The sequence below is a fragment of the Pogoniulus pusillus genome, chromosome 21 (genome assembly GCF_015220805.1).
Source record: "Pogoniulus pusillus isolate bPogPus1 chromosome 21, bPogPus1.pri, whole genome shotgun sequence".
Taxonomy (NCBI): domain Eukaryota; kingdom Metazoa; phylum Chordata; class Aves; order Piciformes; family Lybiidae; genus Pogoniulus; species Pogoniulus pusillus.
Genome location: NC_087284.1, coordinates 21356417 through 21644774, shown reverse-complemented (window position 1 = coordinate 21644774; position 288358 = coordinate 21356417). Strand labels below are relative to the sequence as shown.

Sequence of the window (288358 nt, the reverse complement as noted above, 5' to 3'; positions counted from 1 at the left end):
TTAAAAGCTTTACTAAAGTCCATCTAAAGAACATCCACAGCCTTTCCCTCAATCACTAAGCAGGTCACCTTTTTACAGAGGGAGATCAGGTTCTGTCCTTCATGAACCCATGCTGCCTAGGCCTGATCACCTGGCTGTCCTGCATACACTGCACAGTGGCACTCAAGATGATCTGCTCCATGATCTTTCCCAGGACCAAGGTCAGACTGATAGGTCTGTAATTCCCTAGGTCCTCCTTCCAGCCCTTCCTGTAGAAGAGTGTCACGTTTGCCAATCTCCAGTCCCCTGGCACCTCCCCAGTTAGTCAGGTGTGCTGGTAACTGATGCCTAACTAAACACACTGCTTTCCTTCTTCATAAAGGATAGCAATAAAACATTTGTAAAGCTGAGTAAATTAATTAATTCCTTGAAATGTTATTCCTCACTTAGAAGACACATTTTGCTGCTAGATGCAAAGAACTGATGCAGGGTGTGAGGGGAGAGGTGTACATGCACTGACTACGGCATCACCTCCAAGTATACAGCAGCGCGAGATAAAGCCCAGCAAGATCTCTGCAGATTTACTTTACAAAGCATTTCCCTTTATGACTAAGGCACAGCAGGTGGTTACCACAAATGGTCAGAGCAAGAGAAGAGGCAGCTGGTGGGGATGAGGAGAAATATAAGAAACCAGCTATCTTCACAAAACTGAGCATCTCAGACCTGCACAACCATCTTGGTGAAGGCCTTGCTTATTTTTCTCCTTATCTAGCTAAGGAACAGCTACACTGGCAAAGCACCTACAGACAAACAGAGCAGCATTTTGGCACAGCCATCTCCTGTGCTGATTCTTTACTTGCATTCAGATTCCACTGTCCTTCATTACTCTTTTGTTCTTCTCCACTGTGTGTAGTGAAATCAAACACCAAACCTCAAAATTCTCTACACGGTGCCTGCCATTGAATCATAGAATCAACCAGGTTGAGACCTCCAAACTGATCCAGTCCAACCTAGCACCCAGCCCTGTCCAATCAACCAGACCATGGCACTAAGTGCCTCATAGAATCATAGAATCAAGCAGGTTGGAAGAGACCTCTGAGACCATCCAGTCCAACCTAGCACCCAGCCCTAGCCAATCAACCAGACCATGGCACTAAGTGCCCCATCCAGGCTTGGCTTTAACACCTCCAGGGATGGCAACTCCACCACCTCCCTGGGCAGCCCATTCCAATGCCAATCACTCTCTCTGGGAAGAACTTCCTCCTAACATCCAACCTAGACCCCCCCTGGCACAGCTTGAAACTGTGTCCCCTTGTTCTATTGCTGGTTGCTTGGGAGAAGAGACTGATCCCACCTGGCTACAGCCTCCCTTCAGGTAGCTGTAGACAGCAGTGAGATCACCCCTGAGCCTCCTTTTCTCCAGGCTAAACACCTTTCTTACATGTCTGGTAAGTCAAAACAGAAACTGGTCAACAATTCTGATTTGGTCTTGTGTTAGCCACAGAATAGAAAGTGTTTTTAAACACATAACTTAATCCACTCTCTGTGTCAGTGGATACCGTCCTGCTTTCAACAAAAACACCATCAAGATCTCTTTGGGTCCCTTCCAATGCCCAACATCCTGTGATCTAGAAGGTGCTTAAGAATTTCACATTTCTTACTTGGAAAACAAAAGTTGGCCAAAAAGATTGAATTCCTGAGGCAAGAGAAATGATACTTGTGATTTTATTCAGCATGTGTCCAATACGATTTTCCATTCAGAATCCACATCTTCTTATACCACTCTAAACATTACCTCCAGCATTTATGGAGTCCCTTTAAAAAGTTTTGTTTGTTTGTTTGTTTTCTTCAATTTGATTACCAGAAAACTTAAATCTTAATGATTAAATAATAGGACATTTATATACATCAGTGGGTTTTTCTCAGATACTGGGCTCTAAGTACATACAATGCCTACTGAGTGAAAATAAAAATGGAAATTCCAGTCATGCAAATCCTCTTACAAACCAAGTTCCATTCGCCTTGAAAAGAAAAAACCAAACCACCTTACTTTTGTTACTGGCATATCATTTGAAAATTAAGCAGATAATGTTTGAATATTGCTTTGTCCACTTCCACTGTGTTTGTTTTGCCATTTTGGAGAACTGACAGGCCACAGGTTACTGCAGAAAGTACTGGCAGGGTTGTGGTTCTGCTCCCATCAAACACTCCGAGCCCTGGTGTGGATGCTTTCAAAAAGAACACCTAACCTTCAGCTAACTGCACTGGTTTATTTCTGAACAGCACATCACAATATCAGCATAGATAGCACATTGCAACTGATTGGGTAATTCCACTGAAGTTTTCAACACTAGGACCTTTTTCAGCATTTTAATTCTGGTTTCACTTATGAATTAAGGTCATATATAGAGCACAAATGAGGTCTAAATTTAGTCACAGCAGACCACAGTTCCACATAAAGACAAATCTTCGAGTTATGTTGACCTGCTAGGAGACAAAGATAAAACAGCACAGCAAACATGTACCTGCAATGCACTGCTTCCCTATTAAATATTAACTGTTTCATTTACATTTAAATGAACTGAGCAGGAACGGATAGACTTTCCAGCACTGCTGTGTGGTGCTGCTGTCATGGAAAGAAGCTGAAGACAATGTGGGCTGTATGGGGGGCAAATGACGTAATCTCAGCATCCACTCAAGTGACTTCAATGATGACCATTCTCCAGTATTGAAATGGAATCCTACACAGCTTGGGTTGTTTTTTTTTCCTTTCTTTTCTTTTTTAATCTCCCTCTGTAAACACATCTGTTCATAAATAACTTAGATGTCTTCTTGACATTCATGGTATGCAACTGAAGCTGAAGTAGAAAAGGATGGGCGGTGTACAGCACTGAGGAGATGTCACAGTACTTCTGTTCAGCATTTCTGTCAAGTGCAGGTTGCTAACATCAATCAGCCATCAGAGACGGGCGGGGTGACCCACCCATACTTTTCATGGGTCTTCACCAAACTCTTAAATGTTGCTTCTGCTTCCTTTCGACTGAATGACTTTTTTGACTTGCCAGCTTTTCTGCAGATACGGCCCTGCACCAAACAAACAGAAAGAAAACCTTCGTTAAGCATGGGAGCACACAGCTGCAAACCACAGCACAACTCTCCAACGCACCGCGCCACCAGACACTCACTCACAGGTACCAGAAAGCAGAGTTCCCAAACCAGGGTAGGCAAACACGTAACTGGAGAGGATTAAAACTGATGTGCAGTCCAGGAAAAAGAAAAAACAAAACCAAACCCAAGAATCTGCCAAGCCCTTTTTTTCCCATAGAGCCTCTGCACTGGCACACTGCCTGTGTGCAGCACCCGGGGCTGCTGCTGAGGCCGTGCCACAGGGCTTGCTCCTGCTCTGCTGCATGGGGACCCCTGTGAACAAGAGAAGGGATCTCTACCACCAAGCATTTGGGGTGCAGACCCTCATACCCATCCTGTGTGATCAGAGATGCAACCCTAACCAGACAGGCACTACGGGGAGCCACAGAAGCAGTGTCTTGGCTTCCCACCAGCTCCTGGGGATAGGTGGGTTTTGTAAGCGTCCCCCAGATCTCTTTTCAGTTGCAGAAGAAGAGGCTCCCTATCCCCTTCCCTGGTCCCGTAGGGCCAGTGGCTGTGGGTGGAGAAGGTGGCAGGCTGCTACAAGCAGTGCTGAGGTATCAGCCCAGGGCCAGAGACAGAAACAGGTTTTGAATCAATTTTGATGCTGCACCTGCAATACAGTTTGAGGTGTATCAGGGAGCCGACGACCTTGGAGAACCACAATAAAAGTAGGGTGCTTCACATCCTACCTTAAGTAAAGATTAGGAACAGCCTCTAATTCCCACCTTGATTTATTCACAGACAATTTATACTCATTTGATTTTCACAAAAGCAGGTCTTGATGCTTTTCCTTGCCTTTCTCCCTAGCCATCATTTACAGACTAACAATGTATTTCCCCTTGGCAGACTAAGCAGCAAGACACCTTTCCCATCCTCATACTAATTTGGCAATTAACATTTCCCAAAGAAAGTTTATCTGAATAGTTCTGGATTTAACCCAGCTAAGAAACTGTCTTAGAAAAGGGTCCTTTTCAGCTATGACAAAAGGAGTAATTAATTAAGTCTGGGTAACACAGCTTTAAAATCACATCAACTAATTATCTTACATACCCTGCAGGAGTATTTCTGCTGTTACAAAACACGTTTTGCATTTTCTTCCTAATCTGGTTTTGTTAGAAGGAACACTTAGAGAAATACAGAAAGAAGATAAAGCCAAGTGCAACAGAAGATTAAATCAGCACAGGAAATGTTTTCCTCAAAACCTCCCCAAACAACTAGTGTTGAAAATAAACTTACTCTACTATTTGATTTCTGGATTGGTTTCATTTGTTATCGCTTGTCTTACACACATTATTTTATCATTTAAGGCTTTGATACTGGTCTGAATTGCGTGCATAGCATCTAACACAGTATGATCCATTTCTTCCCCAGCTTCATCTAAGTATTCAAGCTAATCTGTACCTAGAAATAGGATCTTTTTGTTGAGAACAGCTATCACCTCATGCTCAGTGTCAGCTACATACTGCTCTCACACAGGGAAAGTAAGAATCTTTTGATGTTGCAAACTGCAGTGAGTATCATCACCTCATCTACAATGTTACTGGGAGACACAGCACACAAAATGAGCATGGTTCCACACACTTATTCTCCTATTTCTCTGTTATTAACGTATCAGATTGCTAAATCCAATTCTAAAATGCAATCTGGAACCATATCATAGAATCAACCAGGACAGAAGAGACCTCCAAGATCATCCAGTCCAATCTAGCACCCAGCCCTGTCCAATCCCCACAGTCTCTCCTAGCAACTAGATGGTTTATTATTTCCCCCCCATGTACTGATAAGGCATGTTTAATCAGGTCTCAGAAAATTTATATTGCACTGTGTCTCTAATTATTACCTATAGCTAAAGCAAAGCAGTATAGAAAATCATGCAGACACCTGCTGGTAATGTGCAGTGTGATTTAAAAGTGGGATCTTTTCCTGCAAGTGTGTAATTTCCCTTCTGAAGCCACGTTTCCACTCCTTTACTGGTCTTCCTCTTTAAGAATAATCCTTTTGAAGAAGAGAAAACTCATCAGGTTCTGGTTTTACAGTATCCTACAGATTTCTCCTTCTGGGAGTGTGATTGTTCTTTGCCCAGGAAACACAGATTTGAGTTACAGCTAAGCAATAATTAATGCTCATTCGTCTGTGTGCTAGAAGCTCCAGCCTCTGTTTAAGCAACAAAGCGTTGTGCTGTCCGTCCCTGTTGTTTTGCACAGTCAGTGGTCAGATGCCTGATTCCAGTAATGATGAGGGTTAACAAACTCCCTTCCTGCACTTCACAGGTGGGGCAAACTCTGTGTTGGCAAAAGAACAAGAAAATGTGGGGAGCTGACTACATTCTTGGAAGGCACCGCTAAGCGTCCACAGGGCTCAAGGTGCTGCCTTACAACAGCTTCTGTCGGTTTCGGCTTCTGTCAAAAGATGAGTTCCTCTACCCACCATCAAACGGGCAGGTGCTAGTCTAGGTAACAAAGAAACATTTTCTCCCAGTTTTCTGAGGAGCATCCTGGACTGCATTTCTGTGGAAAGAGGTGCAAGCAGAGTTAGAGAGGGCAAGGCCAGACAGGAGCGTGAAAGCTCTCCTTGCATCCTCCCACAGGTCCTCCACATCAAGAACCTGAGGTTTAACACAGCCACAGGTGTAAACCCAATCAAAGCAATGCAAATCATCCTTTATGACAGGTTATAAAGACGAGGCAGCTACAGTCAGGACAACAGGTCTATTTCCACATTTCCCCAAGTTTCACCATGCTAAAAAAACCCAGATATAAAAAAGCAGATTAACTTTAGGAACATTGAGTCAAAATCAAATTGAGTAAGATCAAGAGTTACAGGCTGATGAGTCTTTCCCCCCTGCTATTTATGCAGTTTCTTGACTTTGATATGTTTTCATGCTGATGAGCATGGACATCAACTCAGAGCTCCCACTTCTGAGTGCTTTAAGTATGGATCCCCAAAACACCTTTGGAAAGAGGATTATCTGCACTTCTTGGGTGGTAAAGTGGAATAGAGTGAAGATATATCATTACCCATGACTGCACCTGAAGTCAGTGGGCTAACCCTGCAAGCTAAACTCAGATCACCTCTGCTCAACCTAAGTGCTCCAGCTGTGAAATATCCTCCTCCCGCCAGTAATTTCAGAACACTTCAGTACCAGGTACATTTTAATGGAAATAATCCTGTCAAATTCACCAAAAAAAATTGACACAGACACTGACAGAAATTTTGACAAATTACTAATATTGTTTGGTTTTGTTTTTTTTTTTAATAGGCATATATGATGGAAATAAGCCCTACACTTAGAACCAACCAGGTTGGAAGAGACCTCAAGCTCATCCAGTCCAACCTAGCACCCAGCCCTAGCCAGTCAACTAGACCATGGCACTAAGTGCCCCAGCCAGGCTTGGCTTCAACACCTCCAAGGACAAAGATTCTACCACCTCCCTGGGCAGCCCATTCCAATGCCAATCACTCTCTGCCAACAACTTCCTCCTAACATCCAGCCTAGACCTCCCCTGGCACAACTTGAGACTGTGTCCCCTTGTTCTGTTGCTGCTTGCCTGGCAGAAGAGCCCAACCCCACCTGGCTACAGCCTCCCTTCAGGTAGTTTAGCTGTAGACAGCAATGAGGTCAGCCCTGAACCTCCTCTTCTCCAGGCTAAACAACCCCAGAAACACATCCAGACAGGCCTGGAAATTCCCCATAGAGGGAGACTCCACAATCTCTGGGGAGCCTGCTCCAGGATCACTGATTTTAACAACACACTGAAAATCATGAAGCCGATAAGAAGACATTTTCCAAGGACAGACTCTGCACATGCTCAAAACAGGCAAGTAACAACCACATGTGGCTGAGAACGGGCACACACGCTGCACCCTGGGCACACACGCTGCACCTCGGGCACACACGCTGCACCTCAGTTTAACTTGAAGCTGGAATGGGGTAAATCAGACCCACACCTTGGTTGTAATTCAGCACAAATAGCCCATGTCTTAAATGTGCTGCCTTCTTATGTGTTTCATGCAGACCAAGAGGAATCATGTGAGTGTCTTAAGAGTGGTGCTTCCTTACACGTTTTGTGCAAACTGCTTTTCATCAAAGCACACCTGTTTCTCCACAGGTATGCTCTTCCACAGTGCTGCTTTCACTAATGGCCAGGGTAGGTGACAGTACTATATCCTTCCTGTGCAGTTCACCCTGCAGCTTCAAGGACTGACTCAATTACCACTGTTTCCAGACAGAGTTAAAGACCATCGTTTTGGAGTGCTCGGTACCCAGTAGAAATGACCCTGTGGTGTGTGACTCAGGCCAGCTGAAAGCCTCATGCTTTTCAAAGAGATGATGACATTTAACAGAAACGTGGTACTCCATTTACAAGTGAGACATTTAACTTAAGACATATTTTGAAGCATTCAGACAGCATAATCACTGCAACTCCTGAAGATGTCTCTGTTTAACTACGGAGTAATTGTGCCTGGCAATCCTTCCATTCTTCCATCCTCCCATCTCACTTCATGCCTAGTGTCAGTGTTACCTTTTCTGGTAGATACAGAGGAGATAATCTGTAAACTGGCAACTGCAAGTGAAGGTATGAACTTGTCAAGGAAAAGAAGAGATCTTCACTGACTCATCAGCACAAAGAAGCCCAGATAGCAAACCCAAACGCAGCCAGTATTGCATTACTTAGCCAACAACCTGCTTTGCAAGAACAGATGCCCACCTGGGTGACACACCTCACATCAAGCCTGGCAATAAGAGTCCTGTGATAGGAAGACCAGAATTACTGTGGAGCTACAAATCTTCCATCTCAAAGTCTCCAGTCATGCATGGAAATCCCTGGGCACATGTAGGTGCTAGGAAAACCACATATTTTCAACACTAAGCTGTACAAGGAAAAGCAAATCTTCCTCACAGCAGGAAGTGAGTCATTCAGGTTACTTCTCCAGGGGGACACAACATCACCCATCAGGACTAGGATTTCTACACCTCTTCACCACACTAACTGACAAAATAACCTACATGTAACACAGTTCTTTGAATCACTTCCCCAAAGAAAATGACTTCTTTTACAATTCAGGGAAGCAGAATCTTGCCCTTTTGAGCAAAATCAATTTTCCTATGATTCAAAGTGGCAATTATTTTAAACTCTTACTTAGGAGATTGGTTGAGCATTGCCAGGAAGAATTAGTTCTACTTGCCATAAAAGCATGTTTAAAAATAAGCAGTTTGTTTCAATTTAGGGATTTAGCTTTTTTTAATGACTATTTTAACACTAAGGATAATAGCTGAAAGCAGGTTAAAATTGTCCATTTTTATGCTGTGAGGAAGGGAGATTATATTTCCCCTGGTTTTTAAAAGAATTAAACCAGCCTCCTACTAAGGTGAGTTGGAATCTCTATGTCTTCATTCCTCTCAGTAGAATACATTTACATAATGAAAGTGGATAGCCAGAACAGCAATATATCAGAGCACAAATAAACAATATTTTTCCACCCCACTCATCAATTCCAGCATCTCAACATAGCAAATACACAGGCTCCCACTTCAGCTTGAAAATCCTGTCTTTCTCAGCTGCAAAAGGAGACTTAGAAGGTCAATACATCTCATTATCCTCTGTAGCTGAACAATATTCTGTTACCTCTTTGGCCCAGTATTCATACCTGCTCATCAGGGAAGAGCCCCATAATACATTCTTTGTCTCCTGGGGCATCTTTGTAAATGAGTTCCTGTGTTTTTCAACCATGGACCTCATCTTGAATACTGCATTCAGTTTTGGGCTCCCCAGTTTAAAAGGGACAGGGATCTGCTGGAGAAAGTCTAGCAGAGGGCTATGAGGATGATGAGGGGACTGGAGCACTGCCTGATGAGGAGAGGCTGAGGGACTTGGGGCTGCTTAGTCTGGAGAAGGGAAGACTGAGAGGGGATTTAATAAACGTTTAGAAACATCTGAGGGCTGGGGGGCAGGAGGGAGAGGACAGGCTCTGCTCACTGCTCTCTGGGATAGGACAAGGAGCAATGGGTGGAAGTTGCAGCACAGGAGGTTCCAGCTCAACACAGGGGGAACTTCTTTACTGTAAGGGTCCCAGAGCACTGGCACAGGCTCCCCAGAGAGGCTGTGGAATCTCCTTCTCCAGAGAGTTTCAAGGCCTGTCTGGATGCATTCCTGTGTAATCTGTGGTCCTGCTCTGGCAGGGGGGCTGGCCTCGATGATCTTGGGTCTGTTCCAATCCCTAACATCTTGTGAGCCTGTGATCCTGTGGACCTAAAGCAACATTTCTTCGCCTGGTGATAACTGGCATCATTTGCTCAGGCAACTAAGAGAAAGCAAAAAAGCAAGCCAGCTTTATAAGCATCTAATACAATGCAATGGCATAAAATAATTCCAAGACATAACTGCATTCTCTCTATACATTTCTGCAGCCTTTAAGATTAGCCAATTTTCATGGCTACAGTCCCCAAACCCAGCATCTGGAGTATAAAATCCCATGGGTTTGCAATTAACTCCTGCTACACATTATTTAAAAGACCTGGATTCCACAGAGCCTCTGGACACCAAGCAAGTCCCATCTGCTATAGAATCATAGAATCACTCAGGTTGGAAGAGACCTCCAAGCTCATCCAGTACAACCTAGCACCCAGCCCTATCCAATCAACCAGACCATGGCACTATCTGCTCACTCATACTTTTGTTTAAAAGGACACAAGAGGAAGCAACTTAATACTATCATTAACAGCTACCTTCTGTGTAAGTTTTTTTTCTTAATTAATAAACCCATTTTTCCTTTTTTCAACCTGGCAGAAGTCAGATGAGACACTTGTATTTTATAAATGGAAAATATAAATCAACCCCAGAGGCATATCACAGACACACCTCGAGGCAAACTAATAGGATTCAACTGAGGTATTTCTAAAGTTGCAGTTATGAGGGATCAAAGTACCCTATTTGAACTCAGGGAATTTTCCAATAGGAAATGAAGCCTTAACTACAAACTATATTTTAATTTTTATTAAAAACATTATTCAGAAGCCCACCATAGCAAGAGTAGCTGTAGCTAGGGGTTCCCTGTTCCTATTTCAGTATGTCCTGACAACATTTTAATGCTCCTTCTAGTCACTGACAGAATAAAGGAGCATCTTCCTCAAGAATAGTTGTAACCAGGGGTTCCCCATTCCTATTTTAGTATGTCCTGACAACTTTTTTATGCTCCTTCTAGTCACTGATAGAATAAAGGAGTACCTTCCTCAAAAATGCTTGTAACTACAGGTTCCCTGTTCCTATGTAATATGACCTGGAAAAAAATTTATGCTCCTTCTAGTCACTGATAGAATAAAGGAGCACCTTCCTCAAAATAAAGATCTTTTTGCATGGCAATCTGCAGAGTCATGCAGTTACCTGACAGCTGCCTTTGGCTGGCAGCCCTGTCCCCAGACTCAACGGAGAGAACAAGGGACCAGGAAAAAGGAGGACAAGGCAGCTCCTGGTTAGCACTACTGCAAGCTTAAGCTCCAAGTCTTCAAGACATCAGGTGCAGTTGTGTTAGTTGCTAGTTCTGATGCACACTAGCATACATGGCTCTGTTCTCTTCTAGAATTCTCTCAAGCAGTGTCCCCAGCGAAACAACATGCCTAGCAGAAAATCACCTTCACCCTTTTGAACAAAGCCTGCTCCTTTTCATGTGGCACTGCAGCATCCACCACGTTTTTAAACAAGAGAGATGACTCCTCCCCGAGACAGATGCTGGCCTCAGCCTTGTGCATTACTCAGGGAAAGCCATGACGAACCTCTCACTGTTTTAGCACTCTGCTACTACTGGCATTGTTCCCCCTTCCTTTCTTCGGTTATTAATCCTATCATGACAATGACACTGTTATCAGGAAGCAGAGACTAATGGATTCATTTTAAATTCTCTCCCTGAAATTATCAACAAAGCCTTTAGAGGAGTGCTGCTAAGGAGTAACACTCAGCAAGCCAGTTCCACAGCCTGGAGAGACAGAAACGAGAGGTTCTGCCTGGACAGGGATGTCAAACACTTGCCACCAGGTCACATTTGAATGATTTTGTTAGCATCACCCCACCTTTTTGGCTGGCACTCCAGCCCCACAGTGGCTCACAGCTACCATTTCACTGGTTTGGCAGAGCCAAGCTTTCACCTATGATGCCAAGGGCCAGCAGGAAGCAAGCAGAGTCATCTCCTTAACACAAAGGCTACAGTTGAGTTCAGGACAGCAACAAGCATTTTAAAATAACATTCTGGACCCCAGATGGAGAAACAGCCTTAGGCCTTTGATGTACTGAGAATTCCTCTCAAGATACTGACTAGAACTGTGTAATTGATTTTCTCAGCCGAATAGCTGAAGCAAGCAATGAATCAACCCCCAACTTGTTAATTAACTTTTTCCCCCCCTTCAATTGTTTCATTCAAACAGAAATTGTTTCTCTTCCATTTTTATCCAGACAAAAAGTATCTGAAGTTGCAGTTCCAGATTGGCAGTAAGAAGGAAGGGCACGTATCCCTTTCAAGCACGGTCGCCTGAGGTGTATGGCTCCTGCTAGGTGAAACCTGGGGAAACAGCCATCCTGAGGGACTATTCCAGCCCTTGGGAACAGGTGTGGGAATCCAGAGGCAGGTTTCCCTGCTTACAATGGCAGTGCTGAAAGTAACGGAAATGTACTACTTCTTCACTTCTGTACTGCACACTTAGGTCTCCTCACAGGCAAAACACACGAGTGAAATGCTTCACCTGTGACATGTCACAACAACTCTAAACTCTTCTTTTGGCCTGTGGAAAAAATAACAAATATCTGAATTTGTCAAGAATCCTGACTGCTCCCCCCCAGCCTATTTCCAGTGGTAGCTTAACTTGCTTTTTGACCACCTAAAAACCCTGAAAAGATGGTATTGACTCATAGACTGCTATTAGTTCTGACTGAAAAAACAGGCCAAGAAGCACTGCATTTCTCTCCAGAGACCCAGCAGAAAACAGCAGGATGACATTTAGCTCAGCAAAACGGAACTGATGAGAAACGCTGAATGAAATCAGCCACCTCAGTTTTATCACACGGGGTGCCAAAAGGAGGACTGCACGCTGGCGGGGAGCTCGCTCCTGCCTACGCCAGCGCCCACGCCAGCAAGGCGTGCTTTCGGCTGCGCCACCAGCCCGAGTGCTCACAAGGATTTCATGCTACGTGACGGTGCTGCTAACTGATGACACTGCTCTGGAAGGTCCCATCCACCTGCAGCGCCTCATCTCCCACTCTGCCTCACGGCTGCCGCCATTTGCTCACGCAGAGTTGCTCTGACGCAGCGTAGCATGGACCTCGCCGCTCCAGCCTCTCTGATTAACAGCAAGCGTGGTGAAGAGTTCATTGTGTTGCAGGGTGCAAGCTGCTTGCAGAAATGACACAATTAACCTGGTGTAAGCCATGGCTGTTTTCTCAATAGGGCTCCTTGCAGGCATGGAGACTACCCATAGTAGGGCAAGAGTTACCCAAAACCAGCCCTGCAGCTCTGGGAAATGCAGGGCCTCAGCTCTCAATGTTTCCATGGCTCCATTTTAATTAAGACAAAAAAGCCCACCCAAAACCCAACTATCTAAGGTAGATTACCTGTAAACTGAAAGACTAAATGAGGATAGGGGAGAGCCCATCATATTTTGAGCCCTATTATGCAATGGAGTAGAAATTACATAACAAGGGGAGTGTGATTACAGAAACGTGGCTCCCACGACACAGAGCCCAGCTCCGATGACAGGCTGGCAACTCACCACAGGCTACACACCTCTGTAACCTAGAAATTACATTTATTGTCAGCATTACCTATTAATCTCTCCACTTGGAATGAACCATCCGAGATGCTGAAATATGCATGTTACACCTACTTAACTACTACATGACTGGCAGCAATTTATTTCTGCCTTCTCTTCCCTACTCCATGCTTGTTCTCATTTTTTGTGCTTAACTTTGTAACCCTCTGAAAGAATGTTACTGGGACCCTTGCACAGAATGTTACTGGGACCCCTGCACAGAATGCTACTGGGACCCCTGCACAGAATGCTACTGGGACCCCTGCACAGAATGCTACTGGGACCCCTGCACAGAATGCTACTGGGACCCCTGCACAGAATGCTACTGGGACCCCTGCACAGAATGTTACTGGGACCCCTGCACAGAATGCTACTGGGACCCTTGCACAGAATGCTACTGGGACCCCTGCACAGAATGCTACTGGGACCCCTGCACAGAATGCTACTGGGACCCCTGCACAGAATGCTACTGGGACCCCTGCACAGAATGCTACTGGGACCCCTGCACAGAATGCTACTGGGACCCCTGCACAGAATGCTACTGGGACCCCTGCACAGAATGCTACTGGGACCCTTGCACAGAATGCTACTGGGACCCCTGCACAGAATGCTACTGGGACCCTTGCACAGAATGCTACTGGGACCCTTGCACAGAATGCTACTGAACGCCTGTGTTTTAAATGTGTTTACTAAGTATGTAGATATAAACACAAATTACTACTGCTTGCTGGAAATCTAAGTGGCCTAGAGAACTGTCAGATTATACAGCTGAGTACCTATTATTCACAAAACAACGTAGTGCTTTTCTTCACTGAGTCGTTTTACAATCCCAGTGAATAATAATTTCAAACACTTTTACATTCAATGTTGAAAAGTTGCTGAATTGTAAAAAAAGACAGAATTTACCATTGCCCTTTTAAATCTTGCTTAAAATAATGAGAATTATGATCTCCATCAAAAGAGAGAGGTTAATAAAAGTGAGGCATGGTAAGAGTAACTACAGAACTTTAACATATGCCAAGCTCAGTGTAAATTAAAGCTCTTTTTTTTTCCCTTCTGGTTTTTTATATCTCAAGGTGACCTAGGAAACTTGAACTCTTCAAACAACAGCAGAGGAAAACGCTGTCTGACTAAAAAAAAGAAGCAGTAGACTCCAAACAAGCAGTAAAAGGAGGGAAAGTCACTCACAAAAGAGTCTATTAAATAATCAAAATTAATTTTCAGTCTTAAGAGAAATCAAGCTTTTACTTCTGCTCATGCAAGAAGTTCCACACAGGCAAACAGGAGTAATCTCTTTCTTAAGCAAATGAACAACAAAAAACCCCACGCTATTTAATCCTTCTCCCCCTTTTTGTCAAGATACGAATTTAACAAGTCATTTGGCATCATTTACTGACAGTGTGCAGCCACACATGTCCCCTAGGTTCAAGGGCATTCATGAAGTGAACAAGAAAATCACCCACTGACAGTCATGTGTGTATTATCCACTACAATAACCACGACGGAGGACTGGCTACGAGTTTCACCATCGATATTCACCCATTTAACTGACACCAGGTTATTAAATACTTCTAAGAATATTCTGCAGGGGAAAAAAAAGAAGGCATAAAGTGCACTGATTCCCCTCAGACGAGATCCTCTGCCGGGGGAACCAGGCACCTCCCCAGGAGAGCTGGCAGCAAACACTTAAGGGCTCCAAGAGCAGCACGCATCCGAAATTACTGATTCCGTTCAAAGCGGTGAGAATTTAAACTGGCACAACTTCGCCGGCAGCTCAGGCAGCGACTCCAGGCGTGACCTCGTGCCACAACTGTGCCCTGTGTGCCAAGCCCCTGACCTCGGATAAACATCTTGTCCCCCGAGGGATGCTATGCAGGACAGCAGCAGACAAAGACCTGGGGGCAGCAGCTAGTGTTGCGCCCTACGCCAGCGGCAGCACTTCACGCAGGAGACCAGCAAGCATGGCCGATGAAAGGCAGGAGGCAGTGGACTCGAATCCCAAACCCCACTGAGGCATGAAAGAGTCCCTTCTGCTTTGGAGTGATGGAGGTGCCCCTCAGGGGCAAACGGGCACATCTTGGTTGCCACACGAAGTCTGCCAAGTATAAGGACAAAAGGCATGCAGGACAGGATGGCTGTGCTCCTTGCCTCTCCAAGCTGCCCCCCCATACCTCTGCTGCATCTGAGAAGGGACCTCAGAACAAAACACGTGTGTCTCTGCCTCCTTCCCACCTACGACGCCAGGTCCCTGGGGGAGCCCTGTCACCCAGGCCTGGCCAAGGTCAGTGACAGCCGGGGCTTGACTCACTGTCCTCTGGGGTCCTCATCCAAACATGCGCACAGATACCCCCCCCCGCCCCACCGCCCGCACACAGAGCCGGAGTCCACGGAACCCCTACCTGCCCCTTGACCAAGCTGGCTGCAAACTGCCTCATGACTGCCTCTACGGTGTAGGCGCTGGACCAGCCGCGAGGGGTAAGCAGCTCCATGCAGATGGCTCCACCGTCGAGAACGTAGCCGTTCTCCAGGCGGGGGCTGAGCACCCTCATGAAGGGCGGCGAGAAGGGGAAGTTGTCGGGGAAGGTGAGGTTGAGCAGGATGTACTCCGTGTTGGTCTCCTTCATGTCCTGCCACAGCACCGAGTCCTTGTCCACCTGGTGCAGCTTCACGTTCCAGTCGAACAGGCTCTCGTCCACCAGCTCCACCGAGATGAAGCGGTCGCTGAGCCGCGCGATGTCCTGCAGCTCCTTCATCAGCCGCCGGGTCCGCACCTGCGTGCAGTGCTGCTGCCGGCCCGCGGGCGCCAGCGGCCCAGACCCCGACGGCAGCGGCACCAGCGGAGCCGGCCCTGATCCGCACCCGGGCCGCTGCGCCGCCTCCTTACCGGCGCCGGGTTCCCTGGGCGCCTCCCGCGGCTTCTCCCTGCCGCTGCTTGAGCGCGGCTGTGAGGGCTGCTTGGCGAGCTCCGGCGCCTTCTTGTTCTTGTGGCCCCCGGGACTGCTCTCACTGCTGCTGCTGCAGCCGCCGCCGCCGCCTCCGGGAGGGCCTTGCGGCTGCGGCTTGTTGCTGCTGTTCTTCTGGTTGCCCCTGCCTCTGAACGAGGAGCCCTGTTGGCTGCTGCTGCTGCGGTGGTGGTGGTGCTTGGGGTCCTCGGTGTCCCGGTTGTGCAGGCGAATCAGCCCGATTTTCCGCAGCAGAGTAGCCATGTTGTGCGCGGCTCTGCTCTCCCTCTCCCCTTTATGGGTCGGTGGGGTTTCGGTATTGTTACTAATTTACAGCCTTGATGGGCGGAATTGCTGGTGGCGGGCAGGGGGGGGCAGCGCTGGGCGGGCGGCGAGGCCCTTCACCCGCCGGTCTGGGCGCACGGGGTGCAGACGGCACGGAGAGAAAGGCGGCGGCGCTGCCGCGACGAGGATGTGCGGCCGCCGCTCAAACGCCTCCCCTCTCTAGGGCTGCTGCGGGCAGCATTGCAGCACTGGTGCCGTTCCCGGAGACATCACGGCCCCGCTGCCGTGACCATGATCCCATGAAAAGCGAAAAGAAAGAAAAACAATAAAAAGAGACTGAATAAAACTCGAAACGACCCGCAAGGGCAAGAGCCCCCCCTTCGCCACGGCGCACAGCAGGGGAAATCGCCTGCGCCGCAGATGGCTTCCCCCAGCACCTTCGGCTCGCACCCGGCCGAGCCAATCCCCTGCGGCTTCTCCGCGGGCCGGTCCCCGCGCAGCGCCGGGCGCCTCCCCCTAGGGAGGTGGAGAGAGGGCCGGCGCCGGTAGCCGCTGCCTCCGCAGTCTTCCCGCAGCGGCGGAGCGCGCTCCGGCCCTTTGTTCGGCGCCGCCCGCAGAAGGGGCAGCGCAGCTTCGGCAGGAGAAGCCCTGCCGCAGCCCCCCCCCCCGCCCGCCCCGCCGCGTCGCGCACCCCGCGCTGCCTACGCGCCTGGCGGCGCCGCTGCTGCGGGCCTCGGCGGGGCGGGCCGGTGGGCAGCAGGCTGCGGGGGCCAGTCCCACAGCGCCGCCGCCCGACCGCTCCACCTGGCGCTGCGGCAGCACAGGCGAGCTTGGCCCTGCCACAGAAAGCGGGCCGGGGGCGGCGACAGCGCGGGGGCGGCGGCCGCTGGTGGAGGGCTGGGGCGCTGGCAGCCAGCACCCCGTGGAAGAGGCACTGGCGTGTGGGCAGGTATCGCATCGGTGCGTGTGTGCATGCGTGTGTCATTGCTGGCATGGCTACAGAATTCCGTTGGCGTATTTGGAGTGTAGTGCACGTGGGTATTACAGCGTTATCAAATGCAGATGTGTAAAAGTGTATGATCGCGCCAGGACGTCATTGCATTTAAATTTATCTGTGTCTGTTTCTGTATTTAAAGACATCTAGTGACATGAGCAGTAGGACTGAACGCACCCGCAGCCAGTTTGCCAACAACACCAAGCAAATGTCATGCAGTTGACATGCTGGACAAAAGAGCTGCCATTCAGAGGGGCTTCGGCAGGCTGGAGAGGTGGGCCCATGCCAAACCCATGAAGTTCAACAAGGCCAAGTGCAAAGTTCTGCACCTGGGTCAGGGAAATACCAACCACAAATACAGGCTGAGTGATGGTGACTTGGGGGAGATGTTGATGAGAAGCTCCACATGACTTAACAACGTGCACTTGCAACCCAGAGACCCCACCTGGAGTACCCAGCATAAGAAAGACACGCTCTTCTGAAGCAGGTCCAGAGGAGTGTCATGAAGATGATACCCATCTGGAGCACCTCTTCTAGGAAGACAGGCTTTAGAGAGTAGAGGTTGTTCATCCCAGAGAAGAGAATGCTCTAGGGAGACCTTAGAGCAACCTTCCAGTACTTAAAAGAGGAAAGATGAGGAGTCCAGAGAACTAGTCTTAGAAGGAGCAGCTGAGGAAACTGGGGGGAGAGAGACCTTATTTCTCTCTACAGCTACCTGAAAGGAGGTTGTAGTGAGGTATGGGCTGGTCACTCTGCGATGAGATAATAAGATGAGAGGAAATGGCCTGAAATTGTGCCAGGGGAGATTGAGATTACATAGTAGGAAAAAAACTTTTTTACTGAAAGAGTTGGCCAGGCACTGGAACAGAGTGCCCAGGGAAGTGGCAGAGTCATCGTCCCTGAAGGTGTTCAAGAAACAGGGACATGGCACTTCAGGATATGGTACAGCCGTGGTGGTGATAGGTTGGTTGTTGGACTCAGTGATCTTGGAGGTCTTTTCCAACCAAAAAATTATATGGTTCTATGGTTCTTTCTTTGGGACTGTACTGTTAAAACTGAGGGGTAGTGGTTTCAGACTGAAAGAGATTTACATTAGATATTAGAAACAAATTCTTTGCTGTAAGTATCATGAGGCACTGGAACAAGTTGCCTAGAGAAGTGGTGGATTCCCCCTTCCTGGAAGTGTTTAGGGTAGGGTTGAATAGTACTTTAAGCCACCTGATGTATTGGAAGGTGTCTCTGTCCATGATGAGGAGATTGGAACAGTTTGATCTTTAAGGTCCCTCCTAATCCAAACCGAATGATTCCCTTATACTTACTTACTGTACATACTTCTGCCCACCTGGACACCTGAATTGCAGGTATAAAGCATATAAATGCAAAATCTGATATGTAAACATGCTTGAAACATTAGATATAAATACACATGTATGTATATAAATACATATGTATGCATATATCTGTGTTAGTATTTCTGCATTTTTTGTGTTGGGAACGATAGGACAATCCCAAGGTTGCTTCCCCAGCACAGAATGAGGGGGGGTAGGCAAACATGTCTGGGCATGGACAAGCCCATGTTTGCCCCATCAGGCCTACCACCACAAGTGGGGAGAACCATCCAAAGGCAGAGACAGTGCAAAACCAAGAGCTGTGCAAAAAGGTAGAAGCCGTCCAAAAGCGGGGTTAGGGTTCCTCTTCTACTGTCCTTCCCTCTATAGCCCTCCTTGCCTGAGCAAACGAGGAACTTTGAGTTTATAGGATAAGGGAAAGTATGGCCATGCCTTTCAATAGAAGCCTTCTGGAGTGCCAGACGCAGTACCTGAGCTGTTGATGGCCCATCCACAGAGCCTGGAAATTACAGGAGTGCAGACAAACTGCATGCAAACATTTCATGGTGCATGATGCTTCCAGGAAACAAGTAATCTGTACTTTGATGTAATAAGTCAGGCAGGACTCACAGAAAAACAAACTAAGGCACAAAAGGAAATTTGTGTTTCACTTGTTGGCAGATAGAGCAAGGCACAGAGAAACGTGATGGGACAAATCTGGAGGCTGCTCCTGCACTGAAGTAAAAGCTTGAAGTCACAAAAACTTCACCTGCAGCCTCACCTGGCACAAAAGCTTCATCTGGCAGATGGCCATGCAGAGCAAGGTATTCAGTGGTTGTCCCTGGTTGAATGTCTTCACAAGATGGTGGGGCACATATGCTGAACAGAACCAGAATGCCAATTAGCAACTTGAGCCATTGCGTTGGCTACATTAATGTTTTAAACTGAAATGGTGTTCCTATGACACCTGGCAGAAGGAGCCATAAAATTTAACATGAGGAACGTGTCTGATACAACTGCTGAAGTATCTGTCCAGTGGTGAAGCCACAAAAAAGAGCAAGGTTTGGGGTTTGTTTGGGGTTTGGTTTTTTTTTGGTCTTTTTTGCTTGTCTGTTTTGAATTTCAAGCCTTAAGTGCCAGGTAAACATTCCAGTCTGCCTTCACAGGAAATAAGTCCAAGTTCAGTCGTTATCTTGTTTTACAAAGGTGTGTGTGTGTCTGTTTAAGTGTGCATATGCTTATCTGTCTGTCAGAATTCAAACAAAATCCTGGGCAATAATGCCTTGGTGATTAAAATAATAATAATAATGGCCATGAAGTGAAGTACTGTCAAAAAATCCTATTTAAAAAGTAATGTTCTCTAGCAATCTTAGTGCCTCACATGCTCTGCTGACAAATTAGATTGAGAAATTAGCACATTACTGTATGTCTCAAACATTGCACTGGACTGAGAGATTTATAGGCATGTTTCTTCCTGTCCAGTTATTTGAAAAGAGCAAGGTCTCTGCAAAAGGAGGCCAGAACCAAGCAGCCTCTCTGTGGCCTTGTGCTATTGTTTTGTGAAATGGTACAAGATTAATGTTGGAGGTGACGAAAGAGCTGTTTCAGCAATCTGGAAGGTGAAATAGGTGTATCCAGCTAAATGGTATTCTGCTGTGACAGAGGAGTGCTCTGATCATGGCAGAAGCAGTGAAACCTAGTATTGTCTGCAGAATAAAAAGCCAAAGTGATGCCATGAACTCTTCTTTCCCCATCCCCAGGCTTCCTCACCAAGGGATGTTAGTCTAGGATTGACTCTGGATGGTTGCAAGTCTAGGGCCACACATTCACTGACCGACAAAAAGCTCTGAACAAATTTGGTCTCTAATCTCTCTCTCTCTGATTCCTCATCAATTCTTCTTCCATACTAGAAACGTATCTATTAACTCTGATCACTGTTGTACATTCTTACCAGTTTGCCAAGTGTGGAAGTCAAACTGAACTAGCCTACAATCTCTTGCCCTTGCACTGGAGCAGGACTCGTTGATCCACTTATGGTGGATGAGGACATCCTAGAGTGATGCAGACTTCAGGATCAGGGAGGTAAAAATGCATCTGGATATGAAAAGCAGGCTGAGCTCTGGCAGATATTTCTCTTACCTATTTGTCTGCTTTCAGGCTCAGCCATGGTACACTGAGTGAAACAAGACAATGTTCAGAGCTCAAGTCTCACAGCAGCCCTCCATGTGGAGCAGAATGCAGCTGTTGAAGGGCATCTTAGACTCTTTATGCAGTAGAAAGGCATCTGTGGCTAGCTGGAGATTCAAAGCTGTGAACTCCCATTGCAATGCCAGTTTGGTAGGTTTGGGGACTAGCAGGAACCTGGGGTGGGTGGTGGTTTTGTTTGTTCTCCTATCAGGATAATGTTGGCCAGCAATTTTCCTGAGTTTGCAAAAAAAGAATTACCTGGGGCTGAGCAGAAATAAATCTCAGATACATATTGTTTATTTCCACCTAAACGCAGCAGAATTTTAAGGCTTGAGTGTTAGAAAATGTTATGTAAATTGATGTAAGAGGGAATGTGCTAGTTTGAAGCTAGCTAGAACATTTTAGTGAGAAGAATTGGATGATAGGCTGTGAAAAGGAAACAATGGTGATGTCTACTTCACTCATAGGCTTGCTGAGATGTATAAAACCAAGAACACAAATATAGATAATACAGTTGCTCTCTCTGGCTCTGGCTGCCTCCCTTCTCTCCCTAACCTGCTGTCTGTGTAACCAACTAATCTGTATGCTTCCTAACTCCCCCTGGCTGATACTCCAAACTAACCTTGAAGGTAAGGCAAAGTCTGGGATAAGGTAAAGGGTTGGAAAGGAGGTGGAAGGGTGGTTGGGAGCCTCTCCTGGGGACTCTGCTTTCTGGGAGGGCTGTTGTGTTTCTGTATTATTCTGTAACTTGTATATTTTTGTATATAGCTGCATATATTGCAAATATCTGCTTGTATATTGTGCTACACTGTAAATATAAAGCTTCATTCTAATTTTCAGCTCATCTGAGTCTAATCTGGGTGATTGCATAAGAGTGGGGGGGCAGGTAACACCCAAACCATCACAGGGAAGAGTTGATGTGTGTCTGGTCAGAAGTTACAACAGGCCATAATCACTAGGTTACTAGAGATAAGAAATAAGGCTTGTAAGTACATGCATGAGCAGTAGGGAAAGATGGCAAGTAACAGATTCCAAAATAAGGGAGGAGCTCTGTTGTCCTTGGTTCAGCCTTCTGGGGGTGTCCTGGCCATATGTCACAGAATTCTGAACCCATCTATACCAAGAGGCTAGGGAGCTGGGTTGGAGCAGCACCAGTCTGACCACCATGGCAGTGCGGTTCCCAGTGGGGACGCCCACCTTAAGAAGATAAATGCCTGCCACCCTTGCCATCAACACATCTCAGGGGTTTTGCTGGTCACTTGGATAGGGTGAGTATAACCTGCTCTTTGATCAACAGAGGTACTCAGCATTCCTTGTCATGCACCTATGATTTTAATATTTGAGCTATTGTAGTTTCCAGTATAACTTTCTCTTTATGGTTTTAGTGTTTGAGCTATAATAAAGTGTTGAAACTGTACCCATGTGTTAGGGTGTTCCCTGGCCCCAAAGAACTCACTGGCACAAGTGCAAAGAAGCATCTCTTGGATGATTAGGGGAAGCAAATGCACATATTCTTAGGAGAGTTAGATACCTTGTCTTGTTTAGTATAGCCCAGCAAAAACTGAATGGGGACGTAGTAACACTTTATAAATGCATTTGGGAAGTAAATGTCAGAAAGAGATATTGACTTCATCACATCATCAAATGCTTGTGCAGTGACTAGTCATGAGTGCATTTGGACTAGCAACCTAAAGCCTTCCAGACATCTGAGGAGTGGAGGGCTCTTCCACTGGAAGAGAGCTGGAGAGAGCCCAAGCAAGGGCAGTAACTTTCAGTCCTGTAGGATGGTGCCTGAGAAGCTTATGGACATAATAATTGCACAACACAACAGAACAGGAAAATGTCTGAAGATAGGAAATTAAGATTACAACTCTCTGGGCGTTTTAAGAAAATGGGATCACTGTCAATCTCTGTTATACTTAAAATAATTCAATGCCTCCGGGCTTCCCCTTTTGCCTTCTCTGCAGGTCTGCAGATGAAGTTGTTAGAGGTGGTAACCTCAGGGTTATCTAAGGGTTTGTGTCCTGCTCACACACTCAGGATTAGACCAGCCTCTAGACCTGGGACTCTAAAAGAATGATCTGCCTAGGTCAGCTTGATAGGCACCACTGATCTCTTCAATCGCATGAGATGCAGTCTCGTTCCTAGATCCAATGAAGTTTCACTTGGCAAATTCTTTGTAAACCCACAAGCACTTTTCCAATCCTCCTCTGCCTGCGTTGTCCCAGTGCTCACTGCGCAGAATGGATCTTGAGGAAGCTGCTGCTGCCACCAGCCGGCGGTTCACGGTTGCTGGGGTGGAGAGATGGATGTCTAGATTACTCAAAGAAGTCCCGGGAAAACAGGCAGAAAGCTACAGAACTGTAGCTTCAGACCAAAGTGTGTTAACAGGACCAGCCAATGTAGCACTCGCAGTCAGCAGTTAGCCTGTCATTAGGATGACAGGCGCAGAGGCCGCCGCACCCCGCGTTCCCCGTCCCGCCTGGCCCCGGTGAGGGGCAGGACGCCAGAGGGTGGGGCGGGCTCGGTGTGGCTTTAGGTTACGGGGCGTGGCGGGCTCGGTGTGGCTTTAGGTTACGGGGCGTGGCCTGCAGCCGGAGTGGGTGTGGTTTCCGGAGGGGGCGTGGCCTGAAGCAGGGGTGGGTGTGGTTTCCGAAGGGGGCGTGGCCTGAAGCAGGGGTGGGTGTGGTTTCCAGGGGGGCGTGGCGCGGGGCCTGCCCCGCCGCTTCCCGCCGCCGCTTCCGCGAGTGCGCGAGCGGGCGGAAGTGCGGGCGGCGCCGGCAGCGGCCATGGCGGAGAAGTTCGACTCGCTGGAGGAGCACCTGGAGAAGTTCGTGGAGAACATCCGCCAGCTCGGCATCATCGTCAGCGACTTCCAGCCCAGCAGCCAGACTGGCCTCAACCAGAAATTGTGAGGGGCCCGTCCTTCCGCCGGCCCTCTTCCGTGGGCCGGGCCAGGCCGCGGGGCTCCTGGCGCCATCCCCCGCTCCGTAGCTTGGTGCCTCAGGAGACCGGAGGCTTTGGCCGGCGGAGCTGTCAGCCTTCTGCCCTGGCGTAACGTGGGAGGGAATTTCGCCCGGGTTCCCCCCCGGGCTGGGTTTCACGTCTCTGGCCCTGCAGCCAGGTTTCGGCTTGGCCCGGTGTGCCTTTTGCCTGAACGTCTCCTTTTTGCAGGAATTTCATGGTCACAGGCCTGCAGGATATCGACAAATGCCGGCAGCAGCTGCACGATATCAGCGTGCCTTTGGAAGTGTTTGAGTAAGTAACTTCGTACGTGGAAGGGAAGGTGCTGTAGTTGGTGTGATTTGGGGTACTGCCTTTGCGGCGTGGGTCGTTTTGGCTGTGGACTGCTTGTTTCGTAAACTCCAGCTTTTCAGTGCCTCACAAGAGTGCGAGCAGGCAGGCTGTGGTGAGAAGTGCCTTCAGCCTGCGAGAATGAAAGCAGAAGAGTAAGACACGATTATTCTATGTCTGTTTCCAGATCAATTTTGTTCGTTTTATAAAAAAAAGCTACTATTGTTTGTATTGACTTTATGTATGTAGGTGTTTATACATTTTTTTTTTCCCAAACTAATGTTTTAGTGAGTAAGCTTTCATTTGGGAACTGTGCTTTTACACTGGGTTACTTACTACTGCTAATTAAACTGCTTTATTGTTAGTACTCTTTCAGTTGCCTGGAATAGGATTATATTGCTTTATTCATGTGTACTTATTTCTTGAGAGGAGCTGGTTATATTTTTTGTTTGCTTGATATTAATATATTTTGCAAAGCTTTAGGCTCCCTGGAAACTGATTTTAAACAGATTCCAGGACAGTTGTTTGCTGGCCGCAGCCCAGTCCTCCTTGAGCTGTCTTTTGAAATCATAGAATCAGTCAGGGTTGGAAGGGATCACAAGGATCACCTAGTTCCAACCTCCCTGCCATGCCCAGGGACACCCTACTCTAGGTCAGGCTGGCCAGAGCCTCATCCAGCCTGGCCTTAAACACCTCCAGGGATGGGGCCTCAACTACCATTTCAGGTTCTCACCACTCTCATGCCGAAAATCTTCCTCCTCATGTCCACTCTGAGTCTCCTCACCTCCAGCTTTGCTCTGTTCCCCCTAGTCTTGTCACTGCCTGATAGCCTAAAACGTCCCACTCCAGCTTTTTTGTAGGCCCCCTTCAGATACTGGAAGGCCACAGTAAGGTCACTTGGGAGCCTCCTCTTCTGCAGACTGAGATGGCTTGAGCTGTCTTTTGAAATTGTGGTTTCAAAACGCATGTTTCAGATAATACTAAAGACAAAGAGACCGCCAGGTGAATAACTGTACCTTGGAGAACATTGTAGCAGGAATATATATTAAGTTATGCCAGTTGTTCTGTAATTCCCTCTTGGGCTTGCCAGTGATGGGAACATCTCCTGTTACCTGAGATGGGCTGCAGAACTACAAAGAACATTAGCCTGCTGTTAGTGAAATCCCAGGCTGGATGAGGCTCTGAACAGCCTGCTCTAGTGTTCCTGCCCATGGCAGGGGCGTTGGAACTAGATGATCCTTGTGCTCTCCTCCAATCCTGACTGATTCTATGGTTCTGTAGTAATTTAGGTAGTATCTCTTTTGTTTTCAGATACATAGATCAAGGCCGCAATCCCCAGCTTTACACTAAGGAGTGTCTGGAGCGAGCTTTGGCTAAAAATGAGCAAGTAAAAGGGAAAATTGACACAATGAAGGTAAACCAGAAGTAATGAAAGTACTAGTGTATTTGATTTTTGCATTTTGGGGGATGCATGTAGGAGATTTTTATTTATGCAGTTGCTCAATTGCCATGTTAGGCTATTTGGAATTGCTCTGCATTCCTGTCCTGTAATTGATGCCAATATAGCCTGTTCTGGCAAGGAAGCTTGCAACCCCTCCCACAGTTACTGCTATGAGTTTACATTGGTTAGTGTTGCAGTTTTGGAGTTTCATTCTTGTTGCTATTTTGAACACTAGTGAGTACCTCACAGTTACAGATCTGTAACTGATGTGTGTACACTTAGAAATAGGCAAAACAGAAGGTATTTGTTTTTTCCAGTCTTGAATGGATCGTAGACCATTAAGATGTCAAGGATTCTACATAGCATTTTAAGCTTAAAGTTAATCATTATAAAGTTACTTAATGCATAACAGTGTTTGGGGTTTTCTGAACTTATGCTTTCAACTAATATGAAACTAAGCATTCTGCTGTACTGTAACTGCTGGATTTACTGCTGAAAAATACAGTCAGAGTAGGAAGTTGAGTGAGATTTGTGAAAGAGCTGTTTGTTTTTCAGAACATGATTTGGCTGAACTTAAAATCTCTCTGGAGAATGTCAGTTTGCTGCAGAATGTGGAGTTATCTCTAGATGTTCTGAGTTGCTCTTTATTTTCACGTGCTCAGTGCTTCTAAAACTTGCAGGAAGAATTATGTATTTCAAAGCTAGATGTGAGTTCCTTTTTGGAGACGGAGGGGACTCCTTCATGGCAACAGGCTGGAAGCCTGTGTCTCATCCTGCCACTTGTCACAGAGCCCCTCCCCCTTCAAGTCTAGTTTAAAGCCCTTTCAGTGAGCCCTGTGAACTCAAGAAAAGTCAGATAGTGATGCACCAGAACTTATCAGAGGGGTCCAACCACTTTCTATTTCTTAGGAGAAAATGCTAGTTAATTTCTGGGAAAAGTATTTTAGTTTGTGGAGATTATATATATATGTGTGTGTGTGTTTTTCTCTTTCCAGAAATTCAAAAGTCTGTTAATTCAAGAACTGACAAAGGTCTTCCCAGAAGATATGGCAAAGTACAAAGCTATTCGAGGAGAAGATCCTCCTCCTTAATCTGGCCTTAGCTCTAAAAGTATCAGTACTATGAACTGACACCACTCTGAAAACATTGATTGAAGAGAGGAGGAGTTCAAGCTGTGATCTTGTCACAACAACTGTACTAAAATGACAGTAATGGACCGTAGGAATGAGCTCTTCAGCAGCTGCAATACCCTGACTCTCTTCAATAGCCTTCAGGTCTGTCACTCCTGGTATGGACCGTCATGACCAGAACTCAGCTCCGGCAATCTTACTACTTACTCCTCACTTAAGAGCTACTCTTTGAGGGCATAATTTCTCAGCTGTGGCTAAGGCTGCTGCTGGGGTCATGGTGAGTCCCCCAAACCTAGATTTTTTTCATGAGGATTAAGGCATTGTTAGGCAATTCTCAGAATAAGATGAAGCACCAGTGTGTCTGATGCATCTGTTACATAGTATTCAAAAGAGAGTTTCTTGATTCAAAAAGTGTTTTGAAGCTGAGCTTTTTGGGTTTTGTTGACTGGCCTTTCTAATTCAATTGGTTGATAAAGTAGTGCTAAGTGGTTTGATGATTTCCCAAGTATTTTTTAGTGTTTTTATACGTTGCTTTCTTTGGCAAATGCAGTTCCTAAGTGATTGAAAGTGCTTATTGTATGTTGCCAATAAAGTTACCCCAAGTACTCTGTAATCTTATCTTTGTTTCTATGATTATAGGACAGTCAGAGAAGAGAAAACATCCAATTTAGTTCTTTATGGGCCAAGTGATCTTTGAGATTTTAACTGAATCAGTGAGGAGCTACTGACCTTGCAAAACAGTTTTACTGAAACCTCTTCCTGTCAGTGTGTTTAAAAGGTAAATGTTATAAACAAATACTAAAAATGTTCAGTAAGTATGTCAGATACTGAGCTTAACAGCAAGAAAAGAGAAATGTCACTGTCAGGAATATTTCTGGATTCTCATATTTCAACACCACTAGGTTGAGATTTAACACGGCGAAGTGCAGGGCTCTACATTCTGGCCACAACAACCCCCAAGCAGTGCTACAGGCTGGGGACAGTGGCTGGAAAGCAGCCAGGCAGAGAGGGACCTGGAGGTGCTGGTACAAAGTAGCTGAAGATGAGGCAGCAGTGTGCCCAGGTGGCTGAGAGAGCCAGTGGCATCCTGGCCTGGATCAGGAGCAGTGTGGCCAGCAGGACAAGGGAGGTTATTCTGCCCCTGTGCTCAGCACTGCTCAGGCCACGCCTTGAGTGCTGTGTCCAGTTCTGGGCTCCTCCATTGCAGAGAGATGTTGAGGTGCTGGAAGGTGTCCAGAGAAGGGCAACAAAGCTGGTGTGAGAGGCCTGGAGCACAGCCCTGTGAGGAGAGGCTGAGGGAGCTGGGGGTGTGCAGCCTGCAGCAGAGGAGGCTCAGGGCAGAGCTCATTGCTGTCTGCAACTACCTGAAGGGAGGTTGTAGCCAGCTGGGGGGTGGCCTGTTCTCCCAGACAACCAGCAACAGAACAAGGGGACACAGCCTCAAGTTGTGCTGGGGGAGGTCTAGGCTGGATGTTAGGAGGAAGTTGTTGTCAGAGAGAGTGATTGGCATTGGAATGGGCTGCCCAGGGAGGTGGTGGAGTCGTTGTCCCTGGTGGTGTTCAAGCAAAGCCTGCGTCAGGCACTTAGTGCCATGGTCTAGTTGACTGGCTAGATCTGGGTGCTAGGTTGGACTGGATGATCTTCGAGGTGTCTTGCAACCTGGTTGATTCTATGATTCTATTTAAATACATAAGAAAGATAATGTTCAAACTTACTATTTTTTTAGTTATGATTACCTTCTAAACAATGACTATTAGCTTTTATTTTATTAGGCTGACCAGTACTTTTTCAGGAGATTCTTTTACATGATCACAGCCTAAGAGCCAAGGAGTTTCAGCAGACACAAATGGCTTTGAATAGCTCCCTTAAGAAACATGAGGTGTTATTTGCTCTAACACTAATGTAATTTCTGGTCACCACTTGCTAGGTTACAACAGTTAAATGAATAGTTAAATAGACATCTGGTACTTAATAAAACAAAGGATGGATTCAGCGATAGAGCAAATGGTAAGAGAAGCACATTAAACAAATGAACAGAGTGTGTTCTTTTAGAGCTGTTCTTTCAAATTAAGGAACTTGAAAAGCTTTCCAGTGACAAAAGGTTTCAGAGCATAATACACATAAATTATGTGACAGCTTTTGAAATTTGTTTTCACTGAGTCTAGGATTTTCTCCTTTCATTCAACTCATTGCAGAGGATGCACAGCCTCATAGATGTACTTTCTCCTTGAACACAAATTCAGCTTCCACATAAAGGAACTTGGATGTTGCTCAGCGTACATAGAAGGATTGTCATCTTTAGAGGCTGATAAGCATAATTGCAGAGCACTGAGAGTGCAAGAAAAACATCATTTGCTGCTCAGCAGTGATGCTTGTGATGAAGCATCTGCATCCATGTGTTTCAAATCAACCATCCACTGATATCTTACTTTTCATAGAATCATAGAATGGTTTAGGTTGGAAGCGAGCTCAAAGATCAAGTTCAAATGGATTCCAGTTCTAGTGGAAAGGACACCTCCCACTGGAACAGGCTGTCCAAGGACTCATCCAACCAGGCCTTGAGTATCTCCATAGAGGAAGCATCTGTGACCTCTCTGGGCAACGTGCCTGTGATGGTTTGGGTGTTGCCCCCCCAGTTGCCAATTCAGTGATACAAACCACTCACCAGAATCAGTGAACAGTTTTACAGTGTAGCTTCTTAGACTAGCTTTTGCCTATTTAGCAAGACAACCCGGGAACCACTTTTCTGGAGTCATTGCAATTGCTTACCCTGAAAATTACAGGCTGTGTTCAAGAAAGTACAAGCATCAGAAGAACCTGTGCTCATTTGCTCCACTTTCTGCTGAGCAGCTTTGGCTGCAGCTTTCTGAGCACTGTATCTCATTTACAAGGTGACCCAGAACACAAACCCTTTTAATGAGCCTGAAAATCCAACCTGCTTTATATACATGCCTGTCAGCCCCCTTGCCTTCTGCTGCCCTCCGTTGCTATGGCAGCATTCTGCCAACAAAGGAGGCTATCTTGCAGGAGAAAAGCAGAGCCAAGATGCTCAGAGCTTTTGCATGCAGCTGGATAAATATTCATGATACAACTGTGTGTGTAAGCTGCTCCTCGAGTAAGTTCTAGGGCTATTGTTCACCCTCAAATAACACCCAGAAGAAACTTTTCCTTATTAAGGAATATACAAATCCTCAGGTAGACTGCAAGTGTTAAGTAACCTGTCTTCCCCAAGTGTTAGCTGGGAAGTGCCAAGTGAGGAGGTTGCTGTACAAAGACAAATTAATCTGGTACCTACTGTGATGGTTTGGGTGTTACCCAACCCCCTGCCCTTATGAAATCGCCCAGACTAGACTCACCGAGCTGGAAGTTAAGGAGTCAAGTTTTGTATTCACGGCTCAGCACAACATGCAAGCAGGTATTGACACTATTCACAGCTATATACAGATATAGACAAGTTAAAGGTAATACAGAAGCACAGCACTCCTCCCAGAAAGCAGAGTCCCCAGGAGGGGCTCCCAACCACCCTTCCACCTTCTTTCCACCCCTCTAAGTTATCCCAGAGCTTGCCTTGAGTGCAAGCTGAATTTGGAGGACTGGCCAGGGGAGTTAGAAGCAGAAGGATTAGTTACACAGAAGCAACCCAGGGAGAAAGCACAGGCTCTGCTAGAGACACACACACTGTCTTATCCATGTTGTGTGTTCTTGTCTTCATACACCTCAGCAAGCCTGTGAGTGAAGCAGACATCACCAGTGTTTCCTTTCCCCAGCCTATCATCTAATTTTTCCTCATTGAAATATTCCAATTAGCCTCAAACCAGCACATCGACTAATGTGGGTTCATCCACAGAGATCTGTAAAACCTCTCCAGTTTTCACTGGTTTGGCCCCATTGTACAGATCACAGAATCACAGAACATTAGAAGTTGAAAGGGACCTCTAGAGGTCATCAAGTCCAACCTCCCTGCCAAAGCAGGATCCTCTAAGGTAGTCTGAACAGGAATGCATCCAGGCAGGTTTTTAAAGTCTCCAGAGAAGGAGACTATGAGAAGTTATGTAGTGGTCTATGAATTACTCTGAATTATGTGGTACAGCCTGATGTAGGGTAGGGTGTCCCTGGGCATAGCTGGGGGGGGTTGGAACTGAGTGATCCTTGTGGTCCCTTCCAGCCCTGCCTGATTCTATAATTCTATGCAGATAGAAAAAAAAGGAGGACTGGAATGGTAGAGATCAGCTTTGGGTTTGGTGACATTAAAATATCTCCAGAAAAGGGGAACAAACAAGGAGAGAAAACTGCTTCTATCTGGATATCCAAATTAGAAGTAAGGGTTTCATATTTGTCAGCCAAAATATGTATATGTTAGTGGCAGCCTACTGTAAAGCAAGAGTGATAATTACATCACTACCAAGTCAATTTTGTTTTCCCCTAAGTAATAAGTTATAATTCACTCTTTAAATAACAAAATTCACTTAATCTTGAGATGAAGAGCTATTATAGAGTTGCTTAGCAACTCAGGCAATACTTGGCCAAGTAGTACTGAATTCTTTTCTGAATTTCTGACAGTACCTTTCCATTCATGCAAAGGTCAATTATATCTTCCCTGCCTCTTATACTTTACAGGCAAGACTGCTGCAGTTCTCTGCACTGTTGTAGAGGTTTGGGATATTAATTGGCCAAAGCAGGCATTATAAAAATAGAATTATTTTTATTTTCCCCAAAACCCTGCTCCCAAACTATATACAGGACTAGTTTAGGTTTATTTACAGATTCTGATTTAGTTGGGAAAGTCTTCAAAGGATGCTTATGGACAAATCTAGAGATTTAGAAAACTCAGAAAATGGAAAAGGCTAAGCTACAGCTTTACCCCACTTTCATTCAGGCTCATCTAAGGAAATCAGCTTTTTACTCACGGAGGTGAGATAGGAAACTGGAGATGATTCCTTGCTGAATATCACAGAATCAGAGAATCAGAGAACCAGTCAGGGTTGGAAAGGACCACAAGGATCATCTAGTTCCAACTCTACCCTAGATCAGGCTGGCCAGAGCCTCATCCAGCCTGGCCTTAAACACTTCCAGGCATGGGGTCTCAACTACCTCCCTGGGCAACCCATTCCAGCCTCTCACCACTCTCATGATGAAGAATTTCCTCCTCATGTCTAGTCTGAACCTCTCCAGCTTTGCTCCATTCTCCCTAGTCCTATCACTGCCTGACAGCCTAAAAAGTCCCTCCCCAGCTTTTTTATAGGCTTCCTTCAGATACTGGAAGGCCACAAGTAGGTCACCTTGCAGCCTCCTCTTCTCCAGACTGAACAGTCCCAACTCTCTCAGTCTGTCCTCATAGCAGAGGTACTTCACTCTCTGATCATCCTCGTGGCCCTTCTCTGGACACAATCCAGCATCTCCACATCCCTCTTGTAATAGGGGCTCCAGAACTGGATGCAGTATCTCTGCAATATCTCTGTGGCTTGGCTGCCAAGGTGAGTGGAAAGACCCACAAGTGTCTCAGACACAGCTTCCACAAGTGGGATGATCATGGAAGCAGCACTGCCTCAGCAGCACTGGGATGAAGCCAAATTGCTGGTGTCTTCTGCAGCTTGGGGTAGCAGCAGGAAGTTGGCCTGCACAGTGCAATCTGATAAAAGCTGGGTCTGGGTACTTGTGGCCTTTCAGTATTTTAAAGGGGCCCTACAAAAAAGCTGGGGAGGGACTTTTCAGGCTATAAGGGAATGACAGGACTAGGGGGAATGGAGCAAAGCTGGAGGTGGGGAGGTTCAGGCTGGACGTAAGGAAGAAGTTCTTCCTCATGAGAGTGGTGAGAGCCTGGACTGGGTTGCCCAGGGAGGTAGTTGAGGCCCCATCCCTGGAGGCCAGGCTGGCTGAGGCTGTGGCCAGGCTGATCTAGGGTAGGGTGTCCCTGGCCATGGCAGGGGGGTTGGAACTAGATGATCTTTGTAGTCCCTTCCAACCCTGAATGATTCTTTAATTCTATGACTCTTTTAACCTTGACATTTTCTGATTCAGACATCAGAGTGTGTATTATTGCTAGCAAACAACAGCAAAGCCAAGGAGGGAGCAGAGGAAGAGAAGCAGCAAGTTGTTTGCTTGCTCTTTCTCTAAATTGCTTAGCTGCCATGGAGATAAGCAAAGCAGAACTACCGAGAGGGACTGCTTTTATTCCCACACATGTAATCATAGAATCATAGACTCAAATGGGTTGGAAGAGACCTCCAAGATCACCCAGTCCAACCTATCCCCCAGCCCTATCCAGTCAACCAGACCATGGCACTAAGTGCCTCCTCCAGGCTTTGCTTGAACACCTCCAGGGACAGTGCCTCCACCACCTCCCTGGGCAGCCCATTCCAATGGCAATCACTCTCTCTGCCAACAACTTCCTCCTAACATCCAGCATATACTTCCCCCAGCACAACTTGAGACTGTGTCCCCTTGTTCTATTGCTGGTTGCCTGGCAGAAGAAACCAACCCCACCTGGCTACAGCCTCCCTTCAGGTAGTTGTAGACAGCAATGAGGTCACCCCTGAGCCTCCTCTTCTCTAGGCTAAACACCCCCAGCTCCCTCAGCCTCTCCTCATAGGGTTTGTGCTCCAGGCCCCTCACCAGCCTTGCTGCCCTTCTCTGGACACCTTCCAGCACCTCAACATCTCTCTTGAATTGAGGAGCCCAGAACTGGACACAGCACTCAAGGTGTGGCCTGACCAGTGCTGAGTACAGGGGCAGAATAACCTCCCTTGTCCTACTGGCCACACTGTTGCTGATGCAGGCCAGGATGCCATTGGCTCTCTTGGCCACCTGGGCACACTGCTGCCTCATCTTCAGCCTACTATCTACCAGTACCCCCAGGTCCCTCTCTGCCTGGCTGCTTTCCAGACTCTCAGTCCCCAGCCTGTAGCACTGCTTGGGGTTGTTGTGGCCAAAGTACAGAACCCTGCACTTGGCCTTGTTAAATCTCATCCCATTGGCCTCTGCCCACCTATCCAGCCTGGCCAGGTCCCTCTGCAGGGCTCTCCTACCTTCCAACAGATCAACACCTGCTCCTAGCTTGGTGTCATGCTGTAGCACTGTGTACATCCATTAAACTTTAAAAAGAATATATTGTATGAGGCACTGAATTTAGGAATTCTGAACCTCAGACTTGCAGACTGCACTGCCTTTCAAGGAAGAGAAGAAAACTTCAGAAGGAACATGAGTTGAGATCAAAGGCTGTCTCTCCATATTTGAGATTTCAAAATGAAGCTCTCTAAGCTAACCTCTCAACATTAGCAGCTTGTCATCTCTTGGTGTCAGATTGCCTTGTCTCAGAGTTTTATCTTCTACCAGCAAACTCTACACATCCTTGTCTTCTGTTCTAAGGCAGCCTTTTAAATTGTGTGCTGCTGATGCAACTTCAATCTTGCTTTTAGAATGCCTACGACTAGATTGCATGGGGGCAGTTTGGATAGGAAAACCACTGTTAAGCTGTAGAACTGTTTGGAAACAACCCCTTTGGGGTCTCTACTCCAACCTGCTTGAAACAGGACTGTGCCTTTGCCAGACTGGGTCAGCCATGGTTTTGTGTAATGAAGCCTGGAAAACTTTCAACATCAGAGATTCCAGCTGCTCTAAGGCTAACCTGCTTCAGTGCTGCAGCACCCTCCTGGCAAACATGCTTTTTCTCATGTCCATCTTGAGCCTCTCAAGCCACAACTCAAGTCCATCATTGCTTGTTTCACCCCCAGTTTCTGCTAAGAACAGAGTGGCCCTTTGTGCTAGTTTGAGCCTAGCTAGAATGTTTTGGGGAGAAGAACGAGATTACAGGCTTTGAAGACAAAACAATGGTGATGTCTACTTCACTCCTAGACTTGCTGAGATGTGTAAGAACAGGAACATAAACATAGATAACAGAATCGCTCTCTCTTTGGGCTTGGGCTGAACTTCTCTCTCTAACCTAACCTGCTGTCTGTGTGACTAATCCATCTGCTTCTTAACCCCCCTGGCTGACCCTCCATACTACCTTAAACATAAGGCAAGATCTTGGGTAAGGTAGAGGGGTGGGAGAAGGTGGAAGGGTGGTTGGGAGCCCCTCCTGGGGACTCTGGTTTCTGGGAGGGCTGTTGTGTTTCTGTATTACTTTTTACCTTGTATATTCCTGTCTATATCTGTATCTCTTGTATATATCTGCTTGTACCTTGTGCTAAGCTGCCAATACAAAGCTTCATTCAATTCCCAGAGCTGCTGAGTATAGTCTGGGTGATTTTCCAAAGTGGGGGGAGTGGGGAACACCCAAACCATCACATCCATCATCTCTTAAGTGCTATTTATATGGATGTAGGCTGATGTTGGATCACTTGTCCGCAAGACCAACAGTGTCTGGCTCCTCACATATGCTTTAGGCCACAGACCATCTTAGCTATTCTCTGATGGACCCTCTCTGGTTTCTTCATGGCCTTTTGGTCTTTTAAAATTTGGAAACCCAAGCCTGCACAGATGAGATTCATTAATAATACCAAGTAAACAAAGCTAACAACTTCCTTCAGCCTACATGCCATGATCCCCGCAGAGTGCCTCACCCAGCTTCCTGTTAAACACCTCCAGGTATGGCAACTCCACCACCTCCCTGGGCAGCCCATTCCAATGCCAACTCTCTGGGAAGAACTTCTTCCTAACATCCAACCTAAACCTGTCCTGGCACAGCTTGAGACTGTGTCCTCTTGTTCTGTCACTCTGTAAGCATTGAAGTAATTGCAGGTATTTAGTGCAGACATAGGCAGCAAACAGGTGCTCTCTGCTGCTTAAATGTAATTTCCCACTTTCTGATTACTGCTTTATTTGCTCTATAGTTGTTATAATTGCTGCCACCAAACACTGCTGCTTCAATTGTGCTACCTATGACTCACAGAAATGCTTCATAAATTACATTGATGAGAAAGCAGATGAGCACAAGGAGGTGCAAAAATCGTTACTCATACAATCTCCTTTTCTGAGGACCGAACTGCCTGACAGGAAATCATTGTGAGCAGCTTGTCTGTCAAGTCCCCCAGATGACAGTCCTACTCTTGCAGATTCTGCCAAAGCTATTCATCAATATGCACATGAGCCAGCACTGGAAATGAGCCAGCACTGTGGCCATGTGGCCAGGAGAGCCAATGGCTTTCTGCCCTGGATCAGGAGCAGTGTGGCCAGCAGGACAAGGGAGGTTATTCTGATCCTGTGCTCAGCACTGCTCAGGCCACACCTTGAGTGCTGTGTCCTGATCTGAGCTCCTCAAATCAAGAGAGATGTCGAGATGATGGAAGGTGTCCAGAGAACTTGGTGAGGGGCCTGGAGCACAGCCCTGTGAGGAGAGGCTGAGGGAGCTGGGGGTGTGCAGCCTGCAGCAGAGGAGGCTCAGAGCAGACCTCATTGCTGTCTGCAACTACCTGAAGGGAGGTTGTAGCCAGGTGGGAATCAGTCTCTTCTCCCAGACAAGCAGCAACACAACAAGGGGACACAGCCTCAAGTTGTGCCAGGGGAGGTCTAGGCTGGATGTTAGGAGGAAGTTGTTGGCAGAGAGAGTGATTGGCATTGGAATAGTTACCTGGGAGAAGAGACCAACTCCACCTGGCTACAACCTTCCTCCAGGTAGTTTTAGAGAGCAATAAGGTTTCCCCTGAGCCTCCTCTTCTCCAGGCTGAACATCCCCAGCTTCCTCAGCTGCTCCTTGTAGGGCTCTGCTCCATCCCCCTCATCATCTTGCTGCCTGTCTCTGGACACGTTTAAACACCTCAACATCTTTCTTAAATTGAGGCACCCAGAACTGGACACGACATTTTGCATTCTGCAGGTCATGGTTAAAGCAAACCAAAGAGTAAGGAAAAATGGAAATGTCTAAGAAGGAGCAAACACTTTACCACTGCTTCCATGACCCAGCGATGGGAGAAGTCTAAATTCAATTTCTCTCTGCATGCATTGTGTTGTGGCTTCATGGTGAACCCCTGGAAGACACCAGGAAAAAGAAGCCTATCTTTAAATCCCATGAGCACTCCTGCCAGGTGCCAGTCAAAGTGAGAGGCTGATTATCCCCTCTGTTGCAGGCCTCATTAGCATGCAAGTGTGGTGATAGCTCTTCTCCTGTGCTTTATGAGCACTTTCAAGGCCAGAGCAGGCAGCCCAGATTTCCCAGTGATTTGGTTAGCAATAACCTGTCTGTGCTGTGCCTCATTAAAGACAACTTCTAAGGGAAATTCTTTGATGTATATCTGTGATGGAGATAGACAACTATAATATCCTTCCTTGCTTTGTCCCACAGAGGCTGGTTACTCACCACAAGCCATATCTATGTGTGTACATTGTGAGCTTTGCCACTACTTGCTTTCACTCAGACTTGTGCCCTGATGCTGTTTAATTTCCTGACACAGGCAAAGCCACAAATGAAGGAGAACATTACATGTTTTTATATCATTATTGCCAGCAAAAGCCTGTTACTACCTCTATATCTGCAAATAAACAGCAGCCTAAGCATGCTCTCCAGCACTGACCTCTACTGCTAAACTGTCAGCAAGGGTCCTGGGCTCAGGGGCAGCAGAAAAATCCCCATGAGGCTGGAGCCTAGAAGCAGCTGGCCAGCCCTCTCCCCTAAGGTGTCTCTTGAAATGCAAAGTCATCTCCTTTAGAAACAAATTTGTTCTGAATTATGCCTGCTGATGATGTATCAATATTGCTGAGCAGCAGTTTAAGCTTCATTTCATAGAATCTTGCTTGAACCTGAAGGGAGGTTGTAGCCAGATGGAGTTGGTACCACTACCTCCAGGTCCCTTTCTTTCTGGCTGCTCTCAGCCACTCTGTCCCCAGCCTGTAGTGCTGCTTGGGGTTGTTGTGGCCAAAGTGTAGAACCCTGCACTTGGCCTTGTTCAATCTCATCCCACTGGCCTCTGCCCACCCATCCAGCCTGGCCAGGTCCCTCTGCAGGGCTCTCCTACCCTCCAGCAGATCCGCACCTGCTCCTAGCTTGGTGTCATCTGCAAACTTACTGATGCTGGACTCAGTCTCCAGGTCCAGATCATTAACAAAGATACTGGATAGGATTTGGCCCAGCACTGATCTCTGGGGCACACCACTAGTGACAGCTGCCAACTGGATGTGGCACCATTCAACATCACTCTCTGGACCCAGCCCTCCAGCCAGTTCTTGACCCATATCAATGTGAATCTGTCCAAGCCAGGAGCTGCCAGCTTTGCCAGGAGCTTGTTGTGGCAAACTGTCATGACACACTCAAGCCCATAGTCTCTGACTAACTTCCACTCTTTCTTTGCAGTGTTCACAGAAATCAAAATGTTCAGACTCAGTTTGGTGAAAGGGGATGGAACATCCTTACAGGCTACTGTAAGGCTTAGCATTAACCAAAGTGTGATCTGCTGCTTCTCATATATGGTGTACCTTGCAGTCAACAGATGCAGGTTTCTTTTGCAGGGTAGTTACAGACTGAATGTCAGGTTCTAATGTGGACTCAACAGTGGTCAGACCACACCTTGAGTACTATGCCCAGTTCTGGGCTCTTCAGTTCAAGAGAGATGTTGAGATACTGGAATGTGTCCAGAGAAGGGCAATGAAGCTGGTGAGGGGCCTGGAGCACAGCCCTGTGAGGAGAGGCTGAGGGAGCTGGGGGTGTGCAGCCTGCAGAAGAGGAGGCTCAAAGCAGAGCTCATTGCTGTCTACAACTACCTGAAGGGAGGTTGTAGCCAGGTGGGGTTGGTCTCTTCTGCCAGGCAAGCAGCAACAGAACAAGGGGACACAGTCTCAAGTTGTGCTGGGGGAGGTCTAGGCTGGATGTTAGGAGGAAGTTGTTGGCAGAGAGAGTGATTGGCATTGGAATGGGCTGCCCAGGGAGGTGGTGGAGTCACTGTCCCTGGAGGTGTTCAAGCAAAGCCTGGCTGAGGCACTTAGTGCCATTGTCTGGTTGAGTGGCTAGGGCTGGGTGCTAGGTTGGACTGGCTGATCTTGGAGGTCTTTTCCAACTTGGTTGATTCTATGATTCTAAGAGAGATGTGTTTTTTCCCCTCTCTATTCAGCATTGCTGAAATCATATCAAGAGTACTGTGTCCCATTTTGTGACTCCACTTATGAGTCTAGTTGACTGGCTAGGGCTGGGTGCTAGGTTGGACTGGATGATCTTGGAGGTCTCTTCCAACCTGGTTGATTCCATGATTCTATTTAAATACATAAGAAAGATAGTGGCATACTGGTGCAGAAGGGTCACTGGGAGGGCTAGGGAGCTGGATACATCATGTGCAAGGAAGAGGCGAGCAAACTATCTGTGCTGTCTTTAAAAGAGAAGGATAATAGAAGGATTTTGTTGCTTTCTTCAACTACCTAAAGGGAAGGCTTACAAAAAATGAAGCCATACTTCCTGCTGGTAAAAATGAGAGGATGAGAGGCCATGGTCTGAAACTGTGATGTGAAATTCTACTTAATTGATAGGGAAAAATTGCAATTAATGAGACTGCTGAGAAACTTCATTGAATTTCAAGCTTCAGAAATATCTTAGACAGAATTGGTCAAGGCCCTAAATAATGCAGTTTAAGTTGGCTCTGCTTTGAGGTGGAGTTTGGACTCATGAGTCCCTTTCAACCTCTACAATTCTATAATTCCATGATCCTGCTAACTGATGCTGTGGAAAAACACAAATCCTTCCTCACCTCAATGACTTGAACACAGAGACAAATTCAGCATTGCTAGTATGGAGGAGGGGAACACTGCAGTGTGTTTCAGGAGATGTTAGCAGAAGAGGTGGGGAAGTAAGTAACTTCAGAATGGAACTAGAGTGATGCATGAATTTACTTAAATTAGACAGGATTTGGTGCCTAGTCCCCAGCAGACAACTTCATAATTGCAGTTCCTCTCAGCATAATTAAATTCTTCCACTTGACAAGTCCACAGAGGTATTCTATATTAGCTGAAATGAGATCTCTGAATGCAGATGTACTTCCAGAAGTGTGGGAGTGCTCAGCTGAGCACACTCCTTAGTTGTCCATAGCACTGACAAGAATTGATGCACTCTTCATGTCCATGAGACACCACTGTGCATTGTCCCGGTGCATCTGGCATCCTCTGCCTTGCAGTGCATTGTCCCGGTGCATCTGGCATCCTCTGCCTTGCAGTGCATTGTGTGAGAAGGGAATTACTGACACACAGTGATCTGTTGCCAGAAGGAAGGCAGTGAAGCCATTAGGAGTTTTTCCATAGGGGAACCCTTTGGGTATTGTATTCAGAGAGATAAAAAAGTTCAGTTTAATTACTGAAGTCACTTGTTCGAAGCATGCTCCTATCTGTAGCACAGCAGAACTAGGTAAATGCTTATCTCCTGCTGTGGCAGATCCCTGAATCAGAATGGTCAATCTTCTTCCTCCCCACTGCTGTATAGAATCATAGAATCAACCAGGTTGGAAGAGACCTCCAAGATCATCCAGTCCAACCTAGCGCCCAGCCCTAGCCAGTCAACTACACCAAGGCACTAAGTGCCTCATCCAGGCTTTGCTTCAACACCTCCACGGACAGCAACTCCACCACCTCCCTGGGCAGCCCATTCCAATGCAAATCACTCTCTCTGGGAAGAACTTCCTCCTCACATCCAGCCTGAACTTGCCCTGGCACAACTTGAGACTGTGTCCCCTTGTTCTGTTGCTGGCTGCCTGGCAGAAGAGCCCAACCCCACCTGGCTACAGCCTCCCTTCAGGTAGCTCTCTTCTGACCCGGTTGATTCTATGATAAAATTCTATGACAAACATACTGTAACAGATTGTTTTTCTCATTAGGAGGTAAAAATAAAAAAGCAACTTGTCAATCCACCAAAATTCCAGCCTCTCAATATGGATATAATTGGAACACACTGTCAAAAACAACTTGGAAATTAAATTCACAGCATCTGGCATGCAACACACTTCATGACAGGTCATCAAAGAGAAGAAATTACCTCTACATGTAACTTCTTTCATCTCTGTCAGGTATTTCAGGATTTTAAAAGCAATGTTAACTCTTCCAGGTTAGAATAATAACACAAGTCATGCCTTCATCTTAGAATCATAGAATCACTTGGGGTTGGAAGGGACCACAAGGATCATCTAGTTCCAACCCCCTGCCATGGCCAGGGACACCCTACCCTAGAGCAGGCTGGCCAAAGCCTCATCTACCCTGGCCTTAAAAATGTCTAGGGATGGGGCCTCAACCACCTCCCTGGGCAATCCAGTCCAGGCTCTCACCACTCTCATGCTCAACAACTTCCTTCTCACATCCAGCCTGAACCTCCCCACCTCCAGCTTTGCTCCATTCCCCCTAGTCCTGTCACTCTCTAATATCCTGAAAAGTCCCTTCACAGTTTTTTTGTAGCCCCCTTCAGATACTGGAAGGCCACTAGAAGGTCACCTGGGAGCCTCCTCTTCTCCAGACTGAACAGCCTCAACTCTTTCAGTCTGTCCTCATAGCAGAGCTCCTCCAGCCCTCTGATCAACCCAGTGACCCTCCTCTGGACACGCTCCGGCATCTCCACATCGTTCTTGTAATGGTGGCTCCAGAACTGGATGCAGCCTCCAGATGGGGTCTCAGCAGAGCGAGAGTTTTCTCCTTTGCAGGAAACCAGAAAAGCCCTTAATTAAGAGGAAGGTTCCTCTCAGGATAACTCTGTGCATTTATGAAAGCACAGAAAAGTGTTTCAAAGAATAAGCTCAGGCTAAGCCTCCAGACCAAACTTTCTGGAATTCATTCCTGACAATCAACTGGGTGATATTAGCATTAGGGCTGTCATGCTGCTGCTTTTCTTGGTTTTATTTTGCACTCTTAGTGAAGCTGTTCTCACTAAGAAAATATCCTAAATTAATGTAATTAGCATCTTAACTAAAATGTACTTTCAAAATACAGAATGCTCAAGAGCTAAGTAAGCCTCTTGCCTTTATCATCTTATGTTTTAAGAGTATGACTGTGTTACGTGATTCATCCAATATCATAGAATCATAGAATCAAGCAGGTTGGAAGGGACCTCCAAGCTCATCCAGTCCAACCTAGCACCCAGCCCTGGCCAGTCATCCAGACCATGACAGGGATTGGCTTGACCCGGGCATAGGACTTTGACTTGCCAAGCTTCATGCAGTTTGCATTGGCCTAATTCTAGGGTCCCTTCTGGTGGCATCCCTGCCCTCACAGGAGTCTGTCAAACCACACAGCTTAGTGTCATCAGCAAACCTGCTGAAGGTGCACTTGATGCCATTGTCCACCTCACTGATAAACAGCACTGGACCCAGAACGCCCTTCCTGAGGATCTCCATGTGCTATCTTGAGGCTAATTGGAATATTTTGATGAGAAAAATGAGATGCTAGGCTGTGAAAAGCAAGCAATGGTGATGGCTGCTGCACTCATAGGCTTGTGAGATGTAGAGGAACAAGAGCACAAGCATAGATAAGACAGAGCAGGAGAGTTAGTGTGTGAGTGTTATTAATCCTGCTTTCTAACCCCACTTGCCAATCCTCCAAACTCACCTTGCACGTAAGGCAAAGCCTGGGATAAGGCAGAAGGGTGGAAAGAAGGTGGAAGGGTGGTTGGAAGCCCCTCCTGGGCACTCTGGTTTCTGGGCTGTTGTGTTTCTGTATTACCTTTACCTTGTATATCTCTGTCTATAGCTGTATATATTGTAAATATCTGCTTGTATATTGTGCTGAGCTGTGAATACAAAGCTTCATTCCTTCATTTCCAGCTCAGCTCAGTCTAATCTGGGTGATTTCACAAGAGTGGGGGGGGCAGGTATCTCCCCAACCATCACACTCTGCTCATCACTGGTCTCTATGTGGACACTGAGCTGTTAACCATAACTGATTGAGTGCAACCTTCTAGCCAGTTCCTCATCCACTGAGTGGGCCATCCTCCAAATCCATATCTTTCAGTCTTAGAGACAAGCATGTCACATAGGACAGTGTCAACAAGATCCATCTCTTTGATTTGAATGCTTTCTAAGTAACCTTTTTAAGGTGACCTTCTTCTGGCCTTCTAGTACCTGAAAGTGGCCTACAAAAAGCTGGGGAGGGACTTTTGAGGCTCTCAGGGAGTGACAGGACTGACGGGAATGGAGCAAAGCTGGAGGGGGGGAGAGTCAGAGTGGAGGTGAGGAGGAAGTTGTTCAGCGTGAGAGTGATGAGAGGCTGGAATGGGTTGCCCAGGGAGGTGGTTGAGGCCCCATCCCGGGAAGTGTTTAAGGCCAGGCTGGATGGAGCTCTGGCCAGCCTGATCTAGGGTAGGGTGTCCCTGGGCATGGCAGGGGGTTGGAACTAGATGATCCTTGTGGTCCCTTCCAAGCCTGACTGATCCTGATTCTAAGGCAGTCAGGTACACAAATAGTCCCACTGAATCCAGACTTGTTTTCCCTTCTAAGCAACATACATTTAGAATATACAGTCTAGTGCTTGTTTCATGAACTGAAGGGGAAGAGATTTTGCTGAGTTGATATTAAGTGCCTCTGATTAATTTGCTCCAAGATAGACTAGACTAGACTAGAATCAACCAGGTTGGAAGAGGCCTCCAAGATCATCCAGTCCAACCTAGCACCCAGCCCTATCCAATCAACTAGACCATGGCACTCAGTGCCTCATCCAGGCTTTTCTTAATAGCTTTATGTAAGAACAATTCACTAGAATAGGGCACTCACTGCTGTCTTACATCTTCCTGATGTACTTTATTCAAGCAGAGGCTGAGTTGTGTAAGCTACTTTAATTAACATTTTAAGCTAAGCCTTCACCATCTGCTCTCCTTTATAATTACAAACGTAAAGGGAGTCTTGTTCAGTAATATCATTAAAATTCAAGATATCAAAGAAAAGACATAAATTAATGCCATTTTATTCATTCCAAGGGTACTCATTTGCTGCATTCCTTTTCACTGTTTCTGCCTCATCTAGGACTCAAAGGACAAAGCAGTGCTAAATGATGCCAAAATATTTCCTTGGCTGAGCTCTTGGGCCTGCCTTTGGAATCATGGATGACTCACAGGAGCTTCTGAGTCATAGAAAAGACACCTGTACTGTAGCAATATTACTCTAGCCCAATAGAAATTTGCTTTCAGGAATTTTAATGGAATTTTTCTATGGAAAAGGAAACTAAAGTGATATCTTCTTGCCCATTCATTCTGCTAAAACATGGACACAAACATAGATAAGGTGACTCTAGATAACCTCGAGCTGATTTCACGCCCCTGTGGTGGTGATGACCCATTCAAATGTCTGCCCTGTTAACTTCTGATGGTACTGTGACAGTCTCTGCCTGGCCTCTGCTCTATTAACCCTCTGCCTGCCCCTGGGCACTTTCCAACTAACCATTCTGCTTCTTAACTCCCCTTACCAACCTCTTCCAACTCACCTTGCATGTAACAGAGAGATCCTGAGATAAGGGAGAGGGTGGGAGGGGATGGAAAGAAAGTGGAAGGGTGGTTGGGAGCCCCTCTTGGGCACACTGGCTGCTGGGAGGGGTACTATGTTTCTGTATTACTTTTAACTTGTATATAAGAGAGCCAATGGCATCCCGGCCTGGCTCAGGAACAGTGTAGCCAGCAGGACAAGGGAGGTTATTCTTCCCCTGTGCTCAGCATTGCTCAGGCCACACCTTCAGTGCTGTGTCCAGTAATGGGCTTCTCAATTCAAGAGAGATGTTGAGGTGCTGGAAGGTGTCCAGAGAAGGGCAACAAAGCTGGTGAGAGGCCTGGAGCAGAGCCCTGTGAGAAGAGGCTGAGGGAGCTGGGGGTGTGCAGCCTGCAGCAGAGGAGGCTCAGGGCAGAGCTCATTGCTGTCTGCAACTACCTGAAGGGAGGCTGTAGCCAGGTGGGGTTGATCTCTTCTGCTAGGCAACCAGCAATAGAACAAGGGGACACAGTCTCAAGTTGTGCTGAGGGATGTTAGGAGGAAGTTGTTGGCAGAGAGAGTGACTGGCATTGGAATGGGCTGCCCAGGGAGGTGTTGTCCCTGGATGTGTCCAGGGCTGGGTGCTAGGTTGGACTGGATGATCCTGGAGGTCTCTTCCAACCTGGTTGATTCTATGGTCCTTATTCCTTCAAGTCAATACAGGAACAACACTGTTGAAATAAGAGCAACAGAATGTACATGTTTACCAACCATCTCAGCATGACCACTTCTTTAGCTCCTCTCTGAAACTCTAAGCCATGCTAATATACCCAAGATCATTTTTGATGAAGGCTACAGGACTGCACAATAAAAGCAAAGTACACTTTTTCCCTCCCTGTTTTCATTTAGTGCAAGCACTCTACTGAAAGAATTGTACTTGAAGACGATGAAAGAAAAACAAGATCTGAAGAGTTTCTAAAACCTACCCAATTTTGAGTCACCACAGAGAATTCATGGCTTAATTTTGTTCTCCAGTTTTTATGCCAGCTCTCACAGGATGCTATTTCAGAAGCAGGTGGACATTTTACAGTGTGGTTTTCTCCCTCTAGCTTTATTGGTAAAATGTCTTGTTCACCTGAGAGTGTGCAAACATTTTGAAGATTATACAGGGATGCTGCATACTCTGATGTTTAAATGCTGTTAAATGAAGCATTCCATACTCAGAAGATTACAAAGAGGCAATCAAATGAGATTATGGCTCTAAGGAATTTGAATTCAGATGCAATAAATCCCTAAAATGTAAGTTATCAGAGTTATGTACTTGTGATTCCTGTGCATTGCACAAGGAGAATCAAGCATTTAAAAGATAGCTTAAAAGATAGCATGCTGACAAGGGAACTGTTTAATGTTAATAGTAGAAGGAACACAATCTTTCATTATGAATAGCACAGAGTCATAGAATCAAGCAGGTTGGAAGAGACCTCCAAGCTCATCCAGTCCAACCTAGCACCCAGCTCTATCCAGTCATCTAGACCATGGCACTGAGTGCCTCATCCAGGCTTTGCTTCAACACCTCCAGGGATGGTGACTCCACCACCCCCCTGGGCAGCCCATTCCAATGCCAATCACTCTCTCTGCCAACAACTTCCTCCTAACATCCAGCCTAGACCTCCCCCAGCACAACTTGAGACTGTGTCCCCTTGTTCTGTTCCTGGTTGCCTGTGCCTGGAGGATTGCAGAAGAGTAATGAATTTTTAAATATTTTCTTTTTTTTTTCCCCTCAAAGGAACTGTTGAAAGTGCCAGCACTGCTCCTGAAAGTGCCAGCACTGCTCCTGAAAGTGCCAGCACTGCTCCTGGACACTTCTACCATTGTTGCAGTTACAGCATTATACAGGATCACAGGATGCTAGGAAGGGACCCAAGGAGATCATTGAGTCCACCCCCCCTGCCAGAGCAGGACAATCCTGTCTAACACAGATCACACAGGAACACATCCAGACAGGCCTTGAAAGGCTCCAGAGAAGGAGACTCCACAACCTCTCTGGGCAGCCTGTGCCAGTGCTCTGGGACCCTTAGAGTAAAGAAGTTTCCCCTTGTATTGAGGCGGAACCTCTTTTGCTTCAACTTACCCCCATTGCTCCTTGTCCTATCATAGGGAAGAAACCTGTCCCCCCCCCCCCGGACAGCCTTCAGATACTTATATTTATCAAATCCCCTGTCAGTCTTCTCTTCTCCAGACTAAAAAGCCCCAGGTCCCTCAGCCTCTCCTCATAAGCCATGGCCTCCAGTCCCCTCATCATTCTCCTAGCCCTCTGCTGGACCCTCTCCAGCAGATCCCTGTCCCTCTTCAACTGGGGAGCCCAAACCTGAAGGCAGTGTTCAAGATGAGGTCTCAGCAGGGCAGAGTAAAGGGGGAGGAGAACTTCCCTTGATCTGCAGGACACACTCCTCCTAATACACCCCAGGTTCTGAAACCAGGAAGACTGAAGACCCAGCTACCCTATGCCATGTGCCTAGTAGTGGAACTTCTGGATTATGATTTCTGCTAAAGAGTGAGATCTTTGTTGACCCTAAAGCTATCTAAGATAAAACTGTCTTAGGCATCTACAGACTCAGGGCTATGCTTGCTGGTGGTCCTATTGACTCAATGAATCTGTCATTATCTTCTGGTACTTTAGATGCACCTATGAAATACTCCTTCTCCTTGCAGCTGTAAGACGTAGGTACTTTTATGAGCAAAATAAACCCTCACCATCCCTAACAAGTGTGCATGTCACAGGCTCATGACAGAAGAGCAGACATTGAAACTACTGAGGGAAAATTCAGGACTTCACTGCTGTTCTGGCTAAGCTCAATTTAGCCAGGAAATATTTTATCAGATGCAGAACTTCAGTTGTACCATTTACAGAGTTTGAGAGCTTATCTGGCAGATGACTAACAAGTCTGAAATGTTTAAGATTCAGTTAGCAACTGAGCAGATGCTTCTCTTTTGTAATTTTGAAGTTTGAGACCTGAGATTTTTCTCTGTATTTTATCTGGCACTGAGATCTTTCCTGTATTGAATCATAGAATCAAACAGGTTGGAAGAGACCTCCAAGATCATCCAAATCAACCTAGCACCCAGCTCTATCCAGTCATCTAGACCATGGCACTAAGTGCCTCGTCCAGGCTTTGCTTCAACACCTCCAGGGATGGTGACTCCACCACCTCCCTGGGCAGCCCATTCCAATGCCAATCACTCTCTCTGCCAACAACTTCCTCCTAACATCCAGCCTGAACTTGCCCTGGCACAACTTGAGACTGTGTCCCCTTGTTCTGTTGCTGGTTGCCTGTCAGAAGAGCCCAACCCCACCTGGCTACAGCCTCTCTTCAGGTAGTTGTAGACAGCAATGAGCACTGCCCTGAGCCTCCTCTTCTGCAGGCTGCATACCCCCAGGTCCCTCAGCCTCTCCTCACAGGGCTGTGCTCCAGGCCCCTCATCAACTTCTTCACCCTTCTCTGGACACATTCCAGTATCTCAACATCTCTCTTGAATTGAAGAGCCCAGAACTGGACACAGCACTCCAGGGGTGGCCTGACCAGTGCTGAGCACAGGGGCAGAAGCAGCTCCCTTGTCCTGCTGCCCATACTGCTTCTGATCCAGCCCAGGATGCCATTGCCTCTCCTGACCACCTGGGCACACTGCTGCCTCATCTTCAGCTACTACCTACCAGTACCCCCAGGTCCCTCTCTGATGAAGTTGATAATATTTGCTGTTGGTTTTGTCTTTTAAATGCCAAACTCAATTCCTGTCAGAAGCCTTTTAATTAATTCTGCTGTTTAGCAGACCAATCTTCTGAGAATGGCAAAAGGGATTCAAAAGATTTCATTTTCCCATTCTTACTCCTACTTAAAATTATGACTCAATAGAGGAGGAGGCTGCTATGTAGCACTGAATGATTCATAACAAATGCTTCAGACCTCTGTCAGCAGTTAGCATTAAAGATTTATCAATAAAGAGTGAGGATGGGAGGGAGATGCCATCTGTTGCCACAGTGCCACAAGTTCTGCTTAGGGGCAGCCTCTCTGGAGAAAGGGACAGTGGAACCATGCTGGAGAGAATTAGATTGATTGCACAATGTCCTTCCCTTGGTCTCTCAATGCTCTTCACTTTTGAACACTTCCTCAGTACTGGGGTTCAGCTGCCATTTTTTAAAGTCAGTTGTTAGAAGCAGAGACAGAAGCCTACTGAGATCCTATCATAGTCATTCTGCACTGTTAATTTTGCTTCGCTGTAGCTGTGCTCTTAGGAGTTTTTATAACTCTGATTTTCAGACATTTTAGAAGTGTATACCATATCCTGTTGTAAAAGCTGTCTCTTTTCACCTTGGTCACCATTAGGTAATGTGCACATACCAGTCTTCTAATTCTTAGAAGTGTGCTAATGTGCCATTAATGTGTACTTAGCTTTCCTTGGTCAAGCCAAGGAGATGTTTAATCTGCAGTCAGCTGAGACTTCAGGGATCACAAGTTCGAATACTGTGAGTTGGAATATTAACAGTTAGGGTTTCTCTTTATAGGAGCAGGTGGAGAACTGTGGAATTCATGTTTCCTCATTCAAAATAAGTAAGAGTTACAGTGGAGGTGTAATTTGCCAGTTCAAAGCAGTGTAACAAACAAAACTCCAACTGAATGCAAGGACAGAAGTGTGTTGCTCAAGTTTACCTTACCCAGGTAATGATGTTGTTTTACTTCTGAGTCAATGCAGTCACGCAGCTGGCAGTTTTCAACATCATCAGCAGTTCCATATAAAAGCAGTGGAAGCTTCTGGGTCTAGAAGGGTTTTCAATGCTTGTTTTTCATTCAAGAGCTGGGCACTTACAAAACGCAGCCTCATTGTTTTAAATGCTGAAACGTTTCGTTGTGCTGTGCTCCATCTATGACCTGAATGCCTCAAAGTAATAAGTGAGTTATTTTTGTCTATCCTGATTGCCTGGCCAGCTCAGAGATAAAACAGAATTTCAGTTAGGCTTTGGGAATCACATCCAGGTACAGTGAATATGTGAGTATTTTAAGAAAGAGGATTCTAGATACATGTTTAAAAAAATAACTTGGCAGTTGAGGTACTGAAGACCAAGTTTGTGGTGTTTGTTTTGGAATGTCCACTACCATAGCTTTCAGGTGTTGACAAATATTCAAGGAACAGAAAAATGAGAGACCCATTAGGGTCCATTAGGAGGCTATGCTTCTCTTTTAGCTGTTAAGAGATTCTAACAAGTTGAACAGCTTCCATTTTGCTTAAGTTTGTTGAGCAGTGTCTCTGTATGCCACTCATTGGTAGAAACTCATCTGTGTGTAGGAGATTCTTCTCTTATATACCCATACCAAGTCCTTTGGCATGAGACAGGCTATTGACAGCTTTGACTCCAAATGCCCACTATATGATTTTGTAATAAATACATCCTAGAAATGTCTTGTGCCCCATCTGTTCACTTTCCTGCACAGAAGGTTATAAACCAGGAAGGTTTTAGTTCATAGAAACATAGAATCAGTCAGGTTGGAAGGGACCTCCAAGCTCATCCAGTCCAACCCAGCACCCAGCCCTGGCCAATCAACCAGACCATGGCACTAAGTGCCCCAGCGAGGCTTTGCTTCAACACCTCCAGAGACAGCAACTCCACCACCTCCCTGGGCAGCCCATTCCAATGCCAATCACTCTCTCTGACAACAACTTCCTCCTAACATCCAGCCTATACTTCCCCTGGCACAACTTGAGCCTGTGTCCCCTTGTTCTATTGCTGGGTGCCTGGCAGCAGAGCCCAACCCCACCTGGCTACAGCCTCCCTTCAGGTAGTTGTAGGCAGCAATGAGCTCTGCCCTGAGCCTCCTCCTCTCCAGGCTGCACAGCCCCAGCTCCCTCAGCCAGAATAACCTCCCTTGTCCTACTGACCACACTGCTCCTGATGCAGTCCGGGATGCCAGGATGTCGCTGTCCCTACAGGTGTTCAGGCAAAGCCTGTCTGAGGCGCTTAGTGCCATGGTCTAGGTGACTGGCCAGGGCTGGGTGCTAGGTTGGACTGGGTGAGCTTGGAGGTCTCTTCCAACCTGTTTGATTCTCTGATTCCATACTCCCGACCTTGGTCGCGCTACTGGTGACAGCGGGTACTAGCAGCTGCCCTCTGCTGCCGGGCGGCTCGGCCGCTGGCGCGCAGGGAGTTAACGGCGCTCGGTGCTGCGGCCGCGGCCCGGGGCGGGGCATTGCCCGCCCGCGACAGCCGGTAGGCAGTTTGGCCGGCGAGCCCCGAAACCCGTTGGGGACTAGCGACCGTCTCCCTTTTGATTCCCAGCGGCGCTTCCCGCCGCCTGAGGTGAGATCCGAGTGTCGCCAGCCGCCTCCGCGCTGGCGGCGCGCTGCGAGGGGCGGCGGTGCACGCCGGGGCAGCCACCGAGCAGTGAAACGCCTGAGGCGTGTGGGGCGGCGGAAACGTGGGTGCCGGCGGGCGAGCGGGGGGCGGGAGAGCGCCGACCGCAGGCGGCGTGAGTGGGCCCTGCACGCAGAGGGCTCGCCGGGCGGGCGTTTGGGTAGCGCCATCGTTTCCGAGCGGAGATTCGGCAGGCTCCCTTCTCCGTCGGCGATGTCGAGGAAGTGCTCTGGAAGTGATGTGCGTCGTGAAGGAGCCGTAATGGTTGGCACAGCCTCAAGAGGGAAGCCACAGTATAGAAGTGGGTTGTGTGGTGACTTCAGTTTTTCTAATAACGGAAGAACACCGAAGGAGAGCTTTTCCTTAAGGATAATATTAACTGAAGTTTTGCTTTAAGAAAAATAGAGGGAGAAGGAACAAAACGAGAGCTTATAAGGCAGATGGGTTGTGCGCGGTTTGGTCACAGCTGTCCAGTGATTGGCACACAGGTGGAAGAGGGCCGGGCGCTGCCTGAGCCGAGCCCTGGTGGGAGCACTTCATTCTTCATCACTTTTAACTGTGGCTAAGGAAGGCTGCCGAAAGTTCTGGCGTAGCTGCAAAAGATTCCATCCGTTTAGGCGGTGTGAGAGTTTTGGTGGCTTTGCATTGACTGGCAGCTCCTGCCTGATTGCCGGAACGGGCAGCCACGGGAAAATGGCTTTTTGTTCCCTCTTCCTTCTGTTCCTGCGAAGGCATCTCCAGTTGGGTGCTGTTGGAGAGGGTATTTTGGACCTTTGGACTGCCAGAACTTTGTTCTCGTTTTTTTTAGCAGCACGTTGTTACTTAGGGGTTTACAGAACTAAGGACACCGGAGAAGATCGTGTGCTTGCCTCGTACTGAGAACAGCAGCTGAATGAATAGTCGCGGTTTCTTTGCAGCCAGTTACTCTCTGGCTACGTGAGAATTACTTTGCTGTTTCTTACCTCCCAGCTCCGTATTGGAACTCAGAGACTGTAGTTTTCTTAGCACAAGTCAGGCGTTTTTCCTACAGTGCACACGGGATAACAGCAGTACTCTGGTAACTAACCATGCACCCATAGGGCTGCAAAACTCGTTCTGAATGTGACTTCTGCACTTCACCTCGTTGAGCATAGCTTCCAGTATACATTTAGTGTGGATGGTACATGTGATGTTTTAGGTCTGCTTAACAAAGGTTGGTATTCTAAATGTGGAAAACTAATCCAAGCTTTTAACACATTGTCCTTTTCCCATGGCTTTTAGCAGGCAGGCTTAATGTTTGTTTCATTTAATACCTGAATTTTCAGAAGAACTGAGGAATGTGCTAGTTTGAAGCTGGCTAGAATGTTTTGGTGAGAAGAATTAGATTACAGGCTGTGAAAAGGAAACAGTGGTGATGTCTGCTTTGCTTATGGGCTTGCTGAGATGTATAAGAAGAAGAACACACACACAGATAACAGAGTCGCTCTCTGTCTGGGGCTGCATGAACTTCTCTCTAACCTAGCCTGCCATCTGCCTGACTAATCCATCTGCTTCCTAACCCCCCTGGCCGACCCGCCAAACTACCTTGGGCGTAAGGCAAAGTCTTGAGTAAGGTAAAGGAGTGGGAGGAAGGTGGAAGGGTGGTTGAGAGCCTCTCCTGAGGACTCCGGTTTCTAGGAGGGCTGTTGTGTTTCTGTATTACCTTATTACTTGTATATTTCTATATCTGTTGTAAATCTCTGCTTGTCTATTGTGCTAAGCTGTAAATATAAAGCTTCGTTCCATTTCCACAGCCACTGAGCCTAGTCTGGGTGATTTTCCAAAGTGTGTGGGGGCAGATAACACCCGAACTATCACAAGGTATTATGTAATTCTATTGCAAGACTGACTTATTTATTTCTCCTTATAGTATGATAATGAGGGTTTTAAAGATTACAGTCCTGTTGTGATGGTTTGGGTGTTACCTACCCACCCCCACCCCCCACCTTATGAAATCACCCAGACTAGGCTCAGCTTGCTGGAAATTAAGGAATGAAGCTTTACATTCACAGCTTAGCACAATATACAAGCAGATAATTACAATCTATACAGCTATAGACAGAAATATACAAGGTAAAGGTAATACAGAAACACAACAGCCCTCCCAGAAACCAGAGTGCCCAGGAGGGGCTTCTAACCACCCTTCCACCTCATTTCCACCCCTCTACCTTATCCCAGACTTTGCCTTACGTGTAAGGTGAGTTTGGAGGATCATCCAGGGGAGTTAGAATGCAGAAGGATTAGTAACACAGAAAGTACAGGTACCAGCTGTAACAGAGAGCCGCTGCATTATCTATGTTTCTGTTCTTGTTTTTATACACCTCAGCAAGCCTATGAGTGAAGCAGACATCAGCATTGTTTCCTTTTCACAGCCTATAATATAGTTCTCACCAAAATATTCCAGCTAGTCTCAAACTAACACACCTGTCTCTGTTGTATTCTATGTGCTGTCAGGTACTTTGTAAGGGAAGGTAAAGCAAAACTTTGATTCTGTACTTCCTCAAAAGGACCAACTTTGGCATGCAGTCACTTCTGAAAATAATAACACACGATTCATGCTATAATTTTGTCATCCTATCAGCACCAAAGCCTCAGTGTTACATTTGCCTGTTTAAGTGTAAAGGAGAATGCAGAAAGGAAAAGGGTTTTGTTATAGATTAGGGTGGATTAGGAAATAAGGTATTAAAGGTGGGCAAGAAACTGGAGTGATATGATTCTTTGGAGTCATGCTTTGCTTTAGCCTTCCTCACATTTAAACTGGGGCAGACAAGTGCTCCTAAAGTCAGTAGGATTAGTTTAATGAAGAGGATACTATGAGTAAGGGGTTCCCTTGACTCAAGTTTCAGGTGTGTGATAGAGGTGAGCTTTAGAAACCTTCTGGAGCCAGAGATGATAAAGCTAGTTCAGTGGCTGCTGTCACTGTGGGAGGTGTAGAAGAAAGAGGCTAAGTTGGTTACCTGTGAGATGTGCCTTTCCTTGTCCTACGATCCAGCTGCTGCTTACACCACAGAAGAGAAGTAGTGGTAAGGCTGGGGTTATGTTAGCCCAGACATTGATTTAGGCTTCAGCAATGATGCTCACCCATAAGTAATTTGTGATGCTCATTTTTACTACCGTTGTAAGAACTGTAGTGTGGCTGGGTTGTGTCTGAGGTTTATGTTCATTACAATGCCATCTATCTAAGAGGTTTCTCTCACTGTTGATGATGCTAGCTTTATTGATGGGACTGCTGTGGTGCACTTACATTTGACTTTTGAAATGCAATCCTAGGTAAAGCACACATGGCTCCTGGTGTCTCAAGTGAGAAGAAAACTGATGATGAACAGTCTTCAAAGTAAGATTCAGAAATGAGTTCTTTTGTCCAAGTGTACACTTACCTTCCTCCCTATACTCACTATATGCTCATTTGCTTTAAGGTAGTATTTACTATGCAAATATTGATTGCAAGATCCAGTAGAAGCTGTTGACAAACAGAGTCTTTATCTGCTTTAACTGCACCAATTGAGAGGGCTTTGGTGGCCAACCATTTTCATTTCTCATAGCTGTTTTTTTCCTAGCACAGGTGATATTTCTATTTGTTTATTTTTAACCCAGCAAACTGTTGACTTTGTTTGGCTGCATATGGGCAGACCTACCCATTTCAAGCATTTAAGCAAATATTTCAATCTGTTTCTCTAATTCCTGTGTTAAGGTTATTTTGTTTAAGCCATAGGTGTGTGTGTTTAGTCTTCGGATATTTGTGCTTTGTTTTAACCCATGGAAGTGGTAGGTGGCAATGTGAGGGGAATAGATTGTCTGCTCCTTACAGTTACAGGCCAAAGATTTTTATCAGGCAAACTTTGCCTCTACTGTAAATCCATGGCATTGATCCCATGTACACACAGAATATGCTTACTTTTATTGCCTGTTTTACCCCGGGGTCTAAGTCTGCAGTTAGATCTGGGTGGGCAGATAACCAGTACAAGTTAATAACAGCCCCTAACTGTACACAGGCAGTGAGTTGAAGAGTGTTGCTGTTAGTCTGTGAGATTAAAAAGATGAACTGCTGAGAATGGAAACTATAAGCTCTATGAAGACAGTGATGTTGGCACTTGCCTCATCAGTTTCCTTGTACTTTTAATAGGAGCCTCACTTTTTCCAAGATTACTTCCTGGAGAGCAGATTTTGTTGCTGGTATTCTTACTTAGGCTTCTTAAGGTGGCAGGGTTGATACATAACACATAAGATCTATGGAAAAATACTACCTTTCTGGAGAGGAGGTAGAGAAAAGAAGATAACTTAAACCATCTAACATAGAATCATAGAATCAAGCAGATTGGAAGAGACCTCCAATCTCATCCAGTCCAAACTAGCATCCAACCCTGTCCAAGCACCTAGACCATAGAATCATAGAATAAACCAGGTTGGAAGAGACCTCCAAGATCAGCCAGTCCAACCTAGCACCCAGCCCTATCCAGTCAACCAGACCATGGCACTAAGTGCCTCATTCAGGTTTTTCTTTGACACCTCCAGGGACAGTGGCTCCACCACCTCCCTAGGCAGCCCATTCCAATGCCAGTTGCTGTCTCTGGGAAGAACTTCCTCCTAACATCCAGCCTAGACCTCCCTCGGCACAACTTGAGACTGTGTTCCCTTCTTTTGTTGTTGGTTGCCTGGCAGAAGAGCCCAACCCCACCTTCAGGCAGTTGTAGAGAGCAATGAGGTCTGCTCTGATCCTCCTCTTCTCCAGGCTGCACACCCCCAGCTCCCTCAGCCTCTCCTCATAGGGTTTGTGTTCCAGGCGCCTCACCAGCTTTGTCACCCTTCTCTGGACACATTCCAGTATCTCAACATCTCTCTTGAATTGAGGAGCCCAGAACTGGACTCAGGACTCAAGGTGTGGCCTGAGCAGGGCTGAGTACAGGGGAAAAATAACCTCTAAGTGCCTGTGTTCAGGCTTCAGAGTTGTTTCTGCAAAATCTCAATAATTCTTTACATGCAGTCCAGGTAAACTCTTTTGCTTGTCCTCTCTGACAAAGCAGTTTGATTTTGCTGAGCCACGCTGTGACTGCAGTGAACCTTCGTTAGGCTCTTATGTCATCTTCTTGTGTCTGGAAAATACATATTGCCTGGCTTTCATCACTCAGAAACTGCTTTGAAGTATTGAGCATTATTTTGCTTAAGGTTGTGGTTGTTGATTAGTCTTTCCTACCTTTTAAACTGAACTTCAAACATCCAGCACAGAAGACAGGCATTTTGTGAATTACTGAGCTACTACCAAATTTTCCAGGAGGGAATCCCACATGCTAAGTAGCTCAGTTTCCCTTCTTTGCCTTGTCATTTCCTGCTTCTTCAGAAAGGTTTTCTCTAAAGTATGTCACTTAAACAGCTTAAGAGGAAATGATTTCATTTTTTTTCCTGTTTTCCTTTTTCTTATATGTATTTTTTTCTTTCTCTTCCGTGGTTTTATCTTTGCTTCAGATTTCCATTTGCCTCTTTCCTCCCCATTTCAGATCCTCTGTACTCATTACCAGTCTCATGCCATATATGACACTGAGTTACAGTGAGTGAAATTGCCAGACATCTCCTTTGGGCCTCTCTAGCCTGAATCTTCAGGTGGCTAGAAAATAAGTCAAAACATAGATGTCAGGTTTGCTTTCAGGTTTGCTACAAATCTTGTCTATAAGTAACCTGATCTACAGGAGCAGGTTGCCCAGGGACGTGGTAGAAGCCCTGTCCCTGGAAGTTTTTAAGGCCAGATTGGATGGGGCTCTGAGCAACCTGATCTAGTGTGAGGCATCCCTGCCCATAGCAGGGGGTTTGAGCTCGATGATCCTTGAGGTTCCTTCCAGCCCTGACAATTCTGTGATTCTACTGAATATTCCCTGGTCCTCCTCCAGTTGATCTGCTCACCAAAAAACCTCTTCTGGTTCACAACTTGAATATTGTTTAAGCTGAAGATTGTAGTGCTGCAAATACATTCTACCATCTGGGCCTTTCTTCAGTGATTTTATCCTGTGCAATGACTGGAATGTTAAATGTCATATGTGATTTGTTACGAGGCATGAAGTGATCATGAATGCAACATAATGCATGGGGAACAAAACTAAGGTAGATAAACATCTGTTTAATGTAAGGATTTGTGTGTACTCTGTATGTTTCATAATGCTTCTGTTCTGGCAGAGACAATTTTATCCAGCTCTGCAACCCTCACCTGGAGAAAATGAAAGAAGACATCCTGTACCATTTTGCTCTTGGGACTGGTACCCATGATTTTCCAGCATTGTTTGGGGATGTAAAGGTAAGAGGCTTCATTTTGTTCAGCAGGCCTTAGCTTTTCTGCAGATGAAGTGGAGCTGCCTGGAAATAAAACTAGATGTCTTAGCATACCACCAACTGAACAATTAATGGAAAAGGGATAGGATTTTGTGTGAGCTAATCACTTTCAATGTCAGAGAAAATTGGAGGTAATGGTTTCTGACTGTTCCTTTTCATCCAGTAAAAAGGGAAATGCTACAGTCCTTATTTGGGTAGCATTCCCTTTTGGGGAATCTTCAACCCAATATCTGACTTTTGCTAGTTTAAACAAGATCACAGAATCTCAGAGACTGGAAAAGACCTTGAGATATCATCTAGTCCAACCCCCCTGCCGGAGCAGGATCACCTCTACCAGATCACACAGGAACACATCCAGGCGGGTTTAGAATATCTCCAGAGAGGGAGACTCCACAACCCCACTGGACAGCCTGTTCCAGGATGCTGTCACCCTCACAGTGGAAAAAATCCCTCCTCATGTTTAAATGAAACTTCCTGTGCCTCAGCTTCTGCCCATTGCGCCTTGTCCTGGCATTGGGCATCCCCCAGCAGAGCCTGGCTCCAGCCTCCTGGCACTCACCCTTTACATGTTTATAAACATTGATGAGATGAAGGTGTTTGGGTACCCTTTACATATTTATAAACACTGGTGAGATGAAGGTGTTTGAGTGCTCTATGGAAGGGTGAGGCTTTTCTCCATAGTTCTTGTTCTTGGCCTTTTAGAGTGGCTATGAGAAGAATCACACCTGGGAATAGCATTGTGTTAAGTGAAGGTCTTTGCCTGTGATCTTCGCATGTTCTTCAGTACACTGAATAACGTAATTGATTCTTTGTTGAATACCATGCACCTCAGTTTGTGTGTGTTGGAGGAAGTCCTTCCCGGATGAAAGCTTTTACTGCATACATAGCTGAAGAGCTGGGACTTGGGAGCCCTGGCAGTGACTATCCTAACATCTGTGCGGGAACCGACCGTTACGCAATGTACAAAGTGGGACCTGTTCTGTCAGTCAGTGTAAGTACCTCGCTTACCAGGTGTGGGACACACTTCCACTGTGCTGCTCCAAGTAGAATGCACATTTGTTTTAGACACTTAACACAGATGGAGTCAGCTTTTAAAGTTTTTTATCAGCCATGCTGAAAATAACAGCAGTGAGCTAACAAAGATTCCATTTTTAGCCCTTTTTTGTGAGAAGGTGAATCTCTGAGACCTTCATTCCTTTCTCACCTCCTTTTTCCTTATTGTACCACTGAGATATTGCAGGAATAATCTTACAGACTTTTTGAGCAGACTTACTGTTGCTTTGTCCCTATTCTCTATCCTGAATAGTAGGGGGTAAGAGGTCCTATGATGCATGTGGGGTAGTAGAAAGTGTCAGTATCTCATCCAGAGCTAAATATCTGCAGTAGCATTGTTGAATGTACCCATATGGCTTAAGAGTACCATTGCATGGGATTTGTGCTGCCAACTCCTGGAGGCACTTAAAAAAATGTATACCTTTCTTTTTGACATACTTAATTCCATAACTGCAGTATCATTCTTCACCCATCCTTTTGAGCTGTAATGATCACATTACCATGGAAGTCAGGGTGGATTTAATGTTTGCTGAGCTTTGTGACTAAACCACAATGTGTTTGAAAAAAAACAACCCAAACTATTCACAAGCACTTTGAGTTGTTAGAAAAATCAGAGTGGAGTCTTTGTTGTGTTTAAGAGAAGAGCTGCAATGAAGTGCATTTGTCAGCTGCTAGGAAAGGACACTACTTATACTTTTGAGAATGTAAATGTTTGATAAGTCATGATTTGTAGGCATAATTGTACTTCATCCATGGCCTGCCAAAAGCCAGTGGGAGTCTTTCTGTACATCTGCAGTGGCCTTTCAGTAGGTGCCCATAGGTTAGGGGTTTTGTGGGACTGAGTTAGGTGACACTTGTAAAACAGTATCAGGAAGGAGATATTGTCCAGCTCTCTCTTCTGTGTATGTTTTGCATTATCTATGTGACTGCTGACTGTGAATTTCTGCTTGTGTTTCAGCATGGTATGGGCATACCTTCTATTTCAATCATGTTGCACGAGCTGATCAAACTCTTGTATCATGCCAAGTGTTCCAACATTACCATTATTCGCATTGGGACCTCTGGTGGAATAGGTATTTCCCCTCTTGATTTCGTTTTTACTTCAAACAAAAGCATCTTTGTAGGAGAGCAGAGCATCTCTCTGCAAGTGTTTGATGTTCAGAACAGTTTTCTACAGGAGCTGAGCAGTTTTGCTTTCATAATTTTGAAGGAAAAGATAGTATCTGCCTCTGGATAGAGGAAATGCACTTGGGAGTACTAACAGCATGAGGAGAGGGACATTCCTATCCTGTAGCAAAAGTATGAGAAAGAATGTACAGTGAAAAAGGAAAAAATGGAAAATCATTTGTAGTGATACAGTGAAGCAGCTGGGCATGGACATGGTGAATTCAGGGACATAATTGCCACCTTTAAGAGAAGCAGGTGTGGCCATTTGAGCAGGGTTTCTAGCTCAGCCAGGAAAAATTTTGGAAGGGAGAAACTTAAAAGTGGAAGCTCTGAGTGGAGAGGTGAACGTTGTAGAGACAAGCCATAGAATGGCAACAATGGACAAGTTAATATAATTTCATTGCAGCATCAAGAGCCTTATGGCTGGAAGCACAGCTTGTACCTCCCCCTTGCTGCTTCTGCTGTGCCCGCTGCTCTCTTCCCCCGCTGCTGTTTTGGCTGCTGCTGCTGTTGCTGCTTTGCCACTGCTTGACCCCTCTTGTAGTGAGTTTACTCTGCTGGGGGCGGGATCCACCCTAACTCAAGACAGCAGGATTGGGTCAGGATGCATGTTTTATGTGTGTGGAAGTAAAGCCTTAACTACATTGTGAAGCTATAGCTGTTTCTTTCTGCTGCAGGACTGGAGCCAGGCTCAGTGGTTATAACTAGACAATCTGTAGATGCCACCTTCAAACCTCAGTTTGAACAGGTTGTTCTGGGGAAGACTGTGGTTCGCAGCACAAACCTAGACGAGCAGCTAGCTAAAGAGCTGATGCAGTGCAGTAAAGAAATCAACCAATTCAACACAGTCATTGGAAACACAATGTGCACTTTGGATTTCTATGAAGGTAAGGCTGCCAACAGACTGACAATATTGGTAAGCAGCAACAGATGAATACTGGCAAATATTTTAACGTTAAGGTTTCATTTCAGCAAAGAGAACACTTCCTCTGCTTTGTCTTGTCAACCATAAATGACCTCTTTTGCACATGTATAAAATCAGGTGTTGTACTTAACCAATTTGCTGCACTGAACTTTTGATTTTGTGCAGGTTTATTTTCCCCCAGATCTAAGAGATTTCTGAAACATGTATGATCTAATGCAGACTTTGCATGTAATTGTCAGTTCATGTGATTGTCACAAAATCTCTCTCATTTACTGAGGTATCCTAGAGGATTAGAGTGAGAATTATTGTTGGGTGGGTTTTGTTTGTTTGCTTGTTTTCCCCACTGGTTAAATATTTAAGGTAATTCTTTTAGATAATAAAAGAAGTGCTGGAACTTGTTTCTCATGCACATTTTGAGCCAAACAGTGAGCATCTTGGTGGCCTCCTCTGGACTGGCTCAAACATTTTCATGTCCTCCTTGTGCTGGGGGCTCCAGAACTGCACATAGTACTCCAGATGGGGTCTGATGAGAGCAGAGCAAAGGGACAGAATCCCTTCCCTTGCCTTGCTGGCCACACTGCTCTTGCTGCAGCCCTGCACTCACCCTGCAAGCTCATGTTGAGCTTTTCATCACCCCAGACCCTTAGGTCGTTTTCCTCAGGGCTGCTCTCAGCCATTCCCCACCCATTTTGGATTTGTGCTTGGGATTGCACCGACCCAGGTGCAAGACCTTGCACTTGGCCTTGTTGAATTTCATGAGATTGGCCTGGGCCCACCTCTGCAGCCTGTCCAAGTGCCTCTGGATGGATCCCTGCCCTCTAGCAAATTGACTGTGCCACACAGCTTGGTGCCATCTCCAAACTTGCTGAGGATACACTGAGTCCTCTGTCAAAGGTATTAGTGTAGGAGTACATCTCCTGAAAACAAAAGGATATTGAGTAAAACACTGTACATAACCTGCTGCCATTTTATATATAGATGTTACCTTTGATTAATTTGAATAAACTAATTTTCTTAAGTATAGTAAATAGTATTACCTAGTTACATTAAGAGACACTTCAACTCTTACCTTGGAGAGTCTGTTAGTAATCAAGTGTTCATCCTGTTAAGGTAGCATCAGGAAGACATTTTCAAGCCCAGCAGCTTTTTAAGACAATGATTAAACACAAAAAAATGCAGAACTTCCAAGCAGCTTGAAGTTTGTTGCTAAATTTTGACATATGCCCCACATGAGAGAATCTGTTTAGGCTGGATGGGTGGGCAGAGGCCAGTGGAATGAGATTGAACAAGGCCAACTGCAGGGTTCTACATTCTGGCCACAACAACCCCAAGGAGCCCTACAGGCTGGGGACAGAGTGGCTGAAGAACAGCCAGGCAGAGAGGGACCTGGGGGTGCTGGTAGAGAGTAGCTGGACATGAGCCAGCAGTGTGGGCAGGTAGCCAGGAGAGCCAATGGCATCCTGGCCTGGCTCAGGAGCATTGTGGGCAGCAGGACAAGGGAGCTGCTTCTGCCCCTGTGCTCAGCACTGCTCAGGCCACACCTTGAGTGCTGTGTCCAGTTCTGGGCTCCCCAATTCAAGAGAGATGTTGAGGTGCTGGAAGGTGCCCAGAGAAGGGCAATGAAGCTGGTGAGGAGCCTGGAGCAGAGCCCTGTGAGGAGAGGCTGAGGGAGCTGGGGGTGTGCAGCCTGGAGAAGAGGAGGCTCAGGGCAGAGCTCATTGCTGTCTACAACTACCTGAAGGGAGGCTGTAGCCAGGTGGGGTTGGGCTCTGCTGCCAGGCAACCAGCAACAGAACAAGGGGACACAGTCTCCAGTTATGGCAGGGCAGGTCTAGGCTGGATGTTAGGATGAAGTTGTAGGCAGAGAGAGTGATTGGCATTGGAATGGGCTGCCCAGGGAGGTGGTGGAGTGGCTGTGCCTGGAGGTGTTCAAGCAAAGCCTGGATGAGGCACTTAGTGCCATGGTCTGGTTGCTTGGCCAGGGCTGGGTGCTAGGTTGGACTGGATGATCTTGGAGGCCTCTTCCAACCTGCTTGATTCTATGATATTCCTTTTTATAGATTTAAGCTGCAGAAGACCAATTACATTACTGTGATTTGCATTATGAAAAACACAATAGTGTATGGAGGTTGTAGCAGTAGCTAAAAATCACTTTGTCTTATTTGTCTTGCACATGACAGAGAGTGGAAAACTGGATCCTGTACAGAGCAGATGCAGTAGTTGAGTGTTCTAGAAACTGAGTTTGTCCTCTGACTTAATCACTGAAATTGTCACTAAATTTTAGGACAGGGGAGGCTGGATGGTGCCATCTGCTTATATAATGAAGAAGAGAAACTGCTGTATTTGAAGGAAGCTTATGATTCTGGTGTCAGAAACATAGAGATGGAGTCTTCTGTATTTGCTGCAATGTGTAATCTCAGCAGTGTCAAAGGTAAGCTAAATCAGAGTTACCTTTTTGTGCTGTAGGAAGTTTTCTTTGTTGCAGGAGGTTTCTGGTAAAATCTGCTAATGGGTTAATGTACCAAAACTTGGGAGTTTGTGTGCAGAGCTTTCTAGTTCTACTGTGATAATTTGATTTGTGCCATATGCATTAAAAATGTTTGCAAACTTAGTCACATAGCTCTTAAGCAGTTTAGTCCTGTTCAGTGCTGTTCCAGTCCATGGCACATGAAGCATGAAAGTACCTAATTATCTTATATATACTTCCATATCAAATAAAAATAGGTGTGTTTTGTGTGACTTACAGCTTTAGCTATGAAATCATAGAATCACAGAATGGTTTAGGTTGGAGGGGACCTCGAAGATCACCTAGTTCCAACCCCCTACCATAGGCAGGGACACCTCCCACTAGAACAGGTTGCTCAAGGCCTCATCCAGCCTGGCCTTGAACACCTCCAGGGAGGGAGTAGCCACAACCTCCCTAGGCAACCTGTGCCAGTGTCTCACTACCCTCACTGCAAAGAACTTCTTCCTAACATCTAGTCTAAATCTTCCCTCTGACAGTTTAAACCCATTCCTCCTTGTCCTGTCATTACCAGACCTTGTCAATAGTCTCTCCCCAGCCTTCCTGTAGGCCCCCTTCAGATACTGGAAGGCCACTACGTGGTCTCCTCAAAGTCTTCTCCAGGCTGCAGAGCCTCAACTCTTATAGCCTGTCCTCTTAGCAGAGATGCTGCAGCCCTCTGAGCATCTTTGTGGCCTCGTCTGGACTTGCTCCAACATTTTGATGTCCTTCTTGTGCTGAAGGCTGCAGAACGGCACACAGTACTCCAGGTGGGGTCTGATGAGAGCAGAGCAAAGAGGCAGAATCCCCTATCTTGCCCATAGTAGTATTATGAATAACAATAGAATGACTTTAATTGTTATATACAAGATAACTAATTTTCAGTAAAGGTTAGAAGAAGCAAGAAGTGATTATAAATAACACAATACAGTGCCTTTTTACTTACTGTATTAACTGCACACTCACCTTGGCGTGGGATTTGGCCATTTAAGACTCTTAGGTTTCTCAGTCTTCCTTAAAGAGGATGACATGAAGACACAGAAGCAAAAAGATCGACAGTTATGTCCTAACAGCCTCAGTTCTTAGTGACTTGAGGGTGGTTAGAAAGCCAGCCCATGCTATCAGTAAGCCTGCTCCCTTTCATTGTCTCTGCCTTGTAGGTCTGTCACATCTGTTCTAATCTGCTTGTGCTCTGCAGGCAGCCACAGGTGGTACAGAAGAAGGATGGCAGAGTTTAGTTTAAGTAAAAGAAGGGATTTTGAAAACCTTTGGGACTCTTGATTACCAAAAGGCAGCAGATATGTCTGAGATGATCCATGAGATCCACAGGAATTTGCTGTGCTCCCTATCTGATGGTTCCCAAGAGATGGGATTTCAGCACAGAGATTTGTGCTGGAGACTGAAGGAGCTGGGACTGTTTAGTCTGAAAAAGAAGAGGTTGAGGGAACACCTCATTGTTCTCTACAGCTACCTGAAAGGATGTTGTGGAGAGGTTGCTGCTGGTCTCTTCTCACAGGTGACTGATAGAACAAGAGGGAATGGCCTCAAGCTGAGACTGAGTAGGTTTAGACTGGACATGAGGAAAAACTTTTTTTCACTGAAAGAGTGGTCAGGCATTGGAATGGGCTGCCCAGGGAGGTGGTTCAGCCACCAACTCTGGTGACTCAAGGTCGTTTGGATGTAGTGCCTGGGGATATGGTTTAGGGCAAGTCTTGTAGAGTAGAGTTATCGGTTGGACGTGGTGATCCTGAGGGACTTTTCCAACCTGAACGTTTCTGTGATTCTTTAATAGGGTAGAATAGTGCTAGAATAGTATCTGGTCAGTTCCCACCAGCCAGGTCCTGGCTGCTTGTGAAATACAATTGCTACACATTAAAAAGCAGGAATCCTGATGTGATGTAAGCAAACGTAGATGTGTGGAGCTGTTGCTTTTTTAATGTAGCTATCACTGGTCTTAAAATAGCCATAACTGTTCTCATATGATCCACAGCATGATAGTCCCTGAGCATCTTATGGTACTCTGCACCCTTTTGGGGGATTTATTTTCTCTGATATTTCTAATCTCCTAGCTGTTTGTTCAAACTGTAGGACTGGACTGGAGAAGTGCCAGAATGTCATTCCTGACTAACGCTGCCTTTTCATTTCTAGCTGCTGTAGTGTGTGTCACTCTTCTGAACCGACTTGAAGGGGATCAGATTAGTAGCCCACACGATGTACTTGTGGAGTATCAGCAGAGACCACAGAAGTTAGTGGGGTATTTCATTAAGAAAAGTCTTGGGAAAGTATGAAACATCTTTGTGTGACAGAAGCAGAAGGCTTTTGCACAGCTGAAGTCGTGGTCACGACATCTGTGCAGTGAAGGTCTTTTGCTTCAGAATACCTTACAGCATTCCATGTGGCCGTGGAAGTTAATCATTTATGCCACTGCTTTGGGAACTGAATGTACTGAATGGAGTTCAATTAAGCTTTGCTTAGTTATGCATTGTTGGATATATGACTTACTTTTCTGTGAATGGGAAAGTAGATCTGTTGTAAAGGACCAGCCTGCCATGGTATATGAAGAAGCTCTACTGATGCTTGCTGTAAAAGGAAAACTAGGGAGAAAATAAAATGTTGTTGGCAAGTACTTGCAAACCACCAAATAAAAAATGAACTTAATGCTAATCTATTTCTTATGGTTATAAAAATATTACATAAATTATAATTGTCTTTGTTGCTTCACTTTGTAAGGGAAACACTAAAGTGAATGCAGGCAGCTTGTTTTTTGCAGACTTTGACAAATAAGCAATACTATTTTAATATATTAAAATCTCATGAAATTGCAAAGTGTGTGACTCAATTTTCTCAGCATCAGGGACTTGACACTGAGCTGTTGAATGTCTGTACTTCCTAAATGCCTGTCCAACAAGGACATTCAGGGGTGTAAGTTGCAGCAAAAGAGGTTCCGCCTCAATACAAGGAGGAACTTCTTTACTGCAAGGGTCACAGAGCACTGGAACAGGCTCCCCAGGGAGGTTGTGGAGTCTCCTCCTCTGGAGCCTTTCAAGGCCTGTCTGGATGTGTTCCTCTGTGATCTGTTAGATAGGATTGTCCTGCTCTGGCAGGGGGGTTGGACTCGATGATCTCCTCGGGTCCCTTCCAGCCCCTGACATCCTGGGAGCCTGTGATTCGTATCCCATTTGAACTGCATGATTGGCTCAATACCCAGGAAACCTGCTTGAGGTCATTTTGTGTTGAATATCTTGAAATCTTTTGCTAAATCAAGGCTCCTGCCCTCTGAAGAGGAGCCAGAGGCATTCAGTAGATGCACAGCATGTTCAGAGAGCTGCATTATGGCAGTTATTTTTTTCCCTTTTACTTTGTTTCTTTTAAATTTGCTTCTCCATTTCTGCAGGACATAGCACTCACTGTTGTACAGTTCCCAGTTTTTGGAGAACTAGAGAATACCTCTGGGCTCTACATGCCACCAAAATACTCTCTTCAGTTTTCCACTACATTTGGCCTGCTGTTTGTTTCTCTTCTAAAGGATGCTCGTTGCTGCTTTGTTACTGTGGTTAGAATGGCATTCTGTTGTCAGCTAAGTGGAAATGTGTTCATCTCTTTTCCTGCTCCAGTGGAAGAAATGAACTCACAAGGAGAAGTGTCTGAATAAACTCTTAAAACAGCTGTCACTGATCCAGCTGAGAGGAGTTTTCTTTTCAGGGTCATAGTATGCAACACTGTTAACCAGCAAAAGAGAGAGCAATGTAGTAGAGGGCTTATTCACCAAGGAGGGGCAGAAACTGGAAGGAGCATGCTGAGATCATTAAAAAACAGTATGAGGTGACTCCTGTGTCAAGGAAAGCATCAGTGAGGATAAATCTCCTTACCTTTGATGAATTTTTAATTGGAAAACATAATGAGGAGGAGGCATAGTGGAGAAGACAGAAGCATTGTTTGCTTGTTTGATTTGTTTAGAAACCTCCATGGTTTATTTTACTGATCTACACTTCCTTTAATTTTAAACCCAGCTTTTCTCAGTGCATGGTCAGCAGTGAAGGTGTTTTCAGAGAAAACTTCTTTTTCTCTTCTTAAAGGAAGGAGTCATAGAATTATAGAATCAAGCAGGTTGGAAGCGGCCTCCAAGCTCATCCAGTCCAACCTAGCACCCAGCCCTAGCCAGTCAATCAGACCATGGCACTAAGTGCCTCATCCAGGCTTTGCTTGAACACCTCCAGGGATGGCAACTCCAGCACCTCCCTGGGCAGCCCATTCCAATGCCAATCACTCTCTCTGCCAACAACTTCCCCCTAACCTCCAGCCTAGACCTCCCCCAGCACAACTTGAGGCTGTGTCCCTTTGTTCTGTTGCTGGTTGCCTGTCAGAAGAGATTAACCCCACCTGGCTACAGCCTCCCTTCAGGTAGATGTAGACAGCAATGAGCTCTGCCCTGAGCCTCCCCTTCTGCAGGCTGCACACCCCAGCAGACACTTCTGACATGCAATGAAATACTTTTCTTAGCTTAGAGGAAACCTGGCAGAATGTCACCCTGAGAAGAACAATTGCATTTCCCCTTATGACTGCAACTGGAGGGCAAGATAAAGAAATGAGTCAGCTGTGTGCATCCGGCACTGAAGTTACCTTCCTGTAGGCTTTGAGAGATGTCTCTGAAGAAATAGAAAACATCTAAGAGGCTTTTAGGTGCAAATATGTTGTTTAATAGTAGCCATCCACTTTCTTTTTGTAGAACATGAATCAGAATTTGGAGTGGTGGCATTTTAAAGGTGATGTGTGATATTACCTATCTGCTTGGTGTTACATCGTGCAGTGCCTCCTGGTAGATCTGCAAATCTGGCAAGCACTGAAACTGCTGTTTCAAATCAAAGGCTTCTTGTGGCCTCTGTTCCATCCTGTATGTAGCAATATGCTACAGAATGGATTTACTCCAGAGATCAGAATGGCTGAAAGCAGAGAAGAAAGGCAGAAGGTAGGAATAGGGTGGAAGTGTGAAGGGAGAAAACAGTAGTTTCTACTATGGCTCATGGCACTCTTCACATTCCTAACCTTTGCTGAAGTCATTGTTGAGACCATACAGAAGATGGGCTAGAATGAATTCAGTTCACAATATCAGGAGACTGAGAATGTATGGCTTTTTATTTTGGGCATCTTGATATGCTTCAGAGAAGGATTTTCTTACATGGAAAAGTATGAGAATTCTCAAAAGGGGACATTTTGGAGTGATGTAGGGCTGCAAGGGCTTCTATCTGTCCTTTAAAGATCAAGCAAAATAATTCATAGAATCATAGAATCAGTCAGGGTTGGAAGGGACCACAAGGATCATCTAGCTCCAGCCCCCCTGCCATGCCCAGGGACACCCTACCCTAGAGCAGGCTGCACACAGACTCATCCAGGGGGGTTGGGACTGGCTGCTCCCTGTGCTCCCTTCCAGCCCTGCCTGATTCTGTGATTCTGTGGTTCTCACAAAGTGACATGGCTGGCAGCACAGCTGAAGTGCCTATGCCAGTGCATGGGCAGCAAACTGGAGGAGCTGGATGCTACCTTGCTACAGGAAAACTGCAACATAATGGCAATTGGGGAAGCTTGGTGAGATGAATCCAGTGACTGGAGTGTGGCTATCGATGGCTACGAGCTGTTCCTAAGGGACGGGAGAGGAAGGAGGGGCAGAGTTGTTGCCCTCTATGTAAAGAAATGGGCAGAGTGTGAAGGGCTGACACTGAAGAATAGCCATGAGCAGGTGTTAGTGATCAGGACTGTTACAGTTTGAGCCTCTAGGGGACTGGGAGGAGGTCCCTCTTGGCTCCTCCTGGCTCTTGACCCTGACCCCAGGTGCAGAGGGTTAGCCCACGCCTGCTTCCTCTGCAGCGCTATAAAAGCAGCTGAGCTGCCTGCTGGTTCCCTCTGCTCTGCCTCGCCTGCGGAGCAGCACCCCTGCTGCTGCAGCCAGCCACATGGGGACCAGCTGCCTCCAGCCTTTGTCACCCCTCTGCTTTGGTATGTGTTCTCGTACCTGTTTCCCTTCCTTTATGCCTCTGTAAGTTCCCTTACCTGAAACACCCTTTGGTTTTTGTTCAAGTTATTTTTGCCTTCCATGATCGGTGCCAGATGTTTTCTTTGGGTGTTTTACTCCTTTCCACTCTCTCTGTGTAGTTATTTTCTTTTCCAGAGGGGCAAGAGGGGGAGGCATCCTCTATTTAATTCTGTTCTGTTGGCCTCTGGGTCTCTGGGAAGCTCTAAACTACAACAGGGACACCGAAGGGAGCCTTGTGGTTGGAGTTTGCAGGTGACACCAAGCTGAGAGGTGCTGTCGATATGGTGGGGGATGGGATGTCACTCAGAGGGACCTGGGCAAGCTGGAGAGGTAAGCACAGGTGAACCTCGTGAAGTTTAACAAGAGCAAATGCAGGGTCCTGCACCTGGGCTGGAACAATCCTCATGATCAATATAGGCTGGGGGATGAGGTGATCAACAGCAGCCTTGAGGGAAAAGGCTTAGAGGTGCTGATGGGTGAGAAGCTGGACATGAGTCCATCAGTAGGTTTGCAGATGATGCTGTTGCAGAGAGCAGGATTAATTCGTGGCCGAGTCGAAAATTTATCAAAAATAGATATTTTTTTATTTTTACAAAACCCGCCCCCACAACTATATATACAAAGATTAATTTCGTTTGATAAACAGGTTGAGTTGCATGAGAATTCTACGAGGATACCATTAATAATCTGACTATATATATTTGGAAGTCAGTTTTTGGAAAAGGCCTCAGCTATTAATTAATAGCGGTTTCTTACTAAATTAAGCTAAGCCAAATCACTCACTCAGGCTGGCTCGTGCGGTCTGTCTTCCTCCTCCAGCGGCTGCAGGAGTCGTTAAGGGTCGTTAGGCACACAAAGGTGTGTGCCTAACAGCAAAGCAAGTCCTTAGTCTCTCTGCAGTCCAGGCACAGGGGAGTGAACGAACTCAGGCAGAGACATGCGTCCAACACGGGCAAAATCCAAAGCGGGAACCCCAAAGGCGGGAAGACCCCCAATAGTTATAACCTTGGCTAGACAAAGGGCAGAGTTACCACACCTTAGGCGCGAAAGCGCACGGCCAATCCCAGCCTGGCTCCAGCGCGGGAACTCACGGGGCAGTCCCCGCCCCCTTCTCGGCTGCAGGGCAGGCGAGGGGGGGGGAAACCAGGCGGCTTTTCCCCTTCCCCCCGAAGTCCGGGCAGGAGAGGAATTTAGGGGTACAGGACTCCAGGACAGATGCCAAGCTAGGAGCGGGTGTGGATTTGTTGGAGGATATGAGAGCCTTGCAGAGGGACCTGGCCAGGCTGCATGGGTGGGCAGAGGCCAATGGGATGAGATTTAACAAGGCCAAGTGCAGGGTTCTGCACTTTGGCCACAACAACCCCAAGCAGCACTGCAGGCTGAGAGCAGCCAGGCAGAGAGGGAGCTGGGGGGGGTGGGAGAGAGCAGCTGAACATAAGCCAGAAGTGTGCCTAGGAGAGCCAATGGCATCCTGGGCTGGCTCAGGAGCAGTGTGGCCAGTAGCACAAGGGAGGTGGTTCTTCTTTTGTACTCAGCATTGGTCAGGCCACACCTTGAGTGCTGTGTCCAGTTCTGGGCTCCTCAATTCAAGTGAGATGTTGAGGTACTGGAACGTGTCCAGAGAAGGGTGCTGAAGCGGGTGAGAGGCCTGGGACACACCTGGGACACACTTAGTGCCATGGTCTAGTTGGTTGGACAGGGCTGCATGATCTCGGAGGTCTCTTCCAGCTTGGTTGATTCTATGATGTTCTGCTGTGATTTTGTCTGTGATGTTTGCTTTGCTGGGAAGCAATTTTCAGCAGCATGTGAGAATGTAAGAGCAGCTGACAGGTATAAAATCTGTTCTCTCTCTAGTCCTTGAACCCATGGAAAATCTAAAGGTTGGAACAGAAATGTGTGGCATTTCAAATACGAAGCTTTTAACCCACTAGGCAGCCAGTGACATAACTGAGTTCCATAGTATGTCCTGGGGCCCCAAAAACTGCTGCTAGGTGACCCAAAGCTTGGGAATGGGAAGCCCAAGTACTCAGCATCAAGACATCAGCTGAACATCATCCCATGGGAACTGGCAGAGCTCAGAGGACCTAGAGCTGTGCTTGTTGCTCTATGCAGGAGTATCAGACTTACTGTTTTTGAAGATGACTGCCTTAGATCAAATCTAGTGGGAGTCAAATTTCTCAGTAGTGATGTGTTAGTCTGAGCCTAGCTGGGTTATTTTGGTGAGAAGACTTAGGTTATAGGCTGTGAAAAGGCAGCAATGTTGATGGCTGCTGCACTCATAGGCTTGCTGAGATGTATCAGAACAAGATCATAAACATAGATAAGGCAGTTGCTTGCTCTCTGTCTTTGAGGCTGCATGAACTTCTCTCTCTAACCTAACCTGCCATCTGTGTGACTAATTCACCTGCTTCCTAACCCCCCTGGCCAACCCTCAAACCTGTCTTAAACATAAGGCAAGACCTGGGGTAAGGGAGAGGGGTGGAAAGGAGGTGGAAGGGTGGTTGAGAGCCCCTCCTGGGGACTCTGGTTTCTGGGAGGGCTGCTGTGTTGCTGTATTACTTTTTAACTTGATATGTATTGTAACTATCTCCTTGTATCTTTGCTAAGCTGTAAAGATAAAGCTTCACTCATTCAATTCCCAGAGCTGCTGAGTTTAGGCTGGGTGATTTTCACACGTGTGTGGGAGTGAGTAACACCCAAACTGTCACAGGTGACTTCTGTAACTAAAAATTGTTTTGTTCTGTTTTAATCTGAATTTGGAAAGGAAGCTGTGGATGCTAAGATGTTTCACTCATCAGTAATACATTCTGCCAGAAGTGTAATGGTGCAGTTTTGCTCAGCAATGATAACAAGTAAAGGATATTTGCTCAGGCATTACAGTCTCTTGCTGTGGGTGGTTCATGATTCAGATTTTAGGTGGCTTGAATCTCTTTCTGTAATGGCTGTGTTCTGTGTCTCCGTTGGCTGCAGAGAGAGCTGATAGGAGGTCATCAAATTCCATCTTAATTTAGGTAGAACAAAACATACACAAAGTTTTCCTGTGATGGTTTGGGTGTTACCTCCCCCCGCACATGCTTTGGAAATCACCCAGACTAGACTCAGCAGCTCTGGAAACTGAAGCTTTATACTGACAGCTTAGCACAATATACAAGCAGATAGTTACAATAGATAGTTATATACAGAAATACACAAGGTAAAAGGTAATACAGAAACACAACAGCCCTCCCAGAAACCTGAGTCCCCAGGAGGGGCTCTCAACCACCCTTCCACCTTCCTCCCACCCCTCTGCCTTATCCCAGATCTTGCCTTATGTTTAAGATAGGTTTGAGGGTTGGGCAGGGGGGTTAGGAAGCAGGTGAATTAGTCACACAGATGGCAGGTTAGGTTAGAGAGAAGTTCAGCCTAAAGCCCAGACAGCAACTGCCTTATCTATGTTCTTGTTCTTGTACATCTCAGCAAGCCTAGGAGTGAAGTAGACACCACCATTGTTTCCCTTTCACAGCCTGTAATCTAGTTCTCAACAAAACGTTCTAGCTAGGCTCAAACTCTTCTGTTCAAGGTGCTATTCCTGATCAGTAGGGCAGTCATCCTCACCCCTCAGTAACAGAGCACAGGTCTGCACCACCAAACACCTTCTGTGTCTCCAGGTGGCTCTGATGCAACAGGCATGAGCAAGCTCCCCTCTTGCAGCTACCCCTGCACAGCTCCAGCAACTGCCCTCCCCCTCCTTTGCCAGAGGAAATGCTGGGATACTGTTTTTCATCCCGGGTGGCACTTGGCAACTAACACTTTCCTGATGTGTCAGAGTATTCCCTTGGATAGGGCTGGGTGCTAGGTTGGACTGGATGATCTTGGAGGTCTCTTCCAACCTGGTTGATTCTATGATTCTATAGTGAGAAAGGAGAATGAAATGTCTCACCCCCTTTTAAGATGACAATGAAACAGTCCTATGATGCTGTGCTGGGACCAGTGCAGGTCTAGATGTGTGCTTCAGAGGGTATTCTAGAAGTAGACAGAGATTTCCAGGGCTGTGTGGCTTAAGAAGTGCACCAGCTTCCAATGTTACTCCTTCTAAAAATCATTTAGGCGTACGCATGCAGAGTGACATTAACACCGAAGGGTCAGAAATGTTTATTCCAGAAATAAGAGCAGAAAAACAACTGTGGAGTAAAGCAGCCTGGAGGCATTTGTACAAACCCATCCCCTCACTGTTCACTGCGCTGAGAAGCTCATGGAAAGATGAGATGGGGCAATGAACGCAGAACAAGAGGCAGAAACACAATCTCCTCTGTCTTCAACAAGCAGGCAAATCTCTTGCCCCCTTCTCCAGGGCTCGCATTAAGCTGCTTCTGAGTATTATATTCAGACTCCTTGGTGAGATGGTTCTGAGCTAGAAAGTCCTGCAGAAGCCCTTCTGCCAGTGGGTGAAGGAAGGACAGGACGACATGGGGCAAGCTGCGCACCAGCTCGGGGCTTTGTTTTGGAAGAATTGGCTCTGCCGCGCCAGGCAACCGGTGAGTGTTTGGAGGTCAGGAAACAGGAATGCTTCAGGTCTTCTCCCAGTGTCTGTTGCAAAAGGTGTAGCTATTGATTTTAACCTGTCCACCACACCTTGGTTAAGATAGCCTGGCTGCAGGTGAGTCTTCTTTTGCCTTTGGTGTCCTAAGTATTGACAAGTCTGAACACAAGAGCGATGTACAGTGCATTTTAGTTCTCAACTGGTGTGCTGGTTTGAGCCTAGCTAGAATGCTTGGGTGAGAAGAAAATTAGATGACAGGCTGTGAAAAAGAGACAATGGTGATGTCTGCTGCACTCATAGGCTGGCTGAGATGTATAAGAACAAGAATGAACATAGATAACAGAGTTGCTCTCTGTTGGGGCTTTGGGCTGCATTTCTTTAACCTAATCTGCTGTCTGTGTGACTGCTGCTTTAACCTTATCTGCTGCCTGCTTCTTAACCCCCCCTGGCCAACCCTCCAAGCTACCTTGAGCATAAGGCAAAGTCTTGGGTAAGGTAGGGGGGTGGGGGGAAGGTGGAAGGGTGGTTGGGAGCCCCTTCTGTGGACTCGGGTTTCTGGGAGGGCTGCTGTGTTTCTGTATTACTTTTTTACTTGTATATATCATAACTGTCTGCTTGTCTATTGTGCTAAGCTGTCAATATAAAGCTTCATTCAATTCCAAGAGCTGCTGAGTCTAGTCTGGGTGATTTTTCCAAAGTGTGGGGAAGATGGGGAACAACCAAACCATCACAAATGGCTAAATGCAGGCATCCCCCCCAATTTGTAAATCAGATAGGAAATGTCACGACCATGTTGAAGAGCCACAGCTTATCTTTAATTCACTACATGTTGTTAAAGATAGCCTGGCTGCAGGTGGTGCTTTTTTTTGCCTTTGGTGTCCTAATTGTTGCCAAGTAAGAATATAAGAATGAGGTACAGTGCATTTTAATTCTGAAATGGCTAAATGCAGGCATGCCCCCCCCATTTGTAAATCAGATAGGAAATCTCACAACCATTTTGAAGAGCCACAGCTTGTCTTTGATTCACTACACATTGGTTAAAGGTAGCCTGACTGCAAGTGGTGCTTTTTTTTGCCTTTGGTGTCCTAATTGTTGACAAGTAGGAGCCTAAGGATGAGGTGCAGTGCATTTTAATCCTTAAATGGCTAAATGCAGGCATGCCCCCCCCCCCATTTGTAAATCAGATAGGAAATGTCATAACCATTTTGAAGAGCCACAACTTTAGTTCTCATTAGACACTTCTGGGGCTTGTAGCAGTGGTGAGGACGCCAGTGTTTTTCATTCTTATTACAGGTGCTCATTGGCAGTGCTTTTAATTGCACAATTGTTGTCAAAATCTGGTTATGGGGGATGCAAGAATTGTGTATTGACATTTTACACCCTGCTAAATTGCCTTTCTTATTCACTTTGCAAAGCCTCATTTAACCTTTCAATTTCCTTTATGCAGAAGAATGTGACAGCTACTTCCAAGGCAAAATGAAAGTACTCAAGTGTGAGATGTCCTTGTTTGCTTTCACTGTGATCAATGTGACTTTTTAATTGGAGAGAAGGAAGTGAATCTTCCTTCAAGTTAACATAATTGTGGGTAAAACACTTCCAGATAATGTTACTGTGGGGAAAAATAATGTCACTTGAGTTAATAGTTCTCTGTTGATTATTTTTCCTCCTTGCTGTTACAATCTGGCATTTAGAATGAGATGTATTTGCTCCTTGAGATAGGATTGCCTGTAAACATGGAGCTTTCCCTTCCAGAAATCTTTCACCTGAATGAAATTGTGATTTAGAGAGGGAATTTCTTCTGCAAATGATTTAAAATGATTTTGGTTTTAATAGGAAAGGCATTTTTAGGGGGTGGAGTGCTGTTGGTTATATTCTCCTCTGTTCCTAAACACTTCTGTATGTTCCCTGTTCATTAAGTGGCTTTTCACTCTCCTGTTCTCTTCCATGTTTTTACACTTCTTTCCCTCTCTAATTTTCCCTCATATATTTCTGCATGACAAAATCTCAGTTCATGTAAGTTTTCAGTTTGCCTAATTGGTAGTTCACTGAATAGTGATGCACTGAACATTCCCCAAACCAGGAGTTGCAATGAGTTACCCTAAGCAATTGATCTCTGCCTGTTCAGGGATGGAAAGTGCCCTGGGTAGTTTGCAAAACCTTCATATGGGCTCCTTGTGAGAATGCTGCACCACAAAGGCATCCCCTGCAGAGGGAAGGCTATCAGGGGAACCAAGTGCACCCTCAGCAAGGTTGCAGATGACACCAAGCTGTGTAGCACAGTCGACTTGCTAGAGGGCAGGGATGCCATCCAGGGGGACCTGGACAGGCTGCAGAGATGGGCCCAGGCCAACCTCATGACATTGAACAAAGCTAAGTGTAAGGTCCTGCACCTGGGTCAGCCCAATCCCAACCACAAACACAGGCTGGGAGAGCAGCCCTGAGGATAAGCTGGATGTCACTGCCAGCACCTTGTCAGTCTCTGCGTTGACCAGAGGGAAATAACTACAGACAGTATCAACAGAAGAAGTATAAAATGCTTAAGCAATCTGGAAGCAGTGTGTTTGACAGTTAAAATGATTTAAAATACAAGTTTCACTCACATGTTGGCATGTAGTTGTCATACCCTTCCTTAAGTAGTTGTAGAGAGCGTACTTAACGTGTTGGGGTCTTTTGTTGTTGTTGTCAAAAGGTGCATGAGTTTTAACTGTGGACTTCCAAATCCTGTTTTCTGCACTACTAACAGTGGCTTGATTTGCCTTTTCAGATCCTGTCTCTTACAGAAATCCTCTGGCCCTGTGTGCTTTTCCTCATTCTGGCTGCAGTCCGCTTCCAGGAGCCCCCAAAATATAAGGCAACTTGTATGTTTTGTCTTGCCTCTGCTCTCTTTTGGGTCCTTGGAGAATTGTTTACAGTGTTACAGATATCCTAAGAGGAGAGATTTATATGTAGTGGAAGCAATGGGGAAAAATCCTACAGTGGCCTTCAGTCCTGTGTCACTAAGTCTGACTGGGTCAGGCTGAAGGAGGGGAAGCTCTTCACCGTAAGAGTGGTGAGAGCCTGTGTTGGGTTGCCCTGGGAGGTGTTGATACTCCATCCCTGGAGATGTTCAAGACAAGACTGGATGAGTCACTTAGTGCCATGGTGTAGTTGATTGGACAGAGCTGTGTGATAGGTTAGACTGGGTGATCTTGGAGGTCTCTTCCAACCTGCTTGATTCCATGATTCTATAAGCAAGGAAATAGTGTTTCATGAGGAAGTCTATACTCTAGGTGACAAGTTCTGGCAGAAGGGCTAGAAAGCACATGAGGGTGCAGTGGTGTAACTGCTGTGAAAGCCAGAGTTTCAAAGTCTGCTCTGGAACATTACACTCTGTTGTCTCAGCCTGCCACAGAAGCTAATAGTTTCCTGTGCTAAATTCCTTTGCTCTGAAATGGCACAGCTGCCATCATTGCTTTGCAGGTGACAAAGCCACTTTCTAGGGGAAGGGCACACAGCAAGAAGGTGCAGGTTTGCAACTGCTGTATCACTGCTTTTAATTGTGCTGCTACTTTGGTTTAGGTTACTTAGAAGCTCGGGATTTGCCAAGCCAGGGCCTCTACCCTTTCGTGCGGTCTCTCTTCTGCAACGTGGGCTCACGGTGCAGGAGCAGCAGCCACTCGGCACCCAGAAGCTTACGGTGAGTTACACAGACCTGGCAAAGCTGTCCCCATCACACTTGTGTCTCTTTCTACAGCCAAGGTTCCTATCGTTCTGTGGGCAGGTAGAACAGCAACTTAATCACTCTGCTCACAGTTACCTCCAGTATCCTTAAATGCAAGAGTTGTAGGGCTTAGCCATAGAATCAACCAGGTTGGAAGAGACCTCCAAGCTCAGCCAGTCCAACCCAGCACCCAGCCCTATCCAGTCAACCAGACCATGGCACTAAGTGCCTCAGCCAGGCTTGGCTTGGACACCTCCAGGGACGGTGCCTCCACCACCTCCCTGGGCAGCCCATTCCAATGCCAACCACCCTCAGATAGAATTACAGAATCAATCAGCTCATGTGTCTTCCTGAGTTTTCTTCTCCCTTCTTGGGCATTTCATGCTGTTAGTAGCTACTGGAAACTGCATCCAGTTTTGCCCCCCCCCCCAACACAAAAAGCGCATTGGATTATTGAAGTGGCTTCAGACCAGGGCCATAAAGGTGATCAGAGGGCTGGAGCACCTCCCCTACAAGGACAGGCTGTGAGAGTTAGGGCTATATTCAGCCTGGAGAAGACAAGGCTTCAGGGAGACTTTATAGCAGCCTTCCAGTATCTGAAGGGGCCCTACAAGAAAGGTTGGGGAGGGACTGTTTACAAGGGCTTGTAGTGATAGGACAAGGGGTAATGGCTTTAAGCTGGAAGAGGGTAGGTTTAGACTGGATATTAGGATGGAAGTCTTTACTGTCAAAGTGGTGAGACACTGGAACAGGTTGCCCAGTGAAGTTGTGAATGTCCCCTTCCTGAAGGTGTTCAAGCAAAGCCTGGATAGGGCACTGAGTGCCATGGTCTGGTTGACTGGCTAGGGCTGGGTGCTAGGTTGGACAGGATGAGCTTGGAGGTCTCTTCCAACCTGGTTGATTCTATGATAATTTAGCTGCCCTTTGGGGAGTTGTTTTTAGCCATGAGGTCCTCAGTGCTAGCCTGAGTTCCACCTCTTACCATCCTGGACCTGTACTCAGTACAGTGTATTCTCTGTCCTTGCTTCTCAAGACTTTTACTATTCCAGGTGGCCTGTGCTCCTCTGCACTGCTTTGCTGTGTTCCTCATAAAGGTTTCAGTTTGTGCTGAACAATCACTTGTTACTACTGCCCCTGTAAAGCTGTGGTAGCAAATAACTGCAGCCATCTGTCCAGGAAAGCAAAAAAAAAAGAAGCAGCTGAAACAGCCACCAGGTCAAAACCTGAAACTGCAGACACATTTAGGGGTGAGGTGCTAAAATTTGGGGTGAGATATAAAATGGAGATAAGATGTTGAAATTTTAGGTGATATGCTAAATTTTGGGGTGAGATGTAAACTGGAGATAAAATGCTAAATTTAGGGCTGAGATAGAAATTGGAGAGAAGATGCTAAATTTTGGGCTGAGATAGAAATTGGAGAGAAGATGCTAAATTTTGGGCTGAGATAGAAATTGGAGAGAAGATGCTAAATTTTGGGCTGAGATAGAAATTGGAGGGAAGATGCTAAATTTTGGGCTGAGATAGAAATTGGAGGGAAGATGCTAAATTTTGGGCTGAGATAGAAATTGGAGGGAAGATGCTAAATTTTGGGCTGAGATAGAAATTGGAGGGAAGATGCTAAATTTTGGGCTGAGATAGAAATTGGAGGGAAGATGCTAAATTTTGGGCTGAGATAGAAATTGGAGGGAAGATGCTAAATTTTGGGCTGAGATAGAAATTGGAGGGAAGATGCTAAATTTTGGGCTGAGATAGAAATTGGAGGGAAGATGCTAAATTTTGGGCTGAGATAGAAATTGGAGGGAAGATGCTAAATTTTGGGCTGAGATAGAAATTGGAGGGAAGATGCTAAATTTTGGGCTGAGATAGAAACTGGAGGGAAGATGCTAAATTTTGGGCTGAGATAGAAACTGGAGGGAAGATGTCAAATTTTGGGGAGAGATGCTAAATTGATGTGTCCCTGCCCATGGCAGGGGGGTTGGAACTAGATGATCCTTGTGGTCCCTTCCAACCTTGAGTGATTCTATGATTAACATCAGCAAAGGTGGCAAGCCTCTGTGCCATGGTTTCATAAGCTGAGTACAAAGCCTATGGCCTGTATTACCAGGCTAGATAGTTACAATAGCTGCTGGCCTGTCCAAAAGCCTGTTTCCCAAAAGCATGGGGTTTATTTATACCACTCCTCCTCCACATGCCAGTGCTCTGGAAACGCTGCACTGTATTGGCTGCCCTGTACAGTTATTTTATGCTGCTTTAACTCAACTGCCCAATTGATATTTCAGCTCAAAAGAGAAGCAGGAAAGCATTTCCTGGAGGCAGCCTTAGACCTACTTTAAGAACTGGGAAAACTATTCACTAGCTCTCAGACCTTCAGTTGCAAAAGAAAATGCATTGCATGCAGTGTGTGTTTAGGCACTCATAGGCCACACTGAGGAGCATATAGACTGAGGAGAAGGGGTGATGAGGTAGGGTTCATCATGAGGTCAGACTATTCCAGCAGGTCCATCGGTGTAAGTTAAATCAATTTCAGGGCAGCTCTGTCTTCTGCTGGCTGCCAACAGCCTTAGGAATACACAGTCAGCTTGATAAGACAAATGTAACCGAATCCTACAATGTCCCTGTGTTAACTGGAGGGGAGGGATAGGAACAGTGACAGTAATTACCTTCCCTCTGAGGATTTATATGAAAGCATAGATGGCTCTTTATAAGAATTTTCAGGGTCATTTTGTTTTGCACAAAACAATATTGTATTTATTAAGAGTAAAACAAACCTTGTGCATGGTTTGCACAGGCACTTAACTCATTCACTTGCACACAAAGTACCACATCGCTGCTAGCAGTCTGGGGAGGCACTTCTTAGGATATCAGGGAGTGACAGGACTGGGGGAAATGGAGCAAAGCTGGAGATGGGCAGGTTCAGGCTGGAGGTGAGGAGGAAGCTCTTCACCATGAGAGTGGTGAGAGCCTGGAGTGGGTTGCCCAGGAAGGCAGTTGAGACCCCATCCCTGGAGGTGTTTAAGGCCAGGCTGGATGGGGCTGTGGCCAGGCTGATCTAGGGTAGAGTGTCTGTGCCCATGGCAGGGGGGCTGGAACTAGATGATTACAAACCCTATGAGGAGAGGCTGAGGGAGCTGGGGTTGTTTAGCCTAGAGAAGTGAAGGCTCAGGGGTGATCTCGTTGTTGTCTACAACTACCTGAAGGGAGATTGTAGCCAGGTGGGGGTTGGCCTCTTCTGCCAGGCAACCAGCAACAGAACAAGGGGACACAGTCTCAAGTTGTGCTGGGGGAAGTGTAGGCTGGATGTTAGGAGGCAGTTGTTGGCAGAGAGAGTGACTGGCTTTGGAATGGGCTGCCCAGGGAGGTGGTGGAGTGGCCGTGCCTGGAGATGTTCAGGAAAAGCCTGGATGAGGCACTTAGTGCTGTGGTGTAGTTGATTGGCCAGGGCTGGGTGCTAGGTTGGACTGGCTGATCTTGGAGGTCTCTTCCAACCTGGTTGATTCTATGATCCTTGTGGTCCCTTCCAACCCTGACTCATTCTATGATTCTGAGTGACTTTGTCCTATAAAGAGCTGTTTAGACAATGGACTTCTGTTGTGATTGCAGAAGTTCGTTGGAAAATTGCTGTGCTGTTGAGTAGCCACCAGCTGGCAGTGTGATACAGACAATAGAGAGCTACGCCAGGGGTTTAGCTGGAAGCTAAAATCAGGGAAAATCAGCTGTGGTAACAGGATGCTATCTGCATAGGTCTGTCCTGTGCATTTGGTTGCACATATATGACAACTTAGTTTTTTTCAGGTCCCTGAAATCAACCTCCATAGGTTTTCCTTACAACAGACCCTTTTTGTTTGCAAACAACTATGTGACCAGAAACACCATTTTTCTTTTCAAGCAAAAGGGGAGCATGTCACCTGGAATCAGTGTATGATCTACCTATATTTCATCTGGTGACACTGACCAACTTACTGTTCTGGTTCCAGTGTGCTGCCTTAGATCATAGGATGTCGGGTTGGAAGGCACCCAAAGAGATTGAGTCCAACCCCTCTGCCAGAGCAGGACCATACAATTTAGCTCAGGTCACAGAGGAACGCATCCAGACAGCCCTTGAAAGGCTCCAGGGAAAGAGACTCCCCAGTCTCTCTGGGGAGCCTGTTCCAGATGCAATAAGACAGGTTGAACTTTGGGGTATGGACTATCAAAGAGCCATTGCCTGTGCTTATGATAAAACAGGGAGAGAAACTGAGTGTGTTCAGAAGCACCAAAAACTTCCCTGCATATGTCTGTCTTTGGCTGCTGCCAGAAATGGGTTACTGGCATAGGTGAGCAGCTCCAGCTCAGTAGATTTCCATTCCCATCTTCCCTTAATTTTTGGAGTCAGTGCTGCAACTTTGACATTAATGAGACCAGCAACAGAACAAGGGCACACAGTCTCAAGTTGTGCCAGGGTAGGTATAGGCTGGATGTTAGGAGGAAGTTCTTGCCAGAGAGAGTGATTGGCATTGGAATGGGCTGCCCAGGGAGGTGGTGGAGTCACTGTCCCTGGAGGTGTTCAAGCAAAGCCTGGATGAGGCACTTAGTGCCATGGTCTGGTTGACTGGCTAGGGCTGGGTGCTAGGTTGGACTGGATGATCTTGGAGGTCTCTTCCAACCTGCTTGATTCTATGATTCTATGAACTAAAGAAAAGTGTAAATACAGAATCACAGAATGTCAGGGGCTGGAAGAGGTCTCAAAAGCTCCTCCACTCCAGCCCCCCTGCCAGAGCAGGATCACTTCTACTGGATCACACAGGAATGTGTCCAGGTGAGTTTTGAATATCTCCAGAGAAGGAGACTGCACAACCCCCCTGGGCAGCCTCTTCCAGGGTTCTGTCACTCTCACAATGAAAAGATCACTCTCTCTGGGAAGAACTATACACACAGTTTTCTGATGCTTGCTTCTAGTTTGTAACTACTCCTCCTTATTTCTGTGGAATTCCTTATTACCTCCCTATTTATTTCTGTGAAAAAGTACTGCAGGCCTCCAAAGTGATCCACAGAGGTTGACAGGACCTGATCTAGACTTCATGAAAGGCATAGAAGAACTTGCAAAGGAATTTACTGAGACTACAGAGAAAGCTCTGAGTTTAGAAAAGCTATGGGAGGAGAAGTTCTCAGGTAAGGTGTGCTCTTTGTAATGCTGAGTTGCTTTGCCTATCAGTTAGGGGTAACTATCAAATGAATGCTCTTCTCTTAAACTTTTAAGGCTTTTTTTTTTTGGGTTGATTTTATTTACTTCAGTTTTTAGTTCTTTTTAGGTGGTCTGAGAAAAGACACTTTTGTGATGACCATGACTGTGGCTGTAATAAAATCATCAGAATAAGAAGTGTAGCTTTCTAAATGTATGCCCTTGTGTTACTACTTGGTAACTAACAAAACAATACTGTGTGGGGAAAGGTTTCAAGGGTAAGGATTAATAATCTAAGGGCACAATTACTTGGCCTAACATAGATTCTGTCATGTTTTTTTTTGAAGAGCCAACAGAAATGAAGCTTTTAAGGGCTCTGCAGCGGGACCTTGACCGCCTGCACAGATAGACAGAGTCCAAGGGGATGGTGTTCAATAGCTCCAAGTGCAGGGTGCTGCACTTTGGCCACAACAACCCCATGCAGTGATACAGGCTGGGGTGGGAGTGGCTGAGAGCAGCCAGACAGAGAGGGATCTGGGGGTACTGATTGATACCCGCCTGAACATGAGCCAGCAGTGTGCCCAGGTGGCCAAGAGAGCCAGTGGCATCCTGGCCTGCATCAGGAATGGTGTGGTCAGCAGGAGCAGGGAGGTCATTCTGCCCCTGTACTCTGCACTGGTTAGACCTCACCTTGAGTGCTGTGTTCAGTTCTGGGCCCCCCAGTTTAGGAGGGACATTGAGATGCTTGAGCGTGTCCAGAGAAGGGCAACGAGGCTGGGGAGAGGCCTTGAGCACAGCCCTACGAGGAGAGGCTGAGGGAGCTGGGATTGGTTAGCCTGGAGAAGAGGAGGCTCAGGGCAGACCTTATTGCTGTCTACAACTACCTGAGGGGTGGTTGTGGCCAGGAGGAGGTTGCTCTCTTCTCTCAGGTGGCCAGCACCAGAACAAGAGGACACAGCCTCAGGCTGCACCAGGGGAAATTTAGGCTGGAGGTGAGGAGAAAGTTCTTCCCTGAGAGAGTCATTGGACACTGGAATGGGCTGCCCGGGGAGGTGGTGGAGTCGCCGTCCCTGGAGCTGTTCAAGGCAGGACTGGACGTGGCACTTGGTGCCATGGTCTGGCCTTGAGCTCTGTGGTAAAGGGTTGGACTTGATGATCTGTGAGGTCTCTTCCAACCCTGATAATACTGTGATACTGTGTGAAAACAACAGACTTATACTTGGAGAGAGAGAGACAGAAAAGAAATTACAGAAGCAGATATAATATTCCTGTGACTCCCTTGAATTTCCTCCCAGCCCAAAACTAAATCTCTAATCCCCAGGGCTCCAATCCTCCCCCAGCACCTCTACCATCCAAGAGGCCTAAACATAAGCCTCTGGAGGCTCCAAAACAAGCTTGCTGCTTACATGTTTGTCCTGGTAAAAGCTGCTCCTGCCCAACATAGGGCTGGATGGGGAGGAAAGGAGAATGAACTGGCCTTGACGTGAGTTTATAAAGAGATAGCTCAATTATGGGATTGAATGAGAATCTTCTAGTTCCCAGATGATTTTTAACCCTGTAGTTCCCAACCTGGGACACATTCAAAAACAGCTTTCCAGGATTTAAGTCTTTCTCCCCAGGTTTTTCGGTTTTCCATGGGGATGGAAGCATCTCAGTGGCCATACCTGTTGATACTTAGGCAAACAAGTCAGTAGTTCACTAAACAACGAGAGACTAGAAACACAAAGTTCTGATCCTTCCACTCTTTCCCCACTGATACTGCTCAGCCGTGCTGCTGTAGCATGTAGACATTCAATGGCAAACAGGAGCCAGCAGTGTGCACTTGCAGCCCAGAAAGCCAAGCAGCGCCTGGGCTGCAGCAGGACAAGTATGGCCAGCAGGGCCAGGGAGGTGATTCTCCTCCTCTACTCAGCTCTGCTGAGACGCCACCTGGAGCACAGCATCCAGTTCTGGAGCTCCTATTACAAGAGGGATGTAGAGATGCTGGAGAGTGTCCAGAGAAGGGCCACTAGGATGCCACCTCCCTGGGCAGCCCATTCCAATGCCAATCAAGTGGATCACCTTCTTTCTATGGTATTAACTATTTCCAATGCTTTCACTTCTATTAAATCCCTTTGTACACTACTTGCTGTTGCTTATAAAACTGCCTTGTCTGAAGCCAGCAATGATTCTCTGTAACAGAAAATATTTGACTTTACAGGGCTCCCCAATGTCACCACATCTCTTACAGTAAGTATTTTTATAGTCTCTTTCTGAATTACAGTCCTGGATTTTGAGTTTTCTTTGTTACAATAGTAAGAAATGTGAATCCTAACAAGCTGTAGTAAACTGTCTTAATGTGATGGTGTGGGTGTTACTCACCCTACTCCTCACCCAGACTAGATTCAGCCAAGCTGAAAGTTAAGCAATGAAGCTTTATGTTTACAGCTTAGCACAATATACAAGCAGATAGTTACAATATATTAAAAATACATGCAGCTATATGCAGGGGCACCCGAGCTGGAGGTGATGCAGGGGCACCCGAGCTGGAGGTGATGCAGGGGCACCCGAGCTGGAGGTGGTGCCGGGGCACCCGAGCTGGAGGTGGTGCCGGGGCACCCGAGCTGGAGGTGGTGCCGGGGCACCCGAGCTGGAGGTGGTGCCGGGGCACCCGAGCTGGAGGTGGTGCCGGGGCACCCGAGCTGGAGGTGATGCAGGGGCACCCGAGCTGGAGGTGATGCAGGGGCACCCGAGTTGAAGGTGATGCAGGGGCACCCCACCTTTCCCAGAAACCAGAGTCCCCAGGAGAGCCTCCTAATCACCCTTCCACTTTCTTTCCGCCCCTCTGTCTTATTCCAGACTTTGCCTTGCATGCAAAGTGAGTTTGGAGGGTCGGCCAGGGGGGTTAGAATCAGAATTTAGCTGGGTTACACAGTCAGAAAAGCATGGGCAGTGACTCTGGCAGAGACTCTCACACTGTCCTGTCTTTGTTTTTATTCTTGTTCTTACCCATCTCAGCAGGCCTGTGAGTGCAGCAGCTATCACAATTGTTTCCTTTTCACAGCCTATCATCTAATTTTTCCATTAAAATATTCCACTTAGCCTGAAACTAACACAGTGCAGCACAGATAATAGTTTTTAAAAACCCATGCCAGCCTTAGACTGGAAGAATTCAGACTGAGGAAAACAGCAAAACACTCTGAAGCACCATTAGCTTGCAGAGATGCTCAAACCCATCTTCTTCAGGCTGAGTTAAAATTTATTTTTATATATTTTAGCACTTGTCAAAAGAATTCTGAGGATACAGGTCTGGTGATACAAACAACTCTCCAGGATCAGGGAACAGTTTGAGAGTTGTATATTGCTGTCTATGACTACTTGAATGGGAGGTTGTAGCCAGAAGAGCCTGGAGCACAGCCCTGTGAGGAGAGGCTGAGGGAGCTGGGGGGGTGCAGCCTGCAGAAGAGGAGGCTCAGGGCAGACCTCATTGCTGTCTACAACTACCTGAAGGGAGGCTGTAGCCAGGTGGGGTTGGGCTCTTCTCCCAGGCAACCAGCAACAGAACAAGGGGACACAGTCTCAAGTTGTGCTGGGGAAGGTCTTGGCTGGATGTGAGGAGGAAGTTTTTGGCAGAGAGAGTGATTGGCATTGGAATGGGCTGCCCAGGGACGTGGAGTCACTGTCCCTGTAAGTGTTCAAGAAAAGCCTGGCTGAGGCACTTAATGCCATGGTCTGGTTGATTGGCTAGGGCTGGGTGCTAGGTTATTTTCATATAGAGATTATATTTTAGATATATTTATATATAGATATAAAATACACACATGCAAGCACACAGACATATATATATATATATATATATATACAAATATTATTTGATATCCTCCAAACCCCACAAGGAGCTGTGAGGCAAGGCTGATGCATCATAGAATCAAGCAGGTTGGAAGAGACCTCCAAGCTCATCCAGTCCAACCTAGCACCCAGCCCTATCCAGTCATCTAGACCATGGCACTCAAGACTCCTGATCCTTATACCCTAGATTTAGAAATGTATTGCAGGGCTGAAGAGAGACTCTTGTCTGAGAAGGCAGAGATCATCCTTCTCTTTGGGAAAGAGTTAAACTTCTAAACCAAATGAGATGGCTCAACTTTTCTCCCAGCTTCATTTCCCATCAGAGCAGACAAGAGCATCTGAAGAGATGCTGGTGTAAGGTCAAAGTGCTGCCAAAAGGATCCAGTAAATTATCAAAGCTTGAAGTGTGCTATCAATTGAAAAAGAAAAAACTAACAAAGCTTTGAATGGTTTAAAACTGAAGAAGGCAGGAGTAGAGGAAAAGCAGACACCTTGCATTTTTTTTTCTGCTAATGGACTGTGTTTTCTTCACAAAGATGGATTTGAATGAAGTGGAAGAGATGATTTCCAGGGCAGAAAACCTGTACAAGCAACCCTATTTCTGGAGCCTTCTACGTTCACTCCCTCACCTGGGACTGAACAGCCTTTATACAGAAGCTGAGTTAGTTTCCATGGAAGAGTTCCTGGAAGTTATTGAGAAGTAAGTACTCTTACATTCCTGAAAGTGACATTTTACTATTTCACAGGGAATTTTCATTCTTCTCACTGGCTCTTTAATCAAAGAAGCTTTCTTATCAGTGGAAAAAGGTTCATTTTCTTTTTTCCTGTTCACCAGGTCCTACTTTAATAGAGGTACAGTAGGAATTTTCACCCCTTCTGATTTCTTCCATGCCTGTACTTCTCATCTCTGTCAAAGTCTGCAGACATTCCCCAGGAGCTGCCAAGAAGTAGCTTTATGTTAGCAATAGCTGACAGAACCTTGGGGATTGAGGGAACTGAGTCCATCATCAGTAAGTTTGCAGATGACACCAAGCTAGGAGCAGGTGTGGAGTTGTTGGAGTGTAGGAGAGCTCTGCAGAGAGACCTTGGCAGGCTGGATGGGTGGGCAGAGGCCATTGGGATGAGATTGAACAAGGCCAAGTGCAGAGTTCTACAGTTTGGCTACAATAACCCCAAGCAGCACTACAGACTGGGGACAGAGTGGCTGAGAGCAGCCAGGCAGAGAGAGAGCTAGGGGTACTGGTTGATAGTAGCTAAAGATGAGGCAGCAGAGTGCCCAGGTGGCCACACCTGCTCCTACCCTCCAAGTTTACAAGGTAAAACAGGAACTTGATCAGAAATTTATGCTTATTCTTCAGCAGTAGTAAGGGCAGATAGTAGTAACCACTGGCTGCTGTGCTGGGTCAAGTTGTTTAACAGTTGGTGTAACCTCAGTGTGCTAGTTTGAGCCTAGCTGGGATATTTTAGTGAGAGGAATTAGATTATAGGCTGCAAAAAGGAAACAATGATGATGTCTACTTCACTCATAGGCTTGCTGGGATGTAAAAGAACAAGAACACAAAGATAGATAACAGAGCTGCTCTATGGTTCTAGCTGCTGCACTTCACTCCCTAACTTCCTGCCTAATGGATCCATCTGCTTCCTACCTCCCCTGGCTGATTCTCCAAACTCACCTTGAATGTAAGGTGAAATCTAGGATAAGGTAGAGGATTGGAAAGCAGGTGGAAGGGTGGTTGGGAGCCCCTCCTGGGGACTCTGGTTTCTGGCAGGGCTGTTGTGTTCCTGTATCACTTGTGTATTTCTGTATACAGCTGTAAACATTGTGCCTATCTGCTTGTATGTTGTGCTAAGCTGGAAATATAAAGCTTCATTCCTGAATTTCCAGCTGGCTGAGTCTAGTCTGAGTGGTTTCATAAGAGTAGGGGGGGCAGGTAACACCCCAACAGTCACACTCACTTCTGGGTCACCATGCTTGCTGTGTCTCTGTGATGGTTTGGGAGTTACCTGCCCCCACACAGAATGAAATCACCCAGACTAGACTCAACCAGCTGGAAGTTAAGGAATGAAGCTTTATATTCATAGCTTAGCACAGTAAGCAGGCAGACATTTACAGTTATATACAAGATAAAGTAATACAGAAGGACAACAACCCTCCTGGAAACCAGAGTCCTCAGGACAGGCTCTCAACCACCCTTCCACCTTCTTTCCACCCCTCTACCTGATCCCAGAGTCTGCCTTATGCAAAGGTGAGTTGTAAGGATCAGCAAGGGGGTTAGAAGCAGAATGATTGGTTACACAGAAGCAGCCCAGAGAGAAAACACAGACACCAACTGACCGATAGAGACACTGCCTTGTCTGTTTCTGTTCTTGTCTTTGTATGTCCCAGTGAACCTACAAGTGAAGTAGACATCACCATCGTTTCCTTCTCACAGCCTAGAACCTGATTTTCCTCATTAAAATAGTCCAATTAGCCTCAAACCAGCCCAGCCTCTCAGCAAACAGAGGCACAATTAGCAGAGACTTCTCACACCTACATGGCAAGGTTAAATAGCGCTGGGTTTGGTTGGCTTGCTTTTGGTTGGTGTTTCTTCTGTTCAATTTGCTTTCCTTCCTTCTGTATATGGTGGAAGCTGCTAATGCACCCTAACAAAGCTGGATTCTTGTTTGCATAGTAACAAAGGAATGCACTGCAGGAAATAAGTGGTACATTAGACATGAACTTGAAGTAGCACATGGCAGCTACATGAGTAAAAAAGTTTGGTTTACAGCTAAGGTGCCTGAGACTGGAACTGGTAAGGAATTAAATATCTGTTATCAGTGCAGTCTGTAATGCCCTTGGTTTAATTTGTTGTGAGAATAAACATTCTGTTGCTTTACAGGATCTATTTTTTTTTTGCTTTTCCTCTGCAAATGGAGTTGAGAAACAGATAAATGTTCTGTGTCCATCCTGCCTTGGTGCAGCAATAACTGTGACAATGCTTGTGGTGTTTCTACTCTCATTATTACTCTTACTTTGAACTCTTTTTTTTCTCTCTCTCTATTTTTTTTCCTCCATGAGAAGTCTGGCTTGAGAAAACAGCAGTTTATCAACAACAAAACAAGTATTTTAATGCTTAATTGCTTGAATGTCATCTTTCCCCACCAAGCCTTTTTCACTTTTTCTGGGTGTGTAGAGACCTTGAGGTCTTACTCTGTTGTTCATTTTCAGTACCCTGGCAGAACTGAAGAACTTAGGTATGATGCCATTGGGCCAGAGTGTCTATGAAGTTGTGAGAACAGCACTGAGCTTAGCTGTTCCATCAGGACAGGATGGGAGCTCAGAAGGTAAGGGATCTCAGATTTTCTTTCATACACCTTGTAAGTATGCTGGGAATATATGATAGCAGCTTTAGCTAAACAGCTGAGCTCTTGCTAAGTTCCTAACTCAAAAGGTCAAAGGTGTTGTCCACCTCATGGTCTGATGGTAAAACAGAGCAGCAGGAACAGGAGGGTGTTGCTGTCAGGCAGGGAGGCAGGGCAAGAGATAGTGAAACAAGAAGTTCATCTGTCTTTATAGGGGGCTGGACAGGGAGTGGGATTGGGTTAAACACTGCACCTGGGGTCAGGGTCAAGATCCACCCCCAGGGAAGAGTCAGGAAGACCTGAGGTCAGGGTTAAGGTCACTCCCCCAGCAGAGTTAACCCTTTACATATTCAAGAGAGATGTTGAGGTGCTGGAAGGTGTCCAGAGAAGGGCAACAAAGCTGGTGAGGGGCCTGGAACACAAACCCTATGAGGAGAAGCTGAGGGAGCTGGGGGTATGCAGCCTGCAGAAGAGGAGGCTCAGGGCAGAGCTCATTGCTGTCTACAACTACCTGAAGGGAGGCTGTAGCCAGGTATAGGTTGGTCTCTTCTGCCAGGCAAGCAGCAACAGAACAAGGGGACAGTGTCAATTGCTGCTATGGGAGGTCTAGGCTGGATGTCAGGAGGAAGCTGTTGGCAGAGAGAGTGATTGGCATTGGAATGGGCTGCCCAGGGAGGTGGTGGAGTTGCTGCCCCTGGATGTGTTCAAGCAAAGCCTGGCTGAGGCACTTAGTGCCATGGTCTGGTTGACTGGACAGGACTGGGTGCTAGGTTGGGCTGGATGATCTTGGAGGTCTCTTCCAACCTGGTTGATTCTATGAAAGAGACCAAGTTTGTCAGGCAGGACCTGCCCTTCATAAACCTGTGCTGCCTGGGCTTGGTCCCCTGGCTGTCCTCTATGTGGTGCATAATGACTCTGCAGAACTAAACAAGTGCTTCAGAATGGCTCCCTGCTGGGTTCTCTGGCAACTGCTGTTCAGGGACAGCTCACACTGGCTTATCAACTGTCAGATACCATCAGGACACCATCTGGAGTCCTCAATATAGGAAGGACACAGACCTGACAGAGTGGGTCCAGAGGAGAGCCAGGAGAATGTTCAGGGGGAACACCTCTGGTACAAAAACAGGCTGAGGAGTTGGGATTTTTCAGCCTGAAGAAGGCTCCAGGGTGACCTAATAATGACCTTCCAATACCTGAAGGAGGTCTATGAGAAGGATGGAGAGAGACTGTTTACAAAAGCCTGGAGTGATAGGACATGGGGCAAAGGCTTCAAATTAGAGAAGAGTAGGCTTAGATTGATTGTTAGGAACGAATTCTTTACTAGAAGGGTAGTGGAACACTGGAACAGGTTGCCTAGGGAGGTGGTTGGGGCTCCATCCCTGGAGATATTCAAGGTGAGGCTCAAGGGGGCTCTGGACAACCTGATCTAGTTGCTGATGCCCCTCACCACAGAGAGAGTTGGACTAGATGACCTTTTAAGGTCCCTTCCAACCCAGAGCATTCTATGATTAGCCTTGCCATGTCACTGTTGCAGTCATCCACTTTATCCCAACAAAACCAATGTTATTTCCCCCCTCTTTCCTTCCCATAAAGCTGAGAACATCATGCTGTAGTCTCAAAAAAATGAATGCCCAAGAAACAACATGGATAAAAAGCAGGTATTATGTAAACAGAGGATTCCTCTCCTTTCAGGTCTCCTGTATAATCTTTCCCTTGGAGATGTCTTGTGGAACCCACACTCTGTGAGAGCAGAACTGATATCCAGGTTTGGTTTTGATGATCTTCATGCTGAGAAAGTGCTAAGTTACACAGCACAATTAGCAAAGGTAAGTCACTTGAAAAGGTCAGTGTCTCACCATTTCATCTTCCTTCTCATTTGTGTCCTGAAACGTATCTGAAGGGGGGTACCAAAAAGCTGGGGAGGGACTGTTTAGGATATCAGAGAGTGACAGGGCTAGGGGGAAGGAGCGAAGCTGGAGGTGGGGAGGTTCAGGTGGGACGTGAGGAGGAAGTTGTTGAGCAGGAGAGTGGTGAGAGGCTGGAATGGGTTGCCCAGGGAGGTAGCTGAGGCCCCATGGCTGGAGGTGTTTGAGGCCAGGCTGCTCTAGGGTAGGGTGTTCCTGTCCATGGCAGGGGTGTTGGAACTAGATGATCCTTGTGCTCTGAGTGATTCTGTGGTTATTGATACCTCACATAAGCTACAGTCATACCTTTGATTTGTGCAGATGGAGTTACAAACCCCCTAAATATTCTGGGTTTGCACTCCTCAAAATAAACTTATTTAGCTTCAGCTGAAGTATCCATGCATGAGGTGGTGGAGTCACCGTTGCTGTAGGTGCTCAAGCAAAGCCTGGATGAGGCACTTAGTGCTGTGGTCTGGTTGATTGGCCACGGCTGGGTGGTAGGTGGGACCAGTGTTGAGAGGAAAAATAGCCTCCTTTGTCCTACTGGCCACTCTGCTTCTGAGCCAGCCCAGGGTGCCATTGGTCTCCTGCCCACCTGGGCACACTGCTGGCTCATGTTCAGCTCCTCTCTACCAGCACCTCAAGGTCCCTTTCTGCCTGGATGCTCTCAGCCACTCTGGCCCCTCTCAGCCACTCTGGCCCCAGCCTGTAGCACTGCTTGGGGTTATTGTGGCCAAAGTGTAGAACCCTGCCCCTGGCCTTGTTCAGTCTCATCCCATTGGCCTGTGCCCACCCATCCAGCCTGTCAGGGTCCCTCTGCAGGGCTCTCCTTGCTCCAGAATATGAGGCTTTTGTTCTCAGTGAAGGACACCATGTGATATCTTCTTTTTTCCCCTCCCCACTGCTTAAGTAAGTCGATAGCAAAGGTAACATTCATCAGCTCTCTTGAGATACTCATACATTTTTTTGCCTTTGCCAGATTCCCACAGATGAGACACTGGAGCAGTTTGTGTGCTCTGCTCTGTCAGGTGTGCCAGAAGATCAAACAAATAGAGAGAATAATGAAGAGAACTGTATCACTCCATGGCCTGAGGCCAAACTGTATCTCGTTCAAGCTGTCAGCAAGATCAAACTCTATGCACAGGTACACTTTAAGATGTCAGTAGATTAAGTTCCTAATTTTTGCATGTAGGCTGTCAACAGTAAATCAGTTGAAAGATCTCAGTTATCTATTAACTGTTGTTATGAACATTTTTCATCTTGCTAATAAGACAAAGAGTGGTTGCAGTTGAAGTATAATCTATCACTTTGTGTCCACTTAATCAGGTTTTCTCATTAATTCAAATACAGATTTGAAATATAATAGGGAATATAGTGAAATACATTGTTCTGCCATGGCCTGACACAAGGAACACTCATTTACTGTACCATCTGTGCCTGAAGTATGGGCAAAACTAAAAGCACTCTACAGGACTCCCCTGAGCAATGGGATGAGACTTAACAAGGCCAAGTGCAGGGTCCTACACTTTGGCCACAACAACATCAAGCAGCACTGCAGGTTGGGGCCAGAGTGGCTGAGAGCAGCCAGGCAGAGAGGGAGCTGGGGGTGCTGGCAGAGAGCAGCTGCAGAGGAGGCAGCAGTGCCCAGGTGGGCAGCAGAGCCAATGGCATCCTGGGCTGGCTCAGGAGCAGTGTGGGCAGCAGGACAAGGGAGCTGCTTCTGCCGCTGGACTCAGCAGTGGTTAGGCTACATCTTAAGTGCTGTGTCCAGTTCTGGGCTCCTCAATTCAAGAGAGATGTTGAGGTACTGGAATGTGTCCAGAGAAGGGCAATGAAGCTGATGAGGGGCCTGGAGCCACAGTCCTGTGAGGAGAGGCTGAGGGAGCTGGGGGTGTGCAGCCTGGAGCAGAGGAGGCTCAGGGTAGATCTCTTTGCTGTCTTTCCCACCCTTCAGAAATAACCAGATCAACCAAAGTATATCTCATGTGATAAATCTGGAGATCTGAGGTGAGATGTCAAAAAGACAACAGGGAGGTTAGAGGAGAAAGGGATAGGTCAGATCAGAGTTAAGGCAGAGACAGCCACAGAGACCAGACTGCCAGGGAGAAGGCACAGCCAGAAGTGAGAGCTGAGCAGTGTGAGCAGTGAGTGCCTTATCTCTGTTTTGACCACTTGTGTTTCTCAGCAGAAGAATGGCTGATATAGCTACATGCTGCTGTTATTTTTTCTTTCTTCTCACAGCTAAGGATTTAATTTCTCTCAGTAAAAACATTCCAATTAGGTTCAAACCAGCACACCTTGATTCTAGGCCTGGGAGCATGAAGCCCAATTGGCCCCCCAAAATGTCCAAGCTGCTGCTTTCCATCGTGTCGGTAGCATAGGCAGAAGTGAATGCAAGCCTGAGTAATTGACTGTGAAGGTCTGCTTTTGGTTGATTTCAGCCTCCAGCCACCTTTTCACCTTTAGTAGACTTGAGGAAGGACAGCACAGGGTAGGATGTTATTCCTGTCTGATGCAGCATGATGTTTTGCCAGTTGGCAGGTCAGTCTAAATTATACTGGAAATCAGCCTTTGTGAAGCCTGTCATTTCTCTCTAGACACATTGTTAGGGAGAAATGTTGCTGCTGCTGTTTGTGATGTTTAAAGGCATACAAATTCTGTGTGTATTCTAAATAAGAAAGCTTTGGTTCTCTAATTTGTTCCATTTTGTGTTCAACCTGCCAGGTATTTGAACAGTGGTTCAGCAGCAGCAGGCTTGCTCAGAAACTTCTTTTGGAACTTGAAGGAATCATTGCTGATTTAATGTCTCAGCTTCTAGATGAGAGGGTAACTGGGAAACCTTATTCAGAGATAAATGCCCTGATCCAGCAACTGAATGAGAAATCAGATGTCTACTTCTCTGAAGGACATACTGCATCTCATGACCTGTGAGTTATACTTTTCTTTCTGCATCTCATAAAGTTCAGCTCAAGCTAAGTATTTCTTTTCACATCTAATTGATTTTCATCTGGTTTGTGTTTTGTTTCTCTGATGCAATTCAAAACCTTGTGCAGAGTCAAATGATTGTGCTGACGTGGGCACATTCTGAAACACAACCTAAATCTGTGATTTGGACTTAGCTACTTGTGATTCAGTAGAGGACCTGAGTACATGATCAGGTCTCCTAGCAGTCAGCAGCTGTGCATAATGAAGCATGTTGAACTAGGACCTGAATTCTTTATCTGGTTCTACAACCAAAGTCTATTTCCCACCTGCAATTGCTGTGACTCAGTAATGTTACTTGTGGGTGTATGTTGCTAGGATGATGTACAGTGAGTCTAATGCATCTGAAATAGCCTGGATTTTTGTCCTAGGTCTTAGGTGGGTCTGCACAGGGGCTCTGGGAACAGAAGCCTGCTTGATATTTACTTGTAAATACACACTTTAAACTTGCTTCCAGCTTTCAGATCTTGATTTCAACGTGGCTGACTCTTCAGTGAGTTTTGTCACGTTTTTGAAACCCAAAGTGGTTGTCCAATGTGTTTCAGGTTTTGTGGTGATTAATTTGTGACTGCTGCTTAAATGATAGTTAAAGCTTCTTTGAATCAAGTAAATGAAACTATGTTCTAGAAATATACACCTGTGACTTATCAAGAATTAGTTAAATACTAACAAGAGAAAAAATCATGTTTAATTTTTCAGGATTTTGATGTTTTTCAAAGAGTTTTTCAAGGCAGAAGAAGACTTAAGGATTACTGGTGGAAAGGCAATGGATCATGTTTTCCATCTGGAAGAGATGATTGAAGAGATTATAATGCTTGACTTCTCAGATTCTTCGAATCAGTCTGTAATTGAACATGCCTTGAATAATGCAATTCTATGGATGAAAAGCTTTGCTGAGGGAAAGGAATCTGCCACTAATTTCTCAGCTGCAGTCTCTGAAATCCACAGTGTGCTACATCAACATTTCCAGCCTCTTCAGAGATTATGGATGAAAGAGAAGACAGAATTTTTCTGGCAAATAGCAGAAATGGTCTTATCTGAGCTCGATTCTAGACTCTCTCATCTGAGGCAAGTGGAAGAGGAGGAGATATTTGAGACCTTATCTAGGATTTTATTATCCATTCCAGAAAACAAAATCCGTAACAGGCCTATGTTATTACTTCGAAACATCCTGACTGATTGGCCAGAATTAAAACTTGGTGCTTTGAACCACCATGTGCTGAGTAAAACTTCCCATTTATTCCTCTCAAATGCAACTTTCCTATATAAAACACAACAATTAGAGGAAATTGTGCATGAGTTCTTCAAAGATCTCAAAACATTGAACAGTACTAACGTGGCCTCACTTGTTCCAATGCTTTGGTCTCTGTATCAGAATGATCTGCTCTTATATATTAAGAGCAATAGCAGTTTGTTAGCATTTCTTTATGACATTTCAGAAGAAACTTCATCTTCTCAAGCCTGGAGTGAATTCCAAAGTAAAGATCATCTGTTTGATTTTCTGTCTGGAACTTTGAATCTTTTCTGGAACTTCACCAGTAAACCTCTCTGTGAAAAGCTACTAACCATTTACAACTACACAGAGCTTCAGGCCAAATCTCTATCAGAAAGGGGGAAAAAAGAGATGCAAGTTATCCTTAGCACCCTGAGCAGCCTTAAAACTTGGTTTGTAGGTGAAGAACTTCAGGCAGTTGCCTTGTGTTATTTGGAAGAATTTCTTGTTCTTTCCCCAAGTTGCCTGGTAAATAATGGGTGCACTGATTTTAATGTATCAAACACTACTTCTGGAGATGATTTGGCAGAGCTCTACAACTTGCTTCTTCCTCTGGACAGTGTTCTGTCTAATATAACAAACTCGGGAGGTGAAGTAACTGTGCCTTCTGCTTTGTGCTGCACTCTTGCATGGCTTCAAACCTGGACAGAGGTTCTTGAAGTATCCAAAATCTTAAGTCTGAATTCAACTTTTTTTGAGTGTCTAAGAAGTGATTTAGCAAAGCTCTCAGAAAGTCTTTTAAATACAACTCAGGACAAACAGTGCAACGCCACAGCTATGGTTACGGCCGAAGCTACAGCAGCAGCAATGAATCTACTGAAAGTCGTATTTGACTTAAACAGCTGGAAAGATTTTGAAGCTTTCCTTGCTCATCTTCAAAGCATATTTGACAATGCAGCTGATGCCACAGGCTTGCTTCAAAGGAACAGTTTAGAAAGTGCTCTGGAAATGATGGGAGTCATGGTAACTGAATTGCAGAAATCAGTACTGAGGGTAGCTAATGGAGAGCTTTTGAACTCTTGGCTTGATACTTTCATCTCGGAAGGAGCCAAGGGAGAAGATGCTGGTGCTTTTTCTATTGGAAATGCCCTTCTTACTCTGCTAAAGCTCTCCCAAAAGGAGCTTGGAATGATTTTCACTGAGCTCAGAGACATGACTGCATTCTTTTCTCAGGACAAATACATGGTTTGTATCAGCATTTTGCAGAACATAACCAAGCTAATTCTGGACAATACTCTGGAAGATGTAACACATTCACAAAGAAATTATTCCTGTCTTCTTAATTCCTTTGTAAACATTTATAGTACAGTGGCAGAAATAGAGGACTGTAACAAATGGATACATGGATTAGGCAATCTCAGTGAAAAATACAAGTCACATTCCCACCTTGAAAGTGCAAAGCATATTTTATTTCTACTGGAGTCTCTTGGAAACCTTGAGACTGATACGAAGGTAATAGATGTGATGGGCTTTGTTGATTTGATTTTCAATTTGATACTCCCTGAATGTTCCCTACCTGGTTCTGATGTGATTTGTGTAAATGCTTATGTCAATATTATAGCAAAAACTGTGAAACTACTTCTTCCTGAGTTTCATCTAAAGGATGACATTAGTGTGTTTGAATTTATTTTTGCTCTTTTCAATAGCTCTGGAGGGCAAACACAAATGGCTGTTAATGATTTAGTGAGTAAGACTGATTTTAATCAGTCAGTCCATGGATTTAACAGGACTTCATGGATGTTCCTTAATCCTTTTCACCACATTAAGCTTCCATCAATAGAGCTTTTGGCAGAAATTGAAGCTCTTCTGAAAAATAAAGCTTATGAAATCCAAGAAAACAACTCCTCTCATTTGCATCCTGAGAGTGAACCTTTCCTGCACAAGACAAATGCCAGTTTGTTGATGGAGTTCTTTCAATATGTGATTAGTGAACTTCACTCAGATTTGCAGGGTGAACAGAGAACATTTCTCCAGAAACTGATAGAAAGAGCAGCTCTGAGTATTGAGCTGGTAAAGAAAGCACTTCAGTTTTCCAAGTCCTCCAGTTTTACTGACTTTCCCTTAAGAGACAAAGAGTTTCTAAAGCATGCAGTAGCCTTGGTGCAAAATATGAGGAAGATGGATGTTGAATTCTTGGTAAGTCAGTTCAGACAAGCCCAGAGGAGCCTAGATGCTTTCTTTAAAAGCATCAAACCTTTGTGTGTTGAGTTGGGAATCACAGCAGAATGGTGGGATGCTTTTGAGAACAACTTGTGTCGTTGGAACCTGACTGGCTTCTGGCAAACAGCATGGCTCTTCGAACAAGGTGAGTTCTATGATGCAGGAGAGGTGTTCCAACTGCTCCTTGACGTTGTCAGCCTTACAGACAGATTAGCTGGTGAAAACATCACTGAAGCACTGGGTGAAGTTTATGCTTTCATACTGACTCAGGAAGGAAAAATGTCCATGTTTACTGAAAAAGAGTTCTCTACTCAAATAGAAGATCTTTTAATGCTACTGCAGATGCTGACAGATGTGCCTGATCAGCCTGCAGAAGCCTCACTTTGTTTCTCTGCAGCATTCTGCTGGGTTCTCACAACAGCAGCACCTCCGAGTGAGCCCACCTTGGAACCTTGCGACTTTGTGTTCAGCAATTCCACTCTCAGTTACAACACAGTCGTTGAAGTTATTAATGAGCTGAAAATCATCACACTGGAGGATAGTTCCTTGTGTGCTGTGGAAGACATTCAGGTGGCTATAATCCATAATCTGACTTGCTTTTTTCAGCAGATCCAAGAATGGAACTCTATTCTTCTGCAGTTTTCTGAGCTTCGCCATGTAAATGACTCTGCTCTCAGAGAGCTGCTGGAGTTCTGGAATGAGCTATCCCTTTATGTGGTGCCACTGCAGGCAAATAAAACACATTCAACCAATTGTTCCTCCACACCAAAGAGACAAGTGGCTTTACAAATTGTAGGAACACTGGGAAGTATGCCAGTGGCAGAAATGGAAGTGGCCAAAGGTGTTCTTGAACAGCTGGATGGTCTTTATGGTGATCTAAGCTGGGACAGGCATTCAGGAATATCCCTTCTAAAGGCTGTTCTTAGTAACATGAAGAATATGACCAGTGAAATTTCTGGACTCTTGGGTACAGAAGCTGTGCGTTCTTTTCTCTCTGTAGTTCAGCCTTTAATGATGCTGTCTCCTCTCGGGAACCAGACATACTCCATGCTTATGATGTTATCAAGTGTAAATGGAAACAGTAGTATCTCTGACCTTGACAACTTCTGGTTTCCTGTAGTTACAAGCATAGAAGGTTTGCTGGTGGATCTTAACGTTGGACACTTAGTTGCAGTGATTGACGAAGCGTTGCAATTACTGCAGTTGGCCTCTGGACAGTCCTCTTCAACGGCTCTTGATGTTTCAGTACAGCACTTGAATACATCATCTGTCCATGCCATGTTAAGAACTTTTGAGGACATACAAGAGAATGTGAACAGTTTCCTATGTGAGTGTGACAGTAAAAATGATTCTAAAATAATGTATACCCTGATTCTCCTTATGTCCAATGAGAGTTCATCAGATGACCTGCTGCTAGTCATTGAGGACATTATTGACTTTTTGGAACTATATGAAAATAAGTCTAGAGAAGATGACAGTAGTATATTCTTTGTTCATGGTCACCTTAGAGAAAAAACTAATAATACTCCTGCTGCTAATTCAATGTTGCTAAACAGACTCCTTCGTGTAATTGATGATCTTGCTGCTATAGAAGAAGCTCTGCACACAAACAATAGTGAGCTTCAGATAGCTGACATCATTGATTCACTTTTTGATCATGCACAATATAGACAAGCTTCTACTCAGCCCCAAAACAGAACTCTAGAGATCATGCAAGAGATGTTGCAAAGGATATTTCTGTCTATCACAGAACAGGAGAGGAACAAAACAACCTCCTTGCTCAAGGACCTGCATACGGATCTGATGGCAGAAATGAGGTGAGCATTTTCTAGGTATGCATTTTGATGGTGTGCTTGTGATGAGGGAAGAGGTCTTTGTAAAGGGCTTATTCAAAACCCATGAAGTTACTGTTTCACTTCAGATTGTACCTCTGAGTAAACCAGTATTTGGTATCAAATCTAATTATTCAGCCCTATCTGATACCACATTTTGATGTGTGGGCCAGGTGATTGATGTATTTATTCACCTATATTGATACTAGAGGCTGTTCCTTGGGAATTATGGAACCAAATATATGAAGATACTTTAAAGTCATATGTGAAGGTATTTTAAAATCACAGAATCCTTCAGGTTGGAAAAGACCCTTGAGATCATCAGGTCTAACCATTAAGCCTACTCTACCAGGTTTACCACTAAACCATGTAGTTAAGCACCACATCAGAACAACCTTTAAACATACCCATGGATGGGGACTCAGCCACCTGCCTGGGCAGCCCCTTCCAACACTTGAGCACTCTTTCAGTGAAAATTTTGCTTCCTAACACCTAGCCTAAACCTACTCTGGTCTAATCCAACAGAAGAGGAAATTCTGCTTCAGGAAATAAACCTGACAACTTAGCTAACAGAAGTACTGCTAGACTGGAGTTGCTGCATTTAAATAGTGCTCACTGAATGAATCCCACAAGGCAGTTGTTCCAAACAACACTAGAGTGTCTTGCTGGTGGAGCTGCAGGTCCTACAAACAGAGTAGCTGAGTAGCAGCATACTAAAGCTGATGCATGACTCCCATATGGTATTTAGGCCTTCATGATTAATGTTATGTAAATAAGTGAAAACAGTGATCTGCAGGGCCACATATTAGCCAAATATAGTAGCCCTATGAGGAAGACTGAGGGAGCTGGGAGTGTGCAGCCTGGAGAAGAGGAGCCTCAGGGGTGAACTTACTGCTGCCTACAGCCACCTGAAGGGAGACTGTAACCAGGTGGGGTTGGTATCTTCTGCCAGGCAACCAGCAACAGAACAAGGGGACACAGTCTCAAGTTGTGCCAGATGGGAGATCTAGGCTGGATGTTAGGAGGAAGTTGTTGGCAGAGAGAGTGATTGGCATTGGAATGGGCTGCCCAGGGAGGTGGTGGGGGCACTGTCCCTGGAGGTGTTCAAGCGAAGCCTGGCTGAGGCACTTAGTGCCATGGTCTAGTTGACTGGCTAGGGCTGGGTGCTAGGTTGGACTGGATGAGCTTGGAGGTCTCTTCCAACCTGGTTATTTTTATGATTCCATGAAATGTGTTGAAAAAAAAATCAGAAGTGACTAATTTAAAGATGCTTCATTTCCCCAAAGCATTGAGTTCTTGAGTACATCACTCTTTGTTGTCAGGTCAGGATATGCCATAGGCTCTCAATATTTCTGCAGCAGTTTTGATTTTGCTTATTTTGCTGAGGTACTTTATTCCCCTGAGTTCTTAAAGCTGGTGTCTTGCTGGCTTGATTTGAAAAACCCTGTGGGTTGGTTGACATTTTTTACTTCTTTCTTTGTGGAAGTCTTAACATTGTGATTTTGAAACAGTTCAGACAAATCCATTAACTGTTAATACTGAAATCCTTTCCTGGTCCATAGAGGATTGCTGCTGTCCATAGTGACTTGGCAATATTCTGAGGTACAGTTGTTATTAAAATGATGCTTTCTTTTTAATCTCTTTACAGGTCATATGAAGTTTGCAAGATACTTCAGAGACATTTAGACCCTACTAGTGTCCTACTGTTGCAGAAGCTGCAGTTTGCCATCTTGAATATTCTTAATGTATTTTCAGGTTGGTTACCATAATAATGGCTACATGACTCATCTTATCTGTTATTACTAAAGTGATAAGCCTTTAGAACAAGCAACCTTTCATGAAATATTTCAACTTGGGTGATGCCAAGCAAGGCAAGCACATTGGTGCTTGAAAATTAAACCAACAGAGACACAGGAAAATAGATTTTTTTTTTCTTTCCCCCCTCTATTTTGCTTGATTTGCAAACACAGCAGAAGTCTGTACACATATTTGGGGTTTGATTTAACTTTTTTTACTGGATATTCTTCTGCCAGTCAAGTCACAGATGATTTTTAGATCACAGAATCAACCAGGTTGGAAAAGACCTTCAAGATCATCAAGTCCATCCTATTACCTAACACCTTCTGATTAAGTAAACCATTTCAATAAGTGCCTCGTCCAGTCTCCTCTTGAACATCTCCTGGGATGGTGTCTCTGTCTCCCTGGGCAGCCCATTCCAAAGCCAATCACTCTCTCTGGGAAGAATTTCTTCCTAACATCCAGCCTTAACCTGCTCTGTCACAGTTTGAGGCTGCATCCTCTTGTTCTATTTCTGTTTGCCGGGGAGAAGAGATCAAACCCAACCTGGCTGCAACCTCCCTTCAGGTAGTTGTAGACAGCAATCAAAGTGCCTTGCATTCTGCAGTGATAAATTCAGCCAGAAGTATTCTTCACTGCCTTAGCACATACAACTCTCCTCACTTCTAAAAACTTTTCTCCCTCTTATGTTATTTGTTTTGTCTTTTAATCTGATCACAGTAATTTATTTACTCTTTCAACTGATAAAACCTTGTCATTTTCTCTTCCAGAAGATGCAGCTGTCAGGGGCAGCCTTTCCTGTGCTGTTACAAAGTGTAAAGGTGGATTCGTGAGTCGCTTGCTTCTCTCTTTCATTGAAGGAGTGGCTCTGGTTCAGGATCGTTATCAGGTCTGAGTGGTTTCCACAACTAAGTGTGTTTTTGTGATGGTTTGGGTGTTCCTTGCCCCCCCCACAATTTGGACATCACCCAGACTAGACTCAGCTGGCTCTGGAAATTGAATGAAGCTTTATATTTACAGCTCAGCACAATAGACAAGCAGAGATTTACAGTATATACAGTTACCTACAGAAATATAGAAGGTAAAAGGTAATACAGAAACACAGCAGCCCTCCCAGAAACCTGAGTCCCCAGGAGGGGCTCCCAACCACCCTTCCACCTCCTCCCACCCCTCTACCTTACCCCAGACTTTGCCTTATATTTGAGGAGAGTTTGGAGGGCCTACCAGGGGGTTTAAGAAGCAGATGGATTAGTCACACAGACATCAGGTTAGGTTAGAGAGAAGTGCAGCTCCAAAGACAGAAAGCAGACAACTCCCTTATCTATGTTTACATTCTTTTTCTTATCCATCTCAGCAAGCCTATGAGTGCAGCAGACATCACCACTGTTCCTTTTTCACAACCTATAATCTAATTCTTCTCACCAAAATATTCTAGCTAGCTTCAAACTAGCCCAAGTATACAGACCTCTGATCTTGGAAATGTCTTCAGTTGTTGAAAACTTATTGCCCAGTTACAGATACAGGGAGGAGAAGACCTTACCCATGTTCTCATTTGAAAATACACATCATCTGGTTGCTAGATCGTGCTGTTTCAAGGTATTGCTGCTTGTTATGGCATGTGATTGCATGTCATGAGTTTGCTAACTATACTACAATTGTGTTTTGCAGGATATGGAAAGAATGTGGCCTGTTTTCAACAGTGGGGATTGCCAGAGTAGGGCATTTGTAAACCAAAAGCTTTTCAGTAGTTTGGAAAGCTTCCTGAAGGCCTTGAAGAAAACGAGCAATGACAGCTGTGAATGTCAACTAATGGTGGAAGATATCCAGAGACAATTGAAAATGTAAAGCCTTCTACATTTTGGTACCCTAAACAGTTCTTGTTGGAGATGTTAGTTTGTGCACATGACCATGTTTACAGGAGAACTACTGTTCACTGGATCACAGGGTATTAGGGGTTGGAAGGGACCCAAGGAGATCTTGGAGTCCAACTCCCCTGCCAGAGCAGGACCACACAATCTAGCACAGATGACAGAGGAGTGCATCCAGACAGACCTTGAAAGTCTCCAGGGGAAGTCATGCTTGAATAATCTTGTAGCATTCTATGACAACATAGCTGAATGGATAGATTCAGGAGAGCAGTGGATGTAATCTACCTTGACCTTAGCAAGGCCTTTGATGCTGTCTCCCATGATAGTCTAGTGAGAAACTGAGGAAGTGTGGGATGGAAGAGCAGGCAGTGAGATGGATTAGGAACTGGTTACAAGACAGAGTCCAAAGAGTGGTGATCAGTGGTGCCAGGTCCAGCTGGAGAGCTGTAACCAGTGGAGTCCCCCAGGAATCAGTGCTGGGTCCAGTCATGTTCAGCATCTTCATCAATGACATTCAGGGGACAGAGTCTGCTCACCAAGTGTACTGATGACACCAAACTGGGAGGCTTGGCTGATACAGCTGAAGGCTGTGTGGCCATCCAGAGAGACATGGACAGACTGAGAGCTGGGCACAGAGGAGGCAAAAGAGGTTCAACAAGGACAAGTGCTGAGTCCTGCACCCTGGAAGGAATAATAAATTATTAAGGTCTTTCTAAACATTTCCCCCTCCTTTTTCCATTGAACTGAAGATGGAGGGGATACAATGTGCAAATTAACTTGGCAAAATCTGGATAGTTTTAGACATGCTTGCAATTTTGCTGGACGCTTGCAGGAGATTTTGCTGTTCCATGGCAAAAAAGCTTTGAACCACAGACTTTGAATTTTCCATTCCCTCAGGTCAAAATTTTGCTATCTTAATTTTTTACTTAAAGCATTTTGGTTTGGCTTTATCTCAACTGCTGGGTATATTTTGCCAGTATTGCCATTGGAATGGGCTGCCCAGGGAGGTGGTGGAGTCACCATCCCTGGAGATGTTCAAGCAAAGCCTGGATGAGGCACTTAGTGCCATGGTCTGGTTGACTGGATAGGGCTGGGGGATAGGTTGAACTGGATGATCTTGGAGGTCTCTTCCAACCTGCTTGATTCTATGATCTCTGCACCATATAAATACAGCATGAGAAGGTCTGTGGAGCTCCTTACTGCATGCAGAACATCTGCACAGATAGCATAATGTGACCCTTATGCCTCATTTAGTGACTTCTTCTGTTCACGTTGTTCTTTATGCATGTAGTAATGCCAATGACTTCATTCTTAGCATTTATGAAACTTAAACTATCGTTTCAGGGTGGCTGAAAATTTGGAGCTGCAGCTCTCAGAAAATCCAGAGGCAGCTTTCCCCAGCAGTTTTAACCTGCTGAATGGTGGGTTCCAGTGCTCTTCACTTTGTTACAAGTTCCTGCTGTGTGATTTTGTAGGACAATCACATTGTGCTTGAAACCTTAAATGGATAATGCTTATGGAGACGACTGGTTTAATTCAGTGTGTTTTCGTTGTAGACATGTGCACGTGCATGTGTTTGGTTTTCTCACAGGACAGCATGGTTTACCCTGTCAGAGCCTGTCCAGTAAGATCACAGGATGTCAGGGGTGGAAGGGACCCAAAGAGATGTTCAAGTCCAGCCTTACTGTCAGAGCAGGATGATACAATCTAACACAGATCACAGGGGAGCACATCCAGACAGACCTTGAAAATCTCTAGAGAAGGAGACTCCACAACCTCTCTGGGGAGCCTGTTCCAGTGCTCTGGGACCCTAACAGTAAAGAAGTTCCCTCTTGTGTTGAGGTGAAACCTCTCCCATGCTTACCCCCATTGCTCCTTGTCCTATCCTAGGGAGCAAGTGAGCAGAGCCTGTCCCCTCCCTCCTGACCAGCCCTCAGATATTTACAGACATTTATTAGCTCCTCTCTGTCTTCTCTTTTTTAGACAAAAAAGCCCCAGGTCTCTCAGCCTGTCCTCACCAGGCAGTGCTCCAGTCCCCTTATCATCCTCATAGCCCTCCCCTGATCCTTCTCCAACACATCCCTGTCCCTCTTAAACTGAGGAGCCCAAAAGATACAGGGATTCATTAGAAAGAAGAGTGGAAGTAGAAAATCCTGAAGGACTAAAGGCTGCTTTGCTGATTTCAGATGTTTTTATAACACAGATGTGAGAAACCCTGAGCTATTGTGGTATAATGCAAACAGATGTGCAAGCCCTTCAAGTCTGCCAGGAAGACATTTTCATTTGCAGTAAAAGTTAATTCCATAATAGGAAGTTTTTGTGTCCTCTACCACTCCTCTGAAAAGTTGTCTACAACTACCTGAAGGGAAGTTGTAGCCAGGTGGGAGTTGGTCTCTTCTACCAGGCAGCCAGCAAGAGAACAAGGGGACACAGTCTCAAGTTGTGCTGGGGGAGGTATAGGCTGGATGTTAGGAGGAAGTCCTTGACAGAGTGATTGGCATTGGAATGGGCTGCCCAGGGAGGTGGTGGAGTAGCCATCCCTGGAGGTGTTCAAGAAAAGCCTGGATGAGGCACTTAGTGCAATAATATAGGTGATTTGAGAGGGCTGTTTGCTAGGTTGGACTGGATAATCTTGGAGGTCTCTTCCTGGTTGATTCTATGATATTCTATGGTACAGTCTATGGGCAAATTAATTAAGGAGATTGGTACTTTTAGCAGGATTTTGATCTTGAAGATGTTTTTCAAAGGAATTGATTCTATGATTCTCCAATTTCCTTCTTTTCCAGATGTGAAAGTCAAAGAGTGCATTCAGAATCTTACTCAGTTGAGGCTGGACATTGGTTCTTCTGTCAATATTTCTGAAGAAGCTATTAGTACCATCTTGGAAGCCAATATCTCTTATTCAAAGGTAAAAGACTGAAAAGAGACATTAAATAAATGTGTCAACTTACAGCCTGCTGTTGCAACCAAAATAGAACAAATCCCCTTGTTTTTTGTGCAGTATCTTGGAGTCACCATCACTGGAGGTGTTCAAGAAAAGCCTGGATGAGGCACTTGGTGCCATGGTCTAGTTGACTGGCTAGGGCTGGGTGCTAGGTTGGACTGGATGAGCTTGGAGGTCTCCTCCAACCTGGCTGATTCTATTCTATTTTGGGACTTCATCATAGCAATATGAAGCATGAAGAGATCAGTTTATAGTAGCACTGCTCTTCTGGGCTAAATGGTACTACTTCATTATTTTCAGGAAAACTTTACCTGTTGCCCACAAATCTTCCTTCAGCAACATGTTGTAGGTCATGACCTGTTAGTGAGGGATACCACATGGACTCCACATGGTTTGATGTGCATCCCACCGGAGACCTTTGTTGTTTGTTCTGACTCCATTTATATAGTCTTGAGCACAAACCACATACCTACACATTAGCAAAGTCTAGGCAAAGAGCAGCCCAGTCTTTAACATACATCACACCTTGTTTTTTCTCATTAGCCAAATGCCACAGGTATGTGCACAGGTACCTAGAAAGAACTATCATACAATCATAGAATGATAGAATCAACCCGGTTGGAAGAGACCTCCAAGCTCATCCTAGCACCCAACCCTATCCAGTCAACCAGACCATGGCACTAAGTGCCTCATCCAGTCTTCTCTTGAACACCTCCAGGCATGGTGAACCCACCACCTCCCTGGGCAGCCCATTCCAATGCCAATCACTCTCTGCCAACAACTTCCTCCTAACATCCAGCCTAGACCTCCCCCAACACAACTTGAGACTGTGTCCCCTTGTTCTGTTGGTGGTTGTCTGGCAGAAGAGGCCACCCCCTACCTGGCTACAACCTGCCTTCAGGTAGCTGTAGACAGCAATGTTGTTATTCCTTCTCTCATTGCATTCCCACATTTACTCCTCTGTTTTGGTGCAGGATTTGAGCTTGGTGTGTTTTTCACTCTTCTTACATTATCTTGCTATTACCTTGCCTTACTTCCAGTTTATGTATCTATTGTCTCTTGATTTTTGTCTGTAATTTGATTGTGTGAGTTTCCTGACTGAAGAAGTGTGTGTGTTGTCACAACTGTTCTCTGTGAAGCCAGTGATTAGCAGAAATAATGAAAAATGCCACCCAACCTAGAGGCTTTCTCCCATTAATGCTTCTATGACTGAAGAGTCAGGGGATACGTTTGGTATAAACTCACCAGGTCAGCTAAGCATCCACTTGATGTCACTGATGCTCCACTTCCAGAAGCAGTTGGGAGTTTTGTTCATTAAATGTGTGGCTATGAAACTGGCAACTTAGATGATTATAACTGCTTAGAGATGATTTGTTCTTTTGTGTCTCTGGCAGTGTGAATGCCTTTATTGTTATCTTGTTTTGATGCCAGTAGATGCTAATGAGAGAATTAATCTGGAAGTGAGACACTTAAATTTGATTTGGTGCACTTCTGATCTTTTGGAATAATTATGATAATTGAGTTGTATTTTCCAATTGTTTTCTTTTCTTTCTTGTATTGGTTTGTTTGCTTTGCCTTTTCTGCTTGCTTGTTTGGCCAAACTCCTGTGTAGCATTTAGATACATGTGCACATCTCATATTTACCTATCTATAACAAAAATTTTGTGTGCTTCACAGGATGTTAGGGGTTGGGAGGGACCCAAAGAGATCAAGTCCAACCTCCTCACTGCCAGAGCAGGATCATAATCTTGTGCAGGTCACACAGGAATGCATCCAGACAGCTCTTTAAAGTCTCCAGAGTAGGAGACTCCACCACCTCTCTGGAGAGTCTGTTTCAGTGTTCTGTGATCCTTACAATAAAGTTCTTCCTTGTGTTGAGGTGGAACTTCCTGTGCTGCAGTTGATCTGCATTGCTCCTTGTCCTATCACAGAGGGAAACTGAGAAGAGTTTGTCCCCTCCCTCTAGACCTCCAGCACACAGATTTTTTTAAGCATTGATTAGATCCCATCTAGGTCTTCTTTTCACCAGATCAAACAGTCCAAGGTCACTCAACCTCTCCTTACAAGGCGGAGCTCCAGCCCCTTCATCATCTTTGCATCCTTTCACTGGACTCTTTTGTGTAGATCCCTGTCCCCCCTGAACTGGGGAGCCCCAAACTGAATGCAATACTCCAGGAGAAGTTCAGAGTCTCCTGTACTTCATGTCCATTCAAAAACCTTTTTAGCCTGATGGACTACACACCTGTATAAAGCTAAATTAACCCCATTCAGCATCACACCAGGAACATTTAGCATCACACCAGGAATATTCAGCCAACTAAGTCAGCTTTTTGTAAGCAGACATGTAAGTGTTTAACTCTTCCCCAGTCCAACTGGAACTTCAAAGCCCATGTCTCCTACTGATTGCACAAGTACTTTTTGAAGTTAAAGTTTAGGCATATCTATTATGTTGGTAGATATATACATATATATCTACTGCCTGATATCCCTAATAATAGCAGCAGGACCTCTGCAGTCCTAGGTTTCTGTTATTGTATAGTTCTCTTCTGCTTGTCTCTGGGATCATAGAATCAATGAGGTTGAAAGAAACCTCCAAGATCATCCAGTCCAACCTATCCCCCAGCCCTAGCCAATCAACCAGACCATGGCACTAAGTGCCTCAGCCAGGCTTTGCTTCAACACCTCCAGGGATGGTGCCTCCACCACCTCCCATTCCAATGCCAATCACTCTCTCTGCAAAGAACTCCCTCCTAACATCCAGCCTAGACTTTCTTTGAAGAAAAAAAAAAAACAAAACATACTCAGCACTGCTGTTATCCTGACTGATTGTAGAATCATAGCATCAGCCAGGTTAGAAGAGGCCTCCAAGATCCTCCAGTCCAACCTAGCACACAGCTCCTTCCAGGCTTTTCATGAACACCTCCAGGCACAGCCACTCCACCACCTCCCTGGGCAGCCCATTCCAATGCCAATCACTCTCTCTGCCAACAACTTCCTCCTCACATCCAGCCTATTCTTCCCCCAGCACAACTTGAGATTGTGCCCCCTTGTTCTGTTGCTGGTTGCCTGGCAGAAGAGACCAACCCCACGTGGCTACAGCCTCCCTTCAGGTAGTTGTAGACAGCAATGAGGTCTGTCCTGAGCCTCCTCTTCTCCAGGCTGCACACCCCCAGCTCCCTCAGCCTCTCCTCACAGGGTTTGTGTTCCAGGCCCCTCACCAGCTTCATTGCCCTTCTCTGGACACCTTCCAGCACCTCAACATCTCTCTTGAACTGAGGGGCCCAGAGCTGGACACAGCACTCAAAGTGTGGCCTGAGCACTGTTGAGTACAGGGGCAGAAGAACCTCCCTTGTCCTGCTGGCCACACTGCTCCTGATGCAGGATGGTAAGAGTAAGGCTGTAAGTTGTTTTGTGCTTATCACATTTACCCCTAATTTCTGCCACAATATTGTACTCTGGCCATGCTCTTTGCCATGCAATTAAGTGTACTGAAACTGCTCTAAAACGGTAACCAGAAGGTTCTAAGCATCCATTTACTGAACACAAGACTTCAAATTAGCTCTGGTACTCACAAAGTTTCAACAACACTTCAAAGTGACTTCATCTATTGGATACATTGAGTTAGCTGAGTGGACTTAAATAGTGATACTCCTTGAATGTTACGTGAGTGTACTCCAAAAGAAGGAAGGTTCACATTGCTTGATTTTAGTGATGCATTTTGGAGAGAAACATGTTTAATGTATATGTGTTTCCATAGGTCTTTTACAGTGCCTTTGTGATAGCTTTAACCAGAAGATGTGATGAAGAAATACTTAGCCTGCTGTTAAATCTACCTGAGAACAATCAAACTTCCCTCCTGGTGGAAGAATTATGTTCTTTACCAGCACTGGACTTGTACACCATCTTTGTACTGCTCCTGCAGAACGTGAATTTACGTCATGTCGTGTATGAGGTAAGATGCAAAAGCCCCAAGCATTCAGTTCTTTGTTTTTCAGTTCTTGCAGGTGGTCTAAAGCATGCAAGTGGATGAATAAGTCTACTCTTTCTTCATGTGGTCTTGCTCTGTGAAAGAAAACACTGAGTCACTGAATCACAGGATTTCTTAGATTGGAAAAGACCTTCAAGCTCCTCGAGTCCAATCATTGGTTTCATGCTGACAAGTCTTTGACTAAGCCAAACCCCTCAGCACAACATCTCATCACTAGGAATTGCTATGGTTGGAAGGGACCACTGGGATCAGCCAGTCCAGCCTTCATCCCAGAAGCCTTCATCACTAAACTGTAGCCTCAAGCACCACATCCACTCTCCCTTTAAACATCTCCAGGGATGGTGACTCCACCACCTCCCTGGGCAGCCTGTGCCAGTGCCTGACCACCCGCTCAGGAAAGAACTTCCTCCCAACAGCCAACCTAAACCTCCCCTGACACAACTTGAGGCCATTTTCTCTTGTCCTATTATTAGTAATTCAGGAGAACAGACCAGCTGCAGCCTCAATACCTCCTTTTAGGTAGCTGTAGAGGGCAATAAGGTCCGCTCTCAGCCTCCTCTTCTCTAGACTAAACAAGCCCAGCTCCCTCAGCCACTCATAGGTCATGTTTGCCAGATCTCTCCCCATCCTCATTGCCCTTCTCTGCACCTGCTCCATATGAAGTTTATTTGTCCTCAGATAGTGTGTAGGAAATGAATAATAGTTATGAATATTAGTTTCTGTATGAATATTAAGTTTTATTAATAATATTTAAAAATGGGCAGAATTCCCTGAGGTTCTTTGGATTTTCAGTCAACAGGAAGCAATTGCTCAGAATTAAGCAGTTTAAACAGTCAGGACTTAGAAAATAATAATGTGAAAACAGACTCTTTTGGAGTCTTGGCATTCACTCCAGCAGATGTACTCACAACTCTTTTGGTCCCTGAGTAAGTCTCTTGTATCAAAGGCGCTTTCAAACTCATGATAATGATCCCAAGGTAAACTACAAATATTCCAGGCAGAGGGAAGGAGTTGCTGCTAAGCCATTAGTGTGAGCTGCAGCACTGGCTGCCTTTAAGGAGCTGCAGGCAGGAAGGCTCTGTGCAGACAAAGGCTGGATACAGAAAGGCTCAGTTTCTAAATCATCCCCTCTTATATACTTCAGTTTGGAAACCAAACTGGCCAACAGGCACCAGCACCATTGTTCTGGCCAGTGAATTCAAAGCTCCATGCCTCCTTTGACCACACAGGCACGTTGAGGGCAGCACAAGACCCCTGACATGTGGTGCTAAGCCCACTAGTCCTCAGGGCTTTGCTGGGGCCAAACCCTTATTATTTGCTCACCTGCCTCACTCCTGGACCCCAGCACAACAGGAGGAGGTGAGCCAGGGTTAAACCTGCCTGGCAGGGCATGCCCTACCATGAGAGGGTTCACAAAGCGAACACAAAAGCTGGGGAATGGAGTTGGTAGATGCTGATGTGTTTCATTTATTGGTTCCTCAAGGAAAACTATCACTGAGGAGTTAACTATAGAAATTTAGAGGAAGTGCAGAAGGTCAAAGATGTAGTTTTATGAATCTTCAGCAGAGTTTGCAGTTGGTCAATTCTTATTTTCTAAGTGTGGAAGGCTAACCTGGCATCATTAGAACTAGAACAAGCACAGGAGCTCTTGACTCATGGAAAATGAGACCTCACAACACAAGGTGTTATTAGGCAAGACATGTTTAATTAGAGCTGAGTGACAAGGGCAGGTCATCCTCCAAAGCCCTTGCACAACTTCACCTGGTTCAGGTAGAATATTTACGCCACAAAATCATGCATATTTAGGACAGGGGTAGGGTTACTACAGTTAGTTCTTGGAACAGGAGGAGATAGTACAAGTGATTCCTGGAACTCATTTCCATGCTGTCCCATCTCTTCATGCATGCTCACTGCCACCTGGTGGTCGTCTTTTGGGGTCTTTGAGAGGAAGGATGACATCTGCCTCAGGCTGACCTCTCTACCTTTCGTCCACCTGGCATCAGTTGTGGGTCACATTCTTGGGTGGAGTTTGCAACGTTCTCATCTTTGAATACAGCATTCTTCTTCTCCATGGGAGTGTTTCAAGACCCTCTCAAGCTTAACCCCCCCTCTTTTGTGTTTGATTGATGATACTTAATATTGATGCTCACACAGTTAATGATTTAACTAGGTTGCTACACTCCATGTTCTCTATCCCTTTTCCCATATCACTCACACGACAAGAATTAGAAGATAAGTTTGTAGGAAAAAAATTGTAGCACTCCAGAATGTGTTTTATGTGCTGTGGAAATCGTGTTGCCAGCTCAGGTGGGTCTTTCAGGAAGGAGCTTGTCCAGCTCTCTGCATGAGTCTTTCTATAAGGGCAAATCTGTGCTTTATGTCACCTGAGATAAGTAACTCTGGCAAGAATAGCACAATAATGGAGTGGAGAAGTCTGTAGCAAACTGTTTTATTGACACAACTGTAGATACTCTGGGATCTAGTGTGGGGTTTCTGTGAGGTAATGTTTTACTTGTAATAGTGAAATCATCAGGAGGAATTTCTGATAGCAGATGTTTGTTTCAGCTCTTTGGAGATAATTGATGGACAGAACATAAAATGTTGTAAGCACAAATAGCTGAATCACAAAATAGTAGGGCTTTGAAGGTGCCTCCAGTGATCATCTAGTTGTGTGTGTGTCCCCCCAGTAAAGCAGGTTTGCCTAGAGATGGTTGCACAGGAGTGTATCCAGGTGGGTTTTGAACAGTATTGAGATCACCCTTAAGCCTGAAGGGAGGTTGTAGCCAGGTGGGGTTGGTCTCTTCTGCCAGGCAACCAGCAACAAGAAGAGGATGGAGTCCCAAGTTGTGCCAGGGGAAGTGTAGGCTGGAGGAAGTTGTTGCCAGAGGAAGTGATTGCCATTGGAATGGGCTGCCCAGAGAGGTGGTGGAGTCACCATTCCTGGAGCTGTTCAAGACAAGCCTGGATGGGGCACTTAATGCTGTGGTCTAATTGATTGGCTAGGGCTGGGTGCGAGGTTGGACTGGATGAGCTTGGAGCTCTCTTCCAACCTGATTGATTCTAGGATTCCAACCTGGTTGATTCTATGAGATAAAGACAATTGGAGGAAGATGAAAGCATGTAAGAGGATTATATTTTTACCATGGATAGGCAGGTTGCCATAAAACAGTTTGTGTTATCATATCATCTAAATAACCTATAAAAGCAAAGGAAATGAGAGGAGATTGACAAAAATGTGTGGTGGAAATAACAAACAGACAATTGCACTTCAGCCAAGTAGGGAATGAAATGCATGGAATTATTTCAGGTGAAAGGCAGTGTGTGTGAAAAATCCACAGGGAGAAACAATGTGATAGGAAATGTTCTTGTCTAACACAAGGTCTTGTAATTACAGGACAAGGGTTAATGGGTTTGAACTTGAAGAGAGGAGACTTAAGCTAGATGTTAGGAAGAAGCTCTTTGTAATGAGGGGGGTGAAACACTGGCACAGGTTGCCCAGGGAGGTTGTGGATGCTCCCTCTCTGGAGATGTTCAAGGGCAGGTTAGATGAAGCCTTGAGAAACCTGTTCTAGTGGAAGGTGTCCCTGCCTGTGACAGAGAGTTGGAACTGGATGATCCTTGAGGTCCCTTCCAACCTACAAAAACTACATTGACTTCATGATTCTATAATATGATTCCCAAAGCAAGTAAAATGGTTCTTAGATTTAATGTATAAAGTATTTAAAAACTGTTAAACTGCTGCATCTTGAAGCAGTTGAAGTTCACTTACACTGAATTCCAAAGAGGCAGGACGTTGCAGATGTTATTAGCATCTTGGGTAGAAGATCTCTCTTCAGCTTGGCAGATATAAACCTGTTCTCTGAATTGTGATTCCTGATTTCACAGTATCACAGTATCATCAGGGTTGGAAAAGACCTCACAGATCATCAAGTCCAACCCTTTACCACACAGCTCAAGGCCAGACCATGGCACCAAGTGCCACGTCCAGTCCTGCCTTGAACAGCTCCAGGGACGGCGACTCCACCACCTCCCCGGGCAGCCCATTCCAGTGTCCAATGACTCTCTCAGTGAAGAACTTTCTCCTCACCTCCAGCCTAAATCTCCCCTGGCGCAGCCTGAGGCTGTGTCCTCTCGTTCTGGTGCTGGCTACCTGAGAGAAGAGAGCAACCTCCCCCTGGCCACAACCTCCCCTCAGGTAGTTGTAGACAGCAATAAGGTCACCCCTGAGCCTCCTCTTCTCCAGGCTAACCAATCCCAGCTCCCTCAGCCTCTCCTCGTAGGGCTGTGCTCAAGGCCTCTCCCCAGCCTCGTTGCCCTTCTCTGGACACGCTCGAGCATCTCAATGTCCCTCCTAAACTGGGGGGCCCAGAATTGAACACAATACTCAAGGTGAGGTCTAACCAGTGCAGAGTACAGGGGCAGAATGACCTCCCTGCTCCTGCTGACCACACCATTCCTGATGCAGGCCAGGATGCCACTGGCTCTCTTGGCCACCTGGGCACACTGCTGGCTCATGTTCAGGCGGGTATCAATCAGCACCCCCAGATCCCTCTCTGTCTGGCTGCTCTCAGCCACTCCGACTCCAGCCTGTATCTCTGCATGGGGTTGTTGTAGCCAAAGTGCAGCACCCTGCATTTGGAGCTATTGAACACCATCCCCTTGGACTCTGCCTATCTGTCCAGGCGGTCAAGGTCCCGCTGCAGAGCCCTTCTGCCTTCCAACTTCCAATTTGCTGTAGACCAGAGAATTTCTCTTTAGCTGAATCTGAGAGCAAGTGAAGAACTACACTAAAAGTTTTGATGTGGTTGACAGGAACGTTGTATTCTTGGTTTTAGAAAAAGACTGAATAATGTAGAGTGTTTCGTTGAAGTAGTAATGTTTGTTTCCACTTAGAACTTGTTATGATTTGTCATTGTTTTCCAAGGTTAAGGTGCCATCTGAGATGGGCAGCATGCTAGACATGCTGCTGGATGTGGTCTCCAGTATCAGCTCTCTTCTTGATAAAGTTCACCATGTCATGGAAAAACTTCCAGTGTTCCTCCAAGGAATTCAGAATCTTGGTGTGCCTGACACCTCTGCATTGCAGCAGGTATGTGTATGACTTCAGTAGGCATGTTTAATTCTGGCTGTAAGGTGCCTTGTTAGGGATGTGTACTTGGTAAGGAGGAACGCCAGCAGAAAGTGTTTCCAAGAAAGTTGGGGACTCAGAGAGAAGTGAGTCCATAGACTCTGGCAAGATTCATTTTGTCTCTTTCAAGAGCTGTGAATTTTTGAGACTGTAGATCACAGAATTATAGGATCATGGAATTTCTTAGATTGGAAAAGAACATTTTTGCCTGGGCAACTCATTCCAGGCTCTCACCACTCTCATGCTCAGCAACTTCCTCCTCACAGCCAGTCTGAATCTCCTCACCTACAGCTTTGCTCCATTCCCCCTAGTCCTGTCACTCCCTGAGAGGCTTAAAAAGTCCCTCCCCAGGTTGTGTGTTGACCCCTTTCAGATCCTGGAAGGCCACAATAAGGTCGCCTTGGAACCTCCTCTTCTCCAGAATGAACAGCCCCAACTCTTTCAGTAGGATGTTTCTTTTCCTAAGAAATAATTCTGTATGAAGACTTGTTCCTCTGTGGCCTTAACTTCTGGATTAGCTGTGGGAAATCTGAGTTGAATCTGGATCTAAAGTGGCAAAACTCTAAAAGAACTCTTAGTGGGAAGTGGGCAAAGTGGAGTTGTTAGTACAATACAGTATCACAGTGTCACCAAGGTTGGAAGAGACCTCACAGATCATCAAGTCCAACCCTTTACCACAGAGCTCAAGGCTAGACCATGGGCAAAATGGATTCATAGAATTAACCAGGTTGGAAGAGACCTCCATGATCATCCTCTCCAACTTATCCTCCAGACTTATCCAGTCAACTAGACCATGGATTTGTGACTACAATACAGAGTAAACACTGCCTTAAATGCTATTTTGCCTAGTGTTCATAAGTTCTAAAGTGTGTAACACAGAGTGTTGCAAAATGCTGCTTTATGCATATTCGTTTCAATCGGGGGGCACTTTCTCTGGGATAGCTCAAAGTCGACTCCAAATGTCAGTTTGTTTGAAGGTCTCCAAAGGTCCTGCACAAAAGGCTTGCAAAGGAACAAATCGACCAGCAGAGGGCGACCTGCTCACAGCATCAATCTTTATTCCTTGGCAACCAATGCGATGTTATTGTAACACAGATTTAACCTCTTTGTTCCTTTTCACCTGTGAACTTCTTTGGCCCCTTTTTCTGACACAATTTTTTATTTTCTTTACTTTCAGTAAGTAGTTTTAATTTTTTTTTTCTGGAGAAATTGTAGTTTGTTTTTGTTGCTTTGTAATTTGTGGAGGATTTAAGAAGTCAGTGTCTATTTCTGTTAAATCTTTGATGTTTTGACTCTTCTTTATCTGTAGATTCTTTTTTCCCCTCGTTTTTTAGACCAGACAAACCATCCTTCTCAGGTTTGTTTGGACTTTGTTTATTTGCTTGTTTTGCTGGTACAATGAAACATAAAAGGAGGTTGTAGTGAGGCTGGAGCTGGTCTCCAGTTCTCCCAAATGACTGTAATTACTGACACACTGACTGTGTCCCCTTGTTCTGCTGGTGGTTGCCTCAGAGCAATCTTATGCTTTAAAAAAGCAAGGCTGTTTCCTATTTAAAAAAGAGAGAAGGCATGATTATCTCCAAATCACAGGTAACACTCTTCATCAGGGTTCAAACAATATTAACTTGGGCTACGACCTCTTAACGCAGCAAAAATGGCAGAAGTAACACCCAAACCATCACAAGTCTGAAATGAGGCAAGAAACAGCTGGAGGGCCAAGACTGGAGAGTGGTGGTGAGTGGTGCCACATCCAGTGGACAGCTGTCACTAGTGGTGTGCCCCAGAGATCAGTGCTGGGCACAGTCCTGTTCAACATCTTTTTTGAGGATCTGGGTGAGGGGATTGAGTCCAGCATCAGTAAGTTTGCAGATGCCACCAAGCTAGGAGCAGGTGTGGAGCTGTTGGAAGGTAAGGGAGCCCTGCAGAAGGACCTTGCCAGGCTGGATGGTAAGCAGAGGCCAATGGGAAGAGATTGAAAAAGACCAAGCGCAGTGTTCTGCACTTTGGCTGCAACAATTCCAGCACTACAGGGTGGAGAGAGAGTGGCTGAGAGCAGCCAGGCAGAGAGGGACCTGGAGGTACTGGTAGAGAGTAGCTGAACATGAGCCAGCAGTGTGCCCAGGAGAGCCAGTGGCATCCTGAACTGGATCAGGAACAGTGTAGATAGTAGGGCAAGGGAGGTTATTCTGGCCCTGTGCTCAGCACTGGTCAGGCCACACCTTGAGTGCTGAGCCCAGTTTTGGACTCCTCAGTTCAAGAGAGATGTTCAGATACTGGACTGTGTCCAGAGAAGGGTGACAAAGCTGGTGAGGGACCTGGAGCACAGCCCTGTGAGGGGAGGCTGAGGAGCTGGGGGTGTGCAGCCTGCAGCAGAGGAGGCTCAGGGCAGAGCTCATTGCTGTCTGCAACTACCTGAAGGGAGGCTGTAGCCAGGTGGGGTTGGTCTCTTCTGCCAGGCAACCAGCAGCAGAACAAGGGGACACAGTCTCAAGTTGTTCTGGGGGAGGTCAAGGCTGGATGTTGTTAGGAAGTTGTTGGCAGAGAGTGATTGGCATTCGAATGGGCTTCCTAGGGAGGTAGGGAGGTGATGGAGTCACCATCCCTGGAGGTGTTCAAGCAAAGCCTGGATGAGGCACTCAGTGCCATGGTCTAGTTGACTGGCCGGGGCTGGGTGCTAGGTTGGACTGGATGATCCTGGAGGTCTCTTCCAACCTGCTTCATTCTATGATTTGTTTGTAGGGGTCTGCTTCTTTGGATTCATCAGCCTTGATGACAGACCTACGTCGTTTAGTTTCAACTAGAACAACTGGATCAAAGACAACTTTTTGTCAACATCCATCCTGTGTAGTTCTCCTCCTTTATCAAAGGCAAATTTTAGGAAACACATCTTATTGAGTCAGTAGATATTTAGTTGAAAGACAGTAAGCAGATTCAGTCTATTGGTGGCAGCTTACTGCATAAATATTCATTATTTGATTTTTCAAGTTATTTTGATTAGAACTAGAATTAATTACCAAGTTTGTGCTCTTTGAGTGAAATAAGCCTCATTTATCCTTTTAGTGCAAGTAGTCACTAATAAGGAATCAAACCCACTTTTATTTATCCTTCTGCATAAATAAAGTTTATTCCTCCAGTAAAGTTCATTCCAGCAGATTAATTCAAGAGCTGTGGATGGTAGCATTATGAAACATGATATTATTTATTTACTATACTGCATGCTGGAGCTGTATGCAGCTTTTGCTGTCAGATTTTGGGAGCAGCCAACACTGAGGTTTAAATTACACTTCCTAATTCTCCTCCAGCATTACTAAAGAAACACCTGGCACTTCAGTAAATGAATTTATCAGGATAAAATGTTTCTAACTAACAGCACAATCCCTAAACCATCTGTTATGGTGTTATGACATATGAATATTAATACAATTATTAAACATTAATAAAAATAATTCCCTTAACTTTTATTTACAGGGTGCTTGCTTGTGCAAATAGATGACAGGATGTGTACAGTGCATAGGTGTGATGGTTTGGCTGTTACCTGCCCCCCCCACTTTGGAAAATCACCCAGACTAGACTCAGCTGAGCTGGAAATTGAATGAAGCTTTGTATTTACAGCTTAGCACGAGGTACAAGCAGGTATTGACAATATAGACAGAAATATACAAGTTAAAAAGTAATACAGAAACACAACAGCCCTCCCAGAAACCTGAGTCCCCAGGAGGGGCTTCCAACCACCCTTCCACCTTCTTCCCACCCCTCTGCCTTACCCCAGACTTTGCCTTGCATTTAAGGTAGTTTGGAGGTTTGGCCAGGGGGCTTAGGAAGCAGATGGATTAGTCACACAGGCAGCAGGTTAGGTTAGAGAGAGATGTTCAGCCCCAGTGAGACAGAGAGCGACTCTGTTACCTATGATTGTATTCTTGTTCTTATACATCTCAGCAAGCCTATGAGTGCAGCAGACATCACCACTCTTTCCTTTTCACAGCCTGTCATCTAATTCTTCTCACCAGAATATTCTAGCTGGCTTCAAACTAGCACACCCCAGACTTTGCTTTATGATAAGGTGGGTTTGGAGGATCGGCCAGGGGGGTTAGGAAGCAGAAGGATTGGTTAGGCTGCAAGTTAGAGATTCTATGATTGTGTGGTTCTGTGAACTGTTTTTATTGCCAACGTGCATCTGCAAAATGGTTTTGGTTGCTTCTAGTATCTTTGTGACACAGGAGTGACCTACCACAACACGAGTGAAATCTGCTATTGTAACCAAGTGATCTGCAGTTCTGTTTGTCTTAACATTTTCATTCCTTTTCTACCTGATAACAGTGTTTGTCAAAGTTTAGTGTAGTATAACAATCTGCCTTTCATTGAGTATCCTGGCAATGAAAACTGCATTTCCTTGACGCTCACCACATGATAAAGGCAATCAAGAGAACAATAAAGCACATCAGGCTTTCATTCTTGTAAGCAGTTTCAACAGTCTAACTTTGTCAATCTTTTCGGATGGGAGCTTTGAGAGGTCCCCAGGGCTACCCCCTGAAGCTACTAAAAGAACTGTTCTTCAATCTGTATTTCTGTCTGTTTGTCCTAGCTCTTGCAGGGTGGGCAGTTCAGAAGCTCAGCTGTTGGACCCTGGGCATCTGTAGTCAAGGCAGTGTGTAAAGAAGAGTGGTCGTTTTTCAGCAAAGCAAACCTGTTCATTGACGCACCCAGAACTGTGGGAGTCTTGCAGGACAACATGGCAAAATACAGCATTCCTGAAGACTCAAGTAAGAAAAACTGCCAAGCACAAGTTGCATGTTCAGAGCTCAGGGAAGTTTTGCCCTCTTACATGGAAATGTTTGTATCTCAGGTGGCAGGATAAAGCTGAGAATAAGAGTCGACTAATAAAAGTTATGGCAGCAAGCTAATTGTGGGTGAGGCAGAAATGATCCTGGTTGTTTTCTGTCTTCAAAAAATAGCAATAGGAATATTTCTGACTTAGAGACCTATTTTTTAATGCACTTGGTATTAAAAACACATCTTCAAGATACAGGGTTGAGAATTGGTTGTTCCATGGTGAACACAGCACTGTGGTACTGCTGTGCAGGAATGTAGGTGAGCCTGCTGACTGAGAAGCATTTAAACAGTTGCTATTCCTATCATGTTTATCAAGTATCCAGAAGATCTCTTAACTCTTCTGTAATTTCACCTTTGCTCCTTTTCCCCAACGTGTATTTAACTTACCATGAGTCACATTGTTAATTGTTGTGGTTAAAGAGAGCTGACAGAAATTAAACTCTCAAATCAAATTGGAGAGAAAATACAGAGCTAGACATTCTAAAGCAATTACCCCATCCATGGCAAACGCCACTGAGGTTTTCCCCATCCCAAAAAAACCCTGAATCTACACTCTCCAGTGCTCCAATCCTCCCCCCACCATGCCTCTGCCATCCAAAAGGGCCTACTGCTTGCATGTTCTTCCCCATAAAGTGGCTCCTGCCACACACACAGGGCAGGAGGAGGAGGAAAGGAGAATGAACTGACCTTGTTGTGAGCTTATAACAAGATAGCAGAATTATGGGATTGAATAACAGTCTTCTAGTCCCCAGAAGATTTTTAACCCTATTGTCTCAACCTGGGGCTTTAATAAACATGTTAATGCCTCAGGGGCCCTGGAATAGAGAGTATTGCTCGAGAAGGATCTGTGCCTGTGAATCCTAGCTCTATCATCTATCAGTTTCTACAGCCAGAAAATGATTGATTTGGCTGGGATCCTCAGGAGAGAGCCAGAGCCCTGCTCTGGCCTCCTTCACAGGTCTGTGGGATAGCAGCAAGCAGGCAGACCTGCTTTTCTTGCCTATGTGAAGAATGCAGTTAGCAGGTAGGTTAATTAGAGAGGTTATGTGGCATTGAGTCTCCTTTGAAGCTGTTTAGGCAGTCTCTGTTTCTGGATGATTTTTCTCAGTAGGACAAGGGATAGATTCATAGAATCACCCAGGTTGGAAGAGACCTCCAAGATCATCCAGTCCAACCTAGCACCCAGCCCTATCCAGTCAACCAGATCATGGCACTAAGTGCCTCAGCCAGGCTTTGCTTGAACACTTCCAGGAACAGTGACTCCACCACCTCCCTGGGCAGCCCATTCCAATGCCAATCACTCTCTCTGCCAGGAACTTCCTCCTAACATCCAGCCTGTACTTCCCCCAGCACAACTTGAGACTGTGTCCCCTTGTTCTGTTGCTGGTTGCCTGGGAGAAGAGACCCAACCCCACCTGGCTACAGCCTCCCTTCAGGTAGTTGCAGACAGCAATGAGCTCTGCCCTGAGCCTCCTCTGCTGCAGGCTGCACACCCCCAGCTCCCTCAGCCTCTCCTCATAGGGTTTGTGTTCCAGGCCCCTCCCCAGCTTTGTCGCCCTCCTGTGGACACCTTCCAGTACTGCAACATCTCTCTTGAATTGAGGAGCCCAGAACTGGACACAGCACTCAAGGTGTACCCTGATCAGTGTGGGCAGGGGTTTTATATGTCAATCTTTCTATTCTAAAATGCATTGTTATAACTTGTAGGATAGATCTGGTTCACAAGTGGCTTTCCACAAGCATGAGAAGCTCTTCAAATTCTGATCTATTCTTTTTTGGTTTGATGTGTAGAGATCTGCATCCTCAGCACTATCACAGGCTGTGGTTGAACAATTTCTGTTTGAGGATGGCGTAGTGGCAGTTGGACAGTATTTGGCACAGTGGTCTGGCAGATCCTAAATTAAGGCTCAGGCTTTAATTTGACTTAAAATAAAGATAAAGAATCCAACTTCATCTGAATTGTTTGTCTTAGATGTGAGTCTATCTTTTGCAGCTCCATTTTGCTTGAGGATTTATCAGGAGATTCTGCAGTCTTCTAATGGGGCTCTGCTATGGACTTTCCTGAAACCTTTACTACATGGGAAGATACTCTACAACTCAAACCTCAACATGATTGACCTAGTGATGAAGAAGGTGAGTACAGAAAGGAGCACTATTTATTGATGTTTTTAAGGTTTGCCTCTTTTAGGGCAGATACTAGCAGTTGGATAATTGTCTTTCAGACAACTGGATTCACCCTGCCCTCTGAGTTCTCACCTTGTTTCCACTTCCAGCTTACTATTTCTCTTAAATTTGACCCTGCTTGTTACAGTGGTTGCACCTCAGTGTGAAAAGCAGATTTTGTTCAAAGTCCCTTAAAACTTGAGAGATTAAAGGGACACATTAGCAGAACTGTCACGTGAGTCATGCTGTATCAGATGTATGTGCCCCAAGTGAGCTTTTGCCCTCAACATTTTCTTAGGATGTGAGCTCTGATGGCATGGCACAGGGGAAGCAATGCCCCAGGAATGAAAGCCTGCTTGGAGGAAGTCAGTGAGCCACATTAAAAACCACCAAACCAGCAAACTTGCAAGGGTCCCTTCTGAGTATGATGCCAGCATTAGTAGTGTGAGAGACCACTAGTAGCTGATGACTTGATGTTGTGCAATAGTTTTACTGCTAGCAGAGCAGCACTTGTAGGTGCTCTGTCTTGAACGAATTGTCTACGATGACATGCTCCTTTACAATTGGCTTGGGGGAGCTTCTGTAAGATGAGGGGTGTTGACTTTGCCAGGGGTTCAGACCCCAGCAAGCATGGATTTAGGAGGGTTAGGTCCTGCTTGACCAACTTGATCTCTTTTTATGACCAGGTGGCCTGCCTGGTGGATGTGGGGCAGGCTGTGGAGGTGGTCTGCCTGGACTTAGAATCACCATTCAATTTCCAGAGCTGGCTGAGTTTAGTCTGGGTGATTTCCAAAGTGTGTGTGGGGTGGGGAACACCCAAACCATCACAATTAAATTGTGACTTCAGCAAGGCCTTTGACATTGCCTGCCACAGCAAACTCCTAGCCAAGCTGGCAGCTCGTGGCTTTTAAAGGGGCACTCTGTGCTGGGTTAAGAACTGGCTGGATGCTCAGGCCTGGTGAATGGTGCCACATCCAGTTGGCAACTGTCACCAGTGGTGTGCTCCAGGGATCAGTGCTGGACCCAGTCCTGGTTAATATCTTCATTAATGATCTGGATGAGTGGATTGAGTCCTCCATCAGTAAGTTTGCAGACAACACCAAGTTGGGAGCATGTGTTGATCTCTTAGAGAGCAGGAAGACTTCTCTTTGATTTGCTTGGTATTTAGAGATTGCAAGCAAATATTGTTTGGTTTTTAAGTGAGAAAAACCCAACAAACTATGGATTTTTACTGCTGGTTACCAAAGTCAAATGGAGGATCTGAAGCATGTCAGTTTTGCCTGTTTCTTAAGATTGGAATGGGCTGCCCAGGGAGGTGGTGGAGTCACCATCCCTGAAGGTGTTCAAGTAAAGCCTGGATGAGGCACTTAGTGCCATGGTCTGGTTGATTGGCTAGGGCTGGGTGCGAGGTTTGACTGGATGATCTTGGAAGTCTCTTAAAACCTAATTGATTCTATGATTTATTATGCACAGGTTTTACTTCCTTTGTGCCCACCTGTTCTTTTTCCTAGGCTAATTTCACTTTTGGTTTTGTGGAGAACTTGAAGACATATTCTGAGACATGGCTTAGGATGTCCAAGGGTTTTAAAACTAGTGGAAGTGTCCTCACGGTCTCACGACTACAGGTTGGTGAACTGTGGGACAATTTTCTGCTTTCTAATTCTTTACAGTCTAATCTGGACAGAATTTCTATACATTTCAAACTGCCCAGCTGTCTGGCTTCGGGTTTTGAAGAAAAGTTGACAAGGAGGGAGGTTAACTTCAGGCTATGAGCCTAGGGTGTGATACTGAGAAACTGCTGAGGCGAAAATACTCAGAAGCGGTACTAGCCCCCATTGCCCACAGTCACCAGGCCATAGGCACCAATCAAAGTGGATACACCTGAAGGCTTTGTATGCTTATTGGAAAGGAATGTGAGATTGAAGGAAATATTGTCTAGAGCTTGCTTGTTTGTCACTTGCTTTTTCCAACAACAGATCTGTGTGCAACAGATAAAAGATAGTGTGTCATAGGCTGCTTACCATAGGTAAAGGGATAATAAGAGATGGGGAGAAGGCTTAACATAAGCAAGTTCCAGTTTATTACACCCAAGCATGGGTTTATACACTTTCTATCAGAAGGCTACCTAATAGGATTACAAAATCATGTTAGATTCTGATTGGCTACACACACCTACGTTAGGGTAGAGAGAGTGATTTCCCATTGGAATGAGCTGCCCAGGGAGGTGGTTAAGGCACTGTCCCTTGAGCTCTTCAAGAAAAGACTGGATGAGGCACTTAGTGCTATGGTCTGGTTGACTGGCTAGGGCTGGGTGCTAGGTTGGACTGGATGATCTTGAAGATCTCTTCCAACCTGGCTGATTCTATGATTTAAAGGATTACACACTACTTATTAGGATACATTAGCTATATATATTTCTTCTAACAAGGCACAGTAACTTTTTCTTTAGCAAAGCTATATTATCTTAGTCCTTCAGAGGATTTACCAACTTAGTTCTAAGCAGAAAGTTATGGCATCTAAGTGAGCAAACAGGCAGCAGATGGTACCAGGCTGTGAAATCCATAAAACAATTAGTTTAGACTGGAAGCCTCTTGTTTTACAAACCACATTTCTTTCAGAGGTGCTTTGGTCTTACACTGTTCTGGCCTGCTTTCAAGCCCATAACTTGTGCTTCAGTGTGCTAATATTCAGACATTTCAATAAAATCACTATATGTGACATTACTATACCAAACAACAGTGATGTGGAAATGGTGACTAAATAGAAGTATGTTCTTACTGATGTTTCTACCATCTTACACATCTGTGTCCTTTGTTTTCCCCAACAACATTTGCCATGTTTGATGTGCACTTCTGTGCTTTAGGAAAATAAGCATAATCCACATATGTCAACTGACCTGTTACTTTGAAGTTCAGTTAAGGAACTGTGCTAATTTGAGCCTAGCTGGGATATTTTAGTGAGAGGAATTAGATGCTCAGCCGTGAAAAGCAAACAATGGTGATGTCTACTTCACCAGGTTAGAGAGAGAAGGGAGGCAGCCAGATCCAGAGAGCAACTTTATCTATCTTTGTGTTCTTGTTCTTATACATCTCAGTAAGCCTATGAGTGAAGCAGACACCACCACTGTTTCCCTTTCACAGCCTGTAATCTAATTCTCACCAAAACATTTTAGCTAGCTTCAAACTAGCACAATTTGATTGCTAATTAAGTCTGGAAATTAAGATGAAGCTATTGCAGCTATTTTATGTGTTTTCTGTAGTGGCATGGCTGATTTTTACGTGGTGGCTTCACAGATATATCTATTTGCCTGGTGTCAGAAGTGGGATTTGAACCCAGGTCTCCAATGATGGTAGTAACCACGTGTTAGACTTAGAGATAGAGCTAACAGTCCTCAGCCCCTCAGTGTCTGCCCCTTAGAATTTGGCAAATGAGGGGAAGTTAAAATAATGTAAAAGAATTTCCCAGTTTTAAATATCTATTTATTTGACTACTACTAGTAGTAATGGTAGTAGTGCTCACAGCATAATGGTCCAAAAGTCCTGCAGGAAAATGAAGTGGGTTTCTGTTACAGCACATTTGCAATGATGAGGGCTGCGAGGATGATTGGGGGACTGGAGGGCATGGCTTATGAGGAGGGGCTGAGAGACTTGGGACTTTTTTGTCTGGAAAGGAGAAGACTTAGAGGGGATTTGATAAATGTTTCTAAATATCTGAGGGCTGGCCAGGAGTGGGGGACAGGCTCTGCTCACTGCTCCCGGTGGTAGGACAAGGAGCAATGGGTGTAAGTTGCAGCAAAAGAGGTTCTGCCTCAACACAAGGGGGAACTTCTTTACTGTAAGGGTCTCAGAGCACTGGAACAGGCTCCCCAGAGAGGTTGTGGAGTCTCCTTCTCTGGAGCCTTTCCAGGCCTGTCTGGATGTGTTCCTCTGTGATCTGTGTTAGATAGGATTGTCCTGCTCTGGCAGGGTGGTTGGACTCGATGATCTCCTTGGGTATCTTCCAACCCCTAACATCCTGTGAGCCTGTGATTTGCAATGAAGGAGGGCAGTGGTCTACAGTGATGGAGAGCACATCTGCTGCTGTTTGTCTGAAATGTGTGAAGTTGACAGGTTAAGAGGGAAAGACTGAAGAGAAGGAGAGGCTAAGTGGCTTCTGCAGTGCTCTGCAGGAAATACTGGTAACAGAGTTGAACCTGAATGCACATGTCTATCTTGTGTTTCTTTAGAGAAGATGAATGTGATGCAACATCTAAATGCTTTGTTTTAGGAAGCACTGCAAAGCAACTTCATAAAGCACTTCATAGAAAGTCATTTGGATGTTGACATGGAAAAACTCTTAACAAAAATGCAAGTATATGGTATGTATATCAAAGTGCATGTACTGATTACTGGTATTAGACTTCAACTTGAACTTGCAGAATCATAGAATGGTTTAGGTTGGAAGGGACCTCAAAGATGATCCAATTTCAACCCCCTGCCATAGGCAGGAACACCTCCCACTAGAACATGTCACTCAAGACCTCATCTAACTTAGCTTTGAATACCTCCAGGGAGGGAGCATCCACAACCTCCCTGGACAACTTGTTCCAACTTATAATTACATTCAGTTGAAATGGAATGTTTTCCTTACTGAAATGATGCTGAAATACCAGACTTCATTTCAATAAGAGAATTTACTCTCAAGTATTTCTAACTGTCTTTTTCCTTCTCTGTGCCTTGACAATTTGCATTTCAAAGTATTGAAAGACTTGGAATATCTGTTAACAGAATAGAAGCAGCAAACTCCCACTGAAGCTGTGTTAGAAATATGGGACTGTACTGAAAAGCAGGGAAGGGAGAAAAGCAGAGAAGGGAATCCCAACTGCCCCAGATCCATTAGGTGGAAGTAAATTTTGAAGGAAAGATACAAACTTGAAATGGAAATGAGCAGAAAATGATATGAAGTGTTTAATCAAAAGCTGTCTGCTTTGTTTGGTTTGTTTTTCTATCAATAAATAGTTGTTTATGGTCTCCTTGAGCTTCAGAAAAGGTCAAGATATGGCCATCATCAGGAAGCAGCAACCTTGGGCTCCTGTCAGTATAATGAGGGCCAGACCCAGCCTTGGGATGGCCAGAGAGGGCTATGGGTGTGATTCCAAGGCTAGGCCAGGCTGTCACCCTTCAGGTAGGAGTCTGGAGCTGAATCAGCAGGTCCATGGCCAGGTCCACAGCCAGGCTGTGTTGTGGTGTGTGTTGCAGTCTGGGGCAGGCCTGGCCACAGCTCTCTGTGGCTCTAATGGGAGAGGAGTGGGTCCTGCTCAGATGTCTGTGCAGTGCTTGCCAGCAGTGCCCCCCTAGTCACAGCCATGCTTGGCTGCAAGCATTCTGCACTGCTATTGCAATCCTAAATCCCCAGCAGTAGAGAACATGCCCTGCAGGGTCAGATACATATCCCAAGGGAGAGAGGGGGATTATTATGAGTAATTTTGAATATGCAGGGACACAAGGAAAAGAGAACAAATTATGCCAGAGATTGAAGTTCCCCAAAGATTTTATAAGAGTTTCATAACTGAAAAACAATCAGCATGTCTTGCTGTCAGTAGGGCAGGGGCATGCAGCCTGCTGCCCAGGCAGTGCTACAGGCTGGAGACAGAGTGGCTGGAGAGCAGCCAGGCAGAAAGGGACCTGGGGGTGCTGGTAGATAGTAGGCTGAAGATGAGGCAGCAGTGTGCCCAGGTGGCCGGGAGAGCCAATGGCATCCTGGGCTGGATCAGGAGCAGTGTGGCCAGCAGGACAAGGGAGGTTATTCTACCCCTGTAATCAGTTCTGCTCAGGCCACACCTTGAGTTGTGTGCCCAGTTCTGTGCTCCTCAATTCAAGAGAGATGTTGAGATACTGGAACCTGGCCAGAGAAGGGTGGTGAAGCTGGTGAGTGGCCTGGAACACAAACCCTATGAGAGTGGTGAGAGCCTGGAATGGGTTGCCCAAGGAGGTGGTTGAGGCTCCATCCCTGGAGGTGCTTAAGGCCAGGCTGAATGAGGCTCTGGTCAGCCTAATCTACAGTAGGGTGTCCTTGGGCATGGCAGTGGGGTTGGAACTAGATGCTCCTCGTGGTCCCTTCCAGCCCTGACTGATTCTATGATTCTAGTTGGTATCTCTTAAGCAAAAGTATTCAGTAGTTCAGTGCATAAGAGACTTCTTAAGTTGTTGATTTAAAAGTGTAGTCTTTCAAAGGTCTAGCTGGTGAAGAGAGCTCTGGTGAATTTTTGTGGTGCATGGGTTAATATATGTAGGGCTATATGTTTATACATATATAAGGCTATATGTAATTGCACATATAAGTACAAAAACATAGATGAAAGTTTAATTCTCCTCCTTGGCCTTTAATATTGGAAATATTCTCTGCTCTGTAATGTCACAAAGCAGGTATCAGCATGCATATTTCCTTTGTGTTCCTCAAGAATAGCAATAAATAAGAAATATGGCATCTATATTTGGTGCTGTTATCTTTCAACCCATGAATTCACCCTGTCATTGCTTGCTTGTCTTATGGGTTTTGAACTGTCTGTTCCTCTGCTTTTTCTCCTTGTGATCTTTATCCTTTTTTCACTGCTTAATCATGTCTCTTCTCCAGAACACTCCATACATTTTTCCACTTGTCTGCCTTTATGTTGTAATGTTTCATGTTGACACTGACTAATATCTCTATTCCAGGGTTTGCTTAAGACCGAGTTTGTCACCACTATTATCAAATGAGGTCATCACATATCCTTTTTAAAGCCTATGTCTTAGAGTCCTAGAATCAGCCAGGTTGGAAGAGAACTCCAAGCTCATCCAGTCCAACTTAGCGCCCAGCCCTGTCCAGTCAAACAGACCATGGCACTAAGTGCTTTATCCAGACTTGGCTTGAACACTTCCAGGGACAGTGACTCCACCACCTCCTTGGGCAGCCCATTCCAATGCCAATCACTCTCTCTGCCAACAACTTCCTCCTAACATCCAGCCTAGACCTCCCCTGGCACAACTTCAGACTGTGTCCCCTTCTTCTGTTGCTGGTTGCCTGGCAGAAGAGCCCAACCCCACCTGGCTACAGCCTCCCTTCAGGCAGCTGCAGACAGCAATGAGCTCTGCCCTGAGCCTCCTCTTCTGCAGGCTGCACACCCCCAGCTCCCTCAGCCTCTCCTCACAGGGCTGTGCTCCAGGCCTCTCACCAGCTTTGTCTCATATTAGTTTGTTTATAACATTACTACCTGAGAAATTCAGACATTTCCATTAAGCCCAGACAAATTCATGTTGTTTCTAGGTGACGTTATCCTGGCCACTCTCTCAAGCATAAGAGTATAACACTCTACATTCATTACCAATGGATGAAGATCTAAATTCTCTTTTTGGAAACAAGATATACATTCACAATGACTCCACAGATAAGATCAAAGTCAAAACAGAGGGGTTGTAGGCTTTATTTCAGGTGCTTTTCAAATATAAGGCTCAAGCCAAAATGCTGATGCCCTGTATAATGATGTGTTTGAGATATTAGCAGTGTCAAGAAGAGAACTGTCCAATACATTACTAGATGAAAGAGATGGATTTCTCCTGTGATGTTCAAAGTACAGTAACTCACTCACATTTGTGGGAGTATTTATAGAAAGGTAATGAAATCTTTCAAGTCCTGCAGATTCAAGGTCAGGTTCTCTTTCTGCAACTTCAACCTTGTTACTCTGAAATGGAAGGAAAACATAGCTGAGCACTTGTGAAAGCCTCTGAAACATGGACTGTGCTTCCACAGGTTCACACTAAAACTCCTGGGTTTAAAACATTTTGTTTAATACAAAAGGTGGTTATTGTTATGAGCTATGCAACTGGAAACATACTTTCCTGTCCTGCTCATGATAACTAAGGGAACCTAATTTGTTTCCTCATTGTAGAAGCTACGATGAAGAAGATGTTTAACAGCTCAGAGAGCGAACAGATTGACCTGCTGTCACAGCTTGTAGTAAATCTCTCTTCCTGTGTGGTACTGGACCGTTTCCAGCCTTTGGACTCTGTTGAGAAACTGGAAAAGAAGGCTCATGAACTCATGCAGCAGAACAATTTTTTAGCCAGTAAGTATCTAATTTAAATTGTATACTGACAAAAAATAGCAGACTTTGTGGTTCTACTCTGTGTAGCTAAGTTAAGCTTACACAGGCTAAGAGTATATATCAAAAGACTTACAAAAGAGGCACATAAAGCACGTTTCAGAGTCACAGAATCAGTCAGGGTTGGAAGGGTCCACAGAGATCAGCCAGTCCCAACTCCCCTGCCATGCCCAGGGACACCTTACCCTAGAGCAGGCTGCACACAGCCTCAGCCAGCCTGGCCTCAAACACCTCCAGCCATGGGGCCTCAACCACCTCCCTGGGCAACCCCTGCCAGGCTCTCACCACTCTCCTGCTCAACAACTTCCTCCTCACATCCAGTCTGACTTCTCCCCACCTCCAGCTTCACTCCATTCCCCCCACTCCTGACACTCCCTGATGGCCTAAAAAGTCCCTCCCTACATTTTTTGTAGCCCCCTTCAGATACTGGAAGGCCACAAGAAAGTCACCTGGGAGCCTTCTCCAGACTGAACAGCCCAAATTCTTTCAGCCTGTGCTCACAGCAGAGCTGCTGCAGCCCTCTGAGCATCCTCATGGCCCTGCTCTGGACACTCTCCAGCATCTCCACATCCCTCTTGTAATAGGGGCTCCAGAGCTGGATGCAGCACTCCAGGTGGGGTCTCACCTGAGCAGAGTAGAGTTTAGAGGTATTCCTCAAAACCAGAATGCTCTAATTTATGCTATACAGACTAATTACACCGTTGCTTTAGCTGTGAAACTGCCAAATAAATTCTTGGAGTCTTATTTCCACCAAAATATTGAAAAGAACAGTCATAAATCTTTAGAACAGAGTAGAAAGTGATGAAAAATACATAGCAATGAGGAAACTTACGACAAGTTCATCTGGTTTTGAATCTTAATTTTTGTATTTTGGACTTTGCAAGGAATGCTGATTAATAAAAGGACAAAAAGAGGATTTGGGATAAGATTTATTCTTAAACCAACACCTCAGAGAAATTAACTTGTTCTTTCAGAGTAAATACAGTCTCAAGCAACAGATGTATTTATTTTCTTCCCTGTGATTATACTCCCTTATTTTCCTGCCTTACGTCCTTGGTGCTGATAATCAGGTGTACAAAAGAGTTTGAAAGTCAAGAATGTTTGTTCTTATTGCAGATGCTTTCTCTTCTCACATAAAATGTTTTAATTCACATATAGCCTTTCCAAAAAAAGAGCAGCACTCTTCCAACCTATATAAAATGTGCAGGTTTGGGAGTCACTGACTGACCCAGAAAGGCTTGGAACTCACCAAACTAACTCATCTGGCTGGAGGTTAAGGAGTGAAGCTGCATTTGTAGCATGGTGCAATTTACAAGCATATATAGATATACACAAACATAACCATATGTATACACCTTGAGTACTGTGTCCAGTTCTGGGCTCATCAATTCAAGAGAGATGTTGAGATACTGGAACATGTGCAGAGGAGGGCCATGAAGCTGGTGAGGGGCCTGGAGCACAGCCCTGTGAGGAGAGGCTGAGGGAGCTGGGGGTGTGCAGCCTGAAGAAGAGGAGGCTTGAGGGGACCTCATTGCTGTCTACAACTACCTGTAGGGACATTGTAGCCAGGTGAGGGTTGGTCTCTTCAGCCAGGCAGCCAGCAGCAGAACAAGGGGACACAGCCTCAAGTTGTGCCAGGGGAAGTATAGGCTGGATGTTAGGAGGAGGTTAGGAAGTTCTTCTCAGAGAGTGATCTGCCATTGGAATGGGCTGCCCAGGGAGGTGGTGGAATTGCTGTCCCTGGAGGTGTTCAAGCAAAGACTGAATGAGACACTTAGTGCCATGGTCTTCTACTATCCATGTTTTGTAATACACATCTAGATAAAATAAACATGCATTTTTTTCTGTGCTAAACCAGAAATTTTGTAGTTGACTCAGAAATGAAAGATCAGTGTACATTTAATGGGTTAGTACTGTTGACTTTGTCACCCACCTCCAGGGTTGGGCACATTTCATGCCTGCTGCTTTCACTGTGAAATTGATATCAGTCCCTAGAAGTGGTTGATTCTGGCCACAAAGAGAATAAGCCACAAGCCAAACAAATCCCAGGAGGCATTTTCTCAGATAGGAATGATTCTTGCAGAGCCATTTATGTGAATGATTTCCTGCATTTCACATTGAGTAGTGTAAACAATTGTGAGTCTATGTAAAAGCTACCATTCTTGTGCTGGGGGTCAGGATGTTTTAGAGGCCTGCCCTGTGTGATAATCAGCTATGTAAATCATACAAATGTGTGTGAGATTGGGTCTGAAGCTCCTTTTCTGTCTGTGCCAGGTATCATCTTCGATACGCCGAAGAACAAGACACGAGACTCCAGCAGCATCCTTCCGCCACACGTTTCTTACACACTTAGAACCAACATTCTCTACAGCATGAGAACAGATAGGATTAAAAACCCAGCCTGGAAAGCCCATCCCCAGAAGTTGCCAGCTGATGGGTTTAAATACAACTACATCTTTGTTCCTCTTCAGGACATAATTGAAAGGGCAATTATTTCAGCTCAGACTGGGACAGATATCTCCGACCCAGCAATTCAGGTGCAAGCAATGCCTTACCCTTGTCATACAAGTGATCTGTAAGTAATACAAGTGATCTGTAAGTAAACCTTTCAGCTGTTTAATTCAGTGTATTTTCCTTATTAGATCAGTGCTAGAGAAGTCAGGAAGCTGTGAGATATTGCAGTGAATGAATGTATATGTTGCCAGAGGATTAAAGCAGTATGCCCAATACTAGAGTATTACAGCATAGGAAATGTTATTTAACAGCTCTGACCATAATACTTAAGCAAGTCTGCCTGGCAAATGACCCCTTAGGATTGCAGCTATGCTTCAGAGCAGTTTGCTGGACAGAAATCTTGTCACCATACTGTGCAGCTAACTTAGATCATGCTAACCCTCGCCCTCCCATTTACTCTTAATTTTGTCCTGTAGGCAAACTCAAAGTTATTTTCTGATATGTATTGAAGTCACAGAATAGAATCATAGAATCAACCAGGTAAAGTTCATAGAATCAAGCAGGTTGGAAGAGACCTCCAAGATCATCCAGTCCAACCTAGCACCCGACCCTATCAGTCAACTAGACCATGGCACTAAGTGCCTCATCCAGTCTCCTCTTGAACACCTCCAGGGACGGAGACTCTACCACCTCTCTGGGCAGCCCATTCCAGTGCCAATCACTCTCTCTGCCAACAACTTCCTCTTTTTATTGCTGGTTGCCTGGCAAAAGAGACCAACCCCCATCTGGCTACAGCCTCCCTTCAGGTAGTTGTAGACAGCAATGAGGTCATCCCTGAGCCTCCTCTTTTCTAGGCTGCACACTCCCAGGTCCCTCAGCCTCTCCTCACAGGGTTGTGCTCCAGGCTTCTCACCAGCTTCATTGCCTTTCTCTGGACACCTTCCAGCACCTCAACATCTCTCTTGAATTGAGGAGCCCAGAACTGGACACAGTACTCAAAGTGTGTCCTGACCAGTGTTGAGTACAGGGAAGAATAACCTCCCTCGTCCTACTGGCCTCACTGTTCCTGATCCAGGCCAGGATGTTGTTGCCTCTCTTGGCTACCTGGGCATCAGAAAGATGTTTTTCACCATGAGGGTGGTGAGGCACTGGGACAGGCTAGCCAGAGAAGTTGTGGAAGTTCCAACCCTGAAAGTGCTTAAAGTCAGGTTGGATGGAGCTTTGAGCAGCCTGGTGGTGTAGAAGCTGTCCCAGCCTGTGGCGTGGTGTTTGGAACTAGATGATCTTTAAAGTCTCTTCTATCTCAAACCATTCTATGAATTCAATTCTGTGATTCCACTTCTATGATTTTGATTCCATTTCTATGATTCCAATTCCAGTTCTGTGATTCCATTTCGAACAAGAATCAGTCTTATCGTTTGTGTCAGCTCTTATTTTGTGCATACTTTGATAGTAGTCCTAGTATCAACCTGCTATTAACTTTCTGCTAAAAAAACCAGCCCCATTTTGACTCTAGGCACTAACAGGTCTGTGTATATGTCCTTTCACAGGTTCTTGAACAATATAGGCTTTTTTTTCCCACTTATGATGATGTTATCATGGATGGTTTCGGTTGCTGGCATGGTTCGCAGGCTGGTTTATGAAAGAGAAATTCATCTTGAAGAGGTAAGAGAAATTCATCTTGAAAATGAAGTTGGTTGGTTAATGTGTACTGAAATACAAAACTTACTTGGAGGTATTTCTATGTGCTCGTAATCCATCTGGCTTTATTTCACCCAGCCTTTTTCTCTGGGCAGTAATTTCTTGCTTTGGCTACCAACTACAGCAAAGCTGGGGAGGGACTTCTTAGGCTATCAGGGAGTGACAGGACTAGGGGGAATGGAGTGAAGCTGGAGGTGAAGAGATTCAGACTGGCTGTGAGGAGAAAGTTTTTCAGCATGAGAGTGGTGAGAGGCTGGAATGGGTTGCCCATGGAGATGGTTGAGGCCCCATGCCGGGACGTGCTTAAGGCCAGGCTGGATGAGGCTGTGGCCAGGTTGATCTAGGGTAGGGTGTCCCTGGACATGGCAGTGGGGTTGGAACTAGGTGGTCCCTTCCAACCCTGACTGAGTCTGGTGAGAGGCCTGAAATACAGCCCTATGAGGAGAGGTGTGCAGCCTGGAGAAGAGGAAGTTCTCATTGCTGTCTACAACTACCTGAAGGGAGGCTGTAGTCAGGTAGGAGTCAGTCTCTTCTGCCAGGCAACCAGCAATAGAATGAGGGGGGACACAGTCTCAAGTTGTGCTGCAGGAGGTCTAGGCTGGATGTTAGGAGGAAGTTGTTGGCAGAGAGAGTGATTGGCATTGGAATGGGCTGCCCAGGGAGGTGGTGGAGTGGCTGTGCCTGGAGGTGTTCAAGCAAAGCCTGGATGAGGCACTTAGTGCCATGGTCTATTTGATTGGCTAGGGCTGGGTGCTAGGTTGGACTGGATGATCTTGGAGGTCTCTTCCAAGCTGGCTGCTTCTATGATCATCTCAGAACTGAATCAGATCCAGAAAAGAGCAGAAGAAAGTATAACACACGGAAGGGGAAGAGATGAGTAATTTAATGGGAAGACGACGTCCTTCAGGGTGCTGGTAGAGTCCTGGTGACAATATGGTTAAAAAGCAAAAGAGAGAGAGAGGGAGAAGCTGACAATTTTTCTTACCTGTCCTCCCTTTGCTGTGTTGTCTTGCAGTACATGAAGACAATGGGTGTGCACCCAGCCATTCATTTCTTCGCCTGGTTTCTGGAGAACATCATCGTGCTCACCATAAGCAGCTGTACTCTTGCCATCATTTTAAAAGCAAGTGGTATCTTTACTCATAGCAACAGATTCCTCATCTTTCTTTTTTTGGTGGATTTTGGACTTACTGTTATTACATTAAGCTATTTTTTGGGAGCATTTTTTAGCAGTGCCAATACTGGAGCCCTGTGTGCCAGCCTTGTGTATATGATCAGCTTTTTACCCTACATCCTTTTGTTGGTCTTGCAGAACCAATTGAGTTTCACCAAACAGATTATCATGGTAAATATCTCTTGTCTGATTTTTCTCCTCTGGTCATGATCTTGATTTCAATACTTTTGAAACTTTAGACTGTAATTTCTGGGTTTTTTTTTTCCTCTGGTTTCTGTTTGCTTTTATGTTTGACTGGAAATAAATGAGCAAATATTAAATTGAGAAAGTGCCTTGAATGTAGACAGGAATACAAATTTGTCTTTTTCAGGGAAAATCTTTAAACCTATACAAGCTGGTCAGAGGCTTGGAATACAGCCCTGTGAGGAGAGGCTGAGGGAGCTGGGGTTGTACAGAAGAGGAGGCTCAGGGCAGAGCTCATTGCTCTGTACAGCCACCTGCAGGGAGGCTGTAGCCAGGTGGGGGTTGGTCTCTTCTGCCAGGCAATCAGCAACAGAACAAGGGGACACAGCCTCAAGTTGTGGCAGGGGAGGTACAGGCTGGATGTTAGGAGGAAGTTGTTGCCAGAGAGAGTGATTGGCATTGGAATGGGCTGCCCAGGGAGGTGGTGGAGTCACCGTCCCTGGAGATGATCAAGAGAAGCCTGGCTGAGGCACTTAGTGCCATGGTCTGGTTGATTGGATAGGGCTGGGTGCTCATTAGCATATTGAGCTTGCACAAAGGGTGCTTATGAGAGGGCACTGTCCAAAGGAGGGATGGTCCTGTCCCTCAGGAGCTTGTCCTTTGCAGTGCCAGGGGACTCTATGCAGGAACTATCCAGGAGGGGGAGAACTCTAAGGCTGGGAGCCAAGGTGGGAAGTCCCCCAATATTTATAGCCTTCCTAGACAGAGTCGAGTTACCATTTCCCAGGCACAAAGACCACAGCCAATCCCCAGCCTGACTCCAGGGTGGGCATCTGCACAGGAACCCCTCGTGCCAGAAGAGCCCTTTGCTCCCCCTACTTCAAGTCTGTTGGGAATAGGTTTCTTGCACCTTTCCTCTCCCATTCAAACCACGGAGGGAGAGCAATTTGGGGTATCCAGGACTCCAGGGCAGTGGTGGAGCAAAGCACTCCTGCAGTATGTGGGGAAGCACTGCTAAGCATCAAAGGAAATCATGACCATTAGGTCACACGAAGCAAAGGTCTATTTGTTTCATGCAGTTTGATAACAACATATCTTATTTGATGTTCATATCCTGGTTTTCTTCTGGTGTTCCAGTGTCTTCTTTCTACAACTGCCTTTGGGCAAGGAGTGTTCTTCATTACATTCTTTGAGGGCCAAGGAACAGGTAAGCTCTCTTGATGGAAGAAAAGTTATGTAATTACTATTTAAAAACCCTACAGTTAGAAAAGTTTTTCACTTTGTGTTATGATTTATATTGAAATATTATGAATATTTATTCTCTGGTATCAATATTATTATTAATCATTAAAAGAAATCTCAGGATCACATGAAATTAATTAAGATTCTTCATTGTCAGCAAGTATTTACTCAAAAGGCATTTAAAAACACAGAATTAAATGGTATAAAGCAGTCAGAACTTGGAAAATAGGAGGGTGGTGAAGCTGGTGAGGGGTCTGGAACACAACCCTGTGAGGAGAGGCTGAGGGAGCTGGGGTTTAACCTGGAGAAGAGGAGGCTCAGGTCTCATTGCTGTCTACAACTGCCTCAAGGGAGGCAGCAACAGAACAAGGGGACACAGTCTCAAGTTGTGCCAAGGGAGGTCTAGGCTGGATGTTAGGAGGAAGTTGTTGGCAGAGAGAGTGATTGGCATTGGCATGGGCTGCCCAGGGAGGTGGTGGAGTTGCCATCCCTGGAGGTGTCCAAAGAAAGCCTGAATGGGGCACTTAGTGCCATGGTCTGGTTGATTGGCTAGGGCTGGGTGCTAGGTTGGACTGGATGATCTTGGAGGTCTCTTCCAACTTGGTTGATTCTATGAATCTAGTGGAATAAAAGTTGATTTGCTGAAGAGGTTTTGTCAGGAAATCATAGTTAATTTTGGTTTGCTAAATTAAGGACCAGCTGTAACTTCATAAACTGTGCTTTCTATAACAACTTCTGTGCCTTTTCCCTGCAATAATACCACCTGCTGTTCAGAACAGAGGCTTGTAAATGCCTAATGATTTATTACTTATTAGTGGTACTGTTATCTACTATGGCCTTTTTCTGTGTCAGTTCTTCAATATTGAGAAGTGTATCATAGAATCACCCAGGTTGGAAGAGACCTCCAAAATCATCCAGTCCAACCTAGCACCCAGCCCTGCCCAATCATAGAATCAAGCAGGTTGGAAGAGACTTCCAAGATCATCCAGTCCAACCTAGCACCCAGCTCTATCCAGTCAACCAGACCATGGCACTAAGTGCCTCAGCCAGGCTTTGCTTGAACACCTCCAGGGACAGCCACTCCACCACCTCCCTGGGCAGCCCATTCCAATGCCAATCACTCTCTCTGACAACAACTTCCTCCGAGCATCCAGCCTGTACCTCCCACGGCACAACTTGAGACTGTGTCCCCTCGTTCTATTGCTGGTTGCCTGGCAAAAGAGACCAACCCCACCTGGTGTTGATGGTTTTTTGCTGTTTAATGATGTACTGATTAAGCTTTGACTTAAAAAAAAAAAAAATCATTATTCTCACTATTATTACCAGGAATTCAGTGGAATAATATGCACCTGTCAGTGGCACAAGGAGGAGACCTAACCTTTGGATGCATGTGCTGGATGATGCTCTTTGACTCCGTTTTATATTATATAGGTGGCTGGTATTTCAGCAATATTATTCCTGGTAAGATCACAGAGTTGTTCCAATGTCATGGTTGTGAAGAAGATGTGGAATGGAATGGTTGTTCCAAGGTCATGGTTTCAAAGAAGTTGTGAAATGGAATGGTTGTTCCAAGGTCATGGTTTTGAAGAAGTTGTGGAATGGAATGGTTGTTCCAAGGTCATGGTTTTGAAGAAGTTGTGGAATGGAATGGTTGTTCCAAGGTCATGGTTTTGAAGAAGTTGTGAAATGGAATGGTTGTTCCAAGGTCATGGTTTTGAAGAAGTTGTGAAATGGAATGGTTGTTCCAAGGTCATGGTTTTGAAGAAGTTGTGGAATGGAATGGTTGTTCCAAGGTCATGGTTTTGAAGAAGTTGTGGAATGGAATGGTTGTTCCAAGGTCATGGTTTTGAAGAAGTTGTGGAATGGAATGGTTGTTCCAAGGTCATGGTTTTGAAGAAGTTGTGGAATGGAATGGATACAATTGGCAACTAAACAAACCCCATTATTTTTCTGAGTTGACATTTGAATGTATTAAATTGACTGATTGCCTTTAGGAGTGGAGTTAGAAAGTCTACTCAATACATAAATATTAAGTGCTGTAAGTGCCTCAACTAGAGACCTCATCTTGAATACTGTGTTCCGTTTTGGGCTCCCCAGTTGAAGAGGGACAGGGATCTGCTGGAGAGGGTCCAGCGGAGGGCTACGAGGCTGAGGGACCTGGGGCTTTTTAGTCTGGAGAAGAGAAGACTGAGAGGGGATTTGAGAAATGTTTATAAGTATCTGAGGGCTGCCAGGAGGGGGGGACAGGCTCTGCTCACTGCTCCCTGAGATAGTACAAGGAGCAATGGGTGTAAGTTGCAGCAAAAGAGGTTCCACCTCAACACAAGAGAGAACTCTTCTGTGAGGGTCCCAGAGCCCTGTCACAGGCTGCCCAGAGAGGCTGTGGAGTCTCCTTCTCTGGAGCCTTTCAAGACCTGTCTGGATGTGTTCCTCTGTGGTCTGTGTTAGATAGGATTGTCCTGCTCTGGCAGAGGCGTTGGACTTGGTGATCTCCTTGGGTCCCTTCCAACCCCTCATATCCTGTGAGCCTGTGTAATTAGTAGCCACACGTGAAATATCTTCAGATTTCTTATGGCAGTGACTGTTGTTTGAAGGACTCAGGACTGCACAGCTTAGTCCAGTAGCAAAACTCCCTGTGAAAATGTTGAATCTCCTGCCAGTACACGAGCTGAGACTTAGGAGCAGCAGCACTTTCAGACCATCTCAAAGACTTCAATCTGTCTGGTAACTCTGTCTTGCTCCTTGTCAGTTCACAGTCCAGTGCAGAAATTAGTGGAATAGTTTTCATTAACCAAGTTTTATGAACCTTGCTGAGTTTTTGATGCATTTTTAATCCTAGTTCAGTGCCTCACTAGCAGTTCCTCTGATTTGCGTATGTCACTTTTGTTTCCCCTCCACCCACAGCTACTCTGTCTTTGTTTTAAAAATCTAAAGATAATTTTGTCTTGAAAGATAGGACTGTGTGAAATACACAACTCAGTTTTACAAACTTTAGCTAAAGTTGTCTCCTGACCATCTGTGATGGTTTGGCTGCTACCCACCCCTCCACACTTAAGAAATTCACCCAGACTAGACTCATCTGCTGTGGAAATTGAAGAATGAAGCTTTATATTTACAGCTTAGCACAAGATACAAGCAGATATTTACAATCTATACAGCTAGAGACAGAAATAGACAAGTTAAAAATAATACAGAAACACAACAGCCCTCCCAGAAAGAGTCCCCAGGAGGGGCTCCCAACCACCCTGCCACCTTCTGCAACCTCTTTACCCCAGTCTTTGCCTTACACTCAAAGTGAGTTTGGAGGGTTGGGCAGGGAGGTTAGGAAGCAGAAGGATCAGTCATGCAACAAGTTGGGTTAGAGAGAGAAGTTCATGCAGCCCCAGAGTGCAACTCTGTTATCTATGTTTATGTTCTTGTTCTTACACATCTCAGCAAGCCTATGAGTGAGGCAGACATCAGCATTGTTTCACTTGCACAGCCTGTAATTGAATTCTTCTCACCAAAACATTCTAGCTAGGCTCAAACCAGCACACCATTTCAGAACTAAAATGCACTGTACATTGCTCTTATGCCAATACTTAGGACACCAAAGGCAAAAGAAGACTCACCTGCAGCCAGGCTATCTTAACCAAGGTGTGGTGAACAGGGAAAAATCAATAGCTACACTCTTTGCAACAGGTATTAGGAGAACATCTGTGACCAGCTAGGCTCAAACTGGCACAATAGTCTTTATTGATCAGCAAGCCAGCTTAGTCTTACAGTAAAAAATAAGATTGTTGGTCTTGACAGGACATTTGGTGCAATTTCTTTCCCCCAGGCTACAAGTTTATGTTAGACTGTGCCTATATATTGTTAAGTCTTTGATTCTGTTACACTTGAAAGTTGATTTAGAGATAGCACAACACTGCTAAGGAGTGATTACATTATGGCAGGACCTTGTGTTATGGCCAAATGTTGTTTTTTGCATTTAGTACAGTTGGTCAGGTGCAGTTGAGTTTGAGCTAACTAAATGGCCTAATCAGCTCTAAGTAGTGATAGGTCATTAGTAGGTTGTAGACAGATAAGCAATGACTGTAAATTTTGCAACAATGTGTATCTTAATTATCATCTAGGAACATTTGGATTAAAAAAACAATGGTACTTTCCTGTTACTGTTTCCTACTGGGAGAATCTCTGTGGTGGAGAGAAGAGGAAGAGATGTTACCTGAATTCTGATATGTTTTTCTTCAATGAAAATCTCCAAGAACAAGGTTTGTAGTCATAACATGATTTTAATAATGGCCCTGTGTGAATGATAACTCCTCTTCCCAGACCTAGGAAACCCCATCTAATCTTTTCCCTTCTAACCTCCTGCTACCCTTTTGCATCTCATCCTGCATGTAAGGGGGACTCTGAGATAAAGGAGGGGGTGGAAAGAAGGTGGGAGGTTGGTTGGGAGCCCTCTTGAGTGGTTCTGCTGTTTGGAAAGGGATTTTGTATTTCTGTACTACTTTTAGCTTGTACATAATTGTGTATAGCTGTAAATATCTGTATATATATTATATATATATGCTTGTAAACTGTGCCAGGCTATAATTATTCCTTCACTCCTTACATTCCTGTGATGATTTGGGTGTTACCCCCCCTCCCCCCATGTGGAAAATCAGCCAGACCAGACCCAGCTGCTCTGGAAATTGACTGAAGCTTTATATTTACAGCTTAGCACAAGATACAAGCAGAGATTTACAACAGATACAGAAATATACAAGTTAAAGGTAATACAGAAACACAGCAGCCCTCCCGGAAACCTGAGTCCCCAGTAGAGGCTCTCAACCACCCTTCCACCTTCCTCCCACCCCTCTCCCTTACCCCAGATCTTGCCTTATATTCAAGGAATGTTTGGAGGGTTGGCCAGAGGGGTTAGGAAGCAGATGGATTAGTCACACACACAGCAGGTTAGGTTAGAGAGAGAAGTGCAGCCCAAAGCCCCAGACGGAGAGTGACTCTGTTATCTGTATTTATGTTCTTGTTCTTATACATCTCAGCAAGCCTATGAGTGCAGCAGACATCACCATTGTTTCCTTTTCACAGCCTGTCATCTAATTCTTCTCACCAAAACATTCTAGCTAGGCTCAAACCAGCACACTTCCATCTGCCTGAGTTAGCCTGGTGTATTTATAGGGGAGCAGGACATTCCCAAACTGCCACATACCTTTATTGAGAGCCTTGAATTATGGTTAGACTGAAGTGTTGCTTTGAATAATTTCATGAAGAGATTTGCTTTGCTTTCTTGACTGAGAAGGATTAAGAAGCTTACATTGCCATGCCTGCCTATGTTATGTGTCTGAAACAGGATGGGATATATATGGAGGAGGTCACTCCCATGTTTCTTATGGGCATAAAACAATGCTTTGAGAAATGTTATTGTAAGTGGTTTTTTTTTCACTAGAAATAAACCCACAGTTTTGTGGCTCTATGGACATGCACACAACTTGGTGTAATTGTTTTAAGTGGATTTTTAACATGGCAAATAGGCCAAATTCCTAGCAAAAATTACCTGATGTGGTGTCTTTGATTTTACTGGAGTTGGGAACATCTGGATTAAGGACTAAGTTGATTTCTTATGCCCTGCACACACATATGTTTAGATTCAGCAAGTGTCTTGATCTGGTGCTTTTGCCCATACAGGCTCAGCACCTCAAAGCTGGAAAGGCTCTAGCACTGAGGGGAACACTGTTGGCGTTGTGCTGCTGTCACTCACCAAAGAGCATCCGGATGGCCAGAGGGCTGCTGTTAAAGATCTCAGCCTCACTTTCCATAGAGGTCAGATAACAGCACTTTTGGGACCTAATGGAGCTGGCAAGACAACACTTACGTAAGTCTGCCATATAAAGCTATTGCACTCCCCTCTTACACCTCCTGTGCCTTCTCACTGCCAACTGTTCTGATCTCTTTCTTATGTCCTTTTCCCAAAACCAAACCCAAAACCTAAAAAGCCAAAGCAACCAACCACAAACAACATCCTCCCTGTAGCACATGAGAAGTGAAGGCTGTGTATCTACAACAAGAGCTTCTTGGAAACATGACAGGCTGGACGGGGCTGGGTGCTAGGTTGGACTGGATGAGCTTGGAGGTCTCTTCCAACCTGGTTGATTCTGTGGCATGGAAAGCTGAGTCTTGTCAGGCCTGCAGCAGGACAAGTGATTGCATAGGGCTGGGTGCTAGGTTGGACTGGATGATCCTGGAGGTCTTTTCCAACCTGGCTGATTTGATGATTCTATGATGTAATGGTTCAGGAGAAGCTTAAGTATGAGCTAATTGTGGATATCTCAGAACATGCATAGAAAACTGTTTTCTGGTGTCACATTTCTGGTCTTTATCACATGCACAGTGTGGAATTTTATGGTGTTTTGTGCTGTGCTCCTAGAGGTTGCAAGTGAAGTCTTTTCTGACAGTTCACCAAAGACAAGAATGCCAAAATACAGAAATCACATCTGAAAATTGCTCAATGAAGGATTTTGTGGGTTTCTACCTTTATATTAAATCTGACCTTCTTTGGTCAAAATGGGGATGCAGGATGTGACCCACTGAGGAATGACTCCTTGTGGAGAACCCACCCATGGAAGAAGGGAGCAATGGTCTGTTGCATTTTGTTGAAAAAGGTTAAACTTTGTTCTGAAAGTTGAAGAGGGACAGGGATTTGCTGGAGAGAGTCCAGCAGAGGGCAACAAGGATGAATAGGGGACTGAAGAGCTGCCTTATGGGGAGAGACTGAGAGACCTGGGGCTTTTTAGTCTGGAAAAGAGAAGCCTTAGATGGGATTGGATAAATGTTTATAAATCTGTGAGGGCTGGCCAGGACTGGGGGACAGGCTCTGCTCTCTTACACCCATTGCTCCTTGTCCTATCCCAGGGAGCAAGTTGCAGCAAAAGAGGTTCTGCCTCAACACAAGGGGGAGCTTCTTTACTGTAAGGGTCCCAGAGCACTGGCACAGGCTCCCCAGAGAGGTTGTGGAGTCTCCTTCTCTGGAGCCTTTCAAGGCCTGTCTGGATGTGTTCCTCTGTGGTCTGTGTTAGATTGTGTGGTCCTGCTCTGGCAGGGGGGTTGGACTGGATGATCTCCTTGGGTCCCTTCCAACCCCTAACATCCTGTGAGGCTGTGAAATGAAGGATTGTTGAGATTCAGATTTTGTTTGGGGTTTTTTGTTTGTTTGTTTTTTTATAACAGAGTGAGTTTTGCTCTAGGGATGCTAGGGTGTGCCTCAGGGAATCCAAGTGTGAGCTTTGTTATGAAGTCATTACCCAGGAGATCTTGTAGGTTTATTTCTTTCTTCTTTACCAGATCCCTGTTGACTGGTCTGTATCCCCCGAGCTCTGGGACCGCTGTTATTAATGGAAAGGATATTCGTACAGATCTGGCTGCTATCAGAAGAGAAATGGGTGTTTGCCCACAGTATGATGTCCTGTTCAACACACTAACAGTGCGAGAGCATCTGCTGCTTTATGGATCAGTGAAGGCACCTGGCTGGACAAAGGAACAGCTGAACCAGCAGACCAGTGGGTGAGTTTTCCTTCCACTTATCAAAATAATCAGTGGTGACCATTTAAGCCACTCGAATGGGAAAGTGTTGGATGATCCTTGAGGTCCCTTCCAACCTAAACCAGTCTATGATTCTATATTCTGCACAACTGCCTCATTTTCTAGAGGATAACATTTAATAACTCACAAACAGTAACTGATTGTTATACAGGCTGTGCTAGTTTGAGCCTAGCTGGGGTATTTTAGTGAGAGGAATCTATGGCAGGGAGTTGGAACTGGATGATCCTTGAGGTCCCTTCCAACCTAAGCCAGTCTATGATTCTATATTCTGCACAACTGCCTCATTTTCTAGAGGATAACATATAATAACTCACAAACAGTAACTGATTGTTATACAGGCTGTGCTAGTTTGAGCCTAGCTGGGGTATTTTAGTGAGAGGAATCTATGGCAGGCAGTTGGAACTGGATGATCCTTGAGGTCCTTTCCAACCTAAACCAATCTATGATTCTATATTCTGCACAACTGAACACTAGGATTCTGACCTGATGATTATTGCCTCATTTTCTAGAGGATAACATAACTTACACTAAATGATTGTTATACAGGCTGTGCTAGTTTGAGCCTAGCTGGGGTATTGTAGTGAGAGGAATCTATAGCAGGGAGTTGGAATTGGATGATCCTTGAGGTCCCTTCCAACCTAAACCATTCTATGATTCTATAAAGATATATTTTCATAGTTTCTTTTAATCTCCAAGCTCTATCATCAGTCAAAACAGATTTTTCACTTCCCTTTACAGTAGTTTTCCAGCAATTCTTCTCTGAGCAGACATGATTTGACTGGAAAAAGACCTTTAAAATTGGTTCTGTTTCTCTGTTCCTATTCTAGAGCTCTGGAAGATGTGGGTTTGTCTCAACATCAGTACAAACCTGTTGCATCCCTTTCTGGTGGAATGAAAAGGAGGCTTTCAATTGCTATCTCCTTCATTGGAAACTCTAAGACAGTTGTTCTAGATGAGCCCACCAGTGGAGTAGATCCATGCTCCCGCCGTAGCATCTGGGATGTTCTTCTGAAGTACAAAGCTGGTACAAACCTTATGCACATGATTTGCTGCTTCTTTTCCTTTACTGGTTTTTCTTCCAATACCTTTAAACAGGAGAGTCAGAGTATTAGCATTACCATTTGGTAAGTAAATGTATTCGTTTCAGAGACAGCATTTAACTAAGCTGGGAAAGCTTTAAAGCAGCCAAGTGAGTTTACAAGAATTGTTTGCTATGTCACAGAAGCCAAATCTAACAGCAGATTGAGCTTACTTTTGAGTGCTGTCCTGAAGTTTCCCTTCTCTTATCTTCATCTTTTTTTTTTGTTAGCTTCTCAAAATTTTGTGTTTTTAATTTCCCATTTGGTAGATATTTGCACATATATTCTTCTAATGTGTGATGGTTTGGGTGTTCCCCACCACACCCCACACTTTGGAAATCACCCAGACTAGAATTGACTGAAGCTTTATAGTTACAGCTTAGCACAAGATACAAGCAGAGATTTACAATATATACAGAAATTTGCAAGTTAAAAGGTAATACAGAAACACAACAGCCCTCCCAGAAACCTGAGTCCCCAGGAAGGGCTCTCAACTTCTCTTCCACCTTCCTCCCACTCCTCTACCTTACCCCAGATCTTGCCTTATGTTTAAGGTGAGTTTTGAGGGTCAGCCAGGGGGGTTAGGAAGCAAATGGATTAGTCACACAGATGGCAGGTTAGGTTAGAGAGAGAAGTTCAACCCGAGGCCCAGACAGTGACTGTATTATCTATGTTTTCTTGTTCTTATACATCTCAGCAAGCCTATGAGTGCAGCAGACATCACCATTGTTTCCCTTTCGCAGCCTGTCATCTAATTCTTCTCACCAAAACATTCTAGCCAGCTTCAAACCAGCACATAATGAAAATAGGCTCATAAGGCTGGAACATTAATTTTTCAAGTGCCATACAGTTCAAACCTGATTGTGGGAAGCACACTCTCTTGTTAGTGAGCACTAAATTAGCTGTAGTAACTCACAGCGAATAATTAATTGAAATAGATTCTGCTGTTACATGGTTTTAAGCAATCTATTAAGCTCTTAAGCCAGCTCAAAAGTTCTTCACTGAGAGAGTCATTGGACACTGGAATGGGCTGCCCGGGGAGGTGGTGGAGTCGCCGTCCCTGGAGCTGTTCAAGGCAGGATTGGACGTGGCACTTGGTGCCATGGTCTGGCCTTGAGCTCTGTGGTAAAGGGTTGGACTTGATGATCTGTGAGGTCTCTTCCAACCCTAATAATACTGTGAAAATTGTAATGACTTAATTCTACTTATTATGCATAGTGCAAGGCAAAGCAAACTTAGACCTGAATCTAACTCAGGCTGCAAAGCTCAATGGAGGTTTTGTTTGTGTTTTGCAAGGATCTGAAACCTGTTCCCTTAAAGGACCTTACCAAAAGCAAATTGTGTTTCTCTAGAAGCAAGATTTTCTAGGCATGTACCAATCTTTCTGATACAGGTTGTACACTGATCTTTACCACTCACCATCTTGACGAAGCAGAAGTGCTCAGTGATCGCATTGTCGTCCTACAGCATGGCCAGTTGAGGTGCTGTGGTTCTCCCTCTTACCTGAGAGAAACATATGGCCAAGGACACAGCCTGACCCTTACAAAAAAGGTAAGCAAAAAATGTGCTGCACAGTACTCTTCACTGTGTGCAGCTAACAGCTGGGTGCATTCTAAGGGACCCTTATGTTCTTCCCATCAAGTAAGATGTGAGAGATTCCTGGAGAGCCAGCAAAATGCATTTTTGTACAGCTTTCTTGCTTGCTTTGGGTGGATTATTGGTGTTTACTATTATTATTTAGAAGGACACAATGGTGTCCTAGTTCTAGTTTAAATTTCCAGAGACTGAAATAAATTTCATAGAACCTATAACAATTTATAGAGTACCCTTCCCTCTTCCCTCTTCTTTCCCAAAAGAAAGGCATTAGATGTAGAGAGAGGAAAAGGTCAGCACACCCAAATCAACGAATCTCACTCGGTTTGGAAGTTAAAAACAGAAGTTTAACATTAACTTTAAAAGGTATCTGAGGTAGGGAAGTTACAGGGGAATAGGGAAGGGAATACAAATACAAAAGGTATAAATACAACCCAATTATGCTGGTGATGGCTTTGTCTGCCTCGTGGGTGATGGCCACGTGGTGTGAAACAAAGAGGAACAGGATGGTGAGCCTGGAGGCAGGGAATGCAGAGAGAGAGAGTGAAACAGGGAGTCCCCCTGCTTTTATGGCTCTTTAGACAGGAAGGGGAGTGGGCTAACCATCACCTGGTAGTGTCAGACCCACCCCTGGGGAGGGGTCAAGACCACCTAGGGTCAGGTTCAAGGTTACTGCCCCTGGAGGGCTAACCCTTTACAAATGGGATCTTCTTAAAAATGATGAATTTCAGTATTTATTTGAGGAGGGCTTTGTCTCATCATTCCTGGGCAGTCATCTCTGCATCCCAGATCTGACATGGCTTCAGCAGGGGGGAATCTCTCTGTACCAAGTCTGCTATCATTTCCCACAGCTCTGATAAGATTATTTCTCCTGTGCGTGGTTGTTTTTCTTTCCTCGTAGCCTTCTGTGGCTGAAATCCAGGATCCTAAGCATGTCACTCAGATCACATCTCTGGTACAGACACACATCCCAGAAGCTTTCCTCAAAGATGACAGTGGGACTGAGCTGACCTATATGATTCCTGAAAGGGCAGATAAGACCTCTTTAAAAGGCCTTTTTCAGGCTCTAGATCAAAGCCTGCCTCATCTACATATGACTGGTTATGGCATTTCTGACACCACCTTGGAAGAGGTAATTTTAGCTCTTCTGTGCAATGTTTTTGGTTGGGTTGTTTTTGTGGATTGTTGTTGTGGTTTTGTGTTGTTTTTTGGGTTTTGTTAGAGAATGTAGCACTGGCTTCTGGCCACTCCTGTTTGTACCTTTCATAGAATTGTAGAATCAACCAGGTTGGAAGAGACCTCCAAACTCATCCAGTCCAACCTAGCACCCAGCCCTAGCCAGTCAACCAGACCATGGCACTAAGTGCCCCAGCCAGGCTTTGCTTGGACACCTCCAGGCACGGTGACTCCACCACCTCCCTGGGCAGCCCATTCCAATGCCAATCACTCTCTCTGCCAACAATTTCCTCCTAACATCCAGCCTAGACCTCCCCGGCACAACTTGAGACTGTGTCCCCTTGTTCTGTTGCTGGCTGCCTGGCAGAAAAGCCCAACCCCACCTGGCTACAGCCGCCCTGCAGGTAGTTGTAGGCAGCAATGAGGTCCCCCCTGAGCCTCCTCTTCTGCAGGCTGCACACCCCCAGCTCCCTCAGCCTCTCCTCACAAGGCTGTGCCCAGTCCGCTCACCAGCTTAGTTGCCCTTCTCTGGACACATTCCAGCACCTCAACATCTCTCTTACATTGAGGAGCTCAGAACTGGGCACACAACTCAAGGTGTGGCCTGAGCAGTGCTAAGTACAGGGGCAGAATGACCTCCCTTGTCCTGCTGGCCACTTTCCATAACAATGAAGTACTTCAAAATGCCTGCTTTTCATTGTCTGTCATATAGCTGCAGTGGTTTTTAGAAACCAGATTTTTTCATTATGTTTTCCTATTTCATGAAAGGTATTTCTGAAGCTGCTTCAGGACTCAGAGAAGATGCCCTGCACTCCACAGGGAGCACACCTGGACTGCACAAAGGCTGCTGAATCAGCCTGTAAGTAGAAAATTAGGTGCCTTCTGAAGTAGCTAGCTTCATTAAGATCACAAATGCAAAGGTAAACATGCAGGAATTTCCTAAAGCAGAGGAATGCATGAAGAAACCAACTGAACACCAGCCAGCAGTGTACCCAGGTGCCAGGAATGCCAACAGCATCCTGGCCTGGATCAGAAGTTGCATGGCCAAGCTGGAGCAAAGATGTCATTGTGCTCCTGTGCTCACCTCTGGTGAGGCTGCTCCTCAACTGCTCTGACTGGTTTTGGGCATGCAGTGTAAGAAAGACACTGAGGTGCTGGAGAAGCTACAGAGAAGGACAAGGCAGCTGGTGAGCAGGTCTGGTAAGGAGAGGCTTGGGAATCTGGGATTGTTTAGCCTGAAAAAGAGGAGGCTGAGATGAGATCTCATTGCTCTCTCTAGTTCCTTTGAAAAGATGTTGTAGTAAGCTGGTATTTGCCTCTCCTCCCAAGCAGCTAACAACAGGAGAAGAGGTAATGGTCTCAAGTTGCACAAGGGGAAGCTTGGGTTGGGTTTCTTCACTGAAAGAGTGGCCAGTTAGGTGCTGAAGTCCCTATCCCTGGAGATGGTCAAAGAATGAGAAGATGCCTCCCTGGAGGTGTTTATGGCCAGGCTGGATGAGGCTCTGGACAGTCTGATCTAGGCTAGGGTGTCCCTGCCCATGGCAGGGAGGTTGGCACTAGATAATCCTTGTGGTCCCTTCCAACCCTGACTGATTCTATGAAAGGGAGAATACTGCCTGTTACTGTCTGATAAGGCTCCAGGACCTTTTCTGCCAGGCACTTTTCCAGCCGCTCTGCCCCAAGCCTGTAGCGCTGCATGGAGCTGGTGTGACCCTAGTGCAGGACCTGTCAATTGGCTTTGTTAAACCTCATATAGTTGACCTCAGTCTATCAATCTTGCCTGTCTAGATCTCTTTGTAGAATCTTTCTACCCTCAAGCAGATCAACACTCTCACCCAATTTGGTGTCATCTTCATACTTACTGAGGATGCTCTCAATTCCTTTGTTCAGATAATTGACAAAGATAATAAAGAGAGGAAAAAAAGAAATCCTAACACTCTGTCTGCTCCACATTGCACAGTTCCTGGACTAATGGAAGGAGAGCATTATGTTCCTAACAACTTGATATCTTTTACCATCTGCATTTCAAAACACAAAGCTTAGCATTTGTTCAAACTATGCCATTAATAAAGAATCTAATCACTGTAGAGTCTGTATTCTCAGCCTGACAAATTGTAGGAAGAAGATGTCAAGGTAATGCCATTCCTTTGGGTATGCAAGTACTGGAAAATTGTCATTCATTGCAGGTGTCTGTCGTTCATCATTAAGGACAGTTGGGAAGTGTAGGCATAAAGGATCTGGAAAATGGTCAGGAAAGGTATCTGTCATTGTCAAAGACAGCTAGAATACTCCATGGGCAATAGCTTGACCTGTATAATTTTGCCTTTGAAAGCAGATTCAAAGGCAGTCAAACTTTGTTGTCAAAGTAGTCAAATGATTTTTTTCAAAGCCCCTAAAGCAAATATCTGGGTTATTGAGAAGATCACAGGATGATGCAGTTGGACTTGTAAAAGGCTTTGGACTTGACTGCTCTGACAAGGTGTGGATCTGAGCACAAGGGCTAGCATTGGCTACCCTTTGCTGGTACTGAGCTCTTGGAGTGTTAGGATTGTGTAGAAAACAAAATGATGTCTCTTGTCTCCCAAAGAAGATATAGTGGGTGGTGTGCCTGTCCCTTCTTAAATGAAACTGCAGAAAATCAGTGCATGAAATCATGCACTGATGGTCAGTTGCAAAAAAACAGGCAAGAGAGATTACTTCCTCAAAATACACCTCACTGAAGTTGGAGCTTTAATCATTTTTGGTTATGTTTTATAATGTCTTCTTGTCTTTTACAATGTCTTCCTGTGTGATCTGGTGTAGGTGATCCTACTCTAGCAGGGGGGTTGGACTAGATCATAGAATCAGGGTTGGAAGGGACCACAAGGATCATCTAGTTCCAACTCCCCTGCCATGGGCAGGGACACCCTACCTTAGATCAGGCTGGGTAGAGCCTCATCCAGCCTGACCCTAAACACCTGATGATTTTTTGAGGTCCCTTCCAGCAACTAATATTCTGTGACTATGATTCTGTGACTTACTGTGAAGTCTGGCTTCAATGGAGCTTATTTCCTTCATGGCAGCCCTTGTGCTGTGGTCTGAATTTGTGACTAAAATGGTGTTGATAACATAGCAGTGTTTTGGCTATTGCTGAGCAGTTCTTGCACTGTCAAAGCTTTCTTTTTTTTGTCCCATCCTACCCCCATTTGCTGTGGTGAGGGTGAAGAAGAATCTGGAAAAGAGCATGACCTGGCAAACTGACCACTGTTATTCAGTGCTGTATAGTGTCATGCTCAGCAGTAAAAAATGAGAGGAGGGTTTTTTTCCTAGATCCTGGTAGAGGGGAAGGAGGCAGAGTGTGATTGAACAGCTGTGTGCTGCTTCGCTGCTGGCCATGGTCAGCAAATTACAGTCATGTAAATTAAACTCAGAATGATGTGACTCTAAATGCAAATATCAGAAGTAAATAGCATCCTATGAATGCTGTAATTGCAATGATTGTCATACTAGTAGTTTTAAAGATATAAAGAATGCTGTATAATGTCTAGTGGTTTGCATTTCCCTTGTGAAAGGTTTACCTTTTATCATTTAGTGATACTGAAGTAAATATAACCTTGCATATGAAAAAAGGAAGAGATTGGTGGCATGATACTGTGCCCAGTTCTGGGCCTCTCAATTCAAGAGAGATGTTGAGGTGCTGGAAGGTGTCCAGAGAAGGGCAACAAAGCTGGTGAGGGGCCTGGAACACAAACCCTATGAGGAGAGGATGAGGGTGCTGGGGGTGTGCAGAAGAGGAGGCTCAGGGCAGAGCTCATTGCTGTCTACAACTACCTGTAGGGACATTGTAGCCAGGTGGGGTTGGTCTCTGCTGCCAGGCAACCAGCAATAGAACAAGGGACACAGTCTCAAGTTGTGCTGTGGGAGGCCTAGGCTGGATGTTAGGAGGAAGTTGTTGGCAGAGAGAGTGATTGGCATTGGAATGGGCTGCCCAGGGAGGTGGTGGAGGCACTGTCCCTGGAGGTGTTCAAACAAAGCCTGGCTGAGGCACTTAGTGCCATGGTCTGGTTGACTGGCTAGGGCTGGGTGCTAGGTTGGACTGGATGATCTTGGAGGTCTCTTCCAACCTGATTGATGCTATGATTAAAGTTGGTCTATGATAATGAGGCAGAGCAGTCCTAAGAGTGAGTTAAATCACTTGAAAAGCCAAATCTGTTCTATATGAGGTGTGTTTGAATTCAGCCAAATACTGGGCACATTTACCCACTGGGGAAATAATATGCACTACCAAAGCAAAAGATATTATCAATAGCTATGCATCTGTTTTCTTGATGGTAGCAATATTTTAGATAGAGTATTTTATTCATTGTGACAGTTTGGGTGTTACCTGCCCACCTCCCCTCCCACTCTTATGAAATCACCCAGACTAGACTTAGTCATCTAGAAATTAAGAAATGAGGCTTTATATTTAGAGCTTAGTACAATATACAAGCAGATATACAAAAATATATACAATTATATACAGAAATATACAAGGTAAAGGTAATACAGAAACACAGCAGCCTTCCCAGAAACCTGAGTCCCCAGGAGGGGCTCCCAAGCACCCTTCTAACTCCTTTCCACCCCTTTACCTTATCCCAGACTTTGCCTTACATGCAAGGTGAGTTTGGAGAATTGGCCAGGGGGCGTTAGAAAGCAGAAGGATTAGTTATACGGACAGGAGGTTAGGGAGAGAAGTGCAGGCAGAGACACATAGCAACTGTGTTATCTGTGTTTGTGTTCTTGTTTTTATACATCACAGGAAGCCTGAGTGAAACATCCATCACCATTGTTTCCTTTTCACAGCCTATAATCTAATTTCTCTCATTAAAACATCCCAGCTGGGCTCAAACTAGCACACTCATCTAAATACTTGCAAAAATTGTGCAAGTTGGAGTGGCTAAGAATGTCCTTGTGTTATCAGAATAAAATCTTTGTCCTGCTGGAGAGGTGTACTCTATATGTGGTCTAAGACTGCTCAGTAATTCCAGAATGCTTTATACAGTGCCTCCAAAAGCAGCTCACTGGAAATCGAGTATCTGTATGAGAAAAGTCATCTACAGTGCAAACCTGAGCCACTTCAAGTTCCCTTTCTGAGTGTTGGGGAGGAGAAATTAATAGATGCAAGATGATACTTTCCAAAATTAATGTTGATATGCAGAACTCTGCCACCCTTGACCACTCATTTCAATAATGTTTTGGTTCTTACACAGTTATGGAAACATTCTGTGGGTATAATCTACATCTAATATAACCAGCAAGATATAGAAACATTAATTGAACTGGAAGAGACTATTCCCATGGTCAGTGCCACTTGTGCCCAGTATGCCATTTGCCCAGTAGATGGGCCCAAGCTCTCTCTGCTCTGTGGCAGAAGGCAGTGGAGAATTACAAAGAGGCATTGAGCATTTACTCACAGATTATTATTACTACCCTTGCAGGGGCCAGCCACAGTCCAGACAGTACTCAAATGCTTTCAGGGGACTCTGTCTTGTTGGAGGTTGAGACTTGAATCTTCCTGGCTTCTGGGGAAAGGATGCAGACAATCTCTGACCTTGTGTCCTGGCTTCTTCTGGACCATCTGTGTATATGTCCAGGGATTCTAGGCAGGACCTTCAGGTGCAGAGGCAGATGTGTGCAGTCTCAGCATGATGTCACGTTGGCCATGCAGGCTGATCGTGTGCAGGCATTCAGGGTCTGCTCCTGGTAACTGCCGGCAGTGGAGTTTAGCAGGCAACAATAAGGCAGTGTGCAACAGCAGCAGGGCTGGGCACAGCAGAGAGCAGGGAAGCAAAAGCAGGCTATTCACCTGGCTATCTCCTTTTCTCAATGTGGGCCGAGATTAATTGCCCTTTGGGCACAGAATAGCCAAGCAGGATGGCAGTTAGCCAAACCTTGCCATATTAGGCAAAGCCACAGGCTCACTTTTCCCTAATTTGGGAAAAACACAGGCCTTGTACAAGGCAGACACAAGCTAAGTGCATGTACCTTACACCATAGGACCCTGGGCAGGCCAGACTCAGTAGCTCCAGGTCCTTTTGTGTCCTATGGGCCCTCCACGCCACTGAGAAGCAGGTTATCGGTGGGAAATAGTTGAAGACGCCTGGTTTGAATGTTCAGTCCCTCCAACCCTCACTATATCTAATCTGTCTAGTTTCATAATGCTAAGGTATTCAGCATTAAGTCTCCCACTCAGTGTTCAGTGCTGTGGTAGAGAGAACATTCAGATTGCATTGCTGTCCTGCTCTGTTGTGGATTTTCCGCCAAGCACAGTGAGAGTACCGTGGGTTTTAACCCTAGTGTCTACACTGGCTTCAGTGCTGAAGTGTCTGCAGGTTGAATTCAGTGATGTGAGTTCAAGCAGCTCTCTGAGTATTGATTTACACTTCTATAAAGAAGAGGAATTGATCTCAGAAGGCGTGCTGCTCACTGCAACATGAGCATATTCTAGCCCAGCAGATGCAGCCGACGGGTGTTTGCCCCTGCACGTACAAATGTGTTTTTCCTCTCTGCCAAGTCTGATAAATGGATAGGTGGATGAAAGAATTAAACCAGCTGGTATATTTCCCTGGCAGTTCTCACAGACAGTGTTCTTCTCTGCTTTTGTACTTCAAAGAATGCAGATAAAACATGCAAATAGGCTTCCATTGTGTAGCCATCGCTCTATGGCTGTTTTTCAACTGTTCTTCCTCTCTCCCCTTTCTCCATGTGGCAATTGATTGCAGGCAAATCACTGCAGGGCAGAGGGTGCTACATTAAAGGCAGACCTATTTGGAAAATTATCTCCTAGAAATTGAAATTAATGTATTTGTTAACATTGCAGATCAATCATGCAGAAACTCAGAATGAGAGAATTAGGGCTGCCAAAACTGCACACGTTTCTGCTTTTGGGCCATGATAGGATTGTATTCCTTTGGCTGTGTATTTGTCTTTTGTTTGTTTCCAGAGAATGTGACCATCTCATGATGAAGGTGATTTGGCCAGAGTAGAGCTTGTCACACAAAGCTAAAAAGTACTTAGAGCTTAATTCCAACTTCTTTTTCAATATGGTTTAGGCTGGCAGCAAACGCAAGAGAAATAAAGATATAAATCAAGGCAAAGCTGAAGAAGCAACAGAACAAGGGGACAAAGTCTCAAGTTGTGCTGGGGGGAGATATAGGCTGGATATTAGGAGGAAGCTCTTCACACAGAGAGTGATTGGCATTGGGAGGTGGTGGAGTCACCATCCCTGGAGGTGTTCAAGCAAAGCCTGGATGAGGCACTTAGTGCCATGGTCTAGTTGATTGGCCAGGGCTGGGTGCTAGGCTGGGCTGGATGATCTTGGAGGTCTCTTCCAACCTGGCTGATTCTATGAAAACATGGGACTGTAACAACAGTGATTGTATTATGGAATTAGGAATTATGGGAATAGTGCTTTCAGGAGAAGAGGAGGATCAGAGGTGATCTCTTTACTAGTAGTCTGCAACTACCTGAAGGGAGGCTGTAGCCAGGTGGGGCTTGGTCTCTTCTCCCAGGTAACCAGCAACAGAATAAGGAGACACAGTCTCAAGTTGTGCTGGGGGAGGCTGGCTCTTAGGAGGAAGTTGTTGGCAGAGAGAGTGATTGGCATTGGAATGGGCTGCCCAGGGAGGTGGTGGAGTTGCTGTCCTTGGAGATGTTCAAGAGAAGACTGGCTGAGGCACTTAGTGCCATGGTCTAGTTGACTGGCTAGGGCTGGGTGCTCGGTTGGGCTGGATGATGTTGGAGGTCTCTTCCAACCTGGTTGATTCTATGACAAGATCCTGGTTCCTCTTTGACTCCAGACTTGGCACGGAAGTCTCCTCCAACCTGGTAACAAGAACCTGAGTATACACCACATAACAGAGGAAAGAGGCAAGATTGTGCTAGTTTGAAGCTAGCTGTAATATTATTTTTTTCCAACCAATGATCTCATTTCTCTAATTAAAATATTCCAATTAGCCTCAAACCAAAACAGCTTATTAATAATTTAGATCATAAAATTAAAACTCTGACCCAACTGCTAGAAACTGTCTTGCTTGACTTATTATTTCAGTTATCTGCAGGAAATGCAATTATGTTCACAATGAAGCTGTGCTTCCCAATTCATCCAGGCTCTTCTTTGTATTATGGAGAAGACTTTATTGCCATTTTCAAATTCATGTAGTTAATATCAGGTACAGGGAAACAAAGCAAAAAAATCCTCACGTTTGGGAACCAAGATTTAGGTGACTTAGGTACAGCTGAGAGTGAGACAGACTTAATATCAAAGAGTTCATGTGACTCTGTTATGATTTGAGGCTGGATGCCTTTAAGAGCTGTAAAGTTGATGTCCTCCATGAGGACTAGAGAGGTCCAGGGGTGGACTGGAAAGTATAATTCACAGAATCAACCAGGTTGGAAGAGACCTCCAAGATCATCCAGTCCAACCTAGCACCCAGCCCTATCCAGTCAACTAGACCATGGCACTAAGTGCCCCATCCAGGCTTTTCTTGAACACCTCCAGGAATGGTGACTCCACCACCTCCCTGGGCAGCCCATTCCAATGCCAATCACTCTCTCTGTGGAGAACGTCCTCATAAAATCCAGCCTATACTTCTCCTGGCACAACTTGAGACTGTGTCCCCTTGTTCTATTGCTGGTTGTCTATCTTTTATTCTATTTAATCTTTTAATGGCATCCTGACTGGGATTAGAAATCCTGTGTCCAGTAGCAACAGGGAGATGATTGTCCCCTTAGACTTGGCTCTGCTGAGTATAGTGTCTTGAGTATTGTGTTCAGTTTGGGCACCTCTGTACAAGAGAGATGTGGAGGTGCTTTAGCCAGTGCAGAGGGAGGGCAAGGAAGCTGGGGAAGGGCCTGGAGAATAGATCTGAAGAGGAGTGACTGAAGGAGCTGGGGCTAGTTAGTGTGAAACAGAGGAGGCTGAGCGCAGACTTCGTGGCTGTTAACAGCTTCCTGCAAGGGCGTTGTGGAGAGCTTGGTGCTGGTCTCTCCTCACAGGTGATAGAGTAAGAGGGAATGGTCTCAAACTGCAAACAAGTAGGTTTAGACTGGACATGAGGGTGAAAAAATTCAATAAAAGTGTGGTCAGACATTGGAATGGGCTGCCCAGGGAGGTGGTGGAGTCACCAGCTCTGGCTGTGTTTAGAAGTTGTTTGGATGTGGTGCTTGGGGACATGATTTAGGGTGCTTGGATGAGGCACTTAGTGCCATGGTTTACTTAATGAGAAGGTTTAGATGTTAGGTTGCACTTGGTGATCCTAGAGGTCTTTTCCAACCTGGCTGATTCTGTGATTTTTAAAATCCTTACCTATACATTGCTCTAGAATTAAGAGCAGAATCACATCCTGTAAGAATCACTGGATCTTAGATGGTCTTTTTCTCCCTCTTTTTGCCTTTCCAAAAAAATAATGCAGTTCTAAAATTTTTCATAGCACAATTCAAAAAAGGGAAAAAAGATGAGCTGTGCAACAGCTCTATTGACAGCCAGGAGGAGGCACTTTCAATCCTGCTGCTGTCATTTTGGCATTTAGACAAGCCTTTTGGACAGATAATCCTGGAACTGCAATGCTCTGGCAACACAGCTAGCTAGATCACATGAAACTGGCTGCATTTGGAAGCTGCACATATTTATTAGCTTATCAGAATTTCTATGTCATTGTCTCAATTCTAGTTTAGGTTTCCCAGAGACTCAAATATAGTTAATAGAACCAATAACAAATTATAGGATGCTTTTCCCTTTTCCTCTTTTTTCTTCTCAAAGAAGAGGAGCTAGATGTAGAGAAGGAAAGGTAAAACACACCCAAATAAATAGTCTCACTTCCATTTGGAAGTTAAAAGAGAAAACTTTAACAATAAATAAAAACCTGGTGAGGAGCCTGGAGCACAAACCCTATGAGGAGAGGTTGAGGGAGCTGGGGGTGTGCAGCCTGCAGAAGAGGAGGCTCAGGGGGGACCTTATTGCTGTCTACAACTACCTGAAGGGAGGCTGTAGCCAGGTGGGGATTGGTCTCTTCTGCCAGGCAACCAGCAACAGAACATGGGGACACAGCCTCAAGCTGTGCCAGGGCAGGTTGAGGCTGGATGTCAGGAGGAAGTTGTTGTCAGAGAGAGTGTTTGGCATTGGAATGGGCTGCCCAGGGAGGTGGTGGAGTTGCTGTGCCTGGAGGTGTTCAAGCAAAGCCTGGCTGAAGCATTTAGTGCCATGGTCTAGTTGATTGGATAGGGCTGGACTGGATGATCTTGAAGGTCTCTTACAACTTGATTGATTCTATGTTTCTATGATTCTTAACTGGGTGATAACCAATCGATAACCAGGAATAAGACTGGGTAGATAAGAGCCCAGACCACCCAGAAAAGCTTAATCTTAACTTGTGAAATTGATTAGCAATGAATCAATTTGAATGAGCCCCACTTGATGTGCTAAATAAGATTGGCATGGTTCAGGAGTTTCCCTCACCCTGCTTGGAGTCAGCAGACTAGCCTCGGATGGCTGGAAGTTAATCTGAAGCTCTATTTACAGCACAGCACATATGTCCAAGCATATATACACAACATATACAGATATGTATACTTGTATACAAGTTAGAAGTAATACTCTAACTTCAGTCAAGTAATACACTGATTTCGGTGATACACTGGGTCCACTGATTTCGGTCAAGGTGGATTAAGACCTGGTGCTAATACAGGCCATGTTTGCCATAGTAATTTGTCTAGGAGCAAAAGTGGCAAAAGATAAGGAATGGTCTGCCAGTGCAAGGACTGTGAGAAAAAATAGGTAGTAAGTGCTGCTTTAATTGTGTACAGGGAGTTAGAGAATCACAGAATCAGTCAGGGTTGGAAGGGACCACAAGGATCATCCAGTTCCAACACCCCTGCCATGGACTGGGACACACTACCCTAGACCAGGCTGGCCAGAGCCTCATCCAGCCTGACCTTAAACGCACTTGGTGCCATGGTCTGGCCTTGAGCTCTGTGGTAAAGGGTTGGACTTGATGATCTGTGAGGTCTCTTCCAACCCTGATGATACTGTGTGATACTGTGATACTTCCAGGGATGAGGCCTTCTCTGAACATGCTCCAGCACAGAGAGATAAGAGTTATCTTATATCTGTTTCCCTTCCAGGAAGAGCTAGTTATGCCTGGAGACTTACACAATTCAGTCCAGGAGAACATACTCTGCCCTGCTCTAATGCTCTAGCCCTCTCCCAAGAAGAGCATTGGGTTAGAGGTGTGGTTTTCCTGGTCTGTTCAGCAGTTGGGTTTTGTTTCGCTTAGATCCCTCGCGTGCAGGAGCCTCCAGCGCGCGCGGAGCCCGTCTTGTCCTTGCTCAGCTTGGTGCTGTTCTGAAGAAGAGATTTCAGCGTTCTAGACGAGACTGGAGGGGAAGTGTCTCTCACACACTGCTGCCTGTCCTTTTCGTTGCGCTGGCCATGGCCTTGTTCACTGTGAAGCCGCTGGCTGTTGATTATCCTTCTCTCAAGCTGACGCCAGGACTCGATGGCAGTGCAGCATCCTTCTTTAGGTAAAGGACTTCTCTAGCAGTATCCAGGTTTCTGGGACCTATTCCTTTGAGTTCTCATATTCTGGAGGTTGTTTGTGTTCTAGGAAGAATTATTGGCTCCTTTTACACAACAGCTGTTATTTTTCAGCTGTTCAGTGCAGTGGTTTAGATTACTGTGAGGGAGAGAGAAAACTAGAATAAACATGGTCCAAGACTCTTTTTGTTGGTAGGAAAAGGCAAAGCCTTTAGAGCAGTTTAAACTCAGCAATCTATTTCAATGCCACCCATGGCCATTTCTATGTAAATGTGGAGATGGACCCGGGGGTCCTGGTGGATAAGTTACCCATGGCACAGCAATGTGCCCTTGTGGCCAAGAAGGCCAATGGGATCCTGAGCTGTATTAGGAAGAATGTGCCCAGCAGATCAAGGGAGGTTCTCCTCCCCCTCCACTCTGCCCTGCTGAGACCTCACCTTGAATACTGTGTTCAGTTTTGGACTCCCCAGTTTTAGAGGGACAGGGATCTGCTGGAGAGGGTCCAGCAGAGGGCTACTGGAGGGCATGGCTTATGAGGAGAGGCTGAGGGACCTGGGGCTTTTTAGTCTGGAGAGGAGAACACTGAGAGGGGATTTGATAAAAGTTTGTACGTATCAAAAGGCTGTCCAGGAAGTGGGGGGGGGACAGGCTCTGCTCACTGCTCCCTGGAGTAGAACAAGGAGCAATGGGTGTAAGTTGCAGCAAAAGATGTTCTGCCTCAACACAAGGGGGAACTTCTTTCCTGTAAGGGTCACAGAGCACTGGCACAGGCTCCCCAGAGAGATTGTGGAGGGTCACCCTCTCTGGAGCCTTTTCAGGCCTGTCTGGATGTGTTCCTCTGTGATCTTTGTTAGATAGCATTGTCCTGTTCTGGCAGGGAGGTTGGACTCAATGATCTCTTTGGGTCCCTTCCAACCCCTAACATCCTGTGAGCCTATGATGAGCCCTAACATGGCACATTTTAACCAATTGCATAGGTCTTGAAGCCGTTTTCTTTCTGTGTACCTTTGTTTCAACCTGCTCTGGATGTTCTTTAGTGACAACTCTTCACACACTATCCATTTCTTTGCATGCAGATCTAGAAATGAGATCTCTTTCTGTTTTGGTATGTTTCTTATGCATGAATGTTATTAACATATCTGTGCTTCTTTTTCTTTTTTCCTTCCCATGGCCCACTTGGCACAGCATTGAAGATGATAACCTAGGAAATCTTTCTCAGATTCTACTGAGATATTTCTCTGCTGTGGACCATACATGCATGCATTCTAAACAAGGGTAACTATGAACAACATAACTACCTTCTTTACTATAAATTACAAATATTGTAAGTTCAGGTTTGGTTTTTTTTCCTCTGTAATGTGGACTGTCTTCAGCTTTTCTTGGTAGCACAAGGTTAATGACAAATCTGTTCTGATGAGGAAGATGGCATCCAGGTAAAGTATTCAAGTAGAGTTCATTGCTAAAAGTGTGATCCAAATCACTTGAGAGTCAGTCAGGAGGATTTAGATCAAGTCTGATGTCCACATGAATGAAGATTAGACAGTAACTGCAATATTTGCTAGGATACATTCCAGACTTCCACATTTGGAAAGGCAGAGTGGCGACCGTGCTCTATCTTATTGCTGCAAACATAAGCATGTAACTCCTGTGATGGTTTGGGTATTGCCCCCTCCCCCCTTATAAAATCACCCAGACTAGACTCAGCTGAGCCGGAACTTAAGGAATGAAGCTCTATTTACAGCTTAGCACAATATGCAGACATATATACACAGTTATATACAAATTAAAAGTAGCACAGAAACACAATACTCCTCCCAGAAACAATCAGAGTCCCTAGGAGGGCTCCCTACCCAAACCCCTTCCCTCTTTCCTTCCCTTCAGAAATAACCAGATCAGCCCATGTATATCTCATGTGATAAATCTGGAGATCTAAGGTGAGATGTCAAAAAGACGACAAGGAGGTTAGAGGAAGAAGGGGTTAGGTGGATTAGAGAGTTAAAGGCAGTCAGCCACAGAGAGCAGACCACCAGAAAGGAGACACAGCCAGAAGTGAGAGCTGAGCAGTGTGTGAAGTGACTTATCTGTATTTTGCCTAGCTGTGTTTCTCAGCAGAAAACTGATGGGTATAGATTACTGTTGGCTTTTTTTTTCTTGTCACAGCTGAGGGTTTATTTTCTCTCAGCAAAACTTAGCCTCAAACCAGCACAACTCCTTTGCTGCTTCATGTATTCAAATATTGTTAGTTGATACAAATGAGTAAAACTGACACAAGTTTAGACACAGCTGTCACTGATAAAACACTAGAAGGTGTTCAGTATGCCAGACCTGGTTGTTACTCTGTGCATGTCCTCTTATGTGCTTTTCATTTAATGGTAATGTTTATTCTTATTAGGAAAAATAATTCCTGTTGGGAGATGGAATCTGCATCACCCAATGATTCATGTGGATGTGTAGCTGAACAAGAGGTATGCCCTTTTGTATTTACTTAAGTATGTCAAAATCATGTGTGTATATTGCATCTAGTACCTTGACTACTCTTCCTGGAGGGCTGGAGAAAGAGATGAGGAAATAAACCCTCAGAGCACTGGCTTTGTTGTGATTGAAGGTTTTCTTCTGATTCATCTAATGTATGAGCTACAAAGTCTTCAGAGAAAGAGCTAGCATGTTTTTGATGTGTAAGAGCCAGGAATGGCTGCAGACTGATCTCAAATAATAGGAAATAGAAATGGCTGAACTATTTATTCTCTGCAAATCCAATTTTGCTTTAAGTATGTTACAGGACCAAAGAATAGTTTGGTTTAGAAGGAACCTTAAAGATCAGTTAGTTCCAGCCCTTGTGCTATGTTGGGATGATTTGGGTGTTACCTGTCCCCCCACACTTAGGAAAAATCACCCAGGCTAGATTCAGTCAGCTGGAAGTGAAGGAATGAAGCTATGTTTACAGCTTAGCACCATTTACAGTCAGATATATACACAAATATATACAGTTACATACAAGCTGTCTCTGGAGGTGTTCAAGCAATGCCTGGCTGAGGCACTTAGTGCCATGGTCTGGTTGACTGGCTAGGGCTGGGTGCTAGGCTGGGCTGGATGAGAGCTTTCCTGACTGCATGTGTACTGTTCTACAGATGTGTCCCACTTTCAATACCTCTGCTCCCTACGTGAAGAATAAGAAAGGACATGTTTTGTATAATCTTTCAGGGTTCCTGCTGGAAGAATATTTAGTGAGGGCTTCCAACAAAGCAAGGTAACCTTAAAATATGTAGCTGTCTAAATCCCTGTCTAAATATTTTGTTTATCTTTCTGTAAAAACTGCAGTGCCTCCTGGTCCAATGCCCAGACTCATGTCATGGAGAATATAGAATCATGGAATGGTTTAGGTTGGAAGGGACCTCGAAGCTCATCCAAAAGCAGGGACACCTCCCACTAGAACAGGTCACTCAAGGCCTCGTCCAACCTGGCCATGAACACCATCCACAACCTCCCTGGGCAACCTGTGCCAGTGTCTCGCCACCCTCACTGCAAAGAACCCTTTCCTAACATCTAGTTTGAATCTTCCCTCTTCCAGTTTGTATAGTTATTACTTTATTTTCTATTACCAGATATGGTGGTTGGTCATTTGGAGGGAGTCAAGTACTTGGACTGCGAGATAAACCACTGAATAACAGCACATCTAAGCCTCTGGCTAAGGTAAGCATTGCATGTATGTGTGTGCATTTGTACCTTTCCTTACTTATGGAGACTCCAGACTTCACAGCTGTGACAGTTTGGGTGTTACCTCCCCCACCACTCTCATGAAATCACCCAGACAAGACTAAGGTGAGCTGGAAATTAAGGAATGAAGCTTTGCATTTACAGCTTAGCACAATAGGCAAGCAGATACTTATAGCTATGGACAGAAATATACAAGGTAAAAAGTAATACAGAAACACAACAGCCCTCCCAGAAACCAGAGTCCCCAGGAGGGGCTCCCAACCACCCTTCCACCTTCTCCCACCCCTCTACCTTTAGCCCAGACTTTGCCTTACATGCAAGGTGAGTTTGGAGAATCAGCCAGGGGGCATTAGAAAGCAGAAGGATTAGTTATACAGACAGGAGGTTAGGGAGAAAAGTGGAGGCAGCCAAAGGCACACAGCAACTGTGCAAGGTGAGTTTGGAGAAATGGCCAGGAGAGTTAGGAAGCAGAGAGATTAGTTATGCAGACAGCAGGTTAAGGAGAGAAGGGAAGCAGCCAGAGAGCAACTCTTATCTATGTTTGTGTTCTTGCTCTTATACATCTCAGCAAGCCTATGAGTGCAGCAGACATCACCATTGCTTCCTTTTCACAGCCTGTAATCTAACTCTTCTCACCACAATATCCCAGCTAGCTTCAAACTAGCACAATAACATTTAGCAAATAAGGAACTGTTGCATGAAATCCTTTAATTTAGAAACTGGGAGGAAGTCTCTGTCTGTTATAGTCTGCTCCTCTGTTCTCAGTTCTTGACATGTTCTCCTGAGTTCTGAGAAGTCAAATGGGAGCTCTTTTTCCTTTTCTTTTTTTTTTTCCTGTGAACTTATTTCAGAGTCTAGCTGAGCTCACCTTTTCTTTAGGCAGCCCATCCACGTATTCCTTTTCTCTCTTTCCCCCACCCTGTATAAAAAGTCATTGTCAGGATTGACAAAACTCCACCAAAGATCTTGAATTGTTATTGGTTTTGTTTTGTTACTGATTTGGTTTTGTTCTTCTTGATTTGTCCATTGTTTTTTTTTCTTTTCATTCCTGCAAGGGATACCTTTTTTATTTGCTATTTTTCTCTTTCTAGAATCGTAGAATCAGTCAGGGTTGGGAGGCACCACAAGGAGCAGCCAGTTACAAGCCCCCTACCATGGGCAGGGATGTCCTACCCTAGATGAGCCTGGCCACAGCCTCATCCAGCCTGGCCTTAAACATCTTCAGGCATGGAGCCTCAAGCACATCCCTGGGCAACCCAGTCCAGTCTCTCACCATTCTCATGCTGAACAACTTCCTCCTCACAGCCTGTCTGAATTCCCCACCTCCAGCTTTGCTCCTTTCCCACTAGTCCTGTCATTCCCTGGTAGCATAAAAAGTCCTTCTCCAGCTTTTTTGTAGGGGCCCCCTTCAGATTCTGAAAGGCCACAATAAGGTCACCTGGGAGCCTCTTCTTCTGCAGACTGCACAGCCCCAACTCTTTCAGTTTGTCCCCATAGCAGAGCTGCTCCATCCCTCAGAATACACTCGTGGCCCTTCTCTGGACATGTCCCACAGCACTTTTGTAATAGATGCTCCAGAACTGGATGCAGTATTCCAGGTGGAGTCTCAGCGGGGCTGAGTAGAGAGGGAGAATCACCTCCCTCGACCTGCTGGCCACACTTCTCCTGATGCAGCCCAGCATCTGGTTGCCTCCCTGGGCTGTAAGTGCACACTGATGGCTCATGTTGAGGCAAAACATTTATTAAGAGGTAGCTGTCTATGGGGTTGCTTAGCCTGGAGAAGAGGAGGCTCAGGGGTGATCTCATTGCTGTCTACATCTACCTGAAGGGAGGCTGTAGCCAGGTGGGGTTGGTCTCTTCTCTCAGGCAGCCAGCAACAGAACAAGGGGACACAGTCTCAAGTTGTGTCAGGGGAAGTCTAGGCTGGATGTTAGGAGGAAGTTGTTGGCAGAGAGAGTGATTGGCATTGGAATGGGCTGCCCAGAGAGGTGGTGGAGTCTCCATCCCTGGAGGTGTTCAAGCAAAGCCTGGCTGAGGCACTTGGTGCCATGGTCTGGTTGACTGGCTAGGGCTGGGTGCTAGGTTGGACTGGATGAGTTTGGAGGTCTCTTCCAACCTGCTTGATTCTATGATTTTTCAGGTTCCTGACTAGAATATGAAAGAAAGGTACTTCTGCCTTTAAATTACTTTATAGGTCTATAGAAATTGTATTTTATTTGCTCTTACTAAAGAAGAGGAGAAAGAACCAAGTGAATCAGATTTATCCCCAAATTCATTTCAGAGCAGAGTTCAAACATCCATATATTAAACAACATATAGACATTCTCACATCTAATATAGTTACATGTTTTGTGACTATTTTGGACTGCCTTTTTCCAAGTAATTCTCTTTAAAAGTCTCTCCACCTTGTATGTGCATCCTACATTATATTATTTTTTCATTTGGGCCACTTGTGATCTCCTTTACCTCCAGATTTCTTATATCTTTGGACTTCAGTTCCATCAATCCTTCATTAGGAACTTGAAGTCCTACAGGACTGCAGTGAGCTGTGTTTTCCTGACTGCTGATTTTGCCCTGTATATCTTTAATCATTTCAGACTCTGGTTTTGACATGCCTGCATGGTGGTTTCTAGCAGGGTCCTTTTTTTTCCTCTACTTGCCCTCAGCACAGCAATAAATTGCATTTATACCATTAGTGAGTAAGCTTCATATTTCAGACCCAAAGAATATAGTGAAGTAGAGTTATAAAGGGCACTCTGTTATCCAAAATACCTCCTAGAGGTGACTTGCAACTGATGCAATGTCAAATTATTGCATTAACCTTTCAGCAATTAAGGACCAGACTTTCACTTTGCCCTTTCAGGCTTGTTCATGAGACAGTGATTGTACAATTTACATAGCCCTGTGTGAAAGACAATGAGATATTTGCATGTGGAAAGACTTACTGTGGGATTCATTTAATTCTAGAAAACTTGTGACTATCTACATGTTTATCTCCTAAAGGAAACAATTTTTTCCAGTTCAAATTAGAAGTACCAACTTAATTTTACTTTAATCTGAACCAGGCTGCATATTCTGCATACCAGCTCTGCTCTTCCCAATTCAAAAGTAATGTTGAGATAGTGGAACATGTCCAGAGAAGAGTGACGAAGCTGGTGAGAGGCCTGGAGCACAGCCCTGTGAGGAGAGGCTGAGGGAGCTGGGGGTGTGCAGCCTGCAGCAGAGGAGGCTCAGGGCAGAGCTCATTGCTGTCTACAACTACCTGAAGGGAGGCTGTAGCCAGGGAGGGTTGATCTCTGCTGCCAGGCAATCATCAACAGAAGAAGAGGACAGAGGCTGAAGCTGTGCCAGGGGTGGTCTAGGCTGGATGTGAGGAGGAAGTTGTTGGCAGAGAGAGTGATTGGCATTGGAATGGGCTGCCCAGGGAGGTGGTGGAGTTGTCGTCCCTGGAGGTGTTGAAGTAAAGCCTGGATGAGGCACTTAGTGCCGTGGTCTAGATGACTGGCTAGGGCTGGGTGCTAGTTTGGACTGGATGATCTTGGAGGTCTCATCCAACCTGTCTGATTCTATGATTCTAAACATTCCTCTGCACTGCATCATCTTTTTTTCTTGACAGGCCATGGGTTAGTCAAAATGTCAGCCCAGTGTAGTGGTAGGTATGGAATGATAGAAATTATGTCCTTAGAGAACTGATATCTGCTGTGTGAGGTTTTCCTTGGGGACAAAATTTATTGGTCATGGATGGAAGATAAAATAATGAAAATAAAAAGTCACAAAATCAGTCAGGGTTGGAAGGGACCACAAGGAGCAGCCAGTTCCAACCCCCCTGCCATGCCCAGGGGCACCCTACCCTAGAGCAGGCTGCACACAGCCTCAGCCAGCCTGACTTTAAAGATCTCCAGGGATGGGGTCTCAATCCCCTCCCTGGGCAGCCCATTCCATCCTCTTACCACTCTCATGCTGAACAACTTCCTCTTCACATCCAGCCTGAAAAAAAATCATCTTATAACCTTCTGAAAATATTCACCTCAATCTGTGTATTTACCTTTGTTCACATCTTTACTGCACTAAGCAATTACATGTGTGGAGCACGAGCAATATTGAAGCTATCTCAGCAAACTAATATTTTCCTTTATTTTACTTTTGCAATCAATGCAATATAATCCACAAGCCTTAGAAAGGAAGAGCTTAGATATATTGGCTGGTGATGTGAACAGCCTCAAACCTCTCTTTTGCCAGAGTGTCAATAATAAAATACCCAGTTATGATATGGATATTTCCTGGTGGTTTGATTTGGTTGGATAACAGAGCTTGCAGGAAGAGTTCTAATTAATGTGTGAGGAGGTTTCCTATCAGCATTCAGATTCAAATCAACTTTTATTCATCATCTCCATTTTCTCTTCCAGGTGTGGTACAACCAAAAAGGTTTCCATTCACTGCCATCTTACTTAAATGAACTCAATAACTACATTTTGTGGTTGAATTTGCCTCCTGATGTGGACTGGAGACAGTATGGTAATAGTCCTTCTTTCAGGCTTTTTTTTTCCCCATATATTATGAAAATTCATTTAAAAAGAAATGATTTTCAGTCTGAACATTTTCCATAGTATAAAATAGAGCTGCAGTGTCACCCAGTTCTTGGAAAGATTTGTGAGTGGAACTTTTATTTAAACATAAGGTTTGTTTATGTACAGAATATAGTGCACAATGAGGTTAAACATGAATTTACAGCTCACTGTGCCATTATCAGTTCTTTACACCTTTGTGATGGTTTGGCTGTTACCTGCGCCAAGCACACAAGAAAAATCATAGAATCAACCAGGTTGGAAGAGACTTCCAAGATCATCCAGCCCAACCTAGCACCCAGCCCTATCCAATCAACCAGACCATGGCACTAAGTGCCTCATCCAGGCTTTTCTTGAAGACCCCCAGGGACAGTGACTCCACCACCTCCCTGGGCAGCCCATTCCAATGCCAATCACTCTCTCTGTGAAGAACTTCTTCCTAATATCCAGCCTATACCTACCCTGGCACAACTTGAGACTGTGTCCCCTTGTTCTATTGCTGGTTACCTGGGAGAAGAGGCCACCCCCCACCTGGCTACAATGCCCCTTCAGGTAGTTGTAGACAGCAATGAGCTCTGCCCTGAGCCTCCTCTTCTCCAGGCTAAACAGGCCCAGCTCCCTCAACCTCTCCTCATAGGGTTTGTGCTCCAGGCCCCTCACCAGCTTTGTTGCCCTTCTCTGGACATGTTCCAGCACCTCAGCATCGCTCTTGAATTGAGGAGCCCAGAACTGGACACAGCACTCCAGGGGTGGCCTGAGCAGTGCTGAGTACAAGGGCAGAATAACCTCCCTTGTCCTACTGGCCACACTGTTCCTGATCCTGCCCAGGATGCCATTGGCTCTGCTGCCCACATAGGCACAGTGCTGGCTCATCTTCAACTCCTATCTACCAGCACCCCCAGCTCCCTCTCTGCCTGGCTGCTCTCAGCCACTCTGTCCCCAGCCTATAGTGCTGCTTTGGGTTGTTGTGACCAAAGTGTAGAACCCTGCACTTGGCCTTGTTAAATCTCATCCCACTGGCCTGTGAGCAAATAAAAAAATTGAATAATTAAGTAAGGGGAACAAAGAACTAAAGGATGACTTCCTTAATTGCAAGGTTTTTCACCCCTCTTTGTACACAGGTGAGTCATAATGTGTTTATTCTGCTGGAATATAGGGGAGAACTTTTACCTTCCTCTTAGGTTAACATTATATGAGAAAAAAAGGAGTGGTAGTTATCTCTAATGATGTCTGTAAAGTACAGTGGTGAAAAAAAGTTCTTACTCAAAGAACAGAAACCTATCAATAGAGAAAAGCCTTTGGGATGCAGCTGCTCTGTCTCAAGACTTCTATTGAAGTTATTGATTTTGAAAAAACTTTCATGTTAGGGCTCATTGTAAGCTTTTATAAAGCATCCTCATTTATTTCAGTTTCAGTTCTTCAAAAGAGCTGAAGGGATCAAGAGACCCATTTTCTGCTGAGCTTTGGCAGAAAGTGACTGCACAGTTTCCTGATTGCTTTGCAAATCGTAACTTCAAACCCCCTCTCAAAGGAAACTCTGCAATGGCATTTAGTAGCAAGCTCCTTAGCCATATCTGGTTAGTGTGGGGAAAGTAAAGGAAAAATAATTCATGTTGCTGCAGTCTGTCAATTTGACATAAAATCTAAGTGGTCACTTTCAGTAAATAGTAATGTCTCATTTGGGACAGATACACTGCCATAAAATTTGACTGTCCACAAAGAAAAGCTTGTAAAAAGCCATGTTGGTAAAAAGTCTCTCTTTTTTTCTTTCCCCTCCTTACACATAATATTTAGTGTTATTATACTCTGAAATAAGATATCACATTGCTGTCTACAACCACCTGAAGGGAGGCTGTAGCCAGGTGGGGTTGGGCTCTTCTGCCAGGCAACCAGCAGCAGAACAAGGGGACACAGTCTCAAGTTGTGGCAGGGGAGGTCTAGGCTGGATGTTATGAGGAAGTTGTTGGCAGAGAGAGTGATTGGCATTGGAATGGGCTGCCCAGGGAGGTGATGGAGTCACCATCCTTGGAGGTGTTGAAGCAAAGCCTGGATGAGGCACTTAGTGCCATGGTCTGGTTGATTGGATAGGGCTGGACTGGATGATCTTGGTTGTATTGGTTGGACTGGATGGATAGGTTGTATAGGTTGGACTAGGAAGGGTGCTAGGAAGGACTGAATGATCTTGGAGGTCTCTTCCAACCTGGTTCATTCTATGATTCTAAATTTTACCTATATGATCCCAAAAGTCCCTTCCAGCCTGGAATTCTACGAGTCTATGATACCTTATGTCAGAACATTAAATATATGAACAAATTCTACCTTAGGTTTTGCATTTAGTCTCCTCTGTGATGTAGATTCTGCAGGAATATACAGCACTACACTCATTTATACACTTCAGAATGCAGAAAAGCAGATATTATTTATGCTTAACTATTAGATGTTGGTGAAAGGTGAATTTAGACATTGCTAAACAGAAGACAGCATTTGATGGTTGACCTCTTTCTGTTTCTTATTAAGCATTTAGCTTTTTCATTCATGTTGTGTAATGAGGTGTCAACAAGGCACTTTAGAACTTGAAGTCCTGATGTAGCTTTTAGTATATGATAATTTACTTTTGTTTTCACAGGGATCACACTCTACAGCCAACCATATGGGGGAGCTTTGCTGGATGAGGATAAAATGTGAGCAAACTCTTAACTCTTAAAGTACATAACAGCTGCAACAAGGAGATAATTGAAACCATTAATTTAATAAGCATGTGTATTGCCAGCAACAGATGTTATGACTTGATAGATCCAATTTAGTTCCACTGAGTGAAGCATTTTCAGTAGTCTGGTGTTTTGTATGTCAAGGTTACTCTTTACATCAGATACATTGGCATTGTTTTCTAGGCAATAATTACAAATTTACACAGAGCATTTGTGAACAGGTCATCACATTTTTCAAACAGGTAACTGCCTAAAATGATTCTCTAGGTCTTAAAATTTAATTCTCTGTAGATTTGTAATTTTCTGTAGTATTTGCAGAAGCTTAACTTTACTCTTAAGACTTTAAACTGATGCTGTGTTCTCTATAGTTGAACTATAGTTCTGTTATTTACAAGCTCTTGTTCTTGTTCAATTATTAGATGTTTACACTGTACAAACATGCTTGTAAACAGGATTAGGACACAGTCTCAGGTTGTGGCAGGGGAGGTCTAGGCTGGATGTTAGGAGGAAGTTGTTGGCACAGAGAGAGATTGGCATTGGAATGGGCTGCCCTGGGCGGTGGTGGAGTTGTTGTGCCTGGAGGTTTTACAAAACAGACTGGATAGGGCCCTGACCTTCTTGAACTGATTTTTCACAGAGAGAGTGACTGGCATTGGAATGGGCTGCCCAGAGAGGTGTTGCAGTCACTGTCCCTGGAGGTGTTCAAGCAAAGCCTGGCTGAGGCACTTAGTGCCGTGGTCTGGTTGACTGGCTAGGGCTGGGTGCTAGGTTGGACTGGATGAGCTTGGAGGTCTCTTCCAACCTGGTTGATTCTATGGGATTGGATGAGGCACTTGGTGCCATGGTCTAGCTGATTGGACAGGGCTGGGTGCTAGGTTGAACTGGATGATGTTGGAGGTCTCTTCCAACCTGCTTGGTTCTATGATTCTAATTGTCCAGTGTTGTTTTGATAAGAAAGTGGCCTAGAAAACGTTTGGGGTTTGTGAGGTGTTGTTCCCATGGTGTTTTCAATGAGGTGTTTTGCTTTGTCCCCTAGAATGGAGGACGTTCGCCAGTGTGGGGTTGCCCTGTGTGTCATGCTGGGCTTCTCCATCCTTACTGCGTCTATCGGCAGTGCTGTGGTCAAAGACAGAGTATCTGGCACAAAACGCCTGCAGCACATTGCAGGCTTGGGCTACAGAACTTACTGGCTTGCCAACTTCTGCTGCGATATGGTATGTATGGCATGGGGCAGCCTGCACCCAGGTGAGCATTTTTAACTGGGGTGCCATAAATGAGCAAAAGGAGATATGGTCACAAGACACAACCAGGTACTGGGCTGCAGCAGGAGAAGTGTGGCCAGCAGGGCCAGGGAGGTGATTCTCCTCCTCCGCTCTGCTGAGACCCCACCTGGAGTACTGCATCCAGTTAGAGAGCCTCTATTACAAGAGGGAGGTGGAGATGCTGGAGCATGTCCAGAGAAGGGCCACAGGGATGCTCAGAGGGCTGCAGCAGCTCTGCTGTGAGGACAGACTGAAAGAGTTGGGGCTGTTCAGTCTGGGGAAGAGGAGGCTCCTAGGTGACCTTCTTGTGGCATTGCAGTATCTGAAGAGGGCCTACAAAAAAGCTGGGGAGGGACTTTTTAGGCTGTCAGGGAGTGACAGGACTGGGGGGAATGGAGCAAAGTCGGAGATGGGTAGGCTGTGAGGAGGAATTTGTTGAGCATGAGAGTGGTGAGAGTCTGGAATGGGTTGCCCAGGGAGGTGGTTGAGGCCCCATGGCTGGAGGTGTTTAAGGCCAGGCTGGACGAGGCTGTGGCCAGGCTGATCTAGGGTGGGATGTCCCTGGGCATGGCAGGGGGGTTGGAATTAGATGATCCTTGTGGTCCCTTCCAACCCTGACTGATTCTGTGATACATGAATGAAATGTAGAGCACTAGGTCTTGCCTGTCGTGCTAACAAGCATTGGGACACCATTCCTACTTCAGTGCTGTCAGATGAACTGAAACAAAAAATTACTGGGTAGAGTCCAGCAGAGAGCTACAAAGATGACTGGGGGAGTGTAGTGCATCTCTCTGATGAGATCTTGAGAGACCTGGAGCTCTTTGTCCTGGGCAAGACTGAGAGAAAATCTTGGGAGTGCCTATCAATATGTAACGGGCGGATGAGGCCAGTTTCTTTTCAGCAGTGACCAACAGCATTATAAAGGGCAATGTACACCTCTGAAACCTGGGAAGTTCCACCTAAACATAAAGAAAAGAAATTCAGTACTTTGACAATGACGTAGCACTGGAATGGTCTGCCCAGGCAGAATGTGGAGTCTCCATTCTGGAGTATTTCAAAACCCACCTGAATCTCAATCAACCTCCTCTAGGTGGACTTGCATTAGCAGGGAGGTTGGACTAGATGATCCCCAGAGGTCCCTTCCTACCCTCAACGTTCTGTGATTTGATGAAAGTTCTTGAAGGTGGGATTTTTGTTCTTCATATTCCAGAGTTGAATGCAGATGAAGCCTGTGCTAGCTTTAGGTACTTACACTGCTTTACAAATAAAAGGAAACTGGTTAATCAACCTAGCCAGAGAATCTGCCACACAGCTGTTCGTAGCAAGAGTTCTTGTGTTTTGAATTGCCACTGGCAAAAACTTTCAGGTAGCTGCAGAATCATAAAGATATTTGTCAGATACTTGAAAGATTGTTGTGGTTTATCCCCAGCCAGCAACTAAGCATCACACAGCTACTTCATCCCAGTAGGGATGAAGAGGTGAATTGGAAAGAGAAAAGTAAATCATGTTGAGGTAGGAACAGCTTCAGAACAAAAGTAAAATATCATCATGCCAAGTAATAATAACAACAATAAACCCCAACAACAACAATAATAATAGCCATGATGATGAAAAGCAATGTAACAAAATGAGAGACAAATAAAACCCAAGAGAAGACAAGTAAAATATCATCACATGCAGTAATAATAACAATAAACACTGATGATGATGATAATGATGAAAAGCAATGTAACAAAGCTAGAGACAAATAAAACCCAAGAGAGAAGTAAAATATCATCACACCAAATAATAATAACAACAATAAACCCCAGCAACAACAATAATAATAGTGATGATGATGGTGAAAAGCAGTGTAACAAAATGAGAGACAAAACCCAAGAGAGAAGTAAAATATCATCATACCAAATAATAATAACAATAAACCACAACAGTAATAGTGATGATGATGATGGTGAAAAGCAACGTAACAAAACCAGAGACAAATAAAACCCAAGAGAGAAGTAAAATATCATCATACCAAATAATAATAACAAACCACAACAGTAATAGTGATGATGATGATGATGGTGAAAAGCAGTGTAACAAAATGAGAGACAAATAAAACCCAAGAGAGAAGTAAAATATCATCATACCAAATAATAATAACAATAAACCACAACAGTAATAGTGATGATGATGATGGTGAAAAGCAATGTAACAAAACTAGAGACAAATAAAACCCAAGAGAGAAGTAAAATATCATCATACCTAATAATAAACCTCAACAATGACAATAATAGCAGCGATGATGATGAGGATGAAAAGCAATGTAACAAAATGAGATACAAATAGTTCACATCTCAAAGGTGTTTTGCATTGGGAGATTGGTTTTGAAGGCAATAGCAAGCAATTGGAGTGACCCAGTTTATTCAAAAGTGAAACATTTCCTGGCCCCAGAGAGGGGCCATTAAACTTCTGCACCTTGCTTAACACATTGAGTCATGGAAGGAGTTGCTTTAATCCAGCAACAAAAAGTATCCTGGTCAGAAAGAAGCATTTTTGGAACACTCTCTGTTTTCATTCAGACTATTCTAAGTCTGAAACGTTAGAGCTTCACCCATCCATGCTTGAAATCAAGATTTTCACACCCAAGCAAGCTTTAAGTAAGAGCACTCTGCTGTCCAATTATTTTCTTGGTCAGTCAATCTTTGCATTCCTTTTTCTGCCACGTCAGGTAAGAAAGCTTGGCTAAAAATTCACTCCTCCATCATTCAGTTTCTCCTTGTGCAGCAAAGTCAACTTCTTGTTATTTTCTGCCAATCTCTTCCTCTCAAAATGCTCCCACAAACTCAGCCCAGTGCTGCATGATCAGTCATTACCTGGGAAAGAGCAGGCACTGCTTTAAATGCTGATTTTGCTGCAGATCATCGAGAGGCACCGAATGCATGAATATATTGACAGTCACATTTGAAATCCCTTTATGTATTTCAAGTATTACAGAATGTGTCCTAGATTATTGATAGCACAATCTTTACTAGACCCACAGGAGTATTTGATTGATGAAATTGCTGAAATGAAATCAGGCTGAGTTTCCTATGTTTATACATAGGAATGGTCTTTTTTTTACTCTTTCAGCAGATTGAAGATGTGTAAGCGCTGAGACAATCTTATGACAAATAGATGTCTCATGACATTCAGATTGTGCTTTGTGAGTTCACTACCATAGTTTCAAAAGCAACCCCAGAATAGCTGAAACCTAATTCTGTGGATTGGTATGACATATTTGCACGTGGCACTGAGTAAGGCACACTGTGAACAAGATGAGAACATAACATTTGTCTACAAATGTAACAAAACTGGAGACAAAACCCAAGAGAAAAGTAAAATATCATCATCCCAAGTAATAATAACAATGAACCCCAGCAACAACCAGAATAATAGCAATGATGATGATAATGATGAAAAGCAAGACAAGATGAGGCACTTAGTGCCATGGTCTAGATGACTGGCTAGGGCTGGGTGCTAGGTTGGACTGGATGATCTTGGAGCTCTCTTCCAACCTACTTGATTCTATGATTCTACATATGACTCCATTGCTCTTCTCTTAAGAAAATATGTCTCCCCATATGTCCTCAGTGTTTTGTTTTTAAGGATAGGTTTGTATTGTGCTTCAGTATGCAAGTCCAATTTTAACAGTAATAATGGTCTTCTACACTGTGACTTACAGAAAATGAGACCTCATGACACGCAGAGGTTATCAGGATAGATGTGTTTAATCAGCTCTAGGTGACAAGGGGAGCTCATCCTCCAAAGCCCTTGCACACCTTCACCTTGTTCAGGTGAAATGTTTATGCTACAAAATCATATACATTGAGGACAGGGGTAGGTTTATTACAATTAGTTCTGGGAATAGGTGGAGTTATTACAATCAGTTCCTGAAGCTCATTTCCATGCTGTCACACCTCTTCACACATGCTCATTGCCACCTGGTGGTCACCTTTTGGAGTCTTTGGGAGGAAGGCCAACATCTTCCTCAGTCTGACTTCTCTACCTTTTGTCCACCTGTGCCACGGGCTGAATGCCATAGGCATCAGAAGAGATGGAGAGATGCCTGATGCAAGCCAATCCAATCCGTTCATTGCATTCCAAACACGTGTTTTTATACCTTTCATCAGAAGGCTACAAATTGTGTTAAACTGCAATTGGTTGCATGTACTTGTGTTAGAAATTACATAGTAATTAGTGTAGACATTCATCATATTCTCTCAATATGCAGAGATTTGGTTGTTGAGAAGTCAGCAGCTAGAAAACAGGAGCACTGAGAAATGTTGCCCTGCATGCCTGCTGCCCTTCCTGATGCAAACAGAGAGAGTGCTGTGTCCTGCCTGGCCCCATTCCCCACTCCTGTTTGAGTCATCCCCACTTGACAACTGTGGTATTTACACCTGCAGCCTGCCAAATAAATCACTTAGGCATTTGACCTCATTTGAGTCTTAATTATGTCCCCAAGAGTGTGAAGTTTTGTTAAAGGTCCAGTTGGGCATTGATCAAGAGTTAAGCTCAACTGCACCCAGACCCTCTGTAAATATTCCTTCTAGGGAAGGACTATTTACAGGGTCTTGTAATGAATGTGATGAATCATGATTCTGTGACTATTTACAGGGTCTTGTAATGACAGGACAAGGGGGAATGGGTTTAAACTGGCAGAGTTTGGATGTTCCTAGATGTTAGGAAAGGGTTCTTTGCAGTGAGGGTGGTGAGACACGGGCACAGGTTGCCCAGGGAAGTTGTGGATGCTCTGTTTCTAGAGGTGTTCAAGGTCAGACTGGATGAGGCCTTGAGCAACCTGTTCTCGTGAGAGGTGTCCCTGCCTATGGCAGGGGGTTGGAACTGGATGATCTTTGAGGTCCCTTCCAACCTAAACTATTCTATGATTCTGTATGAGGACCAACTGGACACAGCCTCAAGCTACTTTGGGGGAAATTTAGACTTGAGGTGAGGAGAAAGTTCTTCACTGAGAGAGTCATTGGACACTGGAATGGGCTGCATGGGGAGGTGGTGGAGTCGCCGTCCCTGGAGCTGTTCAAGGCAGGATTGGACGTGGCACTTGGTGCCATGGTCTGGCCTTGAGCTCTGTGGTAAAGGGTTGGACTTGATGATCTGTGAGGTCTCTTCCAACCTTGGCGATACTGTGATAAAGGGATTTTGACTTCTGCCTAATTACCCACTGCTGGACTGTGACACTATGCAAATTAAGACAGACTTATAAAAGATGCTGACTGGCTAAGTGACTTTTTTCTTCTCTTTCTAGCTGCTTTACATGGTTCCAGTTACCCTCTGTGTTGGTGTTATTAGCACCTTCCAGCTATCAGCCTTCACCTTCCGAAAGAACTTGGCAGCGACTGTTCTCCTGCTGATACTCTTTGGGTATGTGATTGAAGATGCAACTATGGAATTACAGCTTGTAAGGAAGAAACAAAAGTCTTTAGACTTGGTTTGCACCTGCTGTTGAATGCATGATTTTCTTTCTTTAGGGATGATTATGGTTCAGGCTAGAAAACAGGCTGAACTGTAAGTTTGAAAGTTCCATGTGGAAAGTAGAGAGATATTTGCTCATGCATATGAAAGAATGTGGAGAAGAATCAAAGAAAGGAAAAGAAAAAAAGAAAGGACTGGAAATGTCTCAGAAGATGCTTAGTCTGTGTGATGGTTTGGGTGTTACCTGCCCCCCCACACTTAAGAAAATCACCCAGACTAGACTCAGTCCATCTGGAAAGTGAATGAAGATTTATATTTACAGGTTAGCACAGTATACAGAGATTTACAATATTTACAGCTATAGACAGAAATATGCAAGGTAAAAAGTAATACAGAAACACAACAGCCCTCCCAGAAACCACAGTCCCCAGGAGGGGCTCCCAACCACCCTTCCACCTTCTCCCACCCCTCTATCTTATCCCAGATTTTGCCTTACATTCAAGGTGAGTTTGGAGAATCAGCCAGGGTGGTGAGGAAGCAGAAGGATTAGTCAGAGGGCAGGTTAGGGAGAGAAATGAATGTAGCCAGAGCCCCAAAGCAACTCTGTTATCGTGTTCTTGTTTTTATCCATCTCAGCAAGCCTATGAGTGCAGCAGCCATCACCACTTTCCTTTTCACAGCCTGGCATCTAATCCCTCTCACTAAAATATCCCAGCTAGGCTCAAACTAGCACAGCCTGTTTAACAACCATTTACTGTTCATACATTGTTAGATGTTATTATTTGTGGTAATTTTGTTTCTTTAAACTTCCAGATATGCAACTTTACCCTGGATGTATCTCGTGTCCAGATTCTTCTCAAGTTCAGATGTAGCCTTTATTTCTTACATCTCCTTAAATTTTGTGTTTGGTTTATGCACCATGCTGGTGACTCTCTTACCTCGTTTGTTAGCCATAATTTCCAAAGTACAGGTTAGTGTGAAACCTCTGCTTTATGTTACTCTTGGGTGTGATGTATGCACAAATGTGCAGCTGTGTTTTTGTTTGTGTCTATATGCATATTTAGAAGTATGCACAAGCAAGATTTTTTTTTTTCCTAGGACAAAACCTTTTAAGCATTCATGATTTTTCTTTCCCATTGCTTATTACTGAATGTTAACTTGTATATAACAACAACAAAAAAGCAAACAAACAAAGAAAATTGCAATGTAATGATGAAAGAAAAGTATTAATTGAAACCTTGACATTTTACTGACCGTTTAAGCTGCAGTTGGCACACAATGGGAGCTGTCCTGGTCCATTGAATGGATTATATGCGTTGTAAAATGTGTTTGAACCCTAATACTGTCAGAAGAAACAAGCCACATATTCCTATGGTGCACTGTATCAGTAGTAACATGCATTCTCACTTCACATGTATAATTTTCTTAATGGTAATTAAGCCCCTTGGGGGAGGGGAGATCCAGCATGTGTATGAGGAGGAGGCTCAGGGGTGATCTTATTGCTGTCTACAACTACCTGAAGGGGCATTGTAGCCAGGTGGGGGGTGGCCTCTTCTCCCAGGCAACCAGCAATAGAACAAGGGGACACAGTCTCAAGTTGTGCCAGGGTAGGTATAGGCTGGATGTTAGGAAGAAGTTCTTGACAGAGAGAGTGATTGGCATTGGAATGGGCTGCCCAGGGAGGTGGTGGAGGCACCGTCCCTGGGGGTCTTCAAGAAAAGCCTGGATGAGGCACTTAGTGCCATGGTCTGGTTGACTGGCTAGGGCTGGGTGATAGGTTGGACTGGATGATCTTGGAGGTCTCTTCCAACCTGGTTGATTCTATGATATGATTCTATGATATGATATGAGTGCTTGTACCGAATCCAAAACTCCATGTTTGAAGTCAAACCTCTTACTCAGGTTTGGAGACAGATTGGTTTAAGATGGTGATTTGGAATGAATATTGTTCAGCCATTAAAATTTAAAGAGAATAGAATGATCATGGCCACATATGGTTTTGTTGTTGTCTCTGAACTGACTTACAGAAAGTGAGACCTCACGACACGCAGAGTGTTATCAGGACAGATGTGTTTAATCAGCTCTAGGTGACAAGGGGAGCTCATCCTCCAAAGCCCTTGTACACCTTCACCTTACTCAGGTGAAATGTTTATGCTACAAAATCATACATATTCAGGACAGGGGTAGAGTTATTGAACTTAGTTCTGGGAATAGATGGAGTTATTACAATCAGTTCCTGGAGCTCATTTCCATGCTGTCCCACCTCTTTATACATGCTCATTGCCACCTGGTGGTCACCTTTTGGAGTCTTTGGGAGGAAGGCCAACATCTTCCTCACCTCTTAGGGTCTTTGGGAGGAAGACTGACATCTTCCTCAGTCTAACTTCTCTATGTTTTGTCCACCTGGCATCAGTTTTGGGTCATATTCTTGGCTGGAGTTCCCACTGTTCTCATCTTTGAATACAGTACTCTTCCTCTGGATGAGAGGGTTTCAGGACCCTCTCAAGCTTAACCCACCTCCTTTGTGTTTATCTGACTGATGATGCTTTATACCAGTGCTCATACAGACAATGATTTAACTAGGTTCCTACGCTCTATCTTCTATCTCTTTTCCCACATCAGAACCTCAGAATTAGAATCCCATGCCTTAGGTAGTCTGAAATGCAGTAAAAATGAAGCCTGGTGACAAAACAAGGAAATCACAATACAATATTTTGAAATCAGTTAACCTTGAGTGACATTTGAAGACTGTATCCAGTGTTGTGTGTGTACTGAATATTCTGTTGGAGAAAACTAATTATTTTTCTTTCTTTTCTTTCTTTCTTTCTCTCTTCCCCTCCCCACCCCTAATACCTTGCTGAATCTTAATGCAGAGTTTTCAGAACATCTGCAGTATCTTCAAATGGGTGTTCATTGTATTCCCACAATTCTGCTTAGGCCAAGGTTTAATAGAGCTTTCATACAATCAAATCAAGTTTGACCTGACTAGCAACTTTGGAATAGATTCATATGTGAGCCCTTTTGAGATGAATTTCCTGGGCTGGATTTTTGTGGAAATGGCACTGCAGGGAACAATACTTCTTCTTTTACGGCTATGTCTTCATTGGGACCTCCTCCAGAAACCAAGGTGTGTCACCATTTGCATTCTGCCACAGTGGACACTAAACTAGTTTTTGAGGAAAGAAAATGGTAGTACAGGGTTAGGGTTCTGCACTTTGGCCACAACAACCCCAAGCAGCGCTACAGGCTGGGGACTGAGTGGCTGGAAAACAGCCAGGAGGGAAGGGACCTGGGGGTACTGATAGATAGTAGACTGAAGATGAGCCAGCAGTGTGCCCAGGTGGCCAAGAGAGCCAATGGCATCCTGGCCTGCATCAGGAACAGTGTGGCCAGTAGGATAAGGGAGGTTATTCTGCCTCCGTACTCAGCACTGCTCAGGCCACACCTTGAGTGCTGTGTCCAGTTCTGGGCTCCTGAATTCAGGAGAGATGTTGAGGTACTGCAACATGTCCAAGGGTACAAAAATACCTATATACACCCAGACCTGAAGGCAATGGTTTTGTCTGCCTCGTGGGTTATGGCCACGTGGTAAAACAAATGTCAGCAGGGAACAGGATGGTGATTGCTGGCAAGCAGGAGGCAGGGAGAGAGAGAAATGCAAAGTTCCCCTGCTATTTATATGGGAGCTAGACAGGAAGAGGCAGTGGGCAAACCACCGCACCTAGTAGTAGTGTTTGGGCTCACCCCTGCAGAGGAGTCAAGATCACCTGGGGTCAGGGTCAAGCCCTCTCCCCCATTTGGGTTAACTCTTTACACACTGAGGTTTGATCAGCAAGCTTCAAGGGGTTGTAAGCAGGGAAAATGAATTATACAGAATACAATAATGTCTGATTTGTCCATATACCATTTTTTGTCATCTTCTGGTTTAGGGGTCAGTGCTCCATGAACAGCATGAACGTTCCTTGTGAAGATGTTGATGTAGGAAAGGAGAGGCAGCGACTCTTTGATGGAAGAACTGCTGCTGATGTCCTTCTTTTGTACAACCTCAGAAAGTGTTACGGAGGTTTCAGTAAGAAGAACACAGCTGTGGAAAGCATAAGCTTGGGAATAGCAAGAGGAGAGGTAAAGAATTCTTTTCCTTTCAGAAAATGACATGATTCTGAGCAATTGATCAGACCTACTTCAGAGGTGTTTCACAGAATCTCAGAGGATGGAGGGGACCTCAAAAGCTCATCCACTCCAACCTCCCTGATAGAACAGGACCACCTAAACCAGATCACACAGGAACACATCCAGGCAGGTTTTGAATATCTCCAGAGAGGGAGACTCCACAACCCCCCTGGGCAGCCTGTTCCAGGATGCTGTCACCCTAACACAAGGAGGGATTTTTTCCCTGTGTTCATGAAACTTCCTATGTCTCAGCTTCCACCCATTGCCCCTTGTGCTGGCATTGGGCATCCCCCAGCAGAGCCTGGCTCCAGCCTCCTGGCACTCACCTTTACATATCTGTAAACATGAAGGAAGGGAATGAGAGAGGAAGGGAACGAGAGAGGAAACAAGGGAGGATATAAATCACAGATTCACAGATGGCACAGGATTGGAAGGGACCCCGAAAGTTTGTATTGTCCAACCTTCTCTGCAGTGAGCAGGAACACCTCCAACTAGATGAGGCTGCCCAGGGCCACATCAAATCTGACCTTGAATGTTTTCAGGGATGGATTAGTGGCATTACTAGCAGGATGTTATTGCTAATTAAAGCCTATTTATCAATAAGAAAGACAATGAGATGTGTATTTTAAAAGTTATCAACTACTGTATGTAAATTAATATAAATCCTGTCCTAGCTTAGGCATTCATTGCAGCTAAGGGCCTGAAATAGCTCTTCATGGTGTGTCTTGTCTGGTGAGGGTTTGTTTGTTTATACAGAGTGAAGCTGCTCCTGAGAAAGAGAAATACTGACCCTATGGAGTGGTAGTCAGGGCTCTCAAGCAGGATTTGAGATCCTCAGATTCAATAATAATTGAATAATAATATGGATACTTAATAAGGCTGCTGGGAAGGGTATTTAAGTGGAGGTCTAGAATGCTAAATAAATCACTTTTAGGACTCAGGAGGTAATCCAAGTATTATATCTAGCATTTCTTTCTTTTTGTTTTACTTTAAATCTCTTTTAGTGTTTTGGTCTCCTGGGAACAAATGGAGCTGGAAAAAGCACAACATTTAAGATGTTGACTGGAGATATCATCCCATCTTCTGGACGTGCTGTTGTCAGGACTCCTACAGGGTAAATAACAGAGGATTTGATTACAAAAGTGCTAATTGATTAAGTCAATGACCAAAGACTCAGCATGTTATACTGTACTCTGAGCACCTCCTCTCTTCTCTTTTAAATGTATATTGCTCTATTGCTGTTAAGTCTTTGCAGGAAATCATTTTGTCTTTGCCTACTTCCATCTGAAAGCTTTGTTAATTGAGAATAGAAGAACAAGCATTAGGAAGGCTTAAGATATAGACTTGTAAAAGAGTTAACAAACCCCTTAATATATAATAGGTCCATATACATGGACATACATCCACCAGACTAGTGCTGCACTGAAAGATTTCCAAAGCTAGGCTGAAGAGCAGTTCTTCAAGTCCTGTTAAATAACTTTATTGATGATCTGGACCAGGGCATTGAGTCCAGCATCAGTAAGTTTGCAGATGACACCAAGCTAGGAGCAGCTGTGGAGCTGTTGGAGAGTAGGAGAGCCCTGCAGAGGGACCTGGCCAGGCTGGATAGGTGGGCAGAGGCCAATGGGATGAGATTGAACAAGGCCAAGTGCAGGGTTGTACACTTTGGCCACAGCAACCCCAAGCAGCACTACAGGCTGGCACCCAGCCCTGTCCAATCAACTGGACCATGACATTAAGTGCTCCATCCAGGCTTTTCTTCTTACTCCACTTAGTGCCATGGTCTGGTTGATTGGCCAGGGCTGGGTACTAGGTTGGACTGGATGAGCTTGGAGGTCTCTTCCAACCTGGTTGATTCTATGATTTTTGTAGTTATATTTTGTGTCACACAGCTTGAAGAGCTAATGTTGGTATTAAATACCCACTAAGAAAATCTGACTCTTAACAAAGTGGTAGAACAAAGCAAAACAAAGTGAGGCCTCGTTGTCTTTGGCTCTCTGCTGGGCTGATGCATCAGCAGATGTTCTACATCTGTTCCACCCTGGGGTTTTTTGGGTGTATATTGGCCACTCTTTGTTTTCTTCCCTTTTCTCTATCTGTGTCCAAACCTGTGACTGTGTGTCACAAAGCTGTCCTCAACTGAGGAGGGCTAAGGACATGTTGGAAGAGAAGTGCTAAAATCTTTTCAAGTGTCATGTCAAGATCAGTGTGAAATAACAAATAAAATGACTAGTGGTGTACTTGCCTTTTAGGCACTCTGTTTTTGCCATCTTTTCCATTGAATCATAGAATCAACCAGGTTGGAAGAAACCTCCAAGATCATCCAGTCCAACCTATCCCCCAGCCCTAGCCAGTCAACTAGACCATGGCACTAAGTCCATACTTACAGTGAAGTCTCACTTCTAGTGGTATGTATAGAGAAGGAAACAGATGAGCTGGGTGTCATCATGATCATAAGTTGCCTGAAGCATTTGGCAGTATTCCTCATGTAATTAATTCATCCTCCATGAATTTCCATCTTCCTTCTGCACAGAGAGAGACTCTCCATGGAAGCAACTCTCTGTTTCATTTGAATTGTGTCAGTCATTTCAAGCAGTTGAATTACTAAGTCCTAGCATCAGAGAACTGCTTTTCAAAGAGGGGAAAGTGAAATAGCTCTTTATGGCTAGAGCTTGGACTCTTCTGTGGGCTCTGATATTCAGCTTGATAAATAATTAAAAATGTAATTTAAATGGCTTTACTTGAAAGGCAGAATAAATTTCCATCCAAATAATGGCTGAGATAGCTGTTGTTACACTGTATATCAGTAAAATTAGTTTAATTATAACTAAGCCATAGTTACATTAATCCTATTTTAACTTTGAAATTTTGTACTGTTAATTAAGCATCAGTATGCACTGAATGAAATGTGGAGCTAAGAGTACAACTGCTTTGGCAATTTGTAAATTTATATTTCATTTTGACTAATTAATATAATTTATCTCTCTACAAAAAGCCATTTTAAGTACCATATCTATCACTGCCTTTATTTTAACTGCATGCAAAAACAGTGGGGAAAAAGCACACAAAAGTAAAGCAAAATACACAGTGGAGTCCATAGTGAGACATTGTTTCCAAAACAGGCAGAAGGCTGATATTAGAATCATAGAATCAGTCAGGGTTGAAAAGGACCACAAGGATCATAGAGTTCCAACCCCCTGCCATGCCCAGGGACACCCTACCCTAGAGCAGGCTGCACACAGCCTCATCCAGCCTGGACTTAAACACCTCCAGGAATGGGGCCTCAACCACCTCCCTGGGCAACCCATTCCAGATTCTCACCACTCTCATGCTCAACAACTTCCTCCTCATGTCCAGCCTGAACCTACCCATCTCCAGCTTCACTCTATCCCCCCTAGTCCTGTCACTCCCTGATACCTTGAAAAGTCCTTCCCCAGCTTTTCTGTAGGCGCCCTTCAGATACTGCACAGCCACAATAAGGTCACCTGGCAGCCTCCTCTTCTCCAGACTGAACAGTCCCAACTCTCTCAGTCTGTCCTCATAGGAGAGGTGCTCCAGCAGCAGAGACGTACCATTAAATGTCAGCTCACATCTAACCATAACCTGTGTTGCCAGTAGCCACTGTAACAAATAAGAACCAAAACTGGTCTCTGCAATGATCAGCATAGGTACAGATGAGGAAAAAGAAGGCAATAGGTTTTATCCAACATTATTCTTCCTCATTCTGATATTTTGGTTTCTTTTCAGTGCCAGCAAAGGTTTTCTGGTAGGAGTGCCCAGTGCCACCCCCAATGCAGCCTACAGGTCTAGAATCAGGTTTTGAGGATTTCTTTCAATGCACAAAACAAACTAATTGATGCAAAAGGCTTTAAAATGATCAGTGGAGGAATAACTTTGATTTTCATTCACTCAGGATTGAGTTTATTATTTCCAGGATCTTCAAATCTTGCAAGGGTTTTTCATTTCCAGTACGAAACTCTTTAGGAGGAGCACTCCAAACCTGTGGGAGCCTCCTTGAGTCCTGGATTTTTTTCAGTGTGGCTTTCAGCAAAGTGTTGCAGTTCTCACTGTATAAATGGAGACGTGTGATGGTTTGGGTGTTACCTAATTTAAGTTCCCCAGAGACTCAAATATAGTTGATGGATAGTCTCAAGTTGTGCTGGGGGAAGTGCAGGCTGGATGTTAGGAGGAAGTTCCTCACAGAGAGAGTGATTGGCATTGGAATGGGCTGCCCAGGGAGGTGGTGGAGTGGCTGTGCCTGGAGGTGTTCAAGCAAAGCCTGGCTGAGGCACTTAGTGCCATGGTCTGGTTGATTGGTTAGGGCTGGGTGCTAGGTTGGACTGGATGAGTTTGGAGGTCTCTTCCAACCTGCTTGATTCTATGATTCTATGAATAACAATTTATAGGATGCCCTTCCCTCTTCCCTCTTCTTTCCCAAAACAAAAGGATTTAGATGGAGAGAGAGGAAAGGTAAAGCAGACCCAAATAAATCATCTCACTGCCATTTGGAAGTTAAAAGAAGAAAAGTTTAACAATAAATAAAAGGTATATGAGGTAGGGAACTTACAAAGATATAGAGAAGTGAAAACAAGATACAAAGTATGTAAATATAGAACCAGAGTTGATGGCACTGGGTTTGTCTGCCTCGTGGGTGATGACCACGAGATGGAGCAAAGAGCAGCAAAAAACAGAAAAGGTGATTTCTGGTGAGCAGGAAGGCAGGGGAGAGGGGGAGAGGGAGGGAGAGGGAGGGAGGGAGAGGGAGAGGGAGAGAGAGGGAGAGAGAGGGAGAGAGAGAGAGAGAGAGACAAACACAAGTCCCCCTGCTTTTATGGATCATAGGAAGGGGGAGTGAGCTAACCACCATCACCTGGTGGTGCTCAGACTCACCCCTGGGGAGGGGTTAAGACCACTTGGGGTCAGGTTGAAGATCACTGCCCCAGGAGGGTTAACCCTGTACAAAACTCCTGAACGTTGTTAACAGGAGACATGTTTATGTTTTCACTAGCAGTGATATTTGTGCATCTTGCATTTGAGACATACACTTCATAAAGTATGCAACAATGACACATATGATTAATCATCTATTTAGTTCTCTTAAGCAGAAACAAAGAAATCCATTAAGGAGAAAGCCATTCTGCTAATCAGAACCTTTTGAAAACTTCCTTCTTTCAAACCTCAGAGTTCTTTTTAATTAAGTACCTTAAGTTTGACAAGTCTTTTCTGAACATGTAAATCAGCATGACTGGAATTAGACATTGGAATAAATAGGATAGATTTAGTGTCATTGTGAGTAATGAGGCACCTTTGCTTCATAGCAATTAATGTAATTGCAGCTAATGCTGTGCAGGTACAAAGTGATGCCCAAAGTCTCTCAAATCAGAATCAGTTAGCATTTTTTTCCTGTATTGTGTTTCAATCTACTAGGCAGCCTGCATTTCGTTTTGCTCATGCTATTTACAGGATGCATGCCTACATTCACCTCTGTGCCTGGCAAGATCATGGAGCAGATCCTCCTGAAGGCTCTGCTAAGGCAAATGAAAGACAAAGCAGAGGTGATTGGTGGTACCCAGCAATGGCTTCAGCAAGTGCAAACCCTGCCTGATAAATTTAGTGGCTTTTTATGATGAAGTCACAGCAACAGTGGACAAGAGTAGGGCAACTGACATCATGGATGAGGCATTTAGTACCATGGTCTAGTTGACTGGGTAGGGCTGGGTGCTAGGTTGGACTGGAAGATCTTGGAGGTCTCTTCCAACCTGGTTGATTCTATGGTCTACCTGGACCCTGAGTAAGGCATTTGACTGTGGCCCACATGACATCCTGGTCACCAAACTGGGAAAACACAGTCTTGATTGGTGGAGCACTGCTGGATAAGGAATTGGCTGGATGGTGGCACGCAGAGAGTGGTGATGAAGGGCACAATGTCCAGCTGGAGACCAGTGCCAAGTGGCTCCCTCAGGGGTCAGTGCTGGGCCCAGTGCTCTTTAGCATCTTTGTCAGTGATATGGACAGAGGAATCAGTGCACCCTCAGCAAGTTTGCAGATGGCACCAAGCTGTGTAGCACAGTCAACTTGCTTGAGGGATCCATCCAGAGGGACCTGGGCAGGCTGCAGAGCTGTGCCCAGGCCAACCTCATGACATTCAACAAGGCCAAGTGAAAGGTCCTGCGTTTGTGTCAGTGCAATCCCAAGCACAACTCCAGGCTGGGTGGGGAATGGCTGAGAGCAGCCCTGAGGATCAGGACCTGGGGGTCTGGGCTGATGCAAAGCTCCACAGGAGCCTGCAGTGTGAGTGCAGCCCAGACACAACCCTGTGCTGGGCTGCAGCAAGAGCAGTGTGGGCACAGGGCAAGGGAGGGGATTCTGCCCCTTGGCTCTGCTCTCCTGAGACCCGACCTGGAGTCACAGAGTTAGTCAGGGTTGGAAGGGACCACAAGGATCATCTAGTTCCAACCCTACCCTAGATCAGCCTGCCCAGAGCCTCATCCAGCCTGGCCTTAAACACTTCCAGGGACGAGGCCTCAACCACATCCCTGAGCAACCCATTCCAGGCTCTCACCACTCTCATGGGGAAGAACTTCCTCCTCATGTCCATCCTGAACCTACCCACCCCCAGCTTTGTTCCATTCCCCCTAGTCCTGTCACTCCCTGATATCTTGAAAAGTCTCTCTTGAGCTTTTTTGTAGCCCCCTTCAGATCCTGAAAGGCTACAAGAAGGTCACCTTGCAGCCTCCTCTTCTCCAAACTGCACAGCCCAAATTTTTTCAGTGTGTTCTCATAGGAGAGCTGCTCCAGCCCTCAGATCAACCCAGTGACCCTTCTCTGGATTTGGTTTCTGGCTGGGAAGGGAGAAAGAGGAGGTAGCTTTGAGCCCTTCTGGGCAGTTTTTGTTTGTCTGGGATGAAATTTGAATTTATTCTTTATTTGCAATTTGTATATAATTGTAAATACATTGTGCATACGTGCTTGTAAATTTAGCTTTGCTTTAAATACAGCTTCATTTTACCTCCAAGCTCTCTGAGTTAGTCTGGTAAATTCCACTACTCAGGGCAGAAAGTTCCTAACCCAGCACAGTTTCCTTTGAAATAGAGTCTACTAAAGAGGTAAGGGAGGTAAATCTGATAGGAATTAATTGTTGGACCCCTGCGCTCCCCTGCCCTCCCCTGCGCTCCCCTGCGCTCCCCTGCGCTCCCCTGCGCTCCCCTGCCCTCCCCTGCGCTCCCCTGCGCTCCCCTGCGCTCCCCTGCCCTCCCCTGCCCTCCCCTGCGCTCCCCTGCCCTCCCCTGCGCTCCCCTGCCCTCCCCTGCGCTCCCCTGCGCTCCCCTGCGCTCCCCTGCGCTCCCCTGCGCTCCCCTGCCCTCCCCTGCGCTCCCCTGCGCTCCCCTGCCCTCCCCTGCGCTCCCCTGCGCTCCCCTGCGCTCCCCTGCCCTCCCCTGCCCTCCCCTGCCCTCCCCTGCGCTCCCCTGCCCTCCCCTGCGCTCCCCTGCGCTCCCCTGCGCTCCCCTGCCCTCCCCTGCCCTCTCCTGCCCTCCCCTGCCCTCCCCTAGTCTTGACTCATGGGTGAAAGTGCTAACCTGCAAGGCACAAAAATGGCAAGTGACCATAGCCAAAAAAATCCCACCTGATTTACCTGGAGACTCGCCAGTAAGTGTGCTTGTCTTGAAGCCATTTTATCCCAAGGATGACACTCAGGGCTCTGGGTTTTTTTTAAGCAACATTCAAGTCTTTTGCTTTTTCTTTAACCAGGTCTGAAGTAGATATCCTGTCTGCTGGCTCTGAAGGCATTCTGATTGGTTATTGTCCACAGCAAGATGCCCTGGATGAACTTTTAACGGGTTGGGAGCATCTTTACTATTACTGCACCCTGCGTGGAATTCCAAAGCAGGATATCCGTAAGGTAATTATGCAGAATGGCTTTTCATGGGCAGCTGAAGCCATGCAGCTGTTGGGCTGTGGTATTTATGAAACAATGGTGCAATTTGCATGCAAAATGATATTTAATATTTCATCTTAACAGTCTTACTAATAAGGTTTTTTATGACTATGACTTTATTTAAATAATATCTATTTCTTGTCTTGTTTATTATGCAAGTTCAAAACACAATGGCATAACACAATAGTATCTGGGTTGAGGCAATCCCAAGCACAGATGCAGGCTGGGCAGTGACTGGGTGGAGAGCAACCCTGAGGAGAGGGACTTGGGGGTGGTAGACGGGAAGCTCAACATGAGCCAGCAGTGTGCACTTGCAGCCCAGAAAGGCAACCAAAGCCTGGGCTGCATCAGGAGAAGTGTGGCCAGCAGGTCGAGGGAGGTGATTCTCCCCCTCTGCTTCGCTCTGGTGAGACTCCACCTGGAGTACTGTGTCCAGTTCTGGAACCCCTATTACAAGAAGGATGTAGACTCAGCTGGCTCTGGGAATTGAATGAAGCCTTATACTTACAGCTTAGCACAATATACAAGCAGAGATTTACAACAGATACAGAAATAGACAACTTAAAGGTAATACAGAAACACAACAGCCCTCCCAGAAACCTGAGTCCCCAGGAGGGGCTCTCAACCACCCTTCCACCTTCCCACCACTCGGCCTTACCCCAGACTTTGCCTTACATTCAAGGTAGTTTGGAGAGTTGGCCAGGGGGATTAGGAAGCAGATGGATTAGGCAGGTTAGAGAGAGAAGTTCATGCAGCCCCAAGAGACAGAGAGCAGCTCCCTTGGCTGTATTTGTGTTCTTGTACATCTCAGCAAGCCTATGAGTGCAGTAGACATCACCATTGTTGTCTTTTCACAGTTCCTAATCTAATTCCTCTCACCAAAATCTGCCAGCTAGGCTCAAACTAGCACAGGATCAAAACCAATTAGAGATAGGTTACTGTGGTGCACTGGGAGAAGAGAAAGGTTAATCTTTTGATTATTCTACACCTCAGATGACCTAAGCTGATGTAGACTGTTCCTCATAGGCAGAACTCTTTCCCTTGGCCTCACACGTGTGACACAGAGACTGTTCTTCCTGTCAGTTGTACGATTTCTTGTCTGCATAAATGGAAGAACAGAATTTGCTGCCACATGCTTGCAATCAAGGCATCAAAGGGCTTCAAGCAAAATTTAGCTACACTGGTTTACCTTCATCGAAACCTGAAATGCACCTTTCTTGGAGGAGAACAAATGTTTTTGTCAGCAGACCCTTCAGATTGTGTGGCACTGCCATCAGATGTTGAACAGCTGTTGTCTTTCAACTCAGAAATGGCTGTGCCTGCAGAAAGTCTGCATTCAGTTGCCTGTGAAGAAAACAAGACCTGGTAATGCCAGTAGGAAAAGGGAGGTTATTCTGCCCCTGTACTCAGCACTGGTCAGGCCACACCTTGAGTGCTGTGTCCAGTTCTGGGCTCCTCAATTCAAGAGAGATGTTGAGATGCTAGAACGTGTCCAGAGAAAGGCAACAAAGCTGTTGAGGGCCTGGAGCACAGCCATGTGAGATGAGGATGGGGTTGTTTAGCCTGGAGAAAAGAAGGCTCAGGGGAGACCTCATTGCTGTCTACAACTACCTGAAGGGAGGCTGTAGCCAGGTGGGGGTTGGTCTCTTCTCCCAGGCAACCAGCAACAGAACAAGGGGACACAGTCTCAAGCTGAGCCAGGGGAGGTCTAGGCTGGATGTTAGGAGGAAGTTGTTGGCAGAGAGAGTGATTGGCATTGGAATGGGCTGCCCAGGGAGGTGGTGGAGGCACTGTCCCTGGAGGTGTTGAAGCAAAGCCTGGCTGAGGCACTTAGTGCCATGGTCTGGTTGACTGGACAGGGCTGAGTGCTAGGTTGGACTAGATGATCTTGGAGGTCTCTTCCAACCTGCTTGATTCTATGAAACCATGACTTCTTTTACTACCATTTCCAGCTTTTTTTGTGGTTGATGTAGAATTTCAGCTCCTGAATTTTCAGTCACTAAGATGCTTGATCAAATATGTCCTGGAGAACGAGGTGAAATGAGGAACATTGTAAATCATTGACCCATCAACACAAAATGAATGCAAAACTCTGTCACAAGAAAAGACAAACTCAGATTTTCTCTAGAAGGAAATGCTTATCCTTTGTGGAGAGCTAAGGGGTCGTGGAGCAGTATTTAGAAGTAATAATAAGCAGGGACTGGGGTAAATCAGGAAATAACACACATGATAACAATGTTCTTTTGTGCTGCTCACAAATGCTGCCTAAATTGGCTCATCTTTGCTGGCCTTCAAACTTCTAAACCACAGGTTGCAGAGGATCTCGTTGATCGGCTACACCTCCGTGCCCATGCTGACAAACTGGTGAGAACATACAGTGCTGGCACCAAGAGGAAGCTCTCTACTGCTGTAGCATTAGTTGGTAAACCCCAAATACTCTTACTGGTAAGTAAAGATATTACTGTGCTTATGAGAAATGGCTCAAACTGAGTGTTGTTGTGCTCAGAAGAACAGTCAGATACTTCACAGACCAGTCAGGGAGCAGTGATGCATAGATGCATAACTCCCCTTTTTGTCCTGCTGTGTGAACACTTATTTTATTTTCCAATGTCCCCAAAAATAGAAAGGGAAGTTGTTTATTTTTTTTTCCTTTCTTTTATTTTCTTCCCTTTTTTATTTGTTTTTTTTTTTTTCATTTGGGCCAATTGAATGAGTAGGGAGGGGAAAATAATATAAAAATAAAAATCCTAAATGCACACAAATGCAATTGTAGCATCCTGTGGCCACGTGGATATGGAACCATATCTGGAAGAGACCTCCAAGATCATCCAGTCCAGCCTATCCCCCAGCCCTATCCAGTCAACTAGACTATGGCACTAAGTGCCCCTGCCAGGCTTTTCTTGAACTCCTCCAGGGATAGTGACTCCACCACCTCCCTGGGCAGCCCATTCCAATGCCAATCTCTGCCAACAACTTCCTCCTAACATCCAGCCTGAACCTGCCCTGGCACAATTGGAGACTGTGTCCCCTTGTTCTGTTGCTGGTTGCCTGGCAGAAGAGACCAACCCCACCTGACTCCAGCCTCCCTTTAGCTAGTTGCAGACAGCAATGAGGTCTGATCTGAGCCTCCTCTTCTCCAGGCTGCACATCTTCAGCTCCCTCAGCCTGTCCTCACAGCTCTCCTCAGCCTCTCCTCACAGGGCTGTGCTCCAGGCCCCTCACCAGCTTTGTTGCCTTTCTCTGAACATGTTCCAGTACCTCAACATCTCTCTTGAATTGAGGATTGTTAAGTCTGTCAAGTCACTTCCTAAAAATAAGGGTTGAGATTTTTTTGTTTCTTTGGGTTTTTTTTGTTTGCCTTTTTTGTTTGTTCTCAAGGTAAAAAAAAAACAAACCATGATTTCCTTGTGACATCTTTTAATTCTTCTGGCTGGGCTGGAGCTCTAACATGTTTTTTCCCATGCTGATGTGTTGTGGTTCTCATTTTTCCTGTAGGATGAGCCAAGCTCTGGGATGGATCCCTGCTCTAAACGCTACCTTTGGAAAACCATCCTGAGGGAAGTTCAGGATGGCTGTGCAGCTGTGCTGACATCTCACAGGTAAGATCCTTACCCCAGCAACTGACATGTTTCTGTTCCTGACCTGCTGTTGAATGAGAGCATGAAAGCAATGCCTGAAGGTATGCTCACCTGGTGTGAAATGTGCCTTTTTGTCTTGCTGCTTCATGGCAATTCCTTCCTAGCTGTGAAAACTGTGCATGTGTAGATCCTAAACATGCCATGGCATCCTAAAGTTAGCTGCTTCAGCTGTTCTCTGTATGCACAACTGGAAATAGTAGCAGTGACCTTATTCTCTTAGAAGATTCTATCTACATTACATATCTTCTTAGTTCTCTGGTATGGTCATTGGTATATCAGTTTAATTGAGGAAGCATCAGGACTGTTTCATAATATCTATAGTAAAATGGAATCAGTTAAATACTTCTTCAAGGAGTATAGTATGGTATGAACAGGTGTGGATCTGTTGGAGGGTAGGAGAGCCCTGCTGAGGGACCTTGACAGGCTGGATCCATAGGCAGAGACCAATGGGATGAGATTTAACAAGGCTAAGTGCAGGGTTCTACACTTTGGCCACAACAACCTCAAGCAGTGCTACAGGCTGGGGACAGAGTGGCTGGAGAGAAGCCAGGAAGAAAGGGAGCTGGGGGTATTGGCAGACAGTAGCTGAACATGAGGCAGCAGTGCCCAGGTGGGCAGGAGAGCCAATGGCATCCTGGGCTGGGTCAGGAATAGTGTGGGCAGCAGGACAAGGGAGATTATTCTGCCCCTGTACTCAGCACACCTTGAGTACTGTGCCCAGTTCTGGGCTCCTCAATTCAAGAGAGATGTTGAGATACTGGAATATGTCCAGAGAAGGGCAGCAAGGTTGGTGAGGGGCCTGGAGCACAGCCCTGTGAGGAGAGGCTAAGGGAGCTGGGGGTGTTCTTTCTGGCAATTAGAATAAGGTTAACCACTTTTTAAGGGTAGGCACTGTTAGAGGTGTACCATGTCAAGGGTGTGCACTGAGGAAATTGCATTCTTCTCAGAAGGAACACAAACACACATTACTGTGAGTAACAGAGTTTGTGTCTGTCACAGTGGCATTTCTGAGACTGCTTGTCAGATATTTGCTTGTGGTGGTAAAAGCTTTGTATTGTGGGCAGAATTGTCCAATTAGTTTTGGAGTAAAACAGTAAATTCTGATTCATGTCTGTCTGCTAGCTCTGGTAATAATTTTTGGTATGCACTGACTAAGGTTATAATATAGGCTGCTGCCCTTAAAGTCAAAGGTTTCCTGTTCTCATTTTCACAGCTGTCCAGATTCCTTCCACTTCAATGGAAGGAATTTTAGCAAGTCCACGTGCCAGGCCCTGCACTTTGGTCACAACAACACCAAGCAGCACTACAGGCTGGGGACAGAGTGGCTGAGAGCAGCCAGGCAGAGAGGGACCTGGGGGTGCTGGGAGAGAGGAGCTGAACATGAGCCAGCAGTGTGCCCAGGTGGCCATGAGAGCCAATGGCATCCTGGCCTGGCTCAGGAACAGTGTGGCCAGCAGGATTAGGGATGTCACTCTGCCCCTATAAATGGCATTGGTGAGCACTTACCTTGAGCACTGTGTGCAGTTCTGGGCTCCTCAATTTAAGAAAGATGTTGAGATGCTTGAACATGTCCAGAGAAGGGCAGCAAGGCTGCTGAGGGCCTGGAGCACAGCCCTGTGAGGAGAGGCTGAGGGAGCTGGGGGTGTGCAGCCTGCAGAAGAGGAGGCTCAGGGCAGACCTCATTGCTCTCTACAACTGCCTGCAGGGAGGCTGTAGCCAGGTGGGGTTGGTCTCTTCTGCCAGGCAGCCAGCAACAGAACAAGGGGACAGAGTCTCAAGTTGTGCCAGGAGAGGTCTAGGCTGGATGTTAGGAGGAAGTTGTTGGCAGAGAGAGTGATTGGCATTGGAATGGGCTGCCCAGGGAGGTGGTGGAGTTGCTGTCCCTGGGGGTGTTTAAAAGGAGGCTGGCTGAGGCACTTAGTGCCATGGTTTAGTAAATTAGAAGGGTTAAGTGATAGGTGGGACTTGATGATCCTAGAGGTCTTTTCCAACCAGTTTAATTCTGTGATTCTGTTAGGTATAAATAATAATATTTCCCCCCATTATTAAAAGAATAGTGATTTATTTGAATAGTAACAGACTCTTTTGTTTGTGTTCACTTTGTTTTGTTTAGTATGGAAGAATGTGAAGCCCTCTGCACACGGCTTGCCATCATGGTCAATGGCAGCTTCAAGTGCCTTGGTTCTCCCCAGCACATTAAGAACAGGTATTTTATGTCAGTGTCAAATCTTCTGTGGCTCTGCTCAATCTAAGGACTGACTTTAGTAGTAGACACTTTCATAGTGCCAAGCCATAAATGCTCATGACTTCTAAGAACCTCTTTCTTTTCCTGCCAACAGTGAAGTTAAAATAGAGCCAGTTAGGGTGTCTTAGCCTGCTGAATTGACATATGGCAATGCTGAAATGCTTTGTAGTCTGAACCAGTAACAGAAACCTGCAGATTTGTATCTAAACTGAAGCACTTCTGCACCCAACCTCAGAACTATGTTGTGAGAATTAAATGAGACAAGATAAATTTCTATCATTGTAAGAGTAAGATGATGATGAAGGGCCTGGAACACAGCCCTGTGAGGAGAGGCTGAGGGAGCTGGGGGTGTGCAGCCTGCAGCAGAGGAGGCTCAGGGCAGAGCTCATTGCTGTCTGCAGCTCATTGCTGAAGGGAGGCTGTAGCCAGGTGGGGTTGGGCTCTGCTGCCAGGCAGCCAGGGACAGAACAAGGGGACAGAGGCTGAAGCTGTGCCAGGGGAGGTCTAGGCTGGATGTTAGGAGGAAGTTGTTGGCAGAGAGAGTGATTGGCATTGGAATGGGCTGCCCAGGGAGGTGGTGGAGTCACTGTCCCTGGAGGTGTTCAAGCAAAGCCTGGATGAGGCACTTAATGCCATGGTCTGGTTGATTGTCTAGGGCTGGGTGCTAGGTTGGACTGGATGAGCTTAGAGGTCTTTTCCAGCTTTTCCAGGTTGGAGTCTGAGCTGTTAGAAAGCAGCAGAGCAGAAAGAGTCCTAGGGCTCCTGGTGGATAGAAGGATGATCATGGACCTGCAGAAAAGAACCCCACAACCTGTAAAGAGTTATGAAGTAGAACTTCCTCCTAACATCCAGCCTAGACTTCCCTCAGCACCTTATGAGACTCTGTCCCCTTGTTCTGTTGCTGGTTGCCTGGAAAACTGTGATACTGTGAAAAAGAGATCAATCCCCACCTGGCTACAGCCTCCCTTCAGGTAGTGGCAGACAGCAATGAGGCCACCTCTGAGCCTGCTCTTTTCAATTTTTGTTTCTTCTATGCACTAACTTTTTAAAGTTATTTGTTTTTTAACATTGCTAAAGCTTTACTCTCTTTGTAAATCATACTTTTGTAAGGAGAATGACCTGAATCTGTATCCCATGCTTCAGCAATCACACTGGAATAGCTAAGTTAGCTTCTCTAGATCAGGCATATCCACTTACAGAAAATGTAGAACCATTTCTGTCTGCAAATGAATCTAAAGCAAAGGCAACACAATAAAAACCAACCACCCCCTCTTTGGCAGATGGCATATAGATAAAATAAGATGCTGTTCCTTTCAGACACTAAGTGCCAAGGATTTTCTTTTTATATATTTCTATTTTGTTATCCAATAGCATCATTTTGAAGTAATGTTTTGATCAGACTAGTGCATACATTAAGTATGAACACTGTATTTCCATCAGTAAACATTCCAGGAGCTGCAATTTGATGATGTGTATATATATATATATAGCACAACATTCTCCAGGAAATGTAATCTTTGATTAATGGAACAAAAAAACAAAGCATGTGTATTATTAGATGCTTTTCTTAGTCATCAAGGTTTAGGAAATAAGGCCATGCTGATTTCCTGAGGGTATGTTCAGCAGTTTTGGTTAGGAGAGAGAGGAGATTCTAAATGGGCTGTGAGAAGAGTGTGATTCGGTGAACTGGTCATTCTGGATCCTGGTGTAAGTTAAAACAGTGCTTTCTGTGTTTGATTTTGTTCACCTGGGGAAAAGCAAACTCCTAAAGGTTTTGAACTAAAATACAGTTGGGGTTTGTGTGTGTGTGGTTTGGGGTTTTCGTTTGTTTGCTCCTTTCATTGTTTTCATAGAATCAAACGGGTTGGAAGAGAGCTCCAAGCTCATCCAGTCCAACCTAGCACCCAGCCTTGTCCAATCAGCCAGACCATGGCACAAAGTGCCCCAGCCAGGCTTGGCTTCAACACCTTCAAGGACAGAGACTCCACCACCTCCCTGGTTAGCCCATTCCAATGCCAATCACTCTCTCTGCCAACAACTTCCTCCTCACATCCATCCTAGACCTCCCCAGCACAACCTGAGACTGTGTCCCCTTGTTCTGTTGCTGGTTGCCTGGGAGAAGAGACCAACCCCCACCTGGCTGCAGCCTCCCTTCAGGTAGTTTCAGACAGCAATGAGGTCACCCCTGAGCCTTCTCTTCTGCAGGCTGCACACCTCCAGCTCCCTCAGCCTCTCCTCACAAGGCTGTGTTCCAGGCCCCACTATCTTTTCCTCCCCCATGAGAGACATCCTGAAGCTGTGGGAATGAAGGCCAAGTGCTCATACACTGCTCAATGTTTTTCTTTCTTACATCAGATTCCCACACTTTAGCACCAGAGTTCCCCATATAGAGTGAGCTGCTTTGCTATAAACATTTCCCCTTGCTATAATCAGCAAGTTGCAGACAGTAACAAACTGAGGCTATGGAAACCAAATGGCCATTTTTTTTTCACTCTGTTTTCTCCTCAGATTCAGACAATATAATTCAGAAACTCAAAGTGGAATTACAGAGAACAGCACAATCTGGTTTGATTAGCACTGTTATCATTGTATCTTTAGCATCTGATATTTTAAGACCCTAGGAGTGAAATGCTGTCATTAAAATGGCTTTATTCGAGCCAGCACACTTGCTCAGCTGTTGTCTTCTGCAGAAGAAGCACCATCCCCTCCAATCTATCCAACAAAGATATTTCTGCTGCTGGTGGCTGCTCTGTTACTTTAACAAAACCCATTTGTGCCCATTTGTATGTGGGCACAAAAAAATCACATAACCTGACAAAACCCAATTCTTCTCCATCCTTCCTCTTCTCCCTCGGTCAAACTAGTTTTTCACTCTTGACTTTCACCTCGTTAGCTGTTCTGTGTTTATTCTTTCTGAGTGCTTAACCTGCTAAAATGCCACAGTGAGACTGAAACTAACACAGAAATTCCAGATTGTAAACTAATCGGCTGATAAAACCACCAGCAGCTGCTGAAGTATGATCTTAACAAGGACTAAAAAACATATCTAAGCACTCCATTGCTTTAATTACACAAGTCCTCAAGCTAATTAAGCAGCTTAAATAACTGAAGGAACAGAAGGAACTCAAAATGGTAGTAAGGAATGGAACAACTTCCATGTCAGGAATTGCTGAGTATGCTAAAACTTCTCAGCATCAAAGAAAGATGAATAAAGATGTTTGCTACAGAGTCCAGAATCATGACTGACCTAAGTTGTGGTGGGGGAGGTCTAGGCTGGATGTTAGGAGGAAGTTGTTGGCAGAGAGAGTGATTGGCATTGGAATGGGCTGCCCAGGGAGGTGGTGGAGTCGTCATCCCTGGAGGTGTTCAAGAAAGCCTGGCTGAGGCACTTAGTGCCATGGTCTGGTTGATTGGCTAGGGCTGGGTGCTAGGTTGGACTGGATGATCTTGGAGGTCTCTTCCAACCTGCTTGATTCTCTGATTCTATGGCTCTATGGTTTATGTCTCTGTGTATCACTCCCAGGTTTGGAGATGGCTATTCCATCAAGGTTTGGCTTAGTAAAGAAAGAAGCTGTGAAAGAATGATTTTGGACTGTTTACAACTGCATTTTCCTGGAGCACAATTTAAGGTACAGATACAGCTCCTCGTCAGAGTATTTTTCTGTGACAGGATTAAGTATGGGCTCCTAAGAACCATTTGTACCTGTTTGGATGCATTAGCTGTTTGAAAAAATAGTCAGCATGAGCACTCCTTTTCTTTTCCTATGAAGCAATTCTTTAAAGTCTGAGTTGTGATATTGATTCAATGGGCAGACGTTTAGGCAGTGCCAATAAATAGGCTCTTTCTCTAAGTGCAAGTTCCATTTTGCTTTTATGCTTGGTGAAGTTGAACTTGCCTTTGCATTCACCTGAAGTCACAGTGCAGTGCAGTCACTGAGACTACCTGTGTGATTGCTTTCTGAGAAGGGCTGGAATTTATAAGTCTTGTTCTTCACTGAGGTTCTTTTACTTAATACAAAGCCTTGTAGAAGCCCTGTAGTAAATACATTCCAAGAGAATCTCTAAAGGCCTTTAATTATTTGTTTAGGGAGTTTTGTTTGTTTCTTTTCTTTGATTTTATCCATTTTAGGCAAAGAATGATTATAAAACTATGACTACTTTAGATAAGAACTTGCTTCTGTGTAATGTTTATCTGTGTGTATTCACTGAGTCTTCCCCCAGACTACATTGCAAAATTACTACTCTGTTGAATTAAAAGCCTATAATATAACATTGTTCTGAATTTATCTTTGAGAAGATTAATGAAATGCCATCTCAGAGCATGCACAAAATGTGTGCTCTGAGCATGAGCATTTCTTTGTGCTTCCATTGTGGACAAAATGTGTTCGTGTTTAAAAGCTCATACTTTCCATTAATCCACAATGAGATCCTACTGAGGCTAGAACTGTTTATAAGCAAATGTTACTTTACAACCAAGTGCATTTACTTTCATTGATTTTTAACACTTTCTCTTGTTTCAAGGGACAACATCTTAACCTGTTTGAGTACCACGTACCACAAAGTCAGGGATGCTTAGCAGAGCTCTTCAGAGTCCTAGAGAATCACAAAGCGTTTCTCCAAATCAAACATTACTCCATTGGCCAGACCACATTAGAGCAGGTATTCTTTTCTTTTCCTTCCTTGAGTTCTTTGGTTTTCTTGGTTTTTTGTCTTCCTCCTAAACATGCTTGTGATGGTTTGTTACCTGCCCCTTTCCCCCCCCCCCCCTTAAGAAATTCACCCAGACTAGACTCAGTCGATGTGGGAATTGGAAGAATGAAGCTTTATATTTACAGCTTAGCACAATATACAAGCAGAGATTTACAATCTGTACAGCTAGAGACAGAAATAGACTAGTTAAAAGTAATACAGAAGCACAACAGCCCTCCCAGAAAACAGGGTCCTCAGGAGGGGCTCCCAACCACCCTTCCCCCTTCTCCCTACCCCTCTACCTCACCCCAGACTTTTGTCTTACGTTTAAGGCAAGTTTGGAGGGTCAGCCAGGGAGAGTAGGAAGCAGAAGGATTAGTCACACAGACAGCAGGTTAGGTTAGAGAGAAGTGCAGCCCCAAAGACAGGACAAACAACTGCCTTATCTGTGTTTATGTTCTTGTTCTTATACATCTCAGCAAGCCTATGAGTGAAGTAGCCATCACTGCTGTTTCCTTTTCACAGCCTGCAGTCTAATTCTTCTCACTAAATTATCCCAACTGGGCTCAAACTAGCACAATGCTGTGTACTGTAATTATGGGAATAGTAGAATATTGTTATCACATTTTCTGGATTACTCAAATGTGTGAGATGCAGGAGCAGTCTGCAAAGTAATTTCTTGGACCCTATTGCTTTTACACTGGAAGTGAGCACAGTAAGAGCATCACAGTGTGCTACACATTGGTGCTGTGCACAAGCATAGTCGGTGCTTAGTTGCACATGGATGTGTGCAGAATGGAAGGTGTGAAAGTGAATTCCCACCTCTGTAGTCCCTGAAAACCACCCTGTAAATTACAGTAAACCTTAAGATGTTTTCCTTTGAGAGTTTTCTCTTGTAGTGAAAATCTTGCTGCACGTTAGTGAAGAGAGGAGACGCACAAGTAGACAGAATACATCCCACTGAAGGCTGTAAAATCCTGTGTGGGCACAAGGAAGAGAGAATGATGGCAATGATGGGATTTCTGGGTGGCTCTGATGTGTTACAGCATCTTCATGTGCAATTTCTTGCTCTGTATTCTACAAACTGAGAGTCATATGTAGTCAAAATGCTAATTTTCTATGATATGAACTTACTCCTTTTCCCCCATATGCAAATCATTGATGAAGTGCTCTGATCTGAACTGATCTGTTAACTGCTTGTAAATTATCTATTCACTGAGTGGCTAAATATAGAGTAATTTCAGCCTGTTGATAGCTTGGGCATTGTTCACTCAAGCTTATTTCCTCTCCATTATTCATAATGATTCATCACCTCAGTCACCTACCATTATTTTCTTTCCCTGATGAGTGCCAGTTTTAAACAGGAAAATACAGTTTTGAATAACAATCACTCTTATGCCCTATACTAAGTTTGCATATGAATATGATCATTTGAATCAAGAAGAGCTATCTTTCGTTCTAACTGCCTTGCTGTCAAAGAGTTGTGGGATTAAAAAGTTGAGGAGCTTTTCTGTAGTAAGGTGTTCTGAAAAATAAACCAAGGAGGCACATTAATTGTTGAGTCCTCACTTTGCAATGTTCAGAAATGTAGTTTCACATCAAAGTACCTGGACTGGCACCTGTTTGACAAGAAAGTGTAGGCTCAAGTTCCTTTGGTATTTCATTTAAAGAAAATTAACACAGTGGTTTCCCACTAACCTGTGCAGCAGTATAAGAGTTTTCATACATGCTAGTAACTCATCTTGCCATTATGTTTATTGCTCATTAACTGTTGTGTACAGCTGATGAAGTGATGAGGTGAGGGCGATGAAGCTGGTGAGAGGCTTGGAGCACAGCCCTGTGAGGAGAGGCTGAGGGAGCTGGGGGTGTGCAGCCTGGAGAAGAGGAGGCTCAGGGCAGAGCTCATTGCTGCCTGCAACTACCTGAAGGGAGGCTGTAGCCAGGTGGGGTTGGGCTCTTCTGCCAGACAACCAGCAACAGAACAAGGGGACACAGTCTCAAGTTGTGCCAAGGCAGGTCTAGGCTGGGTGTGAGGAGGAAGTTGTTGGCAGAGAGAGTGATTGGCATTGGAATGGGCTGCCCAAGGAGGTGGTGGAGTCGCCCTCCCTGGAGGTATCACAGTATCACCAGGGTTGGAAGAGACCTCATAGATCATCAAGTCCAAACTTTTACCACAGAGCTCAAGGCCAGACCATGGCACCAAGTGCCACGTCCAGTCCTGCCTTGAACAGCTCCAGGGACGGCGACTCCACCACCTCCCTGGGCAGCCCATTCCAGTGTCCAATGACTCTCTCAGTGAAGAACTTTCTCCTCACCTCCAGCCTAAATTTCCCCTGGCACAGCCTGAGGCTGTGTCCTCTTGTTCTGGTGCTGGCAGTGTTCGAGAAAAGCCTGGCTGAGGCACTCAGTGCCATGGTCTATTTGATTGGCCAGGGCTGGGTGCTAGTTTGGACTGGATGAGCTTGGAAATCTCTTCCAACCTGGCTGATTCTATGACGAGGGATTATTACTAGAGTTTACAAAACACCTCTCTGGAAGGGTTCCCTCTATATGCATTACTGATCTTTTTACTGTCACTAAAACTTTAGAGACCAACTGAAAAATACCATCAGCTATGCCTCCAAAGTTTCAGGTCAAGCACTGTTATTTTGGAAGTCCAACTTTTATTTATTTATTTTCATTTTCTTCTTTTTTTTTGGTATCTTACAGGTGTTTATTAATTTTGCCACACAGCAGCATGGAATCTCACATTCTTCACAAGAATCTCCTGTTGTTCATAATGGGCACCTGCCAGTCTAGCTCAGAATGGAGTACAGCTTCAGCAGCAAATATATGTGTTCAGGTTGCTGTATGTACATGGATTTTACATGCAATAACCTCTCAGATGTTAACTGGTTTCACACAGACCAAAACTCTGCCAAAATAATGCTTTGTGGCTCACTGGAATTTTATAATATAAATGATCCAATTATAGTAGGGTTTTTTTTTTTGGTAGTTCTACATTGATTTGACTACAGTAATTTTTTTGCAGGAACACCTAATACTTAGTTTTCACATGACAAGACAAGAAAAGACCATGGAAAGTAGCAATAGACTATCATGCAATAGCTGTATTTAATTGCACAGATTGAAGGCCTTTTGACTTATGCATCAACTTAATCATTCTGTGCTATGACAAGTGAGATTCACCTTTTTATTGTCTACAGGATGCACTATATTCCATAAGAGATTATTAGTGTACTAATGTACCTCTCAGTAGCCTTAAGGAAATTTAACAGGGTTTTATGAATCATACTTTACAATGAGTTTTTCCTTATGCTGGAGGAATTCTCAAGTGTCTTTTCCCCTTTCTGCCTCTTATTGTTTCCTTCCTCCCCAAAAGAGAATGTCAAAACCCTGTTTAATGAGCATATTAAAGGAATAGAAGTATTGAGACAGTGGTAATAACATTTTCAATACATGTATGTTATGATGCTGGAAACTGCAGAGAAAGACATGCCACAGCCTTCAGTCTATACATGCTTTAAAAGAAGTGAGTGTTTAAGGAATAAAATCTTGTTGTGTGTTGTGGTGGAAGAAAATAATGTCACAAATACATTGGAGTAAAATGCTGCCTTTTCCAAAACAAGGCTTTGGGACTGCTGTGAAAAGTAGCTGATGCCACTTCTATTGGATTACAGTGAGACTCTTGAATTGGTTATTTAGAAGTTAATTGCCACAATGATATTTTGGTGTGGGCAGGGGACAGGGAATTGTGCTTTGAAATGTGACAGAACAAGAGGACACAGTCTCAAGCTGCACCAGGGCAGGTTTAGGCTGGACATTAGGAAGAAGGTCTTCTCAGAAAGAGTTATTGGCACTGGAATGGGATGTGAGGGAGTCACCATCCCTGGAGGTATTTAAAAAGAGACTGGATGAGGCACTTAGTGCCATGGTTTAGGTAATTAGAAAGTGTTAGGTGAAGGGCTGGACTTGATGATCTTGAAGGTCTTTTCCAACCTGGTTGATTCTGTGATTCATTGATCTTAAAAATAAACCCTTATCTCTGTAGCATCTCTTTCTTTGCCTTAGTATTTTCAAAGGTTTTAAATGCACTGATAGTAATAAGACAAAATAAGGTTCCATCTCCACATTGAGTCACTTCAACAGGAAGAAATTATGCAGTCTATCAGAGCAGCTAAGAACCAAACACCACATGGAATCATAGAATCGACCAAGTTGGAAGAGACCTCCAAGATCATCCAGTCCAACCTAGCACCCAGCCCTAGCCAGTCAGCTAGACCATGGCACTAAGTGCCCCATCCAGGCTTGTCTTGAATACTGGAAGGCCACAAGAAGGTCACCTGGGAGCATCCTCTTCTGCAGACTGCACAGCCCCAACTCTCTCAGTCTGTCCTCATAGCAGAGCTCCTCCAGCCCTCTGATCAACCCAGTGGCCCTTCTCTGGACACACTCCAGCACATCCACATCCTTCTTGTAATGAGGGCTCCAGAACTGGATGCAGTACTCCAGGTAGGGAAAGTACCTAGATTTGTCTACGAGAGCAGAGATGTTTATAATCAGATAGTGCAAATTCTAAGCTTGAAACAGAGATCAAACAATAACCCTCCACAAAGTCCTTTCAAATATTTTGTGAGTCTTGGTGCCTGAAGGCAGCTTGAAAATTAGATTTGCTGCCAATAAAACTGTATAGCCTAATCCCTTTGGTTTTAAAATTCAGTTTGTGCTCTGTTCAACACCAGATGAAAATAGCTTTTAAGCTCAAAGTCTTTGTTTACATTGGCATCATCAAACCTGACTTCTAAAACCACCAGTTCAAAGCAAAGATAGAAAAGAAAAAGCCATTCTTGTAATTTTTTTTAAATAGCAATGGTGTCCCCATTGTGTATCCTCTTGAAAATGACAGCTCTTAGGCTTTTAATACAAAAAAGCATAACCCAAAGTACCTGTCTCAAATTAACTCAGCACAAGCAAAAATGCACTCTGTTAATTGATATGGCACCAGTGTTATCTTTTAAAACAGAAAGGAGATGAGTAACAAAATAGAATCATAGAATCAACCAGGTTGGAAGAGACCTCCAAGCTCATCCAGCCCAACCTAGCACCCAGCCCTAGCCAGTCAACCAGACCATGGCACTAAGTGCCTCAGCCAGGCTTTTCCTGAACACCTCCAGGGATGGCAACTCCACCACCTCCCTGGGCAGCCCATTCCAATGCCAATCACTCTCTCTGTCAACAACTTCCATTTTTTTCTAACTTCCTTATTATTATTACTATTTTGCAACAGCTATGTACCAAGCTTGGGAGGGTGAATATATCATCTCAAATTGTCAGCTAAGATGGTATACTAGAGTTTGGTGGTGTTTACAGGAAAGCAAACAGATGGGATATGTAACCCTTCTAGTCTGCTGCTGTGTTCTTGAGGTCACTTGAAAAAAAACCCAGAAGTGTATTTTTTCCTTGTGTTATTTCATTCAAAGAAGCCTGAGCTGTGCAGGCAGTGATGAGGAGAACACAAACTGTATAGCAATCCACTCTGTGTTGGCAGTGAAGATGGTGAATATGCTGTTTGTTGCAATAGCATCATCTCTTTGCAGGTGCAACAAAAGATGTGAATCAGAGACAAATCACAATTAAGTGGGCATGGGTTCACTGAGCAGCACCCCTTGAAATATCCATAGAATCATAATCATAGAATCAAGCACTTTGGAAGAGGCCTCCAAGATCATCCAGTCCAACCTAGCACCCAGCCCTAGCCAGTCATGTGGAAATATGTCCACATATGTCCTCATAAACTGAAGAATCATCTGGACTTGCTTTGTGCAAAAGTATGTACAGTGCAGCACTTTATAGGCTAGATGCTGAACAGCACCAAATTTATCTTCCATAATAGAAGTGAAAAGGAATAGATGCTGAAGGGGATCTAAACTTCTCAATTGCTTAATTTTGTATATGACTTCCTTTTTATGTGTAATGAGATCTGATCCTGGATTTTATTGTTATTATTATTATGGAAGCAAAAGAAAATTGTGAGGAAGTGAGATCTTGCATACATTCATCTGATATCTTTCATCTGGCAGCTATGACATTTCATTATGGACTGCCAAGAGCAGCAGTGAATATGTATTGCAGCTCAGATGGGGTTTCCATGAGTTCACACAGAAGTAATAAATATTTTCCAGGCACAGTGTCTGAGATTGTCAGAATTTAACAAATGCTTCCTTGCACAAAAGGCCAAATGGGATGTTGACCTGTGCTGGGAATCTAACTTCACACACAACTCCAACCCTCCAGACACAATGGTCACGTCTTTTCTCCTGAGGGAAAGTAGCATTACTGCATAGATGGGTGTATTTTTTAACAAAGCTTTGATTTATGCATTTTAGTCCTGGACAAAAGAGTGCTTTCAAGTGAATCCATCTTGAAACAAGCAAGTGTGGTGCCATTTAACCGTATACTTAATGGTATGCTACTTGTGAATGTAAAGATTGTTTGCCAAGCATCATTTCAAAGAAAGAAAGAAATGCACAGATGGTTCTCTTATTTAAGTTCATTAAAATGCATGTAGAATGTTTACAAATGCAAATCTTTTAAATCAACCACTTGACAATACCAGGCTTTGTTCCAAGTAGCTGTAATAGGCTCTTGCCTATAAATAAAAGATTGTGTTACAGAAAGGGAGGCTATAAGTCATCTGCCAAGAACTGGGCAGTTATAGAACTGAGAAGTTAGAAGGGTTGGAGAAGTAAGTTGTCTGCAGTTATTTCTGTGGCTGATTGTACAGTAGCAGATTATGTTGATGCATTTGCTCCATTATAGTAACTTAGGAGAAATTTCCTCCCTTTAATACCTCAGCACCAGAAGCTAGCATTGCATTTGTTTTATTTGCAACATTATTAGCACAGTTTCTATCTCAGTGCCCCTTCTTGATCCATTTCTGATGTTATACCAGTTTCTCTTGGATTGCAGTGGTTTCTGTGGAAATACAGTCATTTTCCAAGGAAACAGATGCTAAACTGATGCTAACTGAGATTTAAAATGATCAAAACAAACACAGGGTATAGAAACAGACTTCTCTGCACTTGCTGATAACTGCCACAGGTATCTGCACAGGTACCTAGAAAGAACTATCATACAATCATAGAATGGTAGAATCAAGCAGGTTGGAAGAGACCTCCAAGCTCATCCAGCCCATCCTAGCACTCAGCCCTGGCCAATCAACCAGACCATGGCACTAAGTGCCTCATCCAGGCTTTGCTTCAACACCTCCAGGGACAGTGACTCCACCACCTCCCTGGGCAGCCCATTCCAATGCCAATCACTCTCTCTGCCAACAACTTCCTCCTAACATCCAGCCTAGACCTCCCCTGGCACAACTTGAGACAGTTCTGTTGCTGGCTTCCTGGCAGAAGAGACCAACCCCACCTGGCTACAGCCTCCCTTCAGGCAGTTGTAGAGAGCAATGAGGTCTGCCCTGAGCCTCTCCTCACAGGGCTGTGCTCCAGGCCCCTCACCAGCTTTGCCATCCTTCTCTGGACACCTTCCAGCACCTCAACATCTCTCTTGACTTGAGGAGCCCAGAGCTGGACACAGCACTCAAGGTGCTGGTGTAGATCAATATGTCATTTGCCACTACTTGGAGCCAGATTTCAGAAGGCTGACTGCTGTTTATGGAATTATCTCCATACTGCCTTCTTATTGCTGATTCATTAAAAAAGTCCCTGAAATTGCAGAATGTGCATGAAAACCATGCTTGATTTGTAATCTGCTTTGGGGAAGGAAGTATTCAAAAATAAAAGAGCAAGTCCTCTGCCAGTGCAATTCTGCACACAGGGCTGTGATTTCAAAAGTTGTCCATGAGAGTAATCAAACCCTCCAGATGAAGGTTAAGTCTAATAATAGGCCATAGTTTAAATGATTCTTAATGTAATCATTTCCTAAATGGGAAGATGATCTTTTTTTGGAACCACTTGTGGATGATTTTTTGAACCATTTTTTTCTAACTTCCTTATTATTATTTATTATTATTACTATTTTGCAACTGCTATGTACCAGGCTTGGGAGGGTGAATATATCCTCTCAAATTGTCAGCTAAGATGGTATACTAGAGTTTGGTGGTGTTTACAGGAAAGGAAACAGATGGGATATGTAACCCTTCTAGTCTGCTGCTGTGTTCTTGAGGTCACTTGAAAAAAAACCCAGAAGTTTATTTTTTTCTTGTGTTATTTCATTCAAAGAAGCCTGAGCTGTGCAGGCAGTTATGAGGAGAACACAAACTGTACAGCAATCTACTGTGTTGGCAGTGAAGATGGTGAATATGCTGTTTGTTGCAATAGCATCATCTCTTTGCAGGTGCAACAAAAGATGTGAATCAGAGACAGATCACAATTAAATGGGCATGGGTTCACTGAGCAGCACCCCTTGAAATATCCATAGAATCATAATCATAGAATCAAGCAGGTTGGAAGAGGCCTCCAAGATCATCCAGTCCAACCTAGCACCCAGCCCTTGCCAGTCATGTGGAAATATGTCCACATATGTCCTCATAAACTGAAGAATCATCTGGTCTTGCTTTGTGCAAAAGTATGTACAGTGCAGCACTTCATAGGCTAGATGCTGAACAGCACCAAATTTATCCTTCTAATGTTAGTTAAAGACAACAAATTCAAAACAGAGAAGAAAGATAAACCACTTAACATAAGCCATGTGTTTCTTCTGTTCTCTAATGTCTGTTTTAGGTAACAGCTCAATTGTTTCTTTGGGCAGTAAGTAACTGTAAAGCAAAGGTTAAAGGTTGAGTTGTGCTGAGGGAGGTCTAGGCTGGATGCTACGAGGAAGCTCTTCAGAGAGAGTGATTGGCATTGGAATGGGCTGCCCAGGGAGGTGGTGGAGTCACCATCCCTGGAGGTGTTGAAGCAAAGCCTGGATGGGGCACTTAGTGCCATGGTCTGGTTGATTGGCCAGGGCTGGGTGCTAGGTTGGACTGGATGATCTTGGAGGACTCTTCCAACCTGGTTGATTTTATGATTCTTAATGCCACAAGCTTCTTATCCTAAGCTTAGGGTTCAAAGCTTGAATCCAAAGAATTTGCTAAATAACAGGATGTTTAGTAAAGGTCTTTAGACCTTTGAAATATCTGAGCCATGGATCCAGGCTCGATTTCAGACACAGACCACACAATAAACAAACTACTAAAATGTACTTGTATTAGATACATGTCAACTCACCCACTTCAAAAGCAAAGCCACAGTATTGCCAGGAGACTTTTCACTGTTATTAAAAGATACTAAAGTGGTTTAACTCCCATCAGTCCAACAACTATTTTGGAGTAACACACAAAAGTTTCTGCAGAACTTATCTTTGTAAGTAATTGCTTTCTTTTTGCTACTAGCATTTCAGCAGCAGTGAAATCAGCAATATTACTTGTATCAATCATACACCAGTCTCAGCTATCACATAAATCAGATATCAAACACAAACCTCTAGCTTAGACTTCTTTGTAAGTAGCAAATACAGTTGACATTGATGACTTCCTCTGTGTATTCTTTCAGTTTCACTAATTTTAGCTCTGTTGATCATGCTCTATGAGCAGTGTAAGTAAATGCTGAGGAATGACTGTAACAGATTATTAATGTAGCTGTCACAATCCATAGCCAGCTGGAAATGCACATGCATTTGTTCTTGTGATTTTCATGCTCTATTGTCAAAATGAAGATTATGCTAAGTGTTCTTTGGGGGTTTATTAATGAATCCAAATTCCATCAGTAATAATGAAGTTAAGAGGCTATAATTGTATGAGTACTTTGAGATGAGTGCATTGTACTAAAAATGCAGTGGATTGTAGAGAGTGAATGGAGGGACTAATTCTCAGCTTGGAGCAAAACACTGAGAAACAGTTTATCTTCTTTCTTATCACAGCTCTTAGAATCATAGAATCAACCACGTTGGAAGAGACCTCCAAGATCATCCAGTCCAACCTAGCACCCAGCCCTAGCCAATCAACCAGACCATGGCACTAAGTGCCTCATCCAGGCTTTTCCTGAACACCTCTAGGGATGTTGACTCCACCACCTCCCTGGGCAGCCCATTCCAATGCCAATCACTCTCTCTGCCAACAACTTCCTCTGAACATCCAGCCTAGACCTCCCCTATGTCAGTTGACATATCCATGGATGCTATCACACAAGTCATATATAACTCTGAAACTTGTGCTGCTATTAAACAGGCTAAGCAAATGAAGCCCTTATGGTATGGTGTGCAATGGTCAAAGTACAAGGATGGTGAAGCCTGGCAGATTGATTACATCACTGTACCTCATTCTCATTCTGGCAAACAATATGTGCTAACTACAGTAGAGGCAAACATGGGATGGTCAGAAAGCTATCCAGTACCGCAAGGAAGTGCACGTAGCAGCATTCTTGGTCTGGAGAGACAAATCAGGTGGAGATATGGAACTCCAGTCAGATAATGGGACTCATTTGAAGATCGATCTTGTGAAGAGCTGGGCCAAAGAGCATGACATTGAGTGCAGCTACCCTAGCCCCTACTATGCACCAGCTTCAGGAAAGCTTGAATGTTACAGCAGGTCACTGAAAACCACCCTAAAACCCATGGGGGGGGGAAACTTGTTAAAACTGGGACAAACATTTAGCACAGGCAACCTGGCTGGCAAATATTAGGGGTTCTGTAAACAGAGCACTCTTTGTTGACTTACATGTGCAAGTGAGACAAGATTTAGTCTCTTACAGCAGGCCACTGCTGAGAATAATTTCCTTCTAGTAACACTCTTTGGTAATATCAGGAGGGGTTAAGTTATCACTACTTGCAGCTTCTGAATATTTTCTAACTCCATACTTTTCAAGTGAGTTCAGAAAAGCAGCTTCAAACCAACAGTAAAGGATGTCATTATGGGGGGAAAAGGAGTTTCTATGACTAAGAAATGAAAAGATTTCATACTTCAAGTCAGTTGCACATATAATGAGGCTGGGGAAAATAAAAAGCCAGAATTTATTTTATCTTGGCATTGAAGCTAAAGAATTATTTTAATAGAGGAGCTATGACATATTCAGCATCATTTGTTTATCTGGATTATGTGGCAATCTAAGGGACTTGTCAGTGCTATGTGGCAAGACTTTATGTGTGTGTGTTTGGGGATGTGTGTGGGAGGTGTGCCTAGATACAATGAAAACAATAAATGGAACAAAAGAAGAGAATCAAAGCTTCAGATACGCAACAGACAATATGATTGACAAATAAGGCAAACAATGGGCAGAGAAATGAAATTTACATCATTTTTGTCTCCAGCACATTCAAAAATAACCCATTTGCATGTGAGCAGGACTGTCAAAATGGCAGCACATGTAAAAACTCTTGTCAGCTGGTGACAGAGCCAGGTAAATTAAGACCTTATGAATTTTAATAAGTGTACTACCTCTGTACAAATTCTTTTTAAGATAGTGACAAACTTTCTGAAGGGAAGAAAGACTACATTTATATAGTTTAGAATTAGGTACACAGCAACCCTCCCTTTTCTTCCCCCTTCTCAAAACTCCTCTCAAAACAAACTTTAACCTGACTGTTGTGCAGGCAGGGAATTAATGTGGCAGAGTCAGGAATATATATAAAAATAGCATTATTGTCTTTTCCTGAAACCCTGTCCCCAAAATTATAAACAGAAATTAATTTAGTGTAATTCATAGAATCATAGAATCAAGCAGGTTGGAAGAGACCTCCAAGCTCATCCAGTCCAACCTAGCACCCAGCCCTAGCCAGACAACCAGACCATGGCACTAAGTGCCTCATCCAGGCTTTTCTTCAACACCTCCAGGGATAGCAACTCCACCACCTCCCTGGGCAGCCCATTCCAATGCCAGTCACTCTCTCTGAAGAACTTCCTCCTAACATCCAGCCTATACTTCCCCCAGCACAACTTGAGATTGTGTCCCCTTATTTTTTAGTAGTTGATAAATTAAATTTTAGGACCTTTTAGCTGAAATCTAAACTTGTAAGAATCTAAAATGAGGTCACTGTCAAACTTTGGCTCCTGAGATGTATATTTGATGAGTTTTGTGTGGTGAGCTTGCTGGAAGGTGTCCAGAGAAGGACAATGAGGCTGGGGAATGGCCTGGAACACAAACCCTATGAGGGGAGGCTGAGGGAGCTGGGGGTATGCAGCCTGCAGAAGAGGAGGCTCAGGAGGGACCTTATTGCTGTCTATAACTACCTGAAGGGAGGTTGTAGCCAGGCAGAGGTCAGTCTCTTCTCCCAGGCAAGCAGCAAAAGAACAAGGGGACACAGTCTCAAGTTGTGCCAGGGGAGGTCGAGGCTGGATGTGAGGAGGAAGTTGTTGGCAGAGAGAGTGATTGGCATTGGAATGGGCTGCCCAGGGAGGTGGTGGAGTTGCTGTCCTTGGAGGTGCTCAAGAAAAGCCTGGATGAGGCACTTAGTGCCATGGTCTGGTTGATTGCCTAGGGCTGGGTGCTAGGTTGGGCTGGATGATCTTGGAGGTCTCTTCCAACCTGGTTGCTTCTACATCCTGTGATTTTATCTTGTAACAATTATAACTCTCATTTCCCCATGAATCAATTTGTTTCCTGACATGCAGTCTGTGCTGTCCCCAGCAATGATCCAGAAAGAGCTCAGGCTGTTTGACTGTCTCACGCTCCAGCATCTCTATGCCAAAAGCACAGCCCCTCACATAAATCTGTTCCAGTCTAAGTCACCAGTCATGTCAATCCCTTGCTTGCTTCCTGCTTCCTCAGACACCTAGAAAACAAGTCTGCAAAACAAAAACCAAAAAGCCAAGCCCCTCATCAACAGAGATTGTCAGCTGTGAGCTGTTTTCCTGCTCCTTACCAGCAAATCTTAATATCTCTGAAAGAATCACTGCACAACCAACAGCCTGTGTTTTCATTCATGCATAATTGCACAGCTGGCATCCTTTTGGGGTCTTCCATTATACATATTCAGCCTTGCATTTTCAAGTATTCACATAGTCTCTATTATTTCTTCTTGTAGGGATAAAATATCACAGAAGAAGAGGACTGCTCTCTTAATCCTGTGAATTGAGCTAAAGTTAGCTTTGGGTTTTGAATGGAAAGGCTTTTCTTTTTTGTTCAGTCTTGTCTTCCACAGAGTCCCTGAATCTGTGTGGTTTGTGGTGAAAATGAAAATCACTTTAGGAAGTATGGAGCCTCTCTTCAGCTAGGGGGTGTTGGAAACACAGTTTCCAGCCACCAGTGTAATGTTGTGTCCAAACTGCCATTATCTCAACAAGGAAAATTGCTTGTTGGGTGTTAGATTTACTGGTCCTAAGAGAGAAACAGAAGGGGACACACACACATAAAAAAAGAGGAAGTTGATTTGTCAGTTTATTCCAGTTTCACTCACTTCAGTTAACTCATTTAGACAGCACTGTCAAAACAGTGACTTTCTGGAGGTGGTTGTGTATTTAATCCTTATGATTACATTTTGCCTTTTTTTGGCCTTCCTGAACTCTCAAATAGTTGCATTTGGCAGAATAATTTCTCATTTCTGGTGATCTCTTCACAACTAAAGAAGCTCAGAAATGTTCATGAAAGCAATTTGAAGTGAAACATTACTTTTTCCTTTGAGTAGATAATTCTGATTACATCGAGGGCTTGTCCTGGAATTTCATTAATGACTACCAAGAGAAAAAGGGATTGTCAAAATCTCTCTGGCTGTGTGTAAGATGGTCTTTGCTAGAAGCATGTAACTACACTTGAACAGCTCCTAACACTTATGAATCATCATTTCCTAACACTGCTTTGGTGACTGGTTCATCTTTTACAGATGAATCCAAGATATATCATATACGACAATCCACACAGTTTAATGGCAGTGTAGATCAAGAATCCATCCAGAAACTAATAAGCAATGCAAATATTGCAGCTTAGAGGTCAATAACCATTTTGTTTTCCATATGATGACTTTATTTTCTGTGATGTGTTGGATTTATATATATATATATATATATATATCTGTTTAAAACAAGATGTCTTTATAAACACTACCTGCTTTGCCTGCCTTTCTTCTGGGAAAGCAATGAAGCATCTGGCAGCTAGGTCAGCAAGGAGCTGCGAGGAGAAGAGTAGGCAGATGTAGTGCTTGACAGCAGAGTGAGGAAGAAGCTTAAATGTTCAAATGTGGGAACACTGTTTAGTATGAGGGGACAGTTTGTTTTCAAGGTGCAAGGTTGCCTGGGAGAAGAGACCAACCCCACCTGGCTACAGCCTCACTTCAGGTAGTTGTAAACAGCAATGAGTTCACCCCTCAGCATCCTAGAATTGATCAGGTTGGAAGAGACCTTCAAGCTCATCCAGTCCAAAATATTTGTGGCTTAGGCTTTACAAGTGAGCTCAGAAGAGTGTTTATTAAGGCCTGATATGTTGGTGTGTTTTTGGCCTATAATAGTTTTTTAAACTCAGAATTCAAGTTACCTCTTTCTATAAAGGTAAAATTAGATCCTGAGTGAATGTTTACAGGCTTGGTCTGCATATGCATATGGATGGGAGTGAGCAAGCTTATGAAACTGCTTTATCATTGGAACAGGTTGGTATACACAGTCTGCCACATGATGTCAGAACTCTGCCATGCTCAAGATCTAAACCACTGCTGATCCTTAAAACCTCAACAGTCACCATAGAATCAACCAGGTTGGAAGAGACCTCCAAGATCATCCAGTCCAACCTATCACCCATCCCTGTCCAATCAACTAGACCATGGCACTAAGTGCTCATCCTCTCTTTTTTTGAACACCTCCAGAGCTGGTGACTGCCACTGGCAGTGTGAGCTCTTCTAGCAATGACTTTTTAGCAAGCAGTGGTGGCAGAAACAACAGAACAAATTTCCTAGTTGGTCTGGTCACCTTCATGTCAAGCCTGACATGGCAAGAAGGAAAGGGTAAGTCTTATTCCCAAATTAACTGAAAAAGAGAGAAGGAAATGTGGTGCAAATTGTAAGAAACTGCTAGCACTGAAGGGAGTTGTGTCCTCAAGGGAAGAGTTATGTACACTTCAAGAAGACAGCTTTTATAGGCACGAAGTAGTTACATAATATGATGAAATCCAGAGAGGCAGAGCTCTAGGGAACAATCATTCTCTACTAGCAAAATGCTTATTCATGCAAAAAAATATTTCCAAATAAAAAATTAACCCAAGAGGAAGAGAAATTGTATCTTTGAAAGAAAAAAAGAGCCATACTCAGCACTGCTGTTATCCTGACTGATCATAGCATCAGCCAGGTTGGAAGAGACCTCCAAGATCCTCCAGTCCAACCTATCACACAGCCCCAGCCAGGCTTTTCATTAACACCTCCAGGGATGGTGACTCCACCACCTCTCTGGGCAGCCCATTCCAATGCCAATCACTCTCTCTGCCAACAACTTCCTAACAACATCCAGCCTAGACCTCCCCCAGCACAACTTGAGACTGTGTCCCCTTGTTCTGTTGCTGGTTGCCTGGCAGAAGACACCAACACCCACCTGGCTACAGCCTCCCTTCAGGTAGTTGTAGACAGCAATGAGGTCACCCCTAAGCCTCCTCTTCTCCAGGATGATTGTCTGTGTGAGTAATGCTTCTCTTCAACTCCACCCTTCCAGTCCATTCCACAAAGCAAGCAATGCAGTGTTAAATCAGATGGCTTTGGTGTTGAGTTTTCTTTTCCCTTATTATTCTTACCCCACAAATTCACAAGGTATTTAAAAGCACCTGTGCACCATTAAATGTTCTTTCAGTCAGTACATTTGCAAAGTTTCTTCTAGTTATTTGTTGTCAAGTTTCTTATACCTGGTACCAGCAGGTGTATCTGTGAATATTTATGAAGACCATGCCATATTTTTATATGTTTTTACATGTATCCACCTGAAACCATTTCTGACTCTAAAAGTTGACCTGTATTTTGCAGTGTCCTGGTTTTGAGCCACGAGCTGCCCTGCTGACAGTGGGAGGGTTTCTTTTATCTCCTATTCCCAGAAGTCTGCCTCACAAGGTAGGAGTGTAGCATGCAGGAGCAAGCTGGATTAGTTTTTTCAGGAGACCTGCTCACAGGCCCATCAGGGGCTTCAACCTCAGTATATGCACAGCATTTGTCTCACCTCCACCTCATCAACCATTTTGAAGGGTGCCAGAACAAATCATCCTTAGGAGGGTACTGTTGTTCCACAGCATATAGAAATGCCAGTGAGAAGCAACTCCACCCTGTCTTCCTATAGTCTTATCAATAACCCTGTCTTTCGCCAAGGACCCTAACTGTTGAGCTTCATTATTTGAGAGGAGGAGCTAATTTGCTCCACAGTACCAACTTCTAATGAGCCAGGTCATGATGATTCCCCATCTTTATGGGGATAGTCTCCGTGAAAGCACCTAATTTCTTTTCTAGGCATAGGGTATCTTGCATCTGCAGCAGCTGGAGGGCAGTGACTGTACAGCAGGAGCTTGCTGTGGAGCAGGATCAGCAGCTGGCTGCACAGCAGGGGCAGCTGCAGTGACACCCGCTGGCTGTAAAACAGGTTCAGCAGACTGTGCAGCACCAGCTGGCTGCCCAGCACCAGCCGGTGGAGCATCTGCGCCGACTGGGGGTTATTGTGAGCTCTGTCATCTCTTTGCAGTGCACATTTCAGCCGTGTACCTCCATCAGGAAGACCAGCTGGTTGACCAGCAGGTGCAGCTGGATGCGCACCAGCAGATCTAGTGGGCCATGCTTAGGTGCAGCTGGCTGTACTGCAGTGCCTTCTGCAGGTGCCTGTGCACCTGTGTCATCTGCTGGCTGCTCAGCTGGCTGACACAGGGGTCATTATTGCAGTGGTTTAGAACTAATTCTCTAGCCTCGTTTTACATGATGAGCATGGACTGTGACTTCAAATTTCTGCTCTTTCTTGAAGATCGTTGTTAACACCACAGATGAGTAGTGCATACGTCACAGATGAGTAGTGCATACGTCACAGATGAGTAGTGCATACGTCACAGATAAGTAGTGCATACGTCACAGATGAGTAGTGCATACGTCACAGATAAGTACTGCATACATCACAGATAAGTAGTGCATACATCACAGATGAGTAGTGCATACGTCACAGATAAGTAGTGCATACATCACAGATAAGTAGTGCATACGTCACAGATGAGTAGTGCATACAACACAGATAAGTAGTGCATACGTCACAGATAAGTAGTGCATACGTCACAGATGAGTAGTGCATACGTCACAGATGAGTAGTGCATACATCACAGATGAGTAGTGCATACGTCACAGATAAGTAGTGCATACATCACAGATAAGTAGTGCATACGTCACAGATGAGTAGTGCATACATCACAGATGAGTAGTGCATACGTCACAGATAAGTAGTGCATACATCACAGATAAGTAGTGCATACGTCACAGATGAGTAGTGCATACAACACAGATAAGTAGTGCATACGTCACAGATGAGTAGTGCATACGTCACAGATGAGTAGTGCATACGTCACAGATGAGTAGTGCATACGTCACAGATGAGTAGTGCATACGTCACAGATAAGTAGTGCATACAACACAGATAAGTAGTGCATACAACACAGATAAGTAGTGCATACGTCACAGATAAGTAGTGCATACGTCACAGATAAGTAGTGCATACAACACAGATAAGTAGTGCATACGTCACAGATAAGTAGTGCATACAACACAGATAAGTAGTGCATACGTCACAGATAAGTAGTGCATACGTCACAGATAAGTAGTGCATACGTCACAGATAAGTAGTGCATACAACACAGATAAGTAGTGCATACAACACAGATAAGTAGTGCATACGTCACAGATAAGTAGTGCATACGTCACAGATAAGTAGTGCATACAACACAGATAAGTAGTGCATACGTCACAGATAAGTAGTGCATACAACACAGATAAGTAGTGCATACAACACAGATAAGTAGTGCATACGTCACAGATAAGTAGTGCATACAACACAGATAAGTAGTGCATACAACACAGATAAGTAGTGCATACAACACAGATAAGTAGTGCATACGTCACAGATAAGTAGTGCATACGTCACAGATAAGTAGTGCATACAACACAGATAAGTAGTGCATACGTCACAGATAAGTAGTGCATACAACACAGATAAGTAGTGCATACAACACAGATAAGTAGTGCATACGTCACAGATAAGTAGTGCATACAACACAGATAAGTAGTGCATACAACACAGATAAGTAGTGCATACGTCACAGATAAGTAGTGCATACAACACAGATAAGTAGTGCATACAACACAGATAAATAGTGCATACAACACAGATAAGTAGTGCATACAACACAGATAAGTAGTGCATACGTCACAGATAAGTAGTGCATACAACACAGATAAGTAGTGCATACAACACAGATAAATAGTGCATACAACACAGATAAGTAGTGCATACAACACAGATAAGTAGTGCATACGTCACAGACAAGTAGTGCATCTAACAACATGCAAGGTCCTGAAGTGATACGGCATGGGAAGTACTTCACCTTTCTTCCTTGAACTCTTGTGGACTTGATTTGAAGGATATGAGTTAGGTATTTGTCTTCATAGTTGAGACTACAGTGGATGTGATTAGGGCTTAATTTTTGTATGTCATCTGGGCCCCTCAATTCAAGAGAGATATTGAGGTGCTGGAACATGTCCAGAGAAGGGTGACGATGCTGATGAGCATACAGCTGAAACTTCTAGCAAGTGGACATGGGAAGGATAAAACACAAAAAGGGTAGAGCATGGAACTCAAAAGACTGGGGAGAAATACTTATCTTTTACATTTTTTTCTCCCTCCCTCCCTCCCTCCCTCCCTCCCTCCCTCCCTCCCTCCCTCCCTCCCTCCCTCCCTCCCTCCCTCCCTCCCTCCCTCCCTCCCTCCCTCCCTCCCTCCCTCCCTCCCTCCCTCCCTTCCTTCCTTCCTTCCTTCCTTCCTTCCTTCCTTCCTTCCTTCCTTCCTTCCTTCCTTCCTTCCTTCCTTCCTTCCTTCCTCTCTCTTTATCCCTTTCTCTCTCTTTCCTTCTCTCTTTCTCTCTCTCCCTTTCCTTCTCTTTCTCTCCCTCCCTTTCTCCCTCACTTTCTCTTTCTCTCCTTCTCTTTCTCTCTCTCTTTCTCTCTTTCCTTCTTCCTTTCTCTCTCTCTCTCCTTCTCTCTTTCCCTCTCTCTCCCTTTCTCTCTTTCTCTCTTTCCTTCTCTCTCTTTCCTTCTTTCTCTCCTTCTCTCCTCTCTCTCCTCTCTTTCCTTTTCTCTTCCTTCATTCCATCCTCTCTCTCTTTCTCCCTTTCTCTTATTCTCTTCTCTCTTTCTCCCTTTCTCTTATTCTCTTCTCTCTTTCTCTCTTTCTCTTATTCTCTTTCCTTCTCTCTTTCTCTTATTCTCTTTTCTTCTCTCTTTCTCTCTCTCTCTTTCTCTCTTTCTCCCTTTCTCTCCCTCTTTCTCTCTTTTCTAATTTGATCTGAGAGTAGCACTGTAAGGGTAATATCTTACAAGTCAATGCCTTATATCTTGTAGTCAGTACCTCAGGAACTTGGAAGTGGCGCCTCCCATTAATGCTGAAGCTCTCCATCTCCAGCAAACGATTTCGCTGCCAGGTGGGTAGATAAGTCATGATTAGAAATGTCACCATCAGCTGATATGTATGAAAACAGTGCCACCTTTTTGCATTGTTGCCTACAAATTGTCATGTACAATAAAATTGCAGTTTCTATTTGCCAAAATTTGCTTTCAGCACAGAGCTTTTCCTCATGCAGCTCTTAACAATCTCCAGGGGAGATTTCAACAGCAGCTGCTGCTTCTGATACTGTAAGCAAGCAAGGAGGATGCTTTTGGCAGTGAATGTGAATGATTAGCTCAGGATGTAATTTGTATCTCAGAATTGTTTTGATAGCTCAGCACTTTTAGGGTATTTATCCTTCCCCAAATGAACTAACAGTCGTTTCAGCTTTAAATAAGTCCTGTCTATCTTGGAGTTACAGAAACTATATCATGTAAAATGCAGCATTGCTACTGCTCATATATTAAAACTTACTAATCCACAAAATATTTACAACAGAAATCCAAACTCTCAAGCTTCTCTTTAAGTCATCTTTTAAATATTCACAGGCGAATGAGTCTAAGTTCTTCCCAGAGAAAGTGATTGGCATTGGAATGGGCTGCCCAGGGAGGTGCTGGAGTCACCATCCCTGGAGGTGTTGAAGAAAAGCCTGGATGGGGCACTTAGTGCCATGGTCTGGTTGACTGGCTAGGGCTGGGTGCTAGGTTGGACTGAATGGTTTTAGCAGTCTCTTGCAATCTGCTTGATTCCATGATTCTATGAGAGCCAAAGTTACTTTTGCACACGTTGTAACATATTACAACAGTAAGGATAAAACCAGAACAAAAGATAGATCACAAAAATTCCACTTAAGTCTCTCGACTATGTGCTACTTTGAGCCTAGCTAGAATGTTTTGGTGAGCAGGATTAGATCACAGGCTGTGAAAGAGAAAAACAATGGTGATGTCTAATTCACTCATAGGCTTGCTGAAAGGTATAAGAACAAGAATCTAGAGATAGATAAGGAGCTACTTCTTCTTCCCCAAGGATCAGTGCTGGGCCCAGTCCTGTTCAATATCCTATTGATGATCTGAATGAGGGGATTGAGTCCAGCATCAGTAAGTTTGCAGATGCCACCAATCTAGGAGCAGGTGTGGAGCTGTTGGAAGGTAGGAGAGCCCTGCAGAGGGACCTGGACAGGCTGGATGGGTGGGCAGAGGCCAATGGGATGAGATTGAACAAGGCCAAGTGCAGGGTTCTACACTTTGGCCACAACAACCCCAAGCAACACTACAGGCTGGGGACAGAGTGGCTGAGAGCAGCCAGGAAGAAAGGGACCTGGGGGTACTGGTAGAGAGTAGCTGGACATGAGCCAGCAGTGTGCCCAGGTGGCCAAGAGAGCCAATGGCATCCTGGCCTGCATCAGGAACAGTGTTGTCAGCAGGACAAGGGAGGTTATTCTGCCCCTGTACTCAGCACTGCTCAGGCCACACCTTGAGTGCTGTGTCCAGTTTTGGCTCCTCAATTCAAGAGAGATGTTGAGACACTGGAACATCTCCAGAGAAGGGCAACAAAGCTGGTGAGGGGCCTGGAACACAAACCCTATGAGGAGAGGCTGAGGGAGCTGGGGGTGTGCAGCCTGCAGAAGAGGAGGCTCAGGGCAGAGCTCATTGCTGTCTACAACTACCTGCAGGGAGGCTGTAGCCAGGTGGGGTTGGGCTCTTCTGCCGGACAACCACCAATAGAACAAGGAGATACAGTCTCAGGACGTGCTGGGGGAGGTCTAGGCTGGATGTGAGGAGGAAGTTGTTGGCAGAGAGAGTGATTGGCATTGGAATGGGCTGCCCAGGGAGGTGGTGGAATCAGTGTTCCTGGAACTGTTCAAGTAAAGCCTGGCTGAGGCACTTAGTGCCATGGTCTAGTTGACTGGCTAGGGCTGGGTGCTAGTTTGGACTGGATGAGCTTGGAGGTCTCTTCCAACTGGGTTCATTCTATGATTCTGTGATTCTGCTGCTGGGGAGCTCAGAGCTGACATTTCCAGTAATTTGCCCAAACTATGGAAGTGCTTCCCTCCCTTACAAGCTCACTGGTACAGAATGCTGAAGCCAGTTGTATCACAGATAATGATGCTGAGCTACATGCAAGTACTTGGTACTAAACTGATGCTATTTGATAACATCTGGTTTGAAATGTTTTCTTCCTGAGATTCCTTTAAAATATCCCAACTGGTGGCTGAGAATTCAAGTTAAAGTGGAAGTAAAATGATTGTCATCCTTGCAATCTTGTGTTTTATCTATTCACTGAACCAGTGATAATATTTTCCAAGCATTTAATGTTTTCTGGAGTGCTAGTGAGGTCACTTGTTCATGGCTTAAAACTACTTCAGTTTGCATGCAGCAAAATATGTCTTAGGTTTCAAAAGTGTCAGCTTACAGCACAGTTATTTGCAGGGTTTAATGCATCTTTATGAATTGCTGCTCTTAGTAAAGGCTTCTGTAGTGTTGCTTGCTCCAGAAGGACTTCAGCCTGGAGAAGAGAAGCCTTCAAGGAGACCTTGTAGTGGCCTTCCAGTATCTGAAGGAGGATACAGGAAGGATAAGGAGGGACTATTGACAAGGCTTTGTAATGACAGGATGAGGAGTTTAAACTGGCAGAGGGGAAATTTAAATTGGGTGCTAGGAAGAAGTTCTTTGCAATGAGGGTGGTGAGACACTGGCACAGGTTGCCCAGGGAGGTTGTGGATACTCCCTCTCTGGAGGTGCCCAAGGCCAGGTTGAATGAGGCCTTGAGCAACCTGTTCTAGGGGAAGGTGTCCTTGCCTAGGGTAGGGGCTTGGGACTGGACATGTTCCAGGCCCCTCACCGACTTTGTCTCCCTTCTCTAAACACATTCCAGTATCTCAACATCTGTCTTCAATGGAGGAGCCCAGAATTGGACACAGTACTCAAGGTGTTGCCTGAGTAGTGCTGAGTACAAGGGCAGAATAACCTCCCTTGTCCTGCTGCCCACCCTGCTCCTGATGCAGCCCAGGATGCCATTGGCTCTGGAGCCCAGAAGTGCCAAAGAAGAAAAGAAGAAGAGTTGTTTCCAATGACCTTTGCTATCCTAAAAAAAAACAACCAAACCAACCTGCTCCTCATTGCTCATGTTGTTTACAAGTTAACTTTTAAAGGGGAGTACAATTCACTTCTTTTATGATTTTATGAATGCTGTTTAAAGGCAGTTTTGTGTCTCTGTCACTTGGTGCAGCTGTGCAGGGAAGATGTTGGAGAATTTGCTGTACTATTGACATTATTTTATGAAAGCAATGTCAGGTTTTATTTGTGCAGCTGATAGCTAAGAGACCCAAGTGACTGTCAGTTATTACTGGGAACATCAAAGAAAATAAGCAGGTGGGAATGAAATGCACTCAAATACTGAGAAAAGAGTTCTGATGATTTGTCATACACTGTGTTGAGACAGAAGGCATTTAATGGCACTACAGCTTTCCAGACCAGGAGCCTTCTTTTAAGCTGTCTCTTTTAGTTTAAGCAAAGGGAAAGGGAAAAAAAAGAACAATTCTCTTAAGAAATGCTATACTCTGGGCTACCCAGCATCTCTGCAACAGCTTACCCCAAACCTCTGTGAGCAAACAGAGCCCCTGGTACAGAGCACCTCCTGGTTATTCTGCCCCTGTACTCAGCACTGCTCAGGCCACACCTTGAGTACTGTGTCCAGTTCTGGGCCTCTCAATTCAAGAGAGATGTTGAGGTGCTGGAAGGTGTCCAGAGAAGGGCAACAAAGCTGGTGAAGGGCCTGGAGCACAGCCCTGTGAGGAGAGGCTGAGGGAGCTGGGGGGGTGCAGCCTGCAGAAGAGGAGGCTCAGGGCAGAGCTCATTGCTGTCTACAACTACCTGAAGGGAGACTGTAGCCAGGTGGGGCTTGGTCTCTTCTGCCAGGCAACCAGCAACAGAACAAGGGGACACAGTCTCAAGCTGTGCCATATAGGCTGGATGTGAGGAGGAAGTTGTTGGCAGAGAGAGTGATTGGCATTGGAATGGGCTGCCCAGGGAGGTGGTGGAGTTGCTATCCCTGGAGGTGTTCAAGCAAAGCCTGGATGAGGCACTTTGTGCCATGGTCTATTTGACTGGGTGGGGGCTGGGTGCCAGGTTGGACTGGATGATCTTGGAGGTCTCTTCCAACCTGGTTGATTCTCTGATTCTATGATTGCCTCACAAAATGTGCAAAATGGGTACTTGAAACATGAATGTGGTTGTTGTATGGATGACATACAAACTAGCAGGTATCCATGTTTTGGGATGATCACTTAGACAAACTCATTTTATATCTTGCCTTGTGGCTCTTTGGGCCAGATTTTTAGCTGAGACATAAAAATATTCAAAACAGAGAAACTTAGAAGTAGAAGCTCTGAAGGGAGAGGTGAACATTCTAGGGATAGGCCATAGAATGGCAACAAGTTAATATCATTTCATTGGAGCATTGAGAGCTTTATGTCTGGAAGCACAGCTTGGACCTTCCCCTTGCTGCTTCTGCAGCCTCAGATGTGTCTGTTACTACCTTCTCCCGCCGCTCTTTGGCTGCTGCTGCTTTTGCTGCTTCGCTGCCACTTGACCTCTTCTCCGTCTTCACTGAGGTTGTTATATTTCTCTATGTGCTAGTCCGAAGCTAATTAGAATGTTTTGGTGAGAAGAATTAGATTACAGGCTGCAGAAAAGGAAACAGTGCTGATGTCTGCTTCACTCATAGGCTTGCTGAGATGTATAAGAACAAGAACACAAACACAGATAACAGAGTCTCTCTCTCTAGCTTTTGGGCTGCACAAACTTCTCTCTCTAACCTGCCTGACTAATCCTTCTGCTTCCTAACCCCCATGGCTGACCCTCCAAACTCACCTTGAACATAAGGCAAAGTTGTTCATCCAGGGAAATGGAGCAAAGCTGGAGATGGGTAGGTTCAGACTGGACTCGAGGAGGAAGTTCTTTGGTATGAGAGTGGTGAGAGCCTGGAATGGGTTGCCCAGGGAGGTGGTTGAGGCCCCATCCCTGGAGGTTTTTAAAGCCAGGCTGGATGTGGCTCTGGCCAAACTGGTCTAGGGTAGGGTGTCCCTGGCCATGGCAGGAGGGTTGGAACTGGGTGATCCTTGTGGTCCCTCCCAACCCTGACTGATTCTATATCAGTCTGACAGGATAGGTTCATTGTCACTGCATAGCTCTAACACATGAATTACAAGAAGATACAAGAGCACATTAAAATAAAATACCCTCCCCTGGCTTGACCCTAACGTGGAATTATCACTACAAGAGTCTACAGCTTTTCAAGAATTACTCCAAACAGGAAGCTAAAATTAGCTTGTCTGGGGATGTGTTACAAAACCTACCTGTTCTTCACTCAATAAGGCATCAAAATATTTCCCCAGAAGACAAAGATTCAGAGATGAACAACTTATCCTTCCACTTAGGAAGAAGAAAAAAAAAAGGAAGGAAGAAAAAAAAAAAAGCCCAACATCTGCTTCATACTGACACTGGTATTTGCATTTGAAATTACAGATAAATGTAAAGTGTGCTATTTTCTGGCATAAAACCTAGTTCTAAAGATGTTGCAATTCAATATGCATTCTTTTTCTGGATTTAAATTGTGCTTATAAATTACATTCCCATTTTCTGTGAAATTGTGAAACTTTTGACAGTCTCTAAATGGTAGTATACATCTCATAATGAGCTGTCATAAGCACAGAGTCTTTCCATTTGCCTAAGACATCTTTTTTCCTAGAATAATTACTCATTTTAGCTTTTTTATCTGGCAATTTCCTACTTGCTTGACCATGTGCCAAGGAGGAAGGAGCATGAAATAGATTCTATGTCAAGAATGGGACCCCTGCCTTAATGGCAGGAAATCATAGACTCATAGAATCAAGCAGGTTGGAAGAGACCTCCAAGATCATCCAGTCCAACCTAGCACCCAGCCCTAGCCACTCGACCAGACCATGGCACTAAGTGCCTCAGACAGGCTTTGCTTCAACACCTCCAGGGATGGTGACTCCAGCACCTCCCTGGGCAGCCCATTCCAATGCCAATCACTCTCTCTGACAACAACTTCCTCCTAACATCCAGCCTAGACCTCCCCTGGCACAGCTTGAGACTGTGTCCCCTTGTTCTGTTGCTGGTTGCCTGGCAGAAGAGACCAACCCCACCTGGCTACAGCCTCCCTTCAGGTAGTTGTAGACAGCAATGAGGTCTGCCCTGAGCCTCCTCTTCTGCAGGTTGCACACCCCCAGCTCCCTCAGCCTCTCCTCATAGCTCCTGTGTACAGAAGCAAACCAGAGAACACAGTGTTTCTTTTTTCCTGTTTGTTCTGCATAGCTAAATAAGGTAATCTGGATCCAACACAAGCTCAGTACCTGGGTGCTAGGACCAAAAGTTATTTTTAATTGAACGTTCTTCTGTACCACAACATTTCTAACCTGCTAGGAGCAGTAAAGTTCTCTTAATTCCTTATGTCTCTGAGTGCATTGTCACAAATGTGTGATGAAAAAACCTTTGGAGTATTAGTGGGTGAGGATCTTTTAAACAGATGAAATCCATAGGCTTCCATTCTCAAATCCTGAGTTCAGTTTGCTAAGCCTGTGCCAGCAGGCATGTTTTTACAGGCTTTTGGGCTGAAACAGCTTTTCATTTTGCTACTAACACGACTGAGTGGAATGGAGAAGAGCATGGTCTGAGATACACTTCACTGAGGGGTCCTCCTCCTTCTCTACTCTGCCCTGCTGAGATCTCATCTTGAATACTGTGTTCAGTTTTGGGCTCCCCAGTTGAAGAGGATCTGCTGGAGAGGGTCCAGCAGAGGGCTACGAGGATGATGAGGGGACTGGAGCACTGCCTGATGAGGAGAAGCTGAGGGACCTGGGGCTGCTTAGTCTGGAGAAGAGAAGACTGAGAGGGGATTTGATAAATGTTTATAAATATCTGAGGGATGGCTTGGGGGGGGGGGGTGGGGATGGACAGGCTCTGCTCACTGCTCCCTGGGATAGGACAAGGAGCAATGGGTGTAAGCTGCAGCACAGGAGGTTCCAGCTCAACACAAGGGGGAACTTCTTTACTCTAAGGGTCCCAGAGCACTGGCACAGGCTGCCCAGAGAGGTTGTGGAGTCTCCTTCTCTGGAGCCTTTCAAGGTCTGTCTGGATGTGTTCCTCTGTGATCTGTGTTAGCATTGTCCTGCTCTGGCAGGGGAGTTGGACTCGATGATCTCCTTGGGTCCCTTCCAACCCCTAACATCCTGTGAGCTGTGATCCTGTGACTACAAAGGGAGTTTAGACAAGGTAAGGCTGCTGGACTAGATGATCTTTCAAGGTCCCTTCCAGCCCTAACATTCTGTGAACAACTTTTTAGATTTATATATATATATATAAAAGATTAAACTGATTCTTGTCAACTGTAAAGAAGAGAACTGTAGTCTACTTTCTCGACAGGAATTTGGGTGACTCTGAAAGTTAATTTTCTTTGTCCTACAGATCTTTGAGAATAGTCCATTTCTGTTAGTTATTTTTTTAAGGCAAGGTGGGAGTAAAGTGTCTTAACAGAAGGTTTAAAAACTACTCTAAAACATCTTTCAGCTTGCAGATAGACCTGTGAAGGAAGTCACAGAGTCTTGAAAAATTACTTTTGCAATGCTCATCCTACCCATTGCAGCTGATAACCACTTTAAAGCTCTCAGCCTGCCATTCAGTTGAGAAGAAAAGTAGAAGTAAGAGTGTTTTGGCAAGGAAACTAAATTATATCAACATGTGAATTACTTGCCAGGAGTCTAGCAGCTGTTTTCCTGAATTCATGGGCAGCCAAGGGAAAACCAAAGCTGTGAGTGTTACAAGCTGCTCATCCACTCATTCATTCCTTTATACAGGCATAATGTGAAACTCTCCAGCACTTGCTGCAGTCAAAACTCATCCATGCCAAAAAACTTTCCACAGGCAGGCTTCAATAATCTTCCTGCAAGACTGCACTTGAGATTCCCTAAAGAGGGTGCTAGAATATTACATGAACACTAAGCTGATTTGTCTCTTCAAGTTATATTCCACTGACAATGAGTATAGGAAGCAGTGAGGGAGATCCTGTCTTGGTCAGGGAAATGGGCTGCACTTAATGGAACAGAGGGGAAGGAGTGGGAGAGGGGAGGATGAAGAAAGTGCCAAGTCCTTCTGAAAGCAGACACTTCTAACTCTGATTTCGTACTGTTAACTCCACTAATCCACCAAATGCTCATGAGATAAGCACCCAGCCAGTTGCTGCTATGTACCACAAGGCCAAAACAAGTACACTAGAGGTAGTAGTGCTCCAAGGGATGGCTTTGAAGCTTGGACCCGATGAACTTGGGCTTACCCTGAATCATTGATATCAACATGGCATAACTCAGGGTGAAATACAATGAGACAACCAGAACACAGCAAAAAGCTTCAGCAATGAGCAGCTTATCTTAGTCTCTAAAAGTGATCTTTGTATACAGGACAGTTATTCCAGCCTCATAAATAAGATTTCTTCCATCAACATCTACCGAATACTAAGTGTCTTGAACTCAGTTGACACAAAATCAAAATTGCCTTCAGTAAAATAGTCTCAGTAATTATATATATGTATTTTATATATATATATATATATATATACACATTTAAGGACTGTATGCAAAGTCTGGACTGATACTTGTCCCTCTGCATAGAGCATACCATATCTGAGTATGATTTGTTTATGCCAAAAGCTCTCTGATGCCTTCAGCATTTTAAAGAAGTATTTCAGCTGCATAAGGCATAGAAATATCTTTGTCATAAGTGATTCTCTTATGCTGTGTTTTCTTCCTGCATACAGATTGTACCAAAAGCCTTCTGTCATAGAATCATAGAATCAAGCAGTTTGGAAGAGACCTCCAAGATCATCCAGTCCAACCTCGCACCCAGCCCTATCCAGTCAACCAGACCATGGCACTAAGTGCCTCAGCCAGGCTTTGCTTGAACACCTCCAGGAATGGTGACTCCACCACCTCCCTGGGCAGCCCATTCCAAAGGCAATCACTCTCTCTGCCAACAACTTCCTCCTAACATCCAGCCTAGACCTCCCCCAGCACAACTTGAGACTGTGTCCCCTTGTTCTGTTGCTGGCTGCCTGACAGAAGAGGCCAACCCCACCTGGATACAGCCTCCCTTCAGGTAGTTGTAGATAGCAATGAGGTCCCCCCTGAGCCTCCTCTTCTGCAGGCTGCACACCCCCAGCTCCCTCAGCCTCTCCTCATAGGGTTTGTGTTCCAGGTCCCTCACCAGCTTTGTCGCCCTGCTCTGGACACCTTCCAGCACCTTAACGTCTCTCTTGAATGCTGTCTGACCAAGATGCACTCCTGTCTAGTACAAATAGGGAAGTGTCATTTGGTTCCTCAAGTGCTGGTGATATAGAAACATAGAATCATAGAATCAAGCAAGTTGGAAGAGACCTCCAAGATCATCCAGTCCAGCCTAGCACCCAGCCCTAGCCAATCAACCAGACCATGGCACTAAGTGCCTCAGCCAGGCTTTGCTTGAACACCTCCAGGGACGGTGCCTCCACCACCTCCCTGGGCAGCCCATTCCAATGGGAAATCACTCTCTCTGTGAAGAACTTCTTCCTAATATCCAGCCTCTGGAATAGAAAAACAGAAAACCAGCAGTTGGACCTCACATAAAGTCAGTAACAACAATCAACTAGGTCATGATTTTCTGACTTATAAGAAAGCTTAGCTGTGTATCCCATTTTGCTGAGCAATGCTGTAAGGTGGAAACCACTAAGATTACCATTCTGAAAGGTGCAAAGATAACAAAAGATAGGCAAAGGAAAGCCAACATGCTTTCTGAGAAGTATGTCTGGCTTTCATACATAAATTTAATAAAGTAGTATTTCAAAGAGTTATGATAAGAGCAGAAGAAGATAAATTAGGAGTAAAAAAAAAAAAATCTCTTTTATGTGTTTGGGTTTAGGAGATGTAAGAATTCAATGTTAGTATCTTCTTTCCATGAGAACCAATTAATGTTATCTGATCTGCCCTTTTCCCTTTTGGGCAATGTACTACTTCCCTGGAGATTTACATGGTTTTTTCTTTCATTTCACTATGGCTGCCAGCCATAGTAGCCCTGAGCAAATGATGTGAGGCTGCTGATTATCTCAACGGTATTTAGATAAACTGATCTGATCTGCTGCATTTTAGCTCTTTTGGAAACATTATGTGAGCATCAAAATGCTCTGTTCTTTAAGTGCAGTATGGAGCTCAGTTATTTCACTGGGTCTGTCATGTGTTCATATTCATGTTTGGGTAAGGCACGTGTGAATGCAGGTAGTGTGCTAGTTTGGGACTAACTAGGATATTTTAGTGGGAGAAATTAGATGATAGGCTGTGAAAAGGAAGCAATGGTGGTGTCTACTTCACTCATAGGCTTGCTGAGATGTATGAAAACAAGAATACAAATATAGATAACACAGTTGCTGGAGGGAGGAGTGAAACATTCTGTGTAAATCAACTGAGAAAACTCACTCTGTCATTTTTCCCCCTCCCTCTCATATCTCTTAGTAAGAAGGGAGGGAGAAGGGGGGAAATGTAGGAATGTTTTTGCTCTCTGTGCTAGTTTGAAGCTAGCTGGAATATTTTGGTGAGAAGAATTAGACTATAGGCTGTGAAAAATGGTGATGTCTACTTCACTCATAGGCGTGCTGAGATGTATAAAAAAAGAACACAAACATAGATAACACAGTGGCTGTGTGTCTCTGGCTGTCTGCACTCTTCTCCCTAATCTGCTGTCTGTAACTAATCCTTCTGCTTCCTAACCACCCTGGCCAATGCTCCAAACTCACTGACTTGGCCATGTTAATTCCCTGCCTCCACAACAGGCAGCCAGCAACAGAACAAGGGGACACAATCTCAAGCTGTGCCAGGAGAAGTATAGGCTGGATGTTAGGAGGAAGTTGTTGGCAGAGAGAGTGATTGGCATTGGAATGAGCTGCCCAGGGAGGTGGTGGAGTCACCATCCCTGGAGGTGTTCAAGCAAAGCTTGGCTGAGGCACTTAGTGCCATGGTCTGGTTGGTTGGCCAGGGCTGGGTGCTAGGTTGGACTGGATGAGCTTGGAGCTCTCTTCCAACCTGTTGATTCTATGGTCACAGGGTTAGAATGTGAAAAATCATTTTATTAAGCTCTTAACAATGTATTGTTAAATGCAGTTGGTGTGGGTGCATTCATCAGAAGCCTTTTCTTTTTTCTCCTTGCTTCTTCTGAAGTCTTCTTTAATGATTTATTCTGTATATGCACTGATTTGAGCATATTTCTGAGAGAAAGAGTTTGTGGGAAAAATACTCAAAGGCAAAATCAGTCTCTCAGATGATGAAGAATATTGAAGAACACACAGCTGGCATTTTGCATTATTTAGAGGCCAGACTGAAATCCTCCCTGAATTATTTTTTTCCCAGTTGGAATACTGATAGTCCATACGTATGCAAAAAGCACCAAGAATCACAAAGTTAGGATTTAAAGCCTCACAAACTCTTCCACAGGCATACCAATATTAAGCTCTGAATTGCCACTTTAGTGGGTTAAATTTTATTTACTTAGGTTCCCAATCTCACTGCTTCCCATATTTTCCAATTCTGAGTTTGATGCAGTCCACTGGAATGAGGAACTTAACACTCAAATTCTGCCTTCACTGAAACCAGAATAATTTAGAACGCAATACAATTTGAGTTGTAGAATTGTAGAATCAGAGAATCAAACAGATTGGAAGAGACCTCCAAGATCATCCAGTCCAACCTAGCACCCAGCCCTATCCAGTCAACCAGACCATGGCACTAAGTGCCTCAGCCAGACATTGCTTGAACACTTCCAGGGATGGTGACTCCCTGGGCAGCTCATTCCAATGCCAATCACTCTCTCTGGGAAGAACTTCCTCCTAACATCCAGCCTAGACCTCCCATGGCACAACTTGAGACTGTGTCCCCTTGTTCAGTAATAGGTTCAAGAATTATATATATATATATATATATACACACATTTAAGGACTGTATGCAAAGTATGGATTGATATTTGTCCTTCTGCATAGAGCATACCATATCTGAGTATGATTTGTGTATGCCAAAAGCTCTCTGATGCCTTCAGCATTTTAAAGAAGTATTTTACCTGCATAAGGCATAAGAAATATCTTTGCCAGAAATTATTATTTTAAATTATGCTGTGTTTTCTTCCTGCATACAGATTGTACCAAAAGCCTTCTGTCATAGAATTATAGAATCAACCAGGTTGGAAGAGACCTCCAAGATCATCCAGTTCAACCTAGCACCCAGCCCTATTCAGTCAACCAGACCATGGCACTAAGTGCCTCATCCAGGCTTGGCTTCAACACCTCCAGGGACAGAGACTCCACCACCTCCCTGGGCAGCCCATTCCAACAGCAAAGTCATGAAGGTCAGAACCTCAAAGATGTTAAGTCCCAGTAATTGCAATTATAATGCATAATACTGTCAGGAATGTGCACCTCAGTGACTCAAAGCAAAAGCTCTCAGCTGCTCTAAATGGCTGCTTTCCCTCATTTGCTCTGTGTGTAGGGGTTTGGTTGGGTGGGTCTGGAGTTTTTGGGTTTTTTGCTGTGTCAGAATTACAGTATTCATTAAAGCCAATGACTGAACTGAAATGGAGAGCAACTGACCATTACTAAAACTGCTGATTTATCTCCCAAAAGAGCAGGACTAAGCTGGCAGGCTGGTCATTTGCTTTTTGATAGGAACAGGAATAAACATGCAGAAATGTGTGTTTGTTGGGAGGGATTTTACCTCCTTCTTTCGCTGTTGGAGCTTTTGTCTTTCTGGATTTGGGGTTTTTTTACTTAAAAATCTATGAAAGCATACAAGCAAACAAAATTCCCCAACCCCCCCCCAAATCCACACTTCTGTGGCATTCGTTCACTCTGTTATCTTGCTGTCTCTTTGTAGTGGTTTGAGAGTTTTCACCCCCTGTGATGGTTTGGGTGTTACCTGCCTCCCCACACTTAAGATAAATCACCCAGACTAGACTCATCCAATCTGGAAATTGAAGAATGAAGCTTTATATTTGCAGCTTAGCACAATATAGAAGCAGATTATTTACAATCTATACAGAAATAGACAAGTTAAAAGTCATAGAGAAACACAGCAGCCTTCCCAGAAACCAGAGTCCCCAGGAGGGGCTCCCAACCACCCTTCCACCTTCTTCCCACCCCTCTACCTTACCCCAGACTTAGACTTAGGTTCAAAGGTGAGCTTAGAGGGTTGGCCAGGGTGGTTAGGAAGCAGATGGATTAGTTACACAGACAGCAGGTTAGGTTAGAGAGAAGTTAATGCAGCCCCAGAGCGAGTCTCCATTATCTGTGCTTGTGTTCTTGTTCTTAGACCTCTCAGCAAGCCTATGAGTGAAGTAGACATCACCATTGTTTCCTTTTCACAGCCTGTAATCTCATTCTTCTCACCAAATTATCCCAGCTAGGCTCAGACTAGCACAGGTCATAATGGTTTTTAGGTGAGAAAAGACTTCTAAGAGCATTGGGTGCAATTGTTGACCTAACACCACCATATCTATTGAGTGACATCAATAAACGCCATGTGTACACATTTGTGGTAACACCTCCAGGGCTGGTGACTCCACCACCTCTCTGGACAACATGTTTCAATGCCTGACCACCCTTTCAATAAAGAAAATTTTCCTAATATCCAGTCTAAACCTCTCCTGGTGCAATTTGAGGTCATTTTCTCTCATTCTGTCACTAGAGAAGAGACTGCCCCCGCCCCTCACTGGAATCTCCTTTCAGGAGTTGTAGAGAGTGTGGAGGTCTCCCCTCAGCCTCCTTTTCTCCAGACTGAAATTCCTCTCATCTTCAAAGTCTTATTTACTCACTCTTAACATTTCCAGGAAAACTTATAAATACAACACATTGCAGATGCTAAAACTCAGGATTCAGACAATGAGAACGCAGCAACTTTATTTTGAGCTCTCTAAATCCCACAGCACAACAGCACAATCAGGGATTCTGTTGTATTTCCTTTTAATCCCCCTGCACACTTGTGGTGCAACAAACTGCTTTGCTGGCTTGTTCCTACAACATCTTGTGTTACACTCTGCAGCCTGAGCAATTACTGAGCTCATTTCAATTCGAAGATAAGCTACTTTTCTCCCTTTTAAGCTTAGCGTGCACAGAAGACACTGTAGACACCAGGGATTCTTGAAGGCCTGAGTTTTGTAAGTTTACTAACATTTTCTTCCAGAAGTTGAAATTCTTTCTTAAAAGAAACCCAACAAACCATAACCTCTTTCCCCACAGAAGTGCTTAATCCAATGCTTACTGAAGTTAAGCGGAAAGACTTTTGAGGGCTGCAATAGACTTGCAATGGAAGTCTGTGCCCTCTATTACTGAGGAAAGCTCTGCACACAGAGCTTCTAATGACAGCTATTTACTGTACTTCTCTCTCTCAACAAAAAAAAGTCACTCTGTGTCTTCCACTCCCTGCTTTTCTGTCTGCTCTCTGAATTTATTTCATAGAATCATAGAATCAACCAGGTTGGAAAAGAGACCTCCAAGATCATCCAGTCCAACCTAGCACCCAGCCCTTTTCTCTTTTTCATCCTGCTTTTTTCTGGGTTTCTCCTGTTGACTTGGTTTTCTGTTGTCAAATAGCCACAAAGGAAGTGAACAACACATTGTCCAATAATAATTTTCAATTCCCAGGGCTTCAGCTCGTTTAGAAACAGGCAATACAAACTTGTTTAATACCTCTGCCTTAAGGACTCAGTGTCTTTACCCTGGGCAGGGAAAGATGGAATGGAATAAGATGGCCAATAAGGTGGCCAAGAGAGGCAATGGCATCCTGGCCTGGCTCAGGAACAGTGTGGCAGTAGGACAAGGGAGGTCATTCTGCCCCTGTACTCAGCACCTGGCTACAGCCTCCCTTCAGGTAGTTGTAGACAGCAATGAGCTCTGCCCTGAGCCTCCTCTGCTGCAGGCTGCACACCCCCAGCTCCCTCAGCCTCTCCTCATAGGGTTTGTGTTCCAGGCCCCTCACCAGCTTCATTGCCCTTCTCTGGACACCTTCCAGCACCTCAACATCTCTCTTGAATTGAGGAGCCCAGAACTGGACACAGCACTCAAGGTGTGGCCTGAGCAGTGCTGAGTACAGGGGAAGAATAACCTCCCTTGTCCTACTGGCCACAGGGTTCCTGATGCAGGCCAGGATGCCATTGGCTCTCTTGGCCACCTGTGCACACTGCTGCCTCATGTCCAGCTACTCTCTACCAGTACCCCCAGGTTCCTTTCTGCCTGGCTGCTCTCAGCCACTCTGTCCCCAACCTGCAGTGCTGCTTGGGGTTGTTGTGGCCAAAGTGCAGAACCCTGCACTTGGCCTTGTTCAATCTCATCCCATTGGCCTCTTCTTCTGTTTTTATAGGAGGCTAGACAGACAGTGGGAGTGGGCTAAACACTACACCTGGAGTAAGGTTCAGACTCACACCTGGGCAGGAGTCAGGAGCACCTGGGTTCAGGGTCAAGACCACTTGCCCAGGAGGCTTAGCCCTTTACATGAGATCTGATGTCAACACACTTTTCCCTTCATGCAACCCTTTCCTGTGCTGTACCACATAAGCAGCAGAGACAGGTATAGAGATTCTGTGTATTATTTCATCGTGAAGAAGCCCAAGTTATGGTAAAGTCACACAGGGATGAGACAACAATAGATAAAACATTTCAGCAGCAATGCACAATGACAGTATTTATACTAAAAAAGCCCTGTGAAACAAAAATCTCATTCTGAGAAGGGAAACAAACTGAAGAATTAATTCTCTTTTATGTATTATAATCACAGTTGCCAGATTATATTCATTAAATAGTCAGGTATTTCTGACAGCTGAAGGGTGTTTTACTTACATGTGCATAAATCACTGCATGACTTCTAGATTTAAAACAGTCACAATAATTAAAACAATGTTTTAATTATGTTAGTCATCCTTTTTTTTCTCTTTTTGTTGATCTGTTAATGTGGTGTGACCTAGGAGAAAAACAAAGAAACAAACAGAAAACACCCACACAACCTGAAAGGGGATCCCCTGGCAGGATGGGTAGGAGTTAGATCTCATATTCAGCATAAAAGGAAGTATCATACAACCATAGAATCAGAGAATCAACCAGGTTGCAAGAGACCTCCAAGCTCAGCCAGTCCAACCTAGCACCCAGCCCTGGCCAATCAACCAGACCATGGCACTAAGTGCCTCAGCCAGGCTTTGCTTCAACACCTCCAGGGATGGTGACTCCACCACCTCCCTGGGCAGCCCATTCCAATGCCAATCACTCTCTCTGCCAACAACTTCCTCCTAACATCCAGCCTAGACCTCCCCAGCACAACTTGAGACTGTGTCCCCTTGTTCTGTTGCTGGTTGCCTGGCAGAAGAGACCAACCCCACTTGGCTACAACCTCCCTTTAGGTAGTTGTAGACAGCAATGAGGACACCCCCGAGCTTCCTCTGAGCTCTCCTCTAGTAAGGACTAGTCAGATGCAAATGGATAAATCATGATTTGTAAATGAAAAAGCAGCTTCCAAAAGAGTATTCCAGGGCTGACTCCCTATAAAAGACAAACAAAAGAAAGGTGTTTAAACATGGGAGGGAAAGTTAAGGTGGCTGTCATATGGGTATTATTTTACAGTACACCAGTGAACCACTAACCCATCCTACTTTCCTGAAGGTAATGATCTTTCTGCAGATTTCTGAAGAACTGCTGACTTCTGGAAACACTGGGAAGGTCAGGAGATCTGAACAAGGCTCTGATAAAAATAGACAGGAAGACTGAAAATTTTATCTTAAACTCTCTGCCCCTCGAAGCATATCACATAGCAGATGAGTAATCGTTTTAATTCCTGCCCAGTAGATTACATAGAGGCATGCTTTAAAATGTGCATACCACTGCCAAAATAAGATAGAATAAGATAGAATAAGTGTAAAAATCCAAAAATCCCTGATTCCTCTGTATGTGAATGGGAAAACACTGTGCAGCACCAGCAAATACAGAATGGCACATTGAGCAGCACTAAGTGTGATTGAACTAAGTCTGAACCACATAGAATTTCTGGGGTGTTAGGACTTGGTTAAAAACAAATACATAAATATTTTGTATAAAAATTGCTCCAAACATTTCAGCATTCAGTCTTGCTGTAGCAGCCTTCTCTGTGTTCTGGAGGGTTACTGATATGATTCCTTCCAGCACAACTTGGGGTTAGAGCTTGCATAGCCAGATATTGATGGCTACTTATAATCAGCATAGAATCATAGAATCAACCAGGTTGGAAGAGACCTCCAAGATCATCCACTCCAACCTAGCACCCAGCCCTAGCCAGTCAACCAGACCATGGCACTAAGTGCCTCATCCAGGCTTTGCTTGAACACCCCCAGGGACTGTGACTCCATCACCTCCCTGGGCAGCCCATTCCAATGGCAAATCACTCTGGAATCCTTTCTACCAGTAAGGCTATTACCAGCAATTAGATTAATAATGTTATTGACTAAGTACATAAAAGACCTGGGGTTTGTGTTTCTCCTCTGGACTACCTGGTACATGATGGATGAGGTAGTCATGCACAAAGAACCATACATCATTAATCTTTGGACTTAATGCAGCCCATTCCAATGCCAATCACTCTCTCTGCCAACAACTTCCTCCTAACATCCAGCCTAGACCTCCCCTGGCAGAACTTGAGACTGTGTCCCAAATAAGGATAGAGCTGTGCTGATCAGCAAATCCTAATGTCATTATCAAGTGTAGTTGCCAGCTGGTGTTCCCCTTTGTGTAAGAGCTGTAACACAGGGTGAGAATGCAGTGAGTACATCTAAAGTGCAATGACAAACAGCTCTCATTATTCACTAACAGTACTCTTATTAAAAACATAAGCCTGGATTCCATTTTTAACACACAGAATCATAGAATCAAGCAGGTTGGAAGAGACCTCCAAGATCATCCAGTCCAACCTAGCACCCAGCCCTAGCCAGTCAACCAGACCATGGCACTAAGTGCCTCATCCAGGCTTTGCTTGAACACCTCCAGGGATGGTGCCTCCACCACCTCCCTGGGCAGCCCATTCCAATGCCAATCACTCTCTGTGTGAAGAACTTCCTCCTAACAGCCAGCAAAATCTTCCTAATTTTTCTGAGATTTAGGAAGGAATGCTATCCTATTACATTTTTCAACAGTTAGCATTTTTCACATTCTTCTCTTTCTTCTGTTTTCCAGTGAGGAAAAAAACCCAACAAACACATTTCACCTGGAGCAAGAATGCCACTTGCTTCTAGTTGGCACACTGTTGTCCCATAATAAGACAGACCTCCAATGCATTGTATTTTATGTATTTAGGCTGTTATTTTGTGAGACCAAGTGTGTCATCGTGGGAATGCTCTCATTATTCTGCTCTCATTAACATTTTGTTTTGCACTAGAGAATCTGAAAGTATTCATGTAAATGCATCCCTTTCTTCTTGTTGCTGTTCAGTTTCTACCTTATTACTTTCAATGACAAGCCAAATTTTAGTACTTCTGTGTAGTCAGATATTCAGTAATGACCCAAGAGAAATGTCAGTCTTTTCTGACTGTGACAAGCAAAAAGATTGCAAAGGCAACATATAATGCACCTTTCAGGCACTCTTCATCTTACCAGGCACAATAATATGAAGGGTATTATTTGTCTTCAAGAAACTTCTTTCTTTCTTTGAAGGAAAGCTCTCTTCATAAGGGATGTTTGCTGTGGAACTGTTTGCTTGTAAACAAGCTGTGGCAACTCTCAAGGAAGTGAGTTTTAAAGGCCTCACTTTTCACAGCCTCACAGGATGTTAGGGGTTGGAAAGGACCCAAGGAGATCATCCAGTCCAACCTCCTGCCATTGCAGGACAATCCTATCTAACACAGATCACAGAGGAGCACATCCAGACAGGCCTTGAAAGGCTCCAGAGAAGGAGACTCCACAGCCTTCTGGGCAGCCTGTGACAGGGCTCTGGGACCCTCACAGTGAAGAAGTTGTCCTATCCCAGGGAGCAGTGATCAGAGCCTGTCTCCCGTCTCCTGGCAGTCTTCAGACACTTATAAACATTTCTCAAATCCCCTCTAAGTCTTCTTTTCTCCAGACTAAACAGCCCCAGGTCCCTCAGCCTCTCCTCATAAGCCATGCCCTCCAGTCCCCTCATCATCCTCAGAGCCCTCTGCTGGACCCTCTCCAGCAGATCCCTGTCCCTCTTCAACTGAGGAGCCAAAAACTGACACAGTATTCAAGATGAGGTCTCAGCAGAGCAGAGTAGAGGGGGAGGAGAACCTCCCTTGTTCTGCTGGTCACACTCTGGATTCCTAATACAGCCCAGGATCCCATTAGCTGTAGAAGCAGCCTTTAAGTAATGCAAATCAAAGCTCATAGCTGAGTTGGAGGCCAGTGTGTTGAAGGCTCTTTAATGTGGTTAACAGCTCAGACTCTTGCTGTCACTAACATTCTTTTTAAAGCATTTCCTAATTGGGTCCTTGGAAGTTCAGCTTCTTGTCCTTGAGAGAGCAGCAGTGTGACTGCTGCCAAAGCAGCAGCCACTGATCCCAGGGGATGACCTTAAGAAAACCTCTGTCTCTCAGAAGCATTTCCCATAGTTTTTCCTTCCTGCTTTCTTTCCTATGTTAACAAAAGAGACATAAGAGCTTGGAATCCACAGGACCTGTTCAGGCAATTAGTTTAAAATAAGCAACCTGGTTCTGCTCTCTGTATACTTGTGTGATGCCTACGGATCCCTTCAGCGTTCCTCGCTGGGCTGAGTTTCAAAACTCTAGCATAAAAGGAGCAGGGAGGAGCTGTGAGTGACTTTACTCCTCAGACTATGGCTTCCAAGGTAACTTCAAGCAGTCCCAGACCCATTTTGGTTTTGCCAGATGCTAGAATTTCCAGATCTCAGAGCAGACTGCTATGAGTGGAGAGAAAGAAGAAAACACTGTGTGACTTCTGTTATACAACTGCCACAGAACAACTTCCCTCAACCTGTCCTGAGTACTCTGATTTGATTTCAGATGACAGTGCAAGGCAAAAAAATTGCTTCTCCTCAAAGCATTTGCAAATGGTGATTGTTTCTCAAAAACAATCCAACAAACAAAAGTCTAAGAAAAATAGTTTCTTAAAGAACCCTTGCCACATGAGATTCATAAATGTACTACTTGTGTGAGGGGCTGCAAAACTCTTGCCTAATGTCCAAGTGTAATGGTTTAAAGCAAAACCAACGGGTAAACCAAACCAGTCTCTGTCTTCCTCAATACACAAGTGAGGGAAAAACAACACAGAAAACAACTCCACGTTGAAACAAGGAGCCTGGGCTAAGAGTTTACTGAGCAAAACAGGTAATCATAATGCATAATTACCTTAGCCTGGTTAAGGGAGTGGAATATCTCCCTTACGAGGAAAGGCTGAGGGAGTTGGTTCTCTTTAGCCTGGAGAAGAAGATACCAAGAGGTGAAGTCATTAATGTTTACAAATGTGCAGGGTTCTACACTTTGGCCACAACAATCCCAAGCAGTGCTACAGACTGGGGACAGAGTGACTGAGAGCAGCCAGGAAGAAAAGGACCTGGAGGTGCTGGTAGATAGGAGCTGAAGAGGAGGCAGCAGTGTGCCCAGGTGACCAGGAGAGCCAATGGCATCCTGGGCTGGATCAGGAGCAGTGTGGGCAGCAGGACAAGGGAGGTTCTTCTGCCCCTGTGCTCAGCACTGCTCAGGCCACACCTTGAGTGCTGTGTCCAGTTCTGGGCTCCTCAACTCAACAGAGATGTTGAGATACTGGAATGTGTCCAGAGAGGTTGGCGAAGCTGGTGAGGGGCCTGGAACACAAACCCTATGAGGAGAGGCTGAGGGAGCTGGGGGTGTGCAGCCTGCAGAAGAGGAGGCTCAGGGCAGAGCTCATTGCTGTCTACGACTATCTGAAGGGAGGTTGTAGCCAGGTGGGGTTGGTCTCTGCTTCCAGGCAACCAGCAACAGAACAAGGGGACACAGTCTGAAGTTGTGCCAGGGGAGGTCTAGGCTGGATGTTAGGAGGAAGTTGTTGGCAGAGAGAGTGATTGGCATTGGAATGGGCTGCCCAGGGAGGTGGTGGAGTCGCCCTCCCTGGACGTGTTCAAGAAAAGCCAACCAGGTTGGAAGAGACCTCCAAGCTCATCCAGCCCAACCTAGCACCCAGCCCTAGCCAATCAACCAGACCATGGCACTAAGTGCCTCATCCAGGCTTTTCTTGAACACCTCCAGGGAGGGCGACTCCATCTCCCTGGGCAGCCCATTCCAATGCCAATCACTCTCACCTGTTCAGCACTTGTCCTTACAGCTGCACTTAGCTATCGTTTAGGCACTTGCAGGAGCAAAATGAGAGCAGATGCATCCTAAGTACAAAATATGTGCTAAAAGGACATGCTTTAATGGGAAATCAGAGCTGAATGGGAGGAAAAAAATGACCAAAACAAAACCACCACCAAAAAAAAAAAAAAAAGGGGGGGAGGGAGAGGGTGGGCAGTATATAGAGGATGCAGAGCTAAAATTAGCATAGGATAGCTACATTGAAGTGACAACATTCAGCAGATAAGGGCCCCTGGTTTATTGTCTAAAATATGCCTAGCTGCATTCCCAGAAAACAGTATAAATCTGTCTTGATTTCTGAATAAATTGAGCTCTCAAGCAAAATCCCTGCAAAAGGAGGCAGCTCTATTTTTATCACTGTGACCTTTTTAGAAAGACTTAAGGGAAGAAAGAAACAAACTTATCTAAATTCTACTAACTGAAGCCCACTTCTGCTTTCTTGTTGGCAAAATGTTGTTAGTGCTCCATAGCTATAGCAGCACTGTGAGTCTTCAAGAATTCGCATATCACAAACAGGTTGGATAACAAGTTGGATCTTGTCTCTTCTCCAACAGGTCTTTAATTGGTGTTAAAAGTGTTGTGTAAGAATCTGGATCCCAAATTCACTGAACTTTGCTGGTGGCTTTGGTCAGCTTTGGATCAAGGTCTGAATTTAAAGGTATAGTTTTATGAAAGAGTGAAATTGCACTAAATCCATAGAAGTAACTTCTCACTAGCTGAATTACATGTATGGACTTCCACAGTTAGGGGGTTTTTGCCTTCTTGTGCATTTCCTAGGATGAGAAAACCCTGATTTAATTAGGAGCTTTCCTAGGACTGATAACACCTAGCTCAAAATGAAGAGTGAATATGTATTCAGGACATGTGTTCTAGATGAGGGAGTTGGTGTTATGGAGAAAGGATTTTTTTATGGTGAGCATTGTGTGGGGTAGGTTTAGGCATTTGTGAAAGCACTGTAGGGTAGTGAAAGAACTGTTTGATGCAATTACAGAGTCTATAGATCCTGTCTTTAAGGGTGTGGTGCCTGGAGACTTTGAAAAGGCAAAATACAGTGGTTATTTTTAAGAAGAAACTGAGACATGATGGATGATAGAGAAACCATCTTAGCTTCACCTTCCAGATGCAACAGACTGTAAACAAACAGTGTATCTATTCATAAGAACTTGGAAAAGAGTAGAGAAATGGCACAGTGGTCAGGATAGAGCTCTTTATACCAAATCATGTAAAATCAGTCTAATCTCTGCAAAACATTAACAGCAGTGTTGCACAGAGTGGGAAGAGATTATGAACAAGAGGCACTGGCACCATTGTTCTGGCCAATGAATCCAAAGCTTCATAGCTCCTTTGACTAAGGAGGCACGTTGAGGGCAGCGCAAGACACCTGACATGTGGTGCTAAGCCCCCTAGCCCTCAAGGCTTTGCTAGGGCCAAACTCTTACTGTTTGCTCATCTAATCCACTCTCAGACACACAACAGGGGGTGAAGAGCCTGGGTTAAACCTGCCTGGCAGAATTTACTCCCTACCAGGATGTTGCCCTAGGTGATGATCATGCTTTGGCAGAGGGGTTGGACTCAGTGACCTCTAGAGATCCCTTCCAACCCTTAACATTGTGTGATTCTGTAACAGAGTGTAACCAGTAGTGATGTAGTTCAGCCTCATTTCTCCCAGTGTCTAGCTTTTGGCACGTCTGGGTGTGTTTGGTTTTGCACCACTAAAAATGTGGCTGTTAAACTGTTAGAGCACATAAGCTACAACCATGCAAAATAAGAAATAGGAAATGATGTGTTAGTGCAGTTGCTGAAGTGGTAGTGAGTAGTAGCTCTAGGACTCAAGGGGAAGCTACCTACATAAATGTGAAAATAATGTTCAGAATTAGGAACCAGCAACCCAGGCTCTTCCAAGAAGCAATGAATGTTAATACTCTTCCCACCTGGTCTGTAACTGCCTAGCTGACACAGATTCATTAGGCATGAGGGGAAAATAATGCCTAGCTTGGTAACTGCCTATATCAGCCAATAAACACTTTTTCTAGCCCATTACATGAGACATATCATGCCTGCAGAGCCCTCCTGTGCATAGTAAGGAATACTCAAGTGAAATCAGCCCATGATATGGGAGGTTACAGCAGGAACACAATAATACCAAAGGGTCAGTGTCAAGAAAAAGGGGCAAATCTCTCCTCTAGCCATAGAGCATCCAAAGCGGCTTTGGATTCTCTGTTGTTAAAGATATTGGCAGAAAACCTTAGGTAGACAAGTGTGAAGAATGCCAACTCAAATCTCAAAGCAAAGAAATGAGGTTGATGTGAGCCTTTGGAGTTTCAGGAAGCTTCATAAGCAAATTGAAAGATGGACTGAGATTAGACTTAATGTGATACTGGGAACAGTGTGTCAGAGCAGCGTCAATGACTGTGCAATCTCCCAAGGACAAAACATGTCCAAGTCTTGTGACAGTTCAATGTTTAGCTCATCTGAAGAGAAAAAGGATGGAATTGCATTCATTATTTACAGCTGGATTATAGTGCTTTATGCCACACCTTCTCTGACTGCTGTGGTTTACTTAGAATCATAGGATCAACCAGGTTGGAAGAGACCTCCAAGATCATCCAGTCCAACCTAGCACCCAGCCCCATCCAGTCAACTAGATCATGGCACTAAGTGCCTCAGCCAGGCTTTTTCTGAGCACCTCCAGGGATGGTGACTCCACCACCTCCCTGGGCAGCCCATTCCAATGCCAATCACTCTCTCTGCCAACAACTTCCTCCTAACATCCAGCCCATACTTTCCCCAGCACAACTTGAGACTGTGTCCCCTTGTTCTGTTGCTGGTTGCCTGGGAGAAGAGGCCATCCTCCACCTGGCTACAGCCTCCCTTCAGGTAGTTGTAGACAGCAATGAGGTCCCTCCTGAGCCTCCTCTTCTGCAGGCTGCACACCCCCAGCTCCCTCAGCCTCTCCTCATATGGTTTGTGTTCCAGGCCTCTCACCAGCTTTGTCACCCTTTGGAGAGAGGCAGAGCAAAGTGTCAGAAACAGCCATGCCAAGGAACCATGACATTTCATGAGTGATAATTCATCAAGTGTGGATGGATTTCTTGCTAACAGAGGACACAAATTGATAGCCGTGAGCAACCCATGCTGCAGAGTGTCTTTGAGCCCATCCTGGAGGCAGGAACTAAGATGATGAAGCAACCCCCCACGTCCAGCTGCAAGGAGGCTGACCCTACAAATTGTTTATATAAGCTTAACCTATCTGTACCTCATACATAGCCTTAAGCCTATCTGTGCCTTCCACATGTACCAATCTTAATTAAGCTAGCTGTGTACACCTCTTCCAAGCTGGCATATAAGTCACTGTATCACTGCACTAAATTGGAGCACAAAGATCTAACTGTATTGGTGTACGACTTGTGACTTTGGGCTGCAATCGCCAGCAATTAAGGCTCTCTGGTCACTTCATGGGAACTGAACAAAAGCTGGATTGCTGGTTATTAGAAGTCTTCCTCAGGCACACAGTGCAGTAGTGTGCAGTGACCAGACAGTAGGTTGTATCCAACATGATTTGGTGAATTCTATTGCAATCTTTGGAAGCTACACAGGCTTATTGTGGGAATGCAATGAGAGAAGGAATAATAACAAGCATATGGAGCACTCTGACCTTGGTTCCCATAGCTGCAGAATACTTTATCTGGGGGAAGGAGAGATAGTGGACATCTAGTTAATGAGAAAAACAAGGCATGGTGTATGTAAAAGACTGGGTTCTCCTTGCTTAGATTATGCTAATGTGTGTGTGCTCTATGCTCAAGACCATATAAATGGAGCCAGAACAAACAATAAAGGTCTCCAGTGGAATTCCCATGGAATCATGTGGAGTCCATGTGGCATCCCTCTGATCATACTGGTCTGTGTAAGCTTTGCCTGCATTCTCCCACAGCTGCTACAGCTTATTATTTGGAAAATTCTGTCAGTAATAATAAAACAACCATTTATCAAGAGGTCTTGCTAGGGGCAAAATAACTTCAAACTCCTTGAGATACTGAGAGTGAATTAGCGTGCTGTTGGGTCAGTACAGAAGCATGCTAGCTAAAGATCTGTTTAAAAAATTAAGTTTCTGACATAAATTACAAGTACTGCCTAATCTTGTTTTTTAAAAATGGTAATTAGGTCTCACTCCTACAAGCAGTAGAATAATTGGATCCCAAAGGTCTGGAAAAAGGTTAAACAATTAGATGGTATTTGCAAATGAATATGCCCTGATTGGCACTTGAAAGGATAAAAGGTTTGTTTGAAGTCATTAAGATTTTTAACCCATGGTTTCATGAGGTCCACATATATAGGGCTTAATGCTAACTTGGAAATACCTCTGGAGAAGAGGAGGCTCAGGGCAGAGCTCATTGCTGTCTACAACTACCTGAAGGGAGGCTGTAGCCAGGTGGGGTTGGTCTCTTCTGCCAGGCAACCAGCAACAGAACAAGGGGACACAGGCTCAAGTTGTGGTAGGGGAGGTCTAGGCTGGATGTTAAGAGGAAGTTGTTGGCAGAGAGAGTGATTGCCATTGGAATGGGCTGCCCAGGGAGGTGGTGGAGTCACCATCCCTGGAGGTGTTGAAGCAAAGCCTGGCTGAGGCACTTAGTGCCATGGTCTAGTTGACTGGCTAGGGCTGGGTGCTAGGTTGGGCTGGAAGATCTTGAAGGTCTCTTCCAACCTGTTGATTCTATGATCTGTATTTAGCCCCACATGGTGTGGTCATCTGCATACTGTAATCCTCCTGCAGTGATGTGGCAAATATCTAAGGGAGTTTTCTCTCCAGACCAAAGAAAAACTGTGCTCAAATTGTAGGAAGTTCCTCATGACAAATTATAGGCATTGATAGCCCTTTAGCTAAAAGTTGGGCAATGAGTCCTAAGCATAAAGGATTTCAGGTGTAACCACTTTAAATTGGAATATCTGCTTGCTTGACTCAGGAATATTACTGGGAAAGCTGATGCCCATGAGTATCATGGACTGAAAAATAGGACAGCTGCTGTGCTATTGCATTGCTTCACTATGGTGGTTACAGTTTATTTCCAGCAGAAATTGGTCAGAACTTTATCATTAACTGTCTCTCTCTGCTGCTTTTCTCTCAGAAAAGGGGAGGCAGTGAGAAAGAGAGCAGTAAGAGGAGACAAAATCAGTTATGCTAGTTTTGTTTTCCCCCAGTCTTTTCTAGAACACCTCCAGGGATGATGACTCCACCACCTCCCTGGGCAGCCCATTCCAATGGCAAGTCACTCTCTCTGGGAAGAACTTCCTCAGGTTCTAGGGAGAGCACTGGTGGGGAGATAGATTCATTATTAACATAGTTTAATGAGGAGGGGGAATTAAGTGTAAATTCAAAGACATTTAACCATGAGTAGAAAAACTGCAAAGGTTTAAAACTGTAAGCATACAAGAAACTTAATTAGAGGGGTGGAGCTACAGCTAGCTAACTTAAGTGTACTTTCAGCTCAGTTTGTCTGCTGGAGGATGACACATTCCTTTTAATACAATTCTTTAAGCAACCTTATGAAGTAGATGTAATTTTTTTTAGCAGAGTAAGAACTTCAAGTTCAAAGTTAACAGAAATTGTAGAAGTATTTACTAAGTCTGGACAGAACATATTTGGCATTGATTTTATCTGTGCTGCCTTAATTTGGTCTTTCTTTTTTTTTAAGGAAGAAAGCCCTCAGAAGATTATTTCAGTAGCAAAAAAGAAAAGAGGGGGGGGGGGGAAGGTTACTTTCCTCTCAGGATATTTTTTTTGTAGAGGATAAAAAAATATGTAGATATTTTAGGGAAAATATTGTAGAGAAGTTGGATTTGATCTGGCTGAGCTGGAGTTTATTCTCCTCAGAGCATCTTTCTAGTGCTGTGTTTGGCAGTGCTGTAGCTGGGTGTTGATAACACAGCAGTGGTTTGGCTACTGCTGCATAAACATCCTAACCCCAAAAGTATGGTGAGGGGTGGGCAAGCATTCAATGATTCTAGTCAGATGGGGTTGGTCTCTTCTTCCAGGCACCCAGGGACAGAACAAGGGGACACAGCCTGAACTTGTGCCAGGAGAGGTGTAGGCTGGATGTTAGGAGGAAGTTTTTCACAGAGAAAGTGATTGGCATTGGAATGGGCTGCCCAGGGAGGTGGTGGAGTCACCATCCCTGGAGGTGTTTAAGAGAAGGCTGGATGAGGCACTCAGTGCCATGGCTTAGTTAATTAGAAGGGTTAGGTGCTAGGTTGGGCTGGGTGATCTCAGAGGTCTGTTCCAACCTGTTTAATTCTGTGATCCTGTGAAAAACAGCTTTTTGTGGCTTGAACAAAATCAATGCAAAATGCTGCAAGAAGCAGTCAGGAGTTCTAGTTTCAGTAACTTGCTGGCTGTTACTGCATACATATACATGAGCTGAAATAGGCAGCCTGACTCCTTCAGACGCTCAGATGAGCATTTGCCACGGGCAGTGTGGAGAAGCCATGCACTGCAGATTGCATTGCATGCCATGATAAAACAGAATCAGAAATCTCTTTCTCACAGCCTCACAGATAAGCTATACTCTCTTCCTTGGATGAGATGCATGGAAATTTGCCCTATCTTTCTGTTCACACACCTAGAAAATGGGAGTGTGAGAGTAATCACATGTAAAATCAAAATGCATTATTGTGCAAAGGTCATTTACATACATAAAAGCCCTGATCTGCTCCTATAAAGAAGAAACGTGGAGGGTGAATCTCCTACTTCTGCAGGAAAATGATGATGTGTGAACCTCATTCTGGGAAATCTCTTCCTTCACACTAAAACTGTGAACCCCAGGAGTACATAAATTAAAAGCCTGTTCATTTTCCTTCCTCCTTATCAGTTTTTCTTGTATTTCTGCCAGAGATAGTTTCCCTGTAACAAACCTGTGACAAAGGACAATCCATTTCCCTCTTCTCCTTTACAGCACTTGCTTCTGATCCATTTGCAGCACAGGGCATTAGTAGCCAGCTAAAAATGTGACTGGAAAACTAACTTCTGGACTATTGTCATAAGATTATAAATACTCACAAGAATCATAGAATCAACCAGGTTGGAAGAGACCTCCAAGATCATCCAGTCCAACCTAGCACCCAGCCCTAGCCAATCAACTAGACCATAAGAAATGACCCTCAATCTCCTCAGAGATGGCCCAGGGAGGTGGTGGAGTCACCATCCCTTGAGGTCTTCAAGCAAAGCCTGGATGAGGCACTCGGTGCCATGGTCTGGTTGACTGGACAGGGCTGGGTGCTAGGTTGGACTGGATGAGCTTAGAGGTCTCTTCCAACCTGGTTGATTCTATGATTCTAAGAGTGTTGGACATTTTAATTTCTTTGGAGGAGGTGCTTTTAGCAGCCTGAATTGCTTTCCAGTTGATTACAAGCATTACTGCAGTCTCCTGTCCCTCAAGAGAATTCAAAAGCAAATGTTTATCTCCCTGGTTTCAGTTTGTTTATTTTGCATTTGACTGAACTTTGGATATTGCCAATTTCACAGAAAATGACTCCCTGCTCTCAGGAGCAGAGAGCAGAGGTAAAAGCGTTTCCAAGCTGTCACAGTTCTCCTGGAATGCTCCACAGTGATGAGGCTGATTTTTGCCCCTTTTCATGTGCAATGTCCAGCACATTAAAGATCCATAGGGATCCTGGTCACTGACTTCCAGGGTTGCATGCACAACCCTCTGGCTTCACCACTGGGGGTGAGTACTTCTGTTGTATTCTTATACCCCTTAGGAGAGAAACCACAGGTTAGAAGACTTAAATTAATCATAGAATCATAGAATCAGCCAGGTTGGAAGAGACCTCCAAGATCATCCAGTCCAACCTAGCACCCAGCCCTGGCCAATCAACCAGACCATGGCACTAAGTGCCTCAGCCAGGCTTTGCTTCAACACCTCCAGGGACAGTGACTCCACCACCTCCCTGGGCAGCCCATTCCAATGTCAATCACTCTCTCTGCCCACAACTTCCTCCTAACATCCAGCCTAGACCTGCCCTGGCACACCTTGGGACCGTGTGCCCTTGTTCTGTTGCTGTTTCAAAGCCCAGACTACTGAGCAAAAGGAAATGAAAAAGAGACAACAACAAAGCCAAAATGGAGTTACAGACATACAGCTGATGTCTTTCTCTGAAGATGTGCAATGCCTGACTCCAGTGGAGCTATTAGTGAGAGCACAGCAGGTTTTAGACCTATTGCAGCTCCACTGCAGTGACTCTAAGGTGAGATGAATTTCCTGTCACCTGCATGATTAAAACACTGCCACCCAGTGAGCACTGAGTCCAATCTAACACCATCTTCAGCAGAGATGCTGGCAATTATGACAGACGTGGAGGGGTTTGTTGAAAGGAATACACAACTGCTAATTACCATCCTGCTGACCCTACCAGGGTGCTAGAGCTGTGCAGAAATGAGTAGGGCCTTTAAATAAATGCCAGAGAAGTTTGCTTGATGACATACAGTGTGGCTGATGCAGACATTCATTCTGTTACCCACTAATTGGAGTTCTTTATTATTTTGAAGTGAACATAGCACACAGATTAGTAAAATGTTGTGGGATTGTAGCATGCTTTTTTGTTTGTTTGTTTGTTTAGTTATACAAAATAAACTGAAGGGAATAGAATAAAGTATGTGAGGTAGTAAATAAGAAGTATAAAATATCTATTAGTTGATGCAGTCTTGTTGTTGGTTAGGAACTTTCCCCCCACACTATTGAAATTTACCAGACCAGCTCAGACAGCTTTGAAGTAAGATAAAGCTATATTTAGAATCATAGAATCAGTCAGGGTTGGAAGGGACCACAAGGATCAGACAGTTCCAACCCCCATGCCATGGGCAGGGACACCCTACCCTAGAGCAGCCTGGCCAGAGTCCCATCCAGCCTGGCCTTAAACACCTCCAGGGACAGGACCTCACCCACCTCCCTGGGCAACCCATTCCAGGCTCTCACCACTCTCAGGCTGAACAGCTTCCTCCTCACAGTCAGCCTGAACCTACCCATCTCCAGCTTTGCTCCATTCCCCCCCAGTCCTGTCACTATCTTATAGCCCAAAAAGTCCCTCCCCAGCTTTTTTGTAGGCCCCCTTCAGATCCTGGAAGGCCACAAGAAGGTCACCTGGGAGCCTCCTCTTCTCCAGGCTGAACAGCCCCAACTCCTTCAGTCTGTCCTCATAGGAGGGGTGCTCCAACCCTCTGAACATCCTTGGCCCTTCTCTGGACACACTCCAGCATCTCCACATCCACATTAGCACATTGCTGGCTCATAGTCATCCTTCCATCCACCAGGACTCCCAAGTCCTTCTCTCCTTCACTGCTCTGCAACAGGTCAATCCCCAACCTACACTGATCCATGGGTTTGTACTTTCCCAGGTGCATGACTCTACACTTGCCCCTGTTGACCTTCATTCAATTTCTCCCTGCCCAGCTCTCCAGCCTGTCATTCATTCTATGAAATCTTGGCTGATTCCTGCATATTCCTTTAGTTAAAGGCTGAGAATTTTCCCTTTCACACAAATATTGTAGCTGTAGTATATTTCTTTAAACAAAGTGTGATTAAAATTAACTAAGAAGCCAACCGGATTCCTTCTCACAGTATTCTCTTTAACATAATTGCTTCCCTCCTTCCTGGATGTGCTATTTTTAAAGCCCCTATAACACAATAATGATTTAAAATAATAACACAAAAATGTTCTAGGGGGAAGAAGAAATCAAAAAATGTTCATATGTCTGATATGTGCTGCACACACAGCTGCTGAGAGATGTGCTCCATGATAGCATCCTCTTCATACACAGCACTGAGGCAGAGAGCAAGATTATCTAAGGCAAGGTACTTTATATAACACTGGCACAATTAAGCCTTAACACACATACAGTGGCTATATGGCTTGACATCTGATTAAACATTCATGGGATTAATTAACATTAATGGGATGAGTTTCAACAAGGCCAAATTCCAGGTCCTGCACTTGAGTCGCAACAACTCCAAGCAATGCTACAGGGTTGGGGCAGTGTGGCTGGAGAGCTGCCTGGCAGAAAGGGATCTGGGGATTGTGATAGGCAGGAGCTGAATATGAGCCAGCAGTGTGCCCAGGCAGTCAAGAAGGCCAGTGGCATCCTGGCTTGGATTAAAAATGCTGTGGTCAGCAGGAGCAGGAAGGTGATTGTCCCTTTTCACTGGCTTCAGTGAGGCCACACCTCGAGTACTGTGTTCAGTGTTGGGCACAAGAGAGATGTGGAGATGGCAACAAAGATGGGGAAGGGCTTGGAGAATAAATCTTATGAGGAATGACTGAGGGAGGTGGGCATGGTTAGTTTGAAAAAGAGAAGCCTGAGGGCAGACCTCACTGCTGTCTACAGCTACCTGAAGGGACACTGTGGAGAGGCTGCTGCTGGGCTCTTCCACAGGTAATTTGAGGAGGAATGGCCTCAAGATGAGACTGGGGAGGTTTAGACTAGATATTAGGAAAAAGTTTTTTACTGAGAGTGGTCAGGCACTGGAATGAGCTGCCCAGGGGTGTGGCTTAGTCACCAACCTGGATGTGCTTAAGGTTCATTTGGATGTGGTGCTGAGGGCTATGGTTTAAGGTGAATCTTGTACAGTTATAGGTTGGACTTGGTGATCTTGAGGGTCTTCTCCAACCTGGATGTTTCTATGATTCTGTGACTTTGTAAACCAAGAGCTTAGAAGCAACCTGGAAATGCTGCTGAGTTTGTGACCTTCAAACAAAAACTCCCCAGCAGTAGTTCAATGCCCCTTCCACTGTTTCCCAGACTGATACCTCTATCTCTTTCTACAGCATCACTGAACCATAACAAATGACAGTTCTTTGTAAATAAATGATGGTAATGCTCTGAATGCTTGCCTAAAGCCAGCTGCCACTGTGAAAGTTATGCAGCTCTTCGAGGTGGATTGTGAGACCCAGAAAATGCAATGACACGTGGAGAGCTCAACCCAGCAAAGCCAAAGTTAAGAGGTGATTTGGTCACAGTTTATAGATATCTGCAAGGAGAGAAGACCTCCCTTGCCAGACAGCACTTTGATATAGGAGATAAGCTGGAAGCTAGATAAAATGAGAACGAGACAAACTTCAAATGAAAATGTGTGCACATTTTTCACACTAGTCTGATATGGGAACAGAGCTTGAGGTATGTGACAGTTTACCTCTCACTTGAACTCTTTATACCTAAGTAGCCTGTGTTCCCATGAGACATGATGGCATCCAAGTGCATTGCCATTAGGCAGGATGCAGGATTCTTACAAAGGAATTTTACATCGTGTCTCTACAAGCTTCTAAAGAAGTCTGGCACTAACACCTGGAAATGGAATTGCTAACCTGATGAAGCCACCAGCAATATTCACCCTGCTTTCTGTGGGTGCAGGATTTTGTTTCACAAACACATGTATGTGTGCAGTTTGTGCTCTTGGCTCCAATGGCTTAATGCCACCTAACTGTATTTGATTCCTTGGTCAGTGTCAAGATGAAAAACTGCCACTGTTGTATTTCAGGTACTGCAGAAGATGATTTCCTGTGTGAATTGCCCATGACAATTCATTCCCTTTACTTGACTTTTGCACTCTTCATCTCCTCCTACTAAGATATACATAAAAAAAGGAGTGGACTTCATATTAATATCTCTTAATGCAATAGTTTTTGTTTTATAACTTTTGAAATTGTATTACTATGAAAACTGAAGCAGCTTTATTAGGTTTATTGGCTTTCTGACACCTTCACTTGAGATCCAGGCAAACCTCTGTGATTAAAACTTCCTGCTGGTCCATTGGCTCTTGACTTTTATCTCACAGTTCTTTTAATTTGCTCTTCTGTGAAGTTTCAAAGTGGCTTTTATAAACAAAACAGCCCTCCAAGGCAAAATGGAATGTTTGAAATAACAGAGAAAAATATGCATTTCTCTAGGTGCTGCCTAGGAGTAATGTGAAGGGACATCATTAGAAAGTGTAGAATCATAGAATCAACCAGGTTGGAAGAGACCTCCAAGATCATCCAGTCCAACCTAGCACCCAGCCCTGTCCAGTCAACCAGACCATGGCACTAAGTGCCTCATCCAGGCTTTTCTTGAACACCCCCAGGGATGGTGACTCCACCACCTCCCTGGGCAGCCCATTCCAATGGCAAATCACTCTGGAATCCTTTCTACCAGTAAGGCTATTACCAGCAATTAGATTAATAAAGTTATTGACTGAGTACATACAAGATCTGGGGTTTGTGTTTCTCCTCTGGATTACAAGGTACATGATGGATGAGGTAGTCATGCACAAAGAACAATACATCATTAATCTTTGGACTTAATGGGGTTATTAGTACTGTGTCAGTACATCAAACTCACACATCCATCTGCCTATGAGAACAGGTTACACGCTCTATAGCACTCAAGGGACAGAAAACTGATAACTGATAGGCAATCAGCACATCTTTAAAGTCTGGCATAATTCTCTTACTGCCATTTAAGTAATGTCAGCCTGTAGATTTATTTCTTCAGGAATTTCAGAGGAGTAGAGGAAAAAGAGATAAAAATCCATAGAAACATGAAGTGCATTCCACCCAGGAAAGGAAAACAATCTTTATTATTTGGAGGAAAATTAATTATTCAAGGAAGACCTTGCAGAATTGTGATGAGATGAATATAAGCAGTTGGTAGAGAGGAGGTTGAACCTGGGTTAGAAGTGAATTGTAATGATGACCTGCAAAATAAACCCAGAACTCATGCAGTGTTCTGCAGTAGGTATGTTTTATTACAGCACTGGGTGCAGGCAGGATTGCTCCATCGATCCTGCACAGCCCAGGCTGGCACAAGTCACAGTGTATGTTACAAGAGCATGCATATTCATAATAAGAGGCAGGGTTATTTCTTGGAGTTGATTAACATAAGTATTTTCCCATTCTCCACCCCAGTTTCAACCCACCCTGGTGGTCTGAGTGGTTATCTGAGTTGAGCACCAGCACAGTGTTCCTCACAGGGTCTTTTCATAGAATCAGTCAGGATTGGCAAGGACCACAAGGATCATCCCCCCTGCCATGCCCAGGGACACCCTACCCTAGAGCAGGCTGCACACAGCCTCAGCCAGCCTGGCCTCAAACACCTCCAGCCATGGGGCCTCAACCACCTCCCTGGGCAACCCCTGCCAGCCTCTCACCACTCTCCTGCTCAACAACTTCCTCCTCATGCCCAGTCTTTTCATCTTTGATCAGCAGACCCCTCTTTATTGCTCATGTCAGGGTATCTCTGCTTCTCCTTTATCTCCTTCCTGCTTTGCTTATTCACTGCAGGCCTGGGCCTTTACAAGAGCATATACCACAGATTTCCAACAAATAGCTGCAGACACTTCTGCAGTAGCCATCGTTTAGGTTTGCACATTATCAACTGACTACTATAAACAAACCTTTCTACAGAGTTGGGTATTCTATGGTTTCATAGAATCAATCAGATTGGAAGAGAGCTCCAAGCTCATCCAGCCCAACCTAGCACCCAGCCCTGTCCAAACAACCAGACCATGGCACTGTTCAAGCAAAGCCTGGATGAGGCACTTAGTGCCATGGTCTGGTTGACTGGCTAGGGCTGGGTGCTAGGTTGGACTGGATGAGCTTGGAGGTCTCTTCCAACCTCGTTGATTCTATGATTCTTTTCTATGCACTTCGTGGCTCTCAGAGGGCACACAGCTTACTTTCCAGTGTGCTGTGCTGCACTGAAGGAGGCCATGGCAGTCAGAGCTTAATGAAACAATTAACCTTCTTACAAGCCAAAATAAAAGATGTGTCTGCTGCCAGGCACTAATTTTATTCAGTGACATAGCAAGAGGGGACCAAAACTGCAGTGGCCATTGCTGGAAGTCAGAAGGGCAGGAGCAACACATAAGAAACTCCCTCATCTAGTACACTTACTCAGGGAAGCAGCTCTGCAACAACAGCACTTTAATTCTTCTTCCCAAAGAAGATTTGCATGGCTTTTACAAGGGACAGTGGGTGACTGGAAAAAGAGGACCAAAGAGGGAAATTCAAAGGGAATACAAGAGTCAAGGCGATAGCTGTTTTATTCAAGTCATTTAAACCTGAACCAATTTCCACTGGGATTCTAAAGGTCTAATAGAAAGCTCACAGAAACCTACTCTATTTTTTCCACTGACTTTTACAGCTTTCAATGAAGCCTTTCCCACTCTTTTAAAACAAATTTTCCTATCTTCCCCACCCACCTTTAATTCAGCTGTGAAATCACATCCACTGCAAATGACATCAATCCAGAAGCATAATCGCCCTGCTGTGGAAAATAGTGAGAAGAGTTTAATTGCTATCTTCATATCTTGTACTGTAGAATAATGACTCTGCCATAACTAAAATTGTCCTCCTCTTATCATGTTGTCATTTTCTCCAGGTGTTAACTGGCTGTTACACTTGTAAAGGGCCATTACAGTAAATTAAAGATGAGCTAGCAAGAATGTTTTGGTGAGAAGAACTGGATTACAGGCTGTGAAAGGGAAGCAATGGTGATGTTGACTGCACTAATAGGCTTGCTGAGATGTATAAGAACAAGAACACAAATACAAATAAGGCAGTCACTGTCTGGGCTTTGGGCTGAGCTTCTCACTCCCTCTAACCTAACCTGCCATCTGTGTGACTAACTCCCCTGGCTGACCCTCCATACTACCTTAAACATAAGGTAAGATCTTAGGTAAGGTTGAGGGGTGGGAGGAAGGTGGAAGGGCAGTTGTGAGTTAACATTAATTTCACTGCAGCATCAAGAGCTTTATGGCTGGAAGCAGAGCTTGGACCTTCCCCTTGCTGCTTTTGCTGTGCCTGCTGCTGTCTTCCCCTGCCACTGCTTTGGCTGCTGCTGCTTTTGCTGCTTTGCCACCCTTTGACCCCTTCCCCATCTTCCTTAAGGTCATTAGATTTCTGATTCCCCTTGTACTGCTAGATTTAAACCATAAGAAATATGATTTCATTTTTCCTGACTTTCCCAAAATCCATGTTGTAGTGAGTCCAGGGCAGGATCCTACACTCCATGTGTGGAATCACCAGTGCTAACATTCTAGGGATAGGCCATACAATGGCAACAATGGATAAGTTAATATGATTTCATTGGAGCATCAAGAGCTTTCTGTCTGGAAGCACAGCTCAGAACTTCTCCCTGCTGTTTCTTCTGTGCCTGCTGCTATCTTCTTGCACCACTGTTTTGGCTGCTGCTGCTGCTTTTGCCTTTGTTTTTACTTTCCAATAATCCATCTTGTAGTGAGTTTATTCTAGCAGGGGAGGGATCCACCCTAACCCAAGACACTGTTTCTACCTTGCTGTGGAATAGAGCAATTGTTGTTCATCATGCCTCTATGGAAAAAATAGATGGGTGATGACAGCAGTGGCTTTTTGGATCTTGTTTCTTTGCTCTTTCAGTATCTCCTGGTTTTATGCAGTGTATAGGTGTGCATCATGGCCATATAAGACCCCATGGTTATTTTCTCAACTGTTTGGGCCTATTTAGTTGCCTTTCTGCTTGTCCTACATCTGCAAACAAAATCCCTTCAGCATTTCCTTGCTGTCTTTCTGCATCTTACTGAAATTCTCAGTGCGATTTTTCTCTTCCAGACAATACTTGTTCCACAGAAACACTTCCTCATTATGTCAATTTGTCTTTGCTTGTCTCCTCTCAGCTATCAAACACACGTTGCCATCATGCTTGTTAGGGAACCTGTGTGAGAGGGCTCACCAGTTTGCTTCAGCCTGTCCTACTCCCTGCTTATAACAAGAGAGGAGACAGGACACACACAGGTATCAGCAGCATACCTTGTTAGTTTTTGAATGCTAGTCTGTATGAGATGACAGCACAGCAACACACTAAAGCTGAGGTGTGTGCATGCTCCTTATAATGAACTTATCCCCTGGAAGACAGAAACAAGGACAGGGGAAAAAAAGAAGCCACTTTTTACACAGGTGCAAACATTACCACAGGTTTGCATGATGGTCAGCTTTTGCTCAGAGAAGGCTCTTCTTGTCTTCTTGCAGGTTCTTCCTGTCCTACCAGCTTGCTAGGTCATTCCCCTCAAAAGAAAAATTGCTAGAGATAAAAAGAGTAGTGGCACAGACCCATTTAACTCAGGTCTAGGATATTATGTCTACTGCTTTTATTCATTTGTGTGTTTATTCATACTCACATCTCCTGAACAGACCCCAGCAGTGAGCTGGCTGTCTCCTTTTCCTTTCAGACTTTCTCACAATTCCAGTAGATAATATGTCACCCAGAGCTGCAGCTGTTCCAGATGTCTTTTATTGAATGACCCCACCTGTGGCAGATTTCCTCTGTGTATGCACGTTCAAGCTCCCCATCATGAGAAAATGATGGAGCAAGTCTGGCTCAGATTCAGGTGCTCCAGCTTCTATGTGCAGAGTTTCTGCCCAAATATCGTTCAAGAAATTGCAGCTTACTCTTTTTCCTCAGCTCATTTCTTTTTTAAAGTGTCCAATTTTCCCCTCTAGTTGTCTGTGTACTGATGGGCTCCAGGATCCTGCTTCCTACTCTTGTCTGCCTCATAGGACCACTGCTTAAGTCTACAGCGTCACGGAGCAGCTGGTAGCATTTAGTGACCTCCTGCTCTATTAGATGGAAATTGATTTTCCTCTTCTTCCAGGCAAGTGAAAAATCCATAATGTGCTCCATCAACTTCATTTGTACAGCAGCACCAGCCACTGAAGACAGCTCTTCAGACACCATAAATGCCTCTATCTCTTCTGACCCTCAGATTAAGCAGACTGAGGTAAAGCAGAGAAGGACCTGCAGGCTGAGACTTCTCTGGCAATTGTTGTTGCTGAATTCCCCCAGCAGCATTTCACCACCATGAAGTCACCTAGAACTTGTTATATTATGTGGCCACAAACAATGAAGTCTGTGAGCACTTGCAAGACTTAGACTGAAAAGTTCATTGGAGAAATGCTACTCAAAAAACGCCACAAAACCCAGTGCAGAGGTTTGCTCCTATGGGTAGGAAGCCAATGGCATCCTGGGCTGGATCGGGAAGACTGTGGCCAGCAGGACAAGGGAGGTTATTCTGCCCCTGTGCTCAGCACTGCTCAGGCCACACCTTGAGTGCTGTGTTCACTTCTGAGCTACTCAATTCAAGAGACATGTTGAGATATTGGAATGTTCCCAGAGAAGAGTGACAAAGCTGGCAAGAGGTCTGGAGCACAGCGCTGTGAGGAGAGGCTGAGGGAGCTGGGGGTGTGCAGCCTGGAAAAGAGGATGCTCAGGGCAGAGCTCATTGCTGTCTACAACTACCTGAAGGGAGGCTGTAGCCAGGTGGGGTTGGGCTCTGCTGCCAGGCACCCAACAACAGAGCAAGGGGACACAGTCTCTCAAGTTGTGCCAGGGCAGGTCTAGGCTGGATATTAGGAGGAAGTTGTTGTCAGAGAGAGTGATTGGCATTGGAATGGGCTGCCCAGGGAGGTGGTGGAGTCACCATCCCTGGAGGTGTTCAAGAGAAGACTGGATGAGGCACTTAGTGCCACAGTCTAGTTAATTGGCCAGGGCTGGGTGCTAGGTTGGACTGGATGATCTTGGAAGTCTCTTCCAACCTGATTGATTCTGTGATTCTATGAAAGCAGAGGATGAGAATTTCTTTTGCTGACAGCAACTTGATTACTCTGTCACAGAATTGCTATTTGTAACAAATATTTGCAAGTAAGTATTCAATATAAGGTCAAGTACTGCCACTTAGAATAGAATCATAGAATAGAATGGTTTAGGTTGGAAGGGACCTCAAGGATCATCTAGTTCCAAGCCTCCCCCATAGGCAGGGACACTTTCCACTAGAACAGGTCATTCAAGCCCATATCCAACCTGGTCTTGATCATCTCCAGGGAGGGAGCATCCACAGCCTCCCTGAGCAACCTGTTCCAGTGTTCCAACACTCTCACTGTAGAGAACTTCTTCCTGATATCCAGTCTAAATCCCCCCTCTGCCAGTTTCAACCCATCTTTATGAAAGATGCTGTTTGAAAACTCTGTCACCCTAGGGGTATTGTTCATGAGTTCAGGATTTGTATTTTCATCCTGGCCTCCAAAACACTGAAATTAATTCCTGTTAGATATAAAAATGAAAAAAAAAAAAAATCTGCTCTCCAGTGTTACTGTAAAACTTCTTTTCTTGACCTTACTTTTCCTTGCCACAGCTCAAAACCAATTAGTAGCTGAGGATGATGTACACCCAGATGCAATACAGCATGCTTTTATGTGAGGAGAGGGAATGGAGTGGGAACTTGGTCAACATAGCTCACCTTGATGGGTGCTTAGGTGCTCAAACACTGCAGTCTTGGGTGCAGTGTGAGAACCTGCATGGAATGCAATCACTCTGAGAAGCAGTGGAGTGTATAGGCACATTGATACCAAGGGGAACATTTTTTCTGCAATATGAAGAACATATTTTGTGGGAATAAAATCCTCTTTGCTTTTATGACATGTTTGATGAAAATTTCCAGGCAGTCACATAACTGCTAAGGGCAGTCACAAGATAGCCAGACTGCAATTATAAAACAAGTAAGAGTAATACTTAAGCATGAACAATTCCATTTTGTTCTTGCTTTTTTTCCCCCCATAATCCTGAGTAAAAGCAATACCCACCAGGGGATAGCAAAGAATATAGGCAGTTAGTAGGCTGAGGTTCTAGTCACTCAGCCACCTCTTGTGCAATCTGGATACACAATGCAGCCTCAAGACCATTAATGGTAGTGCACTTGCATGCAAAATGAACATATTAATCATAGAATCATAGGATCAACAAGGTTGGAAGAGACCTTCAAGATCATCCAGTCCAACCTAGCACCCAGCCCTAGCCAATCAATGAGACCATGGCACTAAGTGCCTCAGCCAGGCTTTGCTTGAAGACCTCCAGGGATAGTGACTCCACCACCTCCCTGGGCAGCCCATTCCAATGCCAATAACCCTCTCTGCCAACAACTTCCTCCTAATATCCAGCCCATAGTTCCCGTGGCACAACTTGAGACTGTGTCCCCTTGTTCTGTTGCTGGTTGTCTGGGAGAAGAGACCAACCCCACCTGGCTAAAAGCATCACATAAGCTGTAACTTTCAGGGAAGATAATAACAGGATGTTATTAAGCTACCATCACCAGTTCTATTGTTTTAATTTTATCTGTTAATGACCATTCCTTCTTGAAATAGAGATTGTGACATTATGGGAGTCAGGCTTTCTCTTGCAGCAAGGCACAATATAAAAGGACCAAAACCATTGTCTCATTCTAGGTGTTACGTCTTTGACACCTGCCTACTTCAAATTAGTGCCATGGTCTAGTTGACTGGATAGGGCTGGGGAATAGGTTGGACTAGATGATCTTGGAGGTCTCTTCCAACCTGATTGATTTAAGATCCCAAAACATTAAATCCCTTTACACACATTGAATGCTTCATCCCTTGGCTATGTTTCTTGCCCTTCCCTGCCTCGTCCGCTACATCCCTCTTGGGACGTGGAGACCAAGACTTCATAAAATGTTCAAGGCCTGGGTGCTAAAGGCTTTATAGTGGAAAAAAGCATCCCTCTGTGTATTCTCAAGGTGCTTCTTGACAATGCTCAATATTAACTTGATCACTTCAGAGAACAACCCATGAAGACTCCTCAGCTTCTTTCATAGAATCATAGAATCAAACAGGTTGGAAGAGACCTCCAAGATCATCCAGTCCAACCTAGCACCCAGCCCTGGCCAGTCAACTAGACCACGGCACTGAGATGTCCCAGTTTAATTTCAGCAGCAAGAGATTTAGATCACTTAAGTGTAATCTAACATGGAGACTTTTCTTTCTACAGCTGAGGACGTGTGTGTCTTTCTGCCTACCTGAGACTTAGGCACAGTTTCTCCCTCTTTCCATGTGGCTAGCTAAAAGCCTGCTAATGCCTTGCCACTATTTTTTCTGCTACCTTGCAGTTCACCAGTTCTTAGTATTCTCACAGAGGTGGAGAGGATTAAACCTGCTGTTTATGTTGCATACATCTGCAGTTGGGAGCTAAAATTGACCTTTCCTTTCATCAGTAATTTTCACTATTTGCTCTCCTTCCTTTCAAGCACTGGAGAAAGTAGAAAAGAAAACACTGCCTCTTCCAGAGTAAAAGCTGTGGGATAGAGGCTCTTTTCTCTCCCACTGCCATCTGGGCAGAAGTCATGTCTGTTATGTTTCGTTTTAAACCCTCTTGACACAGACTGAACACTGCACTTAACTGAAGTGCACACTTTCTTTCATTTACTCTTGGGAGAATAATGCTTTCCTGACAGAATGTGATGCTTTAAAGGTCCTCACTACCCATTTCCAGCTATCTGTATTTTTGGTTTTAATCAGATCAAAAAGATTACTTCCATACTGCAGGAAGGCAATTTGAGGCTTCTGCTTTTTAGGCTTTCCTTTAGAGTGTGCTCCAGGACCAGTAATAACAACACAACAATAAATTGCATATTAGAGCTCTCTCAAGGTTAAGTTGCTATTCCAGAAATACTGTTTTGAAATGTCATGTTTTGTTGTTTCCAGCAGTACAATGCAAATCCCTTTTAAGAGCTGATGCCTTCCTAAGAACTAATCAAAGTCATTTTTTTAAAAGGAAGAAAAAGAGAAGAAATCATGGCAGGAGTTTGCAGCAGGCATAATCTGAGAATCAGAGAAGCAACCAGGTTGGAAGAGACCTCCAAGATCATCCAGTCCAACCTAGCACCCAGCCCCAGCCAATCAACCAGACCATGGCACTAAGTGCCTCAGCCAGGCTTTGCTTCAACACCTCCAGGGATGGTGACTCCACCACCTCCCTGGGCAGCCCATTCCAATGCCAATCACTCTCTCTGCCAACAACTTCCTCCTAACATCCAGCCTAGACCTCCCCCAGAACAAATTGAGACTGTGTCCCCTTGTTCTGTTGCTGGCTGCCTGGCAGAAGAGCCCAACCCCACCTGGCTACAGCCTCCCTTCAGGTAGTAGGAGATACCCCTGAGCCTCCTCTTCTCCAGGCTAAACACCCCCAGCTCCCTCAGCCTCTCCTCACAGCGCTGTGTTCCAGGACCTTCACCAGCCTTGACTTTCCCTGGACACATTCTAGTACCTCAAAATCTCTCTCGAATTGAGGAGCCCAGAACTGCCACCAAAAGATAATGTATCTCCTCGATCTTGTTTTTGCCACCATTAGAAAAGTTCCCTGACGTCTTTGAACATGACAGTAAAAAGGGATTGCCAATGCTAAAGGGAGAGCAGGAAGTTAATCTGTTGAAATAAACAGAGCAGGGGAAGCAATAAAATATTAAAAGCTTAGAATGAACTGAAGAATTTTAATTTTATTTATTCCTGATCCACTGTCCTTTCAGTGTAAAGTTAGGGATGGAGTGCAAGGGCTTGCATTGAACTGAGCATGTGAAGAGTGATGATGCTTTAAAAAACATTATTTTCTTTCTCAGGATGAGCATTAATAAATGCAATGCTGCCAGTATCTCATAACTGCATCTTCCTTCTGAAGTGTGTAGCTCAAAATAGGTAACTCCTGCTCCAAGTGATCGTACTCTGCATAAGAATGCAATGAATGCCTCCCATTCATTGATTCAATGATATACCCAGCAGTTCTCCTAGGACCCAGGGAGCTCCAAGAGAGCTGCTGGTCAGATGTAGCACACAGTAGATGGACAATTCACTGGTCACAGCTAACAGCATTGTGCTATTCCTGGATGTCTCTTCTTGGGCTCTTTGCTGTGGTATTCTCAACATATCCTATCAGTTTCAAAACACTTTGAATTTCTGCTGTGTTTTCAGTCTTGAAAGCATTTGGAATTCCAGGGGATACAAGTTCTAGAGCAGAGTATAAAACCAGATCTACTTCATTGAGCTAGCTAAATCACAACTTCCAGTATCTCATAATTGAATCTTCCTTCTGAAGTGTGTAGCTCAAAATAGGTAACTCCTGCTCCAAGTGATCGTACTCTGCATAAGAATGCAATAAATGCCTCCCATTCATTGATTCAATGGTATACCCAGCAGTTCTCCTAGGACCCAGGGAGCTCCAAGAGAGCTGCTGGTCAGATGTAGCACACAGTAGATGGACAATTCACTGGTCACAGCTAACAGCATTGTGCTATTTCTGCATGTCTCTTCTTGGGCTCTTCTCTGTGGTATTCTCAACACATCCCATCAGTTACAAAACACTTTGAATTTCTGCTGTGTTTTCAGTCTTGAAAGCAGTTGAAATCCCAGGGGATAGAGGCTCCAGAGCAAAGTATGAAAGCAGATCTACCTCATTGAGCTAGCTAAACCACAGCTGCCCAAAATCATTATACCATGGTACTTAGCTCTGATTTTCCTCTACAAGTAGTGCCACACAACGCACATATGATACCTGCTGATCTTTGTGCCTCACATAGCTGTGGTTTCACAGCAGATTTTTGAATGTTTCTAGTTGGAGGAAAGAAGTCAAAAGGGATTCACAGAGTTTTATTTCTCAGAATGAGACCTCTTGTCTGGAATAAAAAGTATCAAACTTCTCAATATTCACAGACTACTGCCTTAACACTCTCTGGGATTTAGATTCCTCGAGAGGATGAGCAATTCTAACCAATATCCAACTATCAAAGGCAAAATGCAGCATTCTGCTGGTGGTAGACTTTTTTTTTTCTGGCAGTAAGATCTGAAGAAAGAGATTTCTTTCATACTAGAGACTGCGTATTACAAAGGACAGTCCTTCCCCCAGACAACTTTAACTCAGTTCTGTCTTACATTTTGATTCTTTTACTTTACCTAAGGCAAATACATCTCAGTAAGGTGGCAGAACAATATTTCTGAGTAAAGCATTTGATCTTGAGTGAGTCTTACTGTATTGACTTCCTCACCTGATTATGTTGCTTAGCTGTAAACAGCCTCTTTTATGATGATAAGGCAACACATGCAAGTATATGAAGTGTAATGTAATAGGCATTGTTCAAAGTTATTGCTACAAATAGGAATAGTATTTTAAAATATGATAATGAATGTTTATGCACATGTGATTTCAAGGGGAATAAAACACTCTGAAGAAAGTATTTTTAGATGGGATTTTTTTTTTTTGCAAGTGAATAGAGCCCCAAGGAAAGCAAAGTCACCTTTAATTCTATCTGGCATCACTTAGCACCTCTTGTTGTTCAATCTAGGGCATTTTTGATGCGTAAAGAAGTTGACTGAAAGGGGGATAAACCATAGAGAGGCTGCTGCAGAGGGATAAAGGCCAGCCTCCTTTTTGTACATTTTAGATCAGGCAAGAAAAAATGGGCTTTGACCACACTGAGGAATGAAGATTAGGTACTGGGATGAGTGAGTTCTTCTATAAAATGGAGAGTGAAGCGCAGGGAGCTATTCCCCTGGAAGGCTGCAAAGCTCCTGTCACTCAGGGTCTTTAACAACAGTTTGTACAAAAGTCTGACAGAAACTCTGCTGCCCTAGAATGGACCTCATGAAGTGCAACAAAACCAAACACAAGTTCCTGCATCTGGGTTGGGGCAATCCCAGGCACCGATATAGGCTGGACAGTGACAGGCTTGAGAGCAGCCCTGAAGAAAAGGATCATAGAATCATAGAATCAACCAGGTTGGAAGAGACCTCCAAGCTCATCCAGTCCAACCTAGCACCCAGCCCTAGCCAGTCAACTAGATCATGGCACTGAGTGCCTCATCCAGTCTTTTCTTGAACACCTCCAGGGTGTTCTAAATTGGATATAATTGTAAGTACATATAAACATGTTTTGCATATATGCTTGTAAATTTTGCTTTGCTGTAAATAGCTTTATCTTACTTCCAATCCATCTGAGGTGGTCTGGTAAATTTCAGCTGAGGTGGGGGAAAGTTCCCAAACCACCACACAGAATTATGTTTGTTATCTAAAAAGTTAAATATTTCTTTGAGCCCAACTTTGCTGCTTTTTGCCTTCTAACAATATTTAAACCAATATTTATGCAACTTGCAAACTATAAAGACATAAAGCAGAACCTTAGCATACCTTAATTAAAGAAGTGCCTGAGCTGTAAATGTGTCTATTTTCAGTTCCATATCCCTACATCCTTTTGTGTCAGTTAACCATATTGCTGTGACTGCAAAGCTCAAATCCATTCTCTACCCAAACCTTCCTTTGAAATTGATGTTCAAATATTTCCTGTTCTACAGAGCAGATTTACTTAAAAGAAATCCCCCTCCACACTTCTCTGTGTTACACACACCTCGGCTGCTTAGATCAAGCATGTATCACATCTGTCATGTGTCCAGAGGAGGTGGTAAAAATGTGATTCACACATCTAAAAGGCAAGTAGAGATGGAAAAAAACTAATGCAACTTCTAGATGTCTCTTTGTTTGATGACATCCTAGGTGGTTTTCATTATCTCCTCCATCAAACGTTAATCGCCTCGTCTAAGATAAACCAGAATGTGATAGAAGTTCTCCTACTTCAGAAATGTAAGGCTAACTGCTTTCCTAATGACCAAAGGATACTTACTTTGAATGGGAGCCTTGGATCAGCATTTGATTGTATCTGCAACTCTATACTATGCTGCTCAGAAAACCAGTCGAGCCCTTAGCGCATGGGGTGTTGTGTCTGCACGTTTTAATCATAGCTTTGATCGTAGTAGACAAAGGAAAACATTTTCAGTCACAGAGTGTGCTGGTATGAGGCTAACTGGAATATTTTAATGAGAAAAATTAGATTATAGGCTGTGAAAAGAAAAGAATGGGGATGTCTGCTTCACTCATACGCCACAGGCCAATTGCCATGGGTATTAGGGTAAGAGACAGGGAGAAAGTTTGATGCAAGCAAGTTCCAGTTTATCACATCCCGAGCATGGGTTTATACACTTTCTATCCGAAGGCTACATAACAGAGCTACAAATCATCTCAGACTCTAATTGGTTACATGCATTTGTGTTAGGACTACGTTAGGATTGCACACTAATTGCTAGGATACATTAGTTACATATTTCTTATCTTCTAACAAGACACAACAACTTTTCTTAACAAAGCTATGTTATCTTAGTCCTTCAGAGGATATATCAACTCAATCCTAAGGAGACAGTTACGGCCTCTAGGTAAGAAAAGAGGCACCAAGTTGTACCAAGGCCATAAAGCAATTAGATTAGACTTGAGGCCTCTTGCTTTGCACAGACCATATTCCTTTCAGAGGCACTTTGATCCTACACTTTCACCCAGCTTAGTGGCCTGCTCTCAAGCCCATGGCTTGTGCTTCAGTGTACCAAATTCAGACACTTCTAGAGAATCAATACATGTAACATTACTATGCCCAACACTCATAGGTTTGCTGAGATGTACAAAAGCCCAGTTCTGGGCTCCTCAATTCAAGAGAGATGTTGAGGTGCTGGAAGGTGTCCAGAGAAGGGTGACAAAGCTGGTGAGGGGCCTGGAGCACAAACCCTATGAGGAGAGGCTGAGGGAGCTGGGGGGGTGCAGCCTGGAGAAGAGGAGGCTCAGGGGTGACCTCATTGCTGTCTACAACTACCTGAAGAGAGGCTGTAGCCAGGTGGGGTTAGTCTCTTCTGCCAGGCAACCAGCAACAGAACAAGGGGACACAGCCTCAAGTTGTGCCAGGGCAGGTCTAGGCTGGATGTTAGGAGGAAGTTGTTGGCAGAGAGAGTGACTGGCATTGGAATGGGCTGCCCAGGGAGGTGGTGGAGGCACCATCCCTGGAGGTCTTCAAGAAGAGACTGGATGAGGAACTTGGTGCCATGGTCTGTTTGACTGGCTAGGGCTGGGTGCTAGGTTGGAGTGGATGATCTTGGAGGTCTCTTCCAACCTGGTTGATTCTATGATTCTATGAAAAGTCACTTGCCCTAAGATGTACAAAATAAAAGGGAAAGTTCTGATTCTACTGAAGAGATGCAGAGGTGCACAATTTGGTAGCAGGACACAGTGGTGTTAATACAGCAGACATTGCCTTTTGCAAACCTTAGCCTCAGCATTACTACTGCCTCTGCTGCTTTAGCGCTTGACAGCAGGACAGCATGTGAAGAGCAAAATTGCTCCTGGCTTTTTGGATCCTATTTTGGAAAGCAGAGCCATGAAAAAAAGAGCAAGAACTGTTCCACAGTACACATGCACAAACTCAAATAATGCAAGCAGAGCAACTACAGGACACAATCTAGCCAGTTGAAAAGCTGTATCTTAACTGTGCAGTTTAGCAGAGGTATTCCAGGCAACAAGCATTTAACTACAGGCAACTGTGTCTCAAAACAGAACATTTCCCAAAATTAGCTTAAAAAAAATAGGCTCATGGGAGGCACTTGAAGATGCTACATGATTTAAATAAGGCAACTTGGAAAGGAAAAATCTTGCCCCAAGATTTGCCTATGTTCATGGATGACAAAGATTTCCTATGTAGGAAATGGAAGCCTTTGGCTTATTGTATGTTGTACATAATATAAACATTTAACAGTGTATTCTTAATTATCCACATAAAAATATCTGTGCCATCACTGCAGAGCAATCACATTACTTCTAAAGTGAGATGGACTTTTATCTTGTTTTTTGTAGGCACTAATCCTGATCTAGAGTTGTTACCATGGATTTCAGATGGGGTGTTTTGTAAGATTGTTTTTACTGAATCATTGACCTCTTCCTAGCAATTCTGGTGTAGGGGTATGAGGTGGAGACCTATACATTTACCAGAGAGATATGAGTAAGGAGACCATGGAAGTCAAACATAATAAAAGATAATATTGAAAGAAATGAAACAAAAACCACACATATGTAAAACAAACAAACAACAAAACCAAACAGAAAAAAAAAAAACTCTTAATTTTTTAAAACTTCTATGAAATGTTGACTTTGGTAAATTTTTACTCCTGGTTAAATCAGAGAATCAGAGAATCAGAGAATCAGCCAGGTTGGAAGAGACCTCCAAGATCAGCCAGTCCAACCTAGCACCCAGCCCTGTCCAGGCAACCAGACCATGGCACTAAGTGACTCATCCAGGCTTTGCTTCAACACCTCCAGGCACAGCAACACCACCACCTCCCTGGGCAGCCCATTCCAATGCAAATCACTCTCTCTGCCAACAACTTCCTCCTAACATCCAGCCTATATGGCACAACTTGAGACTGTGTCCCCTTGTTCTGTTGCTGGTTGCCTGGCAGAAGAGACCAACCCCACCTGGCTACAACAATTCTTGTTTAATTGCTTTTTGGTTGGTGGGTTGGGTTGGGTTTTTGTTGTTGTTGTTTTGGGATTTTTTTTTGTTTTCCATTGTGGGTTGGGGTTTTGGTGGTGGTGGTGGTAGTGGTTTGGGTTTTTTTTTCCCCTGTGTCTAAAAGAAAGCTTCACACTTTCTTTTGATCTGCATTGTTACCAAATACTTAAACCTGCAAAGATGCCTTTAGATCTGCAGATGCTCACCTGCCACATCAGATGATTTTGGTTTGGATTTTTGAATAACAGCCATTCCCCCTAACAGAGGCATGGCAAAAAGGAAGGGCTATTCTTCTAGTGTTGTTCAACAATTCCCATTCCTTCCTCCCAGGGTGATAAACTACTTTGATAGGAAACAAATTCTTTTCCTTTTTCTTCTTTGGTCTGTTGGTTTTTTTTTCTCCTAGCAAATCTTATCATGCTTTTCTATTACTGAAGCTGAGATGTTCGTAATTTAGGACACCAAAAGACTTCCTAATCCTCTTGATGCTTTATTTCTTGGGCTTTGAAAGGCCTTTAAATGCTTTCTGCCAAACATAGTATTATCTTCTTTATTTGATTTAAATATGTGTAAGTAAAGCAGTGTTTAATGATGTGATTTAGTAACAGACAAGCATGAAATGATTTGGTTCAATTTGCCTAAGCCCCTAAAAGCTTTCTGATGCTTGTTTAAGTTAAATCTTATCATTGTGGAATGGGAGGCTCTAAGAAGAAAAGGTGTTGGCAGATGCTCAAAGCCATTCCTCTTTAAATTGAAGTGATTCCAACAAGAAGCAATCTCTAATGGATATTTCTGTGGCTGAAACAAGACTTTGCAGTTCTCTGGTTTGGTTTCAGGTTTTGGTTTTTTCCAGAGTGGCATCGTTTGCTTGGGAATTGGGCCTGAATTCATAGCACAAGTTCAGAAAGGTCCATTTGGGAAGGAACATAATCCTGAAAAGAATTATCAAACTTTTATAAACATTTTTTTTACATGTCTGAAGTGGTAGGCAGGAATTTCCTACTCTAGTGGATTAATTAGCTAAAAGCTTTAGCCTTCATCTTCTTTCTTTAGACTTAGCTACATTTGATTTTGCCTATTGCTTTCTGAATGTATATGGGAAAGTAGAGGGAGAAAGAGAGGGTGGCTTTGAGTCCTTCTGGGCAGCTTTATTTGTCCAGGAGGGTGCTTGGATTTCTGTACTATTTCTTGTTTGTATATAATTGTAAATACTTGTAAATGCATTGTCCATGTATGCTTGCAAATTCAGCTTTGCTGTAAATAGAGCTTCATCTTACTTCCAAGCCATCTGAGCTAGCCTGGTAAATTTCAATAGTGGGGAGGTGTGAAGTTCTTAACCCACCACACCAAGTTGCTTTGTGAGCTTCATAAGTGCATTTTTCATTTCATATTCATTATAAAATGAGCTAGTCACGATGCCTGTAAGCTTGAATCCCTCCAAGGGAGAATCTTTCATGTCTGCTCTTAATTAAGAAATCTAGCAGACAAGTTTCAATCATTTGGCAGAAGCTTTTATTTTGCATGAATTTGAAGTTGCTTCTTAAGCATGTTATCATTTCTTCTGTGTTCCCTGAGACATTTTTTCCAGACTCTTATTTCTTTGAAATCTTTCATTCAAGCTGTCATTTCTTGACAGCTCTGGAGTTTTTCACTCTGTCTCATCCATAAGCACAAACAACTGTGTCCCCAGTGAGAAAGAAGCCTATTTTTACTTGCTTTACTTAAAAACATATTAAAAAAGTGAAACAGCCTAGACTGATCATCTGGAGTTAAGATATATTTAGTCTGTGGAAGTTATGACAATGATCTGTAGCAGCAGAGACTCTTAAATTTAGTTATATTACTTAAAATGAGCAGCAATATCACTGAAATTGCTGCTATTTCTGATTTTATTCTGCTGCCTTATTTGCCTGGACAGGCCACTAATGAAGCACAATGAAACATTAATTTGAGTCCCTTTTTCACAGAATCACAGAAACATCCAGGTTGAAAAAGATCCTCAGGATCACTAGAACCCTACTTTACAAGATTCACCTTAAACCATATCCCCAAGCACCACCCTTAAACACATCCAGGGGATGTGCTGGGGGAGGTCTAGGCTGGATGCTAGGAGGAAGTTGTTGCTAGAGAGAGTGATTGGCATTGGAATGGGCTGCCCAGGGAGTCACCGTCCCTGGAGCTGTTCAAGCAAAGCCTGGATGAGGCACTTAGTGCCATGGTCCATTTGGCTGGCAAGAGCTGAGTGCTAGGTTGGACTGGCTGAGCATGGAGGTCTCTTCCAACCTGATTGATTCTATGATTCTATATTTTCTCCAACTGCTCCTAGATGAGCACTGAAGAGAATATTTCCTGTACCTACTCAAATGGATATGATACACTCAGAATAGTCTGCTGAGAATGCCTCTCATTAATACTTCTCTTTTATTGCTATTCCAGGGTGTAAAGCTATTTGCCAGGTTCTCATGTGATTGACATTTACACATGGTCTTAAAATTGCATGGATTGTCACTGTTTCTTTCTGGAGGAAGGCTTGAATGTCACAATAGAAGGAGACATTTATACTACATGCAGGAAAGGGTGCTGCAGATATTGACATTCTAAAGTACATAGGGAAAGGGCTCAATCTGCTGGGAAAAGATAAAATAGAAAACACTGCATACCAAATTCAGGTCATTGCTCTGTGAGTTTAACACTGACGTGTCCCAGGGACCTTGGGATCAATAATATTCATCATCTGATTTCCTGGAATAATATCTTCTCATGTGCAAACATCAAGAAATTGGTTGGCATTGACAATCCAGCACTTCTGCATGGGGACTGAGTGGCTGGAGAGCAGCCAGGAGGAAAGGGACCTGGGGGTACTGATAGATAGTAAGCTGAAGATGAGGCAGCAGTGTGCCCAGGTGGCCAAGAGAGCCAATGGCATCCTGGCCTGCATCAGGAACAGTGTGGCCAGCAGGACAAGGGAGGTTATTCTTCCCCTGTACTCAGCACTGCTCAGGCCACACCTTGAGTACTGTGTCCAGTTCTGGGCCCCTCAATTCAAGAAAGATGTTAAAGTGCTGGAACATGTCCAGAGAAGGGCAACAAAGCTGGTGAGGGGCCTGGAGCACAAATCCTATGAGGAGAGGTTGAGAGAGCTGGGGGTGTGCAGCCTGGAGAAGAGGAGGCTCAGGGCAGACCTCATTGCTGTCTACAACTACCTGAAGGGAGGCTGTAGCCAGGTGGGGTTGGGCTCTGCTGCCAGGCAAGCAGCAACAGAACAAGGGGACACAGTCTCAAGTTGTGCCAGGGTAGGTATAGGCTGGATGTTAGGAAGAAGTTCTTCACAGAGAGAGTGATTGGCATTGGAATGGGCTGCCCAGGGAGGTGGTGGAGGCACCGTCCCTGGGGGTCTTCAAGAAAAGATTGGCTGAGGCACTTAGTGCCATGGTCTGGTTGACTGGATAGGGCTGGGTGCTAGGTTGGACTGGATGAGCTTGGAGGTCTCTTCCAACCTGGTTGATTCTATGATTCTATGATTCTATGACAGAGAAGCTGAAGACTAATTAATAAAAAACCCTTCCTCTTCCCTAATTTTTGACTTTGAGAGTTCATATAAGAGAATGTGGAATGGTGAACGACTGCTATGGTGAGTTCCTGTTTAGCAGCAAAAGAACAAACTGATCTCTGATCAAAGGCTGTTAATCTCTCTGTTCAAAGACATTACCGTTCTGGATCTGAACAACAGCGGTGCAGGAGCAGACTTTGTTGTGAGGAATACACAAAACCTGAATCCTGATGCAGGAAAAAAAAACAAAAGTCTGAGAAGGATGCAAGTGGATTAAAATACTTACAGGACTAAATGAGCATTGAGCATGTTTCTCTACCCAGAATAGCAGAATTTTATCATCTTGATTTCTCAAGATACAGAACAAGGGGACACAGTCTCAAGTTGTGCCAGGGCAGGTTCAGGCTGGATGTTAGGAGGAAGTTCTTGCCAGAGAGTGATTGGCATTGGAATGGGCTGCCCAGGGAGGTGGTGGAGTCACCATCCCTGGAGGTGTTGAAGAAAAGCCTGGCTGAGGCACTTAGTGCCATGGTCTGGTTGATTGATTCTGGGCCACTCAATTCAAGAGGGATGTTGAGGTGCTGGAACATGTCCAGAGAAGGGCAACAAAGCTGGTGAAGGGCCTGGAACACAAACCCTATGAGGAGAGGCTGAGGGAGCTGGGGGTGTTTAGCCTGGAGAAGAGGAGGCTCAGGGCAGAGCTCATTGCTGTCTACAATTACCTTAAGGGAGGATGTAGCCAGGTGGGGTTGGTCTCTTCTCCCAGGCAACAGAACAACCAGCAACAGAACAAGGGGACACAGTCTCAAGTTGTGCCATATAAGCTGGATGTTAGGAGGAAGTTGTTGGCAGAGAGAGTGATTGGCATTGGAATGGGCTGCCCAGGGAGGTGGTGGAGTCACTGTGCCTGGAGGTGTTCAAGACTGGATGAGGAACTTAGTGCCATGGTCTAGTTGACTGGCTAGGGCTGGGTGCTAGGCTGCACTGGATGATCTTGGAGGTCACTTCCAACCTGATTGTTTCTGATTCTGTGATTAGAAGACTATCTTGCACAGAAATCTGTCTAGCACTTGAGATCTAAAAAGTTACTTTGCTTTTATTTTTGTTCTTCAAATTCTCGTGTGTCAATCAAAACACTTAGAGCAAATGCAACCATGAAGAGCAGAGATTCAGAGACAAATACTCCTTGGATTGATTAAGCTGATTTTTTTTTTAAGTAATGGAATGTCAAATATTGACTTGTCAACAGGCAACAAAGAGAAAACACTCATTCAGTGATGCCTTGAGGTACTGCTAAGACATTCAGCTGTCTCTTGAGGTACAAAACACACATTACTTTAACAAGCATTGTATTTACTATTATCTAGCATCCTGCTCTCAAGAAGATGAGTCACTCTGGCATGTAATTGTTACCTCAGTCTGACTTCAGGTTGCAGAAAATAGTATTTTGTATGACAGGGAAATTTCAGTCCTCAGACATCTGAAAAGAAAAGATGTTTTCTCTTACCAAGCTTTTAATCTGGAAAATAAAACCAAGCCAGCAGAACAGATTGAGGCTCAGCTTCCCAAAGCAATGACCCCTCCTGAAGGACAAAGACTGCTCTTCTTTAAAATTCTGCTGGAGTGGATCTTAATCATAGAGCAGTGAGATTTTGAATGCTTTCACTAGTCACTTCTTTAAAGGTAGCATGTGCATTCAGTTTGCTCTCCCCCTCCAAAGAGGCATAAATCAGGTAGCAATCCCTGTTGTTAATGTTGTTGCTTCTGATAATATAAGGAATAACCCAGACCCCATTAAATGATGAAACATGCACATTTCATTGCTATTGTTTTTCATTTAGTACTTTGATTTCACTCCATTTATGTTGAGATTTTTGGTGGGGATTTTCACAGAATCATAGAATCAAACAGGTTGGAAGAGACCTCCAAGCTCACCCAGTCCAACCTAGCACCCAGCCCTGGCCAATCAACCAGACCATGGCACTAAGTGCCTCAGACAGGCTTTGCTTCAACACCTCCAGGGATGGTGCCTCCACCACCTCCCTGGGCAGCCCATTCCAATGCCAATCACTCTCTCTGCCAACAACTTCCTCCTAACATCCAGCCTAGACCTCCCCCAGCACAACTTGAGACTGTGTTCCCTTGTTCTGTTGCTGGTTGCCTGGGAGAAGAGACCAACCCCACCTGGCTACAGCCTCCCTTCAGGTAGTTGCAGACAGCAACGAGCTCTGCCCTGAGCCTCCTCCTTTTTTTCTCCCTGCTCTGTGATGATGATATATAAAATTATTTTTCTCTAGATAACTAAGAAATAATCCAGCAACACTTTTGCTGTCATAGAATCAAGGTTTGTGGAGTGCCTCTTACTTCAGAAGAGCAGCAAGGAGGATGGAAATACTGTAAGAGCTCAGAAAAGAGTTTTCACAGTTTGAGCATACATAAAATAGAAGTTTCTGTAGGGTCTTATGTCAAAATTAGTGGCTGATTAATTCAGGGGAAAGTTGTCACAGCCTTTGGATGATGGAATCAGTTGCCAACTGTATTTATCAGGAAAAAAACATCAATAAACCTGAGCTTACTCTTTTTTAGTCAGTGGTATTAATAGGAGCTTATTCTAGGCTCAGAGGTGGCAAAGGCCACAAGAAAATTGTTTCATATCATCTTTCAGCCGAGAACAGAGCTTCAGAACTCATCTTTGGTCATTGGTCTCACAGAGCCTCAGGTTATTTTGAACATTTGGTTCACAGGTTTTCTCAACACTATTCAAGAGGTCTGTAACCTGTTTGTGAGCCCAGATGGCAGAGGCTGGGCCTGGAAGGGAGCTCTAGCATGTGCATTTTTCTCTGTTCAGTGGTACATAGGTTTGTGAAATGCAGGCTACTTGGGTCTCTTTTCTATCCCTCTGTCTGATGCTTCAAAACCTGCTATTTGGAGCCTGTGTGAAGAAAGATCCTTTGGATGGCTCTCAGATATGTACCTAATGATTTCTGCTAAACTCTGGAAATACACAAGAGCTGCAGCACAGAAGTGCATTAAGAAACTGATGCTTACCATAACCTTCCACCGAGGAGTAAAACCAGGCAATTTTGCCAAGAACTTAGCAGCAATGTACTTGATAGTGATTGTCCAAGAATCAGCAGATTAACAAGACATAAAATCTTCATTGATTTCATCATCCCATCCATGAGCTCTAAAGAAGTCAGAGTTGAACAATGTGTTCAGAAGTGGGAAGTTCATAGCAACTCCCACTGCATCTGTTGGAGACTGGTGAAAACAAAGACAGCTCTGAGAAGGGAATCACTCAGAGCACCAGAGTGATTCCTTTTTCACTGCATGGGACTAAGCACTTTGCTTGGTCAGGTAGTCATCTTTTCCTGTACATACCTTCTCCCTAGGAGTGAGGATCTCTTTGTAATAAATTAAGGGTCTTTGAAAAACTTTGTGTGGAAAACAAAACTGGCTCTTACTTAGAAGTATTTATTTGATTATGCTACCTTAATTACCTAATGCATAACAACTAGGCATAAATTAAACTATCTGTTTTGCAGAAATTAGAGTTCATGAGTCTCATTTCACTCTTCTGGAACACACAGAATCATAGAACCATAGAATCAAGCAGGTTGGAAGAGACCTCCAAGATCATCCAGTACAACCTGTCACCCAGCCCTAGCCAATCAACCAGACCATGGCACTAAGTGCCTCATCCAGTCTCCTTTTGAACACCTTCAGGGACAGTGACTCCACCACCTCCCTGGACAGCCCATTCCAATGGCAAATCATTCTCTCTGTGATCCTTGCTGAGTTATCCTTTTTTTTGTCCTTTTTGGTCATCCCTTGCTGGGTTAGGACACAAATGCAAAGTAAAATCAGTTCCTCTTGTCAGTACTGGTGGTGTAACAGTTTAAGAGTGTGAAGGTTTTGATCAGCCTTTAAAGTTGTTCATAATGTATGTAAGTAAGACATCTTCAGAGGTGTTTTCTAGTATGATGAAAAGAAGGACCACATAATCTGCAAGATGCAGTAGTGTGCTAGTCTGAAGCTAGCTAGAATGGTTTGGTGAGAAGAACTACATTACAGGCTGTGGAAGGAAAACAAGAATGATGTCTACTTCACTCATAGGCTTGCTAAGAGGTATAAGAACAAGAATCCAAACACAGATAAGGGACTCATACTTCTCCTGGGGGAACTGGCTGAGCTGCATCTCTCTCTAGCCTCTCTGCCATCTCTCTGATTAATCCACTTTGCTTCCTAACCCCCTGGCCAAACCTCCATTCTTCCTTGGGACTGGGATAAGGTTGAGAGGGGTAGGGAGAAGGTGGAAGCGTCATTGGGAGCCCCTCCTGGGGACTCAGGTTTCTGAGAGGGCTGTTGTGTTTCTGTATCTAGCTTAGAGAGAGAGCTTCATGCCTACATGCTGCAGCATCATCACCCCTGGAAGCCTTGAGGAAGCTTTAAGCTCATTCTGTCCTGTTTCTACAAAACCAGGAGCTACATTGCAAAAAAGGCAGAAAACTCCACACAAAGCCCATGCCCATCTGAGATTTGTTTTAGCTTTCTGTTTGCTTAATTGCAGCAATTGTCAATTCTGCTTCACCTTAGAGTACAGAGAGGTGTAAGTATTTTACAAACATAAACTACTCTTTTTCAGGCTGGCTCAGTATGAAAAAGGAAAATAATTGCTTGCTGCAGAAGTGTCAATGGGAGAAATTTACTGCTCTGCTTTTGAGAGCTGGGTACCTACTGCAAGATGTTTTCTGTGCATATTCAGCAGTAGCTTTCAAGAAGTTGACCTCAGCTCCATTTAGTCCCTTGCTGCTTTTTTTTTTTTATATAGTCATTTATCACAGTTCTGGCAGCAAATATTTTTGTTTCCTGTTCTGTGTATTAAAACAGGTTGTACCTGAGAAGAAATGGTGACATTGTGAAATTCAAATTTTGAAGTCACTTCTAAGCATTCGCAGCAGGAAACACCATGGAATAATTTCTGTCCACTGAAGTGAGAAATGATTGATTGAGATTGATAAAAGTAATAATTTAACTACTTTCCTCAGCAGGAAAAAAAAAAAAAGAAAGAAAGAAACCTTTTAATATTCTTATCTTGCACCTCTTGATGTGAAGGTGACAAAGGATATGTTTTGTTTGGATTGGGGGGTATGTGTTGATGTTCTGTTATTAGTTCTTGCAAACATATTAAATGAGACTTTGTATTCAACAAAGAGGCTGCTAACAACTACCTTGGTGTCATTGCTGTCTCACTTCTATAATGAAATTATGACTCTTCATTAGAAGCATGGGAAATGTAAGAGCTGTGCAGCACTTGGCTTGGCAAAGCAGCTAAAGCAAATGCAGAATGTTATGACATGCATTCATTTAATAGTCACAGAAGAGATAACCGTGTTCTCCAAGCTTTGACATCCAAACACAAAGTAAAGAGAGAGAAACTGGAGCTTGTAAAATGTCCTTTTGCAAAGGAGCTTGCAGAATGGCCTTTTGCAAAGGACAGGATACTGATACCAATATATTCTTGCCAGAGAAGACTTCCTTGTTGCCTCCCATCTGTGCCTTTTAATAAAAATGTGAAAAATAATCTTGCAAGAGCCACACAGAAAGTGGTGAATGAGAATGGGCTGATCACTTGTGCAGGATCCTAGAATCATGGAATCATATAGAATCAACCAGGTTGAAAGAGACCTCCAAGATCATCCAGTCCAACCTATCCCCCAGCCCTGGCCAATCAACCAGACCATGGCACTAAGTGCCCCAGCCAGGCTTTGCTGGAACACCTTCAGGAATGGCAACTCCACCACCTCCCTGGGCAGCCCATTCTAATGCCAATCACTCTCTCTGCCAACAACTTCCTCCTAACATCCAGCCTAGACCTCCCCTGACACAACTTGAGACTGTGTCTCCTTGTTCTGGTTGCCTGGGAGAAGAGATCAAATCCACCTGGCTACAGCCTCCCTTCAGGTAGTTGTAGACAGCAATGAGCTCTGCCCTGGACCTCCTCTGCTGCAGGCTGCACACCCCCAGCTCCCTCAGCCTCTCCTCACAGAGCTGTGCTCCAGGCCCCTCACCAGCTTTGCCATCCTTCTCTGGACACATTCCAGTACCTCAACGTCTCTCTTGAATTGAGGATCCCAGCACACAAAGCATTAGAAACTTTCCTTAGCAATGCATAATGCAAATATGAAAGACATTGAGACAGAAATTGCAAACAATAAAGGTGCTCATCATATCTGAGCACACCATTGTTAATTTGGAAAGGACATAGATAGTAGTAGCTAGAAAATGCTGCATTATACTTGAATTCTTCTGCAGCTGCTTAAAAATGAAGACATCTGAACTGCCACCAACATAGCTGCAGAGTTAGCTGCCTTTTGAGATGAATGGCTTCTTTCCAGGTGAAAACATTGCCATCATTTATACTCAGTTCTTATTTTTATAGTCATCTGTATCATCATAAGCAGTGTGAACATTTTTGCTTTAGTGAAACCTGAGGCTTTAGGATACACTTAATGGGATAATATTTTATTTCCCTCTGGAGATTAAAGGGATAGAGATGCATTAACACTTAGGTTTACAAGTGATGATTTAAAGAGGGTAATGTAACTGAGTGCATGGGCAAAACTGTAATTTCAGTCACTTCCCTTCAAGCTGTATTTGCATAGAATCAGAGAATGGTTTAGGTTGGAAGGCATCTCAAAGATCACCCAGTTCCAACCCCCTGCCATAGGCAGAGACACCTCTCACTAGAACAGGTCACTCAAGGGCTCATCCAACCTGGTCCTGAACACCTCCAGGGAGGTTGTGGAGCACAGAATGGCCGAATGTGATCAAAGATCAGTGAGAAGCATTTATTTGCTGAAGCAAATAAAACAAAGCTACATACAGGTCAAAAAACCTTCTGACAAGGCAGAGCTGACAAGCCTTAATCCTGAGGCTTTGCAAATTCATTACACAGTACTGGCAGAGTTTCATTACAGGGCTACTCAGTTGGGTATTTAAAGTAATCACAGTAATGGGAAAGATCTAACACTGGGTCAAGAGAACATGCAAGGACCACTGGCTTGTTAATTAATTCAATTAATAGATGAATGTTTTGATAAGTAATGTTATTTCTTGTTAATGGCAAAAGCAGTCTTAAACTGAAGCATGCAATTCTGACTCCATAGTTATTACAGCAGCTGATTAACTCCTTCCTACAAGTCATGATTTTCATTAAGTCTCTCTGGTTATGCTTGAATGATTTTGTGTTTTACATGAGTGCTGCTAAAATGTATGAGGTGAAACAGAAGTCAATCCCATCTGTATTTCAGGCAATAAGAAAACAAATACATTGCACTTCTCTGCATTTGATAGTAGCTGAAGATGAGCCAGCAGTGTGCCCAGGTGGCCAAGAGAGCCAGTGGCATCCTGGCCTGCATCAGGAACCCTGTGGCCAGTAGGACAAGGGAGGTTATTCTGCCCCTGTACTCAGCACTGGTCAGGCCACACCTTGAGTACTGTGTCCAGTTCTGGGCTCCTGAATTCAAGAGAGATGTGGAGGTGCTGGAAGGTGTCCAGAGAAGGGCAGCAAGGCTGGGGAGGGGCCTGGAGCTCAAACCCTATGAGGAGAGGCTGAGGGAGCTGGGGGTGTGCAGCCTGGAGAAGAGGAGGCTCAGAGGTGACCTCATTGCTGTCTACAACTATGTGAAGGGAGATTGTAGCCAGGTGGGGTTGGTCTCTTCTCCCAGGCAACCAGCGACAGAACAAGGGGACACAGTCTCAAGTTGTGTTGGGGGAAGTATAGGCTGGATGTTAGGAGGAAGTTGTTGTCAGAGAGAGTGATTGGCATTGGAATGGGCTGCCCAGAGAGGTGGTGGTGGTGGAGTTGCCATTCCTGGAGGTGTTCCAGCAAAGCCTGGCTGAGGCACTTAGTGCCATGGTCTGGTTGCCTGGCTAGGGCTGGGTGCTAGGTTGGACTCTATGATCCTGGAGGTCTCTTCCAACCTGCTTGATTCTATGATTCTATTATCTTACTTTTGGGCTTATATCCTGCAAAGAGACTGGTCTTCCATGGTCCTCAAAGGGCTAGAGACCTCTGAGATAACAATAAAGACACCAGTCCTAGTCAGTCAAAAGGAAACCAAACCAAGGATCTGATTTAAACTCATTATCCTCTGTAAACTCAAGGGTCCTCCATGAGCTTCTGAGACTTTCTGGTGTTGTCTGAAAATGACTGACATTTCTGCAAGGAAGCTCTAGTTCCATATTCTGTCTCCTTGCAAGCAGCAGGAGAAAAATCGAGTTGGCATTCTTTTGACTCATTTTGGCATGGAGTTCCAGGCCCTACCTTTTGTGGCTGTCAACAAGAAGCAGTACTATGTAAAAGCTCTGTAATGGAAATTCTTCTTTTCCACCTTTCATTTTACCTCTCTTGCCTGTGTATGCTCCAAGGTCCAAATTCATTTGCTTCTAAAAGGAAACCCTCTTATTAGAAACTCTTTTAAAATGGCAGTGCCACCAAATAGATGCTAAATCTCCTACATTTTGGAGCACATCTTAAACTACCAACGAAATAGCCACAGTGTTCTGTAGTCTGCATAACACTTCCACATGAATGCTTCCAGCTTTTAGATTCATTTCTTTTAATAAACTTCTAGGTCTTGGCCTACATCTCTCATAGTCTGTTTCCAGGACTGTTAAAAAACCTTTCACCATCCTTTCCACTTGGATATTAACACTCCAATTACTTGCAAGATACTAGCATGAGACTAGTTGGAATATTTTGGTGAGAAGAATTAGATGATAGGCTCTGAGAAGGAAACAGTGGTGACATCTGCTTCACTCATAGGCTTGCTTGAGATGTATACAAACAATTACTTGCAAGACACTAGTTTGAGACTAGCTGGAATGTTTTGGTGAGAGGAATTGGATGATAGGTGGTGAAAAGGAAACAATGGTGATGTCTGCTGCACTCATAGGCTTGCTGAGGTGTATACAAACAGGAACACAAAAGATAGATAGATAACACAGTCACCCCTGTAGAAGGTGGATTACACCATTGCAAGGTTTCTGCCTGCCATCTGTCAGAAGGTATGGCAGTTAGAGAAGTTCCCACTGGCTGAAAGAAAACAAATGCTGTGACCATTTCCAGCAACAAAACAAACCAAATGGGAAAAAAAAAGTACAGTGAGGTCAGCCTCACTTCAGTTCCTGGGAAGGTCATGGAACAAACCTTCCCAGAGCCATTTTTAGCTACATAAAGGGTAAGATTGCTGAGAATGGCTAGCATGGATTCAGTGAGAATATCTCATGCCTGACTAACTTCATTGCCATAACTTCAACGAGACGAATGGATCTGCGAATAAGAGACTATTGCATATCTTGACTTCAGCAAGGTCATGGTCTTCCATAGGGTCCTTTAGCCAAAGTGATGAATTTGTCTGGCTAGCTGAACAATAAGGTGGATGGAAAATCAGCTGAACTATCAGACTCAAAGGCTGTTCATCAACATTACATAATTCAGCTGGTTCCCTGTTACAAATACCATCCCTCAAGGATAAATGCTGAGACCCACAATGTTTAATGCCTCTATCAATGATCTGTGTAATTGTTGCAAGTCCATGAATGACACTAAAATGGAGGAGAGAAGAGGGAGGAGGAGAGGATCAGATATGCTGAGAGCAAGAATGCTATTTAAAGGGTCCTTCATAGGGGCCCATTTTGCTCAGCCAAAATACTCCAAGGTCGTTAGTTTTTTATTTTCTAAAGCATTTTGGCTTAGTCACAATTTTCCAAAGGCAGCTTTACAAGCAAGGGAAATGTGAGGGGTTTATGGGGAGCAGCAACATGAGAATACAGCACAGCAGTCTGCAAAAGCTGACTAAAATAAGCAGCAGAGTTGATCTTGTTGTAATCCACAAGAAGCTGCACCAGCAAGTACTGATTTGGTCCTAGAAGAAAAGAAACTATCATCTTCCTTCTCTTCTTCCCTTCCACATGTCTTTCATTATCTTCTCTTCTTTTCTTAGAATCATAGAATCAGTCAGGGTTGGAAGGGACCACAAGGATCAGCCAGTTCCAGCCCCCTTGCCATAGGCAGGGACACCCTACCCTAGAGCAGGCTGCACACAGCCTCAGCCAGCCTGGCCTTAAACACCTCCAGCCATGGGGCCTCAACCACCTCCCTGGGCAACCCATTCCAGCCTCTCTCCATTCTCATGCTGAAAAACTTCCTCCTCACATCCAGTCTGAACCTACCCATCTCCAGCTTTGCTCCATTTCCCCCAGTCCTGTCACTCCCTGAGAGCCCAGGTGGCCAGGAGAGCCAGTGGCATACTAGCCTTGTTCAGGAGCAGTGTGGCCAGCAGGACAAGGGAGGTTATTCAGCCCCTGTACTCAGCACTGGTCAGATGACATCTCAAGTGCTGTGTCCAGTTCTGGGCTCCTCAATTCAAGAGAGATGTTGAGATGCTGGAAGGTGTCCAGAGAGAGGTGACGAAGCTGGTGAGGGGCCTGGAATGCAGCCCTGTGAGGAGAGGCTGAGGGAGCTGGGGATGTGCAGCCTGCAGCAGAGGAGGCTCAGGGCAGAGCTCATTGCTGTCTACAACTACCTGAAAGGAGGCTGTAGCCAGGTGGGGTTGGTCTCTTCTGCCAGACAACCACCAACAGAACAAGGGGACACAGTCTCAAGTTGTGAAAGGGGAGGTCTAGGCTGGATGTGAGGAGGAAGTTGTTGGCAGAGAGAGTGATTGGCATTGGAATGGGCTGCCCAGGGAGGTGGTGGAGTCACCATCCCTGGAGGTGCTCAAAAGGAGACTGGATGAGGCACTTAGTGCCATGGTTTAGTTAATTAGAAGATGTTAGGTCATAGATTAGACTCAATGATCTCAAAGGTCTTTTCTAATCCAGCTAATTCTGTGATATTTTAATACCACCATGTAACATCCTTTCTGCAGTTAAAATTAAGGTGCTGCTTCATCACACAAAGCACATGCAGTGGGTGAACCTGAAGTGGGTGAACCTGAAGTCATTTCTGCTTTAATAATTCCTTTTCATTCCAGTGACACTTAGTGCAAATCACTACATTCCTCCCCTTGGTTTTTAGAAGCTACAGTTCTAACAGTTCTGCAAATTTGATAGAATATGCCCAACACAACACCCAAGCATGTTAGGTTAGTGAGTGGAATATTTGCTTCTGTATGTGAACATGTTTTGTGGCAGAATATGTTTGTATTTCTCTGGTGACTGAGCCTGATGATCCTTTAGTTCAGTTAATTTTGGACTTGGGTCATCTTCTCAGAGATGCTTCAACACACCTCGTTCCTTCTCCAATGAATAGTAGCATCAGCATTGCTGCCAAAGCTGCTGTGGCTTCCACATCACAACTGTGTGTGAGAGAAAGATATTTCTTCCTGAAAAAAAAGGTTCCCCAAGAGCCAGGAGTCGCTGCCACATTCACAGCAGCATAAAATTAACCTGTGGGAAGTTACTGCTGAAAGCTGCAACCCAGAGCCATAACTGCCAGTGGCGAAGACGATGAGATAAGTCATTCCATAGGGCGAGATTCCCTCTCCAGTGCTATCTGCAGTTTAAGAAGCAGGAAGCTGGCTATGATGCTCTAAGTGCCAGGCTGTGTTTAGGAGCACTTCCTATGTTTGTGTTGAAATAGGAACAAGCCATTTTTAGAGCACAGTGCTCTTGGCTTGCAGAACAAACTGAGGAAGAGCAAAGAACCCAGAACAGATTTCATATGAAGGATGTCACAGTAGGCAGGGGACTGCAAAGACAGGTGGAGCAGAATGGACAAGAGGAGACTCAGGGCAGACATCATTGCTGTCTACAACTACCTGAAGAAAAGCTGCAGCCAGGTGGGGTTGGTCTCTTCTCCCAGGCAACCAGCAATAGGACAAGGGGACACAGCCTCAAGTTGTGCTGGGGGAGGCCTAGGCTGGATGTTAGGAGGAAGTTGTTGGCAGAGAGAGTGATTGGCATTGGAATGGGCTGCCCAGGGAGGTGGTGGAGTCACTGTCCCTGGAGGTGTTGAAGCAAAGCCTGGATGAGGCACTTAGTGCCATGGTCTGGTTGCCTGGCTAGGGCTGGGTGCTAGGTTGGACTGGATGAGCTTGGTGGTCTCTTCCAACCTGGCTGATTCTATGAAATGAAAAGAGACAATGGCAGGAAACTGGGAATTAAAAAGCTGGAGAGAAAGAAGGAAATGATACCTAAAAGTTAGATTGATGGAGAGCGTAAGTCATCAGGGAATCTTCCTGGGAAATGTAAGCACCCTTGCATGAGAAACAATAGAGCTGGACTGACAAAAAAATACAATGTCATCATCCTGTTTCCACAGACCTCTGGGGTTGAGGCCTCATCCCTGTAGGTGTTTAAGGCCAGGCTGGATGAGGCTTTGCCCAGCCTGATCTAGGGTAGGGTGTCCCTGCCCATGGCAGGAGGGTTGGAATTAGATGATCCTTGTGGTCCCTTTCAACCCTGACTGAGTCTATGCTTCTATTCTGTTCCTTAAAGATTTGGCCAAACCTGCAAGGACATTAAGCAATCTGGGAACAGCTCTCAGGATAAACATTGATCTTAGAGATCAGAAAAATGAGTATTGGCAAAAGCTGTGCTTCTCACACTCTCCAATATGCCACGTTATCTGCTCTCCCTCCCACCCCCTAGCCATCAATCTGCTTCAACACTACCACAATGGGTTGTGTTATATCAGAACAAGCAATACAAGAAGATATTAGGCTCTTGCCTCTGCAGGGGTATTTTTTTGAGGGGGGGTGGGGTGGGTTTTTTTTTGTTGTTGCTGTTATCTTTCTTTAATAACCTTCTCCTGGTTGCTTGAAAATGTCATTCTAGACAAAGATCTTCTATAATTAAAGAGAAAAACTGTCCAACTAATTAGAAGTTTTCTCTTGCCTTGAGCATAGCTCTGGGCACAGAAACGGGGAGATTAAGGCAAACTGCACAGCAGCAGCAGGAGTAATTGAATTATTTAAAACCAATGTCTGCTTTCTAAACCAGATTCAGCACACACACACACACACAAAAAAAAAACAAACCCAAAACCCAAAGAACAAAACCAAGCAAAAGAGCAAAACCAAAGAAAAAAAGAAGCCAGCAAGATCAGGAACAAGGGGGAAATGATTGCAGATTTTCCTTAAGAATCAGAGCAAAAGTGACCAAAATCCCCTCTCAGCTGCTCTGAAACAGTGATATTTTGTGAAAGGCTCTGACTGTCAGGCCCTCAGGGCTTCTGGCTGTGGTTATGCAATTGCTCCCCAGGCAGGACTGGCTGCCAGCACTGGCTTTCATGAGTTGCCTTTAAAAAAAGAGTTGCTAGAGCAAAATACACCTTTAGGTGCTTTTTGTTTTGAGCATACTGCCTGCCACAGAAATCCATGGGTTCCTTCTCACTTCCTTAGGATGGAGGGAGAGAAGAGACGTGTTTAATTGGCTACAACTCCTATTCCCTCTTGCAAATCCCCCGTCTCTGATACTGAGGTGTTCCTGCTCCCTCTGCAGGGGGTAGGCAGGATGCAGTAGTAAACCAGCCAGTTTTGGCATGCCTGAGAACCAGGTGAGGGCACAACCCCGGTGGTAATTGTCCTCTCATTACTGCAGCATTGAAAAGCCTGCTCAGTTGAATGTTTGAGGCAGCTGTTATTTGGGGGCTTTCATTACCACCTTTCTCCCTGGATTCGCAGTGTAATGATGACAAAACCATAGGTTACTTTATTTCATGCTTGTATTGATTGTATGTTCTGTTTTACCAAGCTGGTGTTGAGGGTATGTCCTCAGGGAACAGCAGTTTGCCCCTTTTCACTGGTGAAACATCACTGCTATCAGCGCTGCTTGGTAGAAAGGAGGCAGCTAAATGTGACAGAACAAAAAGCTGGCAGCTCCTGGCTTGGACAGATTCACTCTGATATGGGTCAAGAACTGCCTGGAGGGCTGGGCCCAGAGAGTGGTGGTGAATGCAGCCACATCCAGTTGGCAGCTGGCACCAGTGATGTGCCCCAGGGATCAGTGCTGGGCACAGTCCTGTTCAGTATCTTTACTGATGATCTGGAGCAGAGGATTGAATCCAGCATCAGTAAGTTTGCAGATGACACCAAGCTAGGAGCAGGTGTGGAGCAGGAGCACAGCCCTGTGAGGAGAGGCTGAGGGAGCTGGGGGTGTGCAGCCTGCAGAAGAGGAGGCTCAGGGCAGACCTCATTGTTCCCTACAACTACCTGATGGGAGGCTGTAGCCAGGTGGGGTTGGTCTCTTCTCCCAGGCAACCACCAACAGAACAGTCTCAAGTAGTGCTGGGGGAAGTATAGGCTGGATGTTAGGAGGAAGTTCTTCCCAGAGAGGGTGATTGGCATTGGAATGGGCTGCCCAGGGAGGTGGTGGAGTCACTATCCCTGGAGGTGTTGAAAAAAAGCCTGGCTGAGGCACTTAGTGCCATGGTCTGGTTGACTGGCTAGAGCTGGGTGCTAGGTTGGACTGGATGAGCTTGGAAGTCTCTTCCAATCTGGCTGATTCTATGATTCTAAAACAAAGAAGTAGGACATAAGCATGGCTGTGGTAGCTGCAGCAAAAGTTGAACCAAACTTTGCTCAGCCTGCAGTCAGGGTGCCAAACTGTGCCCATGCATTTCAAGAGCTGCATTCCTTTAATGAAGCTGCATGTCATTTATTTCCCTTAAAATACTTATGGGGCTGTCACCCAAGTGTTTGAAATACAGATAACAACTAATCTCTTTCTTCTTCCTCAGAGACAGGGGGAATGGCTTGATTAATTTATTATAGGTTCTTGTTTGCTTTCTGTTTGTATGGATGACAAGGCACAAAGTGCTGGAGACTGGGCGGGCATAAATTATCAAAGCAGAGCTGCAGCAGAGCTGAGAGAAGGGAGATCTGTGAGTGTTCATTTCACCTGACAGGACGTTCCATAACCTGAAGCCCTTCTTCTTGTGAGTTCTTTTACTAACAGGAGGTATTGATGCATTTGCTAACAAATTTGGATTTTCAGGCTGTCTGGCTTCATTTCTATGTTTTGTTTGGTACCAGTGCTGGAAGGTGTCCAGAGAAGGGTGACAAAGCTGGTGAGGGGCCTGGAACACAAACCCTATGAGGAGAGGCTGAGGGAGCTGGGGGTGTGCAGCCTGGAGAAGAGGAGGCTCAGGGCAGACCTCATTGCTGTCTACAACTACCTGAAGGGAGGCTGTAGCCAGGTGGGGTTGGTCTCTTCTCCCAGACAACCAGCAACAGAACAAGGGGACACAGCCTCAAGTTGTGCCAGGGGAAGTATAGGCTGGATGTCAAGAGGAAGTTCTTCACAGACTGTGACTGGCATTGGAATGGGCTGCCCAGGGAGGTGGTGGAGTTGCTGTCCTTGGAGGTGATCAAGCAAAGCCTGGATGAGGCACTTAGTGCCATGGTCTGGTTGACTGGCCAGGGCTGGGTGCTAGGTTGGAGTGGATGATCTTGGAGGTCTCTTCCAACCTGGTTGATTCTATGAGTTCTTATCAATTCTGGTTTCCATCACACAGATTTTGTTAGCTAATACTCTTCCCCACAGCAGTCATGATGGCTTTTTTTTTTTATTTGAATTGTTTAAGCAACTAAGCCTGTACATACTCTTAGATACTGCATTGAAAAAAAGCCTTTCCATTTTTTATCTGTAATTTTATTATACAGTATCCTTGCAACAGAGAATTACAAAGGTGTTCTTTCTTGCCACTTTTTAGCTGGAAGAGGAAATTTCTTTCTTACTCCTGTGCTAGTTTGAAGCTAGCCAGAATGTTTTGGTGAGAAGAACTAGGTTATAGGCCATGAAAAGGAAAACAGAATGATGTCTAGCTCACTCATAGGCTTGCTGAGAGATAGAAGAACAAGAATCCAAGCATAGATAACTCACTTCTCTGTAGGGCACTTCTGATGGGGAGCTCAGAGCTGCATTTCCCTCTCTAGCCTCTCTGCCGTCTCTCTGACTAATCCACTTTGCTTCCTAACCCCCTGGCCTAACCTCCATTCTTCCTTGGGTCTGGGGTAAGGTTGAGAGGTGGGGGAGAAGGTGGAAAGGTGGCTGGAAGCCCCTCCTGGGGACTCAGGTTTCTGGGAGGGCTGTTGTGTTTCTGTGTTACCTTTTACCTTGTATGTTTCTGGATATACTGTAAATATTTGCTTGTTTATAGTGCTGAGCTGTACATATAAGCTTCTTTCAATTTCCTGAGCTAGCTGAGTCCAGTCTGGGTGATTTCCAAAGTGTGGGGGGGCAGGGAACACCCAAACCATCACATCTATTATCTTCCTCTGTGGGAAGAGAATAGAAGGCTGCCATTAGAGAATGAAAAGACGCCCATCTCCTAAGGAAGATTTTAGCTGGAAAGGGAGATTTGAAAACACTCTTTAAGTGATGTTGAACTATTATTTGGGCTGAAAGTGGCAACATTTTGTAAGCAGACTCTTTCTTCTGCCTTGGATCACAGGATATCAGGGGTTGGAAGGGACCCAAAAAGATCATCGAGTCCAACCCCCCTGCCAGAGCAGGACCACACAATCTAGCTCAGGTCACACAGGAACACATCATAGAATCATATAGAATGATAGAATCAACCAGGTTGGACGAGACCTCCAACATCATCCAGTCCAACCTAGCACCCAGCTCTAGCCAGTCAACCAGACCATGGCACTAAGTGCCTCAGGCAGGCTTTGCTTGAACACCTCCAGGGATGGTG

General features: G+C 44.8%; 4 protein-coding genes across 6 annotated transcripts; 3 read left to right on the top strand and 1 right to left on the bottom strand.

Moving 5' to 3' along the window:
* Positions 1–1686: 1686 nt before the first annotated feature.
* Positions 1687–16745, bottom strand: UBE2QL1 (ubiquitin conjugating enzyme E2 QL1). Its single transcript, XM_064161220.1, has 2 exons — positions 15322–16745; positions 1687–3063 (listed from the first exon to the last, which is right to left on the bottom strand). Exons 1-2 carry the CDS (start codon positions 16126–16128, stop codon positions 2932–2934), a joined length of 939 nt encoding a protein of 312 aa, XP_064017290.1. The 5' UTR covers positions 16129–16745; the 3' UTR covers positions 1687–2931.
* Positions 16746–23369: 6624 nt separating this feature from the next.
* On the top strand, positions 23370–27136 carry MED10 (mediator complex subunit 10). Its single transcript, XM_064161221.1, has 4 exons — positions 23370–23569; positions 23833–23916; positions 25264–25366; positions 26389–27136. Exons 1-4 carry the CDS (start codon positions 23448–23450, stop codon positions 26482–26484), a joined length of 405 nt encoding a protein of 134 aa, XP_064017291.1. The 5' UTR covers positions 23370–23447; the 3' UTR covers positions 26485–27136.
* Positions 27137–50102: 22966 nt separating this feature from the next.
* UPP1 (uridine phosphorylase 1) lies at positions 50103–65072 on the top strand. Of its 3 annotated transcripts, none has more exons than XM_064161218.1 (8): positions 50103–50211; positions 53554–53617; positions 56446–56563; positions 57431–57589; positions 58610–58724; positions 59496–59705; positions 62028–62174; positions 64395–65072. In XM_064161218.1, the coding sequence occupies exons 2-8, from the start codon at positions 53565–53567 to the stop codon at positions 64532–64534; spliced, it is 942 nt and encodes a 313-aa protein (XP_064017288.1). In that variant the 5' UTR covers positions 50103–50211; positions 53554–53564; the 3' UTR covers positions 64535–65072. The 3 variants fall into 3 exon arrangements, with proteins under 3 accessions (XP_064017288.1, XP_064017287.1, XP_064017289.1); XM_064161217.1 differs by lacking the exon at positions 50103–50211 and adding an exon at positions 50382–50566; XM_064161219.1 differs by lacking the exon at positions 50103–50211 and adding an exon at positions 50812–51457.
* Positions 65073–66975: 1903 nt separating this feature from the next.
* On the top strand, positions 66976–202897 carry ABCA13 (ATP binding cassette subfamily A member 13). The gene is made up of 56 exons (XM_064160725.1): positions 66976–67009; positions 68128–68237; positions 75558–75651; positions 76352–76469; positions 81496–81641; positions 83852–83880; positions 86016–86179; positions 88688–88803; positions 90514–90647; positions 91705–91869; positions 93450–93652; positions 94407–98957; positions 100621–100727; positions 101540–101658; positions 102438–102610; positions 103982–104058; positions 105424–105545; positions 109339–109533; positions 114494–114658; positions 119280–119457; positions 121521–121660; positions 123202–123315; positions 125957–126047; positions 129594–129770; positions 132081–132381; positions 133811–133925; positions 134977–135306; positions 136456–136525; positions 137887–138021; positions 140676–140813; positions 142231–142417; positions 143884–144102; positions 144969–145165; positions 146614–146771; positions 147715–147945; positions 148758–148848; positions 159281–159527; positions 160726–160815; positions 161933–162005; positions 162669–162787; positions 163143–163230; positions 167661–167769; positions 170446–170500; positions 171564–171741; positions 177080–177195; positions 178060–178216; positions 180120–180373; positions 181176–181368; positions 182421–182530; positions 189166–189316; positions 191663–191797; positions 192848–192951; positions 195104–195196; positions 198759–198864; positions 199757–199894; positions 202634–202897. The coding sequence occupies exons 1-56, from the start codon at positions 66976–66978 to the stop codon at positions 202721–202723; spliced, it is 12300 nt and encodes a 4099-aa protein (XP_064016795.1). The 3' UTR covers positions 202724–202897.
* The last annotated feature ends 85461 nt before the right edge of the window (positions 202898–288358 follow it).

Coding starts and splice junctions, on each gene's coding strand:
- UBE2QL1 (XM_064161220.1), bottom strand. CDS start 16,128: ATGGCTACTCTGCTGCGGAAAATCGGGCTGATTCGCCTGCACAACCGG. Junction 3,064..15,321: donor CCAGCTTGGTCAAGGGGCAG/GTAGGGGTTCCG, acceptor TGTTTGGTGCAG/GGCCGTATCTGCAGAAAAGC.
- MED10 (XM_064161221.1), top strand. CDS start 23,448: ATGGCGGAGAAGTTCGACTCGCTGGAGGAGCACCTGGAGAAGTTCGTG. Junction 23,570..23,832: donor ACTGGCCTCAACCAGAAATT/GTGAGGGGCCCG, acceptor TCCTTTTTGCAG/GAATTTCATGGTCACAGGCC. Junction 25,367..26,388: donor GGAAAATTGACACAATGAAG/GTAAACCAGAAG, acceptor TTCTCTTTCCAG/AAATTCAAAAGTCTGTTAAT.
- UPP1 (XM_064161217.1), top strand. CDS start 50,479: ATGTCGAGGAAGTGCTCTGGAAGTGATGTGCGTCGTGAAGGAGCCGTA. Junction 50,567..53,553: donor AGGGAAGCCACAGTATAGAA/GTGGGTTGTGTG, acceptor ATGCAATCCTAG/GTAAAGCACACATGGCTCCT. Junction 62,175..64,394: donor TAATCTCAGCAGTGTCAAAG/GTAAGCTAAATC, acceptor TTTCATTTCTAG/CTGCTGTAGTGTGTGTCACT.
- ABCA13 (XM_064160725.1), top strand. CDS start 66,976: ATGAATCAGAATTTGGAGTGGTGGCATTTTAAAG. Junction 76,470..81,495: donor TCGGCACCCAGAAGCTTACG/GTGAGTTACACA, acceptor TCTGTGAAAAAG/TACTGCAGGCCTCCAAAGTG. Junction 148,849..159,280: donor AAAGGCTGCTGAATCAGCCT/GTAAGTAGAAAA, acceptor TGTTTCGCTTAG/ATCCCTCGCGTGCAGGAGCC.